The sequence below is a fragment of the Struthio camelus genome, chromosome 2 (genome assembly GCF_040807025.1).
Source record: "Struthio camelus isolate bStrCam1 chromosome 2, bStrCam1.hap1, whole genome shotgun sequence".
Classification (NCBI taxonomy): Eukaryota; Metazoa; Chordata; class Aves; order Struthioniformes; family Struthionidae; genus Struthio; species Struthio camelus.
Window position 1 is genome coordinate 102,408,861 of NC_090943.1, and position 275,911 is coordinate 102,684,771.

At 41.3% G+C, this 275,911-nt stretch overlaps 4 protein-coding genes and 2 long non-coding RNA genes across 7 annotated transcripts; 3 read left to right on the forward strand and 3 right to left on the reverse strand.

Annotated features, from left to right (window-relative positions):
- Positions 1 to 1,182: 1,182 nt before the first annotated feature.
- On the reverse strand, positions 1,183 to 9,368 carry LOC138065983 (uncharacterized). The gene is made up of 3 exons (XR_011139079.1): positions 9,258 to 9,368; positions 2,918 to 5,588; positions 1,183 to 2,574 (listed from the first exon to the last, which is right to left on the reverse strand). It is a non-coding gene; the product is annotated as an uncharacterized lncRNA (long non-coding RNA).
- Positions 9,369 to 9,494: 126 nt separating this feature from the next.
- On the forward strand, positions 9,495 to 27,279 carry EEF1E1 (eukaryotic translation elongation factor 1 epsilon 1). Its single transcript, XM_068931894.1, has 4 exons — positions 9,495 to 9,666; positions 12,028 to 12,228; positions 17,661 to 17,756; positions 26,611 to 27,279. The coding sequence occupies exons 1-4, from the start codon at positions 9,559 to 9,561 to the stop codon at positions 26,749 to 26,751; spliced, it is 546 nt and encodes a 181-aa protein (XP_068787995.1). The 5' UTR covers positions 9,495 to 9,558; the 3' UTR covers positions 26,752 to 27,279.
- A 7,869-nt stretch (positions 27,280 to 35,148) lies between these two features.
- Positions 35,149 to 57,016, forward strand: BLOC1S5 (biogenesis of lysosomal organelles complex 1 subunit 5). Its single transcript, XM_068931895.1, has 5 exons — positions 35,149 to 35,386; positions 40,175 to 40,257; positions 42,760 to 42,889; positions 44,590 to 44,648; positions 53,857 to 57,016. Exons 1-5 carry the CDS (start codon positions 35,275 to 35,277, stop codon positions 54,034 to 54,036), a joined length of 564 nt encoding a protein of 187 aa, XP_068787996.1. The 5' UTR covers positions 35,149 to 35,274; the 3' UTR covers positions 54,037 to 57,016.
- Positions 57,017 to 78,067: 21,051 nt separating this feature from the next.
- LOC138065984 (uncharacterized) lies at positions 78,068 to 86,828 on the reverse strand. Its single transcript, XR_011139081.1, has 3 exons — positions 86,325 to 86,828; positions 85,649 to 85,910; positions 78,068 to 83,868 (listed from the first exon to the last, which is right to left on the reverse strand). It is a non-coding gene; the product is annotated as an uncharacterized lncRNA (long non-coding RNA).
- A 12-nt stretch (positions 86,829 to 86,840) lies between these two features.
- TXNDC5 (thioredoxin domain containing 5) lies at positions 86,841 to 112,283 on the forward strand. Of its 2 annotated transcripts, none has more exons than XM_068931898.1 (10): positions 86,841 to 86,932; positions 91,848 to 91,997; positions 94,825 to 94,930; positions 96,115 to 96,211; positions 98,515 to 98,630; positions 100,873 to 100,959; positions 104,065 to 104,205; positions 106,591 to 106,673; positions 109,864 to 109,993; positions 110,593 to 112,283. In XM_068931898.1, exons 2-10 carry the CDS (start codon positions 91,909 to 91,911, stop codon positions 110,713 to 110,715), a joined length of 972 nt encoding a protein of 323 aa, XP_068787999.1. In that variant the 5' UTR covers positions 86,841 to 86,932; positions 91,848 to 91,908; the 3' UTR covers positions 110,716 to 112,283. The 2 variants fall into 2 exon arrangements, with proteins under 2 accessions (XP_068787999.1, XP_068787998.1); XM_068931897.1 differs by lacking the exon at positions 86,841 to 86,932 and adding an exon at positions 87,215 to 87,513.
- Positions 110,593 to 211,259, reverse strand: BMP6 (bone morphogenetic protein 6). Its single transcript, XM_068931896.1, has 7 exons — positions 210,642 to 211,259; positions 139,798 to 139,990; positions 126,586 to 126,734; positions 125,133 to 125,330; positions 116,216 to 116,292; positions 113,739 to 113,849; positions 110,593 to 113,649 (listed from the first exon to the last, which is right to left on the reverse strand). Exons 1-7 carry the CDS (start codon positions 211,090 to 211,092, stop codon positions 113,500 to 113,502), a joined length of 1,329 nt encoding a protein of 442 aa, XP_068787997.1. The 5' UTR covers positions 211,093 to 211,259; the 3' UTR covers positions 110,593 to 113,499.
- Between the last annotated feature and the right edge of the window lie 64,652 nt (positions 211,260 to 275,911).

Consider the following 275,911-nt stretch of genomic DNA (forward strand, 5'->3'; position numbering starts at 1 on the left):
GACAGAATAAGCAAGATTCCCACAAATGGGATAATACATTTGAAGGCAGCTGACCTAAGAAAAGAGATAGCAGAGATGAAAATTCCTTGACATTTTTATGAACTCATCATTTTTGCCATTTAATATATAAAAAGAAAAACCTATTTCCACTGATTGATTACTTTAATGAATAAATGTACTCAATGATTTGGTGGCTTGAGTGGATTAAATTTCCCTTGCTGGCAGGAACTGGCCTTAAATGAAAGTGTTTTGAGGGTTTATTCATTTTTCCCACACTGAAAAAAAGATAGAAAATCAGTCTGAATTTCAAGCCACTTTGATCTCTGTGTATATTTTATAAACTATTTCCTGATCCTCCGCAAGCTCCTGTGGACTTAAAACCCAATTACAATCCCTCAGATTGTGCGCTCAATAATTCTAAATCAGATTTTGCACAATGTCACTGATGTGTTGAACAACACCCAGCAGCTTATAATCATAACCTTCTTCTTATGCATTATAGTTCCTTGCTGTAATCAATTCAAATACTCATCATCACATAAGCCTCACTCCTCACCTCCACAGAATACTTTCAAAAGCACAGCAGCAAATAAACAGTTGATTAAAAAAGCTGCATTGCCGGGTATCATTTTTGACAAGTTTTGGAGGGAGACAGGAAACAAGACTGAAGATCACTGCAAGGAGCAACAGAGAAAATGAGAAGGGGAGCGCATCCCTTTTAAAAACCTAACCCCCCCCCCCCCCAAAAAAAATAAAAAAAGGAGGAGCTATCTTGTTCTGTGGAGGTGCTGGAGAAGAGGACAATTTTTTGTTTGTGGGCCTTTGCTTTCTTCTGGTAGATCCATTACCAAACTCATGGGTTATCGTGAAACATAACTTGAAGTTCTTAAACTCATAAGCTTGTCATGTCATTCTTCCTACGGTCCTGAGTGAAGAAGCATCATGTGTCTTGGTAATGGTGCACCATGTGAGATCTTGATGCTAATTTTGATTTTCCTTTGGGTGAGGTAAGTGCTAATGTCAAACAAACACACTTGCCAAAAGCTAAATGTAAGTTTGTTCTCACAGAGACAGTCTCACATAGGCAGGCTCTGAAGCTGTACAGGTCTGTAACATGCATTCTGAACATATTTCCACTTTAAGAAATTTGCTTTAATGGAAGAATGGGCAAAAAAAGCTATACAATGCACTGCTTTAATCACAATTTTATATTCTGAATATGTTTGTTTACTTTATAGCTTAATGTCTCTAGCTATTTAAAGTTGAAAGAGACCCAGAGAAACAAAGAACAAACACAGGAATGTAACACTTCAATTTTCACTAGAAATACTGGCTTCAAGGGGCTTTGTTGCAGATAAACCTTGTGATTACATGCATAAAAAAGGAGAACTCAAACTGTGATGAGTCATTTGCTCCATATTTTTATTTGTGTTTTTGTGTCCTGTTGTTTGCTCCACTTGTCATTGTGCAACATGTCTCAAAACCAGTTTGTGTGAGAAAAGGTTTGGAAAGCTTTCATTTGAGGTTTGTTGCCTCACAGTGAAGGGGCCTCTGCACTTTTCCCTTCTTTACCTCTCAGTGTTCATGCCCATAGAGATACACCTGCTTATTTACAGTCTCAAGTTTATATTACTTTTTTCTCGTTTTTCTGTTCTGCACCATTTCCTAGTTTGATTGAGTGGTTCTTCACTGACGCACAGAGATCAAAAGAAAAAATTGCTGGTGTGCAGTATTTGATCATTTCTGTCGCATTAGAAAAAACGTACAGATACTCTAGAAAGTGTCAGATGATTAGATGAGCAACCACTGCTGTCTGATTACTCCTTTTTTTTAAAAGTGATTTAACTAGTGGGTTCTCTAAACTCCACAAGATGCAACACAGAAGGCCATAAAGCCTTTTCACTGTGGGAGATAAGCATAAAGGGAGAAGCAGAAACATTTCATAACAACAATTAATAATCATAATGCACCCGATTCACAGCAACATAAGCAATAAGTGCCCTGGGGAGCCTTCATGGATGCTACTTCAAGAGACATACCTCCAAAACAAGGTGCTTCTCTGAGCAACTTCTCGGAGCAACATAACTGTGTAGTCAGTGCAAACTGACAGAAAAAAGAACTAGGGGGCGGGGGAGTTGCTGAGATTGGCAATTAATTGTTCAAAGTCGTGTGCAGTGTAATAGTAATACAGCACCCAGATGTGGTTTTAACCTCCTTCAATATGAATCATTCTGGGATGCACAAGCCCATTGCATTCAGAGGCACTGATAATTTGAATATGATGCTTAAATTTCCTGCTTTCTAATCATGTCTGTTTGTACAAAGAGAGATTCTCCTCCCCTCACGAGTCCCACCTATTTTTTCTAGCTGACTCAGTGAATAAGGCAACCAAAGCTACATGAATGTACACGAACATTATGTTCGTAACTCTCTACTGATACAGTTCTACAAGCAGTAGCAGTTTCTTCTAAAGACAGGACTCCAGCAGTTTTCCCACCAGTTGCTATCTAGAGATGAGCTGAGTAGGTTTAGATGAACTGGCAACAGTCTTCCTTCTGCAGAGGTGCAACAACCCTGCAACAGATAAGGAACTCCCTAAAAATCTCAGTATAGACTTGTTTTATTTGCGCCAATAACTATATTAACACATGTCTTACTATAGAGTAGTTGTGTTCTGAAAATCTGGAAATTAATTTATAAAAGTCAGAGCAGGTGTATCAATTCAGGAATTTGCATACCATAGCTGGAATCCTAAGTCCATCTGATTGCAACTCAACACCAAGAAACATTTTGTTTGAGAAAAAAAAGCAATAGATGGCCACTCATAGTATTCCTAGTAATACTGCTGAAGGAAAAAAAAATATTGGAAAGACTGTTTTAAAAATGCGGTTTACTCTTAGAGCCCCATGAGACTCACCTGTGACATGAGCATAGTCCAATAGTGATGAGACATCTCCTTTCAAATCCATCCTTTCCTCAAGGACATCAAGAAAGGTGAAAGCTGACAGCCGTTCTGTTTCACTGACAAGAGTTTTGGGTCAGGCGGGCATCACACCAGTTTACATGAGGGCTGAATTTGACCCTGTGTCACTGCAACTCCCAAGGGATCCTATAGGAAGCACTGATGTATTCAAGGCTCTGACTGTTGACATTGCAACTAGATCTCCACTTTAAGGGCAACATTGAGGGCATTTTTCCTCCTGGGGTAAACACAGAGCATTGGAAAGATGTTCTGCTACAAAAATTTTGCGACAAGCTGCCATCTTCTCCTGCAGGGCAAATACAGGAGTCTACTGTTGAAGACAAGCCATCAGAGCCTGCCTCAGGTGCTGACAGCACTTCTTTAACACATTCACTTCTCTAACACAAGCCTTATTCTCAACAACAGCTGCTACTGATCGAGCTGCTACCGATCGGGCATCTTCTCCTTGTCGGCTAAAAGGCAAAAGCAAATCTGTCGGAAACAACATGGCCTAGCATCTTGTGGGCAGAGGGCTAGATCATCTTCTAGTCTGTTGGCTGCATACTCATATCCAGTACAGTGATCCGAATGTGCTTTTGCACAGGCCTGAGGAAGACCAACTGCTCTTTGGGAAGCACGAGAGAAGGCTGCAATTCATCAGCTGGCAAGCCTTGCGTTCAGACACCTGACCTGCCTGCCATCTAGTGTATGTTCACAACATATTTCCAGCTCAACATAGCTAGAGTTGAGAACAAAGAGCAGTATTAATCTGAACTAACATGGCACATTACTGATAATGTGTGCTGAAAGCAGCTGAGCGTTTTCATCACAGGACGCTGCATTATGTAAACAGGGCATACCCCAAAGACCAGTCGCCAGCAGTGATTCAGTTACAACAATCGTGTTTGTTTTCAGAAACACAGAAGACAAAACCCAGCACTTAGTTAGCTGCAAAATAAAAAACGAGTTACATTTTCCACAACCAAATGTCCCACATTTACACACGATAAACTAAGTAAGACCTGTGTTCTAGGTATACTCCTTTTAAAATTAGTTATCTATTTAAGTTTTATCTATGTAGCTATGTAAATAGACGGGCCTTCAAATGTAAGAGAACAGGTCTGTCCACAGAAATCAGAGGTTTCTGTATCAAGCAGTTTCTCATGATGTAGCAAGAATAAAGTCCAATCAAATCACCTCAGTGATTTGTAAGATGTAATGTAAATTCCATGGAATTGTTGGAATTCAAACTTACAATGTTAAATTAAAAATATATACACGTAGTTGAAGTTTTATTTGCAAAAATACAAAATCCCTTTAATACTTAATCAAAATGGTTGGATTTTACTTAATTTGAAGTTTATTGCCAACGTTTCATTGGCATATATCCTTCATTTACAGGTATCACGATCACAGGTAGGATCCTTAATTATGAGACAGAATTCTTTGAGCTAGATATGCATAAACATTGCACAGAACAGTCATCCTTTGCCACTCACAAACCTAGTTTTCAAATTACTGTATCATACATCATTTTTTTCCATTCTCTGCCAAAGAATCAGCAATCTTCCATAATTCTTCAGTTCTGTACCACCCACTAATTTCAAGATTGCTTTTCTTTAATTAAGTCCTGTATTTTAGAAGACAACTGAGTGGTAAAGGATAGTAAATTTGTCTTAAGAAACATGGCCTGAACTGTTAGTAGAATATACCTCTCCAGATCTCAGAGTGAATTTCCCACAAAGGTTCAGATTTTCTCATGTCAAGGAAAGTACATTTGTGACAATCAGTGCCTAATAGTTGACTCTTTCCTTATTGAACAATAAAGTTACCTGGATTTTCTGACAAAAACACTTTGTAAGAACAATCAGGAGAAATTTTATATATATAAACACACACACATGGCTGATTTGTCTCCAAATCCATGGAAAAGAGTAAAAATGATTTCGGCATTATCAAACCCAAATTCACATCCATATTCAACCGTTGTTTACTCTCAAAACCACGTCACAATGCTTTTGAGATCCAACTGCAGACACGTCTAAAAAAGACAACGTTCAGAGACCCCTGATCTATGAACAACTGAGTCAACTCGGGGAACACAGAAAAAAAGACACGTTGGTATGGAGCTAATTGCATCGTACTTAGGCTAATTAGCTTTTGTGCAGCACTGCAGCTACTCTGTCTCTGGATCTGACCCCGCTCTGTAGCTAAGACGATGATCTTAAACACTATAACGCTTTGCACTGCCTGAGCACCACCAGGACCTCCAGCCATCTTCTGTGAAATAGCGTCACCGGAAGACGAAAAAAAAAGGCACTTCCGTTATGGGTCAGTGATGAACCCTATTGTCACTCCAGCTGCAGTGACTATAAACATATGTGTGCTTTGCAAAACGAAGACATATATGTGTGTGACATCAGTCTTCTCAGGAGTGTGACAGATCTCCCTCATTCTGCTTTTGGTGCTGCACTCTTACAGCCAAAATATCACGGTAACTTTCTCTTCTTTGTTTCCTCCAGTATATACTTAGGCTAAAATCAGTTGCTGGCTGCTGAAACAGTAGCATCTCTGAGTCATCGCCGGCAAAAAGGCTTCTAACTAGAAATCTTGTTGTTTGTGTAACCTGGTAGAAATGAGACAAAAAGACAATGGTATTGTGCTTCTTAGGTTTAAAATGCTACCGTTGTTTTCTGTCTGAAACATACAACAATGGCTACATTTTAACATGGATTCGGGGCTCAAGGTTCTGTTGTACAGCACAGGGTTGAGAAAAACAGAACCTGAAGGAGAGGAGACCTAGCTGTTAGAGGAACCATTCTTTTTGTTTGTTTGATTCTCCAAGAGAACTTTAAAAATCAAATTTCATCTGCCTCTTTTCTGCACTTAAGCTAAAAGAACAGCTCTGCAACTGTTAATGCTCATATAGTCTGTAGATTAGGCGGTATGAAAGGTAGCAGTCACAAACATTTAGTCACTCAGTTACACGTATTTAAAAATTAATAGCCAAACTACAGCCATGAAACCTTGCTGCAGCACTCTGCTATTAAATCTCTGCTTGGGGAATTTTTATGATGTTCGGATTAGGAAAGTCCTACTGGTCTTATTAATGAGAAATAATGTGGTTTATTGATATTTTTATTTCAGCAACTGTATAAAAGCGTCTATTGCGCAAACCTGCCTTCTCTGCTTCCCCATGGGTACATGCAAACATATAAGCACTAAGACTGGTGTAGTTCCACCCGGCAAAGCAGGGACACAAAACGCAAAAGGTGCAGAAAGAATTCTTTGCTACTGGTTTGGGACAAGGGGCAAAAGGTGTGCAAAAGGGGATCTCCACGTGTCGGGGCAATGGGCTGGGGAAGGAGTGGAACTCACTGACACCCACAGCTTTCAGCTGCACCTCCCTGTAGCAGAGTACTGCAGGAACTGCAGCCAGCACTGCTGAATTTAAGGTGGAAGGAAAACTGCATCCCAGCTGCAACTGCAGCAGGTCCATGGCACAGGGAAGAGAACATTCTCTACTTGTATAAAATGTAGATTTGTATGTAAATATTCTACAGTCTTCTCTAGTAAGGAGTAAGGAATACAATGCTTATCTGATGTATGATATGACCAGTATTTTGCACAGACGAGGCAGATGATACTTGATTTATATTGTCTTGCAATAACTTCGGACGATTAAGAGGAGAACTGTTCAGAGACCTATTACATTGACAAAATTCTGGTACAGCTAACAGCAATATGATTCACACTAGGACTGTCTGGCGTGTAAAGCTCGTTTTAACAGATACCAACGTGACATACATAAAGCTGTCAGGCTTTCTCTAAAGGACAGTCATCCACATCATATTTCAAGTGCCAAATTAATTATATTTGACATTTAATTTATAACCTAAGGTATTTCAGATTTAAAACTTGTCTATGATAACAGCAGATTAGAGCAGCGTTCCATTTGACAGAGTCGATTTTTCAAGCTATTTTCATTGTGTGTGAGGGTCTGGATACAGATTTTTGTGTATCAAGCTTGCACACGGGACACTGATACCTCTAAGCAAAGTACACGTCTTTCTCCTGCTCCCCCACCCATGCCGTGGGGAATTATTTTGCACTTGGAAGGAAGTTTCTTTTGCAGACTTAATCACAAAGCTCCACCTAATGGAACGATGAGTGAACTATGCATAGAAAAAGAAAGGGACACATACACTGCTAAACTGTATAACTAAAGGGAAACTGCTATAAAAATGTAAGCAGTTAGTCTACTGCAAGTAATTTATAAAGTCCTCTCTTCCAAGGACTTGAAGACTCTGATTTGCGAGGAAAGCCAAAAGAGTAGTTACTACATTATCTTTGCATTGACTGAAACTGGAATCTTCCTTTTATTGTTACTGATAGATATTTCAATCTATCAGTAATATTCAATATTTCTAACTGATAGTCAGTACTTCTAACTGATCTTTCAGACTGATACAATGTCTTACTTTCAAGATATCAAGACATTTAAAAATTAGAAATACGCAAAATAACATGTAAATGTAGGTACATATTTACTGTTAGATGATTTGACAGATTATTGAAAATGAAATTTTTTCTCCTTTATGGATTTCAAGAATCTCAATCAACTAGCTTTTAAAAAATGGAAAAATATTTAAATCACTTTACCCAGTGACAACTGAGGCATTCTGTACAACTTTGAATGTAACAGAGCAATCACTGATATCACATTGAAACACAATTGAAACACCAGCATCTCAAAAATATCGCTGCAGGAATGGAGTTGGAGAATTAGACCAATTCTGAAAATCTTTTTTAAACTTAAGCGCCTTGTGGATTTTAATATAAAAAAAAATGACAGATTTCTGCAAAGGCTGAAAAATCAAGTCCTGATTTCAGGATTGCTCCCTGCTCAAAGGAAGACTCGGTGGCCACTGTTAAACTTTTCCCGAAACAGAAGGTACAGCTCTAAATGTTGCCTTGTATCAAGATATGCATTTCAATAAAGAATGAGGACATTTGTCAGGATCATCTTATTTAAGACCAACATCTTAGTCGATACCTGAGTAATTTTGTAATTCTCATTAGTGGGTCAAGACTGGCTCAGTTCGTAGTAAAAATATAGTACGAGCTTGGTACTTAATAGTCTTGTATCGAGAATTGCACTTTGGTATTCTACATAAACAGACCTGCCAATCTAAAAATGTTTTCATTTCTAACACTCCTGATCAGATATAGAGGTCTTGTACTAGAAAGGTGATTAAAAAATCACCTTTAAAAAATCTCAAATATAGTAATGTGCAGCTAAATCAGACTGTTCCGTGACCAGCTCAGGTTTTGAGTCTTGTATCTCTTAACTTCACTATTATCATTAACCATAGTTCTATCCCTCCCCTTCCTCTGATGTCCTTGGTCAGCAGATATATTGGCTGAATTCTGCATAATCCTCCTTCATTCATTTCTCAGAAATCTTTAGCAGTGTTAACTTTTCATGAAACTTCAACCCCTCTGCTTAAACGGGGCTATATGTGGACAACAGGTTCAAAAGCTCTGGGGTGGCGAAGGACGGGACTGGTAAGCACATGGCCATGCCGCGGGATCTCATTTAGTCCCGTTTCCTTAACGAGCCCGACGGAAGGGAGAGCAGTGCTGTCTCCCGTCAATCTCGCGGTATTCCCCAGACATACCACGTTTACCACGAGAAAGCACACTGCAATTTCATTAAAGAGATCCACTGAACCAGGAAACCTGCTGCTGCGGGGACGGAGTAGACAAGACACACTCCCGAAACGCGGCAATTCTTGAACGTGGCGTTACCCGCATAATCTGCAAGTAGCTGCAAAATGACGGGCCCGGGTGACAACACTCTGAACTGGAAACAGCGTGGACGCTTGCACCACTGTCCCCAGTGGGCACCCCCGTCCCACTGGAAGCTCAGAAACACGCCACAGAGAAACACCACTGCGCGGCCTTAGCGCCAGCGGCTTCTCCCTTCACATTTGCCTCTCCAACAGCGGAACAACTGCAAAGCCAGTCAAAAATCCTGCCTCCTCTCAGCAGGACGGCTTCCCCCCGCCGCGCCCTGTGGCCCAGCCCAGTACGAGATAGCCCTAACCCGCAGATCTCTTCAGCGCCCTGTGTGTAGGGGGGGGGAGGGGGGGGGGCAGGCGAACCGACCGCGCCGCCGCCGCACCCAACGGCTCCTCACATCTCCCAACGACCTTCCCACCCTGCAGGTTACGTCACAGCCTAAGGGCATAGACTAGCCCGCGCCCCGCCCCCCGCGTGCCCATGCGCAAACCGGCAGGTGGGGGGGAGGGGCTGCCGCGCGTGTGTCAGCCTCTCTGGCGCATGCGCCCTCGGTGAGCCGTGGCATTTCATCACCCTCCTCGTGGGTCTCACAGCCAAGCCTGATTTGGCGCATGCGTCAACTGCGCCAGGGGGGAGGGGGGAGAGATGTTGATTGGCTGTCCGGGTCCCTCAGGCCAATGGCAGTGGAGGTTCCTTTGGGGGTGTGGCTGCGCTGCCTTCCAATCGGGCTGGCGTTTGTTGTGAGGTGGTGGGTTCGGTGCTCCTCCTTTCCCAGGTGGCCCGCTGCGAAGATGGCAGCTGCTGCGCAGCCCGGGCTGGGGGCGGAGGAGCTGGCGCTGTTGGAGAAGTCGCTGGGCCTGCAGAAAGGGAACAAGTACGGCGTCCAGGGGGAGCGGAAGGTGAAGGGAGCGAGGAGGGGCCGGGAGGGGCAGCGGCGCGTGCGCGTGCGTGTGCGTGTGCGTGTGCGGCCGGCCACCAGCCCCCTTCCCTAACGGCTCTTTACCTCGCTGCTCCCCTCCCCCCACCCCCTTCCTGCGCGCGAGGGTTCGCGCGCTTCCGCATTCCCCGCGCGACGCTCCGGGGGTGCGGCGCGCGGCTGAGGGGGAGGGGCTGGGGCGGGGCGCCCAATTACCGCCGCGGCGGGCGGGCAGGCGGGCCTGGGACAACGTGAGCTGCGCGTCCCCCAGGGCGGCACCGGCAGCGCTTCTCCATGTGCGGCGTCTCCTCGGTGAGAGATTTGCTCTTCCATCTCTGCTTCCCCCCCCGTCCCCTTCCCTCGCCGCTAGCTGCGGCTGTAGGACCTCGCTGTCCGCTTGGAGGTCCTGGAAACCTGTTCCCTCTGTCTGTCCAGCTAAAGGTTATCCTGTCTGATGCGTGTTTTCACAGTGCTTTTCTTCTCGAGTCTTGGTGTCGGTACAGTTGTGTTTGTGCTGTTATAGCCACGTTATGTTAGAAAGGTGCATTTCTGCTAGTAAAACTGTATCTGTAGTGAAGTACTCTTGCTTTTAAATACTTTGCCTTCTTCCTGTATGTGTCTTGGCATTATTTTCTGGCAGTTGAAGCAAGAGCAAAGTGATGCAGAACCGTGGGTGTCATGAATGTGTGGAAGCCTTTATACGTTTCTGTCTGAAATGGACAATAGAGAAACTGTAGTTCTGCACTTGGCTTATGCTTTTGTATTTCTTTTTTTGTCTTTATTTACTGTTTCTGATTAGAGTCCTCAATGTCAATGTATGCATTCTTTGGCTGCAAGTGAGTAAGCTTTAAGTATTTAACAGTCCAAATGGTATTTTATTGCTATGACTGCAAAGCATAGCTCTGAAAAATCAAGTCACTAGACTTATGTTTATGTGACTGTTTGCTCAGTGGAAAAAATTGAATGGTAATCAAGAACTCTGGTTTTTACAGTAGAAGAACTGCAAAATAAATATTGCACTTTAAACTTGCATCTTATGTTAGTTAACTTGGAGCATAGAGAAGTGCCTCTGTATGGTCAGACCCTTAGAAGGGAGAGGAGGGGCAACAGGTATTTCATAAAGTTACTTTTCTGTCACTTGATGTCATAAATGACTGTGCTTCTAGTTAGCTGCAGCATATTTCAAATTTCATTTTATTTCTGTCTCTCATGGCTTGCTTTTCTTTCATACCCTGATAGGTGCTTGTGTAGTTGTATCTCACTTCTGAAGTAGCTTCTTAAGACAAACTGACATGTTTGCTAGTACTAATTTGTCTATATTCCACTATATGCCAAGTCTTTGGTATGTTTGGCCAATTTTGTGTGGTTTCTCTCAATTTTGATAGTTTTCTGTTTGAAGTAATTGTACTTGTGATACATTGATGAGGGCTACGCTATAAAGTCAGACTTGTTTTGCTGTGTTGTTCAGTTTCATAGATGTTTTATAACTCAAATATTATGAAGACACTTAAATGTGGATTAGATGCATGGAATTTTGGAAGTTAATGCAAGCGATGTCACTGCAAAATTTTAATTTTTTTTATGAATAGTAGATTTCTTTGATATCCTTAAATACTGTATCTGAATTAAACGGATGCCTTTTTAAATGAATATTCTTGCAGATACGCATTTTTGCCAAGACACTTAAATTCTGGGAAAATCAATTTAACATGCAGTAATATCACTGTGAATCTCGAGTCCAATGAAGACAAAGATTTTCCTGGTTAAAATATAAGAAAAACTATGTTACAAAAGTGTGTTATGTTGTTCTCGCCTGATGCAGGTGAAAATAGTTTACTTCTCTCTGGGACTTTGACAATAGAATAGAGAGTATGAATAAGCATTTTAATAAGACCTGGCTACTGTGATATGTTTAGAGAGAGATTGGATGCTGCTGGCTTTACAGCCTTCAAATCAGAGTCCGGAACTCGAAAATGAGTCAACAGTTAATGAGATTTCCAGAAGTGTCGGAACAAGCAGTACTATCTCTTGCTGATATTGGTATAACTTTGATTATATTAAGCTGAAGGTGTATTGAACAAAAGGTGTATTGGTTTGTCCAAATGTATATGTTAAATATCTTTCCTATGTAAAAAGTGAAAATAAACTACCTCAAAGAGTAAAGATAGGATATATGTGTTTTCCTTCTGATGTTACTGCCCTCGGTACGAATACTTCTAAATGCTGATATGTTGCTTTGGAGATCTGCCTGGGGGGTTATGAAGTAACTGTTCTCTGTGAGAATAACTAAATTATATAGTTACACTTTTTTTCCTCTCTCTCTCTCTCTCTCTCTCTTTTCTAGGTCCCTGTTCTTCAAACAAACAATAGTCCCAGTCTAATAGGATTAATTACCATAGCTGCCCATTTAGTTAAACAGGCTAAGAAGGAAGAACTGCTTGGAAGTACTGCAGAAGAGAAAGCTGTTGTTCAGCAATGGTTGGAATACAGAGTGACTCGAGTGGATGGGCGCTCTAGTAAAGAAGATACTAGAATAATTCTGAAGGTAAAGATTACTTAATTACCTTGCCACTGAAGTTTGTACTGTCTAGAGCCTAAGGGAGATGATGCTGAGAAGATGCTGAAAACTTCTCAGAAAACTGAGAAGATGCTGAAAACTTGACTGTATCTGCAAACAAACTATATGAAGCTGAACTCCTACCCTCTTTTATGGCTGTAAACTACCTAGTGCATTCCAAATCGTTTAAAGATTGTTCAGTTTTATAGTTTCCTGTGAAACTCGTAAGACACTGGCTTCTTCTTTTCTTTATAAAAATCTCAGTTATAAACAAATTGTCCTGTGTTGTATTTCAAGATAACTGTGCTCTGCTAGTTTTAAGAGCTGTTCTTCTTGATTTGATAATATGGTATATAGATCCCTACTTGACGCTTTGGTAATTGTTGTGGATAACACAATGAGTTAATGGACAGAACTGTATGTGAAATGCTAAAAAGTGGAAATCATAGGGGAGCCTGTGCAAAATTGTCCTTCCCGTTGAGCTACATATGTCTGGAGACTTTAGTCAACTGTATTAAATTCTTCTTGTAGTTTGATGCTCAGTCCTCCTTCAAAAGAAGCAGAAAGAGGAAGCAGAAAAAACCTCAAGGGTCACACAGGTGTTTGAGCAGCCAGATGCCAGGGAGTAGATTGAAAAACTTATTCTATTTTCCTTCTTACTCCTTCTGACTGGTAATTAATATTTTTTGCAACCTTATGGGATCAAAGCTTGAAGAGAAAAATTGTTTCACACTGGTCAGTGCTAAGGGCTCTGAGTAAATGGGTGCAATACAAGAGTGAAATTTGGGCAGTTCTAAAAGTGTTATTTTTTGTTTGTTCTCCTTATTTTTTTTTTATTTTGAAAGTCTCTCTGTTTTATAGAGAAAGTGCAAAATTCTTGCTGCTACTAACTAGCTTGGGTTTAGAAACAGCTTTGCGAGGTGTTGGCAAGGTTCACTGTACCTGAGGTTAGCGGAGTCTTAAGAAGTATTCTGACTCCTGCTAGGTGTGGCTAGTCTGAGTCAACTGAAATTATAACAGAAGGCTGTTAAGATTTACTGAAGTAGCAGTCAAGAGGAAGAGTTAACATCCTGTATAACTTAAAGTGAAGCAAAAGGCACCTTAAAATCCTGTGAAACAAAGCCTTGTGAGTGATTGGTTGTTCTTTTCAAACTAACAGCCTGCTTGATCTGGAGGACATGGACCAACATCCCTGACCGATGTTAACAGAGGTGCACTTCGGGCAAGCTCTGAAGAACCGTTTATCTCACTTATATCTCAGATAATATGAGCTATCCTGATTTTATTGTATATATGGAATATCTTCCACTGCTTAGGCATGTGCGTTTACATTTTTTTTCTCTTATTTGTAATATCACTGGTTCTGCTGTCTACACGTGGATGCTCTGAAAGCCTTTACAGTCATGGTTAGTCAACAGATACTCATCAAAATTCCTTATAATCTCCATTCTTAGAGATATTCTAAATTCTACTAATAAGACATTGTGTTAAACTTCAAGGTTAGCTCTGTTTTAAACAGGAGGTAGAACTAGGAGGCCTTCAGAGGTTCCTTCCGACCTAAATTTTTCTGATTTTTATAGAAGACAGTCTAACGATATAAAACTATTCATCACATGAATAATACATTAGGAATTAATAATTTGCCAGATCGTTATTAAATTCATAATCTGCTAAGTACACTACAAACAAACGAATTAGCACTTTGCAAAGGTTTGCCTTGTGTCTAAATAACAAAAATTAAACGAAAGCCGGGGGAACTCCAACCCATCATTACTTTAATAAAGAGAATCATGTTGACTTTCTGTTACTCTGGCTGGTAGAGTTCCAAGTCACCTAGATACCTGTCCTGGAGGACAGACCCTTCCTGTTTGCTTCAGTGCAGCTTATTCAGAAACAAACAAAAACCCCTTTATGGTTAATATGTAACAAATGCTAGTCTTCTCTCTTGGCTTCTAACAAACTTCTGATGTCTTTTGTGCTGTCTCAAACTATGAGAAGACCATACAAGAAGAAATAGCTGCCTTTTACTTATCTTTCTTACTCTTCTGTGTTATAAGTGCAAAGGAAAGCTTTCTGTCTTGTTATAACAAAATGTATCTGCTCTAACTGGCTAGGTGATGATACCTTCTTTGTCAGCACACACATCTGGATAGGTGCAAAACTGCATTTGGGTATTAAAACCAGACTTAGAAATATGATAGCTGAGTGGTGAAGCTAATTCCTTTTTTTCAATTTTTAGCCTTAACAACACTGGCAGTTAGAAAAATCAGCAGTGTGCTGAAATACAAATGTGTAGGTAAATGAAGTATTTCCAAACAAAACAAAACTTCATTACTGGGAACGTTGTCACTTGTGGGAGAATCTCAGCCTTTATCCTGTCCTAATAACTTCTTCATACTTTCTTTTTTTTCCCTCCTTAGCAGATGTTGAGTGGCAAGGATTTATCTTGACACAGGACTGCTGTGGAGTTGTTCTAGCATTAATAATTTCATAGTGTAGCAATTAAGATTTTTTTTTTAATCTGTTCTCTTGCCACCACGATTAATCAGAACAAAAGGCAGTCTGCCATTAAAATATACTATGCCAAAAGGGAGTGTGTGTGGGGAGGGGGGGCAAGAATAAAATAGGGAGGCAAGTCTGAGACTGTAGTTTTACAATGTGTCTGGAATACACAGTGGCAGTCTTGGGACGGTTGCAGCCTAGAGCCACAATTTGTAATAAGCTGTGCCAAAAACAGTTCAGTTGCTTCTGCTGTGAACCCTAGGCTGCCTCTATTTAACTCTTAAATGAGGTGATGTCTTGAAAAGCCTCAGTAACAAACTAGTTTTTTGATTTAAACAGGAATGGCTTTCTTTTTCTAAGGTCTTAAGAAAATATGTTTGTAAGTTGATCTTACTGGCACGTTGACTGAAGCTATTACTTGACCCGATAACAATCATAAAGTAGTTGGTCTATTTTGATCAGAATTTTTGTATTTAGTCATGTCAAATGACGTACTGTTTAGAACCCATCAATGGCAGTGTTTTTGTAGTTTTGTGTAACTTTTGATTGGGGCTTCTCTGCTGGACGAAATAGCAGGATCAATATCTCTAGACTGTTCTTCAGCATACACCTAGGAATGATGATTGTCAGTAATGGATGATTGCTTAATTTCCAATGCATTAAGCTGCTCATTGTCCTCTCCCTGGATGAGACAGTATTTTCTTTTGCCTCTGGTCCACTGTGTGACTTTTGGTTAATGGAGAATTAAGTTGCACAAGAAAAATCTGCAAAACTGCTGTGCTTGATGCCTAATAGGGTTCTTCATACATGCTTTTTTTAACCCTGCATTTGCCTTTGTGTTGTGTCTGAATGAAATTCTGTAGAACTGTAGTTTGATCTTTGAAGTAATCTGAGAGCTAAGTAGTATGAACAAATTAATAAATAGTGTAAAGGGGGAGAGTGGGAGCTACAGGGGCAGATTACCTTAGAGAGTTTTAACTGTGCAGGACTTTAAATCCTCCATGTTAGCTCTAATAAAAGAAATCAAGCCTGACATTAGGACATCTAACTATTATAAACATGCAGAGGAATTGTCAAGAAGAGGTTATCCAAGAAATAATAAAATGGTATAATGGTGTCAGATTTGCCAAATTCAGATGCAAGGTCAGATGTCTGATATTTTAGGAAATACTTAAATACTGAGATTTCATATATACACTGTAGGATATCTCCATATATTTGAGACATTAGGATTATGGAACAACAAAAACTGCAATACACTGAAGGCTAAATCTAGTTTTCATTTGTTCACTAATGATTTTTCTGTGATAGTTTTATTTAAAACAAGAAATCCCCTTAAAACGGAGCATGCTGAAATTGAGATTGATAATTTATTTTAGAGACGTTTGGAGAAACATTAAAGCAGCTAGTCCTGAAGCTGCTTCTTTCTGTTTCCAGAAAGAAAAAGATTGTGCAAGAAACTGGCAGGAATACTCTGAGAAAAGAAGAGAAAGGAGTGCACTACTATAGGGCTTTTAACCAGTAGAAGAATATTAGCTGGAAGCTTCCAAATTCAAGGAAAAGCTAGGAAACTGTTCTCCTACATCACTGAAAGGAATATAATAAAACTACGGATTGTTTATGTTGGGATTGGGATTAAAGTATTTTTTGTTCACTTTCATGTCTTCCCCTTTAGAGGGAGGGAAGGAGGCAGTTAGGTACATGAATTGGATGGTAAATAGGTAAAATGTGGAGGACAGGAAGAGACTGCTTATGGACAGCTTAAGAGGTAGAGCTAAGTGATACCTGTATGTGTTTTGGTTAGTTGGGTTTTTTTGTCTGTTTGTTTTTAAGAATTGAGAAGCTTAAGAGCAATGATGAGTCTGTCAGCCTTCTGTTTTCCTGCAGAGAAGGACTGTATGTGAAGAGATGTGAAAAAGGGTGCAGAAAAACACGCTCCTTCTTCCGCACTACAGATTTGAAATATTCTGTGTATAGCTTTCAGTGCTATTCAGTGAATCCAAATGAAAGTCTCCAACTGCCTACTCATAGTGTCTGACATGGAACTGTTAAAGTCTTTCAGAGAAATGCTCTTAAAATATTGAAGCAGTGCTCTTTTTGTGTGGACTTGGTACAGAAACTGAACTGATGGTATCCTTATTAAGAATTTCTAGCAATGATTTCGGCACTAATAAAAATTGATGTTGAGTGGTACGAGTTGATAAGTATCAAGTTTCAGGCACTGAGCTTGAAAGGCGTTTTGTTTGACCTCCACCTTGCTCTCTCTTTGTTTCACTGGCATCTTACATGTTTGCAGTTCCAGAACTTTGTTAACCAGCTGCATTGAGTGTGTGGAGTCCTGGAGTGCAGGATAAGCTGCTGCTGGAAGAGCAGCGTGCTCCCCTCTGAGCTTAAGCCTGTACTTGCCACTTAACAAAATATTGTGTACAGAACACAGGTGCTCATATGAGTCATACATATTAGTCACAAATACACAGTTCTGGCATTCTGGAATTGCAGTAACTTGAGGCCTGCGAAATACAGATTTGAAAGCACTTATTTCTTTGGAGTCAGCTACCAATGTACAACAAACCATGCTGCTATATTTACAAAAATTTGAGTGAGGTGAGGGAATTATGAAACATTATGTGCCAGCAGAGAACTGACTACCTCTTTATTTAGAGACTAACATTTTAAATTCTGTTGAATTCTCACTTTAAAGAAGAGTGATATTGTAAGTTATTAGCTTTACTCTTTTGAGATTTTTTCCCCCTCTTTTACTGAGTTCAGACAAATTAAAGCTATCATTTATTTCACGTGCATGGTCTTCAAAGGAATTTGTCTTTTTTCTTTTTCTGTTTTTTTTTTTTTTTAAGCCTTAATAAAAAACTGTCTTATACACTGGTGTAATATTGACTTCATGACTTTTTCCTTTTTAGGATCTTAACACGTATCTTGAAGATAAAGTCTACCTTGCAGGAAACAGTTTTACCTTAGCAGATATTTTGATGTACTATGGACTGCATCCTGTCATGGTAAGTGTTGTTTACATTACTTCCTGACATACAACTATTGTTATTGTGGATTTACCTAAAATCACTTTGTTACTATAGAAATTGACCTGCTAAATTGATCGATGACAACTATAGAGCAAAAAATGGAGAGATTTCTTGTAAGAACTTCAAATACAACTTACTTTTAAGTGCTAATTTTTAACTTTTGTCAATAGCTAGCTATGGGTCTGTCAAAAGGAGTATATTCTCTGCAGTATGCAGAGTACTTTAGTTTTCTGTGTGTAGCGTAACATAACGTTAACACCTGTCCCTGTGATCGTTAGCTATCAGAACTCTTATTTGTTCACATCTGAAACATTACTGCTTACAGAATATGGGAGGAAATAGATAATGAAAGTGAAAGAATGTGTTAGAAGTGAAAGATAGTGTCAGATCTTGTCAGTATTGGAGCAATGCTACTGGTGCTATGAGAGATGTACTTAATTCAAGTTCCTGAAGGATGAATGCATATAAAAGTGTCACGCATACTGAAAGGGCTGTTTGTGTTCAGAGACTTGATAATAAGAGCTGATAACATAGAATATGAAAATAAAATGTGGAACTGGTACTTACTAAAAGCAAAAATAAAAGCTTCTACTGAGTGAGGATGTTGAGATTCTTCAGTTCACATTTAGCTCAGGGTATGCTATGAAGCGCTTATAAAGCATTGCACCTCGATTTTGAACGCAAAGAGGTATTTTAAGAGAAAAGCAATAGAAGATACAATCACGTGCCAACTATCAAAATACCAGTAAATGAGTGGGCCTTCCCCAGAGCGTGTACTACTAAACAAACCAAAGGCACTGTACAAAAGGTCTGCTAAATTATCTGGAGAAAGTAGGATCAGTCATTTTTACATTAGAAAACAGGAAAGGTTATTTTCAGAAGAGATACCTAATTGAAATGCCTGTGTGGCTAAGCATCAGTCCATTCAGTCAGTTGAATGGATCATTACTTTATACAGTAAAAAGCAGAGTCCTGGCAGAGGAGTCAAGAATATATGTTCCAAAAGAGAGGCTAAGGAGGGTAAAAAGAAGAAAAGACAGGTAGTGAGATATTACTAAAACAAAAGAGAACTTAACGTATATATCTCTTGATTGTCCAGGAATAAAAGTTCAAAAGAGACAGTGTTAAGCAGAGGAGTGGGAAAAGCAGCTTGATTTCTGAAGCTTTTTGAAAACATGTTAGAGTAAGTCACTTGGAATTAGTTATGTTAAGATTTTTTTTTTTTTAAATATGATTTAAGTAGTAAGGTAGATATGCTGACTAGAATGTTGGAATCAGTAATCTCTCAAATATAATGGCACAGGAAGGTATATAAGTACTTTTAAAAATATGACTCTGTATGCTGGAAGAGAATGCAAGTACAGATGAGATATTAAAAAAAAAAAAATTAGGCAGGGGAAAATCAAGCATATTTTAGAGTTTGCTCTAGAGTAGACCACCTAATCAAGGAAAAAAGATACAAGTTATTGCTTTGGGAAATAGAACAGATGGTAAAAACAAATGACTTAGTGCTCCTGGGTGCCTGCAACCATCCAGACACTGCTTGGGACAAGTTTATAGTACAACATCTGTTTCTGAAATGTTTGATTTCATGGAAGATAATTTTCTGACTCAGAAAGGTATAAAGGGCAAATAATGGGGTTGCTATCCTAAACAGAGGAACAGCGTAACCAGGAACTGGTATATTTTGCTGAGTTGGTTAATACTAACTATTGATTAGTAGGTGAGATCTTGAACTAGGGAAAAATCCGGCGGGTTTTGTGTGTGTGTGTGTGTGGAGGAGGTGGGGGGGGTGGGAGTATTTCTACAGCTTCTTCTCTGTCTCAAGCTTTAGGCAGAAAAACTGCTCTATCTTTTAACGTGATGCAGTCCTGGGAACCAGTTTGTCAGATCCACCACTGTTTCAGCTAAACAGTGCGCAGGTCTTCAATAGATCTTTTCTATAATTGTGGCTTCAGGAGCAGAGGCAGAAATTCAAAAAAAAAAAAAAAAAAAGGGGGGGGGTGGGGGGAAGTAGTTCTTATTCTCCAGCAGTATCTCTAGAAAATTAATCTCAAAGTGTTACTGGCAGTGACTTTTAGAATTAATCTGTCTGCTTTTGATGAACTAAAAATTAACACTGACATTAATAATAAGATACTGTCTATTAGTGACATACCACCATCTTCCTGAATGGATCAGGTTAAAAGAAACTTTAAAAGAAACTTTAAATATCTTCTGATGCACACTTCATTAGAAATTTTAAGACCACCCACTGTTATCGCTTATTCTTTTACCTGCTTTGGCATCTTTCTTTCTCAGTGTTTCTGAATATAAATTGTATATATTTCTTCCTTCCTTCCTCCCCCGTTCATTTTGCACTTTCCATTATAGCAATACCAAAAGGAAGACTAGGGAAAATGTGGGCCCACTGCTGAATGGGGCGGGTGCCCTGGTAACAAAGGATATAGAGAAGGCAGAGTTACTGAATGCTGCCTTTGCTTCAGTCTTCACTGCTAAGGCCAGTCCTCGGGAATTCCAGACCTTGGAGACAAGAGAGGAAGGCTGGAGAAAGGAAGACTCTCCCTTGGTGGAGGAGGATCAGGTTAGAGATCTTTTGTCCAAACCTGACATCCATAAATGCATGGGCCCCGATGGGATGGACCTACGAGTGCTGAGGGAGCTGGCCGATGTTATCGCTAGGCCACTCTCCATCATCTTGGAAAGGTCCTGGAGATCAGGAGAGGTGCCTGAGGACTGGAAGAAAACCAATGTCACGCCAGTCTTCCAAAAGGGCAAGAAGGAGGAGCCAGAAAGGCCTGTCAGCCTCCCCTCCGTCCCTGGAAAGGTGATGGAACAGCTCCTCCTGGAGGTCCTCACTAAGCACGTGGAGGACAAGAAGGTGATCCGGAGTAGTCAGCATGGATTCACCAAAGGGAAATCATGCTTGACCCATCTGATAGCCTTCTCTGGTGGAATGACTGGCTGGGTAAGATGAGGGCAGAGCAGTGGGGATGTTGTCTCCCTGGACTTCAGCAAGGCTTTTGACACTGTCTCCCATCACATCATCTTAGGTAAGCTCAGGAAGCGTGGGTTGGATGAGAGGACAGTGAGGTGGATTGAGAACTGGCGAGATGGCCGAGCTCAGAGTGTTGTGGTCAGTGGTGCGGAGTCTAGTTGGAGGCCTGTCGCTAGCGGTGTCCCCCCGGGGTCAATACTGGGTCCAGTCCTGTTCAATGTATTCATCGATGACCTGGAGGAAGGCACAGAGTGCACCCTCAGCAAGTGTGCTGATGAGACTAAACTGGGGGGAGTGGCTGACACACCAGAAGACTGTGCTGCCATTCAGAGGGACCTGGACAGGCTGGAGAGCTGTGCAGAGAGGAACCTCCTGGAGTTCAACAAAGGCCAGTGCAGGGTCCTGCACCTGGGGAGGAATAACCCCCTGCCCCAGTACAGGCTGGGGGCTGACCTGCTGGAAAGCAGCTCTGCCGAGAAGGACCTGGGAGTGCTGGTGGACAACAAGTTAAGCATGAGGCAGCAGTGTGCCCTTGTGGCCAAGAAGGCCAATGGGATCCTGGGGTGCATGAGGCAGAGTGTTGCCAGCAGGTGGAGGGAGGTGATGCTGCCCCTCTCCTCAGCCCTGGGGAGGCCTCACCTGGAGTCCTGTGTCCAGTTGTGGGCTCCCCAGTACAAGAGAGACATGGCACTCCTGGAGAGAGTCCAGCGGAGGGCTACCAAGATGATGAGGGGACTGGAGCATCTGTCCTGTGAGGAAAGGCTGAGGGAGTTGGGCCTGTTCAGCCTGGAGAAGAGAAGACTGAGAGGGGATCTCCTCAATGTATACAAATATCTGAAGGGAGGGTGTCAGGAGGATGAGGCCAGACTCTTCTCTCTGGTGCCCAGCAACAGGACAAGAGGCAACGGGCACAAACTGAAACACAGGAAGTTCCATCTGAACCTGAGGCAAAATTTCTTTCCTGTGAGGGTGACAGAGCATTGGAACAGGTTGCCCAGAGAGGCTGTGGAGTCTCCTTCCCTGGAGATATTCAAAAGCCGTCTGGACACAATCCTGGGCAATGTGCTCTAGGTGACCCTACTGGAGCAGGGAGGTTGGACTAGATGATCTCCAGAGGTCCCTTCCAACCTAAACGATTCTGCGATTATCTAGAGGGGGCCTTCATCTTGTTCTTCATCTTAATATAGGTCACTTAAATACCCTAAAAGTGTAAGGTTTCGTGCTAGTTGTCTAAATGAGCTTTTTCAAGCTGATGTGATCTACGTTGTCGTGTGAAATTCCATGTTTCTGTGTCTCTGATATAAATATGATTGTCTTCAGACATTTTGAGTGTATAAATACATAATGTGAATAAATATGATGAACGGTGAAGTGCTGCTAGGTTAAAGTACGGATAGAAGAGAAAATGTGAATTTGGCTGCATTGGTGGGGGATTCCTCAGGCAATCAGTAAGTGTTAAATCTCCCCCCCCCCCCCCCCCCCCCCCCCCCGGTGGTAATAAATTAGTTTTCATATCAGAGCTGCTATTTCTTTTTACAAAAAAGCTTCCGTATATTTTCATTCTTAAATAGAACTAGACTTATAATATGCTGTTTGAAAATATTTAAGAGGAGTAATCAATACAAAGGTTGATCTGTGGTGTTTTTTTTTTAATACTTCCTAAATTTTCTCAGAACCAAACTAGTCTGAAATTTATATGTCTAACTTAAACTTCTTGAATTAATTCAAGAAAACAACTTGTGTGTGAAATTTGTGTCTGCAAATAGAAGAAGCCTCAGTCAAAGTCTGGGAGTTAAACAAATATAGCCTAGTACAAAAAGAGTTATGTTCTTCTTCTCAGGTCAAAACTACTAATGCTTGAACTGTGATGGGACTGGAATAGCAGTTTAGTATCCAGTTAATTTTTTTCTTCCCTAATGATCACTTTTCTTATAGTTAGCAGATTAGCATTAGTTTTTTGTTAACATTCATTGATATACTACGTGTCTTAGTACTGGGATCATATGCTTTCATCCTAATAAATGACACCGGAAGTAGCTCTTAAATTACAAAAAGTGATTTCATTTTTAAAGAAAAGGGATTTTTAGCATGTTCCTTTAACAGCAGAAAATGGGTCAAAGCTATGTGAAAGTACATATATTTTATGAAATACAGGATTCAACTGTTTCTTCCATATCTGTAAGGCTAAATTAAAAAATCAGATACTTGGTATGTCACCTTTCTCTTGATGCTGAAGAAAGTCAGACATAAGCGAGTATTTTCGGACTTCCCACGCAAGTACAGAATGTGAGCATGGGAATTTATGCATGCATCCCCAATGCTACTGAAAGCAAATATAATTAAAACTTAGGTATTTATAGCCCTTTTAGAAACTGTATTCTGTGTGCGTTCTATGACCACCGCCTTGGTTATCCTTCATGAGTTTTGTGGTAGAAGACTAAGGGTTTTTTTTCATCATTTAAAAAAAAAATCAAATTGAGTGTCTGCTTCTTTGCTATTAAAATAATTGCTTTAATAGCAAATAATTATTTTAATAGCAGAACAGCAGCCTTTCTTAACTTGAGGGAATTATCTAATTTAATGAGGAAGAACGGAAAATACCCATCTAACAAAATGTTGTAAAAATGCCATGGAAGTGATCTCTAAACAATTAACCTAAGAGTTATGTTCTGAGTAAAAAGTAGAGCACGCCACAAAGTGCTTTTTAATGTATTTCACTGATAGAGTATATTATGTAAATAAGTAACAGTATCTTGCTTGTTGTGCCCAGAGTATAAAAGGGCTGCTTTTCTTATTAGAGTAGCTATCTGTTTTGCCCTTCAGATGTTTTTCCCACCAAACTAACAGAATGGAGGAGGACTAATTTTCCAGACTTCATTTTTGATTTACATGAGAGAAACTTGAAGTTTGAGAATTATCATTATAAAATTACAGGGGAGAATACTGTATCTACTGCAAAACCTGAAGTGTAACTTAACGTTTTTGTAATCAAGTGGTTATCTATTACAAAGTTTTCATGAAAATGGTATTTGAATTATAGTTCTGTCACTGGACAACAACCGTTTACTTAAAATGTTACGGTATTCCTCATACCTGCTCATACTTGAATACTTTTCTCACTTTCAGTAATTTCAGATGACCTTAGGGTGTATATATGTTTCTCTCTGCATGTTCTGTTGCTTTGTAAATGGTTCTGAAGCTTCATACCAAGCATCAGCTTAAAGCTACCATTGATTAGAATAAACTGTATGTGATCAAAAGCATCTTCCCCCACGTGGTATTGCACTCTTTTCTGTGTCCTGAATATACAATATATGAGAAACCTCAGGCAGTTTATGAAGCATCTTAATTTAAGAAAGCACAAATTGTTACATTTTAATAGCTTGTACTTTTCCGTTCGTAATGCCTCTAAAAATTATGGAGTTTTTCCTTTTATCAGTGTTGTTCTTTTCCACTTGTCTAATACTGATTAACCTTCCTATGTTTCCAGCTCTGCCAAAATAGAATGTGGCTGTGCTTTAATTGATTTCTCTGTGAACTTCTATCAGATTATATGCAACTGTAGGAATAGTGTTTACACTTCCATGCTGGTAGCAAGAAAAGGTACAGCAGGTTTTTTTTCATACGGCTTGAGCTGCCTAACAGTTGAAAATTGCAAAAGGTTTTGTGGAAATTCATGTGCAGTAGTATGCTTGTATTCTGGGAGGTGAGTTCGCTAGGAAGAAGAGCTACTTGTTTTCAGAAGCAACTTCAAGATCCCTGCTTCTCAGTTGCTGCTGTTGTTATTATGCTGTTAACTTTGCCATTAATACCACTTTAAGATTAGGTGGTGTTAGTTCAGAATACTTTCCTGCAGTTCTTGGCAATTAATTCTTTTTTTTTTCCCCGCTCTGTGTAGTTCGAGCCCATTCAGCTTTCAGCATTATATCCTTATTTTCTGCTTAGTTCTACATGATTAATGCTTTCCAGTTCTAAGCTAAGTGAGAAAACAGTAAAGGGAAGCAGTGAGTGTTACAGTTGACTCTTGAAATCCAAAAGGCTGAATTGTCACAGGTGAAATGCAACATGAGACTTAATTTTATATACCAGCTTTTCACTCTTACAGCTGAATAAATGAATTTGATTTTTTTCTTTTTGCTTTTGATTTAAAGCTTGTTGGAGCATGTTTGTTTCCAGCTGTTCTGTCCCCAATATCAAATTTATAATGACCCTGCATTTGCCATGAAGTCTGGTGTTTGTAAAAGAAGGCATAAGGAATCTGTTTAGCCCCTGAGGAGGGGGATTAAACTTACTTAGCTTTAGAAGTCTAAACATAAAAAATAGTAGGCGTGTCCAGCTAGTAATTCATCTGTTAGAACTGACCTCTAGGTGTGCCTGCTCTTTTCCATTGACTGCAGGAGATGTCAAGATGATTAACTTAGGCTCAATGGCTAGTTTAGCTAACTGAAAATGAAATGAGATTAATCCTGTGCTAAATGAGTTAAGTGTGTGCTAAGATAGGGTTGTTCATAAGAAGATCATGTTTAGTTTCTCATACAATTTTTGTAGTCTGTGTTTTGAGGCTTACCTTATTTTCAAGTCGATTGTAGTAGGTTAACATAAGGAAGCGTGTTACCCTCTAGACTAATAAGCTGACTTGGTTGCAGAGGACTGAGAAGACCTAGAATTGGTAATAAGGAAAAGTAATACAGGTAATATGGTATGGGAGAGGTGTTATTGTTTCCATTAAAAGGAGATAAAATCAATGGAGAAATGAGCAGTGTAGTTGGTGGTTCTACTACTTCTTGTGTGAAAGACTGAAGTAATAAAAGATTTTAGAGAGAATCTTCTAGGATGTTGCTGACGTTAATTTAGACAACTTTGAAAGGTATGCTTAAGCTCCTTCCTGTAATCGTAATCCTAGATTACTTTTATCAGAAGACTGAATTAGACAAACTAGAGGTAGACTGGAGCTCTTCATTAATCTCACCCAGAGTTCCTGTGGCAGGGAGCTACTGTAATAGCTGTGTGACAGCTGCGAGCTTCTTCCGGACTATTCTTCTTGTGGCTGTTTAGACCTGGGTTAAACTGAATGAATGACTCTAGTCTTGACTTGAAATCTCTGTGCTGAACAACAGGACCTCAAACTATGGGAGTGAACGATACTATTTTAAAATATTTGTATATTAAGTATGGACAGATTTCTAGTTTGCTGTCTTACTGTAGTAATTTAAATCGTGCCATTGCTTTCTTAATTGCTAATGTGACTTAGCGCATCTGAACAGTTAAAACACATAGCATAGGACTTACCTTGCTGTCTTATAACTGTTAGTAAAAGTAGATGGCAACTTTTATTTTTTCTCTCCAGTTTGAATGTGCCTGGAAAAAAAACTTGTACACTATGCTTGTAATGTCCACCTTGAAGTACAAAGTAGTCACTTGCTGTGAGGCAAGAGCACCTTCTAGGTTAGAGGAACTTAAGACTGTTGAATATTTTGTGAAGCTTCCCCCATATGCATACTGTATGTTAACCCCTTAATTAGTTGTGTTAAATTCAAGCTTTTTATCCCTCTAAGTGTATCATACAAATGTATGTTCCGCTCTGTTCATTTAATTAATTCAATTCATTTCAATTAATGCAGATTATACTGGAAAATACTAAATTTTAAAATAAATGTGTGTTTTGGGCTGTGAATTTTAATGTATGAAGTTAACACGGAACTTTTGGGCAGTCACAACTTCTTACGTTAGTCGAAATCAACTTTAAAACTATCAACTTTTATTTTGCCTTACCACATATTATGACACTAATGATGTGATTTATGTGGTGCTTTCTATTTCTTCACCATACAGGTTGACCTCACAGTGCAAGAAAAGGAGAAATACCTTAATGTGTCTCGCTGGTTCAACCATATTCAACACTATCCTGGTGTCCGACAACATCTGTCTAATGTCATCTTTATCAAGAATAGATTATATACTAATGCTCATTAAGGAAAAGTTTAATGTCGTGCTGGAAGGGCGATTGGGAATTCAGACGTTATACTGTCCAAAACCACTAACTTGCAAGTACTGGTTTGTAACATTCTGTATGTGAACCAAAACTGTTGATGCCTCAGATAATATTGCATTGAATAGCTGTTGTTTGTCAAGAGTTCAAACTAGTAGAAGAATTATATCATGTATCTGATTAAATTCAAAAATGGTGGAAAGATGGAAATTGAGCACCAGTTTTTAATTCACTATTTTTTTAAAAAAAAAATGTTCTTTTAGTCAGATTTGACTGTAATGGTGTGGTTTTTGATGTAGGAAAGAGCTGTTTCTTTTCCTTCGATATTCGCTCCTTTTACTATTTATTGAATTTTTACATCTGTCTTTCATTATTTTCCTTTTATTTTCCATGGATGTTTACACTAGTTTTATAAAAGTTAAGAGCTATATTGTGTGCCAAGGATGTGAAAAAGGGAACATGCAAATGTTACAAAGTATTTATGTGACCTAATAAATTATTTTAAAACTCTAGTCTTAATTTGGCTGTGATACTTTTGAGGTTTTTCTTTTAGTATAAAAATTCAGAATTTGAAAGCATAGTTCATTTGTTACTTCCTTTTTTTGGTATATGGACTTTTATTTTGACACTAGAAGCCCTTTCTTTTGAACAAGGTAACAGTAGAATTTTTCAAGATTCTGCATATATCTCATTTCATACAGTATTTCTACACAAATGGAAATGCAAGTTTCAAGAGGGGGCAGGAAAGAGTACATGCCTTAAGGTAATAATGAACTAGTCTGCCAACTTCACTTTCAATTTTTAAGTTTGTTTCAAAAATAAGGACTAAATATTGTTGAATCAAACATTTTGATAGGTCATTTCATTGTAGAATGTAGTCCCTTGAGATTTTAAACAAATTTCAAAATGCTAACATAATAGCCCAAGATGGGCCTCTGAATTATATAACTACCTTCTGCACAATCTTAATTTTTTTAACTTACTGAAAAAAATACAAAAACGTAAACTTATATATTGGTTTCTGTGACAGTGTTCAGCAAACTCTGTCTGTGGCCCGTGTGCTGAGTGACTGTAAAAGTACAGGCTTTTGTCTTGATTTGGTGCTGCTTGGAGAGCCTCCCACTGAGTGAAGTAGATGCAAAGATATCGTTGACAGCTGTTTATGCACACTCTATTGTGTTTATAGTGTTAATTTTGAGTGATGCAGGGTTATAAGAAAAAAGGTAGGTTGGGTAGGTAGGAAGTGAGATGAGATAATTAAACAATATCCTAACACGTGCTTAGAGGACGGGAGAAAATTTTACAGGTAACCTTAATTTGGGCAATTGCAGACTCTTATAGGTGTGTTGTGTGTGTATATGCATATATATATACACACAGATGATTTTGGGGAGGACTGTCAGGCACACAATATTACTTCTAAGAATGTCTTTTGTCATTTAAAAATCTTACTTGTTTTGAAAAGGTTCTCATTGCTTTCCAGGAGACTCAGTTATGAGCTTCTGCAGTTTCTGTTGTTGTTAGCTGCTTTTGTTCCTCACCATTTAGAAGCAGGCCATGTGTACTTATTTACAAAGTTCTCATTGAAGTCTTGGGATATATTCAAGAACTGCAGAATGGACTTGGATGCCTGTGAAAACATGTACAATAGAATAAGGTACAGTTTTTAGCTACAGTTATTAGAAACCTCATACTCCAAATTCTTATATTTCACTGCTGTGTACTTCAGGTTTTACTGTCATTACTTACACTCTTAATTCTAGATTCATTCAAACAATTGTAACCTAGTATGAATGTAAGTGAGTTTGGGGGTTGTTTGGGGGATTTTTTTTTATTATGGTTGGGAGCAAATCATACTAAGATTAAAAACAACAAAAAAAACCCATTTCTAAAGGTCTCATACAAAGTCAGTGCCTTAGGTTAAGGTTTGGGGAAGTTTCACAGTCATCTTAGTCTTGGGGGGAGGTGTTGTGTGTGTGTGTTTTTTGTTTATGCTTCTATCACAAATGAGAATAGTCAAAATTTTGTAAAGGGTATGTGCAAGCCTTCGTTCATAGAAACTAGGACACTTTTTAAAAAGCTGGCTAGTTGTCATGTGCTCCAGCGAATTTTGTATCAAAGAACACTGATAAGGAACTACAGCTAAAATATTGCTGAAAACAATATTGTAATCTCTTTCAGACCTCGGATTTTTTAGAGGTAATGCTGTAGAGTTTCTTGTCCCAACCAGCTGCTGTTTCCAAGTATCTGGGTTTCTTGAGGTGGCTCTATGTTATGGCTCCAGTATCCCCTAGCCTCTTGTGCCAGCTTTATTTTCTCTCTTTCTGAGGTGTAGAGCAGGAGTGTTGCTTGCTGCTGAATTTAAGAAGGGGGGGGAAAAAAGATAAAAGGCATTTCAGATAACTGTAAGATGAAATGTTTGGAATTGAATTAGTACAATTTAACCCTATACCGTTTGAAAACACATTTTCTCAATTGTCATAATGCTAACCTGAGCATTCCAATTTTCCTTCCCAAGTGGAGAAATTAGGAGGGGGTAGAGAGTTAAGACCAAAGAAGGATGAACTGAGACTTTGTCTTTAGAGAGAAGACTGGAAAGCTAGGTATTAATTATACCTCTCACCGCCCCTTTAATACTTTTAAAATGCTAAAGACAAATAAATATGCAACTTTTGAAAAATTATGGTTGAAAACATAGATTGGGCTATCTGAGCTTATATGAGGTGCACTTCTAAAGATTAAACTTCTTATTATTTACAGATGACTAATGGTACTTGAGCTTTTTGAAATTAATGGTGATAGTCTGTGTAAAGAGTGTGAGTGGGTAAATGTTCAGCTGTTTTTAAAATTGCTACTCCTTGTCTTTCTGTAACAGTTTATTTTGCGCTTATTGAACATCAGTAAAAGTGACTTTCCTCCCTAGCAACCCCCTCCTCCCTAAAATTTTAGTTGCTGCGGGGTGGGCTAAATAGTGTGATGCTATTTTGTTTTTATTGCTTCACAATTTGATGATGATGGTGACCACAGTGATGTGTAGAATTTATTTCCACAGCATTTCATGAACAGTGACACTCTCATTTGTTAATGCATCTCATCAATGCAGGACTATTATTCGGCATAATTGTTCTATCTGATTTATTCAAGGGGCCTGACATGTTATGGTCTTTTAAGTATGTGCCTCTAGGACTTTGGGTTGTTGCCATATGGTAAGATAGTACTGCATGACAGCCTTTCAGCAGCTGAAGAATTCAACAGCAGAATAAGTATGATTATTGTAAGTGTTCAATGAAGTCTTACACTTACCACTTTGACTTGTTTTTTTCACCTTGATTCCAAAATGACACTGCTTGCAGACATGCCAGGCTGAAACAGATATTCCAGTGTTGCACTGGATATACTAGAAATGTGTTGATGATTTTTAGTGCTTTTTTTGTACTTGTAACTTCATTTTTGGGTGAGTTGTCAGAGTTCAGTTTGACTTTGGAAATCTCTAGGGACAGTTCTTGCATAGAGACTTACAATTGGGTAAAAGTGATTTATAGAAAAATCTAGATTTTAATAATGGGAGGATTAGAGAAGAGGCTGAGTAGGAATTAGAAACTTGACAAGGAAATGTGTATTGTACTTAACAAAATAAAGTAGTTCCAATTTTAGATTAAGGTGCTAAGAAAACCTGACCATTCACCTGGAACCAAAATGCAGGATTTTCATCGTCAAAGCTATAAAGACTTTTTAAATATTAACTTAAAGGTATAACATGCTGCTTTCTTTTTTGTAAAGTTTCTTTTGTGTGGTCAATTATTTACATACCAGGTAAGCATCCCAGTTTTCTACACAGAAACCAGGTTATGCAGGTTTGTTAACTTGTGGTTAACAATTAAAACAGTCTAATCAAGCAAGTTATGTTACCTTTTTTCACTTCCCATACTTAGTAAATATTTGTTTTCAAGAGGTGTGCACCTAGTAAGTTGCCAAAGATTCTTTGGGTAGATTGCACAACGTCTGGAGGATTAAGAATCCTAGCTAGCATCTTAGCTGTTGGCCTGTAAAAGGTGATGTGTTCGTATCATTTTAATTTTTTCTTGTATTCCTTCTCTGTGGTCTACCCCACCTTCTTCGGGATATTTTTAAATAGAAGTAGCCCTTCTTCCAGGAATGAGTTTCTTACTACAATTTGATACCTTGCAAGAGCACAGGCCTAGAAATAGGGAACATATCTTTGTAAAGGTAGATACTAAATTTTCCGGTAAATGTCATGACTTACTGGAGTATCTTGATATATCTGCAGTCTTCACCACCAATGCTTGTTCGTTCTCTCTCTCTCTCTGGGTATAAGCAGGGAGTTATCTAACTAAAGGTTTAAGATGGACATGAGTTTTCTGCATTCAGAGACACTCTTGTGCATATTAGCTATTTTGGTGTGGCTATAAATATTTTGGTGGTTTTATAGAAGTATGTGTATGCAGAATCTAGTAGTTAAATTGATTTTTTTTTTTGTTTGGTTAGGTTTTTTGGTTTTTTATTTTGGGAGGTTTTTTGGCTATAGTTGAAATTAGAAGGAAGACTTTGTAGGCCTATTTATTTGATTTTCTTTTTTTCTTTCTAACTTTCAATTTTATCCCTTCCTTTAATCTTTGGTGTGTTTCATGGTCTTTAACTTCAAACTATAATTGCAATGATGCAGCTGTGTAATGGATTAATACATGTAATCTTTTCCCCCTAAGAGCAATATTTCTTCTTTGCATCTATAATTAGATCGTGCTGCTGCTATCCCTAACCACAATGCCAATGTTTCATATTCTCCATACACCTGAGCACGTGCTTACACACTCAGTAATCTTAATTTTGTTCTGTTTATTGAAGCTGAATTTTTTTTTTTGCCTCACGTTCTCATGCTTGGACTGAATGCTACTGCAAAAGAAATGTGAGGGGAGTTGCAATCATATGTCTTTGCTGCAGTGAGCTTTTAGATTCACACTGGGTCTTTGTATCCCACTGCTGCATGTCTTGAATACTGGATTTATCGTACTTTAGACCCCAGCTCTAGGGTGACATATAAAAATATCATAGATTGGGGAGAGAATTTGACTTTGTAGTAATGGTTACTTGTTGCCGCTCTGCGCACATTCCTGCAGGCGTCGCCTTTATTTTCTGTGCTGGTAGTGACTACAATAATTCCAGTTGCTGCAGAACAGAGCCAATCTCATCTTTCACTGTACAGGCAGGAGGGGAGGTTAGTAATTTTTCATTGTTGTTGCATCGTAAGGATTCCCCTCCCACATTACCTTGGCCCCTTCAGGAAGATTTTCATGTATTAAACTTTCTCTGTTGGAAGAACTAAATCTCTTTCAGCGTATCCAGGCTGGTGATCTAATTTGACAGCTCTTCGGTGATGTCTATTCCACTTCAAAGAGGCAGGTAGCCTAGGGCTAGCCAGCTGTACTGTGGATTCTGCAGATTTGGCTTGCTGTTCCTGCTGGGTGTCATCTGTCTTCTTAGTCTTGCGGTGGATAATTTTTGTCCTCTCTAGCATCATCTGCCTGAGCAGTTTCTGCCTGGCAGGCCTGTCTGTCCAGGTTGAGCATCAAATACAGTAGCCATACAGCTAATCTGACAAGGCACTACTCCAAACAGCGCTGCCCCAGGCCTGCTTTGACCAGGATCCGCATCACGGCCCACAAACTTCCAACTATCATGATTGTAGTCTCAGTCTTCCATCACAGATGCAGCCCATGGACTTATTCTGCTAACGCAAAGTATGTCCCCCGCCTCTCTCTCTTAAGGGCTGTCACTCCAATGCCTTGCATCTCAGTAGAAGTCTGCCTCAACAGGTTTGGGTTTCCCTGCCTGTTGCCAGCATTTGACTTGGACACCGCCACTTGGATGAAACAATCCTTTAGTGGATTATCATTGCTAGACAGCCTGTGGGGAAAAATGACAGGATTCGGCACGTTAGTCTGAAGATATTGCAATTTAGAATGCTGCTAACACTAATAATAAATGGCACAGTGATCCCTAAAAGAGAAAGCGGGTTCCATTGCAAGGCAGAAGTGACATAGTTTGTTTAGTGTGTCTTCCAAAAAAATTCATGATGACTACATATGTTGATTTTCATGCTCCAAGCCATGGATATATCCATATTTTTATGACTTGGTGACTACTTCCTACAAACTGACAGGTTAGGGGCTCTGCAAGTATTGTCTTTTTATAGTCATCACCTCTTTAAGTCCTCCTTAATTTTTTTAAATATGTCTTGAGAATAAGCTTGACAGTGCAGTGAGAGTAAGCGAGGCTAAATAAACAAAAATAAATGCATCAAATAAAGCATGTTCCTTTAAATATATATATATATATATATATATATATATATTTATACAAAGAGGAGAGATAGTTTTAGGACAGTAGTCCTGGAAACCAATGCACTTATCTGTCACAGTATTTACCCTTGTTTCAGTCCTGGAATTCAGAACCTGACACTGTTCATGATGTAAAAAGTCTTTCCTAGAAATGTGGTATTTATAAATCCCCTAACTGCAGGATTTCCTCCTTAGCAAATAAAAAAGATAGCTGGAGCATGTGGCTTAGAGAGTGAAGAAACTTGTCAGAGAGAGAGAGAGAGAGAGACTAATGCTTGGATTGTAGCTAGAGTAGGAAAGGAAAAAATTAACATTTGAACAATTCTGTCCTTTATGACTGGTGATCATCAAGCCAATTGGAATACCCTATAGGATATTGTAGGAGCACTAACTTGATTTACTGGTGATTGTCAGGTACTTAAGAGCTTTGAATGCTAGTGAAAGATACAAATACCGATGTATAGATTGCAAGCAATGGTTACTTCAGGGAGAAAAAGATACATGAAAGGGAACAAGCTTTTATTTTAATGATTCTTATCCCTGCTAATTATTATTCATTTTAATATGCAATGTTTACAGAATATGTAACAGTGAAGGAGTGAAAAACAATTATTTTAGATGATGTATTTATGCTGAATTTAATAACTGTAGTTGAAGTACTCAGCACTTCCCAATGTAAGTTTCATTTTGTTACTTAAACATGTTTAACCATGCTGTGAGTGATTTTTGCAGAGAATGTTTCAACAAAATTAGTTCACTTATTTGGAGACTGACTTTAGAGAATTATATGTATTATCAAGTTAAAAATGTTATGGTGATTTCAGTGAGCAGCTCTCATGCTTCTGAGCTTTGTGCCCCATCACACAATTTAATGACAAGATCATTTTTTGTGTCTATTTTAATAGCTTACCACTATGAAAAAGAGAAAAGACTTATTTTTTTTTTTCTTTTCACTTTTCCAGGCAGTGGCTGTTGCTCATAAAAACTGCAAAGTAGAATGTGGGCAGAACTAGTTTCAAAGAAAAATACTACTACCCATGTTTTCTACTAATAAAATAGTAAAAGAAAAAGAAGGGGGGGGGAGAGCCCCCCCACCTAATCTACAAATACAGAGACCTAAACAAGTATCAAGTTACTTTAGTAGGTGCCCTATACATAGTGCACACCCCCCCTCCCCCCCCCAAAAAAAAAAAAAAGGCCAGAAGAAAGTTACTGGTTGATATATTGTTTCCTAAGGGGAAAAGGTGTTGGTTTTTTAATATCCTAATTCTCTCAAGCTATTTAAAATAATAAAAGCATAAGGACTTTCAGTTGTTTTTGCTCTCATCCACCTTTTCTTTATATTTACCAAGTAGACTATTACTCCTGATTTTCTCAAACCATAGGTCCAATGGCTGGTGGACTTATTTATTAAGGAAGTGGATTTATCTGAATTCGTGCCTGTTCCCATACCTCAAGGCGAACAAACAAGCCCCTTCTTCCCCCTCCGCCTCCGTTTTCTGTGTGATTCCAGAAATGCACGGAGGGCCTGAAGAAGATGATGCAGTTGGTTTTTGTATTGGAAGTCCTTCCTGATGCAATAGCTAGTCTGGACAGTATAGGTCTTTCTAGGCTACAGTAGCTTCCTTCCATGCAACTGCGCAGAAATCTTTAGGCCTCTTAGGAATATAATTTCCAAGCAGAAATGTCTGGGAGAGGCCAACTCTTCGGGCACCCCTGGGTATAGAAGATCTTCCTTCTCGTCCTGGCCTTTGTTCGTCTGCACAAATAATCGCTTTCCTCCTGTGTGTGCCCCTGTCTTTTTCCTCATCTGTACACCTGAAGAGGCATTAGTAAAATCTGCTAGAAGAGTTAGGTTTTTATGAGTTATCTCAGACGGGGGGGCGGCTGGGGTGCTAAAGGGCCTCCCGGGGCGGGCGGGGGCCACCCGCCTCCACCGCCTCCACCACCTCCGTGGACACCGCGGTTGCCGTAGTAACGGCCGCCGCCGCTTTAGAGGCACGGCGGCTGGCGCGGGGAGATGACGTCGCACCGAGGCGTTCGGAACGAGGCGGAAGCGCGTTCCCCCCGTCCTTCCCCCCCAATCAGGCGCTACGAGCGAGGGCTCTGCGGGCGCGGTGGCGGGCCGTGGCGCGGGGGGCGCAGAGCGCCATGAGCGCGGGCGGCTCCGCGTCCCCCGGCCGGAGCGGGGCGGCCCCGATGCCCAGCGACAGGAAGCGGGAGTCGCTGGCCGCCGGGGCCTCGCTCCACCCCATTATAAAGGGTAAGGAGTGGCGTCGGCTCGTCGCAGCCCGCCTCGCCCGACCCGTGTTTTGGGTGCCCGTGGGCGCTGCGGGGGGAGGGGCCCGGCGGCCGTTGAGGGCCTCCGGGCCCGGCGGCCGTTGGAGGGGCGCGCGGCAGCGGCGGGTGGCGCCGCGGGAGCAGCCCGGGCAGCGCTGCGGCGAAGGGACGGGCCTGTTGTTCCCAGTCCGCTCTGGCCGAAGACGAGACATAGGCACAGACGTTCAGGAGAGAGACTATTTGGGTGTAGTGCTAAAACCTTTTGGCTGTAGTGAAATACTAGATTTTTCCCCTTTGGGGATTTCCTCTCTAACAGGTTAACAGGTAGACGCCTGTCAGATGCATTTGGTGCAGAGAGTTGGCCTAACGATCCCTTAGTAACTTTCCAGTGCCCTGTGATTCTTTGAATAATTTGAAGCTTTAAGTTAGATGCTTAAGAAATTGGGTTCGTTTTTGGAAAAGCTGTTACAAACATATCTTTTGCCATTTGAAACTTGGTATCCTGGATAGCTATGTGGCTTTATTTTAAAAGGCTATATTTACAGGTGTTTTGACCATGAGGTCCTTGCTACTGCTGTTGAGTTTCTCCATAGAAGCTCTTCTAAGAAAAGCTTCTAAGCTTCTCCTAAGTACCTGGGTTTTGTGCTAGTTAATCTGTACTTACAAGTATTTGAACTTTAAGTATTTTATCCTAAGCTTTGTTTATTGTCACCATGTAATTCCCCAAATTTAAAATAATCCTTCTGTACTTTTTTGGATGGGGTGGGATTCAGGTTATTGATTCAGATATATATGGCTTCAGTAGAGAGTGAAAGCTACAAGGTAGGAACAAATAGCTGGAAGCAGGAGAACAAACAGGGTAGTTCCTTTAGATGGCAGCGCTGGCTTAGTGTCCATTTAAAATGTTTATGGCACTACACTGTGTTTTTCTTGTGAACAACACAGTTCAACAACTGTGTTGTTTGATATGCTGTCAGAGTTCTTGTAAATTAAACATGATTTTTCTTTATAACAGCCCAGTCTATTTCTCATATTTTATGTATATAGAGAGAGAGATAGATATATGCACACACGCACACACACACGCATATATATATGTATACTATTGTAAATATTTTTTAAGATTAAGCTCCAATTTTTGAGCCCTAGGGTACAGGGAACAGGTGAACGCTAACAGTTTTCCTTTGTAGTGAACTTTCCTCTTGTCTCTCTCTGCAGAAAACTCCCACATCTTAAACTGTGAATCTCTGTAGAACTACAGCCTTTAGTTCAACTCTGCCTCAAATTTTTGCCATCATTAATAGTCAGATACAGAAGCTGTATACTGAGGAGCAGGATTGAAACAGAGGAGACGGGGGGGGGGGGGGGGTGGTCAAGGGCCTGGAGGCCCAGGTGGTGTTCTCCTTGATCCTGCCAGTGAGGGGAGAGGGCTTGAAGAGAACTGGAGGTCGACAATTATTTGTACAGCTGGTGTCGGCAACATGGTTTCTGTGACCATGCAACCCGCTCCGGGTCAAAAACTGCATGGAAGAGACGGGATCCATCTGACTATGTGGGGCAAAAGTATCTTTGCTAACAGGCTGGGCAACCTGGTAAGGAGAGCTTTAAACTAGAAATGATGGAATGAGAGAATGACTAACAGTCAAGTGAGGAAGTGATGGACCACGATGGCAAAGGCTCTGGGATGATATGAATAGAAGGGACCTCATAATCAACAAAAGGGCTGAAATGGAGTTAGCCCAAACATATGCATGTAAATAAGGAAGTGCCTATGGGACAGCATTATGGAGAAAGCACTCCATACCCTTTCTGGGAAATCAGTATGCTTGGGTGCCTCTGAAGTGCATGTACACTACTGAATGCAGCATTGTGAACAGATAGGAGGAATTAGAGGTCTGTGCACAGTTACAGGGCTGCAATCTCAATGGGATGATGGAGACATGGTGGGATAGATCACATGACTGGAGTGCTGCATTGGATGGATACAGGCTCTTTAGGAAGGACTGGCTGGGACAGCGATGAGGGGGAGTTGCCTTTCATGTGAGAGAGCTCAGTGGAAATGCATGGAGCTCTGCCTAGGGATGGGCGAGGGGCCAGCTGAGATCTTATGGGTCGGGGTTAGTGGGCAGACTAATGCAGATGATGTTGTAGTAAGTATCTGCTATAGACTGCCTGATAGGAAAAAGAAGTGAGGCCTTCTTCAGACAGCTGGAAGAAGTCTCACATTCGCAGGCCCTGGTCCTCGTGGGGGACTTTAACCACCCTGGCATCTACTGGAGGGACAGCACAGCAGGGCATAAGCAATCCAGGAGGTTTTTGAACTGAATTGATGACAGCTTCTTAACACAGGGGATCGAGTTGCTCATGAGGAGAAGCACGCTGCTCTATGTAATACTTGCAAATAAGGAAGGTCTGGTTAGGGATGTGTAGGTCAGGGACAGCCTTGGCTGCAGTGGCCTGGAGTTCAGGATTCTGCAAGGAGGAAGCAGGGCAGAAAGCAGGATCAAAATCCTGGACTTCAGGGGAGCAGACTCTGACCTCTTCAGGGACCTGCTTGGAAGAGTCCCATGGGATACAGCCCTGGAGAGAACAGGGGTCCAAGAGAGCTGATTTATATTCAAGGATCACCTCCTCTAAGCTCAAAAACAGTCTGTCCCGACCAGCAGGAGATCGAGCAAAGGTTGCAGGAGGCCTGCAGGGATGAATGAGGAGCTCTAGACAAAATACAAACATAAAAAGGAAGTCTACAAGAGGTGGAAGCAGGGACAGGTGACTGAAGAGGAATGTAGAGACGTTGTCCAAGTATGCAGCGATGGAGTATGCAGGAAAGCTAAAGCCCACTTGGAGTTGAATCTGGTCAGGGCAACAAGAAAGTCTTCTGCAAGTAGCTCAGCAGCAAAAGGAAGGCTAGGGAAAACGCAGGCCTGCTGCTGAATGTGACAGGGAATGCGCTGACCAAGGTCACGAAAAAGGCCAAAGTACTCAATGCCTTCTTTGCCTCAGTCTTCCCTGGTAAATCTGGCCTTCAGGAATCCCAGGTCCCTGAGACCAGAGGGGAAGTCCGTAGCAACGGAGGAGGATCAGGCTAGGGAACATTTAAACAAATTGGACACACACAAGTCCGTGGGACATGAAGGGATGCACCCGCTAGTGCTGAGGGAGCGGGCTGACGTCATTGTGAGGCCATTCTTGGATATCTTTGAAATGTCATGGTGATCAGGGGAGCTTCCTGAGGACTGGAAGAAAGCAAATGCCACTCCTGTCTTCAAGAAGTGCAAGGAAGAGGATACAGAGAAATACGGGCTGGTCAGTCTCACCCTGATCCCAGGGAAGGTGATGGAGCAACTAATCCTGGAAACTATTTCCAGATGCATGAATGTAAGAAGGTGACTGGGAGTGGTCAGCATGGATTTACAAAGGGGATATCAGGCTTACCTGACCTGATAGCCTTCTAGAAGAAGATGACTGGTTCAGTGGATGAGGGGAGAACAGTGGATGTTGTTTATCTCAGCTCTAGTAAGCTTTTTGACATTGTCTTCGATAATATCCTCATAGACAAGTTGATGAAGTATAGGCTAGTTAAGTGGACAGTGAGGTGGGCTGAAAGCTGGAGGCCAGTCAGTGGTGGTATACCCCAAAGGTTGATACTGGCGCTAAAATTGTGTAACTTCTTCATTAATGACCTAGATGATGGGACGGAGTGCACCCTCAGAAAGTTTGTAGATGATATGAAACTGGGAGGAGTGGCTGATGCACCAGAGGGCTGTGCTGCCATTCAGAGGGACCTTGACAGGCTGGGGAAGTGGGTAGGGAGGAACCTCATGAAGTTGAACAAAGGGAAGTGCCAAGTCCTGCCCCTGGGGAGGAGTAACCCCATGTACCAGGACAGATTGGGGGCCAACCAGCTGGAGGGCAGTTTTGCAGAGAAGGCCCTGGGGATCCTGGTGGACAACAAGTTGACAATGAGCCAGCAGTGTTCCCTTGTGGCAAAGGCAGCCAACCACCTTGTGGGTTGCTTTAGCGAGGACATCACCAGCAGGTGAAGGGAAGTGATATTTCCCCTCTGCTCAGCCCTGGCGAGCCCAAATTTGGAGTGCTGTGTCCAATTCTGGGCTCCCCAGTACAAGAGAGAAACATGGAGTCCAGCGAAGGACCACAAAGATAACTAAAGGATTGGAGTGTCTGTCGTTTGAGGGGAGACTGAGAGAGCTGAGACTCTTCAGCCTGGAGAAGAGAAGGCTCAGGAGGATCTTATCCATGTGTATAAATAATTAATGGGAGGGAGTAAAGAAGAGAGAGCCAAATTCTTTTTTTTTTTTTTTTTTTTTTAAACTGTGGGGGTGGTTGAATACTGGAAACTAGAACAGGTTGTTTAGAGAGGCTCTGTAGTGTCCGTCCTTGGAGAATTTCAAAATCTGACTTGGCATGGTCCTGGACAACCTGCTGTAGGTGACCCTGCTTGAGCAGGGGATTGTACCGGACGATCTCCAGAGGTCCCTTCCAACCTCAACTGTTCTGTGATTCTGTGAATGCTCACCTTCACAGAGAAGTGTAGCATGCAGAATGTTAATTCATTGCATTTTACTAAGTTGATGGTTTGCTGAATAGATAGGATAGCCCACAGATACTATCCTGCTTTTCTTTTAGGTTCCAAAGTGTTTTTTCCAGCAGTAATGCCCTTTGCTTTTAAGTGTGTTGTGCTACATTACATTATGTAGCCTAGCATGGAGTGAGATGAAAAGTAAAATTCTGACTTTCGTTGGTCTTTCAGATGTTGGGGAAATTCATTCAAGACTGCTGGATCACAGGCCAGTAATTCATGGAGAAATACGTTACTTTGTTAAAGAATTTGAAGTAAGTATTTTTATCTTATCAGGTGCTATAGCCTGTCATAGTTTGAGACTTTAAACAGTTTTAGCATCTTTTTAGAGAATATAGTATGTATATAAAGTATGTATGTACACTTCAGAAAGATTTGACATTTCTTGCCCATAGATTAAATATCTATATTAAATATATTAAGAAGTAGATTAAAACACCTGCTGCATATGTTTGCACCTTGAGTTTAGTAAACGAGGTAGTAATTTTTGTCTTTTTATTTACAAAGAATAAAGAAAGCACATAAATATTTTTTCCTGCAAAAGACTGGGAGCAATACTGATGTAGGAGAATGCCATAGTTCTGATACCTGAGAGAGTTCTAAATTGTTCAAGGAAAATATTGTTAGCAGGTATAGGATTGCATTTGAGTAAGAAACCAGTTTATGCTTCAGCTGGATTCATCTAGCACAGCTATCCTTTAATTTTGCTTTAATATTTGTTCTGTGGAAGAATGTAATATTACTGGAAGAGAAGAGCAACAATTTATGCAAAGTGAGAAAACCATTCAAAACAGAATGAATGTTATATAATTGGCTGCAAGTAAGGTTGAAGTTCTAACAGTGTAAAAGATGTTTTATATACAACTTTGCTTTTTGGAACTGTAATACCGTTTCCACAAGATGGCAGCAGAAGTTTAGAAAAGTAGAATTTTATGCCAACTAAAGGCTGTTACTAAAAGTAGTTCTTCGTTCTTAAGGAATATGGGATTTAAAATCTTAAAATTAGTCCTGAAAATATAGTATATAGTACTAGTAGTACTGCAGTGTGCAGAGATGATTTTAAAAAGGTCATTTTAATGTTATTTTTGTTTCCAGTTTTAACTACATTTCAAGTAGATCTAATTTATCTCTGCAGTGGTTTAGCAAAATAAGAATGTGAACTAAACTGTCATCAGATCTGTATTGTATGGGTCTGAGAGTCATAAGGAATGCTTTATTTTCTTTGATTTTCCTAAATAAATTTTAGGATACAATGAATAGTTTTACTTGGCTTTTCATAAGAAGGAAAATTCAAACTTAGATTATGGAAATGTAAAAACTTTTCTCTAGCCTCAGGGCTTGGTTAGATGCAGTCTAAATACACATAGTTTTCTTATTGTATCCAAAATCTCATTCTCTTTCTTACAGAGATTTCATATATTCTTTGATCTGTGCTTGCAATTTAATTTCTGGTTTATACTTCTGGGGAAAAAAAAGGAAAGCAAAGGATTGTTAACATTTTTGCAGCTTAGAATTTCTTACAAAAATTGTGCTTGACTCTATGCACTATCAGATATATTTGCTTGTAGTAGGCACATACTTTTTCTTTCAATGATTAGCATCTAGTGTGTAAAGATTTTTTTGAGTGGGAGAATGTAAATTTGCATTCAGGAAGTCTGGAGTCTACTTAGTGAAGCTACTTTACTTCTCTGTGCCTCTGTTTCTGAAGTTTTAAAATGGATATGGTGATCCACTTGCCTGCTTTAAGTGATGTGCTGTTTTTGATTGTTTAATATTGCTTTATGATTAGCAATTTGCAATACAGGAACGCTTCTCTGCAACTCTACATATTAACTGTAAAAAAAAGGTTTAGAACAGATCCCAGAATCCTTTTTATTTAGTTAAGGAAAGTGCCAGTGAAATTCAGAGTAGAGTTAGTGCTGTGGCTTCAAAAACCTAGGGTTTTGTTAGATGTAAGCAATAAAGCGTGGGCTGCTTCTTCTAGTAAATCATGATCAGCAGTGAGGCAGAAAGGCCAGCTGTTTAATCAGTTGCGTTGTGTTTTTAGTCTTGACTTCACTGATTTGCTTCAGTGAAAACAGTCTTATTTGCCTTGTTTTAACCCTGCACTGTATGAAATCTGAAAGGTCAGACATCAAGAAAGTAGCATCACTGCTATACTCTTTCTCTGTAACAACTCAGTTACAAAAATGCTTCAAGTTATAAAAGTGCTTTTAAGCTCTGTTTCTTCGTTATTTCTGAGATGCAGGCCTGTATTATAAATTATCTATATAAAACTTTTTTTTCACATCACCTTTTTTTATTAAGAAATACTAACATATTTCACCAGGACCAGGAACCTTGTTGAAAATATTCCAGTATCTTAATGGCAAGGATGGAGCATTGCTCCCTTTCTTTGTAAAACTTATTTTATCTATCATGCTAAAGAAGTAGAGCAACACTTTAATAGAGCATAACGCAGTCTGTTGAGATAAAGCTGCTAGTTTAGCAACTGGGAAAACATCTTATTTTGGAAAGTGGAATTCCTTGTTACACATTCACTCATCAAGTCAATTCCTCTTTATTTTGTATGTATCGTATTAAAAACAGGTAAATTATATGTTTAAGGCCAGCTGTTGAGAATTGAGAATGGTGTGTTGTTGCAAAGGTTGAAAAGTCTCACTACAAATAAGTATTTGTAAGTAGGGCCGCAGATAGCAGTAGCAAATGAAAGCTGCAAAATAGAAAGATCTTTTCGCTTTCAACTCTTTTGGCAGGAAAAACGTGGCCTCCGAGAGCTACGAGTGCTTGAAAATCTGAAGAACACAATCTTTGAGACAGATGAACACATTCTTCCTAAGTGCGAGCAGACGATGCATGACAATCTAAATGAAGTGTTCAAGAGATGTAAGCAAGTAGCTTCTTATTTTCCTTGTTGCACCATTTTAAGGAATAGTATAGTTTGGATTTTGGATTCAAAATATGATTTATGGAAGAATTACCATCTTTAGATAAATTTTCTGCCATTGATGTGCTTTGTTCTCCTCTCAGTGAAATTTCGAAAGGGGAGCAAAAGGGACGCATTTTGCCATTTATTGTTACAGCCAACGCAACTCTTGCTAAGGTTACACTGAAGTTTCACGTTGACTGCAGTAGAAGCTATTTCGGGTCAGTTTTCTCCTGTGCACTTACAAGCAGGAGGTAGCGCTGCATGCTGGGTAAAGCCATGGACTAAATTTCAGTGTTCTGAATTGTTGCAAGCATGTTGCAGTGTGAGCTTCAAGTTTTTTAATTTACCTGTGGGAAAGCATAATACTGATGTCCTTTATTTAAAGCAAAATTTTGCAGGTGTATAGACAGGAAGTGTGATAATAGAGTTGGTTATTATTATCTTTAGTCACAAATAGGTTAGTAGTAATAATTCTTGCATGCTAATCCTAGTTACATAATTATAGCCATCTGCTATTTATTTTATTCCTCAGATTTTAAAAGAAAGAGAGTTTATAATCTGTTATACTAATTTTGTTGGTTTCTCTGTAAATTTTTCTTATTCATTCAGCAGGACAGCTTCTCAAAAAGTATTTCAAGAGGGTGTGACTGTAAAGCTTTATCTGGAGCTAAGTTTATGCAGTAAAACATGTCAGTGAAGGGTTTGGAGGAGGGTGTAATATTTTATATATAGTATGTTGTATAAACATTCAATTTCATATAGCATATATCTTTTAGCATATGTAGAATAATACAGGTAGGTGACGCTGCACCTATAACAAAGGTTGCAGAAAAATATTTGAAACTTAAAATTTAGCTGTACAAATAAGGCATATGTTCTAATACCTTCTAAATGGCAGTGCAGCTTTGATGTTGCTCCTTGGCTTTCTAATGTTCAACTGTGTGATCCTTCATGATTAGTACTGCTTTAAGATGATGACGGATGGGTATGGTATTTCATAAAAATAGGCTGTGTTAGTGAGAGAGAGAAAGAGAGAGGACCGCTTTGGAGAAATTAATTGATTTCATTCTGCGTAACATTCATGCAGTAAGGTGCTAGATTAGTTTGGGAAAAACATCTGAGTAGGAATACAGCTCCTATTTCTCCTGACAGAATTTCCTAGATTTAGTCTGTGGATAGAAGAGGCTTCAGCATAAAATGTTCTCCATGTACATTGTTTTTTCTAAATCACTTTTTATATTTGATGAGAGAAAATAAGAAACAAGACCAACTAAACCGTAGTGCTTGACCATCTGTTTTCACTTACTGACTTGCAAGATTTTTAGATCTCTTCTGAGGTGCTGAATAGTGCACTCTAGCTTGTCAGCAGCATGAAGGAAAGAGGGCACAAGAGGACTTAGGGGCCTTTCATTTTTTGACTTCTAGAAAGCACAAGGATTCAATTAGTGATGAACCTCCAAACAATTATGAATGTAAAGCCTTTCCTGCAAATATTGGCAAATCTTTTTCTTGCAGAGGTAAGTGCTCCAATGGGTAAAAAATGCAGTGTCTGCATAAGGTATTTGACTAGCAAAACCGCATGTCTTTAAGTCATTTTCTGTTGAGTTTTTCTTGATTTAGAACAGCAGATTGATCTATTGAAATTTTTTCATTTTAGTGCAAGCTGCCAACGATATGATCCATAGAGTCCAAGAGAAGGAACATGAAGAAAGGAAGGTAAAGAATGGATGGATAGATTTTTATAGTATAACTAAATAAGATTGAATGCTTGTACAGTAAGTCTACTTGCCTTCAGTAAAGGAAAACTTGGAAATACATTTTTCTGTATTTTATATACTTTTAGTAAAACTTCTTATGGAGTGATTTCTGTACTTATAAAACACATTCTGCAGTGCACTGCTATATATTTTAGGAGCAGGAGTAGAATGGAACCCTAGCTCTTGCTACAGTCTCCTGATATGCGGAAACTTTTTATTTCCTTTGCTTTATTTTGCTCTTCTTGCTCAGAGTATAGTAATTGTCACATATAGGGAAAGTTTAAATAAAAAAATTTATTTTCTGTGGAACAAAAAACACCTACTAACTTACCAGAATGGCAATGTAAATCTTTCCTAGGTAGCTGAAAACATTGAGCATATTATGTATACTGCTTGTTGAAAAGGAACTTTTTTTTCACTTTTGCATGGGTAATTTAATGAAGGGCTATATTATAGGAGCATGCGAATCATTGGAGTCTTTTCTGTTGGCTACACTTTGCTCATGTGAAGTACATGTGCTCTGAATCTAAAATTTGGAAAATTATATGAGAAAATAGTTTCACGTTTTCCCATTACTCTTTCATGATTGTGTTCCAGTGTTATCTTTTTACCTGCAAAATTGTAGTTATAATCACGGAGCGGTTTAGAAAAACTGAAGACATTTCTTTGGCTATCGTGCAAAATAGGCTGTGCATTGATTTATATTAACTGATAGTCTTATTTTTCTTTCCTTTTTGTAATCAATGAAAGCGGCTAGTCCAGTTGCAGTTGAATACTGGTACTGTGTGACGAGCGCAGTACCGAGCCTGAAGTTTGTTTATGGTGTCTTAACACTGTAGTGTACATATTGATAGAGAGCTTAAGTAGGAAATTCTTCTTATAGTTCTGTGGCTGGTATTTTTGAAGTAAAACTTTAATAAGTTGTATAACTTATTGAATGACTGTTCATTTTACAAGAACTGTAACTTTTTTTTTTTAGAATATTAGCTGTATATTTCCACTTTTTTTTTTTTAATATGAACGGGAGCAATACTGATAGCTATTATTCAGGATTTTTAGTATTTCTTTAAGGTTGTATAGTAAGACTTTTTGGCTTGAAGCTTTTCAAATGCGGTAAGTAACAGGTAGGTAACTTTTTTGAGTTATATATAAAAGCTGTCACTGCAGTTCAGCAGCATGAGGAGAAATACGTTTTCCTCATTCTTCTTTCTCTGATTGTAATTGCAATTGTTGCAAAGAACTGCATTTTCGTAACATCTAGTATCAAGTGATTAGTGTTTGCAGCCCTCGGTTAAATTAATACCATTAATTTTCACAGTTAAATTAATTAAATTTCTGCTGAGTTAAATGAATTTGAAAATTATTTGTTTTACTGACTAAAATTATTTGCTTTACTAATTATCTTTGCAGTTCCTTTCAGCTACTGATATCAGCCAAATAGCAAAAGAAAATCTGAATTGTCCCTAACTGCATTCATACTTTAGGTGTAAAATAATTTGTGATTACAGGAGTGTCAACTGAAAGAAGTATTCATGGAATCCTGGCCTTGTTGATGACTTCCCTCATTTAGATCAGTAATATTTAGCTAGTAGTTCAAGCTGTGAATTAGTTTAAGTAGGGGAAACCAGAGATGAAATTTCTTCATCAAGAAATTCTGTAAACATGCATTTGTTTATTGTATGTTCTTGTTTCTTCTTTTTTGGTTTGATACTTTTTTATACAGAAGAGTGCAGGCTTGTACTGGAAGTTGCCCAGTATTTCCTGTAATAAGCCCTGCCTCTTAGTTGTTTCTAACATGAACTAGCGTGGTAACAATTCACAAAACTCGTCTCTGCCTTACATGGTTGTTGTTGGTTTTTTTTTAATTTCAGCACAAATAGTCCAAGTAATGCTAAGAACAATGTTTACTGAAAAACGTGTTTTCATAAATGTTAATTTTTGGCATAGCCATTGACTGTAAAACAAAAATAGAAATAAGTACAATCAAATTATTGTATGATTCAGCACAATATACAAGAAAGTTTTACTGATAGTGTATCTTTGAAGTTCAAGCAATGTGCATTATTGCGTGAGAAAATGATTTCGTAATCAGATTAATTTTTTTTTCCAAATGACTAATGTCCCAACTTAGGTGTTGGGAAGCAATCAAAAACAGGAGGAAGCTATTTTGTGTGGTCTAGAGCCGGAAGCTTTACAGAGGAACAGAGCTGAAGTTCTAAAAGTGTTTGGGAGTGGGGAGTTGTTTCTCTTAAATAATAATAATAATAACAACAGCCATGGAAACTTACCATTTGTACTACCTAGTAAACCTTTCAGATGAGGTGAAACTGTTTTCTGCTATGCATTAAGTGATGGTAAGTGCCAATCTTCTTCCCTTAGTCTATCAGTATCACTTTCTTCTCTAATAGACAGCAAAAGCCTAAAGTGTAATCTGCTGTTACTGACAGAAAAAGAGTCTTTCGGTTCAAGTTACAGAAATCTACAGCATGGCAGGAAATGTTGGATTATCTAGCACTTAAGACGTTGCAATTTAGAGGTAATTATTGAGACACTTTTTTGCTTCCTGGCTAAATACTTTACTGGTACCGTGCAACATCATAAATTGGCTCAGGCTTTGGTTTGGCTCAAGTATCCATTTATACTGCAACTTTTCCATATTATAGAAGTCATAAGGTTTTACCTAAGAACATAATCTGTTCTTTTGAAGCCTGAATATGTTGTCATAATATCAGCTTCTGTCTTGTTATCAAGCACAGGTATTGTTTTAATATCTAACTGTGTGAATATTTCTTAGACACTTCTTGACTGGATGAACAGAACAGTAAAAACTCGGGCAGTTTTTGAGGTGGTTGTGTTGTGCTTACTAGGTGGTGTTTTCTAATTAAGTCTAACTTAAAGGGCTTGTGTCTAACTTAAAGGGCTTGTGTTCTTTATTTATTTCCACACATGAATTTAGATTATACTTATTTTACAGCATTACTCAGTTTTAGCATTCACTTGAGATGACAAAAGGTAGGATTCAAAATTAAATTATACTCTGAAAAGTTATTCTGTGAAAATGTTTTATTTTCATGTTTGTATGTGCTATTATTTGTGAAATTTTGTTAGTTTACAAGTTACAGTTCTCCAGTTTGCAGCCCTGACACCCACAAAACAAAGTATTTGTTTCTTTTTCATGAATCATCACAAGCAATCCAAAATTTGCAATTAAAAGTTTCCAGCAGTTTGGGAGTTTCATACGTCTTCATTTCATTTCGAGTATTTTCCTGACTATGTATCGGCCACAATTTATTTCAATTACCTCTTACATAGTTGTGTTGGTTTTGCAAAGTTATAAGTTTAAACTAATAAAAATTAATGCTGAATCACTGTTCCTCCAAATATATATATAATTATACATATATTTTAATGAGGAAAAGGGAGTATGTTCACATCCAATTGTGTCTGCGCTTTCAAACATGTACAGGCATTTTTTCCTTCTTCATGACAGTGAAAATCATTCATTTTAACAAATCAGAAGATGCCTGTACTGCAAGTACTTTCTGGAAGACTTTAGGAAAACTTATTATTCTACCTCCCCAAATTATGGATGTGTTTTTATTCAGAATATATGCTATATTCTTGTGTCATCTGATAAAACAAAGTACCTTCCAAATGAACAACAGTATGCAAAGGGAGGTTCAATTTTTCAGTTCTTACTGTCTTCTGTCGCTTAACGGGGCCCAGCTACTGAAATTCTTTGGATTATTACGTGGTTTGGAAATTAAGACATTTTACATGATTCTCTGAATGATGAATTCAGATTAAAAAAAAATACACACATCTACACGCACCCACACCCCACTGTGTTATTCTCTTCAACCTGCACAATAACCAAGCAGAGAAAGGGGTATAGTTCTATACTCCTGTAGCGACTGACTGAAAAGGCATGTAAGAATACTAATGTCATTTAATGTTCAGGACAGTTACAGGCATAAATTGCCTAGAACTTAATTATTCAGTGTAGCAGGGACTGGAAGTAGATCTCCACCATTAAGGTAAATGTCATAAGCAAAAGTTCTTTTTTTGTCGTTTTCCTTTTTTCCCCTTGCCCAGTGAACACGTCTGGTTAAAGAAACTGAGGTCTGTATCGTGGAATAGTCTGTAGCTTTGTAATACCAGGACTGTATTTTGAGGTGGGATATGTGAATTAGATTTTTTAAATAAAAAGATAACTTACCTGTCATTATTAACATCTCAAAACATGGACTGCTCTGCATATGGCTGGCATAAAGCATTCTGGATACTGGTATTGGGACTAGATGTCTGGAGACAAAGCATATTTAGGTGGTAGCTATCAGAAGATGAGAGAATCTGTGTTGGACTCAAGAGTCTAATATGCCCGTTACAGACCTAAACGTTTTCGTAGGTCTGTGCTCTCTGGATAAGTTTTCTATCCACTGTTCTCGATTACTGCAAGGAATGGAGTGTTATCCGACACCATGGTAGTACATTACCACTTAGGACAGCACCTACAGCTGACAGCATGAAGCAGTGACAGTTTTTCTGGGAAGACTCAGGCTTGTCTGTTTGGGTGTGCAGGTGGCATACCTCATGGAATTTTTCAGAAGAGAACAGCCATTCAGATAATGTATCTTAACTGATTGGTTTTTTCCCTTCCTACATGTGGCTTGTAAAGGTGGTATGTTTATCTTGTGCGTGTAGTTTGCATTTTGTGGGGAGCAATAATTCACTGATTTGTCCTCTAAGGAGTGATTTTATTTTTTAACCTGAAGTACTGAGACACAGTAAGCAGTTGCTCAAAATGCTGTTAAACATTTCTTGAATGCAAAGATTCTGAGAACATGCAGAAGCTGGAATGTGAATTATTAACAATTACTTTATTCAAAATAACTTTTGTTTTAACTCGTGAAAGAATTATTGGAACTTTGTATGTATGAGCATCACTGAGGTGATATGAATCTCTAGAGACTGATCATTCTTACTGCTGTCATACTTGTACCAGCAAACTGTAGGAGATACCTCGAGCTGAACTTCTTTTAATTTTGAACTTCTTGTTTTAATTTTGAACTTCTTGTTTTAATTTTCAGTTCATGGTTAGCAAGAGAAGCAAGTGTATATTTCAAAGATTGAACCTCTTAAATAATGTACAATGACATTTTCATGCTGTTTTCTACTCAGCATGAGTTAAATGTGCAGTGAATTAATGTGTCTTAGTGAGGGATCCTGAAGCTTAAGAAGATAGCATATATTTTTGTTCATTTATGTTTAAATTAATTGAGTTTAGTTCTTAGTTTTTGAGTCGCCAGTGAGCAATGTAATACAAGGACATTGGCAAGCTTCCTAAATAACAAAAAATGGAAAATAACCTGAAATTCTCTTTCCTTAAAATGTAAATATTATTTTCCTTACTGTTATGAAATGACTTAGAAATTGAATTGCCAGGCAAATTTTCGGGTTCTACGCACATTAATTTTAATCTGTGCATCAGTGACATGACTTTCATATTAATTGCTGCACATCTATAAATAAAGAAATTACAATTTGCTAGTATGAAACATCTCACTATGTCTCTGCAGGTCATTGATTTACGTAATAATGTTGACTTTTGGAAACTTTGTTTTTTGAGACTGATTTTGACTTCACCAAAACAATTCCATGCTATGATGCATATGCATCTTGAAAAGCTTTGTATTTTGCAGATTTTTCATCTATGCCAACAGAGACTATTTCATCTTTCAAACAGCTTTATGCTTTCTAGCTCTATTACCCCTACAGTTACAATTAAGTCAGAATATTTTTTGCATAGTGTCCTGATTTCGTTAGTTTTTCCTCTTCGGTGTTAGGATGAATTAAATAAAACACTGAAGTTAATAACATTGGATATGAAGAAGATATGAGAGAAGTGGAGACCATTATAGTAAGAAAGCAGAAAACATGGCAAACCTGAAGGTTGTTTGCTGAAGTACAGTATGGAACTTGTACTGATAAAGTGAATCTTTTGGTGGCCTGTTTTTATGTTGGAGTTGGATGTCAGTGTCCTGCTTGGGAGCCTGCATCCTTAAGGGACTCTGTCAGTGTCCTGCTGAGGGAAAGGCTGTACCACGGTAGCAGCTTGTTACAGGACAGCAAGATGTTACAGGACATGCTTGGGTGAGGGAAGCCATTTGAGTACCTTAGCTTCAGGGACAGTGTCTGCTGCAGTGTGGGTCTTGTGGTTGGACTTGGACATAGGAGTCTGCCTATCTTTGATCGGGATTTCTCTCTCATATTGTTCTCTGATGTCTAAGAAGATTCAGGTGCCAGCTGGAGCTTTTCCTGCTCTGGTGGTATTCATAAATCTCTTCTGTTTCGACTCTTTAACTTCTAATAAGAAGCAAACTTACACCGCAAAGTACGCTTTGGTTGAAGGTGCAAATCTATTTGGAATCGCACATTATTTCTGGTGCTCCCGCAGGTACTAATCTGGCAGGAACAGGAATATTGTGTGTATAATAGGTGTCATTTTGAAACCACAAACATACTCGCTTAGCAGCCATCAGTGTTAATGATTTGGAGGTGCTTCTGACAAGAGTTGGGTTTGAATTTGTGATCTAGGAAGGAGAGCCTCGGTGCGTAAGATGTATGTTGAACTTCTACATTGAAATTTTCCAAACCGTTACTAGGTTGTGAGAGTGAAAACAGTATTCAAAGTCTCTGTCTTTTAATAGGTGTTTATCGTTTTTGCTTATTTGCTCTAGCATATTTTAATTTTATTCTACTGATTTGTAAGATGTTTATTATTCATACCTGCAACTTTTCACTTTGTTAAAGGTTCAAAAGCAAATCTACATAACTGCAATTATTTCCAGCATAAACCTTACTCTATAAAACTTATTATTTCAATAGAGTTGCTACTTACATTTATATATTTGAAGGATAAGCAGTTACAGCAATTGCTCCTCAGTACTCAATTTTTAAAATTTATACCTAAGCATATATATTAGGAGACCCACATAGCCTGGCTGTATCACTATCTGTAGTATCACTTTATTTCTCAGTGTCACTTCCCTAGTGCCAGAAAAAGCTAGACATTGAGAAGGGGAAGGGAAGAGATTTTTTTGGAGGAGAAAGAAGTTATACCAGTATTTTTGATATCTTAAACTTAGCTATCTCGTTCTCCCTAAACGTCCGCAATGATCTTACCCGCTAAATCATTTTATATCCTTGGACAGAAATGGTGCCATGGAGGATGCAAATAGCAAGTAGCAACATGAATTTCATATTTATTTCAAGCAATTCAAGTGTTCAGGAGCATGGGTTAGTCTAGAACTGGGTGGTTCAGGTAGGCACTTTGTAATCAGGTCAAAAGCAGTGTGTGTGATTGACAGTTTTGAAAACTAAGGTGAAGTACAGACACCTCATCCCCCACCTCCGCACATAGAGGTTTGTGTCTTTTTTTTTGGTAGTAGCTAGTATTGTATCTTACAAACAAAACCGATCTTGTCCTAATATTGTTACAGTGTATATGAAACACTGCATGGCAAAAATAGGGTATTTAACCCATAGTGTGTCCTCTTAAAAGCAGAACATATCATGTGGTACAGTAAAGACTACATAAATTGGTTTCAATTGCATTTAATATACTAAAATACCAGATATTTAAAAGAACGAAGCTGTATAATAGTATTTATTCCTGCTCTGCTGTTCTGTACGTAGGAAATAATCATTATTGTTCAAAAAATAATGATGAGTCCTCTGTTTTGCTGGAAGAACAACATAAGAACAACTACCTGGATTTATTATGGCATACGACTTTATTAGACATAAACCACAGTGAGAGCCAGCCGGCTAAAACAGAAACAGTAACTGCCAGATTCAAAATATTGAATACTTTTTTTTTTTTTTTTTGTATTTCAGTTTTTCCTTTCTGTGTTAGAGGCTCTTTCACCAACATTTGTATCTGACTATACTGAACTTTCGCATCACAGCATAGTAGAAGTGTTCTACTTTTAAAAATTTATTCAATTCACAAGTGAAAACACTTGTGTTTCAATGAATGAGACGTTCAAGGAGAAAGCAGCAAGTGTCGAGAAAAGAGGAGCAATATAGTGAAGTGTTGGCTAAGATATATGATTTATACATGCTTTTATTAACCATCTTCATTTGTTGTGAAATGTAGAAGTATTCTTTTATTTAGATGCATTTGACATTGCAAGCAGTAAGAAAAAAAGTTACTTGAGTGTTGAAGTGGATCCTTTAATCTCTGGTGATGCACGTACACATAAGTAATGGACATACATAACTTGCTAAAATATTATTTTGTCTACCAGGCACAAAAGCGAAATATAGTAGGCCTAATATCTTCCTCATAAATCAGCCTATAGTAATGCTTCCAGTGTGTTTTTAATCTGTATCATACATAATGTGGAACTGCCCTCACTTGCCATGCTAGCTGCAGATTCCCAGTTCTTTGATATTTCTGATTGGAAAAGTTGAAGACCCTTTGAAACAAAATTAGCTGTGTTTTATTTAAAATATTTCTGTTTTGGTTACTAAGAAGTTATCCCAAAATAGAAAAAAATGCTTTTTAAATGATGGACTCTCTAAGTTTTTTTGTGTCAGAATGCAGCTTCTTTCAATGCTAACCCACCAAAAAATATGAAATTCTTTGTCCATTTGTAGTGAATTCTTTGTAACTAGAACAAGGGCTAAAAACACTGAATACCACATTCCTGAGACTAGAAGTTCATTTTAAAAGAGAATATGAGTTTGTGAGATAATCCATATTTATATCAGCTGCAGTTTTAGAGTACTTCAAACATTGTCAGTAATCAGAGGAACGGATAATGCAACAAGTATATTCTTCAGATGCTAACCGAAGTTGACAAGTAACTTTAAAGTGACTTTCCATTTGTTTAGATAATTTTCTGCGGTTACCAAACTGCAGCATAGAAAAGCTATTACTGCTGATGTTATCATGTAAAAGGCATTGTAAACATATTACCATTTCTTCTGCAGTTACTATGCCGTATAACTATACCTATTCTCTTCTTACTTTCACCTTTTACTGAACTGAAAGCCCATTTTCTCTGATAACGTTAATATTATGTAATTTCATGGCCTCATTAAACCCACTGTTTTAATCTGCAAATGGTTGTTAAAACTTCCCATTTTCCTCCTCTCAGCTTCAGACTGACAAGCTAATTGTTGGTGAAGAGAAACGCATAGCCCACTGGGAGACATTCGTGAAAGAACAACAGAACAAACGAGCAGAGGTGGACGAAGAGCACAGAAAAGCTATGCAGCGCCTCAAAGAGCAGTATGCTGACATGGAGAAGGAACTGGCCAAATACGTTTCTTTTTAAGACTTTCCTTTCTTAGTAATTCTGTTTATGTGCCAATACCCAGTTGCTTCAGACTTATCAAATTGAGATTCTTTTGGAAAGCTGAAACAAGTAAGAAAAAGAGAAAATTTCCTCTGCAAGTTTGGTATGAGAAGAAAAGTTTTGCATACTTTCAACTAAGTGCCTCTCCATACTTGTTTTGTTCAGGGTCAGTGGAGTGCCAGTATTTCTCAGTTTGTTGGAAGGTGGAACTGGAAATTGCATTGTGTGACTAGATCAGCTCATGGAATCGCAAACTAGAATTCCCTGCCTTGCGCAGACAGTATCATATCATTAGGGAAAATAGAGCCTAATGTAATGTTAAGTATCCCAGTATGCAATCACATCCCTTTCCCCAAAAGTACATGTAATAGGGACCAGCCATATTTAGCTGAGAATTAACTGGGAAAACTATAAATCCCATTCATAGATTTCGGGAAAACCAGCTTGTGCTACAGAATAGAGTAGGTTTTGAAAATTCAGTGATGAAAGATCTCAATGTGGTTTTAAATCCAGTTATAATGCCGGCTGTGGTGTTTGCATCTTAAGTATTATGAAGTAGAGTTGAGATTTAAATGATTCTTGCTAACATGCTAATAAAAGTTGGTAACTGATCTTGGACAACAAATCCTTTTCTCTCCCTGTAAGTGTCTCAGACCTATCTTTTTCAGCATTACTGTTTTAAGCAAAGCCAAAACAAGTTGAGAGGTAACTGTGAGAAGCATATTGCATTACATTTTTAGCTAGCATGGTATTTACCTTAAATATTTGGCATGGTTTACTGTTGGTTTACTTAGCAGATAAACTTGTCAGAATTTACGTTAATCTATAAAACAATTGAGGAAAGGTTTTTGTTTCTTTATCAGTGTAACAATTGAGCAGATTAATGATAAAACATCTGTAGTACCAATCTGTTTTCTTACTAACTGCTGTGGAGCATGTGAAGCTCCTGTCCCTGCTTTCCTTGCATTTAGCAACAATATAACTGAAGAAATTAAGTTAATCCATTCGTTAACCAAGCAAAATGAGACATAGTAACTTAATGAAATTTGCTGCAAGCTAACCCACAATACAGGAAATATCTTTCCATATTTTAACTGCTATGCAATATAGAATGGAAACAGGTAAAAATAAACAGAATTTGCCCTGTGCTGGTATCACAGCAGCAATATGCCAACAATGGTTACTTGTGTAAGTTTATGGCTTGGTGTCAAGGCTCCATTCCTGGCAGCATGTTGATAGTGTGATTAAACTTAGTAGTGGAGATGGAATAAGTATTTGAGATTTCTTTCAATAACACTGAATTCTTGCCAAGCTGCTCTGTCTGCTACTGTAGGCCGACAGCTTCATCAATCATCCTCATGTATCTGGACTGAAAAGAGGACTTGCCGACACCGGAGCATGCTGGAATGTTGTTAATTCTCTGTTGTGGATGGAAAAAATGTACATGTCTCAAAAGTATCCCACACATGAAAAATAGGAAAGCCTCTTTCAGAACAACTCTTATTTAAATAAGAGGGTGACTTCTATAATATTTTTCAGCTTATGCAGTCCCTGATGAATGTTATAACTCAGCTCAGGCTTTCACTTATGAAGAAAAGGTTAGTTCTTGTTAGGATTTGAGTCTGAAGTAGTTTCTGATTGTTTTGAGGACAAACTGAAAATGATTTTTCCCTTACAAAATGTTTATGTTCTCAAAGCCCAGATATCTTTATAACAAAATGCATCTAACTATATTCTGAAGGCATTTTATTTTTGCACTGATAATTTTTTATTAAAATTTAGAGATCTCATTAACTGTGCACCGGAGCTGTAGATTCTATTATTCCTCCAGTTTGAGGGGTCTTAAGCAATGATACAGATCTCGCAAGCTGAATGTCCACTGGAAAATAAAGAGATATTTCCGAAGACTTCTGGGTCTTTGCTCCTTATTCTTTTGAAGAGCTTCTTCTAAATACTGATGTTGAAAATGTGTTCCTCTTTTAAAATGATACAGGTATTTTTATGCTAAAGATCACTTTTCTTCATTGTCTGTATCTGGTTATGGGCCTATTCTCCTTCATCGAGGGACTACCTGAAAAATACTCGATCCTGAATTCAGTGACTTTCACTTTTTTATGTATGATATGCTGTAGTTCTTGAGGTGCTTTGAAATACATAAATTGCCTTTGGAGAAACTTGCCAACATTTATAGGAAAATCTATTTTTCTGTCATAGTGCTAAAAAAGGGAAAAAAAACCTCTTGCTATGTCTAATCTCGTATGTCAATACAGAACATATCTGACAGATAAAGAAAGGTGCCTGTCTTCGGCAGTTTTTTAGCAAGGTGAGAGCGTGGTCTGGCTCAATACATTAGTGTTCCACAACGTCTTTGTAAGATTCAAATTCTAATTTTCTTTGAAAAGTCTTTGCCAGCTGGGAGAAATAGAAAAGAATAGCCTCAAAATTGGTTTGTGACATTTGTGCATGGAAGTATTTTAGCTTATATTTGCAATGTTTACATGATTAAACTTTATGATAGCTTTGAAAATCTTGAGGAATGATATAATCCTTGTCAAACTTGATAAAAATTTGCATTGGGTTCCAATAGGAGCTGGATTGGGTCTTCCAGATTATGCATATAACATTTTGTTTAACACTGTTCATTACACTGTACTGCAAATTTAACTGTTCCTAGTAGCTAGAAGTGTGTTTGGATGTCATATAATCACTGGAATATTCTTGTAATCTTTCTATTCTAACTTATGTACAGCAATAAACTGATATTTTTTTCGTATGAAATCAGCTGCTGCTGTATTTAAGAGTTATAACCAATTCAGTAGTTGAAGCATTACTTACATTCTTGTCTGTTGCCATCTTGTTTTAAAACTCTTTCAGTTCTCCTTGGGATGTATTGTACTTAAGGCCTCACACTTTTTTTTGATCTTGAGAAGGAGGAATAAAGCTGATTTATTTGTTCTTGCTCTGTTTTCTATGCTAATACTAGGTAATACTTAACACTAACACCAAGTAACACTAGAAAAATTCCATAATAACAGATGGAGTATTGCATGTTCTCTGTCGTTTTCATTTATGATTTGTAAAGCTTTTCCTCAAATACTGTGGGGGTTTTTTCCCAGTAGACAAATTAAATTGCGAATAAATGGAATTATCACCTGTGATTCAGTTCATTGGTTGTAGTTCTCTACTGAATTGAAAAGCTTCCTATGTGTCAAGGCTTATGGATTTCGAGATTTTCAAGTATTCTCCAGTAGGTGTCAGCACAAGCCTGTTAAGGAAAGTCGGAAAGCACTGTCTGTTCGTACAAAGTATAATAGAATGTAATTCTTTCTGTGTTCAGCTGTAATTCAATATTTTGTGTATGTACGGCACACCTAGTGGATCAAATGACGTGCTTGTAAGTTAAAAAATAACACTACTCATCAACAGTATTTTGCCCCATTAGTCCTCAGAAAAGTTTACAAAAGGTCATTGTTAGTATGATTTACATAATATGTGGTGGTCTGAATAATGTCTGCAACACTTTTGTGTTCTATTTAGAGTTTACTATGCTTTAAAATTAGACACGTTGTCAGAGATGAAAAACTTTAAAAAATGCATTCTATTACTGCTGCCCACTTCAGTGGATCAAGATTTCTGAAATGGTTTGAGGCAAAGTGTTATACTTATTGATAGAGATCATGCCATAATAAAAATTGGGGACATTTACAGAATTTTTGTGAAAAACATTATTATAAAACTTACTTTTAAACAGGCCAATTATTTTTATTGTTTATAATTAAATCAATTTCCCAAAGTGGTAAAGATACAGTATACTTCGTGCTATTGGTTTAGCTTGCATTCTGTTTGTCGAGATACAATAGAATCTGCAGGCAGATAGGACTGCAGCTATGTAGCAGCATTTTAAAGAGTTTTCATAAATCACTTAGTCATAAGATTATTCAGAAATTCCAAATAATACAGATATTTAAAAGAGAAGGGAGAAGTCAAAATGGCTTTAAATCTTTTAAGCACAATTAACAAAGGAAGTTTTATGTAAAATTTCTTTCAACTCTAGGAAGTATAATATTCTGCTCATATATGTACTTCTCAGTTCTGAAGGGTGTATGGTATTACATGCAATACCTTTGCAGTGTTATAGGTGACAATTTTATGTGTGGTAATTAGCAAAGTAATGACAACTCTATTCAAGACAATTATGGGCATATTTTTCCATTACTGTAGAAAGTATGAAAGGACATTTTATATCATCTTAGAAAGTATCATCTTGCTTTATGAAGATGCAAAACTTTACTAAATTTATATGAATTGAATGGGCAAATATGTGCCTGCCTTACTGTATTAAGATAGGATGGTCTCATATGTAGAAAGAGAAGCAGAAAGAGTAGCCTACGTTTACCATAATCTTTTGCTATCTGATAGGGTGTCACTCAGGCTCTGCATTTCGTATGCTTTGTTTGTGTCTACTTAAGCCAGAGTCCCAACACTCCAAAGTTTCTAAAGGGCTTGAGAAATCTATTTGAAATACTAGCAGAGAAAAGAAATGCCCTGGTAGTGCACAGGTTTGGAAGATATCACTTGTTTTTAGGAAGATGGTTTGTTTTCAGCTCACTAATATAAGAAGGATATTCACCAAGACTTGTGTAGGAAGAGACTATCTGGCCCATTAGCCTTTATTACTAGGAAAAAGGCTTGCAGAAGTCCTGCTAGGTTTTAAAGCTGTGATTTTGAAAATCCGGGGCTCAGATTTGTGTTTCCTAACTAGGAACCTAGCACAGGTATCCTCCTAAGTTTCAGGTGGCCTCCGTAAATGCTTTTTCAGGGCCAAATCTGGATCTGGGTAGTTCTGCTTTTTCTCTGACGTGTGATTTATGGACAGTAAATAAAAAGTTGACCCTGTCAATATGATCTTTCAGGACAATCGCATTAAAGAATGGTGGGATGATTCTGTGTTTTAAAACTTAAGCTCATTAATGAAATTTAAATGAAAAACTTGCATGTCCATAGTCTTCTAATAACTCACTGAGTGGATACAAGGAGACTTGCAACTAAGTATCATTGTCTTTTTAACATTCATTGCATGTAAGGATGTAATAAAGTTGGAAAGAATCAAAGCAATATTTGTGGCTTTTACTCACTAATCATTGCTAACGTTTTGAGACTGACATAATCTATAAATTTATCCGGTTTCATGACATATGTTCCTTATTCTATAATCTAGAGGAAAAAAAAAGTTTTGTTCTTGGGGTGCAGCAAACACTGCAGGACCTGGATGGGCATCTTTAGTTGTCTTTGTAAGTTAATTATGAAATAAATCTGCAAGCTTCTTTGCAAAGCTTGTAGGGTGGTACATAGCCACTGCTTTCCCAAACTCAGCAGTGCAAAAATACCTATTGTTCTAATATGCGTTCTAGATTATGTGCAGCATTATTTAGTAGCTTTAGCTTCTGAAAGTTAGTTCCGGATTGCTTGAGGTCATAGGAAGCCCTTTATGAGTGGACTCGAGTTTGTCCTTTCCAGATGTTATTAGCCCTCATTAAATAAATTCCGGTTCCTGAAAATCCCATCTCCAGATGGCTCTAAATCTGTTCCAATATTTGCTATGTCACCTAGAAAGCTTCTAAACTGAATTACATAAATAAGAAATACTGTGCATCCCTCTAATGACTTGAAAGAAAATTGAGCATTGCATTAAGACCTACCTTTTCTAAAAAATATTAGAAATTGTAAGTGAAATTGGTGATCTGCAAAATTAGCAGTTTGATTTGCAAGCAACTAATTTGTTTGGAATCTTACTGAGGAATTATCCTTTAAAGTATCAAAATTGAAATGGTTCAAAAAAATCTTCAGAATAAACGACAAGCAGTGTGTTGCAAAAGTAGAAAAGCTTTCTGTAATCAAGAAGCACCAAAGGTAGTAGGACTTCCATATTTGTGACCTAAATGTAGACACTGTGTATTAAGCAGGTGTGTTGAATTTATTGTGTCTGGGATGCCTTGTATGTTAGAATACAAATACTGCGCAGATTTCCAAAATAGCACAGTGTGTTTGGCTTATTTTGTGAGTGTAAGGTTCATTGCATATGCATGTATCCAGGAGTAGGGCCAAGCCCCCTTTTCAACAGGGCATCATTTCTGGCTGTAAAAAACCATACCTGGGGTCACCAGGATGTATGGTATTTTGAAATTTGGTTGCAGCTGTGGCTTGCAGGTGGTACAGCAAATACAATTTCCTTTAAAACATCGATGAACAGATTCATTCTGTTTAATTGTTGACTTTCTGTTTCTTAGCCGGATATTGAAGTAGGGAGGAAGAGCAGCTCCCTAAATCAGGCTGCTATCGGATGATCGTTGGTATTTTCCACGGTCAACATCACCAAGGATCACAACATGTGAAATCTTTCTTCAGTATTATGTTGTTCCTTGAGATTTTTCTGTTTGTTCTTTTGTTTTCAGAAGGCAAAAGTCCTAGAGAAGCGTGTCATGGTTAAGCTGGAGAAAGAAAAGTCATAGCAGCATTTGAATGCTGTCCCTTTGTCCTTCGCAGTCTCTCCTAAGGAGGAAATGGTAGTTCTGTCTTTATATTTTTTCCAGGCCCAATTTTACTTTAATCAAAAATTAAATTGAAATTCAGACACTGAGTTGAAATGTTGCCATTATCTTCGGTCAAGTAGAATTAGATGCTCAACCTTTGCCTCTGCTGTTATGAGTTTCAATGCCAATTATATTTTGCCTGTCCACATAGAACCGGACTGAGACCACACAATTCTGCGAAGAGGTTATCCAGCAGCTATTGTATCAGTGCTACTGGAGGTCATTGCCTCAGTATACTCCCTTTGAAATGGCTGCTATATAAAAGAGAAACTTTAGCTGAAAACTATTTCAAAATAATTTTCACACGGTAAGAAATTACTCTTCATATATGATGTGATTTCCACGTGCACCTTCCCCATGCTTGCAAGTTCCCAGGCTAGTTTGTCCCACAGAATCCAATAAAGAAGTGTAATTTCTCCCTGGGGCCTTTTCTGGTCATGTTTGATATCACTTAACATAATGAGCTTTTAACTCCCACATCATAAAGGGTTTTGTTTTAGATTTCTTTTTTCCTCAAAACAAAGTGTTGCTTACATCTCTTCTAAAGAATGCTCTTAGTTATGTGAAATGTGGACAAGTTGTCTGGGGCCAACCTCTTATCTACACCAGATTCAAAAAGTCTGGTTCAGTGCAGTGGCTTAGACCGCGTGTTTTTGTTGTGTTTTATTTCTTTTAAAAATATATATGTATGCATCTTGTTAAAAAACATCGCTGCCCCCATCTAGGAACAATGCAACACTCACATCATTTCCTGAAAGAGTAGAGTTGGAAGGCAATTATCTACTCACCAAACAGGCTAAAACAACAGTTCCTGATATTCTTCTCAAATATTTCAACTTCCCAGGAATCCGGAAAAAATAATTCCATGAGACGGTGTTATGAATGAAGGTATGACATTTCAGTTTCCTTCACTTAGAATCAGACATCCAGAGGTAATAAATTACTGTGCACTTGGCACTGCTGAGAGTGGGGTCTGGCTGTGGCATATTGTTTTTCTTCAGAGCAGGAACAATGAAGTGCTTTTACATCCTTCTTTGTCCGGTGACAGGCATGGTTTCTTTCTTAATGGGCTTTCAGCAGCAGTTGCATGAATTACATGTAGAAGGAACAGGAACCTGACAGCGAAGTACTTGAACAAACATGCTTAGAGATAGGAAACTGTAACAGAGATGAGGGTTTTGCCATTTTTTTCTTGGTGAAATAAACCCAGTAAAATAGTAAATGAACTGCACTGTAACAGGAAGATAACCTGAAAAAAAATGAGTAGTGAAAAAGCATCTTTACCTCTTTCTTTTGCATCTTAAGGGAAGCTACTTATAGAATTATTATCCTGGTCCCATTTCTGTCAGTCTGAAGTGACTAGCTACAACTGCTACCCTTACTACTCATTTTGTGTGTTCTGTTTTGGTTAGTGTAAAGAAAAGAAGAGCAAATATTCTGAGAAGCATTCAGATGCTGCTTGAGTAGCTGCAGGTTCTTGAAGTGCTTATTCAGGTAACCCGTTAGTTAATTCATATGTCAGTAGTTCTTACATGGGTTTGTAAATTTGGATCATTTTATAGACAATACATAGGCATACAGAAAAGTGAAATGCTGCTCCTGAGAAGACAGTTGACAGTCTTGATCTTTGAAGAGTTCCCTATTGGTATTTAATAACCAAGAAGTTTGAAAATATTTCTGAAGAAGCATTTCTTTGGGTCAGAAGTGAAGCATTTTGGTAAGGTTGCATGAAGAACCTTGTGCTACTATATTGATGTCTTACATCGGCTTACAAAATCGTAGAAAGAAAACAGCAAATCAATGCATGTCAAAATCAAATACTAGTGGACCAGAAGCTTCTAATGGTACTTGTTCTCATTCTGGCTTCTGGATGAACTTTGAAGGAAGTGTTCTTAAATGGGAAATATATAAATTAAATTTACCTTATTTAGAAAAGAGACTCTTGATTTTATCGGAAGATGCACATCTCATATAGCTGTTCTAAGAGACAGATTTCTGATTTGTTAAAAATTTGAGTGAACTTGACTGAGTAGTCCTACCAGGTTCAAAGGGGCTAACTGTATAAGCAGTTGGCCAAAAAGAGCTGGACTCCATAGATGCATTTGCGTGTATCCACAGTGCATTCCGTTTGTGCCAGGGAAAACAGAAGGATGAAATCCTGCTCATATTGAAATCAGTAGCAAAATTGCCGTTAACTTCCTGCATGACTAGAACTTATCTTGTGTTTCTGGAATCAGGCATGATCTTAAAGGTTAAATGCAAACACTACTTTTTAAATAGGGACGCTCTAACTATGTTCAGAAAAAAATTATTAAAGTTATCACTATTTTCACACCACCCACCACCTAACTTTCATTCCCATACTGTTTAGATTTTCTTAAAAAATGAATCTATCCTTGCAGGTTTATACTTACCCTAATTATTTCTGATTTATGGAATAATTAATAGCATGATCCTATTTGCTGTATTATGCTTAGCTGGTTCATCACAACTCAACTCTTGTTGTTGTTGTTGTTTTTTTAACAGTTTAAAATTGCCGGGCATCTCATCGGTAATGAGGGCGAATGCCTTCCGTGTATTTCATGGCTCATGACATGTTTTGTAAAAAGAGCATCAACCTGTATTGGTACTGGCTGTAAAGCGTGGATGGTAAGCCTGCCAAAATGGCACTGTAGACCTACCAGCTTTTTGGTAGTGATTTGTGTGTACGATACTTTGTGTACAGTGATTTTTATACGAACCCAAAAATAATACAACTAAATTTAGTTTGGGTTTAACAGATCTTTCTTCTTCCTATGTGGCAGCCTTGGAAGAATGAACAGGGATGCAAAAGTGAAGTTGTTCTTATTTCCCTTTTGCATTCTGTACCATCACTCGTAGTAAGGAGGTTACAGGCTTATGATTTCCACAGTGATACAGATGGGGCTCAAATAGTTATATCTGATGACAGGATTCAACCCTGCAACAGGACTTTATGGTCTAGCTTTCAAAGGTGCGGTCTCTTTGGCTTTTTTTCGGCTCATTGCTGAGGTGGCAATGTAAATTTAAAGGACTAAAAAGTAGTAAACTATTTCTATTATTTCTATTATTAAAACGACTCAAATGGTCATTAAGGTGGTAACAGACATGTAACTGAAAAGTCAAATACTTTACAGTATGTAACTTTGTTTCAGATACCACCTGTCCCAATTACAAGTATGTAGGTTAGCTATGTAATACTTTGTGTGTACATGGGCTTGTATTTACACATGCACAAAGGGTTAACTAAGCCCGGCTTGAAAATCAGACCCTTACTGCATTACAGAATCATAAAGACGAAGCCCTTTGATGTCTCATCAAAGGAGAAGTTGAACTCAGTGGTAGAGAGCTAAACATTAGATCAGATGACTCAAGTTGTAACGTGCTTGAAAGTAAGTATATTGTAGGATATATGTTCCTGGAACCTTAGGCAATCTATTTTTAAAAAATCATGTAATTTATTAGAGGAGAGTGGGGTATATTATCTATTCAAGATATTTTAGTGTCTGCAGAAAAGAGTAATTTCACTTTTTCTTGCACTGCAAATAATTTAGTCATGAAGCCTCAAAATTCATTCTATAAAACTTAAAGGAAAAGAAAAGGTGTCAAAAGGTACTCCTTTCCAGCAAGTAACTGAATTGTGCATGCAAGTAATTTTTTCTGAATGTCTCGCTGGATTGGCTGCATTTTGTGTTAAGTAAAATATCTTGCTCCTAGGATGCCAATCTGTGTAATTATACTAAACTGAGAAAAGGATAAAACCAAATAGCCCTAGGGATAGTGGTACTACATATATATATATAGACAAGTCATGGCATTTGCAATTAGATTCTTTTCCTGTAATTCTTGCTACTGAATGTTGTAAACAGAGAAGTGATGAAAGCTAATGTGTATTCAGAAAAGATTTTTCTTTTACCCTAACAAATGTATATTTGTTTAATTTTTAGATCAGTGGTCCAGCCAATATTTAAAATAATAAGAAAAAAAAAATCTTAAAAAGGTTGACTTTCTGGGGGCTGATGTGTTGTCAACTGGTGGCCGGATATAAGAGCAGACTTTCCCCAATTAGAGGATTGCGTGCCCCATCTGGTTGGCCAACTTCACTGTTTATGCGTCCTACGCATACCGCAGTCGAGACTCAAAACAGTAAACGCCTCAGAACACCGAAAATGCCAGAAGCCACCTTATTTTTGTTGTTATTTTGTGTAATTATACCTGGGAGGATTGGAGAGTTCTGGCGCGCTTTTTTTTTTCACTTTTTTTTTTCTTTTTATGACTTGTCTTTTGCATTTCATAAACTATTGGCAATGGGTATAACAGCTGCCTTTACACTTAGAGCAGAGGAGATCCTTTAGGATGAGTATACTTCCAGCAATGAGCAGTCTCCTCTTTCATCATGCAATGTGTCAGTGGTACAGTCAAGAAAATGGACGTCAGCTATATGGCCTTCTTGTGTACGTGCGATCTCCCCTCAGGAGCTGTTTCCTGAGGGGACATTCACTTCTTTTTTTTCCCCTTCTTTCATTTCTGTTCTGAGCTAGACTTCGTAATACTCACTGGTGCCCTCTGAGCTCTAACATTCCTCTTTTACCCACCTCATTCCTCTACTCTCCCTCAGTAAGGCTAAATCAGAGGCTGCCAGCTGAGTTCTTATATTTTTTTAATATGAAAAGGTCAGCTTGTTTTACTTTATGGTAGAAAGTCTAAGACTTTAATGGAAAAGGTGGATGTGGAGTTGTTTTCATAGAGTTTAAGTAAGGTTAAGCAGAGTTCCCCCAAGGTTTGTACTAATGCTGGCGCTGTTTAATATTTGATTTGGAGAAAGGTGCAAACAGTGGGGTGGTAAAATCAACAGATGACAAAAAATTACTCAGTCACATTTAGAAAGGATGAGAGGGAAAAGTAGAAGGACCTAACAAAGAGCAGGCAATCTGACATCATGGTGGTATTGTGATTGTAGGGTAATGTGATTTAGAGAACAGTTTGGACTATTTGTATATACTAAATTTTAAATTTACTGAAACCGTTCAGGAGAAAAGATATGCATGTTGCTGCAGAGAACTGAGTGAAAACATCTCTTCAATATGCAGTGTTGGCTGTAAAGCAAATGTGAGAAATTAGGTAGTATTAAGAGAGCAATAGAGAGCAATACTAAAAATAATATAATACAATGATATAAAAAGTGTGTACTTGCATGGAATACTACGTAGTTTCTTTCTTCATCTCAGAAAGTGTATCACTGAGATGGGAAAAGATCTGGGAAAGAACAATGAAAATAAATAGAAGTTTAGGGAAGCGTGTATATAAGAAGATACCTTATGAGATTTAATTTGAAGAGGAAGGAATAAAAGTCTTTACTACAGTAAATGGTTCAGAGAAAGTAATGATGTGTCTACTCACATTTCTTTATGATTCAAGAAGAGGCAGAAAAAAGGGTTCTGTCCATCTTACTTTTACAACTCATTAGGGAATTTTTTTTTACATAACATAAAATTGATTTGTAGTCTATACTGCAGGTTGCTTGATTGACTGATTCTTTCTAGGTGAAACTCTCTGGGAAAATTGCCCATACTTAATTTAAAAGACTCCACTTAGGAAAGTTCCCTTTTGCTTTTTTAAGCAAATATCGTCATAACCTTTCCTAACTTGAGTGCTGTGCTTTGCACGCCACTTTCTTACATAGATGAGGGCATTTCATTAGATATTTAGCTTTAGGTTTGTTCTTTCTATGGATTTTATTTATGCAAACAGTATCTTTCACACCGTATGCTTATGTAACAATTACTGTCTAATTCATAATTAGTTATATAACTCGGGGAATGCATTTAATTAAGTTTTACAAAAAATGTGCTGTTGCATTCTTCTTTCTTTAAGAAGAGTTCCCCGTCCTATTCAAGGCTGTTGTTTTTCTAGATAGATACAGATACAGATGTGTTCCACAGAATGCTTAATGAGGAGAATCCATATTGCTAGTCATCTTTGATTTAGTTCCAGTTAAACTTGTCAGTGAATACTGGACAGGAAGAACAATCCAAGATAGTGTCATTTGCTAAAAATACCCTGTTGGAGGTAAGGTGACTTTGGATCTTGCATGGCTTTGAAAAGTGGTACGGGGGTGACTACACATGGTTTGATGGCTTGGGGGGAGAGAGAAAGAGAGAGAGAGAGAGAGAGAGAGGATGTGCTTCTATTGGGAAATTACAAAGAATCCCATTTTTCCTGTAAAGCAAATATGTCCACGCCATCGGACAGACTTTCTGGGGCCTTAAAATGAAAGACAAGCTGGTGGCTGCTGTCTGTGCCAGTTTTGTAATACTTTGTTGCTCCTGCTTAGTAAGAGTTCACTGTAAATAAGCCTTCTATCTAACCAGCTTTACTTTTGTGGAACTTAATAGCCCAGCAGTATATGTTTGCCTTAGGTGATTTTGCTTCTAGCTTTTCTTCTAAAGTATAATGTAACTTGCTTTATTTTAACAGCATCGGAATTGTGGTGTGTTTGTGTGGGGACCAACTGTTGAAATATGTGTTAGAAAGCGAGACTGACTTCTGATCGTAAGAGAAGCTGGAAAGAGATATGGCTATGGACATCTTGTCACAGATGAGGAAACGTGAGATTTTCCCAGTGCTGCTATAAGAAAAGTGACAGTGCTCTCATAGGCATAAGGAGAGCCAAGTGACCTGGGAAGCGCTAGGCTTTGTTTTTACCCCTGTTATTAACGTATTGGTACTTCTGGCCAAACCCTGAGGCCTAATCCAAATGAAATCTTTCCTTGCCTACGGTGGGCTTCGGATAAGGCTGCTGTTGTTAGGAGAAAAGACAAAAATCCTCTCCTAGAAAAACCAAGCCTCCAAACCCCTGAAGTACAGTGTTCCCAAATATGATCATATACTTCCACTTCAACACAGAAGAAAATTTCACAAGAATTTAATTTTTCTGTCTAGAGCTTCCTGCAGAGCAGCTGGCTCAGACTCCTTGATAGAAATAGGATAAGCAATAGATTGCTGTAGATTTTTCAGTTAACAATGGTACACTCTGTAAAGCAAAGAAGGCGTAGAAACAGAATAAAAGATATAAATTAATAATTAAAAATAACCCACCTTCACTAGCAACAACATAGAAAATACTTTCCATGCTATGTAAGTAATACATCAACATTTAAGCTGATTAAAATTTGATAAACTATTAACTTCCCCATTTTTTGATAGGAAGGCTGGGGCCCGAGATAAAACAGTGTCATGCTGGGGAGGACAAACATCATAGCATCCAATAAACTCTTTATGCATTTATTTTGTTAAGACTGATTCCCATTTCCTTTGTAACTCTTTGTTTATTAATGAATTGACTCATCCAGAGTCCAGCAGCTTGTTTCCACACCAGAGAGATGGATTTGCACCTCTGCCAAGTGGAGTCAGAGGCAGAGATAACAGCCAGCAACAACAATAGTCTTCCCCGGTCCATTTGCCAAGAACAATTGGCAGAAAGGACTTGGGGAGTAACTTATCACCAGTGCACTGAAAGGCTCTGAGGCTCTGGAAGCCTAGGGTGGCTGTTTGCCTGCTGCAGATAAACAGCAGGATGCATCCAAGAGCCAAGCTCACGTTACAGGCTTTACCTGGTTCAGGAGGTTGAGAATGGAGGAGGCAGGCTCTAATCAGTTAACGCAAAGCTCTGTGATAACCAGCCCTTTTAAGCAGTGATGTAGCAGACTAACGTGGCAGATTCTTTCTAAGTGCCAAACCTACACCGAGAAAAATCTTAAAACAGTTCGGTCCTGGGGTATGTTTTGTTCTTGCCATCTCAGAATAGAAACACATCCTTTAATTTGTTAAGTTGTTCTTCTCATACGAAGTGCTGTATTTTTAAACACGAGAGGGCTGCCAGATTCTGCGTTACGGGCAATGTGAATTCTGGGCAGAACAATTTTTATTTGCCATTTGGGAGCTGCCTCTCTTGAGTCTTATTCCACAAAATATTGAGCACTTGTTCATATGAAAAGTTGGCTGTGTTTGAACTTGATGGCTCTCTATAAATAAGAAAGCCTGAGGCAAATTCTCTTTCAGATTCAGGAGGCAAATTCTTTTTCAGAAATGATATCAAAGTTTGACAATGACCTTTAAGTGCATCGTAATTCCCTCTGAGAACAGATCCCCCTGCCAGCTAATCAAATAAATTCATACCTTACGCATATGATAGTCTCTTAGACAGTTACAGCTGGACAACTATTATTTGCATGGCTTTTTGGACCAAGCATCATCTTATTAAATAGCTTTGTGAATCTAATCAAAAAACAATGAAGATAGAATTCATGTGACACACGATTTGTTACAGTTAATGAAATATGACTCAATATGTTTAATTTAACAAAAGAATATGGCAAAGTTTCTGGGCGTAGGATGATAAGCAGTATGTTGTGGATTGTTTCTTACAGCTGGCCTTCATACTACTAAACCCCCTTCAGACTGAGGAGAAGTTGGAGCACGTTTATTTGTTCTGCATTTCTTTATATGTCTTACCCAAATTTTCTTCGTGACCGGACTCAATGTCAGAAGCGCAACTATCTTTCCAGTCTGCCATGTTAGAGATTCTTTTTCGTTATTCTTTCCTTTCTCTTGTCTGCATGGCTAGACCTTATGGAGATCCTTCTATTTCTTTTTCTGAAGATCTGTCTTTTCCGTAACTTCAGCCAAATCTTTCATTTAGGCTTTTATTGTACTTTGTGTTGCTCTTCAGCTCTTACAACACTCTTTGCGAGTGTCACAGAAACTCATGCTTTGCCCAAAAAAAAACAGGTGTTAAATTCAAACTCTGCTTTTATTTGTTTGATCATGCTACTTCTCACTTCAGATTTCAGAGTCGCATCCCAGGCAGCATCATATCCCATGTAAGATCACTTTAAATTTCTTTACTACTAAAATGTCTTTACTTTACTACTAAAATTTTTTTTTTAATTTCCTGGTGTCTTGAATTCTAAAGTTAGGTTTTACTGAACCATTAATATTATTCTTGTTTCACAACAAAAAGGAGAGGGGCAAAAAACAACATGAAGATGGCTTGCAGTAGAATTTTTCAGAACTACTGTACCGAGGGATGAGAAAGTTATTCATTTCTAAGGTCTATCTGAGTTTATGGTGGCAAAATAATGATTTCCCATGAATCAACAATATTATTATAAAACTTGAACATCTAAAATGTCTTCACCAGGAAACTTCCATGTATTTATGCTGTCATCTTTGTCCATGAGCCCATCTTCCCCTCCTGTCTTGTCACTCCCACTTTATCTCATCACATCTAAAGTTAGACTGCTAGTGCTTAGAGGAAGAGACCACACCTTTCCCATATCTTTTTTTTTTAAGAGCTTAGCCCATATTTTCTTGCTCTATAAATAAATAATAGCCAGTGTGGTGCCAGGGAAGGAGAGGAAAAAGCTACGTTAGATCACAAGGCAAAATAACAAACTGACAAAAACATGTATTTTTCTTATAAAATGCCACCATTCTTATTATGCGATATCAATGCATTCTGAGTTCTGTGAGTGAAATTCTTGCCTCTGCTGTAGCACCTCTGTTTCCCATTAAAGAGACCATCATGACGTGCAGGGACGCTGAGAGCACCTCCACGCGCAGGGAGAACTGCACTGCAAGAACTGAGCAGAGCAGCTGGAGGCTTTTCAGTGAGCACCATCTTCACACTGCTGCGGTCCATGGGTGCCCGGGCAAGGCGAGAGACACTCCAGACGCTGCTAAACTCCCAGGCTGTGACTGGGTATTTGGCAACAATCCCAAACCTCATCTACTTGTTGCTGTCCATGTGGTGCCCCTTCTGTTGTGGTGGCTGTTTTTCAGCAGGGTTAGTTCCCAGATCAGCTTTACCAGGTGAGCATATAAATAGCTGTGTCAGCATGAGAGAAAAGGGAGGAGTGGAGGTGAGAATGAGCAATAGGGCCAGGAACTGCTTACATCAGCATGACTTACAACTTACATCATCTTGTTAAACTATGGCTGAGTGTCTGTCCCCAGTGTTAGCCCAGAATCAAAATGTCACAAACATGTGCAGTGCTAATCTTGCCTAAAATTCAATTCCTCTTCTTATTCAGCTTCTATATTTTTACAAGGATTTGAGGAAGCTGGAATGTGGTTCTCCCTCCATCTAATGTAAAGGAGATATAAGGCTGGATATCTAATTCTTTGAAGTGGATTTCTTGTCTTATCGGTGACATAATATAGATGAGGAACCTGAACTATGTTAAATTCCCAAGAGATTTCTAGAGGTTGAGAGAGTTAAACACCTTCTAATAAGAAAAGAAGGGCACATTGTCGTAAATGTCTTTCTAGAAAGAGATCAAAATGTACGTCTGGTTCAGGTCCAGGGAGTCTCTGTATCTACACAGGAGCATGCTTGGAGCTCCTGAAGGCTTTTCAATAGTTATCTGACGTAGAAAGACCAAGAGAGCACCGGTCAACCCTGAGCAACAGCAGGAAGGAATCTACAAGAGAAGTTACGTTTCAGGATGGAAAGGATTTTGAGGCATGCTGCCAAAACTGTCAGTTGTTTCCACTGCAGTTATGATTACCAGACATATTAGACTATAATTGATCATTAAAAACTTTCTCTTGCTCGCTCTCTCTCTCTCTATATGTACCCTCAGGATACATTTGGCAGCTAATAGCACTTTTTATCCTCTAACAGATTATTGTACTGTATTCTCACACCCCGCAACACAGAGTTCTCTTAAAGAGCTTGAGACAGTCTTCCTACCATTACTAACATTGGCAGCATCACAGCGTCTCAGCTTTGGGTGGATACCAACAATGAATCTTCCACTTGGATCCTTAGCCTCGTGCTCTTCGCACGACGCTTTGTTAAGGGTTACTTCCTTTACAGCAGTCACGTTGGCTCAAAGAGGACTCTGAGCAGTCGAATCAACTTCCCCCACGCTCTGTTTTATCACAAATTAATTCAGACTACGCCCAAGTTGCGTATCTGGTAGCTATACCAGGCAGTAGCTTTTCTTTTTTACCAATTAAAGGACTGTAAAAGTTGTATAACACTTAGAACTGCCTTCTCACTTTCTTTATATATAGACAAACACAGCTGTTTGTGGTTTCCCCTTGCCCTAGTACGTTAATCTGCTAACACTCGGCAAATGCACCTGGTATATGTTTCTGAGAATGAGGAGCCAACAGTACTGTACGTGCTCAGCGTCCTGATTTAAAAAGAACACCTGATGTTATGTCAAAATAACATTCAAAAGTGGCAAATAACCCTTCCTCCAACTACAAGCCAAACTGAGACCTACTCTAGTTTAAGCCAGGTCTATAGGTTTTAGGTTTAGGGATAGGTGCCCTAACAAATCTAAAGAGATCAGAGATCTAGAGATCTAACATATCTCTAAATTTTCAATAAATACAGCTATTCTGAGCTGTCTATGGGCCACCCCTCCTCCCCAAAATGTGTTAATAATTAAATACACTTGTGAAAAAGCAAGCTTCTTTCTTGATGCACGGGACACTGAAGGTTTCCCAGAGTGTGGTTTCAGACACGGTGCATACACAGCACTTCGGCTGACAGCGATCTGTGGGATAGCGGCTTGTTTTGAGGGAGGTTCTCAAACGTGGTGGCTGGGAGCTGCTGAGAGGTCGGGATGAATTAGGCTTTGTCCCACAGCGTTTTGCTGTTAGTTCAGGGAAGACTCTTGTTCATAAACTGATCCGCTTTGGAAGGATAGCGTTTTAGAGTGTTAAAAGGTGTTAAGTTTTTACCATTGACTGTGCAGGGGTTAGCAGAAGAATAATTTTTCTTTTTGTTATTTTAACGTGCCAAGAAGCACTATAATCAAGAAGGCCAAAGCCCCAGCTGCATTTCTGATACTGGGCTTCAGCAAGTCACTATGTTTCAGTAGTTCGTGAGCACCCAAGGAGGAGTGTTAGAAAATACAAGCTGTCTCCCTCATCTCTGAATAGAGGAGATCCTGACTGCTAGGACTGCACATATGCAGTACTTCCAAAAATACCCTTCATGGGTAGGCCCATTTCACCTTGGCTAGCGGGGGCAGGCTGGAACTACACTGCAAGGGAAACAGACACTCCTATGGTTTTCCTTCAGGTGTTGTCCTGGGACACCACTGCAAAGGACTGTGTCTGCTGCAGCTGTTACTAGGTCAACCTGCCTCCTTCCTCTCTCTGGGACCCAATACGTTTTCCCGCCTCTTCTAATGAAGCAGCTTTCATTAAACTGCATTTTAAAGTGTATTCATGATTAGAAGTAATCCCAAGTAATGTTTCTGCATAATATTTAGTTTTATCCTTTATACAAATAAAATTATGTGGCCGGTCCTTGCTCTCTTGCATATTAACACTTCTGCTGTTAACCTGAAGAAGTGTTCCACTGAGGCCCATTAAATGAGATATTTTAGGTGGCTGGTAATTAAAAATACTTTATTAATTTAAATACATGTGCTTGTCTGAAAACTTTCTATTAATGTATAACTCTACCAAATGTTCATGTGACCGTCTCTGGTATTCAATAATATGAGGACTTTTGTGTCATTTGTAAATTTTGCCCTCTTAGAATTCCTTTTTTTCAGATCGTTAATTTAAAATTCAGGTCTAGAGGCCTTGGAATCTTAGTTCATCCCAACTATTAATGTTTTACTATTCGTTTTATGTTATTTGTTACTTTACATTACAGTTTGTAGTAGCACGTAAGGCACCACTTATGGAACATGTCATTTTAATGTCAAGTGCTGAACATACGAAGGACAAAAAAGAGGATGCCTTTGTCCATCGACCACTTCTTTCTTCAGACAGTTGTGTCTTCGAGTTTTTTTCATCTCGTTAGTTTTTGATTCAAGACAATATTTTCCTTCTTTGCCTATCACTGACTAGTGTCATTCATCATCCATTGAGAGTGCTTTCTGTCAAAAGGCTTTTTGAAAGCCAAGTACATTTTATGAACTAATTCCTTTCTCCCCTCCCTCCCTTTTTCTTTAATAAAGTCAGGGAATTCTTCCTCCATTTTACCTTTCTACCTAATATTTTAGAGAAGGTGTCAGAGACTGCAAAAGCAATGTCTTAAGGTATCTGGTAAATCAAAGAGGTGCCTTGTTAGAATGATTATAAGCTTGCAATACTGCACAGTATTACCATGTAAAATTAATAGTTTACACGCTAAGGTCTGGTCCGCTTTCTTCAGTGAGACATCAGACATGTCAGTATGAAAAACAGGGCATATAAATCCTTACCTTCTTCTTTTCAGTGTCTCATTTCAGACAGCTACTGAAGATGTAGGCATCTAGAGGAAGTGCTGTACCTCTAAAGATGGGTGTGACTCAAAGCCCTTGATTGAGGTATGTCCTTCAACTTTGTAGAAGTCTGAATATGCATTTCTAATTTTTGTCTTGGGTTCTAATTACTATTCAACAGTACTAATTGTTAAATTAGAGTACTTGCGATACTATGTCCCCTTTCACCATCAGATGGTGAGCATGCAAAAGCTTGAAATAGTGACTCATTGCAATAAAGTTATTGACTTTTATTGACTTATGGATTTTTACCAAGGAACTACACTTCCTTATTCTGATAGCTGAGCAACGTCAGCATGTAGAGGTCCCAAACAGATGTCATTGTGACAACAGATATTGATAGTAATAACATATATTAAAAAGCCTTTTTTTAGCATGATCTCTCATCATTATATTTTTTAAAATCCATGTTCTGATCTTTCTCTGCACATCAGGGAGGTCCAAATAATGGTGTGTGGTAGCTGTAACTTCAACATGGTATTTGTGGATATGTTATGAGGAACAGGAACCTAGAGGAAGGATAAAGTAAAATAAAAGTTAATTATGTGCTGGAAGTTGTTCTTATATATGCTAGCTGGAGTGCTCAGTAGATCCTATTTACTATTTATATAGAGAGAGAACATATATTATACTTTTTTCCAAAGTGATTTGCAAATATAGAAGATTAATTCTCATGTCACTCTTGTGAATTAAAGTACAAACTTCTTAAAAGAGAAAACTGAGCGAAAGAAGCAAAGGTAAAGACTTGTCCCTGTATAGTGACTCATCAGCGAGGACCCTGTAAGCTTTTATGTTTATTGTGTCTCTCTAAACTGAGCAGCGTCAGAGGATTCAGTTCAGATACTCCAGCCCATGAGGACTGAAGCAGGCTCGCACATAGGCAAGTCCCTGTCCATTTAGAGCATTAGAAGTCCAAGTCAGTTGCTTGACAGAGAATGGCTATGTTTCAGCATGATATGCTGGCAACAAAAGATCCACTTTAAAAGCAGAAACTTTCATTCAAAAATAACTTTGGTTTCTAAACAGGCTGCAGGTACACAGCCTTATCTAGAGAGCCCTGTATTGCTTCCACTTTGAGATAACAGAGAAATAAACAGTAGCCAGGACCGCATCTCAGTCGGAGAAGCAAACACTCCTGCTCACAGGTGCTACCCGCTCAAGAGGATCTGCCAGGCATCAAACAGGATCCAGAACTTGTAAATGTGCAGGACTGATGGCTGGTATGTTCCTTATGGCACAGTCAGAACGTTTTTCAATTCTTCCAGTACTTACTTCAGCCTGCTACTATTACAGTCTAAATTATGTTTCAGGTAGCCTTCATTCAAGTCCACCTCATTCACAGATGGAGGAAAAAAGTTATTTCACTGGTTGCTTTGCTGTCTTTTCATTTTAATGTAGTTAATTCAAAGTTTGAGATGGCATTTTGCTGAAAGCTTCTGCAGAGCTTAGAACTGGGTACATACTTCCAAAGAAGGGCTGTCACCTGGATCCTTAAGCAGAAGTATCCTTTGTACACACAAGGCTGAACGGTGAATGTTTGTCACTTTTTACCAGTTATTTTCCCACAATATTTTAAAACATGAGCAGTCTGTAGGCAGGAGATTCTGTTCTGTTCTTTGCTCGAGTTATTTCAAATTTACTCTAGAATTGGAATAAAATATATTCAGGTTAGATGAATTTGAACTAATTCTCAGGATTTGATTTTTAACAAGTGCTGCATCTTAACCCCAGGCTTCCTCCCTTTCCTGCTGCCATTATTCATTCATTTTTATGTTATAGGGGCTTCAACTACTGCCCCCCTTACATTTAGTCAATGGTTGTATTTTTCACTGCATCCAAAACATGCTTATACCTTTCCCATTATTGTCCTAATGTCTGTGAAATGCAATGTAAAGCCTTAAGATACTATTTCAATGTTGAGTCAGAGTCTTTGCAGATAATTTCGGATTTCGTGAGGTAAGATTGTCTCTTTTAGATAAAAGTATATCCACTTTGCATGGTATATGGTTGTCTGTTTGCAGAATTGTCATGCCTAAGCTCACACACTTTACTGGTATGGGAGAGAAGGGGCTTTTTTTTTTTCTGGAGTGTAAGATACATGCCTGCCTTATATTGACTCATATGTCCTGTGCTAGCGGAAATAACTGTAAAAAGCCTATACTATGTTATTGATTTAGCAACATGGTCTGTTTTCCATGACAGACTCCGCATGGTGTTTTGTACACATAAAAGGCATGTCGTTATACCTCGGCTTCAGTTGTTTGTGGCAGTTAAAGGTATATTAGTGTAAATGATAATCAGACCCTCAGCCAATTGCCAGTTTTGAGTACATGAAATAATAGATTAGTATAAATGACAAAAGTTCTGTAAGCAATATGTGAGGATAATTATATTTTGAATATTGGAAAAACAGAGTAAGATCTCCCCTTCCTAAACAGGAAGATAAGTAGAATCTGTGGAATAGAAGGCATTTTATTTACCTCAAAGCTTAAGGAAAAAAATGAAGCTTCAGAGAGGTGTGTGTTGGTGACTGACTGTCTTGAATAGGAATCTTATGACCTCCAATACAGCGTTAAGAACTGGCAGTTGCCCCTGGTGAACGCTTTTTGATTAAGAATGGGCTTGATGATAGACACAGGAACAGTAGTAGATTATGCCATTGGCTGATGTTCCCCGACTACTGTTGGTACCTCACTGTTTCATAGCAGTGGAACCAATGACATTTTCTTTGTATAATATGGAGGAAGAAAGTAGATTTAACTTAGGGTAAGCTGTTTAAAGGGCAGTGGTATAGTGATCTGAGTCTTCAGTGATTGATACTGGTTCAGTCTCTTTGAAAGTTATTGCTGTTTTCCTTCAGGATGTCACGTTGAAGTCTGTCTACCCAGAAAGTCGGTGACAGATTATGCCCAGATAACTGATTGTCTTTTCTTTGTTTTCAGAATAGTCCCCATATATCGTGGAAGAATTCTTTGCCATAAATCAGTCTGGCAAGATTAAAAGAAGATAAATATGTTGTCTTAGAGTAGCTGCCCTTGTATGGTTGGTTGCTTAGAATTTCTACAAGATTTAAGTTGTTCCAAATGTATTGAACTATAATTGCCTAATTGTAAGATGTTTAACTGCTTTCTGTTTGTGGAGCTTTATCAAATTGTGTTCAAGCTCTATTCATACCAAGAAAAAATATTTGATTTAATACTTTTTAGTAGTAGGCACACGTGCAGTCTATATGTTTTGGCAAGATGACAATCAAGGAAAGGCCGTTTGTTTTTTATCACATGGACTGAGCCTTCACAGAAAAACTAGCATGTTTAGTTTTGTTAAACTAGTTGAGGTATTCGGGTTTTTCATTGAGAACATCAGCCTGAAAAATTAATTTCTCACTGGCTAAATGCCTAAAGCTACAGTCTCCGATTTGGTCATATTTACATGAAGATTAGATCAGAAATAGAGGTATCTAATACTTTTCTAGCACACTGAATAATGACTCATGTTTCACTAGATAAGATCAAAAGCTGTCTACCAAAAGAGCAATTTACTATTCCTCATAAAGAATGATGATTCCAAAATCTCTAATAGCTAATGAAGTTTAGAGCAAGCTGAAATGGCAAGGATACAATTACTGCTCTTAAGACGGAAGTCTTTGCCTGAGAACAATTCAGACAGATACAGAGAACAATAGACGAGCTGATGAAACTATATTAGCTATAGGTGTCCAAAACAGACTCTAAAATTCCAATCACAATCCCTCTTTCTCTCTCAAGAAAGGACAGCTGCAACAAATTTGTTGAACACAAGTGCTGAACATGCATGATGTTTTGATGTCTTTCTCTACCAAGTTAAACAGAGTGCTCAGAGTGACCGAGAGAAAGCTAATTTTGCTGGTATCTCATTGTCTAGCTAAATTAATCCTATTTAATCAGTGTTATCTACTGTTTTCTTAGTTTTTGCCTTTGTTCAGAAATACAGTTATACTAATTTCCAAAGAGTTCCTACACAGCTTTCTGTTTAGAGGAATGATGGAATGTTTCTCTGCTGGTTTTGGCCTCCTTGACGACTTACTTCATCTTGTTTGAAAATGTCTTTTCTTGGTTTTTTGTGACATAGTTATTTCCTGTTTCCTTTCTCTTTTGCTGCCTTCTTTTTCCATGGATGATGCCCTTTCCCTCTCCACAGTTTCTAGGGAAGAATCCCACCGTGTTATGTCTTTGGCCTTCTCTTCGCTATATAGCCAAATGCTTTCTGAGCACTTTTTAAAGCTCTTGCTTCCTAGAACACAGACCTCTGTTCTGCAGGTTATGTCCTGATCCTTTGTTTTTAAGCACATAACTTTATATTTGACTTCAACATAATGTCCAGCTTATTAAAGAATCAACATTTCTCCATATGACTGCTCTGTCCTCCATCATATTTGCCGCTCTGCCAACCTTTGCCTTATTCACGAGTATTACTATTGATAAAAAGGTAAAAGTAGTAACAGCTCCTTCAGAATAATGGTTCTTCATTGGTGAATAACATTTTGAAATGTGGAGTGTGGTGTACTCTGCAGTTCATGGTTAATGCAACAGTCCCAAGTGGAATCTCCCAGCCAGTATAATTTACAGCAACTCTAATGCTGTTAAGTAATACTGGTGACCGTTTGGCCTCCAGTCAGTTGAAGGATTAAGAACGGGAGACCTGGCCAGGTGCCATCTGTCCTGCCATATCCCGTGGGTCTTGCATCAAGCACCCACGACTGCACTTGAGTGCCTACTTTTATATTACTTCTCCCTTTATACATATGTGCAGACACAGAGTCAGAACTTTTACTGAGGTGCTCAACATTTTCTGTCTTAATTAGTTTAGTAACTTCTTCTCATTGGATCCCCCAAAGTACGTATCTGTCTTCATGAGTGTTCTTTGCCTGCCTGAATCCTTTATCCTGAATGGTTCTTTTCTTCCCTTCAGAAATTCTTGTGTTTTACGGCAGACCATACCTGATTATCTTCCTTTTTGTCTCATCATGCTGCTCCCACCTTTCCTGTTTTACAAATGATTGTTTTTTCTAACCATCTCCAAACTTTCTTCAGGGCTGTTTACTGCCAGCATTATGCTGTGCCTCAGCTGGTGTGCAGTTAAGCCCTTCCTGAAGTCCTGCTCCTTTCTAAGGGAGACATGACCAGTGGGATATGTTTCTGCATGTCGTGAATGGATTTCTCATGTAGTATGTGAAATAGAAAGAGAGTTGAATGACAGAACGTTAGTTTTTAAAAATCATCTTTCATATATTGTATGATGACTAGAGAATTAATTTTATAACCCATAGAATAGGTAGGGTTATACAGCAACTTCCCAATTAATATACCTCCATAGTGAAAAAAGGGATATACTGAGAAGTATGCGTATAAAGAAGTAGCATATTATGCATATAAAGAAGTAACATAAAGCAATAAGATGAATAGGTAAACTAAGGAAAGAAGCTGTTCACTTGGTGAGCGCTAAAAAGAAAAGGTCCTTGCGCTACAGGTGCAAAATTGTAGATTGCAGGGACAGAAGAGTCTAGTTTGAAGTGAGTCAAATGCGTGTGGAAGGCTTTCTTGTTAAATCCTAATCAGCTAACTCCCATTTAAAAGGCTGGCTATTTGCTTTATTCTTGAATGTTTGTATATTCTTCTTTGTTCCTATGAAACCATAAATACTGCATTTGACATCAGCTGTTAAGGGAGAAAAAAGTTTGTTCACTATTTCAAAACATCCAAATTAGATTATGTGACACACTGAAAGTATAAAACAAACATTAAGTAATGGCAACCCTGTCAGTTAGAATTACAATCCTCCATAGTTTTGGGTCTTCTTTTGAAAAGAGAGGTGGTGCTACAGCTCAGAAGAGAAAACGAAGGAAAAAAAATTGCTCTTATTGGTCCCTTAAATTGCAGCTGGCTTTGAAAGAACAAAATCTTTGGGTGGATTTTGGAGTGTGCTGGTTATGATGCACTAGAAGGGTACAGGGCAGAAGAGGGAAAAAGTGCTGATTAAAAAATAATTAAAACCAGTTTTCTTGCTACGCTGCATGTTGTTGGCCAGAAACTGTGAGTGAGTAACTCTGTCTACACAAGTGTAATTTTCTAACCTTCATTCACCTTCGGGATATCCCAGGGCATTTAAAAATTCATGTATGTTCATGTATGCTGCACCCCTTTCTTGTGCCTAAGGTTGGTTTATTTAGGTTATGCTGAGAAATCAAAGGGGCTCTGTAATGTGTCAAATATCACAATGGACTAGCATTAGTACTGGCAGATAAAAGCAGCTGCAGGTTACTTAACAGGGTGTGTGCAGTGTAATGGAAGAGAATTCAACCACGGAAAAAAATATCCTCCAGTATTCCATCATTAAGAGGAGCGCATTAAAGCAGCTGCAAAATTAATAGAGAGGAAATTCTTTATGATCCATGAAATCTTCAATCTATATTATACTATTCTTCCTAACAACTTCTAATTGCATAACCAAATTTCCCTGTTCATTAATTTTGCAGCATACTCACTTGCAATTGAGGGTAAATTGCCTGAAAGCAAAATTCTATTTCATTTGACATAACCGTAAGAGTCTGAGGACCATGGAGAGAGTAGCGGTTCCAGCAATTATATATTCCTGTCCTGCAGCCAGTGAAGAGAGCAACTACTGAAACTGGATTTTGTGGTCATAGTGGTCAGAGTCCTGCGGAGATAGTGGTCATCCATGACAATAAGACTACGTTTATTGCAGAAAGAGAGAGTCCTCACTTACTATGAGGTTGCTCTTTCCTTACTGCTGTGCCATTTTCTAGGCTGTCAAACTCATAACATTTTGTGGGTGGCAAAATGATGTCATTTTATTCAACAGCTTGTAGTAATTTCCACTCCCAACCCTTCATGAGAGGTACAAATTACCAAAGAAAAAGGGCTATAAGCTTACAGATGGCAGTATCACTTTTCTTTTCCATTGAGATCACAATATTCTTCTTTCTAGCTGAATGACAATTGTGCTGTCACTAAAATTACATAATGCTGTGTCCCCTGAGAGGTTATAGTTTAGGATTCAAAGGACAGCTGTCAAAATACAACATGCTCTGTTATGAGCTTTGGAAGCCGCTTAGAGGGCTGTACATATGAGCGTGTCTATTTTTTATTTGCGGATTATAGATAAAGTTAACAGTGTAATGTAAATTGGAAAACTACATTTACATGGCAAGTTAACTGATACATCTGAGATATGAATGCCACACTAAAATAACTAGTGCTATGTTATCATGGCAGCCAAATTCAGGGCTAATGCAAATTGCAGCGTTATACTAACTCAATGGAGTTTGGTAGGCCGTGGTAAAATTGACCTTCTCCCTTTAGTGTATTTTATACACTATCACATCATACGATGTGTAGTAAAAGCTACTTTGATGTTCCAGGTTTCGTCTCTGTCTTGAAGTCAGCTGTAGTATAATACCCTCCAGTGCTGTACACTGGCTCAAGTGCCTGCCAACTATTATGGCGAGGCATTAAACCTAAGAGTCTCAGTGCAGTCTTTGAATGTGATTGGGACAGACTCCTACAGTTGTAGAATATTTTGTCAAACAAGACCAAAAAAAGAGGAAAATATTGGAAAAAATATCTTAGTTTGGGTAAATCGGAGAGGTATCACATTTCCATTTGAAGGAATGGAACAGAATAGGGTAACTTTTAAGCAAGAGCCACAGTGACTCCAGAAAGGTTATTTTTATTTCTTCTAAAACTGAGTATCACAAAGAAGAAGAAATGTGTGCATCATTGTATATACTGTTTTCATAAGATAAAAACGATTTAGCTGAAACGTTTCTAAATGACAGACGGCAGCAAAGCTAAACATGGCCAGTGCAGATCTTAAAACAGTAAACCCCCAGGCTTGGCTTTTCCTGCTCAAATGACTCAGTTAACTAGATTGGATGACGTGTCTGGTATTACTTCCCTGAGGGTCTCAGGCAGCTCCTTGCTTTCTCTCACTTCTTCCAGATACTAGTATCCTCTGCTGACACAGCAGCTATTCAGCAGCTATTGTAAAATACGTGTCAGGAACAGGAAATTCTTAAGAAAACAAGCCTGGTTCTGGTGACATCCTTGAAACTGGGGAAAATATAAGTGAGGAATGAGAAGTGGAGAAAAAATATAGCAACAAACTGCTTCTAAGGGGCATTTTTTTTACCACTTGGGATAGTACTGTACTACTTGAGTAATACAAAATAGAAGGAACAGTATGGAACAGTGGTGTGTGGATCACACTGTAGTTTGTAGAGCAGCTATTTCTGGGCTGTATCATTTGCTGTAGATTGCTTTGGTTGCCAGTAAGCAAATCATGTTAGAAGAAAACAAGATGAATGCATCCATAATAGTCTTTTTCTCATGTCATGGCCACAAACCAGAAGTAGTTGTCTGTGACATGAAAGGGAAGGGGAAATAGCAAAATAGACAAACTCTTTGACAAAACACCATTCATATTTTAAAATCCATGAAAAGAGACACATTTAACATTGGGGATAAGGCACCTATGATGTACAGGCATTAAAAAGCGTTTGCCACTGAGCTCTGCGTGAATGGATGAGAGCATGATTTATTTTTTACTTCCTAGTCTGGTTGTGCAGAAGATTTGTGGGACAGGATTTGTGAATGAATGGGAGTTGTTGGCTTGTTTAGTCTAGCATAACAAAAGTTGAGAAAGGATGCCATTGCTACCTCTAAATATTATCAGTAAGAGGAAAAGAGTATTTAATCTAAAGGACAATGTTGGCACAGGAATGACCTGGTATAAATTATGCATGAATAAGTATAGGCTGGCTATGAAAAAAAAATTGTAATCCTTAGGGCAAGGAACTCCCTTTTAGAGTAGTGTAGGCAAAAAATTCTCATTTGTTTAAAATAAAGCTAAGAAAGTTTACAAACAGGATTGTGTGATACTATTACCTGGCAGAACAAGGACTAACTCCATGACCTATGAGGTCTTTTCCAGTCCTAGGTTCCCTTGTTCCTATGAAACATTTATTTCAGGCCTATGCAATATACATTCTCCCTGACCACGTACGGCCCACCAAGTATTTTCTTTGGCCAACCACAACATGCAGATAAATAACTTGTTTGTTTCTTTCACTTCTGCACACAAAAGCAGCAGCTAGGAATGATCTGGTGCCTCTCAGCCAGCCAGTCCTGATGGCCTGGGTAGTTAAGAGGCAGTGGCCTGTTTTTTGGGTACGAGGATTATTCCTCTGCACACTAGGCAGCCTGCAAAGATGTCAAGATTATACTTCTGGAAGCGAGGTCAAGAATATGGAGGAATTCAAGAGACAGGGATTAGGGTACATGTCGAGGAGTTGTAGGATTCACTGGCAGTCATAATCAGCCGTAACTTTACATCCAAGGATAAGCCGCTCTTCCTGATTTCAGATTAATTGCTGTGTATTTGCAGATTTCTCTTGGTAAGCGTTTACTGTACATCAGTTGTTGCAAACAGCAGCTATCACACACAGTCTGACAGGCTTTGATGCTTTTTGCCCCAGATTTATGTTGTCACCCAGAACCAGCTGCTGTGAACTGCTGATCAGTGGGAGCAATTACAGCTAGCATAAGCTGTCCCTGCCAGGCAGTCCCTGACCAGTAGCAGCAGCTGCTGGTAACTGTTTGTCCTTGGGAGTGTTCACACCTGGTCCTGACTGCTCAGCTGCTGGGTGGTGATGCTCAGATCCTTATCTTGGAATAGAAATCTGCAAAAAACAACTCCTGGGTATCAGTCTGTGGCTATGAGGAAACTCTTGCTTAGTGGGGCTGATCAGCAGGGACTGATTACACCTGGGAAAACATCCGTGGTATGGGAGGTAGAGGATGGATGAGCTGGAGAAGCAGGAGGCCAGGTGATGTTGGCATGTGGCACTAGCATGTGTACAGAAGAAGGGTAAGAGAATTACAATGTACAAATTACTGTCAGAGAGAGGGAATAGGGATGTTGCAGTAAAAACCTAGGAGACGGAGCATATGGGGGTACAGTAGTGAGAGCTAAAGGTGGGCCCAGGAGGTTGGGAGTATTCTGGAGTGGTGTGGGGGGAGATGAGTTGATGGTGACAAGCTGAAGTCCTTTGCATACCACCCCCTTGTCTGACTGTGCTCTCTTTGCTTTGCACGGTGAGACATCAGTACCGCTTGTGTTGTGGCGGGTGTTCTTCCGTATAAGAACACAGACAGAAAGCAGTTGCAGACTGACTACCTACAAAGTTGTATCTACTGTTCTCCTCTCCTACATTGGTTTTATTCTCAGCGTAGTTAATAGAATGAGGAGGATGAGAGCTGAAATGAAAGCTTATTAGCTCCAAAGGCAGAAGGAGCTTGAGCAAGGTGGCAGAGAGGGTAATTTAATTTCAATCAAGATCTCAATCAGCAAGCAGGAAACATTAATTTATATAATCAGTAATAATCTTACTGGCATTTTATGGAGAGGAAAGAGGTACTCCTAAAGACTCATTGTTATTGGCAGTACTTCTTGTTAACTGAAGAGAGCCTAACTATCCTCATTTTTACATAAGTGTTCATTCTGGTAATCTTAAGCAATTATACTTGTGTTTTTACTATGTTTGAAAATAATGCAACCGTTATTTAATTTTCTATGTGATCTATGTCTTACTGCACTTGGATGGAAGCTTTTTGCATGTATTAAAAACAATTTCAAAATAAATTTTAATTAAACTTTTAATTATGCCATTGTAATTGTTTAAAATTCTAATTTAATAAAAAGGTAAGCCTATTTTCAATGTGTTAGATGTACAGAGAAAAGCAGAACAAAAAATATGCTTGCATCGAAAAGAAACCAGTTTACTTAACTGGAGGAGGTGCTTTCTGTGGTTAGAGAACTCACCTGGCTGTATCGGAAGAGTGTATTTTTGTGTTTTTCCAGATCTTAGAATTAGTCATTCTCATCCTTTCTGATACTGTTTTTTTTTTTTTGTCATTTAAGGGTTTTGAGTTTGTTGGTTTTTTTTTTTCATATTGGAGGGGATACATAATCTGCACTCTTTTTTTTTTTCCTATTTTTTTTTTTTTGAAATTCATGATTAGTCAACCATTGAGCTTAACTAGCTGAACACAGAGATGAAGAAAATGAACTTTGTTTAAAGAAAATGCTACTGCTGTCAAAAGCTAGACTTGTACTTCAGTTCTAATTCTTGATATTAGCTAACGTTCTGGCCAGTCTAGGTTTGACTTTTTTTCTAACTTTGTGGTAAATGTAGCTTGAATCCTTTACAACTCTTTAACTTCAATGCTTAGTAAATAAATTTTAGTAAGCCTTGGTCTTAAGGGAGGTAGTAGCTTTCAAATGTAATTTAAATATTTGAAAAAAAATTATCTTTAATTTTCGTTTGTATTTCCTTTTTAAATCGTGATTCTTGCTAACTCTGTCACTGCCTCTTGCCAACAAGCTGTTTCAAGGTTGTAGCACAAAAGTGAGTTGAGCAACCAGAGTCAGCATTTCCTCTAAATGGAAGCCTGCTCAAGCAAAGAATGGAGGGTTAAAGCACAATGTGAAGCCAACTGGTCCTCGGCATTAGTCAAGCAGAAGACACTGGTAGAGAACAGAAGAGAGATTAGCGGGGAAGCGTATAGCAAAGAGATGATGTGAGGAAGAGGAAGTCTGGAAGACATTACACAAATTGAAGTTTACCTGTCTTGACGTGTTAATACATTTGGCTCCAAGAAACTTATCAGAGGAAGACCTGGCTGCTGGGGAATTGTGCCAGGCTGAGCCTGTCCATCTTGCTGGGCGTAAGTCCAGGTGGTAGGCGAGCACAGATCTTTTGCAGAGTTGGGTGTGCAAAGATGCAAAGGGCAGCCTCCCTTCGAAGAACTTTCCTTGATGCCTGGGCGGATGGTGTGCTCCTTCAGAGAGCACACTGGCACCAGGCGAGAGAGCAGGGAGATGGCTCCTGCAGGAGAGACCGAACCAGGAGAAAAGAAATAATGGTTTTGGTGCTGAGAAAGGAGACTGAGAGCTTGTGCCTTACAGGGAGTATATTTCATAATACGCTAGGTAATGGGCTAGCTGGCTGGCTTATAGGCAGGTGTTATATGTGTGCAGGTTTAAACACAGTTTTTGAGGGTGAGCTAAAGGAAAAATTGGGTGCGTGAAATTAAGAGCTTGTATTTGGCTCCTGTATAGGTGGTGGTGGGGGGGGGTTGTATTTATCCTCATGCCATTATTATCAAAATGCACTTTCTCACTAAACTAGGTGAGCAACTCAGGTTTACCTACTTCACTAGCTCAGATTCAAGGATCTGCAGTTAAATATGAAATCTAAACTAAAGTTAAATACAGTTGGAGCAATTAGAGGAATATAAACCTGTCCTCTGTGGTATCCTGTCTTCTTCCCCTCCTCGCTAGATGATAGAAGCAGAAAGTAAGTTTAAGGCAGGAAAGCCAAATGTCTGTAACTTCTGAGCTAGGACTGCTGGACCTGGCAAATTAGGGAAAAGGGCCTGGTCAGTACAGAGGTTGCTTTCAGAGTCACAGCCCACTGCTTCCGTTCCCGTTATTAACCGAGTTGATACCATGATCATATATCTGCTTTCAATTGGTTCATATCACAGAACGGTTGAGGTTGGAAGGGACCTCTGGAGATCATCTATCCAACCCCCCTGCTCAAGCAGGGACCTCTAGAGCACATTGCCCAGGATCACATCCAGGTGGGTTTTGAATATCTCCAGCGAAGGAGACTCCACCACCTCTCTGGGCAACCTGCTCCAATGCTCTGTCACCCTCATATAGAGAAGAGATTTACTTTGGCAAAAAAGTTTCATCACTGTCCTTCTTTTTTTTTTTTTTTACTTTGTTAATTTTCAGATGCTTCCCTGTGGGTGCATGAGCCTAGGGACTTCTGCAGCCAGACGCCACAGGGCACGGCCTGTCCTCCTAACAGGGATATCAGGGAGCCGGTCGCCAGTATCATGAGTAAGACAAGCAACCCATCAGCAGAAACTTCACGCCCAGGCCGGGCTTGGGAGACAGGCACAGACAGGGAGAGCAGCGCTGTACGAAACCCAGCGGCTCCCAGAGGGGGCTGAGGGTGTGCGTGGGGCCGGTGCGAGGGTGAACAGTGTGTGGGCACGGGGTGTGTGAGTGGGGGGGGATGATGTGGGGAGGGTGTTGGGGCGGAGGAAGGGGAGGGATACGCGTGCCGGGGGGGGGTTGCGGAGGGGGTAGGTGGTGTGGGGGGCGGGCGGCAGCAGGGGGCGGGGCGGGGGGCGGGAGGGAGGCGGCGGCTGCCGGCCGCGGCTTTCGGCGCTCGACCGTCTCGGCGCTGCGATGGCTGCGCTCCGCTGCGGCCCGGCCTGGTGGCGTCTCCTTTCCTTGGCCGCTCTCGGCCCCGTCCTCTGCAGCGCGCCGGCCCGGGCGGAGCCGGATCTAGAGCCGGGCCCGGCCGCGGAGCCGGAGCGGGAGGCGGACCCGCACGGGCGGCACCTCTACAGCGCGGAGATGCTGCGGCACGGCGCCGCCGCCGCCCCCCACTTCGTCATGTTCTTCGCCCCGTGGTGGGTATCCGGCAGCGGCGGCCGGCGCGGCGCGGCCCGGCCCGGCCCGGCTCGGCTCGGCTCGGCCTGGCGCCTCCGCCGCCCGCCCCTTCCCCGCGTTGACGTGGCGCCGGGAGGGGGCCGGGCCGGCGCGGCGGAGGCGGCCGTGGGGGGTGGGGGCTGCGAGGGGCCGGGCCGGGGGCTGAGGCCCGCGCTTGCTGCTGCCGCCGCCGCGCCCCGCTCGTCGCCGGCCGCGGCGCGGGGGCCCGCGGGGAAGGCGCTGTGGCTGCCGGGGGCGCCTTCCCCGCGGCGCTGCCGGTCCCGTCGCCGGCTCCGCGGGGCCTGCAGGAGCTCGGGCCGCCCCGCCGGGCGGCCCCGGCGCCGCCTCAGGTTTGGCCGCGAGCGCTCCCATAGTTCGGTGTGGTTCGCTGACTCCGCGCCCCGGCTCTTGCCAGTGCTTTCTCGCTCAAGTTATGTATGTTCTCTCTGTAGTGATGAAGTTAAGGGGGAGCGTTGCTGCAAAGCCAGCGTAAATTAGCAGCCCTGCGTCCCCGAGGCAGCGGGGAGCCCTGCCAGGCAGCGGCACGTTAAGGGAGCTGGAGAGTTTGCAGCACCTCTACCGCGCTTTCGGCCTCCACTGGTACATTTGGCCTAAGAGAAGAGAAGAGCTGAGAACCCAGCTCTTTCTTAGCTGAGAAGAGTCCAAGAACCCAGCTTGCTTAGATATTTCAGCTGTCAGGAGGACAGTCTTTCTCATCACCTGGTCTTTGTAGTGATTGCTCACAGTCTTATTATCCCTTCCCCTACCTTTTTTTTTTTTTTTTTTTTTAAATCAATTTCTGACCTACAGTTATCCAGTAGGGATTTGGAGGGTTTTTGTTGTCAGGGTTTGTGTTTTTTTTCCCCGAGTACAATACAAAAACATAAGCAGAAGCTTAAATGAGCAGATGTTGTCCTTTATCCTCCGAAGATCACAAAAGTGGAGGAAGGCTAACTTTCTGGTGAAGGACCTTTGAGGTGCTTTGAGATTCTAAGAAGTTCGCGTGTAGAGCGGGAATGCTTCTACTCTCTGTTCCGTTTTCACATGTTAATGTCTGTGTCAGCCATCTCTGAAATCAGATAAACTTCTGTCTTGGCACACTGCTTATGGGAGACCCTGTGCCAAATAAGCTGTGGAGAGTCCACCTTATACTCCACATTCTCAGTTTGCATCAGAGAGAGCTCTGGCCTTGCAAATCAGCTGCTCCATGCCCTTGGGAAGACTGCGGATCTCTGCCTAACTGGAATGTGAAGGAATTGCGTAGTTTCCCAGACTTGTTGCTGCTTCTCTGCACATAACTGTCACCCTTGATAGGCCTCATCCGGATCTCTGGGACACAGTTTCAGGGCCCTTGGTCTGGACATCCGGCTCCTAACAGGCATCAGCAACCTCAGGTTTCAGGTTCGAGGGGAAGAGAAGGAAAGGGAACTTCCGAGCGTTTGAGAAAGGTGCTTAGACACACTGTTAGTTTTATTAGGAATGGGGTCACACTGCAGTCTGACAGCCCTGGTGTTTATATTAGAACCTCCTTCCCCATTGCTAGGTGATTCTAACGTGATAGCCTACTAATGCATCTCACCAATACACACATTTTGGCGCTGCTCCCTGTAGTTGCAAGGCAGAAGCCTAGCATTCCTTTAGGATAGTCTTTGAGTGCCACAGAGGCTGCTAACACTGTGTCATGAGTACTAGCGGTGAGAGCTGGGTTAGGCAGAGCCAGCGTAACCCTTCTCTTCAGGATTATTGGAAGAAATGTCACTGAGGACCTCACCCCCACCCTTTTGAGAGCAACGGTACATACGAGGTCCTACATTTGTCTTAAATGTTGTGGGCTACTCCAGAAAGAGAGCACTCCAGGTCCTTTGTTGTCAGATGTCTTGAGATTTCTTTTTTTCTTTTTTGTCGTCGGCTTGTTCCCCTTTTATCTTTGCTCAGCTACGGACAGAACCATGAACTGGTTGGCTCTAGCTATTCTGAGATTTTGCCCGTGAGAGTCGCTCGTCTACAGAGGAGTGGGGTGTCCCCAGTTTTCTTAGTTGGAAGGAACCTCAGATGAGCAGTTTCAGTGCTTTATTTTGACCGCTGTCGATCTTTTCAACATGGAGTTCACTCAGCTGAAGCAAACTTGATTTCTGGAGTTTGTTGCTCTTGGATGGGATTGACTGGAACAACAGACTGTTCCAGTCTGTTGACTGGAATTTACTTTAGTTGTATTCTTTGGTCCAGAGGGAGACTAGTCCCATGTTGCTCGTACTGGTATACCTGACTATCCAAGGGCACACAGACATTTTTGAATCAGGTAATGATTTGGGTTGTGTTTTGCTGTGGAGCTGCCCTAGCTAATTGTAGAACTCAAGCTGTACTGGTGGCCTCCAAGGATGTCTGTTCACTGCTACCTGCAGAGGGCTTATCAGTAACTGGAAGTTTTTGACACATGTAGTCCATGTGTATGTTTACTTTTCTTCTTTTCATAGACCAGTAAGTCCACCGTCCAGTTTTCCAGGTGAGAGACACTGATGTTGTAAGAGGGACACTGATGTATCAGTGTGAAGGTAAAGCAGTGTGATACATAGATATTGCCACAGCAACATAATCTCCAGGCACGATCACTTACGGCACATAGTTTGTCCAGAGTTAAAATGGGCTACCTATCCCCGAACTCCTGTCAATAACCTCTTTTCACCCTTGCCTCCTGATGTTAATAGTATACAAGAGGCCATTTTTCAGAAAGGTGTATCTCTTTGGATCTTGATTTATGGTTGTTAGCAGAGATTACTAATGCTTGCACCTTCCTAGCCCATGCAGGGAAGGAATACCAGGACTCCTTACTGACTCTCAGGTCTCCACTATCCCCAGTACTAGAACTAGCTGCTCCTCCAGTCCCACTAATTTAGTCTGGAGTCATAGCAACAAAAGACTGCGTAGTAGGTACATGGGGCTAGGGGTGCCCTGTGACGTTAGATGGTCTTGCTCTGTTTATTTTTTGGCCTCTCTGATTTTTATATATCCTGCAGCTACGTTTTATGAATTCTAGGAAAAGTATTTCAGGGACTGTCCAGTCTTGAAGTTAAATCCAGAATTGAGATGTCATGACTCCATATTAGCATGATATTCCAGCAGTCAAAAATCATGAAAGCTGCTCTGACGTGGACTGTGGAAGAGAAAGATGGATACAGTGTTGGGCTCATAATTAATAACTCAATTTACAGTTGTTTTTTCTTATAAGCAATAGTCAATTTTTATGAGAACCAAGAATGACTTACTAGTGGGTTTACTGATTGAGGTATGAGGGGGTTTTTCCTGCTGTACTTTGAATTTCAGCTTGTATAATCTGAAGAAGGGAGGGAATGCAGAACTTTGTGCATAGCCAAGATAAAGGTGGACAAGGCAGCTATGTTCTGTGTTTAAAAAACAGAGGGTTAAGTATTTGAGATTTCCTTACCTAGATTTCCATGCACAGATCTTTAACACCACTGTTCATTCAGTGTTTAAAATTTAGGGAAAGGGACCAGAGAATCCAAAATTTTCCTCCTAATTCAGTGTCTTTTAAAGAGTTGACTGTGGAAGGCCTTTAGTCTGAAGTTAAATATTTTAAGTAATAAAATATTTCATTACAGTTATAGGAATAGGATATTACTGTAATACTAGAAAATGGATGACTGGAGTAAAACCCATTTTCTACTTCTACAGGAGTTGCTGTTTTAGCAACTATATTAGGCCAGATTTCTGTAGAGATATTATTGTAATATATAGTGTGCTGCTGTAACAAAGCACAGTATCTGAGGATTTTGATAAACCCTATTTAGAATCCAGTGCCTGATGGTTTCATGGCTCGTGAGCTCCAATCCTAGTGATGCACCTAAGGCCATTTGTGCTTATAAAGAGACTAGAAACTACTATCTTACCTGCTGCTTACAGAAACAGTATTTTGAAATGTAAGAGCGTAAAGGAAGTTAGACATGTGATTTCTCCAGAAAGTTGGAAGACTGAGAGAGGTTTTCCTCACAAAGGTCATAGTGAAATGTAGACTTTGTACTGTATAAGGATCAATAGCAACAAGTTCTGATTTCTTGACAATTTTTATATGAAAAGTATTTGCAGTGTTTTACAATATTTATATTGTACAAAACTTACAGTGCTGCAGTAGTACTCATTGTTACTTACTGTAGCAGTGCTTGAGTATGGAAGATTTCTGACTTAACTCTTTTGAAATTTGCTAAAATCTCTGACTGTTCCTGTATGTGATTTTTCCATAGATTAGTTTGCCTCTAAACAGGAGCAATTATCAGGAACTATTTTGTTTATTCTGTTGCAGGTGTGGACATTGTCAGCGTCTGCAGCCAACCTGGAATGATTTGGGAGATAAATACAATAACATGGAAAACCCACAGGTCTATGTTGTTAAAGTGGATTGTACCGTAGATATTCCACTGTGCTCCGAATTTGGTGTTCGAGGATACCCAACGTAAGTATAAGAGGATGTCTGCTCTTACTACTTTTTTTGTAGTTTTTCATGATCCTTTGCCAGTTTATTTGCTCTAACTTCTAAGCTATATTTTTTATGGTTTTCTTTGTAGCCCTTTGGACTTCATATGTTCATTTTAAGCCTCAGTACTACACTGCCAAGTATTCTATGACATAGACTACTCTCTCTCTCTCTCTCTCTCTCTCTCTCTCTCTCTTTTTCTAAGAAGCTGATTTGTATCTTGGAAGATGGCTGTGCTTAAATAAAGTCCAGAAGTGTTTCCTTTCCTTCTCCTTTTTTTTTTTTCTCCCCTCCCAAGGGAGCTGTTTTCTCAAGCAGTAGCACATTATGCAACACTGATATAACAGCTGGTCTTTGTTAATCATCTTTTTAAAAATAATTTTTTGCATGTTCAGGTACGCAGCCCTGTTGACAATCAATGTATAGGTGATCTCTTAAACTTTTGAGTGAACTTGATGCTCATAAAATGATAAATTAATGGTATCATCTAGGGTAGTGGTGGTGGCGCTATACAGACTTTTCTACGTAATTTTGTTTATATTGGTCTAGGAGAAATTAATCTGCAGTTTGGATTTGCTAAACCTATCTTATTACAAAGGATATATGCCTTACTACATCAGCTCCAGGAGACAGAATGTGATCTAGGGTATCTGTAAGAGGTCAGACTGGGTAGTGCTTTCATCTTAGATATGCATACTGCTTTCTTAGCTGCTAAAAGGGGGAGAAAGATTTTTTTTTTCCACTTGTATTTTCATTAAAGCTTCTGGAAACAATCCCATCCTTTTTTGGAACTACTTTACTAGTAACTCCTCTTTGTGGGGATAAGGGGAAAATACTGTCTTCTGTAGCCCTTCCACAGCCTGTATTTTTTGGTTTTTCTTCCCCATGTTGATCTTATCTAGTGTTACTGCTGTCCCCAGCAACAACCTAATTTTGGCATGTACTTCTGTCTACACTGACTTTGAGGCAGATGAGTATAATTGCTTAGAAGTTGAAAATTAGAAATAGCAAAGCTCTCACTGGAGTTGGAATTGTCCTTACTGGCAGTTTGTGGTGTAGTTCCACTAGAAGCGCCGAGAAACAATGAATTTTACAACTTTCTTTAAATGTCCCCAAAAGTGAACACTGGTCGTCTTTATGTACTTAAATAATTTGTATTGTGGTACTCCCTTTGTAAAATAGAGAGAGTGGCACAGACTTTCAGCAAGAAAAAACAAATGGACACACAATTCTTTTTTTTTTTTTCTCCTCCTTTCTAAGATCTTTGGACATCTAAGGATAGCTAGCATTCATTTTCATCTGCTTGCAAAGTACAAATAATAAGGCAGTCATCTGCTAGCTGTAGGAGAAAGGTGAAGGAGAATTCATGTTTTCAATTTTCTTACTGTCTGAATCAGGACAAGTTTAACTAGCCTGTTTAACGTGTTCTTAAAAACCTTCAGTAAGGGAGATTTCACAACTTTCTGAGTCATAAAAGGGCTGTTGCAAGTCTAGGGTGTGCTGTTCCTTACAGTGCTTTTCCAAACACTTGTCAAAAGAAAGGCTGCATCCCTTTTCGCTGCCTTGAGAATGAAACTGGCTGGGACGCTGCCCGCTAGTCCGTGCACTTGTTAGTACAGTTGTCCCAGGGTTATGTGGTGCTGTAAAATACTCTTTCAACTGAATTAGAGAAAACTTATCCTAATTTGGATGAAATAAAGGTGCAACTGGCTCTTTAAGCTAATACATTGATTTTTTTTTTTCTTGTTAGTCTTCAGAAGTATTACCATGAGGTTTATTTTAGATGTTTTTCTGTTTTTGTTGTTTCCTTCTTATTATAAAATTGTGCTTTTTCTCAAAAAATTTGACCTTCTGTTCTGAGGAATGCTTAACAATATATTAAAGACAGTAGGAGCTTCTCTCTCTTTTGAATGCGTTTGCATTATGTGGTTTTGCAACACTTTCATATGTTAGTTTTTTTCCAACTTGCGGAATAAGAAGAGAAAGAAACATTTAAAGAAGGGGAAAAAATATAGTGGCAAAACCGCATCTTAGCAAGGGGAACTGAGGGCTAAATATGGATAGTAATTGAAACTAATTGTAATTTATTTAAAAAAAAAAAAAAAAGACCAGATCAGAAGTGGATATTGTCCCTTTGCAAATATACTTCAAATTTAAACTTAATCAAATCTTTAATAGTAAGTTTTAAATACTTTATAGAACAGTTTTGATAGCAGTTATTAAATGTTACAATCATGAAGTCCTAAAATCCCTACAAGCAATCACTTATCTCCTTATCCTATTCGCTTGTTTCAGAGTGTTTTTAATCAGCTTAATACCACGTGAAAAGTCATATATTTCAAGAGTAGTCATAGAACAGAACATGAAAAAGAAATTCCTGAGAAAACAAGCTTTGGATTTTTTCCCATGAAGATGGAGAGAGGAGAACAAAACAGAACTTTTATTTTTTGGCAAACTAAAATAGGATTCTTAGGCCTAAAGAATAATTAACCTCAGAACTAGAATCGGCAGGGTTTTTATTTGCTGCTGCTTACTAATCAAAATAATTAAAATATTTTGTTTTTTAACATGGTATTTCTGTCTGTTATTTTTAAAACCCCCTTTAAAAGTTTATGTGGGAATGAAAGAGGTGTCCTAAGGTATAGTTATGTTGAAAGAGAGGCCTGATGCTAATGTTAATAATCTGGAGAGCTCTTACTGTAGCCTAAGCTGAATTACTGTGAATTAACAAAGCATTTTAACTTCTGGAGAATATTTCACGTGTGAAATTTTTTATCTTACTTTTTTCCACGTTTTAATCTTTTAGCCTAAAGCTGCTTAAACCAGGACAAGAACCTCTGAAATACCAAGGTCCTAGAGACTTACAGACACTGGAAAGCTGGATGTTGGAGAAACTAAATGAGGAACCATCTGTAAGTTAAAAGGAAGTAGGAGGAGGAAATACTTCCTTCTACAGACTTTCTGCTCTCTAATTTATGTAGATTAGGTTTCACTTTCCAGGGGGAAATCTGCTCCTGAGAATAAAGTTCAGATGGCAATAACAATATGGAAAAGTTTCCAAATGAGTCAGAATAGGAATCAAAACTGACAGCCTATGACCTGCCCTTTGTTTCCTGTATTTAAAACTATGGTTCATAATGCCATTTTTAATCAAGTATTAGCATTTTCACATTTTAAGATACAGTTTTTTTTTTTTGTGTCCATTCAGTTGACACCTGGAGAGCATAATGTCTTCAGAGTAAGAGAACTGATTTAGTTACAATATGATATAAATAGCGTTTGTGTTGGGCTTGGCATCCCATGTTGTTACAAGGAAGTTATCTTTAGCTCGGTTATTAGCTGATAATGTTGTAGCTTAAAGAAGAGGTTTAAAGCGGTCGGTCAAGTAAGTTTACCTAGCGTTATCATTAGGGAAACCATTGAGTTTAGGAGTAGCACTCAAATAGGTTAGTCAAGCCTTGCCTACAATTAAATTTAAAATTCCTTTTTCTAATCAAGATAAAGCTGAAATGATTGATCACAGTTAGAACATGATTTTATTTAAATAAAGTGCATGTTATGCATTTTTAACAATTAAACATTAAATGCTAAACTATTTTAAGAAATGTACTTTGAATTTTTTTAATTTATTTCCAACTCTGACGTAGTATCTAGTAAATAGCCATTCCCTTTAGCAAAAGTGCAGTGTTTGCTGCAACGTGTCTATAAAGCGTTTGTACCTTTTCCACTGTTGCTGATCTCATGGGACCATTAGGTCCTTCCTCCCTACGTTAGAGGGGCAGAAAATAGCTTTCTCACTATCTCTTTTAAAGTAGCCAAAAGACCACTGAAACTGGTGTGGTGACAGATATGGCTGATACGTGAAGCTGTGGAGGAAAATTGTTATACAATCTAAGTGTATGAATATATGGTAATATTATGAATGTTATAGCAATTGCTGTGCATTGTGATTGTACTACAGCATGGTGAGAGGCTTGTGACTGTGATAGCTGTTTTTTATGTGATAGTCTTTCTCATATTTTGCATTCAAGTACAGGAATCAAATATTGTGTATTTACTATATGAGACAAATATAAATTTTCTTTTTCATGAATAGGATCTAGGTTCTGATGTGGAGCCACCAAAAGCACCTGAACCTAAGCAGGGAATGTATGAACTCTCAGCAGACAATTTCAAGATGCACATAGCAGAAGGTAACTATTTTTTTTCATGAGCAAGAGAGTGTCTTGCTTACAGAGACTTCAGTAGTGAGAAGTCTGCAAGAGAAATGTTAAAGGTATCCCCTTCCTACTTTCTTTTCCAATAATGCATATTGAAAGAGGATGATATGACACATTGTATACAATGCACTAGTTTCATTACATACTGCATACCATAAGACAGTTTAAGAACAGTACTCCAGTAAGAAAATAGTAAAATTAAGGCCTCTAGTCACATGGAAGAAGCAAGTTAGCTTGCTTGAGTAACCTGTCTCTTTTCCGTGAGCTCCTCGCTCAGTTGCATTCTTGCCACTCACCGAGTGTTCTTGCAAGTCCTGTTTCTTCTTTCCTAGGCATTGACGTGTTCATACTCCCAAGCTGCTTTGCTAGCCAAATATAACACACCTCCCTACCCCTACCCCACTCCAGTCTGGATCCATATTTGGTGCTGTTTAGCTTCCTTCCTCCAGAATTTAATGTGGGCAAAACACCTAGCTTCAGTTTAGCCATCTGAAAACGTTTTGTCCGGAATCTTTAAAAAATAAGCCCAGATGTGGTACCTGACATGGGAAATTTCATTCCCACACAGTAGGCCTTTTAAAGAAAGGAGCAAGATCTTACAGTACAGACTTTTGGGCTATCATCACAACAGGTGGTCTTATTATCTCCCATCTTTTTTCTTAAAAGCAAAGGCCGGACTAAGTTAACTCTCTGTGCCCATGTGATACCATCATTGAGACAGATACTAAAGCTTCTTAAAGTAACCATCAATTAAAATATTAAAAATACTTTCAAGCGTAAAAGTGCATTTTGTGCCACTAACTTAAGATTTACCTGTATTTGTGACTTAACATTGAATTACATCAAAACACTTCATGAATTTTTCCCTGAGCCTTCAGGAACACCCTGAGCATTAAACAACAATAAGCACCGTTTTCCCAATCTGTAAATTTGAGTTTAGTGCATGTGTGAATGTCTTAAGTGTAGCCATTGGCATCTGTACGTATGTGGAGAAGGTGGTCTTACTATGGTGTGTTATGGGTGAGCAGGTTCATGATCCATAAAGCTGTTGTCCTCTCTTGACTTCTGTCATAAGAAGTTCGGTGCTTAAATTCAGCAGCAGGCTTAGTAGTTCCAGCTGGATTGTTGACTTTTCTTCTTAATCAGTCTCCCTTTGCCTTTTTGGTGCTCTAGGACTATTTTCCTGTCAGGGAGGAGCCCAGAGCATGTGGTATAAAATAGTTATTTCTGATTAGATTTTCTTATTATTCATGGGAAATTTCATTTTGCAGTTTACTTTGCCAAAGCGAAGTAACTCAATCAGCTTGAAAGCATTCCTGGTGCAGAGTACACAAGTTAGAGTTCACTACTATTGCAGTTTACATTTCCTAGTTACTTTGTGGCATCTTTCCTCTGACTCTTCTGTGAACAAGCCCTCAGAGTAGAACAGAATTCTAGTAATATCTGTCCCAAAGCAGTCTTCAAAGGATTACAGCTAATGCTTTTAAAAAGAGCTTTTCCCCAATTGCTCGTGTTTCCTTCAAATGCATTTTTTTGTTTGTTTTGATTATGTTCATTTTTGTATTGTATTAATAGAGCATTACCTTGATGTGTGCAAAAGCATGCAGCATCTGGAATGAATAGTAATCTTAATTGAAGGAAATTAACATATTCTGGTGCTCTTCAATTAAGTTTATGCTTTTAAACTAAGCATTAGCATGAGATAGTAAATTTTTGTGGTGTTCCATAGAGAGGAGAGTCTGTACTAGCAACAGCAATTTCTGAATAACTAACATGAAAATACAAAGAGCAGGGCAGAAGAGGAGAGTTATAAGCTTAACTAAATTATTTGCGTAGCTTAGACACTTGATGCAGTGATATTTGCTTAGAAACGTTTAAGTTGAAGTCTAATGCTTACATTGATTTGTGCTGTTATAAATACATAGTCCTTTGTGGTTCTTTCTACTCTGTAATTGTGCAAGTGATTGACTTGGTAGAATTAGAAATTTTAGCAACTGATTAAAAATATCATCATTTTAATAACTTATTTGTTGGCTTGGAGTTGTGAAGCTGTTCAGGATTTCAGAGAAATTGGCAACGCATACGAGTGGGACTGCATACAATATTGAAAACCTAATTGCTGAATCAGTATTCTCTCCTTGCCTTTATTCTGCTTTATTTCCTATCTCTGCTCGGTAAATATATTTGCAGTCTGCGATTACTATCTAGTCCTTTAATTGTAGCCAAATTCATTCCAAATGAGTTAGATCCATTTCTTTTTTTTCCTGATTCCAAAGGTAATCACTTTATCAAATTCTTTGCCCCCTGGTGTGGTCATTGCAAGGCTTTGGCCCCAACGTGGGAACAGCTGGCTCTAGCATTTGAACATTCGGAAGCTGTCAAGGTTGGCAAGGTTGGTGAAGTGCTTTTTTCTTAATCTGTTTTATGTGAATGACTGTTTCAGCCCAGTATCATGCTGTCCATTCTGTGCTCTGCAAATAACAATTTAGTTTTGTTTGTCACTTGGTAAGCCCTTTTGTCTTTATACTTCTTATTTTAACTTTGAGATGGCTTTTTCTTACACATCCAAAGATTTAGCTCACTTTATTTTGAAGAGATGGCTAATTTGTTACCACTGACAGGACTTGCCCTTTTTAAGCAAGGACTTGACAGAAATGTTGAACGCAGCTCCCTGTGTTTCAGAGATGTAAAGGAATAAGTCAGGTACTTTAGGTGATGGGAATAATATTTTGAGAGTTGCTTTTTTATTATGCTTCCCCTTTGTCAAAACCTGATAGACTTCAGTATTTATTTGGAGCAGGAAAGTACTTATACTGGTTTGCTGTTTACAGCACTGGATTTCTTTTTAGGTCTACAGGGCCTAATGATGAGTTATTTCTTTTTTTTCTTTTTTTTCTTTTTTTTCTCTCTCTTCAGCCCCCAGAGAGCTTTCTAAAAGTTTCAGGTGGTCTTCCACCTTAAAAACTGATATCTTGTCCTGCTTTACTATTTTCCTTAGGGATGTTAACCAGATTCTGTGGTGTATTTACCATGGGAGCTTGTTACTTGTACGTGGAGTGACTTCTATGCAGAGGTATGGAGGTAGTGCTGCAACTGGAGTTACTCACTTTATTTACTGACCCATACCTAAGTCCAGGTGGCTGATGATGTGAATCCCTCTGTATCTGACAACAGTGGAAAACCTACTGGGCCTGATTTCCATATCCTTAAGCCTTCAGATTGGCTCTGCTAATCTGAAAGAGAGCATAACAGTTAGCAGTGCTGCCTCTCTTGCAGAGGGACAGAAAAGCTGCAGGCTTCCCTGTCTCTGCACTAATAGCACTTTCAGCTATTGCTGGGGATGATGAGCTTTATTGCTTTTTTCTGTAAAGTGTTTTTTGAAAGTCCTTTGACTCGGATACACTGTAAAGGTACAGAGCAGGTCAGAGTGGTTAAACTGTAGAGAGGAACATACATCATTTTGAAACCTGGTGGATATAAAATTAGATTTTTTTCTGAGATTAATGTATCACAGAATATTGCTCATTTGATACTGTTTGTACCAAATGTAGCATGTGCTGATTTACTTTTTGAGAATCTGGAAAGCTTGCTGTATGATAAAATCATTGCTGAGCTTAAGTATCTTCTTTGAAGCTATCATTCTCTGATATCCAGAGATCTACAAACCAAAAATGTCCGAAATTTTTTGTTTTAATCAGTTCTCTGTTGTATTCAAGCATCGCACAGTTACTCTTACTGATATTTGCTATATAATAAAGCCTCTAAAATTTGTCCCAATGTTTGGTCAATTTTGTGTAACTGCATACATTGTGAAATTATGTGAAGCATGTCCTTGCTAAGATTATAAGTCTGTAAGCAAACAGGAAACGCAACTGTGTCTAAGAAGGTTGAATGATGACCTTCATGTAATCTGGGGGAATAGTGTCTTAATAGCGAAGCTATCTACTGGCAAGATTCTGTGTAATCTTTGTAATTGATCTTCAGTGATCTGGAGCAAAGTGTTTCTAATGTAAGATTCAAAATCCAAGTGCTCTGCCGAGCAAAGGCCCCCTTGCTTCCGTTACCTTTTTTCTTTCTTTTGAAAAAGATTATAAACTGGTGACTTTATAGATTGGTATATGGAAAATTAGAACTGGATGTCGCTATGCGCTTGGAATAAAGTTAACTTATCAGCTGTTGACATATCTTCTAATTTTAAAGAGTGGTCTTATTTGTAGAGAATGGGTGAGCCAATAGATCTTCGCTTTGAAGCTCTCTCATATTAGCATTTTTATCTTACCGTCCGTGTAGTGATTTTATTCACTGAAAATACCAGCATTTATTTTAATTGGAATATTTAATTATGTTCTCATTTTTCTTTGCTACTGTTTCTACTACCTTCTGTCCGTGTCAGATCTGTGTTCTCCCCTCTGCCCCTCCAAACAAACACGCACAGCTTCCCAGTTAGGCAACCAAACCACTCTTTGGAAGGCAGGCATAATAGTTATCAAGACGTTATTTGGTACTGACTTTTGCCAGGGTGCGTGTTGCTTGCTCCTGTATTTTTCTGAGATTTTAAACTTAAAGGAGGGTATGATTCTTGTTGAGTGTTTATTTTACGCACTAAATGATTTATAATTCTTTTCAAAATGTAGGTTGATTGTACCCAGCATTACGAAGTCTGCTCTGAAAACCAAGTTCGTGGCTATCCCACTCTCCTCTGGTTTAGGGATGGTGAAAAGGTGAGTCTGGAAGCTCTCCAGAAGATCAGACCATTTTTTCCTAAATTACGATAGTATCGGAGTTGTGCTTGCGTCCTAGGAGAAAAGATAAAATGGGCATATAAAAATCTTGTGAGAGAGTCTGAAGGTATTGGAGGTTCAGTCTGGTACTGGAAGAGGTACGCTTGAGCCGCATTGATCCACAAAATTTAGAGGATGTTGATGCTTGTGGTTGGTAAATACCGGTAGGGTATTCATAAATCTATAGGCAGGATCTCCAAGTACGGAACCATATGAGAGACTTCTGGGTGTACTTTATCTTAACAGTTTATCTCCTGTGGAACACAAATAAAATATATGAACTAGAAATAATAAAAGGTTATGCAGTCTTCCGCAGCGTGTATCTGAAGGTTCACATCTGTAAGTGGTGCCTATCTGCCAGTGTCTGAGAATGCAAGTTCATCATCCTACAAATATGAGCACTTGTTACGATACCGGGAGAGTCCTGTGCCCCCAGCTGACCTTTTGCCTAGTAGCAATTCAAAGGCTTATAATATTCTGAAGAGTTTTGGGGAAGTAAAATATTTAAAGTACCACGTTCATGAACAACAGCAAATAAATATTCCAAATAGTAGTGTTGTTTATCATATATTTCACATTTTTAAGATACTTAAAAGTCATTTACTTTAATAGATTTAAAAAATAGTCCTGCAAGCAGAGAACCCGGGACTTTCCTTTTAGCTCTTACTAAGATCCAGGGTTTTTTGTTTCCTTGCCACATTCATCTTGCATTCATTTTTCCACAGCTACGGTACAAGAGCTGTAAGGTTTGCTACTCGGTCCAGTTTAGTGGCTGTTGCTTGGGGCAGTTTTCTAGGCGCTCCATGGGGCACTGCAGCTTGTTTCCCCTCTTCTGGAGGCAGATGTTCTGACTGCTTGGAAATCAGATAAAACGTATGCTTCCGTTTCTCCCAGATGTGCTTCTAAAAAGAAAGTGACTATAAGTACATGCAAACACGTGAATTTTGGTATAAGCACACCTATAAGATCAGGCAACCCAGGGAACTTCAATGAAGAAGCACTTAGTGTTGTGCATCCCAGCCTGATTCATATAGAAGATATGGGGCCTTGTTACTGCTCAACCAGCTGTGCCTGGCACATGTCAGAAGCAGAATTTGAAGCTCTGAGAGAGTGCTCAAGTCAGACAGGGTGGCATGTCCAGTGTTAGAGGTATTTTCAGTTAGTTAAAATTCCATCTGTATGTGGTTTGGGTGTGAAGAACAGAAACGCCCTGATACTCCAGCATGGCTTTCTGAGCTGCTTTGTGCTGCTGTCTTCAGGTGCTGTACCAAGAGGGATTTTTTCAGATAGCCATAGATGGCAACGTACCTTGCCAGAACCATAATATCTTGATGTAGAACAGTTAGCTGTGCATTTTTGTGACAAGCCAGATCAGTATTTTTTGGACCTTTTGTCAATTATTGAAGTTTAAGTTGCTCTGAGTTACGTGAATCAAGAATGCAGTGAAAGAAAAAAGTCAAATCACTGCCGTTGTGTTTGGTAAGGGCGAATCTCAGCCGTTAGCCTGAGCAATGTATTTCTTTTGACAACAAACTGGCTTTTCTCTGTTGGCAGTGCGGTATTCCTTGGTGACGTACTGCCATCAGAATCACATGTTCCTCTTTGGATTGGTACAATATACTTAAAAGAAAAACGCACAAAAAAACAACTTTCCAGTAATCTGACCCAGAAATTCCTGGAAATCTCTCTAGCTACTATTGTACCCTGTTCAGTAAGAAGGGGGAGGAGGAGGACCGCCTCAGCCATCCAGCATTGTTGTCTGTAATTCCATCACTCTGTTGTCATAATTGAAATCTGGCATCACACCATCTGTGTTGGTTAGAGGTAGTAGAAACCCATGGAAGAAAGGAAGGGCATTAACCCTGCTTTGCTGAAATGGATACGAGCAAGCAGGTACAGGCTTTTTGTGTGACTGTTAAGTGAATTCCTTTGTCATTTAGACCCAACGTGGGGAAGATGACTATATTTAACGTATGAATGACAAAAGAAGGAAAATCTGTAGAAAGAGCTCTGAGGACACAGGAAATAGTTGAAGAGGCGTATCTGTTCTTCGCCCTAATGTATGGAAGTTTGTATGCTGTGTTTTGAACAGTTATTCCTCATCCGAAAGACTTCATTATGTATCTTGTAGCCCACACTTTGAGACTGAAATTCGAGTTGCATCCGAAATGGATGTTTTGTGTCTTCAAAGAGATCATCACTCTTTTGAACAGAGAAATTGATGAACACTCAAGTCGAGATAGCCAAGGGTAATCATTTAAAAGTCAGTTTTGAGATGGAAGACAATGGATTTGAAGCTATCAGCTGTTCAAAGGGATTGTGATTTCTTGACCTCTGGAATCATGTAAATATCTGAGATACAGAGAAGCATTTGAGGCAGACTGTGGTTTCTAGAAGATGTAGCTTGTTGAAGGCTTTATGTGCAGGTTCGGAAGCGTGGCTCAGCTTTCATCACAGAGTGATCCTGTTGGAGTTGTCTGCTCCACAGCAAATGCTTGTTCTCTGCTCCCGGGTGAACTTAAACATCTAGAGAGCATTGCCTTGCTGTAGGGATATGGGTTTTCCAAGGATCTATGACAAATGTATGAGCCAGAGGAAGGACTGGGTAGTCAGGTGATGCGCATGTCAGTCTTTCAGCCCTGTCAAAGCACTGAACAGAGCTCTCATGGTAACAGAGGAGACTACCAAATAGCAATGGGTATTTTATTACTCCTCGCTGTAGCTTTAGGTTCACAAAAACAAAATTTGGGCTAAGGGAGAGGTGAAGATCAAAATGAAATTGTTTCTAAAACTTGCTTTTAGATATTCACTTCTGAAGTATCTTTCATTTACAAGAGATTTTAGATTTTCTTTTTGGTACAGAAGAACCTATGGCAAATCCTGAAGAGCTGGAATGAATGGAATGCCACAGAGAGGTTTAAAGACTAGTTAATCATATTTATTATGAATATGCATACACTCAGCAATCTTACATTTTTCTGGTAATTATTTATTTGCTAAATTAACTATATATACACACCTGCACAAACTATTTGATAATTGTAGGGTGACCAGTACAAAGGAAAGAGGGACTTCGATTCCTTAAAGGAATATGTGGATTCCCAACTACAGAGCTCTCAGAAAGAGCCACCAGCAGATAAACCCACTGAAGCTCCACAGCCATCTGCAGAACCCGCCCATGTTGAGGTAGGTGCTCCTGCCGCTCTGCAGTTGTATTAAGTGTTCAAACTGTTGCAGCAGCTTGTCCCCATCTTCCATGTGTTTACATCTTTGATAGCACGGCAATTTCTAACTGTAAACTACCAAATATTTTCCTGGTTACTTTTAGCAATTAATGAGTGGAATCAGATCATAAATCTTGTTTCTCCTTTTTTACTAACCTGAACAACTGAAAAATGTAAAAGAAAAAAGCTGCCTCTTGTTTAAGGTTTTAATTGGTTGTTTAGATAGAGTGGCATAAATGTGGTCTTCTCTTTTCTACTGAGCTGTGGAACCTTAGTCCAGTGACAGTATAATTCGTTGTCGTGGAGATGAACATGACTTGCAAAATTCTGACTTGAACCAAGGAAGATGGCACATCCCCAGTTTAAAAAAAAAAAAAAAAAAAAAATCCTAAACTTACAGACTTATCTCCAAAAATGACAAACGACCAGAAATTATGTAGACCGCCTTAAATGCGTGAGGGTAAGGTGCGTTGTGGCAGTAACACTCCCCAGGTTTAGAGGCTTGTTCTAATGGCGTTTGTAGGAGCTAGGGGGACTGAATATTGCCGAGGAATAGTTTGTAAACATAAACTGTTATCAAGTCTGGAAAACACATTTCCTCTGCCCAGAAAATAATAGACGGTGATTTATACTGCCTCTTAATGCTGAATGAACTTAGGAAATTAAAAAGTATCAATATTATTAGCACAAATATCGTCTATATGCAGCTTCTCATAAGAGAATATTGCCTTTCCCTTTTGACTTTTCCAGTTGGGTTACTCATCTTACATAAAGTGACCTTAAAAAAGTGATGTTAGGTTTCCAGTTTTCACGCCCCTCCAAAAGTAATTTTTTAAATTAACCTTATATTTGGAAGATACGCTTGTGTTAGCACAATGCAGAGAGTGCAGAGATTCTTTTTTTTATTTTTCGAGATGTAACATAAACCACATGTGCTATAAATTCCCACTTATGCCTTGATTGCGCCAGCACACGTACAAAACAGGAAAGGATTGTGGGGGGATTTTCGTCAAACTGTATTAGATGCAGTGAAGGACTAAACTTAGGCCTTTGCAACTTTACAGCCCAGCTTTGGATGCCACTATGTTTTGGTTCCTTCCCTTCAGGCACCTTTGTTCTGGTTTTGTTTTTGCAAGTTTTGAAACAAGGGGCTAGCCCATGTAGCCAGCAAACACTGACTATATTTACCATCAGCAGCCAGCAACTGGTTCCACGGGCAGCAAAAGCAATGAGTTCTGACTCCAAATGTGTCTCCCAGTGATAAGCCTCTCTGTGGATCCCCCCATGTCTAATAAGGGCCAAGTACATGGCAATCTTTTTTTTCACAAAAGTTATAGGAATTTTTATATCTGTGAGACTTCTACTGTTTTGTCAAACCTCATTAAAATTAGTCAAAAATGACCCTGAAATATTAGGGGAGAGTGACTAGCAGGTGTTCAGATTAAGTGATTGCATAAACTGCCTTTTCTTAAGAAACTAGGCTAAAATAGATTTATCTGATATTAAAGACTTATTTTTGAAGATAGGTCGTTCGTAGTGCTGTTCTGATAGTAATCTACAGATCTTTAAAATGTATTTCACTCTGTGGATCCTGGGAAGGTCCCTGTTGATGGGGTTTTCAGACTTGATATCTTGGACTGTAAACGATGTTTAGAACATCTGTTTTAGTTATCCATTTAGGAATTTCAGAACAGAAGAATATGTATTTACTGATCACTTCTGCTTCATTTAATAATTTGTAATTTCTTCATTTAATAACTAGAAAGTGTATTTCCTGACTTTGCAATAAATTTTTAGAAGGGATAATACTTTATCTTAATAAAAAAGTCTGATTTCATTAGCTCCCAGGCATTCACTGAAAACGTTTAAACCAGTGCCTTTAATCTGTAATTTTGAATCTCCTTTTGGCTTCTCTCCCTAACACTCTTATTGCAATAAAAATAGAACTGATATTATTGTCAGTTGCTCTCTTTTCCCCTTCTAGCCAAATCTGAAGCTGTTTCTAAACAAGAGATTGTTGTTTATTATTTTATTTGAATACCTTCCATCCTTAACAGTCTTGTACAAAAATGAAGTCTTGTTATTATACTGTGCTCTTATACAGTGTGTGTGACTGTAGGTAACATGATGTCCCCCTTTCACTCCCATACCATTACTCCTGAAATTAAGAGGAGTAAAAATTCTTCAGGACGTCCATGTGAGGGTGGTGTGATGATTTTCCTTTTGACAGGCATTTCTCTACATCTTTGTGAGCGAAGAAAGCAGCTGAAGGGTAGAAGTGAAGTATGCTGCTGCTACTGTTGTTATATCACCAGTGAATTTTTTTATTTTTTTATTTTTTGAACAGGCTACAGTGCTCTCCCTCTCCGAAAAAGACTTTGATGAAACCATTGCTAAAGGGATCACTTTTATTAAATTCTATGCTCCATGGTAAGCAATTTGTATGCATTGTTCACAATTATTGCTATTCTAAACTGTTTGTGCAGTTTGAGTTCTATGTAGTACTACTATAGTTGTTGTCTGGAACTAAAATGTGAGTTAATTGGAGAATGCGTGTGCTGGTAAGAATTACAACAGAAAGGCTCGATCTGTGTTAGCTTGCTTCGGATTCTTCTCTGTTGAAAAGCTGTCTGATGGAAAAGCTTTATTGTGTCAAGCTCCAGGTAACGTAAGGAAACAAGGTGAGTGAAACTTCCTTTGCAGGCTTAGCATGCTCCTACACCTTAATTAAGGAAAGCTTAGGGGAGCCTGTCAGGCAGCGCTGGTTGAGCACGGAGAACATGCTGGCATTTGGGTCCTGACCAGCCACAATCGACTTCTGTTGGAAGCCTCATTTAATCACCTGGGAGTTGTTACAGACTGTAGAGGTATGGATAGTGGGCTATCCGTTAAGTGACAAAAACTATTTTGCACAAGTGACAATTTCTAGACCTTTTTAAGATTATGTTCCATGTAATGTGTTCTTATAACAACCTAGGGTAGGAAGGACTGATGCATGTGGCTTTGATGTAGACATCCAACGGAAAGTGCTGGGGAAGAAAATTAATGTCCTGTCTCGCATCTGCCATTACCTGCATATCCAGCAGAGCTTGGGATCCAGTAAGACCCCAGTATTACAAACTCACTGAACAAATATTTCCCCCTTTTCTTAGTATTCCGAGACAAAAGGAAGGTTTAAAGTTTCTCCCTCAGGTTTATAGACTTAATATTACTTGTATCTGGATTGAACTCCAGTAAATTTGCTTGCTATCTTTCTCATCCATTGCCCAGTCTCTTAGCCACTAGAAAGAAGCCTGGTGTAGGCGCTGCGATGAAGCTGTGTATGAAAGGTAGCACATCTCTGATGTCATCACTAGCCATCCCATTAATGCAAGATTTTGACAGTACAGAAAGATCTTTTGTCCGTGGTGGTAAAGGGTCACCATTACAAAGCAACGCAGGCAAATGCAGCCTGTGCTCAGGAGTATAAAAATATTGCTCCTTAACTTTGACAGGACGCATGAATATATTTCTGATTTTAGGTAATCTAAATGATGGCAGTTTTCTCCAGTGTTGTCACCCCTTTTTTTAACCACTGTATGGTTCATCCCCACCCCAACTTCATGGTTACTGCTTTTTCTTCGCTCCCTTTATCCTTTCTGTTTATTATTGTCAGGAGTCGAGATGAATTCTGTGCTCTGCTCTGCTACTGCGTTCCCGGTAGAACTGTTTGTTAAATTCAGTTTACACCTGTGCACAAGGCAGAAAGATTCTAGTTTGATTTCTGAACCCAGGTCTTGTTTGCAGATGTAGAAGTTCATTACCTGAGAAGCTTTTTCTGGAAAAGTTTGGGATAAACAAGTGATCCCTTTCTAGCAAAGCTTTTTTAACAGTACTGCACTTTAACCATCTCCTCCTCTTGTGAGATTCTAACAGGGTGTTGCTGGTGCTCACAAACATTATGAGTGTCAGATGGCAAGCTGAGAAACAGAGGTTCAGGATGTGTAGCAAAGGAATAAGTTCTTAACCGGTATAGTCGCCCTGGCTGCAATAATCAGAAACCCGCTACCTAGGAAAATACTTTCTATATTTGTGTAGCTGGTATCCTAGTTTTAGCTCTGGAAGTCATGCTGTGTTTGCAGTTACAATGCACTGCATATAAATGACCTTTTTCTCTTCCAGCTGGCTTAACTTATGTTGGGATCAGCAAACACTATTATGTTGCTTGCTACTTCTATCCTCCAGTTAGTTTTGGATAAATATTAATGTTAACTTGCATAATAACTACTAGAACAGGATGATTTTATGCTTTTTTGCGTGGTCAAAAATTCTTTTATACTGTCACAATTTATTAACAAGGTGGCTTAAATATAGACTTAACTGTACTAAGCAGCTGCATTTTTGTGAATGCTCTGATTCAGCCTTACGGCAATTATAGGGCTGCTCTAATAACCCAGTTAAGGTGCAACAACTGCGTTAGAATAAAATGAGCAATGTAGCTTTAAAGGCTAAAGTGCTTTGGGAATTCTTCTTGAAGGCTTATGAACTTGGTTAAGTCAAGTTCAAAATACAAACAAAATTAATTCTTTCCTGTGGTTTCTGCCATTTTACAGTATTATTTTCTCTCTTGACATTGGTGTTTCAGTGTGTGTACTCTGTGGACTGCATTCTCGCATTACTGTAGGGACACAGCAGATTAAAGTGGAAATAGGATTTTTGGTATTATGGATGAAATAACGGGAATTATTCTGTATGTAAGGCAAATCAGAATAGAGCCTGATTTTTTTTTTTTTTCTTTATAAGTAAAGCGTATTGAGTAATAAACAACTTTCAATTGTAGATATATCTGAAAGTACAGTGGTAGTGGTTAAACTTCAAAGGAAGTGAAATTTTTTCCCAGAAAGTTTAAACTTTCAGTGAAAAAGTGCATTAAACTATTGGAATGTTCCTTAAAAACAGAATCTGTATTGAAAAAAGCGTCTATTAAAATTGAGTTTCCAGTATCAGTAAATGCTATATTGCTAAAGGAGGCAGTTAGGAATTAGAAACAAGTCAGCAAGGAAACTAAAATCTCATTTAAATAATTAAATATGTTACCATACATTTAGGCTTTGTAGCTTTAACTTGACTAACATTTACTACCTGAAAAACTAATACTAATTCACTGCTGGGAAAACTTAACTTGTACTACGTTCTGTAGGGCTTTGTAGCTTTAACTTGACTAACATTTACTACCTGAAAAACTAATACTAATTCACTGCTGGGAAAACTTAACTTGTACTACGTTCTGTAGCCTGTTTAAGACATGTTCGTTTCTAAGTGATCTTATTTTTCATTTAAGTATCCCGTGTTCTTTATTTGCTTTTATACTCTTCTTTAGAGTAAAATGTTAATGCACTGACATCCAGAATACCATTTCAGAAGAGACTAATGAAGGCCAGACACTACTTTAGTGCTTAACTTACTTAAAGTCACTCATTTGCCTAGTTCATTTACTGACATAATAGCATAAGGGAGTTGGAGGCCCAAAGCATTTGGAGGTAGGAAAGGCAGCTAGTTAAACTTACCGTTATCACAGTAAGACAGCAGAGATTAAATTAGAAGGTATATCTGCTAAACAAGTACCTCTCTCTGTTTCTAGGTGTGGCCACTGTAAGAACTTGGCTCCAACTTGGGAGAACCTTGCCAAAGAGCAATTTCCAGGTTTGACTGATGTCAAAATAGCAAAAGTCGACTGCACTGTGGAACGTAACGTCTGCAACAGATTTTCTGTAAGTGTGAAAGATCTGAAATGAATTGGATGATACTGTACCAAATGCTGGAGGCTCTAGCATGCAGTCTAGCTGGCTGGCTGTGCAGCTTTGTTCTCTGTTAGCAAGAAACTGGTAGTCCAGAACAGCGACGGGTGACACAGTGTCTTTCCTAGATTGCTTTTTCGCTTGTTCTCATTACTGGATAAAGTTGACAGAGTCCCTAATTTAAGAACTTCCCCGCTGTGAAAACACCAATGCAGTCTTGTGGCACCTGTTGAGAAGTTCTTTTCTTAGAAAAAAAGATGGCTTTCGGTCTGGTACCCAGACAGTTATAAAGACAAAGCTGGAGCTGGTGTTTGTAGTCGTTAATGAAAGAGCGTAGAGGAACATGTACTTTCCCATTTACTTATAAATTTTCAGAACTTATAGCTTGGCACTGAAAGCTGATTGTGTGTGTGTGTTTTTTGTTTTGTTTGCTTTTTTTTAATTAAAAAGGCTTTTTAGAGTGGTTTGGTGGCTTTTCAGAATCAAGTAAATACAAGTTAAGGATACTAGTGATTTAGAAATAAGTTACAAGTTTCTTTTCTTTTCTTTTCTTTTTTTTTTTTTTTTGGAAGGTACGTGGTTATCCTACACTTCTGCTTTTCCGAGGTGGAAAGAAAGTTAGTGAACACAATGGAACAAGAGATCTGGAAGCACTGCATAGCTTTGTTTTGCGTCAGGCAAGGGATGAATTGTAATAAAAGTCTCGCTGCTCCATCCCTGGCTGTCTTCGTACAGTAGTGGAGGGATTTAAATCATTGCCAATTTTCAAATAGTGTATGGGGGTACTGGGGCAATTTTTTTGTTTGTTTTGGGGAAACTGAATGTATTAAACATTGGTATCTTCCCTCTGTGTGTGTGTTAAAGACATGTCCTACCCTGTTTGTGAAGGGAAATGAACAAGTACTTACTGTGCAAATGGAGAACGTCTTCAGCTTTAGTAGTGTTACTGCATCTCTGTGTTACTGCAGTGAAGTGTAAATGGTTTCTTTTGAGACTAAAATACATTAGGGGAAGCAGTAATATTTTTGTCATCCGGTTGGATTTGGTCAAAAAGTAATCCTTACAAACTGCCCACCATTACTAGAAAGGTAAAAGCTGCAGCTGTGTTAAATTTTGCCTCTACAACAGTAGTTATAACCTATTTGTCTTAATATAGCTGCTGGTTAAGAAATGGAAAGTCACAGGAGGTTGAAAACACACACACCTTTGGAAGATACCAGGCCACCATGAGCTGGTTGTTTCCTGTTAATCCTCTCAGCATGGGAGGTCTAGCCATAATGAAAGTAATGGTACTGTAACACGTGCCTGAACGTTACTGATGCCACAGTGTACATATAGCAGATGGATTTTTGTAGGCTGCTTCCGTCCAGCTCCAGAGGAGTAACTATGGGCTATTTATATCGAGCTGAAGTGACGCTTCAGCTATTATAGGCACTATTGTAACTACTCCGTTAATACTAAATGGTCAGTTAGATGTTAGAGCTGATGACATGAGTTTCCTACCCTCACTGGAATCCAGACTTTGGGCTGACTTGTTCCCTAAGTATTCTGAATAAGGAGCAACAAGTAGTACAATGTTTAAATTTTCCATTCAGCCGTATTACAGTAGTCTAAAATAGTTCCCCCTTCCTCTTGAGCCTTAACCTTTTTCCAAGCTATTACTATTGATATGTTTGGAATGGTAGACCTATGCGATCTGTGTTGCCTTGGATTATAATATGGATCTATTCTTTGGTGCATAAGATGTTCCATGTTAGATATAATTGAAAGCCAAAGAATTTCCACAGCAGATACTGTTAAAATGCAATGACAATAGCAAACCGAGGACTGAATTCTGCCATCTCATGTACACAGAAACTCATGGAATGAGTGTGGCTACAGGCTAATTTGACAGATCTGTCAAGATACTGATTTTTGTCCATCATATGGAGTAGTGTTTGTTTTTGTTTTTTAAAAAAAGAAACAACAAATTTATAAATCAGTAAATTTCTCTTAGTACTTCACTTGACTGTTTGTCAAGAACCATTGGTTCTGTTCAATCTAAAACTGCGTAAGGGGGAAAAATCCACAATGAAAGCTAAGTATTGTACTGGCAGATGTATTAGATCAATGTCTTTACTTCTGCCTTAAAGGAAGCCTTTATTATCACGTTTTTAACAACTTTCTAGTGAAGCACAATCTCATGAGTTTCTTGTATAAAATCAAAGTGGTACAATTGTTTACACTGAGATTTTTTTCTAAATAAAAACTTTTTAAAAAAGCAGTCTTTCTATAAATGATACAGCACAATGAATATACAGTGACAAGTGCAATAAATTATAGCTTGTATTTACAAGAAGCCTTTTAAATGCAAGAATTAGAGGTAAGTGCATTTAATACAAGTTTAATATTGATCAAAACAATCAGTTTGCGATTAGCTTCTGCAAGACAAATTTCAAGCCCAAAACTGTGGCTACAGTGTGAATGTATTCTTTAAACCAGTTTGTTAGTTGCCTGGGTTGAAGGGGAAAAGTTGGCCAAATACTAGAATACTTTGTTGACATTCTGTCTTCCTGTAAATAAATTGTCCAACTAGAGAATGAATGGCCCAAAAGAAAACTTCTGTGTCTGACTTAAAGCTGTAGAAGGGTCCTACCTTCCTTCCTTCCTTCCTGGGCAAGTGGTAGTAGATGAGGCAGCTGCCAGGTGCAGAGTGAAAGGAAGTCACATAAGAACAAGAGTATAAAGTTACTGCCCAGTCAGATAGTGAACTGAGAAGATCATCCTAGTGCTTCTAACACAGGATGCAGCCATGCCACCTTACACTTGCCGCATCAGACTTGCACTGTGCTTGGAGAATAAGGGGACTTCAAGACTTGCTTTGGCACAATTTAAGATGCTTGTTATCAACACAGATGTCAGAAGGAGACTAACAGTATTAGGTGTAGTAACTGTTCCTTCCAGACAAAAGGCAATTCCTAACCTTAGTCAGAACTGCAGATTGTCTTGCACAAGATGCACAGTCTAAGGCTGAAGACCTAACAACGCTTTCTCTACTCTAGCTTCCCCTTCTCCCCTTTCCTACCCTCCCCTCCACCCCTGGAAAAAAAAAAAAAAAAAACCCTCACTGGTTTTGGGTCTTGGGTTGCCCGTTTGGTTAAAAATGAAGTACATGTCCAAGCAACTGAAAAGGCCAAGCTGCTGTGTGAGATTAAGACCGTCTCAGCTAGGTACAGTGTGTGTGGGCAGACTGCTGCTTTGCAAGCCCAGGCCCTGCAGAGCTGAATGGCTCTGTGATGTAGGGGCAGTTTTTAAGAACTGCAGCAGTTTTCTCCCACTACAGAGTGGGGCCCAAACCGCGTCCTCTCACAAGGCACATAAATGGTGTTTTAAAGGGTGTTTCATCACGATTATTTTTCCAAGGTCAGGTAGTTCTGGAAGTACAGAAGGTAGTAGTGAAGTTTGTGGTAGAATCACAGAGTCCATGTGAAGACTGTTTGTCAGTGACATCCACAAGCTCTTACTACCATATTCCTGTATTTCTTCAAGATTACATTAGAATTATCATCAAAATAAAGAACTGATATGGCATTTAGTTTGGTAGGTGCACAGCATGGTTTGGGAACGTAATCAGGATTCATAAGATGAACCTGTTGCCAAGAAAAGAAAACACAGTTCATACAGTGATTTGTTTAAAAATTCACCTCTTGCTTTGGCACAGATCTTGGTGGAGACTTACCAGAGTTTGTACAATGGCATGATTGGTTGCGTTCATATGTGCATTGAGTGGAAAAGAGCATTCTCCATCACAGTAGTTGGCTGCATAGCCCTTTGGAGCGATTATCCAGTCCTTTTTAGGAAACAAATAGAACGTGATTTAAATTAAGAAATTGCCAGCTTGTACAGACAACTGCATGCAATTAAGAGCAGTTGAAAAATTTCCACCAACTTCTCTTGAGGTTGAAAATGTGTTTTCACTAAAACCAAGTATTTGTGAGCTATGACTTTTCCATGGACACACTGATTTTTAATGTCCAAAGAATGGGGCACTCCTCTGCACAGCTTAACTGCCATGAACTAAAACCGATTTATTTCTAGAACTGTTGCGCTGGTGCCTTGTGGGAATTGTGGTGTGGATGCCTTTGTGTGGCAACGTTTCCTGCAGGTTAGGCCCTCTGGCTGAACTACCTTTCCTAGGTTGGATCGCAGCCTCAGCTGGTCCTCCCGGCAGGAGAAAACAGTGCACACGTACACACACACCCCTCCAGAATGGCAACATAAGACACTGCTGTGGTGCCCTACAGATGCTGTACCTTAAATACTTTTACAAGGATGTCAGTCTGCCATGGAGAATGTAACACGTTTAATTTGCATAACTAACTAACTGCTTTCTCCACCTCAGCCACATTCCTAACAGGGGACAGCCTTCTTGCTCTGCACCTGCAAGCAGATGATGAGCCTCAGGTGGTAAGGCTGTGTGCAGTGCCATGGAGGAAGGTGAAGCATCTCCTGACCTCCCTGCCCACCCCAAGCTTTTCTGCTGCTGACACAAAAGAGCCAAAGGTAAATTGCAAATAGCAGTTGGCCCTTGTGTTAATAGTCCAGAAAGACACATCGCCAATTACCATGAAAAGTTTCTGCTCCCTCAGCGTCAGGCTCGGCAAGTCACTGCAGGAAGAAGTAGTACAGGTACACCTCATATGCACATAGTTCTTGGAGTATTTCCCCTTTACTTGACACCAAATACCTGGGCTAGCTTGAACTGGGCTAGTTTAAAATCTAGAAACAGTATAGTAGTAGGGCTGAGCCATCAGAGACTGTTGCTGAAGCTTTGCTAAGCAAGCCTAATAGTTGAGTGCTAACATGGGTATACCTAGGCATAGCAAAACCACCCCTTCATTCTAGTGCATTGACTCACTCATAATTTGCTCCGGTTTAACCAGGCTGCTCTTCACAGGACGTTTGCTCTCCTAACATGGAAGCCATTACTGACTATGTAAATAAATTTGTGGTTTAGTGTGGTGTAAAGATAAAGGGAAAATTAGGGGTGCACTGAAAGGCTGGGGTGAGTGCTGGCTATACTTCTTTTTAAAAAAAAAATAAAAAAAGGTTGCTGTTCTGAAGGAGTTAGCTGTGCCCAACAACAGGAGGGGTTTGCTGCCCTTGCCTCGTTCATGGCCCCTTCACCCCACAACAAGTGGTTGCCGTACTTGAACTCAAAACTCCTGCAATAGGCCTTGCTGGTCTGCCACCAGCCTTTGGCAGCATTTTACTTTTTTTTTTTTTTTTTTTTTGGTTCAAGCCAGCCATGAAAAAGGTGAAGGCAGTGCCTTTGAGGCTGTGAACACTGACTTTGGGTTGGAATTAGGAACTTCAGAACTGGAATATGCTTCCTAACTGGAAGCAGGGCAAGTTAGCTAATAAGAAGGAGGAGCAGGAACGACTGCACGTAAGCAAAAGGCAGCGGCACAAGCACATAATGGGGTCTGGAGTCAGCCATCCGCTAAAAAAAATGCTGCTGTCCCATTAGCTGAGGACTGGGCCTTCAGGTGCTGGGTATTAAAAAGCAGCAGCGGCAGCCCTGGGATCTTATCTTGAATTACAAGCCACAAAAACCTTAACTGACAGAAACAGGACCTCCCTAACAAAAACGCGGAATGACAAAAATAACAAGGAAGCTGAGGGCATTCTCTGAAATACTACATTTGATGACGCTACGGATTGGCCCTAAATAACTGGTCCTAAACACCCCTCCGGCCCCACGGTATTGCAATGAAAAACCAATCTTCACCTACTTTCAGCCAGCGCTAACTAAGCCCTTTGGGCTATATTTTACCTCAGGTTTAAAGTAGGCTGATGGCTAGAAAAACTCGATTTGGTTAAAACCAGTGTTTCTGGGGTGGGCTCTGCATTGATGGGTGAGATTTCTTATCGTTAGCAGTACACAGATACGAGGCCTTGCTTGTGCTGTGACTCCCATGAGTGACAGAGAATGACTGTATATTTAAATCTCATAAAACACCAAGCTTCCTCTGGATTTTATCAAATGTCACAACTATCAATATTTATTTGGCCTTCCTGATGACTGGTCTAAGTGGGGAGGCACAAGGGACATTTTAAAGCATAATGGCAGCCTTGAGTGGAATTACCATGACACTGTTTAGATAACATTTCATAACAAAATGTCTAGTTTACCCGGAGAGAAACATCACACACCTGCCATCCCAAGTCTTGGAAGCTAACGTAAAGTTCATGCTTTCTGCAAGCTGTCTTTAAGTCGCTGCTGTTGTAATCTGTTAAAAGAAAAAAACAAAACAAAACAAAACAGGAATTTAGAAAGTAAAACAGGCAGAGCATCGCTGCCAGGGCACAGCTGGACAGCTCTGCGTACGCGGAGGGTTCAGCAGGGAGAAATGGTGAGCGCCTGCAGCAGCTACAAGGAGAAGGGTGTTGACGGACATACAAAGCCGGGCTGAAGTTTTTAAGATGCCCGCAGGAAAGGAGGCACCCAAGTAATGCTAACTGGGTTGTAATTCCTTCAGCCTCCCTTAAAAACTTGACAAGCAGCGCTCATAAAACACCTCTAGTAAAACAATTTCTTAAAAATAAATCTCTGTTCCTTCAGCCTGGCACATACTGTGTCCCTGCTGTGTGCTCAAACTCGCCCCTGCTTTCTTGTGCGTTTCCAACGTGCGCTGCCCAAGGTGGTGCGTTCAAAACACTCACAGTTACTGCATGAATTATATATAACTCAGCATAGGCTAACCGTTGCCTTGTGCCCTCCATCTTGGTTAGCCAAGAGGCAGAAGTCCTTAAACAGCTACTTCCCATTGCCAGCCAAGCCATTTCTCCCATCCCGCTCTGTGCCTAACACCCGGTCCATCCTTGGCCACCACACGCAGCACCTCAGCCGTGCCCTGACGAACGAGTGTCTCCTTCCTGTATCCTCCTAAACCTCTCCTGTAATCCTGTTTATTGGTAGTACTTTCCATTCATTGCAAATGGCATGGGATCCGATAAATGCTAAACGTTAACTTGCCCATGGTGTATGACAGAGCGTGGGCACGGGGCGCAAAGCTCCAACAAGAGACCTTTCCCCTGGCCATGGCACAACTCATGGTGATGTTTCACCAGCGCAGAGGCTGCTCAGCTAGCCCTACAAAATGCAGCTTTTGATTGCGAGTGGAATTTCCCATTTATATTTAGAAAGAAACACGGCTCAGCGTGTGAACACCTGGAACCGCAGTCCCGCGGAGAATGGAGGATTCAGGCCGTGACAGAGGGGCCTTTCACTTCCAGGTGGCTCCACAAATCCAGCCTTGATAGGTGGTGGCTGCATCTCCTCACGCTCCCGATGGCCGCAGGACCTCAGCGGAGCAGCGTCCCCGCCACAGAAACCACCCACCTCCCCACCCCAGCGGGGCGGCCCAGCGACTGGCGATGGCAGCCCGGGCTGGCGACGGGAGGTGACCCCACTTTGCGCGTGCTCAGGCTTGTCTTGCCTTGCTGGGCTGGGGCACTGCAGGGGAAGCATGTTTTTCCCCCGGATAGAAAGCCAGCAAAGGTCCCAAAGGGGTTATCCCGTTAATCACGGGGCAAAGGAAAAGTGACAGCAGCACTGCTCGATGGGAAACGAGAGAAAAAGAGAAGGTGGCAAATCTGGAGGAGCAACGTGGGAGCTCTCGTCCCCGGCCTTTGGTGACATGCGTTTTCCCGTGTGCCCTCATCCCGCAGGGAGACTCTAGCAGAGCCTGAGGCTGAACCCGGATTGCCAGTGTCTTCGGCCAGTGTCTTAACCACAGGGGCCTTCTTGCCTATCGTACGCCTCATTTACAACTAAATGTACTTCCATAAGCAGTCGGATGCCACACACTGATGCACATGCCTCCCACTGCCCTGCGCGTTTCGGCTAACCAGCCCTCCCCCCCCGCCCGGCGCCCCCAGCACTGCTTGAAAAGGGCACTGGCCCAGTGCAGCTTTCCACAAATGTGGCAGCTGGGATAGAAAAATATTTTTAGTGACTTTTTCCTTGGCTTTGAATAAGCCTTTTTTTTTTTTGAGTTTGGAAACTACAAATGCAAATATTTATTCAAAAGAAAAACTATAATACTAAAAGCACATCCAACGGACATTAAGGGCAGCACAGCATTACAGTTGGGTACAGTTAACACTGAGGGTCTGAAAAAACCCTACACCTCAAAACAAACCTAGCCTCCAAACCACCAAAGATTAGAGAGTTGTTTTTAGAAGCAGTTTGGGTTTTAAACTTCAAGGATTGCATTTCAGACTTTCAATAGAATTACTTCAATCGTGAATTTAATCAAGTTAGCAGTGCAGGGTAGCAGACTCCTGCAGCATAAACATGCTCTATGTCAGAAGCCATCGGCAGCAAGGATGGAGGTAGGTTTTTTCCTGCTCAAGCTTTCCATTTTCAAAACAGACATATCCAGTAGAAATCATGAGGGGTTTTTTTTTTTTTTTTTGGATTAAGCTTTTCAGTCCCTGGCTTAGCCAAGGAGTAAATTTCTAGCAAGAGATGTTTCTAAATGATCAGGTCATAATGAGGAAATAAATGAATAGTAGATGATACTTTCATTTTAGTACCTGGAAAAATGACTTGCTTTATTCTTCCATGGAAAATATGCTGTTTGCTCAGGGGAAAACCACCTGTATTTGATAGGGAGTTAGAGCAGTTGGTAAGATGGAGGTTATCTATCCATGACCAAGCAGGCAAAACTATGATACATTCCAGTAGTGCTATGGCTTGCTCAAATCAGCTATGAGAAAGGGGAGAAGGTGAGGGAAGCAGAGAGAACAGGACTGGGAGCAATCAAATGGAAAAAGAAGAGCCACTTCACCAGCTCTATGAAGCAGAACGTGCTACGAATGTGTCCTCTCGCCCTGCATGAAACTGGCCCCGATAACACCCTCCCGGCTCCCTGGTAGGCAATCAAGTCCTGCATGGCACCTGGTTTGCACTTAGCATCAAGCGCTGGCTATTCTCACGGCCTTGGTTCCAAGTCCCTGCCGAAACCCGCTCTCTCCCATTCTTCATCCAAGGCAGACACAGACAGCTCTACCTCCTCACTCTCACAAACTCAGTCTTTGCTTTTTTAAATGTCAGCATATTAAACATCCTCTTTCCTGGGATTTGCATTTTCCTCTGTTTAATCCTCACTCCAAATTCCCCTTCCCTCCCACTTACTATATTTTGCCTACCTTGTCCTACAAATACTTCAGAGAAGGAGTTTTCAAAATCCTTTTTCGCAATGTCAGTGCCACGTCAAGCTCGTCATCGCCAGGGGTTTCTGAATCTGCTGCAATGCCGTAATGGCAGGCTGAACTGGGGTGAGGAACTGGAGCAAGTCATCTCAAGGTGGGGGGGGGGGGGAGCCAGCCCACGCTTCCCTTCTGCTGAACACCCCAAAACTGTGGGAGTCTTTTGTACGAATGGTCCTGCGGGTCCGTCACTCCTGGGCTCATTCTCAGGTTTGGCACATGAGATTCTTGCATTACGCTGGGCAAGTCTTGCTTGCAAGTTACTTGTCTGCTGTGCTTTCATTTGACTCTGTGTTGATGGGGAATCTACTTTAGCCCAACTTTAAAGATGTTCTAAACCTTTAATCAACTCTTAGCCGTGGCTTTCTGAATTGGGGAAAAAAATCCAGCAGTACAAACACACATAATATAACAATCTGTTCTCCATGAACTCGGTGTATGGGCCTAGAACCACATACTTCCACTTACGGGCCTGGGAAGGACAAATCCATATGGTAGGGAGTTTTAGGTGGTTAGCTAAAGCTCGCTGAGCTATTGCATCTGGCCTCCACGACACATTTTCTCCAAACCCTGGAAAGCGGTATCAGCTGCTCCAGGCTGGCGGGCTAAAACTATCTTAGCCCAAACTGCCATCTGAGGTGACTGACACTGCACGACCCAGCTCTTAAGAGGCACAGCTACGCGCTCCTCCTCGCCAGCTCTACAGCGGGGAAACAGCGAGGGCCAAAAGCGGAGCCTGCAGCTGAGGTACACAGCTGGGAGCAGGAACAGCTTCAACTGCCACAACACAATTCGCAAGAACTTGTTCGCCAGAGACCTTCAAAATCCATGCAAGTTCAGGGAGCTTCTTTGGGAGCTCATATTGGCCCCTTGTGGGTTTAGCAAAATTATCTCTTTGGTATATTCAGCCACACTAGCTTGGCACTTACGAGACACTGTGTTTAATCACACTGCAAACTGTTTGTCCAAAATGGAGATTTGAAAAAAACAAACAACCCCCCCCCAGTTCTGCACTTAAAAATAGCTTCCAGGACAGCACAGTTAAAACAGCGCAGTTACGATGGCTCGTCTCTACGGCCTGTTTGCACTGGTTGTTCTCTGGCTTCACCGAGGCTGCACCAGCGCACAAACCTGACTTTCTGCAAGCGCAGATGTTTCTCTTAAGGCTGGACACTGGCATCTGTGTTGCTTAAAGGGGAGCGAGAATAGTTTGACCCTAGTGATCCTCCTCCTACAGATACTTACGCACTAATCTTAGATTTCTTATAACCTCTCCCACGTTAAGTGCTGGCAAAGAATATATAAATATTTACTGAGTTTAATCCGTCTGAGAATACCCTGGCTGCTCCCAAGGTGCCAGTTTACCAAATTCCACAAGGTAATTAATTGCTTCAATGGTCCAAAATAGCTTCGACAGAGGTCTCCAAGGCCAGCCCCCTTTTCTTGGTGTTTGACTTTGGTGATTTGTCCGGATAAAGTCAGTGTAAACTGATCATGCGGTTAACAACAGCCCACTTACCAAGAAAATGATCTGCTTGGGTAGGAAGACGGCGGGACGTCAGGCTGAAGTGGACATGCATGTGAAGGCGCACGCAGGCGCACACGCAGAAACCCTGGCCACCTTGCTCCAGCCTGCGTTTCAACGCTCTACTAAAGGGAAGATTTTGTTGCGAGATAATGATGGTGTTTATTAACACAACCGTTGCCTGACATGACAGCATTTGGCCTTATTTACCTTCGGTGTTTGTGCGCGCTGCGCTTTGCGGTATTTAGTGCTCACAGGCGCCAGGGGTATACCTCTCGGGCTGAAGTGCTATGCATGTACGCAGCGCTGCGCTGGGAGGGCAATTCCCATTTCTCAAAGAGCATCTCACATTAGCTACCTGGGGCCTCTGCGACTCAAGGGAAGAGCCCAAAAAGGGGAGTCGGGCGAACTGAATTCAGAACAGCAAGCGTAGCCGACAGACATTCACCTGCGACAACCTCTGTAAGGAAGGCCTTGCGGGAACCCGTTTGCCTCAACGCTGTTGAGCGTACGGCCGCTGGGCAAGAGGAGAGCCCGCCGCGCCATCGCCCACTGCACAACCACATTTAGGCAACTGACGGAGGAGCTGACCGTACGGCTGCCCTGGAGACACGATCTGTTACGCTAAAAAGAGCCTCCACCTCTGCAGGTTAGCCAGAGTCAGCAAAGGGTCTGAGAGCAAGAGCTGAACACGTTGCACGAAATCGTTGAGTTATGGACTCCAAATCTTGCAGATAACAGCGGAGAAGTACCTGCACCCTCCTCCCACCCATCCCACTCTTCCATGTCCTGGGCTACAGCTGATATATGATTTTTCTGCCTCAACAGCCAAAAATACTGCCTTTTCTTCCTGTTCGTTTTCCTTTTGCAGAAGGACAGAGCTTGGCTCCAAGAATGTATTGACGCAGGACTCTATGTCAAAGCAGTTTATAACCATGGGGGTTACTCAGTTCTGCTTTATATAAGCTAGTCATAATTACGTGTTTAAAATACAGGGAATCGAGCATTCTTGGCGGAAAAAATACAGACTATTTAGACTTTTATGCCACAGCCATAACCTTAGCATCTGAGCACTCGGTACTGCCTGCAGGATAACAACTACACATCAAAGAAAACACAGCAGGGCCCCAATCCTGCACGTAACAGCAGGCCTTCCCGCAAGGCCTGGGCTCACCAGGTTCAGCACCCGTCCAGCAGCACGCGTCGCGCGCTCCTCACCGCAGGGCGGAAACCTCTAAACGCTCTGTCCCTATTTATACAGTCAGCTGGGCTTTTTTAAACATAGCCCCCAACCCCAGTCCCCACACCTTCTCAGAAAGGGATTCGTTTTTGGACAGAGGCAAGAATGAACCCCTGAGTATTCACTAACACCAAGGAGGGAAGGGCTAGTCCACCAAAGAGCGCCAAGGCGAGCCAGCTGCCTTGCGCCCCGGGGCAGGCACCGCCTCACCCTCTGGGGGGATGGCATGGGGCATCGATTTAAGAACCCACTGAACTAAAAAAGAAAACAAAAATTAAAAAAAAAAAACCCTGCGATCGCTTTAATGCTAAAAACGTACATCGGTCCGCAGAGCAATGCCCACTGGGTCATCAGTGCCTCTCGGGCTGTTAAATCAACCACTTCTTAAGGAGAACAGAATCGAAGAGCGTCACTCTCAGAAAGGCAAACAAGCCGATGCAGTCTCTCCTTTCTAAACAGAGAAACCAAACAAACCTACATCTCAGCGTCAAATTCTCCTCCTTTTCCCCCACCCTTTAAATCCACAGAGGCTGAACTATACCTTGTTGACTACTAGACTGCCAAATTCCAGGTTTTAAATTAAAGCTGGCTTTGAGCTAGAAGAGCTCAAAAAAGCGCTTGAAACCACAAAACGACCAGCTGTTTTTTCCCTTTTGTCATTTTATAATTTTATAGTCTAAAGTGTGGTTGTAGTCAAGAAAGCAGCAATGTAAAAATGGCCCTTTTTGCCCAATTTATCTGCTCCCTCTGGAGCTTTGAGTCATATCTTCTGATTTAATAGTAGTGAAAACTCATTTTTAGCACTGCAAAGCTTACAGAGCTAAGGAGAGAAAGTTGGAGTCTATCCTGACTCCACTACCATCACCACAAAACAGCAACGCAGCAAATAATTTTCCCCAAGTGCTGTGAAAACATTAACAAATCAGCTCGCACATCACTACGATGCGGGAGCGCAGCAGCTGAGTCCACCTGAATATGGACATTTCACGCTGTGTGTGTAACAGCTGGGCTTATTGCTTATAACAGCTTTTTGCCAATTGATCACCTGGGGTGGGGGATGGGGTGGGGGGGGGGTAACTTCATGAACAACCATGACAACCCGCCTTTAAAAACGCGACTTGGAAACCACTAAGGAAAAAAACCAAAACTAAAAGCGGGTCCCAGCGAACATGACAGACGAACTGTTTTCTCTGTGGGATTGGTGGAGGGCTCTTGCAGGGCTCTTGGCCACGGCCACTGAGTCCGTGCTTCGGAAAGCTAAGTGAGCACGTTCACTAGACCCCAACGAGTTAAGAGCAGCAAGGGTTGACGTTGCGCCAACGCTGCTACGGCGCTCCCGAGGGCAGACAGCCTGGGCACAGCCCCCAGGCCACCTTCTCCTCCTAGGGAGCAGCAGCTTCAGAGAGCCCGGGGCAGAGCAACCAGCAGCTCCCCAGCTTTGGGGTACACAGCCTCCTTGGGCCTAACTTGCAATCCTGCCTGATTTACCTTCCTTTAAATGAACTTTGCCTCCAGCACCTGCTTCTTGTGGGAATTTAGGTTCCCCACTGCCTTTGCTGACTTGCTTTTTATGATTTTCCATGCACGAAACCCATGACTTTTACTGAAGGTAGACTGGAGCGGATGATGGGGTTTTACGTGGGCAACACAGCACTGACTGCCACAGAGGCCTTTTAAAAGGGCAGCTCCATTTTGACCCACAAGCAAGGCAAAAATCACAGCCCCTGTGCTGGGCTGGACATGATTATGCCGGCAAGGGAGCAAACGCTCCCCCTGCCCCACTACTGCCAAAGCGCCAGCAAAGCACCTTGTGTCTCCTCCCTACCTGCGGGTTCCCCAGCCCCTCTGTCAACCTCAGGGGAAAACCTCCGGTGCAGAAGGACATCTCCCTCCAGCTGGCAGCTCCTGCCTCTTCTCCCACCACAGACAGTGAGAGCCGCAGCACTGATGTCACCCACACCTAGTCACTTCTGTTTAAAGAAAGGACGTGCTTTGGACGAGCACTCCTCCTGGCATCACCATGATGGCACTCCTTCTGCCCTTAAAATCAGCAAAGCTACATTTTACCCCAACCAAGTTCAGCACTCGCAGCAGAGTGGGGACTGCAAGGCTCTGGATATCTGCATGCCTCTGGGCACAGGCACACGCGCCATCATCCAGGCACGACCAGGCACGGGAACGCACACAAAGCAAAGCCACGCTGCGGCGCGGACCACACCGACATACCACGGCAGCAGCACTCAAAGATGGCCAACGCCATCGCCTTCGCCAGCCCAGCAGAACAGCCCAGCCACAACCCAGGCAACCAAGATCACACCAGAGCCTACAGATTCACGCCCGCTCAAGTTTTTTAGCATTGGCTTATTCCCCCAGGCTGTGTCTGATCACGCACCAACAGAACACAACCACCTATCTTCCTTGGGTGTAGTCATTTCTAGATACAGGAAAAGCAGGGCTCCTGTTGGGAAAGAAGGGGGCAGCATAAGCAAATTAATCAAGTAAAACTTGGAACGGGCTGAAATGTTTGAGAGGAAAGAAGGTACTCAATGAATAAAGAACTTCCAGCACTGCAATGCAGGGCAGAGCTGCTGGAAAACACAAAAGTTTTTCTCCATTTTTGTCAAAATTTCAGAGTTATCCCACCAGCACATGACAGCACGCATAAGGTTGTTGTACAGCCTCTGCAACATGCAGCCTTTCCACAGCAAAACTGGCAAGCCTGCTTGCATGCTTGGGAACGCACTTTACACTGCTGTTCCTACAAGGAAAAAAAAGAACTTGCGCTGCTCTACCAAGACTTTTCCAAAGAAAACTGAATGCGGACTGTGCTGGAAAGGCATATGTGCGATACTATAAATCACAGCGTATGCCGAGATGGAATCTTCTAAATATCTTACTTCACATGGCGTCATTCTAGGCAAATATTGCCTGAGATTCCCTCTCCAATCTCCTTGTAGCTGTCACCTGTTCCTCCGAGGAGGAGCGCCCCACCTCAGAACCCTCTTCTTGCTTTTGCACACCAAAACAAATAGAAACATTACAAGAAGTTGTCCCAGCTCCCAGACAGAACAGACATTGCAACCAATTACCTGTGACACTAGACACCCTGGAAACATCCTGAGCCTGGGTGGAACGGTTTCGACTCTGCTGCCTGCGCCTGCTCGTCGCTGATCTAGTCGTCCGGACGTGAACTTCGCTCACTTTGAAAAAGGCCACCATGAAAGGCTGCTTGTCATAGGGGCCATCTCGGCCTATAAGGCCTGCTTCTCTAGGATTTACACTGAAACCTTCAAATAAAACAGAAAAGCGTGTGTTAGTAAAACTGGGAAGGATGGATTGCTCTTTCCAGCACTGCCACATCCCCATAAGCAGGATTTCCTCTCTTCTTGCTCATGCTGTTCTTTTATCGCTGAACATCCCCCTCCTGCCACCACGACCTACTGACATTTTTACAACAGCACCCCATCCATCCCTGACAAGAGGCTCCACCACAGCGCCTGGCCCTTTTGTATCCCTACGGCATCTCTACTCCATTTTAGGCATTAAAAAGCTATAAGAGATACATAAAATGCAAAGCGCAGATGCATCACAAAATTAGTTTTGCTGCCTGAGAAACACCAAGAGCAGAGTTAGGAGACCTCTTGGATGCAGAGGGCAAAGAGACAGGGTGCTTTTGTCAGGAGCATGGGGATGGGTTATCAGCACATCTCGGGAGGTGGAGGCTGGCATTAACATTTCTTCAGGAAGAACGATGGTTCTCTGCTCTCATTTGCCCCCACGAATGTCTTGAAAAATTGGATGAAGTGATAGAAAGTAAACACAAGCTTGCAGACTGGCTCTGATGCCATTTCTCCTTCCCCACTGCTTATCCTCTGTACTCAATCCCATACGCTTTCCTCCTTTTCCTGTCACCCACCCACCCCAAACTCTTCCAGTTTTCAAAGTTTCTGTGGGCTGTGAAATGCTACTCTTTCAGCCAGCCCTCAGAAGGACCACCTCTGCCTCGCAACCGCATCGTTTTTCCCATGCAGGGCTGCCACCCTTGGCTTGCTCAGATACAAGCAGTGACAGGAGCCACAGCAGCCCTGAGGGCAGCTTCCAGCTCTCAGCCAAGTCATAAGCCCATAGGGGGGGAGAGGTACCCATATACCTGCCCTCTTCTCTTCCTGTCACACCTAAGCCTCACCAAAACTGGGGCCCCAGCTCCATGCCCCCTTCCACTTCTGACTCAGAAACCAGGACCCTACCCCAACCCACCTCTGCCAGCTCATCCTGGTACTGTTCATACCTGGCCTCACTTGTGGGTTAAAGGTACCTCATCTATAGTCACTTCCCTATACAAACAAGACTTGGCGACAAGATGAGAAGTCAACAGCCTTCAACCCGTGCCCTCAGATACTTCAGCTCAGGGTATTCGCTACAGCTGCTCACGAAGGTACAGTGCTCACGCCCCCACACCACCACTGGACTCTACTAGCACCACTTCCAAACAGCATCCAAAAGGTTTCCGAAATGATTCACGTGAATTGGCTTGTGACCTACCATCCTGAGTCACCACGCTCAGCTGGAGCCCCATGTTGTGCTGAGGATTCATCACCCACATGTTACTGGTGGCTGTAACGTCAAACTCCAGCCAGCCTTCCTCCGAGGCCCACACTGCCCGGGTGTCCAGCAGAAACAGGTCAGAAGCTCTGCAGAGGAGAAGAGTAATGACAAGATTGTGCTGTCTGGGATTTTCTCCACTGGCTTCCCTGTTACAACACTGAGAGAAACAAACTGCAATTGCAAAAAATGACGTTAATAGCTAGAAAGCCAACCCCCAAAACCTACTTGCTTGTATCCAGAGTTTTACCACGTGGTACACATACTCCTGCACATTGAATTCAGGACTACAAAGCTTTTTCACTGTTTTGCTTGAGGAAAGCGATCCTAGTTCTTAGATTGGGTGTTACTCCACTGGCAAGTGATTCTTAAGCCATGCTTCCTCCTGAAGAACGTAATTTTAGCCCTGGTTGGACAGTGGTGAGATTACCAGCTTTTCCAGACATTCAATGACTTTTGTTAAAGGGTTTTTGTGGTTTCAGCCCACCTTCCACAACACGGATCTACTAAAATTGACAAAACAAACAAACAAAAAAAATCAAGTATCAAATGGTCATCAAAATGAACCGCCATATAGCCCCTGAAGACATTTTGCTGAGGCATATCAACGGCGATTAGATAGCCTTGTTCCAAGGCTGCCTGTGGTAGGTCTTCTTTATGAGCTTCAGCGTCAAGTGCTCTCAAGTCTACACCTTTTCTGCAGGATCAAATTCCCACTAAAACTCAGTTCAGTTAAACCCACTGGAGAAGCACCCAGAGAAATTCCCTGCACGCATTTTTTCAATTATATTACATGCCTAACTTTCCTATGTGGAACAGCTACGATTCCTATCCAGGATCTGCGATCAACATTACAAAATGGATACCTGGCATTGATTCCACCTCTATCACTCTCTCCCCCCTTGAATATTTTTCTAACAATAACTTAATGGAAATGAGCAAACAGGGTACCTCTCCTTTCCACTCATCAAAGGTTAACTTAAAAAAAAAAATATTTGAATTACATTTTATTTTTGGCCAACTGCTATGTCATACTGCCCAGCAGCTTGGGTTACATGAGATCACACATGGAAAAACAAGCACTTAAGTATATTAGGGCTCCTAGTGCAGCTATTTTTACAGTGTGGAGGCTTTCCTCCGCCTTGCTGGTAGCCGCACGCTCTGTGGTTGACTCAGCAGCCTTTCCCACAGAAGTCTTTGCCACCGCTCTTCCAACAGGAAGAGTGCTTCAGGAACAACTCTGATCTTCACCTCCAACAGCAACGAGGGGCTGGGGTTGGCCAGCTGCTACACGTTTTGGAAACCTCTAGGTTGAAAGATTTGGGCATTCCCAGCCGTGGTATATAATTTTAAGTGCTGCTTGAAGGAGGTTGCAAACAGCAGCTGCAGCTGAGACCCCTCTCCAGGATAAGAGATCCTGCTAGATCATTCCTATGCCTTATTAAAAGGTACAGATTGGTCCTCTACAATGAAATGGGCTATATCTGAAAATGGTTTTTCCTAGCACCTATTCTGCCCTTCCTCCTCACACTTTGCTTTTTGATCTCCTGTCTCACCTCCCCTCCTGCAAGTGCCACGTTCTCCCCTACACGCTCCTGCTCCAGGGAACATCTCACTCGAGCCTCCAGATTACCATAGCTTCGGTGTTATTCCCACGCAAACCAAAGAGGTCCAGCTGCAAAGCTGCTGAGACATCTGTATGAGCTTTCACGAACATTTGACCACTTTGAATTAGTCAGGTCTGCAGCAAGGTAAAGAGGAGGCTCAGAGCTTTTTCCCCCTTGCCTTGCATTTCGTGAAGGCACTTGGGCATCACAGAGCTGTAAAGCCAAAAAGGACCACAAAGCATCATCTAGTCTATCCCCCTGAACTCCAGGCAGGATCAGCTACATCCATGTTATTCCTGAGATGTTTGTCTGGCTTATTCTTAAAGACTTCCGGTCTCAGGAACTACTCAGTCACTCCAGGAAATCAAATATGCTTTCAAATATAATGAATTGGGGGGTGGGAGGGTTGTTTGTTTGTTTGGGGGGTTTCTTTTTTTTTTTTTTTTTTTTGCTTTTCCTGGTAGTATCTCATCTAGTGGAGGAAGGAATGACACAACAATTTCCTCTTCTTCAAGAAAGACTAGGTCTTCAGTCTTTCCTCATGGGCCATATTTTCTAGACTTTGGCTATTCTCATCACTCTCTACACGCCCAACTCCAACCAAGAGCTCACTGATGCTGAGTATAGTGGAAGGACAATTTTCATGTGTCTAACAGACTGTGCCTCTGCTCATACATTTCAGAATAGTATTTTGGCTTTTTCCTAAAACTCACACTGTTAACTCATGTTCATCTTGTGATTCTCTACAAACCTTAGATCCATGCTCCTGAACTGCAAAGTACCTACTCATTTCCTTTGGTGACTTGGCATGCCTAAATGTAATACCTTGCACTTCTTTCTACCAAATCACACTTCTTTGCCCCTGACTGAACCTCCAGCGAGATTATTTAAAATACAAACTTGTCTTCCAGTGGTCCTCTCCAATCTCGGCGTCCTCCATAAATGTAAAGACTGCCAGATCAAGGTAAAATACTACCAAATCAGAGTCTTACATTTCACACTCACTTTGCACAGGCTTAAACTCCTTTATAAAACACAGACTAATGGACAACTGGCTTTTCCAATCTTTCCAGTCTTTAACCCCACCCCATTTTTTACCCTGCAAAATAGGGTGGTATGTCTTCCCCTCCTCTAAGAAAATCATCTCAAATGTGGCCAACTAATAAATTCTTGGAAACTGCTGCACATACAGGTTCAATGAAGCTTAGCAGCGAAATTTTCTGGATGTTTCATCTGCAGAAAACATGCTTCCTCCTCCTCTCCCTCTTGGTAAACCAAATACCAGGTACCACCTTGAGGAGAGTCTGCTCTACCCTACAGCTGCATGGCAGAAAAGAAACATCTTTGCTATTCCTGACAAAAAGCCATACCACGTCTGCCCTGGAACGGAGACCAGGAGATCTCCCATGCTGGACCCGGGGCAGAAGGGAAAGAAAATCTAATTAGAATGGGAAGGGTGCTGAACCTGGTGCAATAGTGAGGGACACAGACATACAAGGACTAAATAGAGAGGCCTTGGATAGAAGTGGAAAGTCTTCAGAGATGAGGGAGTAGAGGAGGATCTGTGATCAGCACGTACTCTGTGAAGCAAGCTCATTGTTCCTGACTCAGCATTCCTCTGCTTCTAAAAGTATTTGTGAAACTACTGGCATCTTCCTGTGGGGACGGCTCACAGAGGATTACAACCTACTATTGCTGCCATTTGTGGCGAAACTGCTGCCAAGAAACTCAAGTGGCAGAGGTCTGTGGTGTGAATCCCACAGTTCCAGTCCTGCCCATAATGTTCACAGGGAAATGCAGCCTCCTGATTGAATTTGCTTTTCTTTTTTTCCAGTTCTGCTTTCTAAAGACCATGGAAATCATATTTATTCCATTCCTCTCCCATTAAGACTTCAAAAGAAAGACAGGCAGCCTAAGAGCTGAAGTGGCTGTTTAGCCTTATATTATTAGCACTTCTGATGCTGGCCTGTAGGGAGATTGAGGCAGGGACCATTTGTGTCTTCTGTGTTTGCACATTGTTTGCTTGGCAGGTCCATATTCTGCAGCCTCGCCTACTGCAAAGGTTGGATGAGCAAAAGAACAGGGGACTCCTGCAAGGCAGCGGGCAGTGCTGGATAACAGCTTTGGAGAGGTGGATTTCACGTGGTTCCCCTCTGAGTACGGAAAGTCCTGCAGAGCAAACTTAAGGCTTGGGCTGAAAAGTGCATTTGCCACTTTCTGAATGTCCAAACCGAAATGCCTGGCCCAGGTTTGCAGAAGCACCCACAACTGCAATCAAAGTCAACAGAGGTCTGTTCTGGGTAAAATATGTTATATAGTGCCATACATTGGAGGCGGGGGAAGTCCATCAGAAAAATCCAGCTGAAACTGGAGACAGTTTACTCTCCCCTGACTATGCATCAGCTTCTCGTTTGCTTGACCAGAATAATGCCACCACCTTCCCCTTAGGGCCATGCATATCAAGAAAAGAAATAGTTTGGGAAGCAGGCAGATATCAGGCTCATGCATGCTATACAGAAGCAGATGCAAGCCCATATTCAAAGCCAAATCTGGAGTGGACAAGAAGGTGAGAAATGGATCATATACAGAGCAAGTCATACGAAACAAAGTGTTGAATTTCCATTCATTAAGTGATCACATCAACCCTGTGTGAGGCAGGCAGGGAGGCAGGCAGGGAGGAAGGCAGGGAGGCAGGCCCTCGGTCTTCCAGGACAAAGTCTGCATCCATGTAAATGGACAACTTTATTGAAAAATATCTCAAAACGTTGGCATTTGAGAATAGGAGAGGTGAGATGGGGACCTGAGGGAAACAGGAAGGGAGCATGAAGAATGAGAAAAACTGGGAAAAGAAAACTGGAAGCAATGCATGAGCCAATACCTACGACGAAGAAGGAAAGAGTATCTGCTCTTAGGACAGACTGAGGCAAAGGAGAGTCAGACCACAGATTTCGTGCACAACCAACTCCACATTTCAAGGATATCACACATCTGCAGAACAGCACCTGCACAACAGTATGGAGGACTTTCAAATTCAGTGTACAGACAAGACATTTCATCAGCAAAACAGACAGTTCCTTAACATCATCTCTGTCTAAACCTGCCTCTAGTTTCTTACACATCTCTTGTCATACCTCACTATCACTGTGATATCTGACAGTCTCATCTCAATTTTCAGTGTGTTTCATTATCTGGATGAGTGTGCTTACTGATTTGCATAATAAGGGTGCTGTAGGCCTACTATATATTAATTTCATATTATTAAAGGGAAGCAAGTGAATGGGAGAAACCGAGGCAATGGGGCTGAAACAACTTTTCTGAGACAAGAGAGGAAATTAAATGGGAAGATGCAAGTTAGGGATTCCTAACTCAAAACAGGAGCTCTTTTTGTTCTGGATCAGAGCCATGAGTATGGTCTGAAGGCTGAAGAAATAGACGGAAGTGTTTCCAAAGCCTCTGGAGCAGGACCAATGAGCTAAGGTCAAGAGAGCAATCACAAGTGGCTGAAATAAACAGAAAGAAGTACACAGTTTACAGGAGAAATATGACCTGTGGGATTCAGAAGGCAGGATTTAGCTCCAGTGTCCTCAGAGAGTGAGTTGATTTGTCAGATATAAATATCATATATGGCTACTATTCTTAACACCGGCATCCTAACCATGTACTCGGGGCATTTATAGGAGAAATAGTTTGCATCTAATTTCAGTGCTTTTTCCCCTGTAAAATAAATATTTTGTTAACTGAAACCTCTGTATAAACCTTTCAGCAAAATGTCTCTGGGTGTTAATTCACTTTAATTGAACACTAATTAGATTAGAATTTAGTCAAATTAGTAACCAGGTCAAGTGGTTACTCTTAGTTACTACACTAAATGTAGTAGAAATGTTCAGATTAAAATAATTTCTCTGTTCTGGGTACACATTACAACATGGAACTTTGCTACAGGAAAAACACCAAAGCTATAAAAAGCTAAATTTAAAGACATAGATGTTGAACTAGGCCTTTTACTTTCCCACTCTCCCTGCCTTTTTTCCCCCAACTGGGCAGAAGTTTTACCAAGGAGGCAGTGAGAATAAACAGAACTCTCACCTTCAAAATGACCAAGTTAAAGGTCTCTTATTTTAATTACAGATCTCAGAACAACATTTTTGGCCCAGCTTCAAAGCTCACAATTACCCAGGTGTTTAAAGGATTGTTACGCATCAACAGCCATTTACCAAAGCATTAATTACTAAAAGTCTCTAAAACTTTCCTCAGCTGAACCTTTTTGTTTACTTTTCTTCAAAGACAAGTTGACATAATAGTCTAGACTGCCTAACAGCAGTTTCTGAAAAGGGAATTTTGAGAACTGTGTGGAATTTACATTTTTAATTAACGTACTTTCAAAATACTCTCCTCTTCTGTATACCTCAGGATCTGAGTCTTTAGTTTGTACTGATGTCAACCTTCTGTAAAAATTATTCTGCGTATAATAAACTGTTGAGATTATTTGCTCTTATCCACTAAATAGAGTAAAACCTGCACCCACAACAGATACAGTCTTACGGAGCTGAATAGAGCTTTTCAATTTGAATACAATTTTGAAACCACAGCCTTTCAAAACTGTAGATCCTCCACCTTTCAGTAGAACAATACAAAATCTTAACAACTCAGTATGTCTACATGACTGCTATTGCAAAGATTAAAAGGCATTACACGAAATCAAATTAATTAGCACTCATCCACACAAAGAGCCTCAGGCGAGTCAATGCCAGCACCTGGAAACAACTTCCATGGAAAGCAAAAGGAGACTGTATCATTTTATGGCAAGAAGTAAGACTAAGTTTAACTGTGACCGTCTAGCCTTGAAGAAGCTATATCATGCCTGGGCCTGGGAAGAAGAAGAGAGATGCGCAAGTCCTGTAAGACTGCCGTAGAAGCTGTGAAGGAAATACTAAGAGCCACCAACCTGCAGACAAAGTTACTTCCCAGATGTAACAGGAGAGCAATAGTTGGGCACTAATGGGTGAGGACTGACGGCCAGCGGAGAACAAAGCACAGGATGGAGATGCCGGGACGCTCTCCAGGGGCTTGAGACTCGGCACAGGGAGAGGGGAGCAGCCAAGCTGCAAAACCAGCAGCAACCCCCAGCAAAGCCAACACTGACATCTGAGTGCAAAGGTCTCCCCCACGTAGACTTCAAGGCCTTGAGCTCCACAGCTCTGAGGAATGAACATTTTACCAACGGGAACTGTGGGGAAGGGTGGGGGGGGGTGGGGGGGAAAACAAGAAATTCTCCCAAGGCCCAGAGATAGAACATGTACTTCTCATCTCCTTGGCTAGGATTTAATCGCCCTGAGGGGTATTCTGGCTGTAATGTACTACAACTCAGAATTTAAATGCAGTTTGAGCCATGAAGATGGGAGCGAGGGTAATGGGATAGTGTTTATCTTTGTCCTTTAAGTAAAGAAATAAGGCGTTTACATAGTATTCTTTAGTTTTGGAAGGACAGACTAACCGGTTGTGAACTAGCAAGTTTCATCCAGGGTAACTTGGACTTTTAAACTGCTAAAAAAAATCAACCACCCTAAAACACAACAAATCACATATGCACAGTGGGAGTTGAACTGAAATGCTGACAGACACTTCTCTATAGCATCATGGAAACAGCTCCATAATATACAAATATATGCACACTATATACAAATCTGACCTTAACTTGAAACAGATTGATGCTAGCTTTGTCATGTGTATTACACAACCCATTCCACAATCCAGTTGAGGACAGTTATTTATTTTCTAAGCTATAAACATTGCCGGCAAATCAATTTGCCCTTTAGATTAGAAGCTCAGATCTTATTTGTATAAATATCCTGCTGCAAAGAGGAAGACTTTATTACCACTGTAACTGGCAGCTAAAAAAACAATGACAGCTTTAACCCTTAACGAATTATGTTCAGTAGAGGAACATATTTACTAGACAGTCATTCTGGAAGGCACACCTATGCCTGTATATGTCTTATCATACAGGAGGAATCTTTCGGCACATTAAGTTCTCATATTTCATTCTGGGTGCAAATGAAACTGTTTAATAAACTTTGACCATTAAGGTACCGTATCTTCCTTTGATCACTAGCACAGGCCACTGCTTCATGTTTTTTATAGGTCAGTTGTTTGGACAGTGTGGGAGTGTTCTGAGGTCTGTATTAACAGGATATTTACACTTGAAAACATACTAATGATCCAAACCAAGGACTGACATCTTTGATCAGCCACAAACTGCCTGCCCTCCCAAGTCCTGACCTGACACCTCTTTGGGTGAGAGCAAGGAAGTTTCAAGAAAGAAAGAGAAATTAATGATCTGTTTCCAGAGATAAACTCATTTTTTTCCTTCACTTCTAAAAGTCTCACTTCCATGGTAAACCACTCCCAAAGAGCATCAGAAATCACGGAGCGCTTTGCCGTCTTCCACAAAATCAGCGCTGTACCTTTGAAACCAGCCAGACACAGGTTTTTTTTTGCCCCTGGCTCAGTTGTGCCTCAGCATCACAAAAAGCAGGAGAGGACACGCTGGAGCGCTACCATCTGTGCCGCCTGCTGAGACCACACAGCCCCCTCAGGTACACAGAAGGGGGGACCAACACTTGAAAGCTAACACAAAGGTCTGTCCCTAAAGTGCTGCTTTGGCAAATCTCCTCCCTTTCTACATATGCAATAAAAAAAATAAAGAAATAACCCAGCCCAGACCTCAAACAGCGCAGTCTCTTAAAACTCTGGAGGGTCAGAAGCTGAAAGCAAGCAGCACCAGACGGAGGTATCACCACGTTGCCCCTCCTAACCTCGGACTAGCCCACTGCCTGTTTCAAAGCCTGAAACCGTGCCGCGCAGAGCGAATCAAACGTCACCTCGGTTCTGGTTTATAAGTCTCTTCTCCACACAGTCAGAAATCTGTGTAATGCAGTCGGCCATAAGCTTCACCTATCATAAAGGCTTCATCAATCTCTTCGCAGCCTTCCACTGACAACTCCAGCGGTTTGTGTTATGACATAATGTGGCTGTTACACTGGTTTGGTTTTAAAACAAAAGCCTAGTTTCTAGGTGCTATTTTTTTTACCTTACGAAAGGGTGGAAGGAATGGGGAGATGAAAATATTACTGACACAAGTGAGTCAGTATTAAAAATGTTTTTGTTTTTTAAGAGAGAATGTACTTAGATCGCACTGTCCTGAATGTGTGCTTCATTGCCTCCAGACTCTACGGGGATCGTTTTCATGTTTCTGATTGCTTTCCGCAGGAAGAGTGTCAAATAACTCCCTGAAGGTCTTTTTGTGCTATTTCAATAAGCACTGATTGATCTCCGATCATTCTCGTCCTTTCTGCATAGACCTCTAACTAGGAGACGGTTTTGAATGGGTCTATGCAATCCTTGTCTTTAGCCTTGCCTATGAGGTTGATAATTCAGTAACAGGCAGCCATGGCAGAAATTTTAGGCTCAGGTTTGGTTTTGGTTTTAATCATGCTGTGCTTCAGGTAATTGTCCAAGCTGCCCTGCGACTCTATTAAACAGCACTCACATCTGGTTTGGAGTCTCACACTTTACTGTTACTGACCAGTGGATCATTTTCTGCTCAAGTAATACTGAATTAAGCCACTTCATTGCACTTAATCAGAACCAACGGATACTTCTATGCTGTGAGCTTTGGTCAAGCTTTGTATTTACTGAATCTGTCTCTCTACTTATCTAATGCTCCCCCCTGCAACCATTTAGATAGGTTTCTCCTCTATATTTTTTTCTCAAAGGCCCACACTGCCTTCCACTTGTGGAGTAGTGGTTTAAATCCCATAGCTGACAGTTGTCCTATTAAGAATTATCTGTATTTCGTTAGCTACCAAGATGACTTAGGAGGTTTACTGTAGAGACTAGAGAATTGTCTCAAGACAACTGTTAACCTCATAAAAGCCAAGATCAAATCGGTGTTTCTGAACTTTCTATTGAGACTGCCAACGCTGACTGAGCAGATATCTTATATGGCCTTCAGAGATGAATTTTCCTGACCAGAAGAAATATTTGACAACAGAATAAGATGAAAAAAGGTGCTACTTCAATTTCTTAAGTTTCACCCGCCAGTTTACTAATGAGAATTCACAATCGGTACAGCTTATTCCTTATGTAATGCGATGTCATAAAACGCCAGGAAACGTCAGGCTGCTATTCAAACCATTAGTCTAAAGGAAGTATGACACAACACTTTTTTTTTTAAGGCAAAAAGACAGCTGTTATGTTCTGGCCTTTCAGATGTCTGCTAAAAAGCAGTAGAAGCCTTACAAAGATTTAGCAAGCTTCTTTCAAAAAAAATACTGCTTTTTGTGTTTGTTCCTTCTGGGTTCCCAACAGGAAAAGAAAACATTATATAACAAATCAATTCATTGAGACAAAAGGGAAAAAAAAAAAAGTACTTACAATTTTTGCTTTTGCTAGGAAAAAATTTTAACAAGTGAACTGATGATCAAAAAATAAAGCCACTCAAAGAATACGGCATCCCAGAAGAATCTGAGACAAAAGACAGTTTTTTCCTCCATGCAGAGGTATTAGTGAACAACTGCATGCAACTTTTTAGTATTTGTTTTCAAGAACGTTCAAAGGCCCGAAGTCCCACGTCACCAACCTGGCTGCACATTTGAATCAACAAGTCTACAGAGTCAGAACTTAAACTGAAGGTAATATTGAAGAGTGATAAGCAGTTTCTAATTGAAATGAAGCAGTTTCTAATATCCCATTATAACTGTCTCTTTATTTGTATGCTTTTAATATAGTGATAACAATTAAAACATACTCTTATATACAGAGATATATATACAGATATATGTATATATGTATATATACAGATACAGATACAGAGAATACATACATTTATACAAGCATACATATTTTCATGTGTGTTTTTACATTTTACATGTCTAAAATAGTCCTTTAAGCTAAAAGGAAAAAGGGCACAAGGGGGCACATTCTTTTTACAGTTTCAAGACTCTGCGAGACCCATTTTGCCCATGTCTGGGCAGATGAGAATCCTTGTGGCAAGTCTCACAAGCTCATCCAAAGTGCAAGTTTCTTTAGCCAGACATCCCCCTCCTTCCCACCAGCAAATAAATAAATAAATAAATAAATACATAAATAAACGAAGAAAAAGAAACAAAAAAGGAGCCTTGGGGCTGATTAGATGAGTCAGAGATTAGCAATGACCAACAGACATTCATATCTGGGTCACCAGTCCAAGTCTAGCCCGTGTCAGCAGGGACTGTGCATTGCTGGCAGTTTGGCCTAGAAGAAACCGCTTTATGATCCTCAGCAGGAACGGCAGGATGCCCTGCGGCACACGCAGTCAGCAGCGAACAAAGGGAATCGGGAGACCCTAGTTACTCACCAGCTCTGCTCTGGAGAGAGAGCGCCCTCGCCATTCCCATCCCAGGTGCCACCTCTGCTCTGCATATACAGAGCTGTCGGTCACACATAAATGCTAAAGTACATCGTGTCTAAGGACACATATCCCAGCTCTGCAATGCCATCTATTTTTGGCATGTTTCTTTGTTTGAAATAAAGATAAAAGGTGCCAATGTCATTGCTGTATACAGAACTAAGCCATTTTTGGATCAAAGATTTTGAAAACTTGTTAGGAACGGGGAATGTTAGTTGCTCTACCCCCTACCTAATTCTCTTTCTGGCAACACACTGTTTGCTTGCCCAGTTTACCCAAAAAGAATGTTACATACACATGAACGTTGACAGTTCTCCTTAGAAGAGACAACCTGAAACCCGAAGTAATTCTACACCCTACTTTGGCGACTATCACAGAGCACTCTATGCATCATTTACTTTGAGCAAAAATTTTCTTTCCTTCAGCTCAGGTGACAGGATCTGCATTTGCGCAATGTAAAATAGACCAACACTCACAAATGTTTTAGTCCATGAACAATACAGCCCCCATCTATAAAATCTGCGTGACCATGGGATTTACATCAGCTCTGAAGAAAATGCGCATTGACATAACATCCTACCTAGCAAGCACACCACTTCGAAGACAGTCCTCCAACTCACACCTCAAAGTGCTAAGGGAACACTGTCCTCTTAACAGCATAATTCTCCACTGATAACCCTATTATTTCCAGTATTTCTCTCCATTTCCACAAAGGCCACCCTCCCCACAGCACAACCCTCAGCTGTCACCCTCACAACACTAATTCATCAAAGGCAGATCTCCAAAAACTGAATCAATGGGAAGGCTGGAGAAAGGAGTGCCAGAAAGAAAACACCAGGCAAACCTTCACAGAGGAGAGAACATGTTGCTTCTTTAAACACTGATGTTTCTTTTTTCTTTTTCTCTGCCTCCAGCAGGAGCAACAGTTACAGTGTCGACGGGTTTCATCAGAAGTAGTGAAACACGTCTGTATCTCAGCATTATTTTGACCACATTATTTCCATCTTTTTGCTTTGCATGATTCCCCTACCACAAATGTTATCCCTTTTAAATTAACCAGTCAGTTTACACTTGTTCCGATTTGTGTGCTGGAGTTTCAGTGCCAGTCTCTCTCTCTTTTGCTTATCTCATTGCCACTGAAAGACCAGGAGTATTTTGCATCTACGGTCAGCATGCTGCCATCAAACATCATTCAATGTCCAATTGCAGCAAAGTCCAGGCTTTTCCCCATATGACAGTAAGGCATGTCTAGTTTGTTTGTTTGTTTGTTTACAGACATCAAAGTTGACCAAAACCTCATGCAGACAGTATCTGATGCAAAGTCCACCAAAATTTTAGCAGAAACACTCCAGTGCATTTTACATCAGTCTGTCTTTGGCGGCATTTTTCAGTGCATCTTATTGATGGTCCCAAAACCAGACTTAAACAGCACTTTAATCTATCAGAGAACACTACACTCAACAGGTCATTGGATTTCCACAGTGAGGAAAAAAATGGAGGTGGATAACCTGGATAAGTTTCCCAGTAAAGCAAAAACCTGACATTCCTATCTAAGGTATCTCCATTTCTCTTTACGTAAAATGTTGAAATAGCTCAAGAATCAACAGTTTTTCGGTCTAGTAAAAATTTGGTAAAGTTGATATGCTTTGAATTTACAAAGATACAAAAGTTGAAAGCAGGTCAAGCTTGCATGAATTACCAGTATTTTTCAAACAGGTTATGTTTTTTATGCTTGTACTATTAAGGTGAAAGGGGATATGTACAATTCGGTATGCATGAGCAATACTAGCATATAATATCTTTGCTTTTAAATTCTATTGCCTCATGTCAGAGTCTCAGTTTATTTACAGACAACAAAAGCATTGCACGTGAGTGACACCCTGAGCAGAGTTTCTTCAGATGAGGTCCATTTTTGCACTCTACCGTGTCCCCTTCCCAGAAGGGAAGGACCATGCAAGAACACAACCTGTCAGTTTGAACAAAAAAAGCAGCAGTTACTTAGCAGACTTCCCAGCTGCCGACCCCCGTCACGAACCCCCACCTTCACCCTTCCTCAGGACAGCAGACAGCGAAGCAGAAGGACCACCACTTGCCTACCTGTTCTGATGTTCCTGCAGCACTTGATAGATGCTGATAAGGAAGGTTTGGTTTTTAAAACTCCCCATGACACAGTCCTTGTAGATCCGAAACTCAGCGGCTGTGACGGCCTCGCCCTCGGGAATCTGAGATAAATTAAATTTGAACTCCTTGTGGTGCTGCTGGTGAGGTGTGAACTCCTTGTCATATTCAACTGCAGATGGGAAAAATAAAGGAAGAAAAAAAAGGAACCATGACTAAAATTTAATAATAAAAGGTTTCCACATGCTGACTCCTGTTTCTTGAAGAAAATAAAAATCAAATTTATTCTCCAAAGATGGTCTTGGAAAACGCCATGAAAGCTTGCTCAACAACCACCTTTCTAATGCTGGCCTTTCAAATACAAATCAGAAAAATAAGGGTCATCTTCTCTAGCTAATACTTTTGAGATTTTCATATTTATTAAAGAAAAGTCATCTTTGACAAGTAAAATACGACCACGCATTTTGGTCCTGTTTAAAACATCTCGTAACTCGGAACCTGTGAACTCCCTAAGCATTTTCCACCTGCGGATCTCCAAGTTCTTTATGGCACTTCCTGAAGCCTTGCACCCCTCGACTAACAGAGGAGACGACAAGCTCCATTTTGCATTAGGACATCAAGGTAAGGACAAAATAAAGTGTTAGCACAAGGTAAGTCAATCCACCAAATGTCCTAAAAGGTGCTGTCTCTTGGCCCCCGGGGTTTGGGCTTTAGCCATTATGCTGCCTTGTTACTAGAAAAAGATTAACATGACATTTATTTCAAGGGTTAAAGTTAACTAAACATAGGGTTCCCTTTCCTTTTCTCCTTTGAGAATGAGAGAGCAAAGAGGCAGTGACCTCTTTCGCTTTCTTCAGTTATCCGCCCTGGCCCTGGCCCTCTTCAGGTAAGTTACAGGGTGTGGAGTGCAAGAAAGACCCAGGCCAGAACTCCTCCTCCTGCAGATACATGCCTTAGGATCTGTGTTTTCTCTGTATGAGATTCCTCTCACAGACTCTGCTTCTTGCCCCAATCCTCTTGTGTTACTTGATTACATCTTGTATTAGTCTGAATTTGGTTTGCTATTCATTATTTATTCTGATTTTCTACTAGAAATTGCTTAAAGACACGTTAGATTCTATAAACACATATAACTACATCTTCAAAGTTCTGAAAAGGAAAACCTAAAACCAAAACATTGTCCCCACCAGCAAATGAACAAGATGCCATTATATCATCATTACGGACGTGACGAAATTCAGAGGCCTCGTGGAGGCGAGGGAAGGACAGATTCCTTCTCACGTTAAGACTTTATCCTCGCTTTCTGTTATTTTTTATTTTCTCCTCCATTTTAATACATCAAACTGCAAAAGCATCCATGAGATTACCTCGTAGGATGTTCTGAGGATAAGCAGCCTTCCCCACTTTACAGATGAGATACTGAGTCACAGGGAGAGTGATTTGTCAAAGGACAGGCATAGGAGGCTTGGGGGAGAGGCAGGAACTGCAGCCAACTTGAATTTCACTGCCTTACTCACAGGTTACCTCCCCTGGAGAGGAGACACATCCCCTAATGGTTCAAAACACAACCCACGGAGATGTACCCTTCTACCTTTCCTGTCTGCCTATTCATCGCCATCCTCCTGTCCCAGTTTCCTCTGTGCTCTCTCTCCCTTTTCCTTGGCAGCTGGGAGCACTTCTTCCATTTGAGCTGCCTCATCTGGCTGTGACTGTGTCCTGGCACCCTGCACGACACTTAGTCACATCCTTCTCTTTGAAGCTTGCCTGGAAATCTTTTCACCTCCGCATGACTCTTGTGGAGCGTTTTGCGGTCCACGGCACTTAAAAGATGCTGCATTTGAAACTGCTACGGGGTGCACAGGCCAGCTTGCAAACTGCCGCTGAAGTCAGAAGATGCTGCCAGTTTCGGCACTCTTCCGTCATATTTGTCTGAGCAGTTTAGAAGTCAAACTACTGGCAAATGTGCGTGACTGGATCCTGTGACATCCAGGAAGGGGGCTGTGCCACCACCCACCGTCTCCTTCACAGATTGCACTGGGTTAAACGACGCACTTTTAATACCACCTAGCAATTACTTTGTTTTAAATCGGTGCTGGCCATCTCTTATCAGTGATCTGCACTTCTCTTTAAAATATTTGTCTCTGGTTTTAATTGGGAGTGACTCGGAAAATACCGAACTAGTTGGTCTGACTTGCGTGGACACACTCTTGAGAAAGGGACCGAGCTGTGTGGTTATTCCATATCCTGACGCAAGAGCAGCAGGACACACTTCTCAAAACAGACCAGACGCGTATTTTCAGAAACTTGCAGGAGTCCAACCAATAAGAAGCCGTGCTTGACTGTTTCTAGCAGAATGATGTGCCCAGAATGGCCTTTTTACTTGCTGCTACAAGATGAGAGGATGTAATTAATGGTGAGGGAATGTCTAAATCAGCTATTTGGGAGAGACAGAAGTATGAAGCAATAATTCTTGATTTAGAACTTGCAAAGTCCTTGTTTATGGGTGCAACATCCAGTCAAAACTGAAGTCCACCTCCTCCTGCATGGTGGACCAGATGAGCCACCCTGCGGGTGAGATGCACCACCACGGCTGAACAGAGCGCATGGGATCTTCTCCTCAGGGCTTGCTGCAGAAGATGAAAGCAGGCTGTGCACAAGCAAAGGCAGGCAGTAACCCAGTCAAGCGCAATAAAAAGGAGGACTAGGAAGAACAAATGGAAGGACACAATCACAACAAGCAACACACCCTGGAAAAGGCAGTAAGAAACAAGAATCACAACAGGAAACCTGGCAGGGTGCAGGAAAACTAAAATTACACTGGAGAGAAATAGTAAGGGGAATATTGTATGCTTCCTGCCAGTCACGGCCCCACATCAAAATGTGACTCGTTCTCCCAGAGCACGCGAGGGAGAGCAAAGAGCCGTCCTGCCTGATCTGCAAAAGGGACACACAACACAGCGCCAGAAGCTCAGAGTGAGCAAAAAAGTCTCTTGTTGCTGTTACTTCCAGGCCTCAAGTCAGAACGGTGCCCTGACCTCTTCTCACGTCCAATACAAAATGTGAGCTTGTAAGCGATACAGCCAAATTCTAGTCCTTTAAATCGGTATTCTCCCCTACCCTTCTCCTAAGAAGTCAAAAAAAAAACTACCACCGAAGCATCCACCACCGAGCATCAAAACTAGATTCAGGTACAACATTTGACTCCGAGTACCCTTTCACAGTTTATGGCTTGTACGGTATGTTTACAACAATATTTTCCTGTTTTTAAAAGCTTTCTTCCTTCATCCTTATCCTTGTCCTTGTCTGAAAAACCCCACACAATCATAGAAGCTGACTAAACTGAACACAGGGGAAATGTTCAATGTGATTTCTTTATCAGGATTAGCAGAACAAACAAGCTGAAAGACACAAGCAAGGAAACCTTTTTTAGTCGTTCAGATTAAGCAATTTAGCTTTTTGTGTTATACAAAAAAGGCATATCCAGAAAAAAGTACTGAACTGAGGGTGTCCTTCTCACCTACATTCAAAAGTGTCCCTACAGTATCACAGGACGGAAAAAAGCCCACATTAAGCTTGTATGAAGCAAGTATAAAAGTTTAACGAGTTGGAAAGTTTTTCTGGCTATGCATCTTCCCATGATACAATGGAGGGTGGGTTTTTTTTTCTTCGTGGGAGTGGTGAGATATTTAAGTTCTACATACTCATTGTCACCCCATCAAGTTAATAATCAACTGTTTTCATTCAGCAAGACAGCTTAAAAATATAAAATGCCAACAGTTCTTCTCTGGGGGCTTTTTACCCCCTGGAAGCAGTTCTTTTTTAACAAAGAAGTCAAGCTTCAGAACAGTAAAATTTGGAAAGGCAGGATCCGAGCTGTTGGTTCCCAGGATTACCCAGTTTGTATTGCTATCACATTACATCGCATCAGATGACCTATTATTCAAAATGCAGATAGTGCATGCCAAAAATGCAATGCAACAGCAAAAAGGAGAAATGATTTCTCAAGCTGCTTTCCAAGTTCCCCTCCCCGCCCTGCATGAATTCGTTCAGGTTGGTTTGATCAGTGACATATTAAATCCAAAACTAATTTCTGCCTGAAGATCGACGCACACATGTCCCAACTTTAACAAACCCGTTGCAGAGAAAATAAGGCAGGCTCACAGCCGCAGCAGGTTGAAAGCAAGCAGCCCCTGAGCGACGCTGGCTTTCCTTAACCTCTCCTGACCATTTGCCGGGGTGTCAGGGACAAGCCAGGCAGAAGTAGGTGTTGTAGCAATGTGACAACAACTATTGCATTATAAAAATGCATCCTCATGGTCTAATTGTATTATTCTGAATATTATCACTCGCTTGCTAGAGTAGCTCCTGGGAGACAATACTGACGCAGGCACGCATGTACCAAGGCGAACTGGGAAGGGAGAAATCGCCGTACAGAGGTTTTAGCCCATCGCGGCACACTGAGCGCGCATCCTTCAAGCCAAAGGCCGTGGGACTGGCCATGCCGCTCCGCCCTGTCCCGGCTGGGGCTACCGTTGCTCCTCCGCATTACAAGCAAAGCAGGGTCTGAGCTGGGGACTCTGGGAGCGCTCACCTCCAAGTTTTTCACTGCAATTCATTTCTGAGCAGCAGGACCAGCTGAGCACACATAAACAGTTAACAGAGAAGCCTGCCAGTAGCTCTTTACATTCCTCTTAACAAATATTTTTAAATACTATACAAACACAACACTATTGTTGAGAAGTTAAAAAGGCAAGCATGTCAAAATTAGGCTTACTGTGGTTTTGAATTTTGTGTATTCTAATTCTAAACCAGTGTTGCAATAGCCAATTTCAGCACAAAATGTCCTTGGTTTAAAAATAACATACTGCTCACAATACTTTTTACTTTAAAAGCACTGCATAAAAAAATTAAGAAATTAACACAATACATCTATTTTGGTAACTATACCATTATGCTTGTGTTTGCACGTGTCACATACACCCTAGACTAAAGAATACTAACCCTAATGGCAGGCAGTGAAATAAACTCCTTGTGCTTCAGCGTTACCTTGTATCTCAAGTAACTCCTATGCAGAAGTAACAGGACAACAGTCTTTCCTGCGTAAATACCATTTGCACGCAGAACAACAGCACCAAGTGTCATGATATTTGGCATTTTTCCTCAAGTCCTCAGAGCCTGAGAAAAGTGTCAGGTCAGGTGTTCAGGTAAAAATGTGAGAAGCGCCTTGTCTGGTGTCAGGGTAACCATCTCAGCAGTGCCTTTAAGAAAGTCTTTAGCTCACTCCCTTGGAGCTAAAGCCAAGAAATACTAAACATTTACTCAAAACCTCGATCTCCAAAAGCAAATAAAATAACCTTTTATTATCTACATAAACTATCATGATTTCTATGGCAACCTCGTTCCTTGGAGGGGGCAGGGTAGGAAGAAGGACTGGGGCTGCAAATGAATGCATCTGTCCTGCCCCAACAAATCTGAAACTTGAGACTCTTTTTGTACCCCAAGAGCTTCAAGATAGTTTTGCTCCACAGTCACGACCACACTCCAATAAAAGTCCCCAGCGTTCACCATCTGCTTATGCAGAGCGAGTTTTGCCCAAGTATTCGTGAACTTGGTTCGATTACAAATATAAAACATTCCTAATCATTTCTTCTCAGTCTCCTTGATCCTTCTGCCCAATAAAATGACAAAGCCCCTAAAAACTCGAGTCACGAACAGATTTGTGAGCATAGCTACGTAACAAACTGAGGGATAATTTCTCCGCCATCTCCATCCCCTCCGTCAGTTTCTGCTTTAAGTCAATAGTATTTATCAAATCTGGAGCAATGAAGCAGTGGATTAGGCCCCAAATACTTTAAACATTACCACAGCTTCAACAGTCCCCACTAATAAAACCGCCGCGTATGTGACTGATCTACTGCTGCAACCTTATGGCCACATCAACAGGATTTCTTCAATAATAGCCATCAAGAGTTTCCACAGGATAAAATTAATATAAGTTTAAAAAAACAGACATAGCCAGGCTTGGTCACAGTTGCTATATAAAGAAGCAAAAGGCAGCAAGAATCAAAGTACAAGGCAGGATTAATAAATAAGTGAAGAGTACTTCTGTTAGACTAACTGATACACGGGGGAAGGAGGGAAGAAAAGTTTTCACTCATGCAAGCACGTCATCCGTCCAAGATGAAGGATATTCGACCTCAATGTAAGTCCCAGTCCTTCATTTGGGTCTTACATTTTGCCTCCTATTCAGAAAAGTGCTTACCAGACCATTAGACCCAGGCATCCACAAGTATGGGATCTGCAGCAGGACCTTTTTCCTCTGAACAGATGCCCAGGATGAGCCTGAGAGCTTGTCTAGGTTTTCCAATCGGGCAACCTAACAAAGTAAACCAGGTCTCCCTGCCAGGCACTGGCAGACCCTCGTGACTACAGAAGCATCACCACCGTTACAGATTCAAGCTGACTTTTGTTACTAATATAAGCAGTATTTTCAAAACCTCTAAAAAGAACCAAACAAAGAGTACAAAGCACCAGCTAGAACAGGAAGGAAAGAAATCTAAAAGGCTTCACACCTACTTTCTCCTTTTAACACGTTTTAGTGGTAAAAACGGGTGGTTCCTTGAAGCAGCAAGAACGCACCAGGGAAAAGATGACTTTTTTTTTTTTTTTAACACTGAAATGTGGTACAAGCTCCTGTCAGTTGGATAGCAGGCTAAACAGACTTTCAATCCAACCCACTACAATGACACCCTAAATTCACTACAGCTTAGATTGACCATTTTTTCCTTACAGTAAGGACCCCAAAGAAAAAGCTCCCAGTTTTTCAAACTGAGATTTTTTTGGAACCCCAATTTACAGGCAGCGAGCAAGACAATTCCTTACTCCAGAAGAAACTCAGGTCTGCTGAAAGAGACACTGAAAAAAAGGCCTGAACGCTAACCCTCCGCTGCCCCTGTGCCAGAGGGATCCTTCCCTCCCGCCTCGCTCTCAGCTCAGCAACTCCCGATATCTCCCACGACTGCAGCAGCTCTACACGGCCCTGCGGGTCTCTGCGGAAGAGCTTCACGCCACGCTTCAAAAACATTTGGGATGAATGAGGAGCGTGCCTCCTTCCGAGCCCCCTCGGCCAGACGCCTGACGACGCTGCGCCCTCCCGCCGGACGGCGACACAGTCTTCAGCAGGAACCACGGGTAAAAGGCAATTTGCCCACCCGCAAATTCGCGCAAAGATAGGTAAGAGCATATAGAAGCTTCCTGGAGGTATGTAATTAACTTTTCCCACTTAGAGCTGCTTACGTTCTTGGTGGTAAAGACAGCTTTTAAACAGAAAAAGCAAAGAAATGCAGAGTTGAATTTGGCTTTCCACCTTTTGTTTATCCCTCTGGGTCCAGCTGAGGTGATCTAGAGACAACAGCTAGCTATGCTGCCATAAATATAATGCAACGGGAAGTTAATGGCAGCTTAAAAATAGCAGTAAAAAGATTCAAGGCCAACAAACTCCAAAAAGGGTGCTTTCTTAGAAATAGCTATAATATCACATCTGGGCTGCCACAATATAAAGCGGATTTATTCCACTGACTTGAGTGGAGCGATGCCAGTTTACATCTGATGAAGACCTGGCTTTATACTCAGTAGCTGTGAGTGCCAGAAGAGAATGATTCAGAAAAATAACCCGTGATTAATCCAATCCCAACGTAATTATGGGGATTAAATTTAAACAATAGCAAATCACTCTCTAAACATAACATTCTATAGCAGACCTTTAAAGGAAGAGGGCCTTTCAATTTTGGACCAAAAAAAAAAAAAAAAAATACAACTGAGCTCTTCTTTGTTTCTTTGTGCCGGGAATCAAGCTGGAATCAGCTTGTAAAATCAGATTAAAACAGTTGCACAACAGCTTCCTTTCAGGATTCTTGAACCAAACGCAGTTTTAAAATCAAAATAATGCACTAACCAAATATATAACACCCCTGGGACACCAGAAAGCACTCAAAGACATTTTCACGGTATCCACAAAGATGCCTACTGTATGGCCTGCAACGCTCCCCTCCTCTGCACGGAAAACCAGGCAGTGCCGCGGACCAGTTTCCCGCCAGCATGTGCGGGGAAGAGGGAGGTAAATCATAAATGAGGAGGAGATCTCGCCCCCGGCACCTCAGCCGCAGGCGTCCGCAGCCGGGCTTCCCGCGCTGTCCTCCTCCTCCTCCCAACGCATATCGCCTCGCAACGGCACAGGCGGCCTCCTCCCCGCAAATGTTAACAAAACTGGCGTCTTTTTTTTTCCATACGCTGGCACATATAGCAGGTCCCTGCACTGAAAACGGTGTCATATCCTTAGAAAACAAAACATCTAGCTGTTTAAGAGATGCCAAATTGGTTTTATCAAAGGCACTACTGTTTGCATTTTTGTGGCAACATTAATGCAGTTCCCACTGAGAAGCTGATAAGGATCCTGCCTGGAAAAATCGCTCCTCTGGAATAAGTGATCTGGAGCTATTTCTATCCTGAGTTTCAAAGTAATTTATGATTAAAACAATATTATGCTTTTCAAAAACCATTTATGCTTCACAGCTAGGTTTCACGCGCAGAGATAGAGTGTTTTGTGAAGGAGCTGGTGCTGTCGGCCTCCTGACAGTGATGCACGACAGGGAGCGCTTTGCAGCTAAACGCAGGGAGGGCAGAGGACATTCCTCCCGCGCCGTTGTGCTCCCTTGGGCGTTTGTTTGCTCCTGCATCCATGTCCACATAGTTACTGCCCATGACACTTCAAGCCATCTGTGGAAATCTTCCGTTCCCGGCGTTTCTCATCCTTCAGGCTTGACACAGGTCATGCTGCATTTCCTCTTGGAAGCATCATTAAAATGGCAGCTCCTTGGAATTGCACAGCTGCCCAAGTCGTATCAACTGGATTTTGAAACCTTTTCAGGAATTTTTAAACAGTGCAGCAGTTTCCTGACTTATCTCACATGGTCTCTCAAAACTGTCTGCCTTTCAGCAGGAATTTAAGGCAGTCCACTTAAGTTCGCTTGCACGTTTGAGTTAAATTTACAACACTGAAGTTGTGCAAAGTGGAAACTCTTCTTAAATTTATGCCCGTTTCCCTCTGTCCTTTGTTCACTGAGGAGCTTTAAAGTTTATTAGTAAGACTGTGAATCAATCAGCAGCAAACAGCAAAGCGAGCAATGCAAACGTGTTTTCAAATTAAGCTGTACGCTTTCTTCTTGTTGAGCGCTAATCTCTTGGCATCACAGGCAGGTTTGAGCTTTTCATTTAATAACTCAGTTGAGAAAGCTACCTCTTGAACACAGTGCAGCCACTCCCTGTGAAAACATTGCCTAGTCTTTAAGATTTTATACATTACTGCAAATGTTTAATCCAGCACCCAAGAACAGTCCTTTGGATGCTGATATACCGAAAAGAAAGCCCCGTTGCATACCTCAATTCATTATGCTGTTCCAAAGCCTACACAAACTATAATTGTAGCGTTCACTGACATGACTTGATTCCAGTGGACCTCATCAAACACCGTTCTGTCAATTAGCGTTTTTTAGCGTTTAGTACTGTACACAGGACTCCCGTTTCAAATGACTGCATTAAACAGCGTCTAGTCAGAGAAAGTGTCTTGATGCTACGCAGAAGGGCACGGACGGTGGGAAACTGGCAGGGTGCTGCGTAAAAAATGGCTATAAGAAAAAGAGTATGAAAGACAACAGGATGGGTATCAGCAAAAAAGGAGAGAGTCACGAGAAAGACAGGGAACACTGTACTCGAGAAGTGCAGAAAGTGACAGGAGAGATAAGAAAGAATAAAATCACTCTCCAGAGATGTCACGAGTTCTTAACGTTAAATGCGATTACAGAGCAAACAGCTGTCAGCAAGAGTCAAGGCAACAAGACATCTCAAGGCAACAGCCCTAAAGACTGAGGACAGTGGATATGTGAAGTGTTTGAAGAAACATAAAATAATCCGAAGATTATTATTCCTGGTCATGTATATTTGTCTAAGCAGCAGTGCAATTTGGAAGTGAATCCCCTCATCGCCTTCATGTATTGTGCGCTGGCTCGGCACGCAGATTTGGAGGAAACAGCTCCAACACTCAGTGCTTAACCAGGACTGCAGGCTCTGCAGAACCGCCGTTTGGGTCATGCCGTTAAATCCACCAGGATAACTCCCAAGCACTGACTGAAAGAGCCTGGAAGACAACAAACTACACAGAAATACCAAGATACCCTTGCTAAACCCACTATTTCTTTTGTTGCCCTTCTTAATTATTACTCCTTTTTCAACTCTCTTCTGCTACAGCCCCGACTTTCCCGCGAGCCTCCCTGAAGGCTCAGGAAGACGCTCCCCCCGTAAACTCCCTTTAAGGGAGACATGAGGAGCCCCAGCACCAACCGCTTTGATCTTCTGCTACTGTGCCAAATTACGTACTAAGCAATAGTACTAGACACAGTCTCAGCTGCCCATAGGTAAGACTTAACATGGAACTTGGTTAACTGCAAGGTGTGAATAACACTGTTCTCCAAAACACTCTTTCAGGGCGAAATTAAAAAACTAGGAGGGAGGGAAGGAAGAGAAAAGACAGCAGAAGGAAAAGGAAAGTCTTACACCATTCCCAGTCTCCTCCAACAAGGACAGAAGGGCTGTGAAGCCTCTTAGGGATCTCGCTGCACAACCCTAACATATCTGGGAAGCGCTCAAGAACTGTGATTATGGAAACTGGAGACAATTTAACACAAGACAGAAATCCCAGAACACCTTACAGTAATTATACCAGATGTGGGGTCACTGTTCCTCTTTCCAAGGCAGTGACTTCTTGCAAAGCTCTCTCCCCATACTTCCCCATGTCATGTGTCATCCTGATCACACACATTTCCCCCTGACACCCTCTGACTTCTCCCCAGAACGTGTGCAGGATCACGGCCTTGCTCTACATCCAACAAACTCCCTAGTTCACATTCTGCAGAAAGGGTCATATTTACACAAGCACACAGGAGTGGGAGCCCCGGGTCAAGTCCAAGTTCCTTGCAGCCTGTCTCACGCTCACCAAAAGCAGATGCCTATGGAAAAGCAGAAGAACAGGGCAAGCACGTATGATACTTCCTTGAGTACTCTCCTAGATGTGTTATATTTATTCGAATGGAGAAAGCTTCTCCCTGGCCCCAAAACAATGGCCTGTGAATGTACGTTACCTTCTAGTCATGAAGAGAGAGTCTGGTTCTCTCTCCTCCAGGCTGCCTGGGTTTTGAGATCCTGAAGGCAGGCGCTCTCCCCTCCAGGCGGAAACGCCAGAGCATGCAGGAGCCCCTGCCTCGCACAGGAACAAGGTGGTGCTCACCAGCCGCTGCCCGTGGCAGGCAGCAAATGCCCGCATGAGGATCCTACAGGAGTCCCCAGGCAACCACCTCTCTGGGGTGCCCTGTAGCACACGCTTTGGAAACACACTCCAGTTTGCACAAGATGAGCTCTTGTGCACGCGTTTTCCCCCTTCAGACAAACCACAGGAAGGATGTGGCCGGGGGAACCAAAGGGGAAACCCACTGCATGCCTCAGGCTGGGAAACAGAGATCTCTTGACCTACCAAACTGCTGAAATCCATTTTTTTCCACCCTTGATCTGCCCACTAACCATGCCGACAGGGTGCGATTTGGGAGGTGACTTTTTTTTCCTCTGAAATCTTGTCTGCTGTCAACCAATATAATCATGTCATGGAGAGCCAAGCAGCCGTCAGACATTAAAAATTTGCAGCCGCTGTGGGCGGTTAGAGCAGAGGTCATAAAATGGTCATTAATAGTTTTACATAACCTGCAGCCTTTCAGTTTCTCAAAATATGTCTTGAAAAAGAAAAGAAAATGACATCATAAAACTTCAATGATCTGCGTAGGGGTAAAGAATTTCGCCCTTTAAAAAAATCCCTAAAAAAAAACCTTGACAAAAAGCCCCAGCTTGCCTAATAGCTTTTCTCTGAGTCTTCTTTTTTATTATTTTTTTTATATTCCCATATCCCCCAGTGGCTAGAAATATACTTGGAATGTTTCTGTCCATCTGATAAAGAGATTGGACACTGCAACCCAATTTCAGATACTCAGCCTGAAAGATATACAGCTTCTGTTGCTGGCTGTAGCTCACCATTCCCAACTCTGTTAGACGAGAGGGAGACTTAACACTTTGAGAAAGATAAGAGAAATCTGATTGGGCTGTGGAATCCTAGGAAAAAGTAAGACCTGAGGAAAAACACCATTAAAAAACTATTAAGACAGGATTTGTGGAATAGATCCTTCGTTCCACATAGCTGGCCTGACTTTAATACAGTAGCACAGCTACAGTAGCTTTTTTTTTAATTCCCCCCGCCCCCCCCACTTTCTTCAAATACACAAAGCAATCCTTAGGATCTAGGCTTTCAAACTAAAAGTGACATACAAATGGTCTTCAAGTAACAGCACATAAATTGGCTCAAAAAGTCTCAGGTTAACTAATAGGAAATTAATAAACCTCACTGGTTTAAAAAACAACCCAATATGTAGACGTTTCTGGCTTTCATTTTATCGTGATCATTTTATTTAAGTTATCAGGTTCCTGAAGACAGAATTAAAAATGAACAACTGCTTCCAACTACAAAAGAGAATGTGTTAAAATTCGCAAACAGAGCTGCTTGCCCACAAATTAATTTTTAGATATTTGGCTTCTATATCTTTGCTCTTTGCGATTCATGTCCCGGCTGCTTGGCTATTTGAACATTTTTCTGCCCCACCCAACTGAGCCTTGTCATCACTGATTTTATTTTTCCGCTCCATCTCTCTTAGTAATGCCCTCCTCTCTTGCCTTGACTGGTCACATGCCATCTTTGGAGAAAAACATCCAAGACTCTTCCAACTCTCAGTAAAGATAAATAGATATATAGAGAAACATTTAAATAAAAAACCACAACCAATTCCACTTTAGCCTTAAAATATGTCTTTTATCTATTGTCATGCTTGAAGTGTTTTTAATGTTGTCAACAGCTGGATTGCCCAGACACAGATTTGAGTTTATGACTCAGTGGCAAACACATTGGTTACAAAAATTTAACTTTTTTGCCTCCCCCCCCTTTTTTTTTTTTAATTACTGCAACATGGTAGTGCTATATATCTGACGCTCATACAAAGACTCCAAGGAGATAGCTACCATACCTTGTTATTTTCTTATTTCATCTTCAATAAGAAAATTATCAACTATTGAAAAGGTTAGATCAGGACAGCTTGCCAACTCTCTCTCTTTACAAATGTGTAGACGTGGGTGATTTGACAAGCAAAGAGATTTTTAATGTACGTTTATTAAATTATTTTTACCTCTGTACGCTAACCCATCCTCACAAGCGGGCTTCAGGCTGGCATGAGTGAGAGTTTTTATTTGCAGTTCTCACTTATAAAGAGCAAGGTTAAAGCTTTATACAACGTTTACACATTGAAAAGAGACAGACAATTATACTGCATGTCCCAGTACAGAACTTCCTCCAGTCAAAATAGGAGAAAACGAACCTAGATGTTGTATAATTGATGTTATTAGCTGCAGCTGCTATCATACTTGGAGAAATCTCCAACTTAGAAACAGTACCGATGAAACGCTCCAAGATGAGTAATAATATGCTTGATATTAAGGGAGGGGGATAAAAAAGATTCTAAAAAATGTGCTCTCTGGTACAACAACAGTCTCTCAGAGAATTACCAGTCAGAAAACACTGCAGGATACCAAAAAGGAAACACACCACACTGAAAATGTTGTCTCCATGAAACAGAAATTGGGGGGGGGGGGAGGTGTGGAGGTGAGGGGAAGGAAAACCCTTGAATTTACCTAAACCTATGTGAATGCAAATGCTCGCATGTGTGTTGTAACAAGATTGGGGACTTTGAAAACTCTAATCAGTAGGTGCATGAGCAAATATTTATTCTGATCCCTTCCAACTCTCTGTGGTTTGTAAATCCCCAAGAAAAAAAATCAGCAGAACAAACCAGTCTAGACCACAGATTTTGGCTACTTTATGCTATTTAGAAAATTACAGGAAATAGGCCAACTCCAAGGAGTTTTTGGTAGACTTTTTGTTTGTTTTTGAAGGCCTGTGAATATCTGATGTATGTGCACTTGTTTGGGTAATTTAAGAGAATTCTTTGGGGCATTCTTTAAAGAGTAGTCGCTGCAATATAGAATTCCACATACTTGATGTCTCAATGAGGTGTTGATATATAACCTCTTAGACTCTTTCTGACCCATGCTTTTCATCCTAAGACATTAAAAAAAAAAAACCCTAATAATAACACCTTTGTATTTCAAGATTCTGAAGAGTTTCCAGCAGCACTTTTCTCTCCCTATTACTAAAATGCATGGAAAGAATCACTTTGTATCTTTTCATCAGAGGAAAATCTGAGCTGGAAAATATTCTAGATAGAGTATTATATTATTGGGGATAGCACCCATTCAAAGTGTTAGAAGATCTCTGCAGGCAGTGTTAGGAAACCTTTTCTGTGGGACAGTGGTGAAGTTTCTGCCTTCACTATGTGGAAAGAAACCTAAAGTTTGAGTAATTCTATGTCAGAAGGAGTCTGGGTGAAACACAACTCTCAGATCGCATTGTAGGCACTGAGATAAGGCAGGACACATAAAAAATATAGATAAATGCAATATACTTTCTAATAATTATTTCAATTTTAAAAATCTCTTTCTCATAATTATTCTCTAACTATCACAGTGTTTAACCAAAAGAGATTCCTTCAGTGGGAAGAAATAGTTCTGTTCAAAGACTAATTGACATTGTAAAAAAATCAAAAAAGCCAATGCTTAACAACACTGTGTATGTATTCTAATCTCACATTTCTGGTTCAGTTTCAGGGAAAAGTTTTTTCTTCCTCCGCTATCACTTTTCCACTGCTCCTCCACAGCCGTTTGCGGTGGCAAGAACAGCAGCGATGCAGCAGCAGCGGCTGCATTCAACACGGGTTTCCCACTGGACCGACACTAGTTGCACTTCATGGCACTGGGCATGGGCAGCGGGCTGACAAACTCACAGCCTGACCAACCTAATATAAGCTTATTATCCCCTGTGATTTACTGTAGTCATAAGTTTGATTTGGCTTGGAGTGTCACAACTAAATCCTGCTTGGATAATGTGGGATTACCAAACGTAAACATCTATCTCTTTAGATAGGTATCTGAAATGATATTATTATGTAGTTCAAAAAAAGTCAACTGTCCTCTGCAGGCTAAAGAAAGTGCCACGGAAAACCTTTCAAACAGCACTCGAGTCCAAATTCGGGTACAGCAGCTCCCCTCCCTGCTGTTAATTACGGCCAGGATGGGAAACGTCCCAGCGCACAGACTGCTGTCGCTCAGCACCTCTCCCTTTCCAAAGAAACGACCTTTCCACAGGCACTCTGGTTATTTGAATGTTCTGTAAGTTAAACAACCTTCTTCTTGTTTTCCATGTTTAATAAAAGCTACCAGCACTGCTCTCTACAGCCACCGAAGGCACGTCCCAGCTCCGAGCACTGCCCCACTGTCTGTTGCCACCACTTTCTACATGGCAGTGGGGCCAGCCAACACAAATGCTACACAAATCTTAGTGTCTGCCAAAGTCCATGGTTTTTTGATCTCTGGGCACCCTGGAAAGTCCATTCCTACACCTTTCCTCATAAAGTTAAAAGGAACAAGAGGAAGGAAGAGTCTCTTCCCGCCTCCTTCTTACAGTATTTCATTTGTGGCAGCTTCACAGTTAAGTTTGCAAGGGATCTCCACCAGAAGCTCGATTCCCCCTTCTCCCTTTTAAAAGCCTTTAAAAAGTTATATTGCTTTCAGAATTGATGGGCTAGAGAAAATCCAAAGACAAAGTTCATGATTTAGTCTATCTATAAATACAAGTTTAGCATGATTTTTTTTTTTGTTACATTGTTAAAGATAAAATCTGCACTGACAAACTTCCCAAATTAATGCATATGTAAGGGTGGACTCAAATATAAATTGGTTCAGTTCAAATAAAAAACAGTATTGCTATTGTCAAGTAAAACATCTTTATAGATTGCTACTTCCTATGAGCAACTTTGTCCATATTGCAGTAGGACCTTGGGAGTCCTGAAAAGAAAGAAAGAAATGGATGGAAATTAAAAACTGACAAAAATTCATGTAGTGAAATGCCTTAACATTTACTGTCTGCTGATCTATAGAAACAACCAGCTCTAAAGTTAGCATTCTGTGGTCCTCATTTGTGGGATTCTACATGCAAAACTCAAGAAGAGGCTAAAGTGGCATTTCTGCATGGCTTGGATAAGGCCGTGGTGTGTATCACTTCCATATACTCTGAGACTTCTATTTCTTCTACATGTAGCTTTAATATTTTATTTCCTGATGTGGATTTGTTTTCTGTCTAAAATTGAACGCTCTCAAAAGGTTCCTGCACACTTCTAAATAGCCAGTATAGGCTGAATCAAATATCTCTGGGGCAGACACTTTTCATATTCAGGATACAGTAAATTTCACTCTTTAGCATACAATATACTCCTTGTCCAGCGAGATACACATTGTAAACTCAAATTTACCAGCATTAAGCAACTGTAAGAAACTGCCTCTTAGAACCCTTTCCAATGTAGCCTTCTTTGCTAACAAAGTTAATGGTTTTGTTTGATTTCCACATTATGAGAAAATAGAGCTTCCTTGTTCAGCAGTATTTTCTTATTTTGCTTCCTATATGCAATTCTTTACTAACTTTTCTGAAATCATCATGGCTTAGCTGTCTTACACGTAACTGTGAAGTAGATTCAGCAATGTCCTACTTAAGAAGCTAAACATCTCTTTAATATTGTGACCGAGATTTTCTAAAGTTGAGACACTCGATTGGATATTTAAGTGCTCAAATTTTGCAAAAGGGCTGATCAACTGCAGTTCCCACCCATTTTCTCTGGAGAAGCATTAACTGTGGCAACAAGGTCTAGAATCCATAATTCACCTAGGCACCTAGTTCACCCTGTTTTTCATAGCATCTAAATCCTTTCCAGCATCTCTGCCTCTGCATTAAAAGCTAAATGTAAAGTTCAGAGCAACACATCTAGTAACTTCAAAAGTCTAGGACTACGATAGACCTGAAAATGGAACTTCCATTTCCAAAATGCAAGTCTTTTTGAGTGGATGCTGTTTAAAATCAGTCTGGAACAAAACTATCATAAAATTAAACTAGTGAAATGGAAATTCTGAAAAAAATAATGTTTTGCTGAAGCAGCAAGTCTCATGTTAAAAGTACACAGAAATTCCAACTTGCAGCAAAACAGAAATCACTAAATGAAAAGATATAAATGGCCCAATTCCACTTCAAATAATTCTGAAGATGTTTAATTCTTTTTGACGAAATCAACTTGCTCCTAAGACATAGCTGTTTTGCGCAGAACTGCATTATTTTTCAACAGAAAACAAAATTTAGACCCAAACTGCCCCACCCCCAATTCCATCTAACACCCCAACTGCAGTGCTAAGTGCTTCCTTGGGCTGCCATCTCCATCAAGAAAAGTCTCACCTTCACAGGGAGATCAGACTGGCAGAGGAGCAGCGAGTTAGTAGGTGACATGGGGGAAAAAAAGAAAGATCCACCAGTTTCCCCAAGACAGCACTGAGCCCCTGTCCAGAAGTTTTATAGCACTGGGCTGCATGGTAGCACCACAGTGCTTTTGAGGTACTGGCATTATTACAGATAGAAATAGCATCACCATCATTAATTAAAACAGGTTAGTCATTTATGGGGAGGTGAATGAAGCACCATATGTATTTCTTCTTATGGATACATTCAAAAAATCCTTTCTGGAGAAGCAGATGGGGTTTCTCTAGTCATTTGAACTTAGCGTTACACAGACCCTGGGTGATACTGGGGTAGACCTCAGCATCTACATCATGTTGTACGAAACTGCCGGTCAGAGAGCAGTGCATGCAAAGGCCAGGAGCACAGGGAAACTTCTCTGGTTTCACTAAAGGCTACTGTTTTATAAGCTAGAACACAGGCAGTCAGTGTGACACAAGTTACACTTGAAATGAGACTTTCCAATTAACTCACACAAAAAGCCCAGCCGAACTCCAACAGCTACAGGAAACCCAGGAAGCCTTATGCCCACTTCTGCTTGGCCAAGAAGGCTTAACCTAAATGACACCCACTAGAGGCGTGGACGTGGGTGAGTTATCAGAAGTACGAGCCAAAACTGCGCATCTCAACTAAAAGCACTGCACGACAAGTTATTTTATTAACTCATATAATAGCAACACCTTTCACAAACCTGCAATAGGCATGTTTTTATCAGAGCATTGTTCAGAGTTCAATGAAAATCCACTTTCACAAAGCAACCTCTCTCCAAGCTACTCTAACAGTTGCAGCTAGTTGCTTTTGGCATAAAAACAAACACAAGTCTGTTTGCTTTTGGTATTAGAAAAATGCTAAGACCTTGGAAAATCAGTCTGCTTCCTCACAATGCATTTCTCTCTATAAGATGAAATATTTTACTGGCATATGTAACAAATCTATATTTTAAATACCAGTAGCTTGCTGGACAAGTAAGGCAATTTAATCCTGGAAAATATTTTACTTCATTTTCCTGATTTCCCAATAAATTTGGCTGAACTTTATTTGGCTGTTCATCACCAACAACTACAAACCGACATCTGCTTTTTGACCTGTGTAGGTAATAAGCATCATAGAATGTTTCCATTTATTTAGATTTCATTTTGCATTCCTATAGATAGTAGAAAACTGTAACAAAAATTTGCGCTTGCAGGAAATAGCATACAGATCACAAGTTATAGTAGAGGACTTTCAGAAACACTAGAAAATAAAATCACATCTGGTAATGAAATACTGCCTAATCTACTTAACTCAAAATCTATTTCGCCTTTTAAAAATCTTCTCTCCGTCCTGCTCACTCACTATACACACATGCACTTGCTAAACTGTTATGTACCTTATAAATGTAAGAGTGTAAAAAGATCTGGCTGGAGACCAAATCCCAATTTTTACTGTAAAAGTAACTGCGCATTATAACCAGTAAACGGGCATACAGAACTCGGAAGCAGATGGTATCTTCATGGAGTAGCGTGAGTGTATTAATAAAAGAGAGAGGCTAAAACTATTAATACATCAAAAAAGGACATAATTAAAGACACAGCTCTTCCTCAAGTCAAACCTCTTCTCGGCAATTTCTTCTGCTCAGGAAGACAGTTTAGCAAGTTAGTCAAATTAGCTATGCACTTCCAACATGCAATAGTATAACCATGGATCAGCTGCGCTACTACTTTTCTCTCTCCTATCTAGTTACATCTTTGCCACGGTCCAAAACTGCAAATACTGTATATACAAGTGCCTGTCTTCATTCACAAATGACCCACTTGGAGCTGGAGCTTTCTCTGCAGCCCCTGAGCACAGATGACATCGGCCCTTTACTTAACTCAATCTTGGGAAACGCCTAGAGCACCTCTGGGTCCCTTGCAAGCAACACTGGTACCATCGCCAATGCACAACTTAAAGTGCCCTTCACATTTAACAGAAAATCCTTGCCTTGCCACTTACCTGCTTTTAAGACAGGATCAATAGCAATGTTTGCCTTCTTGTAAGCAGACATTCATACTTCTGCTCTTAAACTCTCAGCTCCATGGGCCTTTATGCACCTGCTTCTTGCATCCTTCAACGGAGTTACTTCTTTCAAAGTGCATTATCGCTCGCTCTCTCTCACACATACACACACAATACAGCAACAACAGTGAGATGAGGTGCAAGTGCTTCTGTTCATTTTGGTGAGGAGAGACTGCTAATAGGTATGTCTCACGGATGTGCCATGCAGCTTTCAAACGTGCTCTTTTCTTGCATGTTCAGTTTGCACCCACATCATAAAGCTCTTCGGTCCTCCATACCACAAATTATTTTCTAGGGAGGGAGGTGTCTTCGTATCTAGCTGATGCACGCAGTGCTCTATGACTTCCAAGCAATCAATACTATCCCCAGCAGGAAGTGAGAACAGACGCCATGCCAGATATACTCCATCCACTTCCCCTACTTCTTCAAATAAGAGATAAAGGCAATTTTTTTTGAATTAAATTTACATAAAGTAAAATTTTCCCTTCCTCCTCCTTGTTAATGCATCAGCTTATTTTTTATTCTGCATTCTCAGAGATCACAGGTGACATACTGAGATTACGCTATGCCTCTCTGTAGCACTCAACGAGGTTTAAGAAGGTAACGAGTCTGTGGCTCCCTGGTCACCCCAGCGTATTCACCTGCAGCACCAGAGAGTGGAGTCAAGATCCTGCTTCTTGTTACCAAGCGCAGAGGTTCATCAAGGGGGAGAGTGTTTTGGAAGCACCAACTTCTACATGTTAGATGTAGCTATGGATAGTTAGATTGAGGAAAAAAGATTTCAGGATATAGATAAAGCCACTTAGAAAGCACACTGAACAGAATCAGTGGAGCTCTGGAAAGCTTCTGGAAGTGAAAATGGAAATTTTGGCCTTTTATGCATTTGGGCAGCACAAAGGAGAGGCTTGATGGAAAAGTCTGGTTTCACAAGCCTGACTTGCCTCATCGGCTGTCACGCAAACACAGGGCAATTGGCGGGTGCTTCCCACTGAGGCCTCGCGCGCTCCTGGGGCACATCGTGAGTGCTGGGACAGTGGCTGTCAGCGCCAGCCCAGTTTCCGGAGGGCCAGAGCTCAAACTCTGAATTCAAGCTTGAAGCAAGCTAGACCCTCCTACATATGCTGTGTTTTGGAGTTCAACAAGGTTAAGCCACCTGCCTAGAAATAGCCACCTACATGTCAAAATACTGCCTTTTAAGGCTCAGAATATTCATCACAGTATTTTCAAAAGTTTAGGCTACCGTATTCTAAGAGCTGGCGGTGAGGTGAAGACAGAGAAGACAAAAAACCATTTCGATAAGGTCCGCTGAATCTGAGGCTTGTCTCCAAATAGTTTAAATCCCCAGGAACAGCAGGAAATGCCCTGCGTGTTTTCCCCACTCTGTGACTATTACACCTTTTCCTACTTTCCCCACCAGCCCACGTAAAGCTTCTCATTCAGATATAAACCAATTCGCCAGCTGCAAAAGTTTAAAAGACATGCTCACAATAAATAATCTCTCAGGAAAAAAAATAAAATAAAACGAAACAAAACAAAACTCTTGCCATTGGCTTTCTTATGAATTCTGCAATTCCCTAATGGGTGGTGAGTGGGATGTGGTCAGTGGTCAGCAGTGTCTCCTGCATACATGTTTTCTGTGCAGTCCTCTGAGGAGAACGGCGGTTGTCTGCATTTGATTTCCGAACCACACTTTCATCCTTTTCTGCCTGCACCCAACCACAAAGAAAAACAACATCCAGGCTGCGCATTCTTTTCCCAGCTCTCGAGCTCCTCCTCCATTTCTCCTATAGGGCTAAAGCCCTATAAATCTCACATCATAGGAAGATAAGCTGGGATGTGAACCTCCGGACCACTAGCATTTCTAGGGGGACTGCCAGCCATATTAGTGCTGTGGCGATGCCGATCTATTTGTGTCTGCAAAGGGTTATACATTGAAACCACTTCTGACAGCGCAATTTGAAGGGGAGGAGGCTGCAGACGGGGTAGGGGGCAAAGCCCTTCCCAATGTACGCCTCAAAGATGACAGTGTATATCCTGTCATTGTTTGAAAGCGCTGAAATTTTTGCCAGATTCTGTGTGGTTTTCAAAAGAAATGGCTGTAAGCTTTCTTTACAGTCTCAAGATTTCAGAAGTTTAAGGAAGCACCAGAATTAATGAGAAGCGGATGACGCTGGTTGCTGTGGTTCAGCCAGTTGTCCAATTCTCCCCGTCCCTCAAAGTAAATAAAAATAGACAACTCTAGTGCTGGCGCTGAGGGGGAAATATCAACATGTTTCTTAGCCTTTCTATTTCCTAAGAACAAATGTTCAATTCAAAATAAAAAAACTTCTAAGCCAGAATCTCAGCTGAGTTATTTGTTGTATTTAGTTCAGAGTAACAGCTTGTGAGATGCTGGCTTCAGCCTCAAGACACTGAAAAGGTCTCAGAAATAAAGATTTATGGGATTCATAATCCCATTTTAGAAACATCCTTCCATTAGGCCTTGCTGATCAGAATCCTTTCGCTGGCACTCAATATATGAATGACAAAGGGCCATGAAAGGATCAAGACAGAGAATAACATTAACCTTAAAATTTAAAACGTGCAATTAATTGTGCTTCCTTTTACTACATCATATAAAAAGCCATAAATCAATATACACTAATTTAACTCATCATCCCCCTGTTTTATACAGCCACAGGGCTGTATAAACTGACATTTTCTATGCCTGACATTATCTATGCCTTTCTGAAATAAATGTGTCAGTCACTCTAGGTTAAAAAATAGTTTTGAATGAACAATGCTATCACCATAAAAATTGGCCTCTCCTAGATTTTATACTGTTCAGACCATTACATTCCTTTAAAATTATGACGGAGGTAAGTTGTCCTCAAGGCCTTTCAAAAAGGCTGTGTCTTCCTTTTAAGCCGTTTCTTACTCAGTGAGTCTTTCTGAATTATTAACACTCAAAAAGCTATGATAAAACACCATGAAAGTAACATTGTTGACAGGATACAAAATCAGATCAGTTCCTTAATTCCTCATTTCAGACATCAAACATTAGGCTTAAAATGTTAAAAGTCACCAGTGATTTTTGTGCGATATGTCGTAAAACCCCATAAAACGTTTTAACAACCTGTGGGCATTATGAGGGCATTCTGTCTGCTGATTTTATCCACAAATATTGCAGGAATATGGAATAGAAATCTCCTCCCTTCTGGACAAGTTATGTTTGAAATTTTGGTGTGCAATATGAGGAATGCGGAAAGTAAAAGCATAAAATGGGAAACCCTTGAGGAGAGAAAAAAAAAAGGGCAACACTTTCTTGCTTGGCCTAGATTGGACACTTGCTCTCCTCTCATACTCCAGGACTGATATGCTTGTGTAACACAATTCATCCTGGCAACCCTTGAGGATGCAAGAGCACAGGCTGCCAGGACTACTCTGTGAAGAACAATAGGATCTGAGAAAAATATGTTCTTCTAGTTTTGTTTCAGCTCTCCATTACCAGAAGCTATGGCACACTGTATTCCTTGAAACAGGGTGAATACCAGAAAGTCCCGATCTCAGACACCCACAGGGTTAATTTGGTATTCTCAAGGGCTTAAGTTTAAAATGTATTAAACATTAATCGTGTGCAAAGCTTTGAGCCACAGCACTGACCTGACCCTTTAAAATACAGCAATCCCTATGGGTGAAAAGCGTGTAGTCTTTTTAACCTGACACTTCACACTTCAGCAGTAATGAGGCTAAAACCCAAATGAAGTCATGTGTCGCTTCGACTGGAGATAAACAGAGCTAACTCTGCTTTACTTGATGACCTCCCATAGTGTGGGAAGGCTCCGTCTGAAATTTTTCACATACTAACATATCTAAGACATTGAAGCCTTTGTGACATTCTTCATTGTACGGTATTTTATGCTCTCATTTGAGCTCTTTGATAATCTTCTCTGGGGTTTTATTTTGCCTTAAATGGTTCTGCAAGTTCCTTTTTGAAAATAAAGACTGTTGAACCCACTATTGATGCCATGTTTGTTTTCTTTCGTCATAGTAAAGTATCGTGCAATTGATTCACAGTCACTCTTGTTACACGAAAACTTCAGCACGACCCTAACTGGGAAAGATCGGGTTCCATTCCAGAGCATCTGATACACTTACACAATTAAAATGCCGTCTATTTTTGAACCATTTAAAATGGAGATAAGCTATTGGAAAAAAAAGAACCTGTGGAATGCAAAAAATATTAGCATCTGAATGTCTCAACTATGCAAAGCTATCATGGGGAAACAGTTAAAGCTAGTCTCTCATTCAACCTAATTACTGCCCAGATAGCAATCTCACCTGTGCTGACTGGATGCAGCGCCCTTCTCATAGCTGTATGCCAGTATATGATTTTATAATCCAAAAAATTTGAGGCATAAACTATGCATTGTTAGAAACATGTACAATGAACTCACTTGTAGCCGTTCTGCACAATGAGGCCAAGTGATTCAGCAACTGACAAAGGTTGGTTTGTTGTAAAGGAAAATATACATTTATCCCTTCCTGCCTGCAAAGTAGTAAAACAATAGGGCATTAAGTGCCACAGATGTTTTAAGAAACATGAAGTTTTTACGATCATCACAGAGAGAAAAATAAAGAGAAGCCCTTTAGTGACAACTTCCCCTATAGTAACCACTGTAACGTCCACATTGACCTCATAGAAGCAGTGAAGGAAACAAAACCCAAAGTAAGGGAATCTCATTTTCATTTCTGATCAATTAATTCAAAGTTTTAAAAGCAAAGGTTAAAAAACAGCATGCTTTCGCATGATAAAAATAGGTGCGTGGGGCAGAGTACGTGTGCTGTGTGTGCTAAGTATTTTCTATTGTATTTCTGTTTCTTTCAAATTAAGTGAGTAAGGCAGATTGCGTGCTCTCTTCCACGCCCCTCCTGGTGCTGAGGGGAGTTTTGGGACGTTCTGGGGGGGACAAGGCTCCCCAAGCTGATCATCATGTACTTTCCCAGGGTGCGGGAAAACAATAACCATCCTCCCTCCACCAGGCGCCAGGAGGTGTGTCTCTTAGTCCAAAATGCTTCATGCTACACATGATGTTAGCTAAATAGGCTTTGACTGAATTGTCACTCAGAGTTTCAAGCAGTAAAACAAACAAATAATAAAAAATTAGAAAGGCAAAAATTTCATTGTGACAGAAACATGACAAATCTTTGGGATAAAATGAACGAATGGATCTTCCTCCACCGTTTGAGAAACAGTCCAACGATTGAGCAGCCCATTTCCCAACCTGAACACAGACAAGGATGGCTTCCAAGAGTTTAACAAGAAAGCCAGCAGAGAGATGAGCCAAGAACCACAAGTTTCAAAGGGCAAGGCCCCTTGTGTTTCTTAGGGGAGATGACATAATTTACTCAAGGTCAAAAGGGAGCCAGGGTCAGAGCTCCAATCAGAATTAGGAGGTTCTGGAACCCTCGTTTTCTGACACAGTTTAGAGGTCTTATCAGAAGAGAGCCTGAGATTCCGCTTTGAGGTTCCCAAATTAAGAAGTGCTCAACTAACCACATGCCCTGCCATTCCTCTCTTTTTCCTCCTCCCTTCAGGGCTTTCGGGGACAAGCTTTTCCCAGGACCCTCAATCCTTGCCAGGGATAAACAAAGCAGGAGTGGTATCAATCTACTGCGCCATGGGAAAGCACAGAATAACCAACTGTGGAGAGAGTCTGCAGTCCGCACAAGGTCCCTAAGCTCCCCTCAGCATCATCCCAGCATTTGCACACACGGGCCCTGCCATGAGCCCACCGGCTAGGCTCCTCATGCCAAAATGGCTAACCGGTTCCCACAGTAGGTGCCGACAGCTGCAGCAACACAGAGGACACCTTCAACATCAGCACTGAAAATGTGGAGTGGAAGAAGTCCTCCTCCTTCTGAAATGCCAGCTTTGCCTATCTGCGCAAAGCCTACTTGCTTTAGCGCCGCACAGCAATGAGGATTTAGTCCTGGGGAGCATGAACTTTACCCATGCTAAGGGCTGGTTGCATTTTCACAATCCTGATGTATTGAACACTGGAAAGATTTTTTTCCTTGAGACTTATTTGGGTGGGAGGAGGAAAGAGTGTTCACTCTTAGGAAAAAACCTGTAAGAGATTTTTGATGTAAAAGACTCACCACCATTTAATAAAGTGGAAAATTAGTCTTTTTTGGAAAAAAAAAAATAACATTTATAGCCTTCAAAGTGCATATGCCAAAGCTGGACCTCTTCAGAAGTGAACTCATGTCCATCAGGCAAGGACTAGAGGTTTATGAGGCGGGACAGGGTAGAAATTACCCATCATACCTATTGGTTACTGTGCAGCTAATACACTTTGGCACTTGCTACTAGTATTTTTCAAAGGTTGAGCTACCTGAGAGAATTATTTATTATTTCACACCCGCGTACAGCAGTGGAGAACAGCAAAGGTACACATCAGTGCCATCCCTAATGAGGGGCCAGGATGCAGAAGGGAAGATGCGACCATATCAGCCTGCAACATTCTTTTCCACTCAGCCTTCAGAATATAATCTGCAAAGTAAGATTGCGGTTTTACTCCCTCTTTAGTTCACTTCTTTGCAAAACTGGAAGGAGCTCATAGCTGATTAAATGCAAATTAATATTTTATATCAGGATGTGACATTTTGTGCCTCTTTCCTTTGGCTTCTGAATTTATTCCAACCAACATCCTACATTCAGGGACATTAAACGTTGCTGGCCATCCTATTTCAGAGTGAAGCCTACATGGCATCCTAGCCTGCAACCCATCCTACTGCTCTCATTACGGATGCTTTTCCTCATGGAGTTTCGTGGCATGGCGTGCAACACACATATGCAGTCTTTCTCAACCTCTAGTGATAAGGAGGTAGCTAGCACCACTCAGTGCTGCATTTTACACAAGGAGATAATAGCCTCTTAAACTCGTGTCACAGCACAGTTGACCGAGACCCTGCTCACTCCAAAGCCCGAAAGACTTGCAGGGCAAGCACTACAGTGCAGTTCACCTCCACATGGGTGCACTACTTCTTCGGGTTGTAAATGTCCACTATCGGCATTCTGCCCTGAGTCTGAAAAAACTTACGGCATCGGCGGCGAAGCCCCCTCAGAGGTGCCATCGGAGGAAGGACAAAGCACAGCAGATATCTGAGGAGAGCAGCCTGTGGGGTGCGAGGAGACCCCATGCTGGAAGTTCAGAGACAAGACACAATCATCTTCTGCCTCAAAACGTTCCATACAACACACATGTTAAAAGCCATTTTAGCTCTCAGCTAGATCACAAGCAACACAAACTTTCTGGCACAATGAAACAGAAAGAAAGCAGGGCTTTATCATATGATTCCAATCACAGACAAGAGGCCTTTCAGCCCTCCAGAGATTAGCTTGAATGAGCAGCATAGGTTTGGGGTAGAATAATTCTCCATTTCTAAGGAAGTTAATCTGTCTAATCTAAGGGGGTGTAGGGGTTCTCCTCCTCAGGAGATAAGCTGCTTTTATAGTCTTGGAAATTCTTACAGCTGCTAGGGGTATTAACTAGCCTCAGATAGATACACAGCATTATCTCCTTTGTTTTCAGCAGAGCAAACCTATAGCTGCCGGCAGCTTTCTTTACAATCGTCTCCCAACAGGCAGCAACTGAGTCACGTCAGGGACAAACAGGTCCTCTCAAAATGTTTCCCAAACCACTACCAGATTGTCTTCATTGCTTTACAGGAGACTTCCCTTTGTGTTTTTTTAATGGGGGGCAAGGAAAGTTGTAGCATTTCCCTCAAGCATAACTACATTTCTGACATGTTAATTGCTACTCAGAAACGCTATAATTAGCCAAGCCTAACATCATTGCTCTCCATGTCTTTCACTGAAATCATCCGTTCAGACCAATTAAAGAAGCCTCTCACTCATCTGATGAATTGTGCTGGGCTCATTTGACACTTGAAAATCTTTTGTCATGGATAAATTTACTTGAAGGACAGTGCTATCTCTTTCACCACTGGACTAAGTCTCTTTCTCAAAGAGAAGTTTACTGACAGAAAGGGTATAAAAAACTACTTAAGAATTCACCTCTGAATGCCATTCTTCCCATTTTCTGACCAGCTATGCTTTACCACTGTACTCATGAACAAAATTCTTCGGTTTACACTAACATTCGAAAGTCTACGCGCATTCAAATTTTCTCGCAGCATAACTTGTGTGTTTTCATGCTCCTTGCAATTATCTTTCATTTGCCAATGACCTAATATTTTGGTTACATCTTTACCATACAATGTCAGACTCAGGTGAGTTAGAGGAAACCCACCGGTCACCCAGCCTGTCACCTTACCACACCTTCTCCAGACACCACTATCATCTCCTGACTTAATTGAGCCCCAAGTGTTACTACCCCTGTGTTTCTATTACCAGTTTTTTTCCCCACGAGTATAACAGAGTGCTCCTGGGATAACCACTAGACAGAAGAGCTACCTTACTAGCAAATGCCTGCTCATATCAGAAGCTTCAGTGCATACTCCAAACACAGGATCTCAACTTACTCTTTCTAGATACTCTCCATAATTAGACTATCTGTGGAATTTGTCCATGACCTCTCTTTCACTGCCTGAAGTAAACAAAGCCACCCCAAGCGCTTTTGCCTCCTGAAAATTCCCAGCAGTATCTCCTGACCCAGATTAAGATAATCCTCTGACTAGATAGGGGTTTTTTTTTGAAGCTGTTGTCAAAACATATAGGGATTATTTTTAGTGACACATTACCATGCTGCAACTTGGTTGTGATACCTGTCATGGGGAACACCATCTACTGAACAGGCTACTTCCATGAATTTTGCTTGCACCTTGGAAACTACATCGCAGAAGTGACAATCGATGTGTTTTATTCCTTCATTATTGCAGGTGATACGCAAAGCAACCGTGGAAGAGAACTGGGATGCAAAGTCGTAATATTTATTTTGTTTCTTCCAAAACATATGTAGCATTTTACTCTAAATTGCCAGAATAACAATAACATAACAATATACTCAAAACATTTTGTCTTCGTTCTAGACCTTCTCAGCCATTTCTTAAAACTGCTTGAGAATGTTTTAGAAGGACAAATCTGTAGGCAACATGTGACCTGGCAAAAGCCATTTGTACTCTGCCTCAGTTACAGCAGATCACAGCATCAAAACCTAAATTCGGCCCTCAGATATGCATGTAGTTTCCCTTGACTTCAGGGGTAGTTGTGCAGGTGTACTTGAAGTTGAAATTTACTCCGAAAACACTGACCAAGAGGAAATAATTTTCTCTTTACCTGGATTTGCTTCCCATTAATAAGCAATCAGATCCAGCCAGGTGAAATTTAACTTCACAGTGTCAGTTCTCACGGGTATCCCTCTGTCAGGTTTCAACATGTCAAAAAGCAGTGACAAAGAGCTAAACCTAGGCCTAGCTACAAATGATAATGCCACAAATAAGACATTCAGGGAATTAAGAAAATAAAGCAAGTTGTTTCATAGCAATTGTAGGCTAACTGTGAGATTTGAAAAGCACAGATTTATGGCCACGTTGATGCATTCAAAAGTAAGAAGGATGCTAGGGTGTAGCCTTCATCACCTTCATTTGTTTTGTAGAGTTAAATTTGCCCGTTACCCACCTTTACTCTGCCAGCGCGGGCAGTCTGACCCAAGAGAAGAGCTGCTTCTAAAACAGGAGCCTGCTATTGGAAGGCAGACAAAATACCACCCCACTAACCACCTCGTCACTGTGGAAAGCCAGGCCTGGCTGCTGTCTCCACCAAAGCAGGGGTGAACAAAGGTGGCATCGCCACTACAGCTACGGGAGGGCAGAGGCCAGGAGCAGACCATCCTCCATGCTCCCGGTGATCCTGAGAGCAGCAAGTCCAGGTTCCTCCTCTTCCCCTTCTACCGCTTTTGTAGGTCAGGAGTTGCCAGCTGCCCAGCCATCACAGGGGTGGTGGTGACAAAATTCAGGTTATGCCTTCACTGAAGCAAAAATAAGAGTTTCATGGGGAAAGACCAAAAGAGTCTTCAGCTAAAGGGTGAGAAAAGAAATACCACTTAAGCATACTTTCTGTGAATGGAAGAAGCCGTATTTTTCCTCCTCCAAAGGCTCATATACAGAAAGCACCAAACCTCCAGTGCAGTAATTAAACGTAGCATGCTTCTGTAAAAAACACAGCTGGGAGCCCATCAGGTGTTAGTCTGGGGCCAGTCATTTCCCTGAGCCTCGCAGCTGAACCACGGCGGGTGTTGTGCGGAGGATGAGGAATCTTGCAGTTCACTGGAGAAGCCTAAGTAGAAAATACTGGTGTTTAATCATGCTCTTTCCTGTACATCTGTCACACCTGCTTCCTCCTGTGACTAATCCCCTTTCTGTAGCGGAAAGATCTGGTGATGAAGACAGCGTGGGCACAGAGAGACGACTAACAAGCTTACAGACTACTACATTTGCCACCAGTCCATAAACAAGGGTAGTAATGGGAAGACCGGTAAGGATAAAAATACTGTTCTTTAGTGCCAATATGATTAAGTAACAGCTGTAAAATATAGGGCCTAGCCCAAAGACCAACAAAATGAATGGAAATACTTCCATCGGTGGCAGAAGATCCTGATCACAGCCTTGGTTAGCAAGGGCTTCATTACGAACATCTGGGCCATTTCCTGACAAGTGGTGGCTGCTCGCAGGCCCTACTGACGCCAACGACAGCCACAAGAGCTCAGCACCACCTCAAGTCAAGCCATGAAGGCTTAGATTCAAACTCTCCTAAACTCACTCTACATACAGTCTGATTTGGCCTGAGGGCAGGCACTGCACGGTGCAGCGGAAAAGCAGAGGAGTGCTCATCTGCCTCCAAATTTGCCGCGTTTACAGACAGCATGGAACTGAAACAGCCCTGTGACAAATAGCTCCACTTTCTAGATTTTTGTTGTATGTGGAGCAAGGAAGTATTTTACAGAATTATTTATGGGAGGGATTTTTAAGAGTGCCCGAAGCCCTTTCAGTGAGGTCCTGCACTCCCAAATGACACGAGAATTTATTAGTCCTAATCTGTTCATGTTCCATGTCAAATAGCTTAAATCAAATCCTAATTTGTTCATATTCTAAGTTAAGATACTGACCTGAACTTTCATGAAAGCACAGATGAACACGCTATACAACATAGCACTGAAAAAAAGTTATGCTTGAACTTGCTCTGCCTAATGACTGCGTATATAAAAAGCTCTCTGATCAGACAGTCATGATGATAAAAAAAGACCACTTAACATGCCAACAAAGAAAAGCAGTTACAAAGGAAACACCACCATTTTTGCCTTTGGTTTCTCTTAGTATTGTTAAAATGTGCTCACACTGGTCTTTAAATATTTTTCTGATCTCCAGTTACTGCCTGGAGGCATCTCTCAGAAGAAAAGAGCTCTTTCCTCCCCGTCTCCAGTAATATCCTATGTTAAAAAGCATTTTTTAGAAGCTAAGACTGAATACAAGATTTAGTTCATATGTCCAGAGTTGCATGAAGTTTCTTCCATTTCTTAACTACAGATAGTTTGCTATGACGCAGGTGTGCCTGCTGAAATGGGGAGGTTTCCAGCAGTTTTCACAAATATTTCTCCTTACTGGCACATCGTGCCTTGAATGAATAAACTCCAGTTAAAATGTTTGTAACCATTCATGGGAGCGGACAGTGACTGGAATGGAAGTGGTTGTTCTCAGTCCAGGTTCGAGAAGAAATGTCAACATCTGGAAATCATCACAGATGGAGTCCGTGCTGCCAACCCTGCAGAAAGGCTCCCAAACAAACACAGGATTCAGCTACCTTCTCCCCAGGTGGAGCAGAGAGAACACTAGGGGAACAGCACAGAGAAGTCGGTATTGCTGCTGCCCGTACTGAACCTGCTCTCTGGGACCGCTTAGGAGGATCAGTTCATGATTTAACTCTCCTACTTTACTAGGCAATACACTTATTTTTCCAGCAGGGTTCACTCCTGCCAGTGCCATTACTTGTAACTTGCATTTTATCAACGTGAGATGGAGGGCCAATAGCAACCTGGAGTCATCAACAGGCAAAGACATATTTAATGCCTGGTCAAGGATACCCCGTAGGGGTGTTATTAACACAGAGTCTTTCGTTCGTGTCCTACCTGTGCTTCTTTCCAGACAGCTGATGACATGAGAGACTGCAGGGTTCAGGCCCAGACCACCAGCAGAGGTGTCTCCGCGAGCCTTGTGCTCGTCCCAGCTCTCACCAGGAGGCCTTTCTACCACTGCAACCTTCATCTGACCGTAGCTGAGTGAAGCTACTTACTGCACCTAGTTTTAACTGGGCTGTAAACTCTCCCAGACCACGACTCTTCCCTACACACAGCAGCTTGCACACTGAGAGGACCAACTCTCATCAAGGCTTCTAGGTGTCACCATAACGCAAATAAAACAGTATGTTCACAAATGCAAATGTTTGCAGCGGTACGGAGTAGCAACTGAACAGATTAGCGCTTAAAGTGGTAAAAAAGTGTATATGCAAACAACCTTTTCATATACTTAGACAAGAAAACTTCTGCACCTCCAATCATAATCCTCAAAACAGTCAAGGTATTCCCTCAGAGTTCCTTGAAGACTCAGGAGTGGCAATTTACACATTTGTGATTTTGCAGCTGTGAATTGACATTTTCCTAGCTAATCAGAATGCGTACAACCAATGTAAAACAAAGATACTAGAGCATACATCAATTTTAGTGGCTTTGGGGATCAAACTGTTTGGAAATGTAGCTTCCAAGTTCATATTCAATATACTATAATGTTTCCAAGAGGGAATAATATTTTCTGCTCTAATTCTATTATGTAAAAATACTTTTTCTCTGCCAGTAAAACATATGGGACAGCTTTTCTGTTGTTAATAACAAAGTCATGCAGTACAGATTTTCACATTTAATATTCTAAAACTAAGCCCTTTTTGGTCAAAAACTTGGCCAAAAATAATGCTAAACAGAAGGGAAATTAATTGCTTTCCCATCATCTTCTCTGAGGGTGAGTTTACACACAGTAATTCTTTTTATTGTCATGAAATGCAAATATCATGGGCGACAAACTTTCTGAGTGCAGATCCCCCACATAACAATTCTGTAAGAGGAGGGTTTGCGGCATGAGGCTCTCGGGAAGATGCATAGTTGACCTTCTCAGGCTAAACAGAACAAAACTATGCTTTCCTTCAGTAGAACATAAATTCAGATCTTTGCTTTGTCAGTCAATGAATGCCTCAGTCCTGCAAAACGGTATTCACGCGCGCAATTTTTCACTCTGTATAAATTCCACCTGAACATTACAGAGTTTCCTCCAAGCACCCACATTTAGCCATAAGCTTAAGCGCTCGTGGAATTCTAGAGTCTGTGGAAAGCTAAATCAGAAGCCTGCAGGTTTTACTGAGAAAGAGGAGCTCCTCATTTAAGCTGGTATCTGGGTAAAACTGGTAGGTCCACATGAATCAAAAAAAAAAAAAAAAAAGAAATGACATCGCTTATTTATGAGGAATAAAGGTGCCTGACTTTAGAATATCAAAACATCCTGACCCATACTTTCATTACTCAATAAACGTTAACGTGGTTTTGTTCTGAAAAACAGCTTTACAAATATGAATATGCCCAGATATGCTTTCCTAGCCTTATAATGGTTTTCGTATCACATTTGCTAGTACTGAAGAAGCTGCAGGTGGAAAAACTTGCTGCATAATCTCTGTGCTGATGCCAGTCTCTCACCACGCTACCTCTGAAAAGTTGAGTTCTGCAGCAGAACAGCTATGGAACAAACATACTGCTACTGATCCTGCCTGACAAGAGAGAGGAATGGAAGAGCTGAAGACCACTGCCAAGTACCTGAAGTACAGAACCGGGGCAGCTGCCAAGGACCATCCCCGGTTTTGGCCCTCCTGACTAAGCAAGCAAATAAACTGAAGTCCGGCCATGTTCAGCTCGAACCCACACAGTATGGCAAGAGGGATGCAATTCAATGTGACAATAATTCAGAATTGGGAGTGCTAAAGGACAGAAGCGAAGTGTCTCAAACGCCAACAACAAGCAAAACACAGAAGCGAAGAAAAATTAAACCTGAGAGCAGAAGGCCGTGACTACATAAATCTTATGTGATTCCTTTTGCATGTCAAACAGAGTTAGCGATTTCTAAACACCTCACTCAGCTCTAGAGTGTATTTTGGGCAAGGTTTTCGAGAACTGCTCATATTTTGCTAGAGTATAGAAAAGATCTAAAAGCATCACCCTTTTCCATTTTACCCTACAACACTATGTCCTCTAAATATCAACTAAGTATCTCAAACATATGACCCAAGGCAGAGGCAGAGAACAGATGTCAGAGAGAGCAGACACTACCTGACATTAGCATATTATTAAGGCATCTGAAATGGCCAGCATTATTTTTATTTATTTATTTGGATAGTAAAATGTTGATGGTTTGGGTGGCCCGTCTCTAGTTATTATGGTCAGTTTATATGCTTCATTTTGAAGAGCTAAGCTGAAACATGACTCAAATGGGGATTCAGTCGAATTCCAGCCAAAAGTTCAGTGCTTGCTTTCAGCTGTTTTTCCAAAGATTTAGTGCAATATTGCAGGTACCCATGAACTTCCCTTTTACATTTAGCAATACCATCCACTGTAAAACTTGGAGATTCCCAACCACATGCAAAGCGGTAGGGTGTATAACAAAAGGAAGAGGAAATGTCTGTCTCAACTAGCAGTTAAAGGAAACGGAGTAAAAGGCACTCTTCCATGGGAAGGGGGGAAAGGCAAGGGGATACCTCCACAGTGATCACCCACGCGTTCATCTTTTTCCTGGTTACTCTGATCTCAGATCTGCAGGGACCGGAGGAAGATGAGAGGATGGATGCCACGTAGCAGCCTCGACCCTCCCAGCAGCAATCCCCATGGCTGTCTAGGTCCACTGCTGCACAAGCACAAACCATCCCAGTAACAAAATCCAAAGTCCTCTTTCTCCATTTCCATATGAGAAACAGGTCAATTAGTGTCTGGACTGCTGCTGGACGTGCTTGTCCCAGTGACACTGCTGACCACTGAAACGTGGAAAAGCAAAAGTGTTCACAAGACTAGCAGCAGGTTCAAGATCCATCAGTAACTCCTGACTGCCATCCCTTGACAGAAGGCGAAAAGCAGTGGCAACCGGCTCCTAGTCGAGGCCATGCAACTGACTCCTCACTTCAGGCTTCACCACAAAATTCAGGCAAAACAATCTGCCAGAGCAGAGGAGTGCTACCAAAGCCCTAAAGTCTTCAAAGTGGTTCCTCACTAGCCAAACCCAGGCATTTCTTCCCCCACCCCTGGAAAGGCAAGACCCCGTGGAAGGGGTGATGCCTCCCGCTGTCTGAGCGCTGTGGTCCTGCCCTGCTGTTGCTCCACCGCAGGCGATCCAGACTGCCGCCTCTGCCGAAGGGAAGCTGGGATCCACCCAGCATACTGCGAGGATCTCCAGAAATAGGTTAAGAATGAATAATACTCTTCAGGCTTCCTGTCACTCCTCTCCAGGTTGCAGAGCTCTATGCCAGCTTACATAACATTTACTCTATTCTAATTCTATTTCTCGGTGCAGTTTTCTTTCGTGCCCTGTACAGCCTAATACTCTATATATCGTGCAAAAAGCAAGGGAATAGAGGCAGTTTATTAAAAGAGAATTGCAGCGTTTTGTATTCAGTTTTGCAAGACTGCATGGTTAATTTAACTCAATGTGAGGTGCAACTACTAGAGTCCTTCTACAAAAGAATCACATAAAATGCAAAATCAATTTATCAGTTGTTTTCTTATCCACCATATAGATACCTTAGCTAGGCAAAATATTTTGGTTAGGCGTTCAGTCTTCCAGCTGCCACTCCTAGAATTTTCATTGAAAAATTAACATTATTTCTTAGAGTTGCAAAGCTGTTACGAAGACTTACTCCAACGTGACAATGTGATGACACCAAAATAGTTGACAGGCCTTTAGAGCTAGCAAAGCCAGATCTGACTCTTCACGAAAAACCCTTAACGTTCTCAGATCTGGGCAGTGCTGGAAACCTGGAGTTACAAAACTTGAAACCCTGTTTAGAAGAAAAAGACAGCCCAGGTTTACTGGTCTTGCATGACACAACCAAACAGAGCTACGATAATTAAAAAGCTCCCGCCAAGAACATACAGTTGCAATGCACTTTTTCAAAACAAGGAATGCCAATAAATGAAAAGCAGCAGATGGAGAATAGTCTCTTTTCATTTTGTGATCAAGTTAAAAAACAGACAGCTCTGTTAAAGAGCGGGTGGAGAAAGGATTCATCTTTGGACTTTTTTCCCTTAAGCAGTCCACAGAAATCTGTCTGCTGAAAGAGAATATGAATGGGAAAAAATCCTGCTCGTGAGCCAAGGATTCAGTCGCAAATGCCTTCAGATTTTTGACAGCTGGCCAAACAGGGCTTTTACGGCTTGTTTTCATTCTTCTTGCTTCCTATTACCTGGGAGCTAAACATTTTGTATCAAAATTGGACAAATCTCTGTACATCAGGGAACACCCAAGGATTTACAGTGGCAGCAGGCGAGCGTGTGCTGTCAACCAAGATGACAGATATGGGATATGTCTCAATATTTTAATCCACGGCGCTCACTTAAGCACCAGAAGTGGGATAAAAGCTATTAAAATGGTGTGCCCTTAAGGAAAAGCTTGGCTCCTACCCCCGGACAGGGCCGCCGGGGCCTCAGCGTCTGCTACGCTGACTAACCATTTTCTCCATTTGTGAATGAGTGCTTTTCCATCCTTTTTTTTTTTCCGGGTTGTTTTACGAAATGCTAGATAGGCCAGGCTGCTGGCCGGGGGGCTGGCGGTCCTGCTGCCGCCGGGCTCTGCCGGTGCCCCCGAGGGGCGCCGACCGCAGCCTGCTCCAGGGGTAACGCTGCGGCGGCGGCAGGTGCTGCCTCCGGGCAGGGCACGGGGCCGCGTGCAAGGGCTTGCACGACGCAGGCGCCTGCCAGGGCCGCGAGCTGTACGCCTTCCTGAGGGACTTGATAAATAAAGGAAAAACAGGCTAAAGAAGGGAAAAGCAGCTGTTTGGAAGCGAACTGTAAAAACATCTGTAGCGCACCACCAGCCTTCGCTCGCCGCAGCCACTAAGGGTTTTAAAGGCACACGGCTTCCCCGCGGAGGAGCCCCCGCCACCCCGCCGAGATGCGCCCTGCCACCGAAGGGCGCCCCAAAGTGAGAAAGAGAAGAGGGGAAAGCCGGGGGCACTTCCACCCTGAGCCTCTCCCCGGGCACACGTGGGGCCATGCAGAAAAGAGGAATTAACCTATAAGTGGAAGAAGCCCCTAATAACACCACAAAACACCTAATAACGATCCCTCGCGGACGATGCTCTTTTCGCCCTGTGCAAGCGGCGTCCGGAGACGCTTTAGAGAGGGCTTCACAGCATTTTAATTTACTGCTGGAAGGAGGGCTGCACTACTGGAAGTGGTTAGTTCACACACGGATGAACTCCACCGCTGACTGCACTTGACTAGCTGACAACATACCAAAGAAACATTAAAATCAATCTATTTGGCTTCGGTGTGTATCATTCCAACACAAATTTATGCATTTGCTACAGACTTAGCGGGAGGGAGGGAAAAAAAAAAAAAAGAAGGTTCAAGGGTCTAAGTAGCTCAATTTATTTTTCAGTAACTAAGTTACCAGAGACTTGTAGGGAGATTGTATTTATTTTCTGAAGGAGGCTCCAAGTTGGCAGAGAGGTCCTTGGAAGTACATATTTCTTCACGTTCTCTTGATCTCAGTGTGTGGAGATTCACTTAACAGCTGTTTTATGTGCAAATGTTTTTTCAGGCATGTCCTCCCCAACCATAAACAGATTTTTAAAGGAAACCCTCTTAAAAAAAGTTAAGAAACAACAAATCTCTGAGCCTCTTCTCACTCAGACCGGCAGATGAGATGTGAGCAAAGCCTGGAGGGTCTTCAAATTGTAGATTTTTTTTTTTTTAATAGGTACTGCAGTGCAAAAAGCACCACTGTACCCTCCACACAGCTGTACTTGGTTCCTTCATTACACAGAAACACATTCATATGTTTCCATATGTGCAATATATATATAAGGTGTACCCACATTTAAGCTCTCCTTAAAATGACAAAGATAGATAACTAGATTTTCTGGCAATGGGGAAAGCAAGAGAGGCTGTAATTTTCAAGCGCTGCAATAAAATCATGTAACAATTTGGCAACCACACAAGCTAAGTGCTTCTGTAGATGTGTTTATGTGCGCGCATACAGAAAGGGATGAGGAATTCTAGAAGGGATGGAGGACATCAGATGCTACCATTTTCTGGAACTCCAGATTTAATTTAGAACCCTAGGGGTTATTGTTTCTGAATACACTGCAAAACCATGATCCTGCAAAAACCACTTAAAAGTTCTATACTGTATTATTAATTGAACGTGTCAGCTTCTTCAAACCCCTTAAAACAGGAGAGAACCCGTAGGACGGCTTCAAAACAAAGACATGAATTGTGACTCTAGCGATAAACTGTCAAGAATTCCAGCAAGAAATAATACGTGCAAGACGTTTTGAAGCACCGAAAGGAAAAAAAGGAGGAAAGGTAAGCCATACTTTCAAGACAATAATAGCCAGCAACAGAAGAAACACCTCTGAGGCCACCTGGAGAGCACAGGATGGTAGGTCCTGGCTCTGAGAGGGCAGGCCCAGGTCCTATATCCTTTGGTAGCAGAAACCATTTACAGCTTTCTGTCTGCCTTTCTGCTTCCTGAATGCCATTCCAGACATTCTCCCACCTCCAGTGGCTGTTATCAGTCCATCAATTGTGCCGAGTGAAGCGCCGGCGGAGCCGAGCTCAAAATCAGATCTGCAAAATGACTTGGCTAATAGAAAAGAAAGAAGGGGGAAACGCTTGCCCGAGATCTAAAACCAATAACCATGCTGATGCTGTGGTTTGTGGGTATGGTGAATCCAGCTTTACAGCTCCTCCTACCAAATCAAAAATGTGACAAAGAACCAAGATACGGTAAAAATTTCCTCTGGCAGCTTAAGGTTGCTCCATTCTTTTCTACCTATTTGACTGCGCATTGGCAGGCTCCCGGCAAAGTCATCTGTCATTCTATTCCTCCCACAGGCAACATAAAGCTGACATAAAAGCACCAAGGTAGCATTAAATTCCATGTCATCTGTTCACAGCTGATGCAGATCAAATCCATGCTGCAGAGTGATCCGGTGCAGCCGACTCCTGGAGCAGGGACCCTGCAACCAGGGCTGAGTCACTGCCTGCAGTGAATGAGCAGGCAGGACACTTGACAAAGCACTGAAGAAATCTGCTTCCTGTGTTTAACAGTGCCATTACCTCTTCTGTCCCAAACCATCAGCCAGTAGTTAGGATCTGGCAGGTTGTTTCCATTAGAAGAAATAGAGCCAGGTAGAGAGCTGGTGGAAAAATAGGATTTCCAGTTGTCAGGAAATCTTCATTTCTTTCAAGTATGGTTTTGGTCTACATTGGATGCACTTCTGCAGCTGGGGACCACGGTTAAGATCCTTCAGTTGTATCTGCTCGGCCTGGGGGCCCCGAAACGTGGTGCATCTCTTGCCACAGGGCAGGGTGGCACCATACCATCTTGTTTCTCCTCGACTCTTGATTCAGCAGCAGTTCAGCAGCCCAAGATGCTTCAAACAAAACATTTCAGGCTCAGCTACTGGCATTTCCTACTTGCTCTTGACAAGTATTTCCTCAGTCTAACACAACTGATTTACCGAGAACGTATCCACATGCAAAGTCCTATTTCTCTGAATACAGCAGAAACTAAACAAGCAGAGCACTCTGCTGTGCTCCCAGAAGTCTATGCCTCTCCCTTCGCTCACTGCTCACACGAGAAGCATCTCTTTTTCCTTCTCCAGGTCACGTTATACATTCTCTATCAATTGCCCTGTGCTTTCCACCTCAGTTCACACACATACTCCCATACCCCTTCACAAAAGCAACGCACAGCCACGGGTATTTGCTTCGAGCCTACAGAAAAGTCCCTCCATCCACATAGCTCACCCACTGCCTGGCCCTTGCATGCTGCCTATGTCTTGGGCAATGGCTCCTATCTTTTCACCTCTTAATCCAAACGCTGTTTAATTCCATTTTACACTTCTTTTGGGTGAAAAGCACGCACAATACCCACTTCCCAAAGGAGTTATCTGACAAGTATCATCCTGATGGTAATATAAAAAACGAATTAACATATTTTAAAACTACAAAATAAAACTTGTACCATACGCGTTCTGAGCGCACAGAAATAATAAGTGGCCAAGACAAAATTCAAGGTGTGAGATAAATTGTCAGAAACACCCTAGAAGAAGCATACAGAAGAAACAAATCTTGCCACCTGGAAATCCAATGGCTGTAGAGCACAGTGTGCCTGGACAGTACAGAGGAACTACGTGTACTTGGCCACAGATACCTTCCAGGTAAATGAGGGAGGGTAAGAGTGAGCCAGCTCCACCTAAACTTGATAGTTGAGAGTTTGTTCTTTCCAATGCACAGAGACAGCAAATGCCTCCTTGACAAATACTTTGCTTGTACTCAGCAACTGTTCACTGCTGACCTACTGGCTTGTTCAGTGGCCGCTAAATCTACAGTTTCATTTTACTCACAGATGCAACCCTACTAAAATCATGTACTCCTATGCTCAGCATCAGCAATATGTAAATTTTTGCAGGCTTCTGTATAGGAATGTTTGTTCCCCTTGCTTTGGTGTAATAGTTTTCCAATACAAACACTTACTTTCTAATTCAAAATTCCGTTTCTGCTATACCATATTCATTCAGGTTTTAACCATGCTACCAACATTCCTGCCAATTTATTTACTTATTTGTGGACAACAAACTTAAAAGGAGGCACAAATATGATTAAACAAATTTATTTTACCAGAACAAGCAAATATTTGTGAAACTATTTTGCCTTCACCCAACTCTTTAAGTGCTTCTGTTTAATTGATGGCAACATAACTAAAAGGCACTCCTAGTAGCAGTACCTTGCATCAACACGATTCACATTTTCCAAGGTAAATATTTAGAATCCAGGTCCCAGCAACTCAAGTCACTATGTCCTTTTAGGCGTAATCTCAGAGACTATACTAGATGCAAAATTGCAATTCTTTTCACCTTGCAGTTCCCTCAGTTTTCCCACTTTTTTTAAGTGGGAATGTTGAACTCAAGAAACCAAGGGATAGACAGCATTTTCCCACAGGGTTCCGTCACGATATTGCGGATGAGCTCCCAGCCTCTGCCTCTCATGTAGGTAGATTCCCAGTTATATCATGTGACCAAAACAACCTCCCCCCAAAACAAGTCACTTCTTGCAAGATCCAGCAAATACACACACAAAAAAAAAAAAAAACCAACAGTGTTGCCTCTCAAATACAGTGCACAGTGTGTGGACTGAGGCCAGGCTAAACAGCCCCATCACAGCACTCGAGTGCTGCAAAGACAGTAGGACAGCTCCGCACGGCCGGGGAGCACCACAAACACGCCAGGGAGGCTCCACGGCTCACTCCACGGCTGGCCCCGGCCCGCCGCCGCTCCTCATCTATGTCCACGGGTGCCATCACGGTTTGTGCGGGCATTTGCTTTATGAGTCATTTCAGGAATCATTTCTAAATCAGTTGTAAGATCTCCTTCCGGCCCTGAATTGAATAGAATTTGGCATAAAATAGCTTGAGCTACGACTGGATGCTCTTGTTCAAAACAAAACAAAACCTTGAAACAGCTGTTTGCACTTTTTTTTTTTTCCTAATTGTAGGTATGTCCAAATCAAACAATCTTGCCTCAAAAGGTTACCATTTGTGTGTGTTCTCATAACATAAAGCTAATATTGATAGTGTGCTTGGCTTTTTTTATTGGTCTTTATCTACCATTTAGGTATACTTTCAAGGGCAGAAAGGACCTTAAGGGACAGACCTAGAACTGAAATACTGGTCACTGGTACATATAATATAAGTATATTATAGCCTGGTGGTAAAATCTGTCCAGCTGACCAACAGGAAGGGTTTTGCTGCAGTCACAGTGCAGCTGGTGCGCTTGAACCATTGCTATTGCACTTTGTCTCATTATCAAGGCTAGGAGTTTTTTCATGAGTCCTGTAATAAGTGTAATACACTTATTTATGTTTTTATATATTCCAAATCCCCAGTCAGCCAATAAACTAAAATCAACTCGCTTTTATATTAAATTATACATATATTTGTATCTTTCTAGCCTTCTACAGGGAAGCTTGAAAAAATCGAACCCTGCAGGCTCAAAACCCAGAGAGCAAAGGACAAAAGTATTAAATATCTTGTGCTTCTCAGCCAAGACAACGACCTGAGGTGTTTGTTTGCTCTTCTGCTATTCAAATACTCACAAAACAAAGGCTGGCAATCCCACTCTCCTCAGTTTTCATGTGAAAAAAGGCTCATGGGGAAATATTGAAAAAAAATCCCCCCAAAAATGTAGTAATCTATCCATGGCAGCATGCCGATAAGCTCTTGTCATGGTGACAGGCTGCTCTAAGACACTGCCCCAGGAATTCTCCCAAAAAACAGCACCAGCAACAGAGGAGTGAAGGGACAACTGCCAATAATGCCTCCTCACACTGCTCTGTGGCAAACTAAAAAGCTCTAGGATCTGGCCCTGTTTAATTTTTTTAATCAAAATACACCGTCACTGAAGGCTGCTGCTCAGTGAGGACTCACCCTTCAGTTCTCCTCTCTGTTAGGCGATACCAACTTGCTTGCTCATGCTTATTTACACCCATGTCTCAGTTAGCCATAGGTCAAGCAAATAGCTACTTATTAGGCCTTTTTAGTCTCTGGCTATCTGTAAAATGTTTTGGATGAAAGGTTACATTTAACCACAAATTACTAATCACCTCCGCTGAACGGTGAAATGGTTCATTGTACAAACAGGTAAGACACAATGGCCAGTAGTTCCCTTTAGTGCACTAAGAACGCATCCAGGAGAAATTGCATTGGCTTTTCTGATAATGTAATATACAAGCAATGTCCTTTTAGGTGTAATCTCACAGACTACACTAGACGCAAAACTGCAATTATTTTCACCTTCCGGTTCCCTCTGTTTTCCCACTTGTTTAAATGTGAAATTTGCACTCAAGAAACCAATGGATAGACAGCACTTTCCCTCAGGTTTCCATCACCTTACTGATGAGCTACGTGCTACTCGTACCATGAACTGGAAAACACTAACCAAAGTCAGCACGCAGATTAACGAGATGATAAAATCAGCCTTAAGGCACCAGACCAAAGGCTCACGTAGCCCAGGATCTTATCTTGTCTCCAAGGGTGATCAGTAAGAAATGTTTAGGGAGGAATGTAAGAGGAAAAAAGCTACAGAAGAAGAAGAAGAATCTGTACCCTGGCCATATTCTTCCAACCATCAGAAAAGTTAGCAACTTCCTGGGAAACGCATCCAGATCTTAATCTTTAACAGCTACCAGTAGATGTAGTCTCCATCCCTTTTTGAACCATTCACACTTTTGGCCTCCGTAACATCCTTTGGCAAAGAATTCCGTAATTTATGTTGACACAAGTTTAAATGGATTCTTTCTCAGGGAAAAAAATTACATATACAATACAAACTGAATACAAACATTGACTGATAATAAAATGCACACAGCCTGCAGATAGACTGTAAGCTAACTAGAAGTAAGTAAAACAATGAATGCTTAAGAACGAAATAAATGGCAAAAACACATGTACTGAGGTAAAATTTGAGAAAGAGGGCAAAGGAATTTTAGAAGTACTGTGCAAGAAATGAAGTTATGAAATGGCACGGACAACATTGTGAAAGAAATAGCTAGGCGTGACTGTATGAAAAGAATTGATTTTTCAATTATTTTTAACATGATGCAAGAAGCTTCTCCCCATCTATAGTAACCTGCTCATTTTCTTTGTATTCAACAAGGTAACCTTCAAACGATAATACTTTTTTCCCCTGGTGTTTCTCACAGTGCATGAAATGGACATTTGTGCTGGGCTACATGTTTCAATCTGTGCCCACTCTGTGTGTTTTGGATGGTTCTCTTATGAGAATCCTGTGCTTGAGAAAAAGAAGAGGACAACTGTTACAGAGAGATCCATCGACAAAAATGGATTCAAGAGAGAGACTTAATTGCTAAATTGTGCTGGTAGACAAAATAACTTCCAAAGTTGAAAAAATGGAAAACTAGATTTTTCACATTTAAAATATTTTCTCTGGAAAAAAACTGCTTGAAGGGCTGTTAGAAAATGGGAGAAACTTTTACAAATATCCAACTTTTACATATTCCAGTAGGAGTGGAGAAAAAAGCTTTTTTAATGCATAAAACACTCTCATTTTTCATTGTCCTCCTCTTCCCTTTTTCTTTTCATTTCCCTTTCAGTAGAAAAATGAATAATGACCTTAGAAAAGCCCAAAACATAACTCTCTTGTTAAAAAAAGAATGTTAATTAAAAACAAAATCTTTTTCATATTTGACCAACATAATGCTGAAAACTATCATGTGATTCATAACAAGCATACTTCTGTAAAACCAAAATCAGTGCTTACCAGAACTAACCAGGAAGGTACTTCTCACCTAGCAGGGTTATTTTCAAGTCAAATTTCAACTTCTCACTGCTGGTAGCTACTGCACTAGGACATCTTTTGTAAACGACGTTTCAATCTGCATTCCTTGTGATAGGAAACCTGAGCCATTCCACAGGCAGAAAACTACAGAAATACTGCAGAACTGACTGGAAAACCTGAATTCAAAATGTGATTATTTCAGAAAAGAAGCAGATAAGAAACCATCACAAGCACTATGTGTAGTTGACGTCCTGTTCACTCTCTTTAGCCATAACTCAGAACAGAGCAAACAGATAAAGCACTCCCATTAGACAGTGGGGAGGAAAGCCCCACTATCAAGGCTAACATTAACTAATTACAGAGAGATTTGCCTCAATAGGCTAAGGGAGAGAGACAGAGGCTCCTCCAGAGGGTAACAGAGTGTCTAAACCAGGCTGCTCATCTTTACTTTTTCTGTCAAGCGCAAACATAGACCCAAAATAAATGCAAGCTAGTGATTCCCAGTACTTGCAGGAGTAGAGAGGGAGCAGAGCAAAGGATGCGCAGGGCCTTCCCCCTCCATCGTGCATGCCACAGAGAGCTTTGAAATAATTTCATGCCTCTGGTGAGGGGGCAGTTTCCTTCCTCCTCAGGCACTTCTGGTGCTTGGGAAGGGAGGAGGCCAGCTGAGCATGGGGCTCATGGCACAAGGAGAGCGGTCAGCATGGGGCTCACCGCATAAGGCGAGCCCACCAGACCTGGCCAAGCACATGGTGAAAGACTACCCACAATAGCAACCCAAAGCGTAAAAGCCTTTCTTCCACTGGACAGAGGCAATGGCATGTAGGCGAGTGCTAGAAGCACAGCAGCACTCTTGCACAAAGCATTGGGATACAACCTGCTTAGAGAGTGCTCTGTCACCTCACTCATATTCGCACTCAGTTACTCACCCACTGAGGTACTGATTCAAAAACACTCTTTTGTCTCCTACTCACCTACACTTCTGTTTCACCAGCCCAGCCTCCCCCCTCCATGGACTTCTCTTCCCCGTCCCTCCTTGACCAACATGAGTGCCTGCCCCAAGCCTCTGGCTGCTCTCCACCCCAACCTGCCTTACCGCAGATCTCCTTTCGCCACTGCGGACCACGGGCCTGATTTGCTGTCTGAATTCCTGAGCTGCCATGTCAGAGGCACGTATTTCAGAGCAGCCTATAACCATCCACACATTCGCCCTGGCACCCACCATCTCTAACCCAAGGGCCGGCAATTAGTCAGTGCAAACCACAGGACATACAAAGCAAGCCTAATAAGGCACATCTTGAACACTGCTGACTGGACTGCGGTAGAGATGGCTGTTTTCCTCAGAGTGAAGTATAGGAAGCTCCAGACTTAGGCAAGAAACCTAAGCATTTACAGAATCAGCAAACGGAAGGCTTCAGCGGTAAAACATGAGACAGCAAGGGTGCGACATGTCGTTTCGCCTCCTACACTTGTCCACAAAAATGCGACCCTCTCAAAATTACTTTACCAAATTACGAGCCATGTCCCAGCTAAACAGATAATGCTCCTCCACTGGGGTATGGATGCTCTTCAGTTGCTGTATATAGCTCACAGCAAAGAAACTCAGAGCTGACTAACATCAGCTTTACTGTAAGATATGGGAGTCTATTTTCCTTTTTGATCTCCTTGGTCAACTCTGGTTTGTCTTTCACCCCTCCCAGTCTCAGGGATTTCAAATCGTTAACATCAGAATAACTATTCAGGGCTGGAAAGCCACAAAGTCCATCTAATAGACACAGGAGGAACGCACTCTTCATCTGCATAGTGCCCATAAATTCCCCTGCAGACTCTACCACCAAATGCAAAGCCACGCTTGTTACGTTGAAGATGCCCACAGTAACCAATGCAGGAAGGTAACGGCAGACAAGCTAGTGCCCCAGTGGCTCCTGTTGCCACAAACATCACTCTTGACATCCCCAAAAATCTCCTATTAAGGGAAAAGGTTCCTTTCTGTCCGTGTTCAGGCTTTGCATTGAGATTTGTCCTTTCTTTCCTTCCACTCAGTTGACCAATCTGAGTGTCTATGCACCTATGCTCTCCAAACAGCAGGGTGATCTGGCACAGTGTATTGAGACCAACCGTAAAAAGAAGTACATCATTGCACAACAGAATTGATCTCTTCGCTCTTCACTGAGCAGAGTTCTAAACATCTCTTAACATTTCTTAATATCCCTTAAATTTTGTCTGATTCATACTTTCCTTTAAAGAGAAAAAATATTAAAATCTCCTAAGCTGATATGAAATACTGTAAAATGTACGTGCCCACCTAACTGATATATAACATACAATATACCAAAGAATCTGTTTAATGTGAGTGTGAGTAGCCACATATTTATCTATTAATCTCTGTGCTTTTTGTTACTTTACTTTTGCTACTTTATCCTCCACCCCTGTTGTTACTCTTATCATTATGTCCTCTTAGTGGTCAAGGGCAGAACTGTCTTCTCTGTTATGTATTGGTACGATGCCCAGCACAGTGGAGTTCTCTTTACGAACTCCAAGCAGAAGAAATAGCGCTTAAAGCCATAAATAAATAGATAATATTGTGAAGAGAGTGTACAATTTACATAATGACAAAAATTCACAGAAATGCTGTTTTCATGTTGGTCAGAACTGCAAACGCTAAATCCCTAGAGAACCTCTACATTTTATAGGGCTTTTTATGGTGCGCTGGGACAGAAGTGTGAAGATGACAGCTGAAAGCAGGCTCTTAATCAAACGCAGATTTACCCATGGAGCACAGACTAGTGATTAGCAACTTACATCAGAAAACAGCTGTGAAACCAAAATGAATCTTGTTGCTAACTAAATCACAGCTCACCTGAATTTAAAATCAAACCCTTGAAGAAAACACTCCTCAGTTAGCCATCATTTTTTATTACCGGTATGTGGGACACTCCCTGCTAGAAATTCCTGCTTTTCTGGGTGGAGACTGATCACTTCTGAGCCATTTCTTCACAGAATCTGAACCACCCACATCTACCAGGAAAATTTATTGTGATGAATAGACCTATTAATACCAGCTTCACCCCACCCTACACTGCTTCAGAGTATGGAAACTTGATGGATGTATCTGGTTTTGGTTAATATGCCATGACTCTCAAGTTTTACAATGGGAAGGCAGAGGAAACATATTATGTATCTTATTGTAGCATTTTGGCACACTTTGCACAAAATGGAAAATTCAACCTACCGGAGATCCAATTTGCAGCCTGCACTCACCAAACCTTACAGCCTTCTTTTCTTTTTTTCACAAAAAGTTATTTTCTCCTTCGTTCCCTTACTCCTTGCCCAAGCAGCTCTAACCAAGACTATTCTTCAACAACGGTTTCATATAGTTGATATTCCAGAGGCTGATTTGTTATGCAGTTACAGGATAGGCATTAAGTTATATTTTCCGGGCCTTGGAAAACGCTAAGGACAGCCTCAGGTCCTTCCAAGTTCATGACAAAAATAACGTCTAAAAGTTTCATATCACTTGGGACCCCATTGTGCTGACATACTATAATATTTATCCTAGAAGGGACAGTCCCTTTCCCCCACTCAGCCAGGAGCTTATAACCTAAACGCAAGATGTAACAGGTACCAGAGAGAGTCAACTGGCAGGCAACAACACTGAAGCTTTGTATAGGAAAATCTTTCAGAAGCCGTTTTGAACACATAACAGACTAGCTCACACTGGAGTCTTTCTGTTTTGGTGGCAAAGAGGGAGAAAATAGATGGCATGTTGTAGTCAAAATGCTGGCCGCAGTTAGTAGCTATTAGTGCATCACTCAACCTTAGAATTTAAATGTTGATGTAAAAAGTAACACTGTTGTAGCCTTAGGAAAACCCTATGCAGACAACTTAGAGGAAGACATCCACACAAAAACAATGGCTTAGATCGCTGCGTGCTATCCCACAACCACAGATCTCAAATTATGGAGCAAAGAAAATGAAAATAAGCGACACAGGACAACAGTAACAATGGAGCAACTCTGAGCAGTGAGACAGAGAGAAGACAGCAATCTACTTGGTTTACAAGGCAAAGGATAGACCCAGTAAACCTATGAGGAGAGAAAGGAAATACAATAGGACTTCAAAGTCCATACATCTCATTTTAAGTCTATCTCACCATGAGAACCCAACAGTGAATTTCCTCTGCTCTCGGTCAACTGAAACTGTTAACCAGCTGAGAGTCCAACACTACTCCCAACAAACTCCACTTCACCAACATGGCTTTTGGATAGGGATGCCCAAGTGCACAATCTTGGGTGGACTCTGGGGAAATTCTCTCATAAAAGTTGCTCTTTTGTCTCCAAGCTGCTCAAAATGTTACCTTTCTATGTTTGCCTGCCATTCCAGGAGGTGCCTGAATGACACTTCCTCAGGCAATAAGGACTTTTTAGCAATGCACTCCAGAGAAAAGCTTATTTTTTATCGTTATTATTGTAAATATCACCGCACCACTTAAAGCCAGACCTGGATACTAAACTGTCAGTAGCTGCTGTTAAAAACACGACTGGGGTCCCACTCCTCCCTCCCAAGGAAGCAACTGCCTAACTGTTTCAGCAACTTTTGCAACTTCCGCTTGCTTTAGGTAGGAAGCAGCGAATATTCAATGTGAGAAAGGACAGAACGAGTAAGTAATATTCCAATCCTGCATTTCAGACCAGCCAGGATCCTGGAGGGGGAGAAAAAAAAAAGTCGCATTACAATGACTCCACTTTCTTCAGATCATCTGATAGTGCCATTAGTACAATTGGCTCTGAGCCACAAAAGTGAGAAAAAGTGCAACTGGACACTCATGAAGAATGACCAAATAAAACTTTTACATCCACATAAACAGAACAAAACATCTGGCTGGGATCACTGTGGCCCAGCCGCATGTATTAACTGCACCAGTAAAAATTACAATGCTGTTCAGAACTATTACAATGGGGAAAAGCCTTAAGTTCAGCCTGGTTCCATACCAGACTCTGTAAACAGTTTTGGGCCATTTCTTGGCAGAGTTCTTCAATTTATTTCAGACCGTCGGCATTCGCCAGAGGGAACTATTGGGAGGCCCATAAAATTAAGTTTCCTCTTCTAGTGTCAACTGATGAAGTAGTCTTCACTTCCTGACCTCAGTTATTGTATAGTACTACCGCCTGCTGCTACAGAAAGTTGCTGTGTGACAGTAAGCAAGCTGACACCTAATTGTTAAATTCAATCGAATGTTTTAATTAAGGAAAGAGCGTCTTTAAAATAAACTCTTAGAAGACTTTGGCCCAAGTTCAGGAAAGCACTTAAGTACAAGCCTTAGACTATCCCTATTCAGGAAAGCATGTGCTTAAGTGCTTTCCTGAATACAGATATATCCCTGCCCTGGGGCCTTAAAAGTGCACTAAATAAGAAAATACATTGCAATTTGACTTCACTAGTTTCTCTGAAATACTTATTCAGCTGTATCTTTATTAAAAAGAGTACAATCGCTTACATTTTGTATCTATTTAACGTCACTTACTACTCATTGATTGCACTTCCAACAGGCAAGTAACGTGCTAACACTGCTTCATTTAAACACCGATTGTTCTATTATTATCGCTAAACTGCATCATTTTCTAAAAAAAAAATCCTAATTAAACCAGCTACCCTGATATAGAGTATCTATTGGCTGCATATCATTTGAAATCAATTTCCTTGGAGTCAGAGGTCCTTTGAGTTCATTCTCAGTAACGCTTGTAAGGATACTATTTCCAGCATTATCTAAACTTACATTCATGTCTGGGACATTTACTGAACAGTGACTTTCAGCCAGTGCTTCTCCAAATATTAATCATATATTATCGTATTAGTATAGATGTCACAAGTCAGACCAAAAAGCTGAATTTCAACAAAGGCAGATCCCTCCAACACAGTCAATATACACTACCTGTCTTTTACAACTCTCAGAAACTACTTCTAACATCTTCTGTCTGCAAACATCAGATCCTCCTAAGAGAAAGCTGACCACGTGCATGAGGGGCAGACAGAGCGAGCACATGCACATACAAATCCACACGGAAAACAGAGAGAGGATTTGGGATATGTTTTTGTCCTGCTTAATCACTACTCCTATAGCTCCTGAAATTAGAACCTGAAACGTGTGAAATTAGCTCAGAGGTGTTAAATTTTTTAGTATTTCCAAAGAGGAATGAAATGAGATGTGATCATCATTTTTGTCATGTTTGTTTATCACACAGCTGCACTGAATTAATCCTGTGTTTCGTGACTTGCAGTGATGGCCTGAGGCTCATCCTCCCATGAAGCATCAGATTGACCACAACTAGAGCAAGAGCTTCTGTGCTCCTGGTGGCCCAAGAGCCTGCTGGGACCCAGTGACCGAGTCCTGCTCTCACGCCCAGAGATAGGAATTGCAAGGTCTAATATCAGCAAAGAAATTTTCCTCAAATCAAACTAACAGGGAGCGTTTGGGTCTTTTCACCTCCCTCTGCGATACTGAACACAGTCCACGTCCCACATTGGGAACGTCACCTAACAAACGTTTCACTGCTGTAAGGATCTCACTGATCTCTCCTGCTCCCAAGCACCTCTCCTCTGGCAGCTTACAGCTGTAGGTTTGGGGATTTTACTTCTCTCCATTTTTTTCCTGGGTAATTGGCAAGCATTCTGTGAACTGTGATACATGGGAAAAAATTGGGTAGAATTTCTGCGGAGCTCTCTGGACAAACTGCCTACGACTTAGTTGCCTCTGATGGTGGCTTCGAGGGTCCTTGCTGGTCCCAACTGCCTTTTACTTTTCTTGCCCAGATTAGAGCTTTTTGTGTGCACCACTGCTTTTAACAAAAATGCCATTTTTTATAGTTTAGCTTACCACCTCAGCACTCCAAGCCTTTGGCACATATAGAAACACCAAAGCAATTGGAAGGGGTGTTTCGGTGTATTTACCCAATCTGCACAATACCAAAAAACGTGTTTTCAAAAGTTAGAAAAAATCTGCAGGATCAATTCTCTTTGGCTAGAGAAACAGGTGAAAACATAGATGCCCCCCGACTGTGATCAGCAGGTATATAATTAAGGGAACACCACACGATGACATGCGCTTAATTTGTTCAGGTGGCAAAGTTAGCAAAATAAGCTCATGGAATGAATGCTGCACAAGCAGAATGACTTAAAATAAAGAAAAAGCCAGTCAAGATGAATCACGCATCTCAGTCAAGCATAGGAAAGTCTGCTTGCTTTAAACTCAATTGTAATTGGTTTCCCCTCACCTTCAAAAAACGTATTTAAAAAGGAAAGCAGTATTTATGGCACAAGCTAAACCACAACCATTTTATTCATCTGTTATTTCAGTTTTCCTTAAGGGCCTGTGTTTAAAGACAGCTCAGATCGGCCTACTCTCAACAGCATGTTAACACACTCTGCGTTTAATGAGCAAGAATAAAGAACACGATGATGGGTTTTCCTAGAACGGGACATCACCAGAAAAGCATATCATGAAGATCATTTCCTCTTGGACAGCTCTGCCAGCCTTCCCTCCCGGACACCTCCGGGCGCCTGAGGGACACCACCCTGGGCAGTACCCCCACACCACTGGGGCGCTCTCCCCATTACGGGTTTCCCGGGGAAGCTCCTCAAAAGCACACGCACTCAAACTTGCTCCTGTCAGAGGAGAGGGTTCAGATGATTTCACCAACAGAAGGGCTTTTGCAGCTGAGAGCGAGCGGGTGTATTTTCTCAGCTCTATTGGTTGGTCTAATAAAAACTGTAACTCTTGCCTCCTCCATGCATCTAGACTTCCACAGCAACAAGGCACCGTTAACTAGTGCTTATACAGGCCTGGATCAGGCAAACGAGGAAACATGAAATAAGAGGTAAAATAATCAAAAACAGCATCAACAAGAGCTATGATTTCATCCAGCTGAAAACATTAGTTTTAGAAAACTAAAATCTCTTAAACACCCTCCTTAAAAATCACGTGCCTACTCCTCCTGCTCCAAGGCTAACTTACAGAGTTGCCCTGTGTGGGAGAGATCAACACCACCTGCACGTACACCTTCCTCTTTGGTTCACCTTATTCCTCCTGCCCCCGCTATTTCTCCTCTCCTTCTCTGTGGCCCAGAGGTTGGACGCGTGTAGCCTGCCCAAGTCACTGGCTGGACGTGACCACCCCGACCAACTGCAGCATCTGCTTCGACACTGGTAGGATATTTCAAATTTTGCTGGTGATTGTAGCTGACATTATTTTACATTTTTCCTTCCTCTTGCAGGGGTTTTCCCCAGTTGTGCTTCACAATCACCTCAGCCTCAGATAACCAAGGCTGCTTTCACAGCCCACCTGCTTCAAAAAGCACTCTGATTTTTTTCTCCTTGAATACAGTTTGGGTTTATCCAAACAAGACAGTGCACAAATATCCATGTGCACACTTTATGCCACAATTAGTGACAGACAAATATTTTACGACCCAAAGATGGCAGTTTCCAAACAATTCAGACCACAATTCATTTGCCCGAGATGGCTAGATAATCGATTTAAAAACCTAATTGAAATCAGGGTTGACAGATCGTAGGCAATTCTGCTGAGGATTCCCCCCTCTTCTCCCGCCTTGTTTCTTTGGATCCTCGTCAGCCTGAACGCCCTAGCAGCAAATATACTCAGGGGAGTCCTGCTTTCAGCACAGGCCAAAGCAAAAATCAATAGCTAGTTCTGCTCTGACTGCTTTCATGTTGCAGGTGCAGTGGATAGCAGTAAGATGGATAACCACCAGGAGACTGTGGCAGACTCCTGGCAAGTGTTTTTTGGATTCAGGAACAAGTTCTTGTTTGCATGAAATTCCGGAGAACCTCTCCCTTTAATTTCAGGAATAGATACTGACCTTAGCTAACTTCCCACAGGCAGGAGGTCAGAGGTACAAGAAAAAGTGTGAAATGGCCATGAACTACAAGAATGACAGCGAGCATCCCCTTTCAGGTCATTACAACCTGGTCTTGGTACGTAATCCCTAAACTCTATTTTGTTTTTGTTTGCACTTACTAAGTGCAGGTTTTGCTGTCCCTGCTCTTGAAACAGCATCAATGAAATCTACAGGACTATTTGCAGGCTACAGCCCTTATTCTAGATAACTATGGCCTCAGAATCTGGCACTAAGCTGAATTTTCAGCAGGAGAAACGCATTACAAATGCACTGTTGGATATCAAAGCCTTCAAGGTTTCTTAGCGTTCATTCTTATTTTTCTGTAGCTTTGCAGAACTTTAGAAAAGCTTGCTAATTTAAAAATAACGTATTGATTTAATCGTGGTCTCTCTCTCACACGCTCTCGCTCTCTCTTGTCTTGATTTAATCATGCTCTCTCCCTCTCTCTGTCTCTCTCTCTTTTTTCAATTGCTAAGAGTACCTGTAGTACAAAAGCATGTTTTCTTCCATCCTAAATTGGTACAGTCCAAAGCCAAGAATACATATGTTACTCGCTGGAAAATAAAGTGCCCTTGATTCCTAACTTTATTTTGGACAGTCAACTCCAAGTTACTAAAAGCCAAATTCAGTAGTGAGAAAATATATATAGCTTCAGCTGTTTTGTGTGGGTTTAAAGTACTATTTGCTTTATGAGTAAGAGATTCAATAATGCATATATTTACATAAAAATAGTTTTGACATTTAAGTTAACTTCTTGCCAAGCTGGTGCAAAAATGGAAATGTAAAAAGCATAAGCACAGAAATGAGCCCCTATGCTGTAAGTCTGCTATTTACAGGTTTTTTTTTTTCTTGGCAATAAGACCCAAACAGTATGTTTTATAGCACTAGACCTAGCCACTCTGAGTCAATTTAGTGTTTATGGAAAGTGCCAGACTGACAGTTGGAGAATTAAATTCTCCGTGTCAGTATATAGTTGAGTAGGGATAACAGCAAAGAGAGTTTCCAGGATCTGGGCCACTCATGTGCCTTGGTCATGTTCTACAGACACAACAAAAGTTATGACAGCACAGTTGGGTATATAGCAATTCTGGCACCCAATTATTTCTAAGTTAAGAAATGGAGTTTCTAGATAGGGTGGCACCACCACATGCCGTGAGAGGGTGTAGACTGGACCAACTAGTGTGCTTTGAAGCAAAGACCCAGATGGTTACAAAATGACCGTGACTTTCAAACTAGAGCTGTTTACAGAAAAACATCTATCTCACAGAAGATTTTAATTTTACAAAATACGCTTTTTTCTGAGCTTGTAATGAAACCCCAGATTTAGGAGTTTTCCACAGAAAATCCCCATTTCTGCATGAGCCCGCATGGTGGCATCCCCTGGACCCATGGGCACGGAAAGCCCTGGTGCTCCACCTCGCTACAGAGGGTTCTTCTGACAGGGCGCCACCCTCCGCTCTCCAAACCGCGCAGGCCCAGGCTTGCAAAGAGAGACAACTTGCCCCTGTAAGGTCTTTGGGGCAACCTGGCCAGCCAACCCGGGCAGGAGGAACGACAGAGAGCCAGGAGGTCCCAGAAGCCCCCCAGTAAATCACAGAGCCCAAAGCAAGCTGCAGAGAAGGCAGGACTTCCCACCCAGGTATGGGCAAGCCAGCCAAAGACCAGGCAAGACTCCTAACCAAAAAAAAAAAAAAAAAAAACTCTACAGGTATACCATCATAGCTTTGACAAAAGTGAATCCTTCACAGAGAACATTTGGACCATGATAACCCAGCCTTCCTCAATAGAGCTGGTATATACGTGCGTGGGCTGCACTGGAGAATTCTCAAATAATTCTTCCTCAGGTCCCAGCCTGAACTGTACTTGTTGATTTATATTCTGCAATACCTTCTCTCCACTACTTTTCACCTGAACTATCTAGTTCCTTTAGCCTTCTCTTTTTCCAAAGCCAAGCTCTTTAATCCTTGGTTAGGATAGGTGATGCACAAAATGATGTCAAATGCGTTATTTAATTGCATTGTGGTAAGCCATAGGAGACCTACTGTGCTAGGTCTTGGGATGAATGTACAACAGTGACTAAATAATTGATGTGATGGACAGAGGGTTGGAAGCTGTCTTTTCTACTACAGTAACCAAGACCATTCTTTACTTCATTTTTTTCCCCAGAGCAATTAGTCAGCTCAAGGATGTCAAAACACATAACTAGGCCACAAGACAAATTACAGTGTAAGTGCGTGCTGCAGCATTTGCCAATGACCTAGCAGGCTTGGCCTCAAGCTTTCTTGTGTTTGAAGCCTCGTGCCCCTCGTTCACTCATCGAGGACTTCTAAAGACATTTTGGTAAAGGCGAAATGATAGACAGATCTCCCTACACAGATCTTTAAATACACATACATAACTATTTATACATATACATAGAGAGAGAGAGAAACAGAGAGAGAGAGAGAGAGAGAGAGAGAGTAACAAACAGTAACAAAGCTCAGATGACCAAACTGATGACATACTGGTATGAGAAAGAGAAATATGAAATACGTACATATACATATTTTAAGCCTTTGGTCACCAATTCAGACCCCTTTACAAAAGTTCATTACGACTGGCTCATCAACACTTAATACTCTTGACAGTCTCAGCTGAATGGTCTGGCAATTTAAAAAGCCACCTCTACGTTCAAGTTACTCTACAGTATCATAAATAGATGAAAACATACAAATAGAAACAATTAATCAGAGTTGAGGATAGTCCTGATCCTAAATGCAGCCTCATATGTTACATATTTTTTCTGCCGTGATCTCACTAGCAATGCATCACTGTTTTTAACCACTCTGAGCACTGATTCTAGACTCAGCAGCTGTGTTTGTTTACAGGGCTAGAAATTAGCACAGGACAAATGGACTTCATCCAACAGACTTTTTTTTTTTGGCATTTTCCACTACACTTTACAATATATTGGTCCTCATAGTCCAATTATATATTTGCCATTGACGCTGGCCAAGGAGAGTGGGTAAGCAAGGATGGTGCTCGCTAACACTGCATGGGGAAGCCTCTTACTGCTCCAAACGCGGGCTCGCTAATTATATAAATAGCAAGCATAGTCCAGACACTTATAGCCAGGGAAGTCCATTGCTGTATTGTCCATACTTTTTTCACTGCAAATATAAAGAATGTCATCATAATCCATCCTGCACTTCGCACTGTGCCAGTTTAGTAAAAGTGATGAAACCTGAAGATATTTTATACTTAAAAGGACCTGCCAGTGCCCTTCACACTTGTAACTGGGCTCCCAAAAAGCCAATTCCAGAAGACTGTAAACCAAACTTCAGACAAGTCAGCCCTAAAATCACTTTCCATTTCCATATCCACATGCTTTTGCAGCGAAAGTTATTTAAAAACAAATACAAGAACAGTGCTACGCCCCTATGTATTTTTGGTCTCCTTGGCTGTTTTCTTAACACAAAGTTGGGGGGGAAGGGTTGTTTTGTGTTTCCCCCTATCCTGTTTTAGAAGAACAATTAAAGAGGAGTTCCTCGTTTTATTGGGGTGAGGCAATGAACAGTCCTGCCCCAAGTTCTCACACCCAGTAGGTAAATACAATTTTAAGTGTTTGCTTTATTTACTCAGAATTTTTTTAAAGTGACCCCTATTTATGCTGGAAGTTATACAACAGATAAACACACTATGCATTACGTTGTAGTTTACAGACTGTTTATGTTTTCCACGCTGTTAAAAATACTCTAGTTCCATCTTATAAACTGCATTATACAGAAACTACCAAACAGCCTTCTAGGCAGCTGCCAAATCATGGTATTCAAACAATTTTTCCACGCAGATATTCACAACTGTCCGTTAATTCAGTAATAAACCCTAATCAGATAACTCTCCAGACGGAAAAAGGTTAAAATCACTGCAGAACTTCTTGAAATTTATACTTACTTGGAGCCTGAAAAAGTAAGCTTCCAGGAATAGCTGCAGAGCATTTGGTTTCTGAGGGACTGCCTCTCACTATTTTTAACTTTGCTGCATCCAATAAAGTACATATTTATCTGATAATTTCAAATAATAGCAATTATGATGTTCTGACACTACAAGACACACGAAGAACTCTGTCAAAGTAATATATTGCACTTTGCTGCGTAATTATGTTATGTTGGAGCAGAGTGTTGGAAAACTTAGTATAATCATTAGCTGAGTGCTGAATGTTTTGATTGTCAGACAGGTTGTATATGATGCAAATATATGACTCAGAAATGATTTCACATAAACATTTTGGTAACAGTAATCTGACTCATAACCTCCAACAGAAAATAACAAGCTTCACAAAACATCTGTGCACTCTAAGCAATTCAAACTTGCAACAACCTCCAGAAATCTTACAGCACAGAGAAAGAGCCAACGTGGAGAGGTGCTGAAATCGGTCTTTCCCAAAGAGTTAAAGTGCCTGGGGTAAGAGAGCAGGTCCACAGCAAGACTCGAAAGGTTGCAGCTCCCACTGTGGATGCACACCGGAGGGCTGTGACAGTTTACATCAACTGATAATCTGCCTAGTGGGCACTATTTAGATTACGTCCTCCTTTAACATGGATAACACATTAGGGAAGGTCTGCTGTTATTCTACCCGAAGCTTTGCTATGTCAAGCATAACACAATGCACAATTCATCTTCTATTTATTTTCCCATTCACTAAGAGATGAGCAGCTTCTTTTACTACCCCTCTCTGAAGACAAATGCGCAGTTTTGAGTGACAACGAGGATTTACCGTGTGTTATTTCAGAGGAGATTTGCCATGTTTATTCTGGAAAGTGCCATGAATTAATGGACTATCTCTTCAAGTCTTAGTGAATCACAGCTGCCAGCTCCACCACTGCCAGAAGGAACAGAATGTTTTGGGACCCCATAAAATTGTTTTTACTGAGATCAGCGATAGCAAATGTATCAGACAGACCCAAATCCAATAGCTCCTGAACATAAAGGAGTCATTATACTGACTTCAGCCATTACATTATATTTTTATTCAGAGCTTCTTAATAAAACTATCAGTTAACTTAACCGAGAAGAACGGCTACCTTTTGTCTCCCTTCAGCACGGACATTGCTTTACCTAAGCATACCGCTTTCACTGTCTCCATATTACCAAAAGTCAACTAAACCTTTACTAGCCTCCCCAATAGTTTCCAGTTAAAAATGGGCTAACCTGTGACCTCTCTCCCATGCATCCCATTCAGTTTTTCTTGCGTGCCAACTTATGTCCATATACAACAGCTGTGCTTCAACACGTGCAAAAAACAGAACTATTTTCAGAAAGGATTAAGCTACAGTTCACTCAATTTATATTAAAAATAGAACCATATTTGGACCTAATTTTAGCTCCCCAGACATCGGTATCTGCTGAGAAAACCATCAAAAGCAGAAAGAGCTCAGGGCAGATGTCGCTGACTGCCTCCCTTCCAGCATGGGATCTAGGAGGCAAAGTCTCGCCCTGTGGCCGGGCACCTACAGACTCTGCCCCTGTGCCACCTACTCCTATGGGATGTATAGGGTAGAGCTGCTGCTAGCCCCAACACTGGCTCACTCCGATGATGCTTTCGCGGCGCTGACGCGCTTCTGGTTTTTGTGGTTAAACGGCACATTTTCCAACCGTGGCTCGCAGAAAGGTTGAAAGTCCACGGCTGGCCTAGCACCTCCAGTGCGAACGACTGCAGCTCTCCCTCTGCCTCGGAAATCCTGTACTCCCCTTCTCACCACCTGCTACGTTTGATCAAAAATTTGCTTCACTCTGTAAATCAGAAAGCTAGAGACACGGAGGAAAAAGATTCTGCTCGCTACCCCCTGGTTTTCCCCGAGTACACAGCTTCCCCTGTTAGTTTATGCTACTACGGTGACTTCTGACAGGGCCTGGTCAGGACAGGTAGCTCTTGTACTGCAGATAATAGAGGGTTAGCCTCTCGCAGCTCTCCGAGCTCCCTCCCGTAAATACACGTACACGCTCATAGTACTACCTACTGCACTGAAGTCTTCCTGTATCATTATTATTTCAGAGACCTAACAGGAATAGTCACGTTTTTTGCAAAACCCATCACTTTGCACAAATAATAGACATTATATGCAAATGGATTTGGGGTAAAGATTTGTATTCGGATAGTACCCACAAAGATCAGAGGGATTACTGATATTAAACTATGTTTTCAAGCATGCCTGAGGACTCGTATCCCTAATAGAGAGTAGAAATAGAATATACAGGTTTTGCAGCACTGATGAGAAAGACTCACATGTGGAAAGGACTAAAACATACGGCAAGTGAGAACTCTCAGCCTCCAACTGACTAACATTGTGACCTGAAGATAGACTGATTTTACTGAATAAGATTGTACTGTTCCACTGACTCGACAAGTCACTTGGATACCTGCCAACACAGTAATGTGGAGTGTGGTTTAGCAGTTAGATCATAGGACTGGAAGTAAGAATTTCAAGGATCTCATCGTAGCCCTGGTCCAGTCATGCACTCTGAGCCTCATTTTAGCCATTTGGAAAATGAGTATAATAGCGATTCACATTAGTCAGAGCACATTGGGAGACTTCAACCTTTATGAAGTGTTTTGAGGCCCTGGATAAAAGGCAGAGTAATATCTTTATATTGTCTAACAAGTAATGAGCATTCCATATCCTGCAGAATGGAACATTTTTGGATGGCACAGCTGTTACAATCATTAAAGTGTAAAAACTATCACACGCAAGAGACAAAACACAGACAGATCTCAAAGTGAAAATATCTCCTGTATTGTGTTAAACAAACATATATTTTCTTTCCAGCTATCTCCCATACTACAATAAGTTGGAACCTCCTTAAATATGAGAACGTTTTTTATTTCTCCCTTTTTTCTTTCTTCCCGTCCTCCTCTTTTGTGTGTGTGTGTGTGTGTGTGTGTGAAAATAAATTGAAAGGGCAAGCCAAGAGATTCACAATTACTAAAGCCTGCAGAACGTACAGTGAATTTTGGCAGGACATGCATGTTTATCCTTTTCATATGCTGTTTACATTATTTTTATAAACAAGTCATTATCTGGTATAGCCACTGCTTGGTCCCTTTCATGTCAAAGACTTTTGATGTTACAATAATTAAGTAAAAGGGTCTGCAAGCTCAAAATACTGTCTCAGGATGACAGTTTACTGGGCAAAAGAGACTGCTGCTTTTCTGAAATGAAGGGTTTACTTTTCAGTCTTCATCATTTAAGTCAAGCACCTGCCTTCTGTATTTGCAGATCAAATCTTTGCATGTCCATTCAAATATCAATTACATACCAGACTTAAATTTTAGAACTATGTTCCTACTATTTTGCATTAAAATCGTGCACAGCCTGCATGTTAACTGCAACGAGAAAAGCATATTTAATGATCAGAAACACTACCAAATCAATCCTGCCAGTTCACTAAAAATTTGATCCTTAAAAATAAGCACACATCTTCTTAACTGGGATTCAAAATTTTCTACTTTTCCAGGGCTGTTATTGATATTTTAAAAGCCTGGCTTTGTATCTCAGTGTTCAGCATTCCTTGCTACTAACCGGAGACATGCGTGACACAGACGTCTGATCCCTAACTCTCCATAGGCCAGCAAGGACCAGGTGCATTATGTTGCCTGCATGTTGCCTCTTCAGACCAGGGCACCTTGCATCGTGCCGCAGTAGCCAGTGGCAAGAGCAGATGTCCTGTTTCTGGGATCCAAAGGCAGTCGCCTATGACCACAATAAGGCAAAAAAGGTCAGGATACTGCTTGTGGAAAATCCTCTCGCTGCTTGAACGCAAACTTGTTGAGAAGTTGGACTTGGCACGATGAAAAAAACAGATTAAAAGTTCCTAAGGCATCACTGTTACCTGCTGCATCCCTCTCTCTTCCTGCACACAGAGAGGTCTGTTTGTCACGCCTGAGCTGGACTGAACCACCAGTGTGGGCATGAGAAGAAATATTAATGGAAAGTCCACAGTGAACTGACAGAGAGAATTCCGTTTTCCTTCCTTTGTTTCCCCCCGGGGAAGCAGGTGTCAATTAAAGAATACCTTTTAAATCTGTGGTTATTTGGAACCATTCAAATGTAGCTTGCCCCTCTATCTGTGACACAAAATTCTGCCGCCCTCAACCAAGTTTAGGTGGAATTAAAGCACCCACTGCGTCTTCATTCCCTCATACAGATTCCTATTACAGATACTTTTAATGAGGTTTGAAAAATACATACGTTAAGCTACAGTAAGTGTTCATATCTAAACAACTGCTATAATACAGTATACAAAGACACAGGCAGACAAGTATTTTGTGTCTTGTACGTGCTTGTTACAGTTCAACATTTTTTCCAACTTATTTGGATGATTTTATTCCTATTTAAGAGGACTTGGATTGACTGCTTTTGGTTTTATTCTCCCTGATTCATCTCTCCAACGGTCTGGAAACTCCAGGGAGTAACAGTCAGGAGACACAATGATGCAATAACGCACCTCCGTTTCAGACAAACTATAGACCCTTCTCTCCAACTCCTCTTTCCCCGTGGGCGTGAACATCACAACCCACAAGCTTTAATCTGTCTTCATTTTTTAAATGCTCCTTGTTGCCTGGTGTGGAGCTAAGTGACTACGCTTTAATAGACATTATGTCACCCTTTCGCCCTTATGCAAACACAGTGTCTAATACCTTGACCATATATGCCACGTGAATGTAATGCAGTAAATGACAAGATAAGAATACTGCGCCTGCACTTGCACAAAATAGCACACGCTACACCATGAACATTTTTATAGATGTGGTTTAAACCCAGCATATTTTAGAACTTGCACTTGGTAACAGAAATCGCGACTCTCCTTGCCAGTAGCAAGATTCTGGTTTGATTAAATATATCTTATTTACAAGGGGGCTTCAAATAGCTGATTCATACTTCTTTCTTAGTGCAAAAGACCATTAAAATACATGGAATAACACATCTTTGGAATACTGTTTGAAAACACTTTCTCATTTACTACTGGGAAATTTGACTTCTGCAGAACAAGTGTTAATACTGTCTTGATTAATTTGTAAAGCTATTCAAGCCATGAAGTACATCTGCTCACTGAGTATATTTCAAATACTGTGCTTCTGTTTTCATTTTCAAAATGTTTTTATTTATACACTAATATTTGACCTATGAATATTCCAAGTTTATATGGAGCCAGCTGTTCTAAATTCTGGTTATACTGACCATTCGCGCAAAACATCAGGTGATATCATTGGATATTTTTAAGGGGAAAGTTCATAGGAAAGCAGTTATGTATTCTTGTGATTAACACCACATTGGATCAAAACAGTCATGTCTAGCTCTCATAAAATACAGCTACTGTTTTAGTTAGCAGAACACTTCGGCTCTGTCTACATTATACTTTTTTGCCAAAAATTCCCACTGTTGCTACCACTGATTCAATTCTGCCATTGTGCTATGATGAACACTGTAATGTAAAAAAGCGCTGCAGGCAGTTCTGTCAAAATCTTTGTGCCCTTAAAAACAACAAAAAAAAAACAACACATGCCATCACCAAAAAAAGAAAAAGAAGACCCCAAACAAAAACAAACAAACAAGCAAAAACACCCAGCCCTACATGGCTGTCTCTTAGCCTGGGAGCCTAACCAATAGGAAATGAAGGAAACCTAGACTCTCGATCGGAAATAGGGTTCAGACACCAAAGTCCAGCATGATTTGTTCGACACCCCGGTAAACCCATTCGCACCTGGTTTCTTTAATTAAGCTGGTTTTGCCCGTAACACCCTGGCAGCAGCTAAGGGCCAGGGCTCCCCCCAAAGTCACCATCCTGGGAAACCGGGGGAGCTCATGCCCCATGTCCCCCCCCGCCCGGCAGGGCCGCCCGGGTGCCTGCCGGGTGCTGACGGGGCACAAACCGCGCGGCCACAGCGCTCCCGCAGGAGCGGAGCGCCTCCTCGGCATGCAGGGACGCCCACATCTGCTGCAAGCCACAGAGGAGGAGGAAGGAGGAACGAGGAGCAAGAATGCAAGCCACGGAGAAGGAGGAAGGAGGCACTGCTCCTCCTTGCCTTCTGGCCGTGATTAAAAAAAAGGTTGAAAGAAAGCTGAAAACTGGTCAGCGGGTTCTATCTCAGCTTGACAAGCCTGGTGATCGCCAGGCTGAAATACGCAGTCCTTCTCCACGCATTGAAGAGGGCACTTAGGTAGGACCGAACACCATCCTACGAAGCAGGCACGCAAAGGAAGACGTTCTGGATCTTAACCGTGGTCTCCCAAGCTCTGTTGTGATGGCTGCTAAAACACATGCAAATCTCTCACCCGAGAACAATGTTTTCCATTCAGGTGATGTTATTTGCTCTCTACTGCACATTACTGTATAAATGGTAAAACAGAAGTGCTAAACTACTAGTAGTAATTGTACCTAAAAAGAGAGTTCCTGTGCAAGTGTTGGGAAACAGCAGAAACACACAATGGGAATGTTTGTGCCGTAAGTAACTTGTACCTTCCTCTAATTTTGTACAACTTAGCAATGATGCAAGATTACTTAAAAATAATCATGCCTCCATGGCATGGAAAGTCTAAACACCACCTTCCTTCCTCCAAAATCACAAACACCACTTAAAAGTTTATATTTAAAACTATGAGAGAGAACGCCACCACAGTGATACGCTGGGTTAGATTCAGCAAGAACCTACCACCACTGAAGCAGAGGCACAGGGCTCCAAGAACAGCAAGTCCTTGCAGGAGCTCAGCTCAAGACATCCCTGACAGAGATGGTTGGACGATTTTATGAGGAAACAACATTCACCCGAAAGAAAACTGCCAAAAGAGAGCTTTTGTATAAGAAACAGCTTGGTTTCGTCTTTTTTCTGTTTTGGAGAAGAAAACTGGGAAGTGTTGCTTTTGTATTTTTAAAATAAAATATTTGGGTCTCTATTTCAAAATGTAACTTTTATTTACAGTGCAAAATACAAAATTGGATTTGAATTAATCGTGACCGGTTTGGCAATACTAATTTTTCCCAATTACAACTTTTTTTGCTATAAGTAAAGCTTCAACATTTCATCCGAATTTAAGACAGTATAAATTTTCAAGCTCTGAAAAGTTTTCCTAAGACAGGGAATAGGTCTCCTATTACCACATGGTCTGGTTCCAATAGCATTGTCCAGATGACACTTATACCTAGATATACAGCTTTTACAATTTTGTCCCCCACTAATTTTGACAGTGCAGAGTAAGAATTAACAATAATCCCTAGCAGCACTTCCACACAGGGGACCTCGTGTAATTTATGACACATAAGAATTAATTCATTCTCTTTCTCAACTCACAAACACAAGCTGAGGAAGGTCACTGAAAGTTAAGACTTGACAAACCATCTCACATTCCGCTTCCAAGTATTTCTGCCTATTAATTTCACCAGAGAGTAGCTGGAAGAACGATCATCTACACTACAGTACCAGTTGCTTACAGAGATGCTGCAGTCCTTGTGTACTCTGCTGTAGGTGCACACGCACACCTGTGCAACGTCACGCTGCATGTGTGCACGCGGAAATGCCTTTAAATAGCAGCTTCTCTTGGAGCCACAAGTGCTCCAGGCTCCTGTGCAGAGGCAGAGAAACTGTGGTCGTTGCTTCCCTCAAATTCATAGTCCAAAGGAGCTGAGGACTTCTAAAAATAACGTCAAGCAGACATCCATCAAAGGACCATGGTTAACTGCTTGTTTTTAATCTTCTTTAATCATGTCATCAGTTAGCTGCCCATTAGCAGGTGACTAAAAAGCAATGACTACTTCAAGAAAATGACATAAACCAGGACCTTGAGCTGCATCAGTTGAACAGCAAACATAAGACTGCTGTTGGACACCTGGGACCGATCCTGGCATTGCAGCTCAGTACACAAGGTTTGGCAGAAGTCAGTAGAGTCATTCCCGTCATCAGCTTCATGATTTCTAATACTGGCCTGTTCTAGACACACGTGGAGGATGCTGCTCGCATGCCGAGAGAGCGAGGCTTTACACAGCCAGCTGGCAGCACAGTCAGATACGCAGCATCGCACACTCCAGTCATTCTCTGTGAGTAGATGTCTTGACCTTTACAACATGTGGCCAAGAGTATAAACAGATGGGATGACAGTATGAATGGTATCGTCCCGTCAATATAATCAGGCAATCTTCCCTGATACATCTCGGTTGCCTAATTTCGTATCTCCTGAAACCAAGCATGATACCAGAAAAGGACAGGTAGGCTGATCAAATGCTTTAGATTAAAAAAATTCATCTGCTTTAGAAATGAACCAGGGGGTGTTGTAGCACTGCTTTCTTCCTACGAAAAGCCATGCAGAGTGAAGGACGTTGTTTGGACACAGGTGCTTGACACAGATTCACGCAAGATCGTTCCTAGAAGAAAATCTGTTAAGTGTCTGTGCCAAAAACATGAAGGGCCTGACTAGAAGATGCCACATCCATAGGCTGATGCTTTTTAGGCTGGGGCAGAGAGAACATTTGTACGGCTACTCCCACATTGACTTTGGAGTGGCTCACTTTCAATGAAGGGCAGCACTCTTGCTCTGGCAGATACCGGGGTCTTGTAGGGAGCATCAGAATTTGCCGGGTTTTAGGGATTCTAAGATACAAGAGTCTTTACATGCAGTCACAACTCGAGTCAGACAGACGATGCGCAGAGATCTTCAGGACTGCTTGGCAGACCTCTGGATTTTCCCTGATTTTTTTCCTTACATCCTCCCAAAAGACCTGTGGGTCTTCTGACAGACAAGGGGTAACTCTTTACCCAAGAGTACAGAAATACAGTGAATCAAGGCTGTTTATCTGCCATGAGAAGGTACAATAATATGGATAATCAGGCACTGCATCTCCAAAGCACATTTTTATGATCCTTGACCCTAGACTTTTCCATTAGTTTAGCCTTTCCCTGCACTGCTATCTAACCGTTAATAGCCCTAGCTTTGGGTCACAGCAGGATCCTCAAAGACTGTCACTGGATTGCTTGTTTTATTCTTAGGGGAAGCACACATCTTCTTGTCAGTGTGGATATCTGGATAGGAAGGCATGAATGAGGGATCAGATAAGCTTCTCAATTTTGACACAGGCCTGTTCCACAGCATCTTGCACTGTACAAAGAATAGTTCTTGCCACGTTTAAAGTAGCAAACGAGAGTCTGCCTACCTTTTCCCTGTAACCACACTACACACGGCAGGCACTATGTTGCTCCAAAGACATCAGCTAGTGAAACAGGGACTGGAAGAGCGTCTCCACTCCACGGTGGCAATGACGATTCCCAGGCAACCATGGAAACTTTCGATCTGTCACTGCCCCCAGCACTAGTTTGCAGTTTGGTTGGAGCAGTGACCCCTCTTTCCTCCTTTTCCTGGACTTAGAGAGAAGAGATTTGTTGTGAGGCACTTGATAAATCTTTCACTAGAACAGCCTTGGCAGCAAAATATGTGGACACTTGCTTGAGTCTAGCTGTCAGTCCAGCGTCATCCCTGAAAGAGGGATCTCCATACCAACCCCAGGTCGCTCTGAGAGGGTAAAGAGAAGGTAATCCTATTTGATGCCACAAGGGAGGTACAATAGGTGTCAAACAAAAAAGGATAACAAACGTTATTTTCCCAGTAGCACTCTGACAAGACATGCCAGCACCACGCTTACACAAAGGATGTTCCTAAAGAGGAAATCAATGTTTCCGTGAGGATATACACTAGCCCATAATGCCCTTTCCAGCACCACGGTCCTTTCTACACGGCCATTCCCTCGGCACAGAATTCAGGCACCCTCGTTGGTCTGAGAAATCTCAAATAGATCTAAAATACAGATGCTGATATCCGAGCTACTTATCTAGACTTCCTATGTGGGAAATGGAAAGAAACAGACACTTTTAGGTTGCAAATCATCTCATCTTAATGAAAATACCTAAAATGACCCTTTTATGATCATCTGTCCGTAACAGAAAATGGGTTTACCTAGGGTAGCATGTTTGTGCTATCAAATTCCGTTTTGCTGGGTGACTTAACAAGTGAAATTTGCTATCTAAATTATTTGGTTTGAATCGTAGGCGTGTTTTTACTTCCAAGAGGAACAAACACTTTTATTTCTGCTCCCTAGTATTGCTTTCCAGGTGTTCTATAAAACAAAGTGATAAACATCTCTTAAAAATGCTGAATGCTCAACATTCCCCTGAAATTAGCCACTCCGGGAATTGCCCATGCCTTGCAAGACTACACCGCAGCGTAGACATCATTAGGTAGGCAAGACAAATCCCAGGCACTGCTCTTTGAAGATTGATATTTCTCATCCTCTCTGTAAGACGGCAACTCCCTATGTTTGCAGAATATCTACTCCTCTCTGCCCCTCACTTTTATTTTTATTTTTTTAAAGGAACTGTCTCCCAGGAAGTCACCTTTGAGACAGGGACAATATAACTAAACTGCCTGTGTAACCAGAGGCCTCACTTCACCAAAGTCCCTCAGCTTGCAAGATCTTGACGAGGACTTACACACTGAGCATGTACGGAAACATAGCCTTCCCCAGGTACAAAACACATCCACTGCATTCCCAGAGTGAAGGGATATGTATATATATGGGAAGGGCTGGAGCACTGCATGTTTAAAATCAGCAGCGGCTACAAGCTAGTGACTCTTTCTGGGCTGGAAAAATCGAATGCACTTTTAAAGGAATATCAACAGCTGTAAACATTTAGGACAAAGCAGGATTTCTCCACGAAGCTGATCTAGACGATGGCTCTGAAGCACAAAGGAAAATGTCAGCTCAAATATTCCCCAGTTCTGTCTTGCAGCAGAAGCAAGAGGAAACTGAGGGCACCTCACAGTGTTCACCCCTCAGGCAAAAAAGGGCACTCAGCTGTGGCTGTCATTGGCAGCTTTTTCACACACGCGTACGGTCATGCCAGAATATCTATAATCTTACTCCACATGCATACAGCCACACACATCTTCAATGCTACCTGCGCTAGGTATACTGAAATAACACTGGACACTTCTGATTCTAAGCAAAAAACACGGATCAGTCAGATTTCTCTGGCAGCTGCCATCTCAGTAGGGAAAAAACAACTCTTTAAGGCTGCACATGGACAACGAAAGCTCTTCGAAAACCAATTCTAACCAAACAGAAGTTATTTATAGGAGGTCTGATCACATGCAGACGTTGCCGAATAAAATAATTCAGGCAGCGTCTGCTTGTAACGACACTTCAGCTGTGAGTTTTAACAGTCGCTTGGCATCCGCTTTACTGGAACAGTCAGTGTCCTTGAGACCAGGAAGCCTTCCCTTTCTGCTCTGATCCCACAAATTTTTCGTGTCTCTGTCTTCTGGACGATAACAAGACAACCCACTTTGCTAGTGCACAGTCCAGGCTGGCTTTCGCCCATCAGACCTTGAGTTCAGATATTGCGCTATAACCTTAGCTTTCCTCTAGTTTTCTGGCATGAATTACCATTTAGCAGAAAAGTAAATATTAATATACATGTGAAGGACCCAGAAAAATCCCTCACATGTCAGATAAGCTACAGAGAGTAACAGAACAGTTATTTGGCCTCAGTCCGTTGATCTGCAAACAGTTTGGTAACAAACAATCACGTTAAATGACATTACAGTTTATGACTCGGAACTTGGAAGTCGATGAGAAATTTCTGAAGTTGATTCATACTTCCTGAAACTCATAACTAGCATTTCAACTGTGCTATTTTACTACATTACATGAATAATTTTCCTTGTTGTTACATAAGTGTCTAGATCCAAACTATCAGAACTGATTTGAATCTTCTGAATATTTTTATTTTCAAAGGAAACAAATACTTTCAGGTCTCCTGTCTAATACTGCTTTCCAAGCGCTTTAAAAAGCAGGCTGTTAAAAACACCATATGCACCAATTTCTCCCTGAAATCAACTCCTCTGGGAACTGCCCAGCACCTTGCAAGCACCTAATCTAGCACCCTTTAAAGAAAACATGCTATAGGGACTGATTACAGAAAGCTACCCCCGACACGGCACTTCTTAAATTCACATGCTCCAGGTACACATCCTGAAGGTCCCCAAGGCAAAGAAGAGAGACAGATACCGAGCACCGAGTTTTGCACTCGCTCAGAAAAACGGGTTTGGGGAAGCTGAGCTGGGGAGTAGCACAGCAAAAGGGAGAACAGAAGTACCTGCGCATTGGATTCAAAATCCATACAGTATTTCCACATCTCTCAGGGTCTGAGCTAACCACAGACTGCTGGTGTCACTGCCGGGCAGTTTCAGCATATATCAGCCTAACGCATCAGAGCGCCGAGACGCCAGCCCCACATAAATACACCTGAGCTGATTTTAAACAAGAAGGTTGAGATTCTGAGGGTGATATGGAGTATGTACCCACACAGCCCTGGGCTGCTGCAAGCACTCTCCACCCGGGGGGGGGGCTCAGCTGCGTCTGCAGGAATTGGAGTCATCCAAATTTCAATGTAGACAAAGCCTTCAATACTGATTCACAGTGCCAGGCGGGGGCACTTCTGACCTGCTGCGGGATTTTGGTCAGGTATGAAAATCATGCAGCCCCAGGTACTAAAGCAAAACTTGTCCTAAAAACCTATACCTTGGTACAAAGTTACTGAATACATCTACCAGTCCCAGTGGTAGCTCTGACAAATTTCCAACTGCAGTGACATACCATTGCTCTATGTTAGGAACTGCATGAAATGTACATTTTCTATTTTTTAACAATACAAGGTATGTCTGCAAGCACGGATATCATAGTTTGGACGTGCAGCTCTAGAACCGTTTGGGAAAAGATACACAGTTTTGAGCTGTCTTGCCGAGACGCTTGAACTTCATCAGAATTCACTAAAAAAGGAACTGCAGTTTGCCAACTGAAATATTTTCATTCTTCACATTAGGCTGAATCTCATTACACTGTTTCCTCATAATTGCAGTCTAGTATTCAGGGCTCCTTCAAGTAAAAAGCTTAACGGCTTTCCCACTGAAATCCCCACCTCGGAGCCCTTCACATTAGCAACGGGCTGACAACATGATTTGTTTGAAGAGCAGGCTGACATCTAACGGAACGTATTTCAGGATTCCCACACGACACAGATTTTTATCACGATCCCGGGCTCAGGCACAGGAATATCTGACACGGAGTCAGACAGTCATCACCACGCTAGCTCAGACCCCCTCCAAAAATAATGATTAAAAAAAAGGGGGGGAGAGGGGGGGGAGAATGCCACGGAGTAACACGGCACAGTCTTTCGCTCCAGCTCCACAAGCAGCTGTGCACCGCTGGAGCGCGCCGCAGCGCGGATGCAGCGCACGTCCACGTGTGGCAGCCGGGCGGCTCTGCCGAGCGCCGCGCAGAGAGCGGAGCGCAGGGGGGTTCACGCTGCGTGAACCGACACTGTAACACAGGACAAAAGGACTGTGAAAATACACCCCGCACTCTGTCCGCCTTCGGGGGTGGTTTTCTTGATTTCTTTTGTTTTTTCCCTTTTTTTCTCCGGGGGAGAAGGGGGGGGGGATTTCTTGCTCGTTGCCACCTGGGCGGACGCGGGCAGACCTGCTGCCTCGCCGGCCGAGGCGCGCCCAGCCCGGCGGACCTTTCGCGCCCCCTCAGCACCACCCCCCCTCCCGGCCGCCGCGCAAGCAGGGCGCCGCTCCGCGCAGCGCCGCGCACTCACCCAGGTTGACGAAGCTCATGACCATGTCGGCGTCGTTGAGGAAAGCGCTGTCCTGGGCGCTGGGCAGCGGCGGCGCCGGCGGCGGCGTGGCGGGCGGCGGGCGCCCTGCGCGCCGCTCCGCGCCCGCGGCGCCCTCCGCGCCCTCGGCCAGGGCGTGGTAGAGGTCCAGCATGAAGCGCGGCGCCGCCGTGAGCCGCCCCGGCGGCGGGGCCGGCGGCTCCCGCGGCAGCGGCCGCGGGCGGTGCGGCAGCCCCAGCACCGAGAGGATCTCCCGCTGCATCTCCCGCTTCTCGTGCGACTTCAGCCGCCGGTAGAGGAAGCCCGAGGCGGCGGCGGCGGGCGGCGGCTCCCCGCGGCTGCCGCTCTCCGCGGGCAGCGCGGGCTCCGCGGGGCGGCAGGCGCCGCTCAGCAGCGCCCAGCAGCAGCACAGCCAGGCCAGCCGCCGCGGCATGGCGCAGGGCCGGGCGGCGGCAGGCGAGGTCCCCGCGTCCCCCTGTCCCCAGGGGTTGCCCGCTCCCCTCCAGCCCTGCCCCCGCGCGGGCTACTGCCCGGCCCGGCGGGGCCGGAGGGGCTCAGAGCTCGCCCCCGCCGCCCCGCATGGCCGTCCGGGGGGCGCCGGGCAACCCTAGCGCCTTGCAAGCCCGCCGGTCCCCCGGGGCCGCCCCGACCCCAGCCCCGGCCCGGCCCGGCCCGGCCCGGCTCGGCTCGGCTCGGCCCGGCCCGGCTCGGCGCGCTCAGTTCGGCATGGCGCTGCCCGAGGGCGCCGCGCCGACGGGGCGGCGGGGTGCGTGTGCCTGTGTGGGGTAGGGGGAGGAAGAGGAGAGAGGTGAGGAGGAAGAAGAGCCCAACTTTGCCCCCGAGCGTGCCGTCCCTGCGAGGGAGCTGGCGGCTCCTGCGGCGGCAGCAGCCCCGGTCCCCGCGGGCTGGCCGGAGAGGGGCTGGTGGCAGGGGAAAGCAAATCACCAGCGCGCCCGCCTCTCGGCGGGGCGGGCGGCCGGCCGCTCCTCCCGGGGCGGGGAGCGCGGCCCCGCGCCGGCCGCAGGTAGCGCGGCCCGCGCCCGCCTCCGCGCGCCGCGCAGGGGGCCGAGCCGGCGCCCAGCCGCGCAAGCAAGGGGAGGGGGGGAGTCCCTCCGCCTGCTCCCCGCCTCCCTCGGCGAGCCGCACCGAGCAGGTTGCGCGGGCCGCCGCGGCCAAGCCGTCGGGCCCCGCCGGCGGGGAAGGTGCGAGGCGAGCGCCGCTGCCCTCCCCAGCGCCGGGCGGTTTGGTGCGTTTGCGGCGGTGGGAGCGAAACGGAGGTGAAACGGCTCCGCTGGCGCATTAGCCCTGCAGCTCTGTTTATTAAAAAAAAAAAATGTTTTGCCATGAAAACTGTCACATCTCACTAACCCCCCCCCCCCCCCGCTAGCAACTTCTGTAGGATGTACCTTGTAAGGAAAATAAGTACGATTATTCTGTATTTTAAAAGAGCCTCACAGTTCGTTCTCATGGGTAACAGCATTATATATCGTTTTCTACAATACCATGCAAAACTGAGCACAGAGCATTGGATAAGGAGCCAGGCTAAGTACCAGAAGCCCCCTCTGGCCATGATCTATGAAGTAACGATTTGTCTATGAGCAACGTGAAAAAGGTTATACTGCTATACAAGAGCACACCAGTCCTTACAGTAAAGGACTTAGATCGGTTCTGATTTCAACCTTTTCATAAAAGGGGGGAGGGGGGGAGGGAAAAAAACACTTCAATAATGGCCGTTGGGTTGACTGAGAAGCAGCTCATCCATGTGCTGGTCTCTGACTTCATGGATCGTGCTCCGGTCGGATGAGTAAATCCAGGCTAGCCCCACTGAAATCAGTGGAGTTGCTCTGGGTTTGAACTGGGATAATTTTGTAGGAGTTGGCCCTGAGAATAATATCTGGACCATTTGAAGTCACTGGCAAAATTTCCATTAACTTTATTAGAATCAGAATCTGGCATTCGGCTCATACTGAGTTTCCCAGAGACACAGCTGAGAATATTGAAGACAGAATATGTTATTTTCAGAAGTGGAGATTACACCAAACAATTACTTAAGCGAAAGTAAGGTTGAAGATGGGTGTTTTAACTACACCAGTCAAGGAACACCATAATATTAGTTGTTTGAAAGTTTGTTTTGCGAGGAAAAAATGCACCTCTAAGGAGGTTCGTGTATAGATACCATCTTTTGGGGGGTGGGAGGAAAGAACGGGAAAGGGAAAGGCTTAGCTGCTTGCACAACTCTCCCCTTTTTCAGTTTGTGCAGATACTCAGAATTTGAAAAATGAGTGCGCACATGACCGCGTGGAACCAACCTGCTCCGTTTGCTACACTGGACCCTGTTGCCTTTGTGAGAGAGGTCTGCATAAGGAGTGGGGCAGGCAATGTCAAGGGAAACTGGTTTGCCCACATTTCCCAGCTGAGAGCGATGGGGCTGGTTTGAGTAAATAGGGAGAGGTGGGATGGCTCTCAGGGAAAAGGGGGGCAGCGGCTGTCTGTTTGGGCGAGGTGGTGGGAAAACCCATGCTCGCAGGAGGAGAGCCCTTTGCGAAAGGTGTCCTGACTCCCTCCCGCAACCTTCCCGAGCCTGCAAAGAAGGCCTTTTACCGCAGCTTTTGGAAGGGTTATTTGAAGGCTGGGGAGGAAGTGCAGGAGCTCTGATTTCAGTGCGGAGCCACTGAAGGAAGTTTCCCAGGGAGGTGCTTACTGTGAAGGTGGTCAGGGGAGAGATTAGCCACTTCTGTGACATTCACCTTCCACTTTCTTAGGATGTTTAGATGTAGTTTTGTGTCACTTTCTCCAGCAAAGCTCCGTAGTCTGTGTTTCCTGTTTTGACAGCTACAAGGGGAAGTGTCGCATTATATGGTTATCTCTGAAGAACAAACCCTTCACTCTGAAGTGTCCTTAGCTTGGCCTGAAGTTAAGCAGAGGTGGTATACGTTTTACAACTGACAGCATCAGGCTCCAGGGCAGCTGTCATGCTTTTCTGTTTCTCCGACAATCAGTAGCAAATGTGTTTCATCTATATGTTTTTACTATTAAAGAAAAATATTTGAAACATTTCCATTTGCGTATGGGTTACTGCAATAAATAGCAGCTGTAATAACAGTTGGCAGCATTTGGGCATCTGAGGTTGATGCAGTCTGGGGATGTGGACACCAAGTGAACCACCCAGTACTTCTCTGTTAAGTTACCTTATTCTTAACGTAAGTCCCCATTTTGAGATAAGAAACTAACCACCCTCCTGAATTAATCATTGCACTGTTTGATAGCTAATTTAACTTAATTCTCTGATCTTTTTCAGCAGTGCTTCCCAGAGATGTAGGCTATATATCCCTGGAAATACCTCCCGCATGTAGGTGTGAATGCCTTACTTCGGATTCCCGTTAAGGATAACAGACCTAGAAAAGTCACTGCATCACTCAGCAATTCACTGACAGCTAAATGAATTAAGTCTTAGAGAGGTTATCTCCAGCTACAGATTTCAGATATTCTTGCCGTCTGAAAGTGAACATTTCCACAAAGGATTTTAAGACTCCAGAAGAGAGATGAATACCTAATTCTCTGGAGGAATGTAAAGGCTGTGTATTATGTGACTGCCGCAGGCTGCGATGCACGTTTTAAGAGTGAATTAAGTATATATTGTAGTACTGTTGACAGGATTTTTCACTGTCCAAGGAGCCTTTGTGGCGTATAAGCTATCCAAAACTCTGTGGTAACATTTACTTTCACTCAAACTTTCCTTTCACTGTCATATCTTCAAAAATGTTGCGGATACAGGCTCCTGGGTATCTTTCAGGTCATCGTAATTCCCTGCTCGTGAAGGACATCTGGTGGCAAAATGCTGAAAATGGTGTCTATTTCTGGAGGCTTTCCTTGCAGGCAAGTTAGGAATAACACCTCTTCTCTTTTTCTCAAAGCAAACAAATAAACAAACAAACAAACAAAACAAAACGCCAGCAGGTATGCTACCTTCCCCCGAAAAATGCTTCTTTAATTTGCTGCCTGTAAGCCAAGCTTCAGTGTGTGTTAGAAAACCTGCACCTGCTCAGTCCTTTGTCGGCACTGTATTAAAAATACGGCCAGGAACAGAGCTGGTACCCACCCCCCAGGAATCCTGTTCCAAGATATGGCGCGTTGCCAGCAAGGTTTAACTACAGCAGTTAATTTCTTCTGGCAGCACCAGTGTATAGGTTGTAAGCAATTAAAGCCGTGCTACCTTCTTCTAGTCTAAAAATGATTCATTCGGGTTTCAGTCATCTTCCTTTAGCAAATCATTCATTAATCTTATTTAAGCAAATTAGGTTTCTTAGTTGTCTGATAACAAGTCATGAGAGCCATCCTCCCTCTTCCTGTGCTGGAAAGGCAAACACACGAAGCACTGAAATGGAAGAGAGGTAATTTATCTTTATTTGGAAGTTTTCAAAAAAAAAAAAACTACTGTAAAAATCGAGATGTCCCATCACTATGTAGTTATTGATTATTTTGAGGCACGGTGCCTTAGCGTAAATACACTATCACATCTTTATTCATAAGGAGGTATATGCAAAACCTTTGCCAATACTTTTTAGTGTACAACTTCCTAGGTACCAGGATTACACAAGCCTAGGAAAATGATACACCTTTAATTTATTCGAGATTAATATTATTCTTTTACAAATGCAGTAGAATTTTCTAGTCTAGTGATCAGATTATTCCCCCCTTCCTTCTGTGTCTCCCAAAAATAGAAAGCTGAACTTTTGAGCGCCAGAGGCAGACTTTCCAAAGCACCTGGGGCAAACAGCAGTGCCATGGCCTCTCTGATTAAGGGGCCAGCAAGGACACTGCGACTGCAGTGAGTGACTCCACACTTGCATTGCCAAGGAAAGACAGAGGTTTTTTTTTTTTAACAATTCAGTATAAAACATGAAAAGCCGTAAGTAATAATGTGAAGAACAACGTTTGATTTTATGTTGTACAATAAGACATAACTGGAATGGAGTATTTGCAGTGCTGCATTTGGAGAGGCTGAAAAGGCAAACATGCCGACTAATTTTAGTGTACTACTTTCCAAGGTCTACTTGTGAAATGGGAAAGAGTGGTTTAGTATAATCTTAGTTCAAAGACTGAAGCAGCCTAAAAACAGTGTTTGCTATGAATGCTCAAATTTTTCCTTTCACTTCATGAACTTACTTTCTCCACTGCAAGTAGAGGCGTTTGAAAAATAGTAACATCATCTTATTTGCACATACCAAACCACTACTTTCTTTACCTAGAAATCTCATCTAAAAATACGTAATGACGATTTCCCAGATCAAAATACTTTCAAAAAAGACGGTTATAAATATTAATTCAATAACACAACTGGACCACTATCCTTGGAAAAGCAAGCAGTTAAAAGTGAAGTAAGTCGTAGCTTACGTTTCACAATTACAACTCTGTTCTAGCTCTGTCCACCACCATCTCCACCCGATTATCAGGAATACACTTACATGCTAACAATTCTAGCTTTAAGTTTATTCAAAGTCAGTAGTATCAAGTATTAAGGGAAATTGACCTGAAGTGTCAGCAATTAAAAAAATACATATACGCACACACACACACGCACACACACACACACACATATATGTGTGCGCAACATATTTTCTCTAATTATTTTTGTGGTGTTTGTTTTCTATTTTATTTCCACAAGTATTTTTTTCTGTTTTAAACAGAGGAAAGTGCCACTGACTCTATAAGGGAAAAGAGTGAAATCTGCTCTATACAGGCTGTGAATTAGACTTAGCAAACTAGAAAATACTTACTCCTTATAAGTAGAATTGAGAGTAATGTAACTGAAACCTTTGTAAGGATTGATATATACATTTAGCCAACATGAGGTAAGAGTCTACCTTTAACCCGTATACAGCAAAGGTATGATTTTATTAAAGATAGATAGGCTGCCATTATCATAGCTGCCATGGGTAACAGCAGTAGCAAAGATGTACCTTTGCACTTGTAATCTGCATAAGCTGGGTCGCATGCATACCTATGTTGCAATCACACCTTCTCCGGCTGTGCCAGCATGCCCACGTGTGCTGCATAATACATGACTAGACGAGGGGCCGTGCGTCTGCAGGCTGGCTGGTGCCCATATCCAGCCTGCCTGGAGAGCTTGGCGTCATTGTGTGGCAGGTTAGAGGAAGAACTGCATTTCTTTTGGACTGCAAAAGACAGAGAGGAGCCTTGCTGAGACCACTTCAGTGCTGTAAAAATATGAGGAGGGAAAGGGAAGTCCTCACAAATCTTCTGCTGGTGTCAGCTGGTGAGCTGTGAGCAGATGTTCGTCCAGCCCCATCATCTGGCGAACTGAGCAGAAAAAATTACGCCTTGGTTTGGGTAGTTTATAACGTGAAGATGAACTGGAGGGCTGCGTTCAGTAGGTAGATCGTGATCTGTAACTCATCTGAAGTATAATGAGCAGCGGTAAAAATCCCTAGATGACAGGTTAAGGCTGGAAAAGGATACAGAGGTAAAGGGGAGCCTGAGTGTAGAGCTTTACCAGGCTCTCCGCTTTCAATTATTTGCTCTACGTTCATGTTTTAATGCTTAAATTAATGGACATGTATTACTAAGGTTAACTCCATCTTATGTTTTTGTTTAGCAATTAATTTATTTTTTTAAGTAGAGCCACATGGAAGTAGAAAGCTTTTCTGTTAGGTCAGTAGAGCTTTTAACTTTGGCAAATGCAGCAGGGGATAATATAAGAGAGCCCTCTTTCAAATGCTGAAAACTTTCAACGCTTGCAAAAGCTGCCATTTCTGCCCTTGTGCCAGGGGATATTTCAGATAGTGAACTCTGTGAGCTCATAAAAGCTGTTGGAAGAAACACTGGAAAGTTGGAACAACGTGAATGGTTTCAGATACCACTTATAACACCAGCATGTGCTGTGGGTTATCGAATTAGAGTTCAACTTCACAGGTTTAGGAAGATTTTAATCGAAACAGTCCTTCCACTATAAAGCCATATGCCCAACACCCTTGGACTTTCGTTTTCTTGAGAAAAACGCCCAAGACAGTGCAGACATCTGCATTGGCCAGTTACTAGAATTAGTGAATAATTTCTGTCTTAATGCGATAAGGATGGAGTACCTCTTGATATGACTCTTTTATATATTGAGGAATTGTATTTTTGAGATACAAAGGCCTCATCATTACCATTTGCTTTGAAACAGAGGGGAAAAAAAAGCAGCAATACCAATGATAATAATTAAGGAAAGAATAGCTCTTAGAATTGCTAACAATATTGCAAGAATGACACTGGAAAAATTTCTGGAAAGGCCAAAACTAGGAAAAAAAAAGCTTTCTAAAATCTTATTTAAAATAACTCTGACAAGCTCTGCTCTGACCAGCATGCAAAATATGTCTTTTCAACAACACTTTTCAATAAAATTGGGATAGACCCAAATAGCATGAGGCCACAGCAGGGACTGCCAGATTTAAGTTTTTTAAAATATATACGCCGTACTCAGCAACATCTCGTTTCAGAGGCAGCTGTGTTCGAGCTGCCTGTACCCCACCTATTCTCCCACAGGGTCGATTCCTCAAAGCCGGCTGTGATGCCAAAGACGACTATCCCAAGACAGCCTTCAAAAATAAACATCTGGGACTTCACCCCTGCTGCACTAGCCTCAGTGGCTGGTTGCTACCATTCAGCCTTACACCCACAGTCCCATCCCTGATGGCCAGCGCGAGTGGCAGGGGGTGCGAGGGAGCGAGCAGTGGGCTGCCCCAGGGCTCCCGCCGCGGCAGGCACAAGGGGTTTGCATCTTCTCCCCAGCCGGCTCTCGCACTTCCCTGCCCTCTTCTCGCACGGTGCCACAGGGCAACCCCCGAGTTTTCTTTGCCCTGTGGCGAGCTCCGTAATCAAAAGATTAACTTGAACTCTCAGGGGTAAACCACAGTTCCAGTAGCTCTTCGCGGGCTGCGTACCATTCAGTAAACCAAACGCAGTTTCATTCACATTCTCTCTAAAATACACCTCTCGTAGTGCCAACCCAAACACTTGCATTTTTTAAGAAAAAACGAGATAGCAGAATGCACACAGGACATGACGGCAAGTCTACAATGACATTTTTTGGACATGAAGAACTGTAGCAGTTGAAGGAAGTTTCAGTAACCTGCTGTTATAACTGATCCTTCTCTTTTCTTTCATGCTTCATGATCAAAATAACAATTTCAAACACTCCCTCACCCCCAAAAGAGGCTATGTTTCAACACCTGTACTTACTGTCATAGCTACTGGACTTACGGATTTGTTTCTCCAGGGAAAAGAGTTCTCAAACAGGAAGAAAAAAGAGATGAGTTGTTCCCAAACACCATTTTACTATTTAGTTTTAAGAGGGACACATTGCAATAAGCATTTTGTTGACAAGTCAGGAGAAGAGCTAAGGTGAGCAGCAGTCATGTATCAGTTTAAGGGGAAGAGAAGCAGCTGCTGTTGTGCATTCAATCAGTTTTCATGCCAGTTCAAGGTGAGGTAACTCAGAGGTAAGCATCTTCTTTTTTCTTTCTACAGGAAGTGTTTAGAGGCTGCTAGCAAAAATTTTATACACGGGGACATGGCTCCTCCGCACCGTCGGGCTGCTGCTTTGCGGTGTGCCCGCTCTCTCTTGAGCTAGCGCATGTAAATAGGTCAGTGTGACCGTGCACACCAACCCGCAGGGGCGGCTCTGGAAAGGGGGTAACAACTGCCTTTCCCTGCCCCATCTCACATGAGCCTTGCAGGAGGCCCCCAGGCAGCCCATCTGCTGTGTCCCCGTGGGTCTTGTTCATATGTTAAAGGGTAACTTGCACAGAGTGGAGAAAGTAACACGTGTTGTAGCGCTACCGTTTTCATATTTAACAAGCACCGTTCTATAATAAATAATGTAAAATAATAAATAAATGATGTCACCTAGAAAATAGGACTAGCTTAAAAACAAGGGCGCAGTACCTCCAGTTCATTGGAGTAATTTACCTGCGCCTTAGAAGACACCTCGGCTCAGAAGAGTTTTGGGTATAGGGGAAGCCGCCACAACTGAAGCCGCCTTCCCTTCTCTGCACAGTGCAGAGCAAGGGCCAGAATGAAAGTCTTTCTTTGCACCTCGCTAACCCTTAGCTGCCAGACTGGCTCACAGCAGCTGTCAACAGCCTGTTCTGGTTTGTGCCAGGGGCCTCGACCAGCAGAAAGCAGCCTCGGGAACAAGCAACTAAAAGGCACTTTTGAGATACTCAGCGTAATTCTGAGCCAGCTAGTTCAAACCCCCAAAGCGGTGCGGTTGCATTAGCGTAACGCATTAGCCCAAGTTTGCTAGCCCCGCGGCGGCAGCCTCCACCCAGCTAGGGACCGATTTGAGCCGCTGCGAGCTGGCCCAGGCTGAAACACTGCCCGAAAGTGCTGCGCTTAGCAGTGCGCACAGCTGCAGGGCAAGCGCCTGCAGAGCTGCGACTTGGACAGGTTGCTTTGCGAGCAGCCTTAGCGGCAGCCTAGGAAAGCACGCTGCTTCCCTTAGGCAAGAGCTGGGATCCGCACTGATGTGAATTAAAAACACTATTCATTTCCAGAGGTTTTGGTCATGTTTTTGTAATGGCCAAATAGATCTTCCTTGTGAGTGGAAACAGAGCATTCAACTTGGGAGGGAAACATTTCTAAGCTAACTTCTTGCTTAGAGTAACTCTAGTCTCTTACATCGTCTGTATTTCACTCGGCTTTGAGGAGATAGAGGAGGCAGATAATTAATTATAAAAGACAGCAAAAAAAAAAAAACCCAGTCATTCTAGCGTCCTACATCCCCAAGACAAAACTGATACACCAGTGAGGGTGTATGGGCCCTCACTAGTATGGAATCAAGTGCCTACAGCTGATCTCCATTAGAAAAGCCTCTGTTCACTTTCCTCACATAAAATGATAGGGAAATCCATTTCATTTTTTCAAACCATACAACAACACTTGGCAATTTTTTTTTCCTCCCATTTAAAATAAAATAAATTAACAAAATACGATACCAGTCCATCAACTGATGTTCTAGTTTCATTTATGTGATGTTCAGAACAGTTTGTTGCAATAAAAGGAATGGGTACTTGAATGAGGTATTGTGGTTAGCAGCCTGCTGGAAGATATATTTAGTTTAAATACTAATAATAGCTTAATAAAAGCAAGGCAAGATAATGGAATGTGACAGATGTTGGATGTTCTTTCTTCGTACTGTGCCAGATGTATACTTTAAATTAGTATTTGCATCACGAAAGGGCCAAGAGGCCTCCGTTTTGGATTCAGCGCCCCACTAGCCTGGACTCTGCAAACTAATATTCAACCCCCAACCTGAAGATCTCATAAATATAAATTACATGCTATTCCTAGCATCTAAATCAATATTTTTGCATTTGTTAGTCTTCACAAAGCAGCCTGGAAGGTGGTAGCATCAAAAGGTTCACATGAAGACCCCTTTATTTCTGTACCCTGCTCGTTCAGCAGTAACCTTGGCTGTGGGGAACAGTGCTTGGCAAGGTGATGGCAGATAGGCTGGCCTCCTGGACTGAGATCTAAAACTCCTACAGGATCACTTAGTTTGGGCGGTCATACAATGCCACTGGCAATCAGAGGAATCCTTCCCCAGAACAAAAGCATATGGATATTACTGACTCCTTGTTTGAATTAGGTTAATGCCAGGAACACCCTACACAAATGAGCACTATCATTAGAAGGTTCTTTTAGTATTTGCCTTTCAGTTTCACATTTGAAGACAGAAAAATTATGTAAAGTGTTGATTGCCTGTTCATTTTATAGAAATAACTCTGAAAATGACAGTGCTGACTTCTGTGTTTTTCTCCCACGGGTGATATCTGATACTCGTTTCCCAGCTCTTTGTCAGTGCTATGAATGCAACCTGGCTGTCCAGATTCAGACAGGACTCGTTCCTTCACAGCCTTCCATCACTGAAAATATATCAGCTTTGGTGCAAATTATGCTCTCAGTAGACTTGCTGCCATCAACAGTATTGTACAGAAGCCATAATTTAGTAAATTGTTGGGCCAGTGCTGCAGAAGGAGTAGGAGTTTCCACCTCACTCCCTCTTTACCTTGTTGGCTCTACAAACCTGGCAGAGGTAAAGAGCAACTGGGACCTGTTGGGCTTCCGTATAATCCATGGAGTAAGGTCTGCTTTCCCATAGCAACTTTCCAGACCAAAACTGTACTACAGTTACACACTGAGATGAGCCGATGTTACTGGGAGTAAGTCCCAAGGTTCAGTGCTGTCTTTCATGTGTCCACTTTGCGGCTTGAGAAGTCACTCCACTCTTCACTTAGATACTGAAGCTCTGAGGAATTACGAACAGTAAGCCCTCAGCCATACCCCATCCCCCAAATGTGTGGTTATTCGGAGGTGAATCACTCACACACCAGAGGACGTCCCCACCTTAGGTCTCAACAGCGCCCATCTGAGTTCCTACAGACACCTTCCACCGCCAGATGCTTATGAGACAACACTTAATGAGATTATGCTCACAAACCTCTAAGAGGAAGAAAAGACCTATTTGCACCTGGAGAACTGAGGAACAGGCAGAATGAAACAGTACTTCCAAGGTTAGATGAGAAGCAGAGAGCTGAATCCTGTTCTTCTGATTTCCAGCTAGTGCCCAAACATTAGTCTATTTTTCCTCCAATAACAGATTCAAGCTGTGACAGGATTCTGCCATATGGGCTTTTTTTTCCCTCTAAGTTTTTGAGCATTTTGGTTTTGATCAGCCACTGTCACCACCACATTTCTTCAAAGAGATGTTCTAAACTGTTCTAATGAGCATCAGCCGCAATCTGAAATGAGGAGAAAGGGAGAAATGGTTCACAGATCCTCAGAGCTACTATGCGGATATGTGGTTGGGATCAAAGACGACTGCATATGACAACAGCAGCACTTAAAAAAGATCTTAAAAGTTGCGTTCTCTCGCCCAAAGTTTTATATAACCACACCACTTTGTTCTCAAATATTTAAACAGGTTAATGACAATGAATAAACTACAATAATTGTTGCATGACAACATATTGAAGCCAGTGTGGTGAAAGTGCTTTATATTCCCTCGCATTCTACAGTCATCGTCTTCCTCAATATCTGATCAGAAGTCAGATCCAAGAAACAATTAGGATAAACCATGCTGCTAACAAACCTAACAGATTAGATATGCCCTTGATCAACTACTTCCTTTACAAAGAGGCACGTATGTTGAACCTACTACAATGTCATCAATGCAATCCTTAGCTGTTTAAGTCAGAGTGCATAACTCCAGGCTGCAAAGCACAACTGCAACATAACAACTGTTCACAAACTTTTTTTTTTAGTTCAAGCCACGCATGAATTAAAGAGAATTCAACTAGAAAGACCTTAGGTAAGTAGTAGTAACAACAACAAATCAAAATTTCTCTTTAACTCCCCACCAAAGGATCTCCCAACAGGCAGGGGAATTTCCATAAGAGAAAGCTTACCTTTCTCCCCTTCTTGTTCTTATCAAATATTATTTCTTCAAAAGCAAAACAATGTAGAATCTATACAGTATCTTGCTAAATGACTAATAAGATACAAATTAATATGCATTTGGAAACAAGTTATTAACTACTCCAACAGGTTTTAGGTAGTTCTATCCATTTGTTGGTGAAAATGTCTCCACGCGAGATTATTTGAGCTCAGTGGGAAAGTCAGAAACCTGCATGAGTCATGAAAATGCCACTGTGCAAAGAATAAATTCAGGAAATGAAGAATATCTATCAGTTCCCTGCTCCCCAAAAATCTGCAGGAGCTGTTGTGTGGCTACTTGTCTCTGGTCCCAGGCCCCTACAAACAATGACGTGGACTTCAAAGCTAGTCAAAATACGAAAGTGAACAGAACTAGAGAATTGCTCCCAGTACAAGAAGTTACATGTCTGCAGGACTGAGCCTTTCCGCCCTCCTTCCTAACCCCCACCCCTTGTGGCCACCCTACTCTTCAAACTATTTCTTTGCTTCTGCAAATCCTGGCTGAAGCAAAACAAAAACAAAAACAAAAAAAAAAACAAAAACCCACCCCTCACACACAAAATAACGTATTTCCCACAAGGACAACAGATGAAAATACTTCAATAATACGCTTCTCTTAGGCACGCTGATTGTACTGGATTTCCCAGATATCTCTGTCTACAAAGCATATGTGGTATGGAAAATACTGGGGAAAAGGGGCTGTTTTATTCATTTATTAAAACAAGAAGTTATTTTTGATTTTAGTTGTGGAAAAGTTATCATAGTCCTTTGTGCCAAAATGTTAGTTAACAAATATATTTAACATTTTTAATTTTCACTTTCATTGTCCATGTTTCTGCTGGAAGAAAATGAAAGAATTTTAATTTAGCAATTTTTGTTAGTTGTAGCTACAATAGCTAGGTACACCTTTAGTAAAATTTAAATTAACAGTTCATTGACTTAAGTTAGCAGTGACTATATGAATGAAATGTCTCGTATCATGGTAGCACTGTAAGCTGAGTTCACAAGCTACCAATAGCTCACGAACCATTTAATTTACAAAAGCCTTTAAATCCTTTCTAGGATAGAAGAAATGGGAAGAGTTACAGTGAATCAATAAGATGCAATAAATGGAGGGAAAAAAAGGAAGAATAGGCACAGGAGAAGGAAAAATTGAGTATGGTTATAGCCAGCAATGTATCGGGTGCTTGTAGATCTGGTTCAATAGAACCAACTGCTGAAATCACAGCCTGGTCTCAAAATGGCTCTTAAAAACTGCCCTCACAACTTCTTCCTGTTACTGCCCTTACCCAAAAGCCTTGTTGGTTCTGCTTTGGGCAACCTGTGGTTTTCCCCTGGCTGTTCACAAGTGGACCCAGCAGTCCCCATCCCTCACTCGTGGCAGCCCAGCATCTCCTAACTCCCCTCCCTTTGTCCCCCTGGTCCTTGACCAAGCTGCCAGTAGTCCACCATGCCTCCTTCGCCACAACACCTGTCCCGCTAGCCCCTGATATCTGTAATCTGCAATCCATATCTATATTAGCCATAGACATAAAAATCCATATGAGCAGTATGATGTACACTCCCCAGATGGTAAAAAGGTGGGTGAAACAATGTTAGTTCAATAATCAGTCATGTAGGCCAGATTTTTAAAAGTATTTAAGGATCAAACATGCTGTAAGGCATTAGAGGAATTTCTAAAAACACGCCAGGGCCTATTCCCATTCATTTAGCTTGGAATTAGGCAATTTAAGAACTTCAGAAATGCACCGATGTATATGGGTGCACCTTCATCCACAAGAACTTAGGGATCTTTAAAAACTTGTTCATTACCACTGCAAATTGATTTGCACGAAATACTTACTTTAAAATATACTCTTATCACTATATTCAAATTAATTACTTAAGAGTATTTAACTGACCAAAAAAAACCCTCCTTCGTTTCACTTTTAGTACATTTGGCCTTTTTAGCAGCATTACGGTTTCATTCAGTCCACTGCAGAATTTTAGAAGCAAAATCAGATGATGGTCTTTTCTCACATCCCTTCACAAACCTAGCATAACAGCATTTGCAAATTGTCTCTTTTTTTCTGTTGATGACTCTGACTGATTACAATTCTCAATCATCTTGGGTTACTATATGTTAGCAGATTCCCTCGCTAATATTGCCAGTGCATGTTCACCGTCCATTCAAATTAAGTCTTGTTGCACTTACCACTTAAGTAACTCAAGCCATTGTAAGATTTCTCATTTTTCAAATTTGCTTTAAAAAGTGGGGAATTAAAAAAGCAGATAAAAGAAAAAGGAAGGGTGGAAAATCATAGGTGATTAGGACACGGGCCAATCTCTAATGGCCTTGTAACCTTCCATTTTCAAACCAAGAGCACACATAAACCAGGCAGTGGAATGCAGTTTGCAACAGGATAAAGATTTCACATGTGTAAAATCTATGTAGGTATGTATACATAGGAGAGACAGTGAATCTACCAGCATTTTTAGATATTTGGTATTTACCTTCTCTACAGACATTTTCTCAAAAGTGCACCAAGAACACCCCCAAAGAGCTCTCCAGGGCCATCAGCACTGTATACCGTGGCTTACTGCAATAGCCACGGGTTAGGAAAACTTTAGTTAGGAGGAAAGATGTTGAAAATTTCTAAAAAATGCATACATACATATACATTTATATACTATGTGTAAACAAGGAACTAATTCTGCAGAAACACACCTTAGTTACTTAAGGACAGTAATGCAAAAATATCAGTCAAAGAGGTCAGGCCTGTGCTTGGCCTGGAGTATTTGCCAGCTTCTGTGTTAAAGTTGTTCTGTTTGCAGGTGTTGGACTTCCGCTCTGCACACTTACCCTGGATTTGTTGTGATCTGTTTATGTTTTTATTAGTACGATTTGCTTAATTTCTTGGAGAGCGCTCTAGTGTGATGCATGTGCAAGCACCTGATCAGTGCAATGAAACTGAGTGACAGCAGCTCCCATTTAATCAGAACTCTATTAGAGAAGAAGCGATCCCAACAAACATTCATCCAGCACCAAGGATGTAACTGATGTTTATGCAAGAGCCGACAGATATGTATTTCTAAACTCTAAACACAGAAGCTTGTCTAAGACTTAAGTAGAACTGTCAGCCCAAATATATCCTTGGGCACATCTACGCAATCCCACATCTCTTCCCAGTAACAGCTGTGTAAAATTTATTATTGACACAGAATGGTTGTTAACATCCATGTGACTGTAAGATAAACTTTAGACAAGTGATTTTCAATTTTTTTTAAATTTATTGACTGCTAAAGTTTTTTCCAGTGGGAAAAGTGCAGCTCTGCAAGCAAATTTAAGCCTACTGACAGACTTACTCTTCTTAGTTACCTTTCACAAAGACTTAGGAGCCATCTGTGGAGCCCCTAGGATGTGAGTATCACAAGTTAAAAAATCTCTATGTTAGACAAGGCAGTTGCACAAACCATAGTTTGGACAATAGGGACTTTGTTACTGGTTGTCATGTAGATAGCAGAAAGAACCTGTCTGACTTTCCCAGCTCAGGTTAAGATTTTTATGTGCTAGCAGCTAGAAGAAAAAAAAAAATTTTTTATTTGTTAGCTGAACAAGAAAGTCAACGAACGTGAACGCTTTCTCACTGTCTTGTCCATTGATTCACCCTTTAGAACAGACTGAGCTTTGAATTAATGTACAAATCTGACAAAGGACAGAACAACATTTAAATCACTAAGCCAAAAGTAATGACTTCTTCTGATGCGGCACATTAAAAAGCTTTTCACATTTGCACAGTAGCACACTGGATCTTAACTCTATTATCTCCTTCACTATTTAACTCTACAGCTTTAAGTGAACATTTCTTTTTAAAAGCTCAGCTAATATTCTTTAAAGCCTGCATCTTTCCCTTTCTGTTTCCTACCTTTCTCATTTTTTTCCTGCCATTTATTTACTCACAAAGAAACTCCTGTAATTTTTTCCCCGTCTTTCATCGGCCTCCTAGAAAAGCCGTCCCTGGCCATGCGGGAGGGACATTTGCTGTGAAACAGCAGGGCCAGGAGAGCTGGAGCAGGACCAGGCAGGTCCGGACAGGTAGGTCAGAGGAGAGCACACCCAGCAAGCCAGGCTGGACATGGCCTGCCTCCATCACCTCCTCTTCCTCCAGGACGTACCGCAGGACGGCAGAGTTGAGTTTCCTTCTGCTCCTCACCCACCTGGTGAGCAGAGCTGCGAGGCGGAGGGACCACGGGGTCTCCAGGGAGGTGGGAGGCAGGCAGGGAGCAGGGTAATATGCAGAAATCGAGCTAGCTCTTGGGGTCTGGTGAGCTTTTCCGGGGCTGGAGGGGACCAGACAAGCTGCGAGGGAAATGGTAAGGGGGAAATAAGGGTTACATTTCAGAGGATTTGAGCTGAACAAGGCCGTGGCTGCTCCTGCTGAGCTCCGAGTGCAAGGGCATGTGGAGAGGAGGAGTCGGAGCAGGGAGCGCTGCAGGGCTGGATGCTGGTGCTATGCAGAAGGGACCCAAAGCCTTTATATAAAATATAAAGGGCATGGTAGGGCAGTGATCTAAAAATACCAAACAACACTACTATGACCACTGGCTGAGTTACATCAGTATCCCTTCTTATGGCTTACCTGTTTACCTGTTTGTCATAGCCCAATATCCCTGTTGCTACAGTAAGGAAAGCCAGGGTGATAACTGGTAGAATATCATCTTGCTTAACAGTTTGGCTTGATTTCTCCTGTTATGCTCCAGTTTCACACTGCAATATCTCTGCAATAATTAGGCATAAATGGACAGTGCTAAGTACTGAGTATCAGTACTCAGCAGAGAAATAACCCTTGTGATCACATCCCACGACTGGCCCACAGAGGTCTACGCTTCTGGCAAACTGTGGCATCTGTATACTCGTTTTGTACTGTCCTGTTCATTAATTTATCATGACTCATCTTTAAAGTATTTAGAGTCAGTTTGTACTTGCCACAATTATTCATATCAGAAAACTGTTCCAGAAGCCTAGAGCTTTGATATTTAGAAAGTTATTTCCAGCCTCAAGTTGTTCATGACCCATTTATACTGATGCTTCTCATTTGATACTGCAGATTCTGCAGGTGGAGAGTAAAGAATCACACAGTGCAATCCATATTCTCAACAGGCCAGGCCTTTAAAAACAGTATATAGCTCTCAGGCTGCACCTTTCATTTAGGTGACCCCAAACTGCTTTAGGAGGCTGCAGCAGATTTGTTATTTCCTTTAACAAAAAAAGGAAGGACAGAGGTGAAATGCTGTTTTTAATGATCCCTGTAAGACTTTAAACAACATAATTTATTTTGCTCAATGACAGCATGCTGAGGCTAAGATCCTTAGGATTACGGCAAAAAAGCCGCTGGAAAATGTACTTTCGGGAAGCCAATGCTCTGTATTAGTTACATAGCTTTATCGGTCAAAAAACCAAGAACGATTTCCAAACCAGAGAAGCTGCTACAAATTTCAGATGATGCAACTGCCTTGTTTCCATTTCAACTGGAAAAGCCTACTGACCTTACTGGCTCTAACATTACATAAGGTGAGACCAGAAGAGATATAGTGTTGGGTCAATAGATACTGATACCTGCATATCCAATACTGATACCTGTGTATCTAATTCAGCTGTTTGCTTTCTGAAACTATATCCATGGGCATTGCTTTTTATTAACAGGCCATTATGAATGTGCCTCTGGCAAATTCACCGCTAACGGAAATGCAAATGTATCTCTTAATGCTGTGTAAAATGATTTATAAAGAATTGTGCACAATTCAGCGAAGAGGTCACAAACAGCAGAAAAAGTCACTTGCCCAACACTCCCTGCCTATAATAAGCTTATTATAATAAGCTAACTTGTACCTTTCCTCTTCGTTAAACCGGAGTCCTTCCACTACCCAACTGCCAGCCACAGCAACTCTGAAAGCACAGGCCACTATTTTTAGGAGCAGGATGATCCATTTGGCTCTACAGTCAGTCTTTATTCCCCTATGAAACAGAGACAGCTCTACTAAAATTTTTGCAGTAGATGCAGTGGAAAGAACTCAGCTCACAAGAGTAAAGGAGTGAATTCTGTGTTTTAACATGCTGGACAAACTGTATACTCTACCCGCCACCGAGACTGCAGAAAGAAGTCATCTGAAGGACTGGTTCAGGTGCTCTTGCTGGACCACTCGTCTGTAGTGGAAAAGCTCATCTAAGTAGGAAGTTCTGTGCACATGAGATATTCTTCGAGGTGAAATAAGCCCTAGACTACTCAAAGCTTGCAGAGCTTTGGGGAAAATTCTGATGAAATTGTTGGGGGTGGGAAAAGAGCAACAAACTGGGAACAAAACTTGGGGTCTACAAGACAATAGTCGTGACATTCCTGCATTAGATGTGCCTTGTTTGGACCACTCAGAGCTACCGTGTTAAGGAACTCCATCACTTCCAAGCTTCCTCAGATAATCTGCAGGAGAGATAAGACAGCAGACACTGAAGCCCAGGGATATACACAGTAAGAGTGAAAATATAGCTGAATGTCCTATGGCGAAATTAAATTTTATAAACTCTCAACTTTAAGAGACAGAAAGATGCCCAACCAAAATAGGTGTTTCCACTGACATACAGAAACATGAAGATATGACAAAGTAAAAAAACCATCAGAAGGCAGTTTACTTACGGCTTAATGACATCTGAAGCAACTGTTATTCAGTTAGCTGAGAGAAAAAAGAAATCACTGGCAAATTGAAAAAGAACAACCCTTAGGTCAATCTGACAAATTCCTTATCCTGCATGCGGGAAAACATTCCTTGCAAAAGCGGAGCTTCACAGCTGGATGAAAACACATAAGCAAATTCAATGCAGAGCACAAACTATTCGTTGTCACCATCAGCAACAGTATGCAACCGGAGCACACCACCTAAATGAGAAATGACCAGCCTCTCCACATCCCTTCACAGTTTCATGGAAATCCAGATTTGCCAGCTAAACTACAGTGTCTCCATGTGACACAGGGCCATAGTTTCCTTTCAGATCTCCTCAAAGGCAGTTAGCAGACCATGTTAGAAAAGGGTTAAACGGCAGATCTTAGCATCCTGCCTGTCTATCTCTCAATAGTCTCTGCCTAGCAGCACTGCATTTCCATTTGAACTGCAGATGACCCAGTACACACAATCATGTAATTCATATTTATATAAACAGAGGGTACAGTATGTATAATTTGAAAGATTTCTGGGAGGGGATGCATCATAACTAAACTCCTACTTTTCCCTTGGGGAAACAATCCCATTTGGTTTTAGTTAACTTCAAAGAAGAAAAGTATTTTCCCCTCTGAGTCAATAATTTAACAGAAATTTGTCATCTCTCTCCACATATCAAACTTCTGGAGTTGCTCTGACTGCTAAAAGTAAAGCAGTGACATACACACACACACACACACACGTGCGAGTGCACACCCCCCCTGCACACAAAAACACACGGAGCAAATGACTGAAACACAACAAAATGCTCCTGCAGCAATTTCTAACCATGGAAATTGAGTTTAGTTTCACTGAGTTGCCAGAAACCTCTCCACGCTGGGGAGTGCTATTTCCAAGTATATACCATGGGACCAGGACCTTTGGTGACATGTTGTTCCAATTTGATTGAGGTTGGGTTGCAGGCCAGCTCATTCAAATCATAACCAGTGCAGAAATTACCTCCTACAAAACACTGCAGAAAAGTTACGCTGTGCAGCCGTGAACCCAGGAAAGCTTCAGTTTGGGGTCAGTGCAGCTTTAAACATTGTTAACATTTTTTTCTCAGAGCTTGTCCAAGAGCTGCTTTGGGGGAGGATGAAGGGACACTGTTTGCTTTTATTTGGAAATTTATGTTGCTTTGAATGCCTAATTCAGAATTGGGGTTGGGGGGGGTTATAAATGTTCTGAGCAACAGATTTGGATTAGAAAACTTTACATATAAATCTTAGGCAATCATAACCTTTTTTTCAATCCATTCACTGTCTGCAGCACAGAACTAAGAAGGCATTATTTTCAAAAGGAAATAACAGGAAAAGTGCAGTGATGTCTATTGTCTATAACAAAGTGCACAGTTTAATTCATAGCAAGTCAAACTCCCAGTTTTAAAAATCTGCAAATATATTACAAAAAAGAAGCAGCTTTGCCTCAACGGGAGCAACTTGAGTTGTGGATTAAGCAGGGGTGATACTCCCATGCTTTCAAATCTCTGCCTGCCAAATTCTCCATCTGATCACTGTGCAGAGTTTGCCATTTAGTCCAGCGGAGGTCTTTGAGCTTTGTCCAATCATTTGCTTCTTTGCGGATGGGGTTGCTACCAGCTTCCTCACTCATGAAGCTGATTTTAAGTCAGACTACGGCATTTCATAATGGATTATCAACTTCTCTAAATCTGTTCAAATACAGTGAAAAAAAAATCAAACAGCTAGGAATATGTTCATAAGCACAGGCTAAGCATGTATGCTGCTTTCAAATGTTTCAGTTTCATTTAAAAATTATCTGAACTATAACATTCAGCAGGGCTTTGGGCCCTATAATTAAGTAGTATTTATGGAGGTAGGGCCAGTAGATTGGAATAGCTTGCTTGATATACCATTTAGATCACATCAAATTAAACTAGCTGAAAATCTAATTTATAAATTAAGATATTTAAACAGGAAGTAACAATTTTAATACAGTTGTCTTTGTCAGCTATATAAAAATATAACCAAAAGAAGACAAAGTAACCCATTCTTACTCACATCAGTATCTGAACACACCACTGTGGAAATTCAAAGCTCCTTACCTTTGAGGGTATAACTTACGTCTCAAGGCCGCAGGGAAAAGTCATAGGATATTCTAAGCAAATTGCAACAGTACTCCATTTCTCAATAATAGCACTGGGTGCTTAGTAACATCCATTTCTTTAAGACTGCAATACGCTCAACACCTGCCCAAGATATTTTTACGTCTATTAAATAATTTGTTGGGGAACTAGTGAGCGGTACTGTAGCAATCTCTAAGCATTAATGGATATTAAAAAGGGTGGAGTAAGAAGTTGTACAGGCAAACTTAATGCTTCTCTCCCATAGCCTGATAGGTCCTCTTTCCACTCTCCACACCTTCCTCTGTTCATTTCAGTGTCCTCTAACACAAGTTAGCAGTGAGGAGGCAAGACTGTCTCGTAATGTGGGTTTGCCAAATGTTTGTCACCTCCCCGGAGCTTTATTCACTGAATAAGCTTGTGCCTCAGCATGTGTAATGGGAGTCATGAGTCAGGGCTCCTAAACCTTTAAGCGAGCACCTCGGCCTTTGCCCCAGGCAAACAGCTCCACGCATTGGGCTAACACCAGTTCTGCACCAGTCCTGCACCAGCAGCCACCCACGTAGCCCCTCAAGGTCAGAGAAGACATGCTGGTTTATACCAAGAGAAGATCTGGCCCCCTGCTTTACAACCTGACAGCTCTGAATCCACAATCTGAAATGCCGCAGAGGTGGAAGAAGGATAGGAAAAGCATGGACATGTTCACTCACTGATAAACGGTACTCCACCTCTTTGCTGGGATCCCTATTGCTACTACAAAGTGCTACAAACAAATGAGAGAAGAGAGTGAGGTACTTCAGACTCCTCTGAGGAAGAAAGCGCCCTTTTCTACACATTGGTGCTTAAAGGAAAGCTAAGACACAAGCTGAAAAAACTGAAGGCCTACCTCAAAGTGCTAGCACCTTAAAGGGCCATTTAAAGCCTCATTACAAAGAAGAGCACAAACAGCTGAATCAGTGTGTAAAATGTGTAAAAAGGGAAGGGAAGGGAAGGGAAGGGAAGGGAAGGGAAGGGAAGGGAAGGGAAGGGAAGGGAAGGGAAGGGAAGGGAAAGACATAGGGTGAAGCTGAAGCTTATGGATGTATTAGATCAAGAAGGTGAAATAATGCTTTTAATTTCCTGCACTGGGACCTATGCAAAGCCATATTGTCCCAAAATGAATGAGGAGGAATGTTCTGCTCCAGCATAGGGATTTCTCCTGGAAAGACATTATGTTGACTTCTAATGAGATATGTTGCCTGACAATAGAGGAAGACTGAATTCATGACTTGGACTATCTTCTGAACCTTTCTTGGGCGTGCTGTGAGACAAGTGAATCTATTCCCCTTGAAATTAGGAAAATGCCCATATATAATAGGAGTGAAAAAGCTCTGACATACAAACAGGCAGAGCTAGCTCTTTGCACTTAAGATCCTCAAGACAGAGTTCCGAAACGATCTTGGAAGAAGGTAAAAATACCTTAGGATATGAGCTGGTCCCAGTGTTGTAGCAGATTAATAGATACTTATACAGATCTCCCATGAAACTAATCATTGGAATATATTAAAAAGGAGCACTTCCTGAAAGTGAAGCCAATAACAACTGCATAAGCCTAAACACCTACCTGCACCCCAAATTGAATTTACATTAAAAGATTATCAAGATTTTTTTCACCGACATGTGGTAAATTCACCCTAACTGGTACCAGCAGATGCTGATAAAAAAATAACTTTTTATTCAAGCTTGCAATATGAATGAGGAGGAAAAAAATCGGATGTAGAAATCTGAAAAAAAAAACAACCTACATTTCAACAACAGTTGAAACAAATAAAGCATGTTTTGGCTGAAAGGTTCTTCAAGTATATTAAGAGTATTAAGGAGTTCATGAGTATTAAATCTCTTTCTGTGAAAGCTACAAGAGGGGGTTCACGTATTGTGGTTAAGCAGGTTTTTAAAAGAACTGTACCTGTAGTAGGCTCTAAGGCTGTTAAGACACTCATTGTGGACCAGACCTAGCAGTGTTAAAATATATGCACCAGCCAAACTCTAAACTTTTAAGATACCTAGGGATTAACAGGATCAGGCAAAACACAGTTATATATTCCAAATCAACAATCAATACAACAGCTTATAGTAGCACTTCTGAAGGAAAAGCACTATTCGCTTTCCAGTATTGTATCCAATGAAACAAGGAGTATAGCATTTTTTATCTCTTGGTGGTAATTGTCAAAACGCATTTAGTTTTGGGAAGATGGACAGATGAAGAGAGTGTTCTACTCTACAGAAAGAAATGTAGAGTAATTATGTGCTGAAAATTAAACCTAGTTGTCTGAACTGGAAAGAACAATGTCATGTGCCAAAGGAGGTCTAGAGTGTTTTGGTCAACAAACTTAGAGATCATCCAGGACAAAATATTTTGTGAATGAGAGGCAAAGACAATTCTCTGTAGTGCACTCCTCATCTTCCATGCTCGAGTTCAGATCAATGATAGTACAGTAGAATTTATAATTCAGTGGCATAGAGCTGTTTATCTCGCAGCTGTCAAAAAAAAGCTGGTAACACCAGAGGATACAGAGGTAGACCCAATTTCTTTGTTCATGGATGCCCATACATGCTGGACTCCAGAAACAGATTTTAAAGAAAAAATGCCCTTTCAAGAATGGCAAGAAAGAAGGAATTTTCTTCCAGCTGTAGAGCAACAGCAATGACTGTAAAGTACCGGAGTTGAAATAACTATGCAAACCAACCTCTCCAGGATACATATACAGCTAGGGGTCTACAAACAACCCTTTTAACTCATTGCCTGCATCCTGCACAACATTGCAGGAAGAGAGGTTCTCTGAGGCATGAAGGATCCATATCTGCTCTATGGAGCACTTGAACTGCAGTCCTAATGACAGCACACACAACTTCACTGCAAGCAATTCCTGCTACCCCTCCTACAAAACAGTGGGAAGAAATTGCCATTGCAATGGAGCATCCATGCACAACCCAAGGTTCCCTGAAAGACATAGAAGATGCCAAATATTTGAGTGCTGCAACCATCAGAGCTGTGATGACACTGGAGAGATACAGCATGTGTTCACTGCGATTAAGAAATTGCTTCCCGAAAAGCAAATACAGCTACGAAATGAAATGCAAATAAAATGCTTGGCCTATTGACGGAGAAGATTCTTGCCTAGTGTCAGTGCTGCACTGACTTTTCTGGTAATCTGTCCCATGCTCTTTTCTTGTGCCCTGACTAATTATGCCCTGAAGAGATGCTGCATTCCATAAAGACGTGTCATTGAAAGAAGCCAAAGCCAGTCTTGCAAAGACTGATGCCACGATGATGAAGGGATACCCAAAGGGAGGTTAGGCAAATGATGTAACTTGAGCATTTTGGACAAAGGAGGATGGTATGCTTCTCAAGGCTGTGTAAACAACATAAAATACAAAGGAAGACTGCAGGCATGTGACTTTCATGTGCCCTGCATTGTGAGAATGGATACACAGAATAAAAAGTGTAATATGATTTATTTCCAGAGAGTTTTGGTAGTGTGTGCTAGAAATATCTCTCTCCTTATCTACAGCCACACTCCTTTATCCCTGGGGGTATATCTCTTCTGTCTAGAGAGATAAAACTAAATTCATTTTTTGGGTGACTGAGGTATTGTTATTTTTAAGCGCTGCAAGAAAACTCATCTGCTGAGTAAACCACACTGACGGAAATCGGAACACTGAAAGCCCCAGCACTCACTTTAATACCAGACTGTAAGACAACACAAAAAGCCCATCTCCAAAAAATAAAAGGCAGTACAGTTTAATAGACAGAACCACTGTGAAAGACTGCAAAATCCAATGTTATCTTTTTCTTGGTTTTAATCAGTTTGTGTGCTGTATATAGCTCGTGCGTATGTCCTGAGGAAATAAAGCTATATACTACATACATATGTCCCTCTCTTTTTCTTCTTTTCTTTTTTTAGAGTTTGCTACAGCTATTTGCATAATTTTGTAGGACTTGCAATACCACTGCTTCTAAGTCTGTCTTATTATCTCTTTCTTCTTTGGACCAGAAGTAGCATGGCTTTGTAATTATACACGTATTAGTATTGTTATCATTTAATCAGTTTTATAAAGTAGCATTACCCATAGTAATGCAGAAAAAGAATAGCTAAGCTTAGTGTGTGGTTTTCAAAAACTACTTACCAGTCCAGGTGCTCCCATTTCAGAGTGTTCAATGAGATACTGCAGAAGGGTTTTGATTTTCTCTGCGCAGGCTCTCAGTACTCCTTTCAGTTGCACTTCTTCAAGTTATTTCAAGGCATGCCCATTCAGAGGCTGCAAAAAAAGGATAAAGGCTTTCTCTGCCTCACTCCAAGCATGCCAGCACCTGTCCCAGAGACACAGAGAATACTGCTCCTCCCGAGCCAAAAGGTCATGCTGACAGAAGGTGTGGAGTAATAAATACCATGCATACATCATGGCACTTTGTTAACATAGCTATAAAGCATCTAAACTGAAATGGACTTTACTGGCTAGTTTTAAAACACAAGCGGAGTACTTTTGCATATGTTAGTGTCAGATCATATAAATATGCCCTCAGTTTAGGCACTCCAAAAACTTAAGAGTTTCCCACGAAATAAAACAAAGCAAACAATCTCATAACTTATTTTTTTAGGAGCCTCTGGTAACATAAGGAATACAGATTTTTGCCAAGAATATGCTGTCGTACCAAATAAGAGGAAAATTAGTGTTTTTTCAAGATTTCAAGGTTAGCTAGCTTCAAAGGGAAAAAGAGGAATTGTGAATGATACTGTAGAAACCATGAGATACAACAGCAGAAAAAACCAGCTAAATTCATAGAGGCTGTAACTTTACTGAGGCATTTAAAGATATCCTCTACTGAGATTTGGCCCAGCGCATTTTTCTTGTAGGGAGCAGACAGAACTGCTCAAGTGAAGGCGGGGAGGGGAGCTGTTCTTCCTGAAGAGGGAGATGTAGCCATGCTTCCTAGTATTACACTCAGGAAATGATAAATCAAAAGGCTGACAAACTCATCTTTTTTTCTGTATCCTTGAGAAGTGGGATGACTTGTATCAGAACTGGGCTTCTAACGAATCACTATACTGCTGCATATATCAGTACGGTTCAAATAATCGCCATACAATTTCTAAAATCTCAGCAGGTTTCTAATACCTGCAGCTACCAGATAATTAGCTATTATATAGCCAGCTAAATCCCCTTATGGTATAAATTGAAGTACGGACAGATCAAATCTTCATTTCATTTTTTTCGTTTGATTCACTAAATTTTGCAAGATGAACTTCGCTACAAAAGACTAACTACTTGGCTTGCAAAAGTCTGGCCAGCTCTAAACATAGCCTTATATTGATAGGTTGGATATTTGAACTGCTTCTTCTCTGAAGTAATGGTTTTTTTCTCAAAAACTACAGGAAGACTGGATCTGAACTTTTCCAGTTCAGAAACACCAAGTGAGTCTCACTCATTTAGCTTGTATTTTTAAAGAGTGTTGAAAGCACACCATCTGAAAATGAATCGCTCCATTTGTATCAACAATATTTAAAAGGCTAATGATCAGTGTTTGATATCCCAGGGTGCTGAGCTTATGCATATGTATCTACATGCATCATACATATATGTCCACATGCATATCTTTTATAATATTTTAAATTATGTTAAAAAGATTCAAATAGTAAACTAGTTAAACTGAGGGCAGAACATATCTTCAGTTTACCCTCTTTCCATTTACAGCAGTGATAAAATCAGCTCTGACGCTGGATAGTTTCTGAGGTAAACCAGAGGACAAAAGCATACAGGCAAAAAAGAAGTTAATATAATAATAGGAGCAATTAGTTGTAAGTGCTGGTCCTACTGAACCAAATGGAAGGTGTCACTGTCAAGGTTTTCCCCTACAAATGTAAATAACTGCCTTTGAACTAATGCTGCAGGAACTGCTGCAAGCATTCTTAATGCTTTAATGGTAAACAATAGTACAGATGTTCCCCACCCAGACAATAGCAGAACACTTATGTCTAATTTACAATTAGTAACATGTCTCTCCCTGTTTTGCTATCTCTGTTTGACAATTCACACAAGTTCTTTGATATATTCTTTGAAGCAGGGGACAGGGTAGCGTTTTCCAGTGCTGGGTTTTATGCATCACCCATCCTCTATTCATCTGCTAAACTTTCAAGATAAATGAATATAATATGAATAAGACATGCATGCTCTCTTTCCCTATTTTAGATTTCATATTCACTTGCCTCTGGCTATGTCTACATTATCAAGCAGCGCAGCCCAAAACTGTTGGTGCTAAGGACCCAGTGTCCATGCTATACACATTTCAAGAGGGTTTTACTTTGCTACAGTTCTGGTCTCGCTCGTCCCATGGACAGAAAACCAGGCAGCGGCTAGAGTGCATTCACTGCCCTCCTGGAGCACAGCTTCTAGTTCCGTTTCTTGTGAAAGTCACCCAGATTGTATGCTCCAAGACGTGGAAGAAAATACAGCATAAGAAGGTGATCAGGAGGTATGCTCCAGAAGCATAGCCCTGCTCCAAACGAAAATGCTAATAGAGATGCATGCACCCTCTGTTTCACCCTCGCAGATGAGCTAGCATGGAATGAAATAAGTCACTGGACTTCTCTGCCTTTACACACAAATAAAGCCTTCATGCAAGGACAATAAACATTCTCAAAAGTCACATAGTACTCTAATCACTATAATTAAAATAATTAATAGGCTAGACCCTTTACGAGAGAAAATGAAGGAGGCCACACTGTTTTACAATGGGTAAGGCTCAGACACTGAATTTTGTGATTACTGTGCAGCTCTACAACTCTAAAGAGAGCAAAATTAAGACTTACTAGCTCATAACAATTCAAAGATATATTTTACAGCAGGCACCAAAGAAAATCAGCGTATGATTTTTAAATATTTTACCTGTCCTCAATTTTAAGTCCAATACATGAGTAGACTTTTAAGAGAAATTTTGATTGATCAAGTATTTCCTAACCTAAGCTTTTTACGTGCCCACATGCCCAGTTGTTGAAAAACGTAGAGGATTAAGACCTTTTGTGATTAGAGATGCTAATTATATTTCATTTTTCATTTATGTAATCGTATGTTAGGGAAGGGCAAGGAGACAGCACAGATGTAAAATAAACTCACACAGGCTTTTTTATTTCCTAGTGCCCAACAATTTTAGCATCTGCAGTGTTGCGGCGATCAGGACAGAAGGTCTTTACACTGAAGGCCATATTTCAATCTTGTTATGGCAAAAAGGCAGAAGAAAATAGTCTCACACTGTTTAGAAAACAATCCTTTAATTTTTCTTCCCTGGGGAAATACCATGCGCAATTACAAAAATCACTATGTGTTAAAACATCCCCTTGACAGCAAGCGCTGGACGTGTAGCTTGTTCTTTACGTCTGGCGAAGTCAAAGAGGGCCATCATTGGCGAGTGCCAGCTGAACAGCTTTGCCGCAGTGGAACGAAGGGATTCGACACTGCTAGCACCCGACTCCTTGCCTAGCTGTCACTAAGGAAGAGCTGGTACAGTAAAAAGTTCCCACCAAAAGGCAGAAAGAGAAGAGCATTTTTCTCAAGCGCAGTGACGCAAGTCCTCAGAAGTCTCTGGGGCATTAAGGTGAGGGCTGAGACACTGTATTTCCCTGTAGCCAGTTCTCTTACGTCTTATGTTGGTCATCAGAAAAGCGTGTGATTTTAGCAAGTTCCTTTTCCAAGCCTGCATTTCTCTCTTTAACTGGGATGCGTTCTGGACAGCAGGATGATAAATCAGAGTACCCAGGTATTTGGAAGTCCGAAAAAAGCCAACCACCAACCAGCAGGGAAGGAAGCTGGAGTAGTTTAGTACCTGTTTTAAGACCTAGGGCATGTGAACTAAGAAGGCTTGCATGGCAATGAAGCTGACCAGGCCAAGAGTCTACAGTCAGAGAATATGCCCTTGAGGCATATTCAGTTCGTACAGTGAGAGGCTGTAACCAGCTTTTACTCAGACATCTCCAGCCAGAAGGCACACAGGCTCCATAATGAGCTCTAGCTGCAGTAATCTACTGACCATTCACTGTTAGGGTCAACAGCTGTAAGAAACTTCACATATTTCACGAAATACTGCTAGAGCTCTCCTCTACAACTGCATTGAATATCTGTTAAAATGAAGTGGCAGTCTCCTGCTTTATGGCACTACTAGCTTCTGGCCTATTAATCCCAATCGTCATAACGGTTCTGTGCTTTTCTGTGATGACATCTTTCTTTCTGCGGAAGGTAAAAAACAACAGCCGGACTGAAAATGCACTTGGGTTCATTAAGAAGGGTGTCTGGGATGCTTATGTTCTCCTATTACATTTACCATGACACTTAAAAATAAACACCAGAGGCGAACCCAGGGTATTATTTTCCCCCCACGTATGTGCATCTTCGTGACTGTGATCCATCATGAAGTATGATTTCAATTTTTATACTATCTATCTCATTTAAAAGGACTTTGCTCAGCTTGTATTTAAAAATCAATAAATTAGGACATGGGCTATTTCCTGGGGATTAATAAGAATGACCAGCTATGAAGAATGGGTGGTCTCAGGCACAGCTGGGGACTGCTAATCTCTCTGTACAAAATAAAAAATATTTAGCTTTTCCTTAATGCCTTAGACAGTTCTCATTGGGACTATAGGCAGGCATTACCTGTAGAGATTTAATTCAGGACCTGTATACTTCAAGATCCTTGAAAGCACTCTTGGTAGTTTCTTTTGCAATAAACATTAACTTCTAATTAGGCAATGATTGTGTATAAATGATAAATGAAAATGATAAAACGATAAAATTTACCTGAGATGTAAGAACTCAAATGTACCAAGAAATGAAATGCAGGAATTAAATTCTATTCTCAGGATAAAGCAGCAAGTCTGCAAACCTTCCGGGAAGGGATTGTCTTTTAGTATCTGTCTACACAGCATCTAGCAAAATGGTTCAAATTTCTAGGCGCTATTGTAACTCAAAACAATAAAAATAACTGCAGGAATTTACACAGAACCACTCTGAATAACTCAAGTGAAATGGTGAGTAACATGTGAACATGAAGATGCATATTCCTCATCAATATTATGTCTTTTCACCATGCATAATTGAAAATGCAATATTTTGCTTTTAAATAATGCCGTGTAGGAAACTGATGTTTAAAGCCCAGGAAAAAAAAAATAGGGCTGTTTTTTTAGCTGCTCTAAGTCTGTTTCATTCTGCTTTCCTCAATACGGCACGTTGGGTTCTTACACAGACTAAGGCTCTGGCCTTATTACCCATTTTGGATGGAACTGGGGAGAACTCATCTCTTATTCTGCCTTGTATTGCTATGGCTGCAACTGGCAGAAACATTAACGCTGAAATGTCTTCCACTAGAAGAAGAGGGTAGAGAGCACCATGGCAGGATATATTCTGTGAAGAGGCCTGTCGATACTGCACAGCTATCTATTTATGCATTTGGGGACAGAAAGACTAATAGCTACGGGAACAGGATATTTTGTCACGTATTATTATTTCGGATTGAGAGTGAAGACAAACTGCTGGCGTTCCTTCTAAAGTTATTGTATTTTAAATTGCTTACAAGGTCTCCTGGAGCCCAGAGAGGTATTCTGTTAAACACTAAAATAAATAAAAACTGCTGACTGATTGGCTAGAGATGAATAATTTCTACTACCCCCCGAGATGTGTCCATCTAGGATGTGCTTATTTGTACGATATGCGAACTAATTGTTTAACGCTACCCTAGAAGCCTATTGTTCACCGAGGGAAAGCTACACAATAGAAATTTATTGACTCATCACACCACTATTTTTTAGTCAGTTATGTGCCAGGATTTTTCCTTTGGACATATAACAATAGCAAAAAGACACTTCATTTCCATGGGACTATTACTCTCCTGGGTGGTAAAATTAAAATCAGCCCCTGTAAAACACCCTTGTGACAGTTTACAGCAACCCCAAACTGCACAAAGGGCATATTTTATTCTTACACGCTATTAGCAGTAATTTGAAAAACTGAGAGGGAGGGGGTTGTGTGAAACCCTATGACACGTGGACTGGCACAAAAATCTGTACACCGTCTCTGGCCCACTGAAAGCGTCGAAACAGGACAACGGCCATCATGAACAATGGAGTCTAGAGGCAAAAGGGCCACGACAATCAGAATAATTACGGTCACCGTTAATGAAACATTTGGTAGCAAGTCCTGCCTCTTAAAAAAAGCTAACCTATTCATTTTTGATATAGTTTTTTTTTTTCCCTCCCTTCTCCTGAGGAGACCATGACTGCTGCCTGAAAATGGTGTGTCCTCAGGGGCCTGGCTTGAGAAAAAATAAATGATATATAAATATATATATTACATATTTATATTTTCTCATTTTGTATATATATATATATGCACGGAGGCTAAAAACGTGCCTGAAACCCGCGCAGCAGCGCCCTCTGCCGGGCGCACCTGTGGGAGCGCTGCGAGAGCGCACGCAGGCTGCGGGATGCGGAGCTCTCCCCTCCCAGCACAGGCAAACCCTCGGGGAGGGGAGCTGTGCTTGTACTATGGCGCTTGGCTAGCAGCTGGGTTCAAATGCTCAGCTGGGGTTATAAATGAGTTTTTTTCCAGCAAAAAAAAAAAAAAGAAAAAGAAAGAAAAGAAAACCCTAGCCCTGACCAATTTTATTAGAGTTAGGTATTGACATGTAGAAGGCAAAGCAGAAATGTAATCATGTTACCTCCTGGCTGGTCATTTAAATCAGCTGTTCGCACAACTTGCCTCAGATGATTACATACGCAACTTTTGATAGTCATCTGACAATCATTTCCAAGAGCAAGCTAGACTTTTTTTTTTTAACTTATATTAAATCTACCAGTTGGCACCGAGCATCCCCTCACGGCATCTATAAATGCTATATCCACTAATTCAGGAACATTGCTTTCAATGGCTATAAAGGTGCAGCCCAATGGAAAGCCTTTGAACTCCTTGTGTTAAATTCAATTTGCTATCTTCTACACCGTTTCAAAATTACTGTATCCAGAATGAATAGGTAATAAGGATTCTGAATAGTCTGCACAATATCCTTCATTTAGCATTTTATCACCCCTATAAAATAAGGCAGGCAGATAACCCAAGAGTCAGACATCCCAGCACGAGTGTATCTGCGTCTGCAAATCACATAACGGCATATTTCTACAAAGGAAAGCTTTATGCCTTCCACACATACTCTTAGCTTGATTTTCCCAAACTCCTCCCCTTCATAAGAAAGACCCTTCTGAAACTCCTTTTTACTCTAGGAACTGCCATTTTACTTTCGAATGCTGCTAGCCTCAGCTCATATGAACAGGTTCGACTTTCCTCATAGCTGGTGAAGGAGCAAAAGTTCTCAAAGCTACTATTTTGAGCATTGTCCTTTATGAAATCTCATGTTTGTTGCTAGGTGGCCTTCTTTGGCCCATTTGTCAATAGTCCTGCTTGTTTTTTCTCCATAGCCTCTTACCAGATAAAACAAACACATCCGTATAATAAACATTCTAGGTCAAAACACATGGTGTGTGCATCATTACAGAATGGTTCCTCAGCTATTGCAAGTGAGCGCTGAACTTGCATATGTACTTTTTACTACGGTTTAAACTGGAATAGCACTTCGGAGCCTGTTACAATACAGGCCTGTGTTGTTACAGAAACATCTATAGCACTGCCTGCTAGTAACATACACACACAGTCCTTTCTTCGCATCATGCATGTGAAAACTTCCATATGTTCAGCTATCATTTTAAAATGTGGTTTCCTGTTTGCTTTTTCAGTGAATGCTCTTCCTTATAAAGTCTGCCATCCATACGCACTCTGTAGGCAAGACTGGGCTAGATTTGAAATATCACTTCCAGGTACCACCCCAATATCTACTGTAAAACACATACTCACTTGTCTTGTTCTTAATTCTAGCACATTTCCAGTCCTTAACATGCCAAATATTTGCTGCAATGGTTCTATGCCCTTTTATTCTGTACTGAGAATATGAGAGAAAAATTTTGAGCAGGAGAATCTCTTAAAACTCTTTATATCACATTTAGTAAATTTACCTTCTCCTTTTGAGTATTTATTGATTCTACGTTCTCCTGTAAACAAGAGGATAAGACTTCCAAATAATAAGGGAAGATAGTCTTTACTTCATTTCACTAGCCAAAATTCCATCCAGAGTGTTGCAGGATCACTAAAGAAATTGATGCCATTCCCAATTACATCTACTGCATTTAATAACTTTCTGGCACAATTTATAATCTTCTAAAACGGCAAAAGATTGTTCTTTACAGTACTATCATTCTGCATACACCATATGGCAAATTGTAATGTCTTTTTAATTATTTTATTTAGGGAAGACTATGCGTCTCCAGAAAGAATATTTGGCCAGTCACGGAAGTCTCCAGGTTTCCAGAAAGTTAACTGATGAATAACAGGAATGGTTACAGTAGCTGCTCTCCACTGTTACATCCAACAGTTTGTTTGCAAGGGGTTTGGCCATGACCCAAAGCACCACTCTGAAAGCAAAGAGCCAGCTGCCTATCTAACTTGGACTAATACCTGGACCTTGGGGAAGTGATGTAAGAAAGATATGTACAGTAGTGTGTTATTTTAAAAGGACATGAACAATTTTGACATGGAAGGCCTGAAAACTTCCCCTTCCAAAGAAAACAAGAGACAGAAGCCTGCACTTATCAGAAGGATTATTAATACTGTTATTTTTCAAATCACAACCCACTGCACAGTGCATTCCAGACTGTTGCATGAGATTATAGGTATCCTCTCATTCTGCAGCATAATGAGGGAAAAATCTGTCAGCTAAGGCTCCCCGGGCAACACGGCATTACCTCACTTGCTGGCTAAGTGATAAAAAGTCCTGCTAGCTCCCGTCAAGGTGGTGTGTCTGTGCGTGTGTGCGTGTGTGTGTGTGTGCGTGTGCGTGTGTGAGTGTGTGTGTGTGTGCACGTGCATGAAGCCAGACCCTTGAGCTGGAAAACATCAGCAGAGGTCCAGGGGAGCTGTGCCAACAAACTCAGGTTGACGGCTCTGCTCTCTCCACTAACTCCTTTAGAGCAAAACAAATACATTCTTGTCAACCCATAGCATCTTAATATACTGTTTCCTAACTTTTATTCACTCCCTCCCCTTTAGTTTCTTGCCTTCCTCTTTGCTACCACGGACCTTTCTGTGTGCGGTTTTAAAGAACTGCCCTGGACAAAGCATGCCATAAAAGTACCATTCCTGGAAGTCAAGATGTATTATCATTTCTGGGCCAGAAGACTTGTTTTTCATCACTATGTGTTTGTCAAGTCTGTGTGAAGCACGTAAGAGGCCGGCCTCTTACATAAACACATTCTGGCTATGGAAAAGGAAGTAGTTACACCTGGGCATTGTTTCTGGTAGTGATTTTGAAATATCAGCTTAATGTGGAACTTTCCCTCCTCTGCTCGGCTAGCTGCTGTGAACTGTGCACAAACTGAAGGTCAAAGTACACTGCTTTCTTTCTCTTGTTTCTCAGTGTGGAGCACACAGATAGTGAATGGTAGGCTCCTGACAGAAAAGCTTTCTCCTCAGACTGGCACAGACAGTGTCAGATCCCCAAACACAACAGTTCTTCAGCAACTGGAGATTCAGCTCTGATGTCCTGTCTTACGATTGGTTTAGTCCTTCCTTTGTTGAAAACGACAATTCATGCAACAAGTTGAGGGAACTCAGACTGCAATATCTCAAAAAGTATTTTATACTTGTGGTTACACTTTTTCTTTGTGGAATTCACCAACAAATTTAACAAACTGTCAATTCACTAATTGGTCACCTACAGGCAGTAGGTGCCTATGGGAAAAGCACCATTTGCTTAGTCATCCTGAAGATCAGCCCTCCAGATAAATGATTGGACGGTTGTTCATTCGAGTGGTTCACCCTAGTAGGGTTCATTTTACAAACTTAAAGCTGAATAGAAGCAATAAGAGAGAGAATATGGAGTTTGGCATTTATCACTGTAAAACTCCAAGGCCAGCTAACTCACTGTACCTTGTTGCCTTTATCCCCCGGCTCTCCAGGATCCCATTCAAGGAGAGATTCATTGGAAAATTGCATTTGAAATTACTCTTAATGCCATTAATTTGCTGTGTTCTGTGTTTTTCTCCATCATATTTCAGCCACGTCTCAAGTCTGTTTCCTAAATGACTGTTTTGAGCTCCCTCAAGCTTGTTTATAGGCCAGGTTTTAAAAAGAAACACATTTTAAATTAAGGGTCATATGACTAGAACTTGAGGAAGCATCTGCATTTTGCTTTTGTATATATTCTGTGGTGAGGTGAAGACTTTTTTGCAAACTTTCTGGAAAAGTCTTTGCTGTTTGAAAATATTTTCTGAGAAGAGTTTCTTTCATTTGACAATGCTTTTGATTAGTGGATGAATCTCCAAAATGTTAATGTAGGCGAGGCAAGAAAAGATCATATTTTTAGCATGATTTTATGCATCACTAGAATTAGGAATAAAACAGCCTACTTCTCTGGCCATAGGGGCCCTTATCACTCACGTATTCCTCATTTCAAGGGACGTCACTTGATTTAATACCGAAATATTTTATCAAAAATGGTTTTCCCTCTTAATGTTCCACATGTCACTCATTTCAGCTGTAAAGATCGGGAATGTCTAATCTTGAACTAAATTAATAGAATCCTTTCCCTGGGACTTCAACACTCCAGCACTGATGGTTCTTTGTGGGGTGTTTTCCTTTCTTTTTGGATTTTTGTCATATGTTATATCATTTATTTGGGTCTTAGAAGGTTAAGAAGTATGTCTAGGCCTCAACACCATGGTGCCTGAGTGTCTCTCAAATTATTAAAAACAGATATAGCAACAACATGAACATCTATTTTCATGTCTAGTGCAATCGTTAGTATCCCGACCCCAATTCAGAAACGGATGTATATCCAGGAAAAAAAAAAAAAAAAACCTCAACATATGTTTAACTAAACATTTGTATGAACCACATTGAAGTGGTAGGCCTTAAGCAGATAACTAGAGTTAAATAAGGTATTTCTGTGAATCATATACTCATCCTATATTCAATTACCTACTAGTGTTATAAGAGAATAGAACTGCCAAAACCTCTTGCTATTGAATAAAATATAATGTAGTGCCAGTTTCAAGCCAGTTACGCATTTCCTCTAGGTCATAAATGAGTATAATATTTCTGCTTGTATAACTGCTTCTCACAGAGTTTGCACCCTTCTGCACAGCTTCACTCCTTCTGACAGATACGGCTAAATGGAACGAGGAGTGGACGGGCCATTGATTCCTGCCACAGGAGAACAATCTGGAAGAAAATTTAAGTCATAAATTAGTGGAAAGTGAATTAGAATTATAACTTCTGAAACTGGCTTATGGTCTTCTGAAACTGTAAAAAGATGAAATAGTACATTGATTTATACTGAATCACCAGGCCTTTGTCAGTTGCAGAAAAGGTTCAGTAGTCAAAAAGCCATGGTTCTGTGAAACGCCTATGATTCCGTGACTTCTGTGAGGAACTAATGCCAAACTAAGAATCTGAAACTATGGCAGCAATAAACCTCCTAAGAGCCCATGTAGAGTTCAGCAGCTCTTGGGAAACAATTAATTCATTTTGAAGGTGTTACACAGAGCTACACAGCTTTTGGTTTTGTTGCAACAAAATCTGGTGGAAAACAAAGTTTGGTTTCCTTTCTCCAGTTTTCTACTTGCAAAGCCATGGGCTGAGTCTAAACAAAACTACCACTGCTTTGCTAAAAACATCTGCCCCATCCTTTTTGATTCAGTTATTTCATCCCTTCATATTTGCCAAGAGAATAAAGAGCAGCAGTGGTTTTTCTTCTGTCTCTGAAGACCCCCAAGGGTCTGCAGACTAATTTTAAGGAGTTCAAGAGTTTTAGTTTTTCAGTTGTGCCCTTTGTGCCCTTTAGGTATACATCTGTGCCTGCACTTTCATTTCACACCCACATTCCTGTGGGCATTTGCACAGGTTTCCTTGTTCCAGTCACATCTTCTAGCCCGGCCAGGCTGCCTCTTTTGCCCTGCTTGTGGCTGGCTGCGACTAGCTGCCAAGGTCTCTTCGCTGGCTGCCTTGACGCTGAAGCCAGCAGGGCCTTCTGCCACACCACGAATTTCAGGGAGGTGAACTACCCTTTCCCCGACACGGATAAGCTAGGGAGCCACTAGATGGCACTTCCAAAACACAGCTTTGCATGCTCTGTCCAGCTAGCTACCCGTCTAGACAGCAACAGCAAGGTGCACGGGAAACCTATATAATAAACGCTGTTCGCTGAAACTTGCTCTGATTTCCCAAAGCAACCAACACTTTCAGGAGGTTGACAAAGCAAAATCCCCTTTTTAACAAAGACAGAATTTCTCCTACCCTCCCTGCTGCCCCCTAGCACCTTCCTCTCTGAAATACAAGGGCATCGGTACGTAACCATGGCATGTTTAGTGTAACATGAGATAACCCCTATAGCATCAGTAAGGAGAGACGGGTCATGACAGACAAGATTCAAGACATAGTGGGAGCAGCAGCACCTTTTCTAGTTTGGGACCTATCCAAGAAGTCAGATTTCCCAGGCATGAGACTAGGAAAGCCACTGTATTTCGAGTGTATTTGCTGCGTTTCTTAGCTGTTTCATCCCTTCTGAGCCACTACTGCTAGAGGCAACAATGATCAAAGAGCTTGATTGTACAAATAGAAGACTGAAAACCTTATTTTAGGCTGTAAGCTCTTTAAGGCAGGGCTGCCTCTTTTTATGTTTCTGTAGTGCTCAGCACCATGGCATGGCACACTGAATGAAGCCTCAAAACTCTCCTGCAGTATAGATCATTATGTCAAAAATAATCCAAACATGTAAGATCACAACGTGTTGCTAATTAGCCATTGGAAGTACAGTGACTACTTTTTTGCCCCCAAAGCAGAAGAGATGAGGACCTGTTTCCAGTGCAGCAGAGAGCAACAATCTGTTTGGCCTCTTTGTAAGTGGGTTCTGAATTAATATAACCTTGGAACACCTGAAATATAGAAATCACTAGTTCTGTGTGCTACTATTCAAAACTCATGGCCAGAGACTGAGAATTTCTAAATTTTTTTTCCCTTTCATCACTCGTATAGACTACGCCTGTCTGCAACATCTGCCAACCATATGTCAGCAGACATCTCGGACATCTTCAGTCCTTTAGTCTTGTTATTTTTGATCTCTTTGGACACATGCTGCATAAGATTAGCTAAGGTTTAACGGCTCTAGGTATCTCTGTTTTCCCAGCAGTGGAAAGATTGCTTGTTTATAAGCTGCACAGTCTCAAGTATTGAAGGATTTCCTGCTGAGGAAAAAAGCTAGGTTTTTCTGCTGTTGACATCAACAGCACAATACCGTACCAAAACAGGTGATCTGTGAAAGTACCTTTATTGCGCTACCTATATTGCTTGTTCAAGAGAAAAGGTAAAGCTCTGGGGGGGAAGTTCTCATGGTTCAGAACCTGACAGCTGAGAAAAAGGGCAGAAGATGATTGTATTCACGAACGAGGCAAGGCTTTGTTCACTAAGCTAGCACTTCTGATGTCATATATTGAAACCTCATTAACTGGCAGAGCCTGCTTAGTCTGCAAGGATTTGGGATTTTTTTGTTAACAGGGAAGCATTTTAAGTGTTTTCCAGGATGATCCTTTGTGCAACTACGAGGGAAAACAGGTTTTATGAAAATATTACGAAAATATATCACATACCTAAAAAGATAGCAAAAAGAACCTTCTTAAGTTGCAAAGTTGAACATGTCAGAGTCAGGAAATACCAGAAATAAAGTTAGGTATGCAACATTAATTTGGTTCTTTTGTGTTTACAAATTCTGTTAGTCTTTAATTTCATGATAATAGATTGGTGGTGTTTCTTTCCACACCAGCCCTGTTTTATTCTGAACGTACTCACTAATTGTTCATGTATTTTACTACTGATATTTTATCCATTATCACTCAATGTATGGGTTTCAGACTTATTTGCTGCACATAACTTAAACCCTGCTATGAATTTGCTCTTCAACTTTTCTACAGCATTCATCACTTGAATAACTACTTCATTTATTTTCATAATACCTATGTAAATTTAGGGTAAATGAGGCAACAAGAGATCTTACAAGTGGGAAAGGAGATGAAGAGGGATTAAGGTTAAGAACATTCCTTTTGACTGCTTAGCTTACAGTTCCTACGACATGACTTTTTTGCATGTTCAGCATTAAGTATTAGTTTACGTAGGCAAGCAGGACACTATTGGTGCTCCTGCAGAAAGTTAAACGCATGAAGTAATGAAAAAATAGTTTAAGTGACTCATTAGCATCAAGAATAGCAGAAGCAAGAAGCACACAAGCTCAGAGAAGCATTTACCTCTTAACTATACGACATCTATCTTATTTTTGCAGCCCTCTGCCTGATTTCCTAGTGTCACCTCTGTGGCAAAAGAGGCAGACTAAGGCAGATAATGCCTTCATCACACAGCCTTGACTTATCTGCAGAAAAGGTTTCCACCTTGTGCCCTCAATGAAGTAAGAATTCTGTTGAAACAGAATGATGGGAATAATTAAAGTGTGTCCTAATGTTACCACCAAAGAGCCGTGGGGAAAGCTGACCAATAAAATTTGCTAGCTTATGAGTCCTTGAAAGTTAGTGTCCTTTTGATGTGCATGACATGACATGTCAATGTTCTACCTTTTTAAAATAACAACTGGAATGCCTTACCCCTTTCCACAAGCTCTCTGCCACAGCCACTGAAGCTCTTCCTTACGGTATCATGGCAACAGCTTCAGGTATTAACGACGTTCCAACTTTCATCATCACGCACAGAAATCTGCCACTTATGGTAGAAGTGTCGCTGCAGCAAAGCTGGCATTTTATTTGTGAATTAGCCCTGAAGAGAACTGCAGCACAACAGCTTACCAGAAAAAATGGCAAGTCTCTGGAATCCACTTCAGGTAGAGAAGGCAACATACTCTGGAGGCTACAGGTTCCTTTGCCTGTTCCCTTCAAAAAAGACTAGTTTTGTTCACCAGTCCACATTGTGCCCTTGTCCTTATTCATTCTCATCTCCTTCTCCTCAGTCCAAGTCTCCTTACCTACTAAACCACTTTTGACTTTTCATAGTGGTTCCAATCTCCATGCCTTTTCCCCACTGAGCTCACCATCTGAGTCCAAGTCTCCCTCGTTGCCTTTGTACCTCCCTTTCTCCCACCTTTTTGCTTTGCCCAGGCAGTCCCAGCTGCCTGTTCCTAGTCCTTCATTAGAGCTGTTTGGCTCCTACTATCCCCACAATGATTCCCACAATGACTGGAAAATTATACTCATCAAGGCGCCAGCTGACCGTATAAGCTAAGCACGGTCAATGGTGAAAGTCTCTGGTGCCTCCCAAGAGCAAAAATGCTCAGAGAGCGAAACCTAGAGAGGCCAAGCCAGATCCAGAGGAATCGATCCCTATTGATATCGATCCCTATTAATAGGTCTGGAATTTGAGAGGCTTCGATGCCACGCCATATCGAGAGCTATCCCTGTCAGTGGGGACCGATGCCTCACCCACAGCAAAAGCCACCTGAGAGCAAAAGCTCTGGATGCCCAGCGACACAGAGACAAGTCGAAACCCATGCAGAGGCTTCAGTAGCTCTAGATTTACTTCCCTCGACATCTCTTCGGGTGCAGCTACATCCTAAGCCCCCACTCACCTATAGGACGTGTTTACAGCAAGCGTGCTGCTGCTGTTCTCGTAATGGTAGCGTTGTAGATTGTAGGCCAAGAAGGGTTGCAAGCAGAGGTGGTCTCTTTTATTAGGCCAAACTGACATAGCTGGTAAAAAGAGACAAGGTTTTGAACATCAGCTCGCTCGAGATTTGAGGAGGGATTTGTATGCCAAAAAGAGAACTGGTATCATTTTACCCCTCTTCTTCATGTCAGAAACTGGGTTATAGCACCAGGTCAGTGGCTAATGTAAAGAGGTATTTCTTTTGACTTGAACAGGAGGATGCCACGCCAGGTGCCAAGGCCTCACAATATGCCACTATGACAGGTTTAAAAGAGGGCTCAATTCAAACATTTCTAGCATCTTGCCAAACCCATGAAAAATATGTGCAATGTGGCATTTGCCTAGGATGACTTGTAACAGTTGAGCTCCCAGACTAATTTATTTTCCCCTTACGTCTTTCCGTCTGAATATACAGCAAGATATAATCAGGTACCAAAAGACAATACTGAAGAAATATACTCACTGCTGATACAAGCAGAATTAAGCACAGATGACAAGACAACTAATAATTAATGGATGTACAACATAGCCTGTCCTTCAGTTTAAATCCTAAAATTCAACAAGAACTCTGTCCATTTATGGCAACTCTCTATCCTTTCAAGTAAAGTTGATAAAGTGCTCCACTTAATTGCATTTCTCTGCATCAGAAGACCTCAAAGTAACATTTTTCAGATAGTTTGGGTGTATGAAAAGTAATAGTTCTACAATGTTAAACTGGCTCTATTGCACAATTATGAGAGACTGTGCAGTGTATTTAAAAATAGTCCTGATCCTGCAAATAATGAAGCAGTTCACTTTGTGAGTTGCAGGAAAGAAGCAACACAACATAAAAGCAAGAGAGAGATGATGATCACCAACTTCTAGTTCAGCAGTAAGATCCTGGACAGTAAAGATGAAGCCTCTGTTACAAGGGTTAACAGGAGACCTTTATGAAGACGATTGCAGCTTGGTATTAAAAAAAAAAAACACGTTAAAAAAATGTAGGGAAAGGCTTCAAGGAAGAGGTGGAAAATAGGAAGTCAAGGCAGTGAGGTGGAAAGGGCAGCTGAAGTGAAGGGAATAGGTGGAGTCGGGATTTCTTTTCTTTTAAGAGAGACCTGAATGGCACATGAAGCAGTACGTAAGGTTTTGTATGTTACAGAAAAGTTTTTACTTATATAGATATATATATATATATATACAGCCACAAAATGTATCAGAAAAGGAAAGAAAATGTTTGCGTATAGTTGGATTTAAGTTATTCTAGGAATATTAAATATCTTTTGCTTGTCATTTCAACTTTTTATCGGGACACAGATAATACTCCTCTGTTTGCAGGTTTTTTACACCTCCTTCTTATAGAAAAGAATAACAGAAAATGCAAAAATCTTATGTAGTAGTTAAATCACAGCTCATGCTGAGGTGAGGGGTGGGTGAAAAGAAGAGAACTAGCAGAGAAGCTGAGATAGTCAAACATATTTGCATTCTGGAAGCAAATATTTCTCACCATTTTGGGAATTGCTATAGGTATGGCTGGAGCCCAAAGATCGGCATGCAACAGTTACCAGACAAGAAGCTGGTGGAAACCTGCCATGAGGAACCATTCCATCAGGGAAAGGACAGTCAAGGAAGACAGAAGATATATGGACATGCAGCAATGTAAGTGTTAAAAGAAATGTTGTTACTCTATGTATAATACCTGGACATCACTTTTAGAGGCTAGTAATTGGGAAAATATGGCTGACTCAAGTTCAAAGGTGTAGTAAAACCTCTCTTTTCCATTTTCTACATTCTTGACTAACTGTAAGTCTGCTTATATCTCAGCCTTCAAATATTACTCTCAAAATTGAATTTGGAAGGTAGGTTATCTTTTAAAAGAATTTATCCTGATGACAGAATCTTATAAAAAAGATTTTCTGACGTATACTTAAAGCTATATATTTTAAGATTGATCTTGCATTCTTATGGGCACCTGTTTTCATATGGCAAGCAGGTTCTATTTCTCTTTGTCTATTAAGCTCATGTTTATGGCATTTGCAGTACTGCGTGACAGTAAATTAGACACTTCATGTGGTTGAAAAGGGCAAACGTATTGTGTATTTTACACGTAAAAAGGTGAGCATGTTTGTTCTTCTAACTTCAGGCTAGAAAAAGAAAAGCATAGGGGAAAAAAGATGCAATACATAACCCTCATTACACTGTCCTGTAATCACCTGAAATTAAAGGTGGACTTGCCAGCACATTCACCTATTAGGTAAAAGCTCTTGCTTTCACTCCAGTGGAAGCTACATAAAGTCATAAGTCTTGGCTTTTTAGACACTCTGGCAATGATATTTTAAAAGCATAAAATAGGTGCTTAATTGTCAGCATGTGAGTAGTCTCACTGAGACTAGCATCTGGGAATACTCAGGCTACTGTTTTAATCAATCCAGTTGAACTCAGTGGGACTGTTTAAGAATTAGTATCATTGGGGACCATGGTTGTGGCTCCTCCTCTTTCATTAAAAGGTAGTTGAAAACATTAGCATCTCCTCCGTATTTTACTTTAACACATCAGTCACTGCTCTGGTTCTACAGCATTGTTCTGGGACCGCAAGTGGGCAAGGGTGTGATCCATGGAGCAAAACCGCTGCATTAAAATGCTCGCTGCTCTATGAAGTGATCTGAGTATCACCAGCTCCGGATTTTGATTCTCTTTTTAACTCTTCACTCTCTGGGCAGGTAAGAAATCAACTCAAATTTGTTTCAGCTGCACTTTCCACCAAAGCCACTGCACTGGAATTCCTTCTGCTTGTCTGAGACTGGCTCCTTTAACTTCTATTTCAGGAGTTCTCACATCAATGCAAACTGCAGAGTTTCACAGGATAATTTGAATAATCTTCTACTGAATAGCCCATTTAAAATTAAATGGAAATTAAATGGAAAGGTTTTCATGTCTCAAGGGATGATGCCCAGACAGACTGATAATTTGCAAGGCAAAAACTATACCTTAAAAATTATTACAGTATGACACATCTGACAACTACATATAGGAACTTGGGTAGCCTGTTTGGATAAGCAGTTATTCCTGATGTATTACAATAGCTTATTTTACGGATAGGTAGATATCATTACGATACATGTTACAATGACATATTACAATACCTTACCGTTACCAATCTTAAGAGATTGTACAGATCAAGTAGCTTCTACACAGAGCTGTAAACTCTTGTTTCCTTTAGACTTTCAGGATTCCTAACTTAAAAAGAGTAACATGTTACCAAATGGCTCAAAACCATTTTCTTCCTGAAGTGGGAACTGGGAGACTGGGAGCTACTGCTTAAAATTGCAACCGAACCCCTGACTTTCTAGCATCAAGGTAATGGGAAGGTTGGGAAAGAAGCTGGCATTTCAAAATTTTAAGCAGCTGTAATTGCAGTAATTCATTACTCTAAGTTATGTTTTGCTATGATTTAAAAAGATAATTTCAGAGAATCACTGAATCGTTAACGATGTTTTCGTCACTCTTTTGATCTGTATTCCTTCATGCTCAAAGTCAACAAAGCACTTAACCAAGTACTTTATTTTAAGCGTATCTTCAGGCTCCATGGAGTCTTAATTCAAAATTGAACCTGGAAGTGTTATGTTGAATCAGTGCCTTCAACAAGCAGCAACTCCTTTCTCCCACCCCAGTGTTTTGATCTTGGAAGATTAAAGCAAGGCCACCCTTCCCATACCCCAGAAGGATATTTAAGTGACCATGCAGTAAAAGAGTAAGACTAAGCTATAGTTAAGAAATATACAACACAAAGTGAAAGTCACTTTTTAACTTCACAAAACATCAGAAATGACTCCCAAAGACCTGTCTAGCAGGATTGATGTTGCAGAAAGTGGGGATTAATGGCAAAGAGGCAAAATGTCCAGACGAACAACACTGTTTAGATCAGTGTGGATTAGAGAATACTGTAAAAATGGTGTTACTAAAGACCAGGAGCAACCAGAGCTGCTAAAATTCAATGTTGATTACATGTGAGGCAACACACACCAGGAGAAATAACCTGCATGCACTGCTACGTGCCTACAACCAGCTACAGAAAGAGCTGGTCGTTTATGAGAGCCTAGTTTCCACTGAAATCACATTTTAAAAAAAATGAGGACAAAAAGTGCTAGGAAATATTTTTGTATCTAGTGTTGTCTTCTAAGTCATTGCAAGGTTTTGTCTCTAGAGCCATTAAATGAATGCTAACAATTTAGTTTAACTTACACTCTTCTGTAAACAATACCCTTAAGGGATTTAAGATTTATGGATGTACTAGTCAAGTAACAGGCCACTAGACAGAAAAAGCTGGCAGTAATAATTATGACATGGCCCAAAGTGACACACCTCAAACTATATTTTAGTTGAAGCTATTTTCTCTTATATTTCATATTTTTAAATTACTTAAAATAGATTTTAATTTGTTAAATGTAATTTTTATCTCTATTTCCATACATAGACAAAAGCACTCTGTTCAATAAAGGGGTTAGGTCTAAAGCAAAAATAACAGTAACATTTTGTACTTGCCTGTTGATTTCACAGACTGGAACAAAGAAACAACAGGTCTACGCAGTGTTCGGAGTGAGGCGCTCTTCTTCTATGCTCATAGAAACCCCCCTGTAACCTTCTCCTCTGGTTGGGAATGCCTAGTCTTGTTGCCTTTTGAACTTTTTTACTTCACGTTCCCTATCAGATTCAGGAATTAATAGTTTCTAAACACTGAAGAAAATTGTAACTCCTTTCCTTCTTTTACTTAAAATGTAAGGAGCATTTTCAACTTTGGTATTTTTAATAAGTAAGTAACCAAAAATTACACAGGCAAGCCGAAACTTAAGTCGTGAAGACAGTTATATTCATATATTTTTCTTAATATCTTTGAAAGTATATCTTAAAAAATGACAAAAAGCCTTCATAATTAGATATGTTGTTAAAAGAAGGGGGGGAATATAAGAGAATTAGTGTTTTCATTTTTTTCCCTAAGTTTATTCACTTGTAGAAACCCTCTAGTCTCAGAGATATACATATATATATACCTTTCTCCTCTTCACAGTACTTTACTGAACAATCTCACACTTTTTTTTTGTTTTTGAAAGAGACCTTCAAGTTTTACCATTGATTTTAAAAAGAATTCCAATTCAGGTGTTTTAGCCTTGTGCTTATCATTAAGCACAACCTCTACAGATTTCAGATATTATTACCAAGACAGGAAAAAGGTTTCTCCCTCTGGAGGAGACATTATCACATTGCACGTGAGCGTTTTAAGCTTTCCCTGAAGGTCAGGCTTCAAGGCGTTAGAGATGCTCTTGTAAAAGAGCAGAAGAGCAAGTTCTCCCTAGAAAAGAAGCTATCTGAAAGTGTTGCTCTCCCAGCTCTGTACTTCTAATTTTGAGAATGTCTACAAGAAACACATGGCCTCTTAATGAATCGCAGCAAAGATTTGACACTGGTTTCAGCTAAATAAACCTCTGAGCCATAAGTGCCATGGTAGAGGTATGTCACACTTGCTTCACAAGTTCATTTTGTGACTGTTACAGGCATTCCAGCCTCTCTTCTCTAAAAAGATATTCTATACTAGCAAAAACTAACACAGGATAAGTCACTGAAAATGCAGGTGAGTTCTAGTTAAATATCCTATTAGGGGTGCTGTGGTTCAATAATTACAGTTGCCCAATATTTTCCATTATAAAGGATTTTTGTCACTGTTTCTCTGAGAAATAACATACTTCTCATATTTACAGCAAGCCATAGACACTCACCAAGAAAAAAACTACTTGGCTTATAAAACTGCCTTTTCTTCATCCCATAATGCAGCACTATATTACAGCTGTATACCAAAAATATTGTGGTATTTTACTGATTTTTCTAGTTTTAAAATCTCCCTTAGCTTATAATGCTTGTTAGATGCCGCACTTTTAGAATATGGTGAAGTTGCATCTTTTTTTACACAAAAAAGAATAACCATGCCGTATTTTAACATATGTAATTATTTGCCTTACAAGAGTATGCATTAATGAAGATGGTACACCTCCCTGAAGAATAAGTGCTCTTATCGTCTTTCTTTCACTCTGCAGATTATGATGGTGTTATCTTGTTTTAATGTATAGCCATAGGGTCATGGTAAAAAGTGGGACTGGGGAAGGACCTCAGCGGGTCCTTTACTCCAGCCTCCTGCTCAAATGTGCGTTACAAAGCTACCGTATGAAGTGCAAACTGTAAGGCTTCTGAAGTGTCCACAAGGCCACTCTTGTTCTTCTGTGAGCTGGAAGGATTTGTAGTTCTCATCACATGTCCTTATTCTCTTTGACTCTACTGGCAGTTTTCCTCTATGAGGTGGATAACAGCAGGGAACTGGACTCTGGTTTTCCGTGCTGTGGGGTCTTTTCATATCAAAGCAGAAGAGCTCTCTGGACACAGTTCAGGTACATAACATTGATTCAGTTAACTTAGATTGGCCAAAAGCAAAAATAAACAGAGTACTCCTATCATTATGATTTCCAGTTATTTTGCTGATATTTTCATTTGATTTCCTAGTGATAAACTTAGATCCTCATTTATATAGTCAGGCAGTGAATCTGATTATTGAAATGCCAGAAGATTACGAGATGAGTGTATGATAACAACTGTAGGAAGGGTATAGCAGAAATGAAGCCAGCACAGAACGAGTACATATATAGCTTGTAAGACTGGGATCTAGCTCTCCAAAAAGTAGAAGCCTAGTCCAAGCCAATCACTTAACTTAACTCCAAAGAGTGAACAGAAGGACAGGCACTGCTGATAGGCACTTTACGATTCACCACGCTCAAGCTATTGCCTCTCTTTCGGTCCTCTGAATACAGGAGACAGTTAGCTGCCTAGCTTAATCTAAACATTTAACACTGAAATGATTAAAGGTATGTGAGGTGACACCTGCCTTTGGTGTGCCATAAATTCAGTCATATATGCTTTATACTTTGAAGTCCAACAGGATTCTGTATATATTTATGCTGCAGGATGAAAGCCCCAGAAACACTGGGCTGACAAACAGCTTTACTTGTGTGCAAGAGACATTCATCTTCGCTGTTGCTGGTATCTCAAATGTGTATTAGGTGATGAGGGGAGCTAAGAGCAAACAGCATCAGAATCATTCCCAGCTGTACCTGAACCTGGAAGTACACTTTTTAGTGGCTATTAATCAGGGGATGCTCTAAAGATGACCACCAGAAACAGGCTTTGCATCATGGACTACCCTAGCACGTATCACGTGGAGGAAGCCACGCATGCCTATTACGAGTCCACATCTTCTGGGTATGACCCACAGAGAAAAGGCTACACCTATCCCACTCCAGTGGAGTCCTACAGCAGTGCCAGAGGTGTTGCAGCCTCCACATTCAGCCCTCTGTTCAGTGGGAAGAAAGAAGTCTCAAAGGAGCTAGTGTGTGGCATACTTATTCTAAGTTTTTCACTGCTACTGTACAGAATGTTGTGACAGTTGAATGCGGTATCACATCCAAATCTGAGTTGTCTTGGACTGAGAGTATATGTAGCTAAATGAGGCAAAGATCATTTTATTTATTCAGGTGGTATTTCAGGCTCATTCTTTACCTCTTTGACCTTTAATACAACTAAGATCATTTGGAAATTTAAACTAAACAGTTAGCCTTCTTAAGTAGTTGCACTTCACACTGCAAGATTACTATATTTCTGCTCCATAATTCCATACTGTCAGGCCCATTTATTTTCAAATAGAGTTATAAGGGTTTTTGTTTGTTTGTTTTAAATTTCTGATGCCTTAAGTTGTCTCATTTCTCACTCCTTGTCACTCTTCCACAGCTGAGACCAGCTGACCTTCACTTTATAATTTGTCTCCTGTCTTGGAGGTAGCTTTCTATCCAAACTTTTCAAATAACTGATCTATTTTCCTGTCTTTGTTAAATCTCTTTAAACTACATTTTTGTTTCAAATTTCTTTTCCACTTCAGTCATTGATCTATTGCAACAGCTCAACGTAGCCAATGTTTTTGGAGTCCGCATTGTTCCAGGATCATAGAGTGACCTGATGGCATATCAGCTTGGGCCCAGTGAGATTTCTCAGGAGAGAAATCAGGTACGCAGTGACACTGGTAAACGTTTGACCTTTACACTGAAGTTCTACAGGCCCCTTCTCCTATTGTCACCTTTGTTTTCTATAGCACTGAACCCGAGCACAATTGACCCCCCAAAGTATGTATTAAAACCAATATAGCAAAATCAGGCCCACTATAAATTAATGTATCTCTACTGAGATCAGCAGAAAGTGGTAGGATTCCCAACTCCTCCTGATTCAGAATTATAATATATGATAATGAGAATTGGAACGTATTTTACTCATTTGTCTAGACATCTGTCCTTCCTCGAAGAGTGTTACAATACATCTAAAGCCCTGTTTTGCGCATTTATTCCCCTTCTGCTGACAATCAGAATTCTCCATGCCAGCTATCTTTAGTGGCAGAAAATATTTCAAGGGGGCTTCATGTTATTGTAGTGACAGAGAATAAATATTCCTAAAGTTGTCATACATTTTTTTTCCTAGATTTCATTTTCCCAAGGAGTACTCTATTGTCTCCACTGTCAGAATGAGAGAGAACACTTCTAAGACAAGATGGGACATTCAGGAGATAAAGGACAAAGATGGGACTTATCAGTTCAGGCTACATCTCCATGGAGAAAGCAGGGCAATTGATATCTACAGCGCAGAGAAGTGTCCAGTAGTGAGAGCACTGTTTCTGAGAACACGGGGAAGGATTTTAATAGAGCCTGGTACAAGCTTGCCCTCAGTGCTAGGAAAGATCTGTGTTTGTAGACTTGCTTGCCAGTGGGCACAGCCCCTGCCAGTCACAATAGAGCAGTGAGGGCCGATGGACACAGCGCCTCAGAGAGGCAAACCCAGGATGATGTTACTCCTTGGTGAGTACCGGGGCCTTATTCTGTACCTCGATCTCACACCGGACCTCAGCAGCCAAGTTACCCTTTGCACAGCTCTGGCTGTGCATTATGATAGCATGAATTTATTACTTCACTAACTTCTGCCTTTGGAAATGCTGTCTGCTAGAGGCAGATCTGCAATTTCCAGTCCGAACTTGGGCCCTGAGAACAGGGCTTGTTTTATTTCAGAAGTGGAGGATGTGTCCTGCAGTAACTAGAAGCACTGACTTGTTCAAAAGCCTTCAACCCTTCTATTTAACAAAAAGAGGCAGAGTGCTCTGTGCTCTGCTTTGGTTCCTCCAAAACAGAGTACAGAACACGTCTCTATCCCATAGCCAAAATAATCCATGAGAATCAAAACAACCATCACAGCATTTGCCTTCCCTCTGGGGCCCTAACTTGCCACAGAAAGTCACTACTGGAAAAATACAGTGCCATCCAGCCCAGGAAGCTTAACATAGGACTTCATAGGCAATGAAATTCTAGAAACTGACTCCCACCTGAGATCACTTCAGACTTTAACACTCTCCAAGCTAAACACAAAATATATTAACTCAAGGTTTAACATTCCCTCAATGAGCTCTTCAGATGCAAGCGTAACAGCGCCAGAAACCCATTTCATCCCATGCAGACATAAATCCAAAAACCCACCAAGCTTTCTCCCACAAACTGAGAATGAATTGTTACACTTGCTCCTATATTTGGGAAGAGCTCCGACACATTAGCAAAGGTGTCTGCATAGATAAGCAGATAGGCTGGAGTTAGACTGCAACCGTTCAGGAATTTTAAGACCTGTCTTTCTATTTCTTTGTCCTGCAGGTTAACATGCAACAGCTTGAACTTTATATAGACCGTAATAAGACAGGAGAGGAAACCTGCTGTGAAGTTCCTGGAGCGGTGAGCTCACTGACTGCAAACAATACATCCTTTTTGATTTCTTTTCCCTGAGATTTAAATTAAATACGTTTGCTTATTTTTCACTGCTGGTCTTCCCTTCACCTCTTTTCCTCCTTACAGGAGGATGAGCAGGTGAGTTTCCTACTTTACGGTTTGGTAAATGTGGAAATTAGAAATACATATTTTCTCTCACTTGGAACACGTGAGGAAAGTGTATGGCAATTACTGCTTAAGTGTGCCAAGTTTAGCCCAGCTATGCTGTATTAATCTGCATTTCTTGTTGCCTGCTTCTTCCTCTCTCCTCAAATGTGCTGGCTTGGGATACATGGAGACCCCAGCAGATCACAGTAGTGATCTGAGAGAGCCAGGTCACATCAGTTTTCCTGATTTTTTCCTACACAGAGCAAGCCCATAACAGAACATGAAGCATTAGGGTTTTGCAAAAATGTAACATATCTCATTTGCTTAAAAGGGAAAGTTGAAAAGTGTTAAAGGCCTAAGGTGGAAAAAAATGGTCCTACTGGAATCAGCAGTTAGATCCCTGTTCTTTGAGTGGAGCCAGAAATTCATCCCGGATCTCCAGGAGGCACAGCCTTTCTCCTTATGGCTGCAAATCAAAGTACTTCCCATTCCCCTTAATTTACCTAAGATTACAAATAGGTACGGTTACTCTTATTTATGCCTGCATTGGAATTTGTGTGCAAGTTTCAGCTCTAGGGCCATTGCAAGCATAAGTTTTGGAGAAGAGAGGCTTCTTCTAGTCTCTGAAGATTTTCATTTCTTGACAGTAACTGAACGGCAAGCATTTACCAATAATGATGTACACTGGGTTGGGGAAGGTGCATAAGAATCAAAGGCAATAAAATATTAGTAACCTGCAAGCTATTCACACAACACACAAAGATCTCTGTCCTGAAGTCTCGAACCCCACTCCCCTGTCTCTGTGACATATGGTGCATTATCACATTACAATGATCCATCAGACACACTGATATATGATGCTCCAACTCATTAAAATAGAGATTACTGAGTAACATTTCATTGCAAGCAAGCATTTAATTATGATAACTTTTGACAGCATTATTTATAAAAGTTTCAGTTCAAACATCAATGTGTTCTTTTCTACAAGAATGACTCATTCTCCATATTTATATTGTTGTCTCCCCTCCCCCTTTTTTAAATACGGTCTTGATAGGATATTAAGAATAAAGAATAAAGTGAAAGACTAAGATGATTTTACTCTTCAGATTCTTTTCTCCATGATTGCACCTCAGAGTCATAAATAATAGTATCAAGGCTCTTGTTCACCTGTAAATAGAGAATTATCACAATTTCTTTTTTTCTGATGTAACTTGGGTAGAAGTAACAAGTCTGAGTGAAGGTATAGCTTTGGTAATATCTAAATGTTATTCCTCTTAATGCAATGGCATGAGGACACATTCCCGGTTGTGCTCTTTTCTGCCATTCATTTTTAATGTTCTAAGCCTCCAAGAAGTTGTGCAGGAGTCCCACAGATTTAATGCATCTATCAACCTACATTCTAGCTTTATCTGATGGACTTGCACTAGGACAGATCACTGCCAATAAAACAGCTAAGATGAAGCCACTGATGCCCAGAGGACCACGTAGATATTCTCCTTAGGGATATTCTCCTTAGGTGTGGCTTTACAGTTAGTGGAAGCCAATCCTAAATCTGCACCATTTCTGAGCAGCTCCACCTTTTTTCTGCTTTTTTTTTTTTTTTTAAATGCACTGCTTTCCAGCTGCATCTCTTCCTTGATCAAGCTATACAAGAAACAGCAGCAAAAGCAGGAGTGCAGGATTCTCCTTTCAGTCACAGGCAACACTTAGATCAGCATAATTTGCCTGTGAAACTACATTCCCAAACAAGCTCAAGGAGCACACAGAAATGCACTGGCTGAAAACTACTGCTTTGCTTTGAGATGCCAGCTGCCTGAGAGCACTGGCCCAGCCCTTGCTGAAGACAAGTACCCTGACCTGGATTTGCAGTTAAGCCTTCCCAAAAAATTTTATTGCATGAAAATAGACTGAAATAATAAAATGTTGCTTTAGGGTCTCCAAAGAACACTGGGAAAACAAGGACCTCCCAGACTTGATGGACCCAAGGTAATTACTTGATGGCATTGCTGCAGAAACAACCTACCAAATCCAGCTAGATGTAGAAAAAATGAACTTCAAATAGTCTTTTAAGAGGAGAAAGAAGCAAGTGTCATCTCAAAAAATAGTTTAAGATGAAGCTGAAGTTTGGCAGGGGGATCCATGCACTATAGGTATAAAAGGGAGCAAGAACTGCCCATACATACATCTTACTCTGACCATTCACACCTTTGGGACACGAAGATCAATGGGGTAAATCTCCATCTTAACTGTCCTCCAGAAAAACGCAGTTGCCTGTAAGGGGTTAGGGAGCAAAGGGAAAAAAATAATTTACCAGTAATACAAACCTGGGAATAAGAAGGAAGAAGGGAAAGAGCCTCATACAAGAGCCCCTCTGGGGTTAGACAAGTGGCACAATTCATTGCTTGAAGATGCATCTTAAAAATGAGAAAGAACTCAATCTAACAGGGACTGTGAATTGTTTCTGGGTGCATCTCTGCATGTTACTGATTAGAGAAAGAAGTAGATTGTAGTTTCAAACCCATATCCACGGCCAGGAAAAGGCTGTGGGTAATCCATACTGCATTGAGAGTCCTCCCAAAGAAGCAGATTTCCTCCGTACAATAGCTCTCCAGATGTAGCATACTGCTTCCGGTTACTCCGGCTCCTTCTCTAGGGGTGGCTAATCTGAGGTAGTCCTTGCGGTGAGAGGGACTGAGATCCTTAGAGGTGCATGCATCACACAGCAGCACATCCTTTTGTCCTAAGTGGTGCAGTTCAATGAAGTTTTGAAAGCACTACACGCCGCACACGCTAATTTAGCAAAACTTGGTGTCACTGACTGGCATGTGCCTCCAGATGAATCTGGAGTGACATGGGGTGGGGAAAGGGGCACGTGAGCCCAATTTGAACTGAATTTGCCCTATTCCTTTATCACATTGAATCTGATTACAGTTTTGAGAAGTGATCGCGGCACAGACAGAGTGTGGAATGCACTCACAGAGGGTTAGCTGTGGACGTAGAAGAAGTACAAGTATAACTTAGTAAAGAGTAAACACCTATGTTGGAATAACAGCTCTCTAGTCTTTCGTTTCAGGGCTTTGCTGCTGCTAAAGCAGCCAAAGATTTCCCTGGAGAACAAGGATAGACAGTAAATCTACAGCAGGGCAAACCACGACGTGCATCTGTGTTGATGCTGAGAACGAATGTCATGAACATGCAAGGCCTTCCTGTGTTTACGCTCAACTAAGTTTACAGGAATCTCACACAGCTAAGTCATAGTGTAATGAAGCAGATTTAAGTGCTATACCCCTAACTGCAGAATTTACTATTTGCTTTGGTTGTGCTCACTCAAGTAGTGCTTAATAAAACCAACAGGCTTGTTAGTAATGAGATAGTCCCCCACCGCCCTCCCTCCGCCCCGGGCTGGTGCATCAGAGAGGCCCAGACAAGCCCTATACATCCTAGCCCCACTGCTATAACAAGAATGCCTATATGGGGCCAGCTCTGCTCTTTCTGCTCACTCATGATAATACCTTTCCCCAGAACTAACTCTCCTGGCTCCAGCAGGACTGAGTAGTCAAGGATCCAGAAAAATGGCAAAAGCAAGCTTTAGGAAGGATTCAGTGACTTTCAGAAGGCTTAGCTGAAAGAACAGGGCTACTAAGAGGTGTCTACTCTTTCAGGTTGCTATTTCTGCACAAGTTCAAAGGTCCGTCTTACTTTAAAAGGGTGCAAAGCAGTTGGGCAGTCTCCCCTCATCACCTAAAGGACAGGATTCAAATGCGGAGCTATATGGGTAGATAGACTTACTGTAGCCTTGAGGAGATTTTATTCATGACTGTAAAATGAATCAAATTATTACTGTGCAGGGTGATTATTCCTGACTGTAGTCTTTGCAGAACAACCATTCTGAGCTCTAAGACTGATAAGATAATGATTTATCAAAGGTGGTGTTCTAATGCTTGTCATTCAAAGATCACTGTCTTTTTGATGTCACACACACTGTAAACCACACAAGGTTTCAGGCAACTCAATTATAGCACCATTCCCTTAATTTTACTTTTACCTAGGGATAGCCAGGAGTTGTGGGAGAGACCAGAGAAGATGGGCCTAAGATACGAAACAATGTCTATTTTGAGTTTAATCCTACATCACTGAAGTCAATGGTGCCAGAAATTTCTGCAGCAGCAAATAAAACTTTTCAAAACTGATTTTTAAGACTGCATAATGAAAACATTTTTTCCTTTTTTTTTGTTTTTGGAAATTGCCATCATCCAGTAGTAAGAATAAGGTGCTGTTTCATAGGCAGGAAGGACTTCACTGCAATACTTTGGCTGCATTCCTTAACGCTGTGTAGAAAGTGCCATCTCCCTGGTTTGCTGAAAGGCTTGCAGTGTTTTCTCTCGAGGGGTGAGCTGGAGGACTGGAAGGAACAGTTCCATACCTTTCTAAATTGGGCTAAAATCAGAGTTAATCTCTTGGGCCTGAAGATGGCTAACCAAACCATGCAAGTGGAACATGAGGTGTAAACTTTCAGCTTTCAAGCAGTTCCTGTTCCCTGGTTCTATACAAGAAATACCTTACCAGTAGTGTCAAAGCAAATTCCTTCACAAGTACTAAATTCACTCAGATGCACAAAAAATAAGTTAGAGCCTCAGCAACACTGAGGAATAGTGAGCAAGATGGGGAGCCTTATTGGAAGCGCTTTGCTATTTCCAGGGAGATGGAGGGTATGTGGAAATCCCAGGAACGGATGGCAGTCTAGGAAAGGATGTGAGTAAGGTTTATGTCACGATGTTTATGAAGACAGTTTTTAGGTGCTAGGCACATACCCTGACAGAGATTTAATTGTTTCCTCGGGGTCCCTTGAGAATCCCAGGACAGGAAGGCAAGACAGGACCCACGGGGCCAAAGGTAGAGACACTGTGGTCAGTGCATAAAAACACAATTTTAGCACTCACAGTAATCAAAACACTGGGGAGGTGGGAAGGGAACCACACACAATAGGAAAAGACAATGGCTTCCAGAGCTTTACCTTCCATCAGCACACAATTGGCTTTACAGCTAAAAGCTCTGCCAAAAATCTAAGAGTGGCTAAAGAACTCCAGATGGTTTCCAAAGCCTTTTTTTTTAAATACGATTATGCTGAGAGACTTCCCACATAATCCAATAATATTCTTGGCTATTCCTGTTGTGTTCTAAGCTTCCTCTTTCCTGCTACTCAGACTTGCTGTAAAAATGAGCTAGAAATAGTTTTCTTTTTTCCAGAACTGAAAGAAAAGAGTTTCCATAAGCTGTGATGAGTCCAGCTTAAAAACGCTAAGATTCACCTTAACTGGGTAGTGAAATCGGATCAAAGCCTACTACTATTAAGTGCTCTTTCCCAGAAATGAATGATCCCAGATGTTCCCAGCTACCTTTGCGGGAAGATGAGGGCAAGCAAGGTCAGAGATGCCCCCTAGGAAGATCAGGCTTTACTGTGAGGGATATGCCACACATCCCAATCCACTTCTTCACTTGTGGAGCTTTGGTACCAGTTCGATTGGTACCATTAGAACCTGAGGTGGCCCCTGTATAAGTGGCAGCCTGTACCTGTCCATACGCTGGCACAGTAGATAGCAGCGACTGCTTTTACTGTTTCAATTGGCATTTCCAGGCCGCAGTGAAAACTGAGCAGGAAAGGCCATGGGCTGGAGGGGAGCTGACAGCCAGCGGGAGGATGCCCTGATGCTAAGGTACAGCTGTGCCTTTCCCTGGCAAACACACGTGACTGAAGTCATGCTGTGAATGATGTGAATATCTGGGGTGCAGATGGGACGAGGGGAGGCATCGCCCCCCTGATACAAGCCTACTGCTCCCTGGGCCAGATGTGCAGGGCAACGTGCAGCCGCAGCTCAGCAGGTCACCATGAGAGAGGGTCACCCAAAGGACCAGGACAATCAAAAGTATTTCCAAAGTTACCAGTAGGAGCAGAAAGCCTTTGTCCATAGGAGCTGCTTCTTGCTTCCAAAGGGGGAAAAAGCACAACTTTGGGGGAATTCAAGATCCAAGTCTGAAATTTGACTTAGTTCAATATCTAAACTATGTGCATCTTTACCAACAGAACTGAAAATCAGGCAAACCTGCAAGAGAGAAAATCTGCCCAAAATGACCTCTGTAAGAAAAAATAAACCAAATCTTCCCATGGAGTCCAACTTACAAAATTCTCACTAAGTATATGTAAAAATAACCCAAGTAAGGTAAGATGTTATTAATGTTAGGTAAAATTAAGGAAATGTGTAATTGATCTTTCAAGTAGCCCTTATACACATTACCCAGTAGTGAAATCCAGATGCAGTGGGTCATTTTGTATTCTCTAGAACAGGTCTCGGTTCTGATCAGTTTAGGATTTAGATGCACAACCATGTTAGCGTTGTTTAACAAGTCTTCTGAGCCATGCTGGCATCATATGCAAATGCTCTCAGACCACACCAGATGCAAGGTAATTCAGCTTCTTTATCAGCGATGAAAGAGGAATTATTTAAGTCATTTTTCATTTGTGGAAGACAAGGAACATGCATGAGCCCAGTTCCACAGGTGTATGACAGATGTGTGGTAACTTATCACACACTACAGTTACTATCTCTGAGCTGACCTGGTTTTGACTTGATTTTTTTTTCCCCCTCAAGCTGACTGAGGCTTTGAAAGCACAGGGACACTTCACACAGGCTCTTCTGCCACGATTACAGAATGAAAAAAAGGAGAGAGATCAGTTAAGGATAGAGTAACTGGATTTATGGAAATCTGCTTGAATTCTCTCACTGGCTAGTTTCTCTTTTTCATTCAGGGCTCCAAAGGTGAGATAGAAGATCCTGGCCTACCTGGTAAAGCAAGCCACAAAGGAATAACAGGCCAAAAGGGAAAGTCCTATTGTTAATGGTGTATGATATAAAAAAGCCTTTCCCCAAAAGAGTACTTTCTGTTTGTCTGCCCTACAAGGGGCTCAAGGCGAGACTAGAGGTGATGGTCCAAAGGTATGACTCATTATTTGTTTTCGAAGTAAACGCTTGTACAATGCGGCCATAAATGAACTACTGCACAGCTGCTCCATAATGATAGATGTAATATAACATATCAAACCTAGGCACGGCGACAGAGCAGCCTTTGGGGAGAAGAGACATTTTGACAAAACTCTGGGATCCCTGTACGGCATCGGTGGAGCCCAAAGGCAGCAATGCTGAGCCCCACCTGCCTGCAGGAAGGCTTGCCATAGCCCCAGGTCAGCAGGGAAGTGAGTTATACAGTGCTGGCAGGGAATAAATCTTTTCATCCACAGATCTTAAGTCACTGCAATGAATGATGTGATTTCATACACCCTCCTACAAAATTTTCCTCATCTCCAAAATGGGGACTTATGTCAGAGAGCATGTTTCGGTGACCTCCCATAGACCACACAGCAAATGAATAAGAAAAGGCCCATGGGAGAACGATTCCCAGCCTCCCTTTTTACTGAAACAACCAGAAAAACAACTTCCAGTGCAATATCACATTCTTTCCCAAGACTCCTCCTAACGCAGCACTGGTAACACTCACACACAGCTGAGCTTAAAGGCTCATATATTTTGTGTTCCTTTTGATGCAGACAATAAAAACCTCTCTCTATGGAGAGACTGGGTGAGACCATTGAGCTGGAGTCCCTCTTTTATAGGGTGATACTCTAAGAAAGGGAGACGAAGGGACGCTGGATCAAAGGTAGAGCCAGTGTTCTTTGAAGTTCAAGCAACTAGTAATTTCTGATCCTTGTAAACCCAATTTTTACTATTTTTGATTATTCTTGGACAGGGTGATGACAGGGACAGAGGAGACAAAGGACAAGAACATGATTTTTTTTTTTTTAATCATGATGTCCATTGCAACAGGACAAAAGCCTGGGGAGAAAAATATCATTTCCAGTCCTACTCCCTATGCCATTTTTATGGAAATCTCTTATCCAGGGACAAATATGCTTCCAGTAAGGAGGGCTTGGGAACGTGTGTACAATTTTGGCTCAGCTGGAGCTCCCAGTACCATAGTGTGTCCAGTGTTGGGCACAGATAGCATGAGCTAAAAGCACTGAATCTCTGGATCTGTGTCTATGCTGGCTATGCCTCCCCTGTGAAGGGGAGCATTGCACAGCTGTGCATGCCACAAACCCCCAGCCTGTAACAGCAGCCACCCAGCGCTATGGCTCTTGTCCTGCTTGGCGTTTGAAAGGGAAGCCAGTCGTTCCCCCTGTTTCCAGAGGCAAATCAATATCGCATGGTCTATTGGTGCAGCAATGGGTAAGGGTAAGCTCCCAGGGCTCGAGAAAGGGGACAAAGAAATTCCTGTATCTAAGGTGAGAGCAAAAGACAAAAAAGTGGTGTTTTGAGGGACCCCCTTCCCATCATTGTCCTGACCAGAGATTTCTTGTTCCCCTAACTCAAACCTGGTTCCACTGAAACTGTCTTGCTTACTTTTGAATGATGACGTATTCTCAAAGCACTGTTACCAGGTATTGTGAGTATCTGACCAGGGAATCAAACTGTGTTGGCTGGGGTGGAGGGGTGGGGGGAGGAAGAACTGGTCACGGGCAGAGAGCAGTGCAAATTGCCAGACAGTCAAAGCACATATTGCAAGAGCCTGACATTCTGCTAAGCTCTAGGTAAGTATATCTATAGGCATGACATTAATCACCTCCCTGGGAAAACTTGGCCCTTAGGAGTCAGGGAGGCCACACAGTTTGAACGCACATGGAATTATGAGCACATATTTCTGTAGCAAAATCTCTCCCAAAATAAGTCCCTGCAGACTAAGTAACACACTAGCAAACAGAGCTGATCAGCTCTCTCATTTGCCATTCAGCTTTCCACAGACTTTGGATTGCATTATGCAAAGATCAGCAGAGAAAACTTACAGCAAATAATAATGCTTTGAGATATAAAATTCACTTGTACAGAAATCTTGGAGCCAAATCCAGTCCCTTCCAAAGTGCTGCAGGAGGGTATTATTCATACTTCAAGGATAAGAAGAACCTCCTCTAACTTCCTAGCATGAAGTGGCCCATTACAGCTTAGAAGAAACTCCATCTCTGCTTTTCATGTTATATTTATCCTTCTATTTAGTGCTTTATGTGACCCAAGACAGTTGTCACAGGTACATGCAGACAAACAGATGGGCAGGGAGAGGTGGATGAGTAAGAAATAAAGACCCCTGCCTTGCTTTTCCATTTTCGTGGCCGTTTTTCCCTTCAAACTTCCCTTGACAAAAGGGAGCAGGCAGCCCTGCTGGTGCAAAGGGTGGAAGGGGCATCCTTGGATCACCTGGTCCCAGAGGTTTCCCTGGCTCCATTGGAGAGACAGGAGCAGAGGGCCCCCCTGGACCTCCAGAACCACCTGGACCAGAAGCGTGTCTCATCTCATCCCCTCCTTTTACAGTGTTATTTCCCAGACCTTCTTGTGAGCTCAGGCTGTTTCTCTTAGGCCTGGCATTTCTCTTCCCCCTCCCTCTGTTGCTATGATCTGCAGGATGGTGGTAGCACTCACAGCAGAGCTGAGCTTGTCTGTAACCCACAGTCCCTAGGAAATACACTGCAAAAGCAGCCTAACCCTTACTGTGCGAATGATAGTCATGTCTTGTCCCATTCCAGCCCAGCTAGAACTGGGAAGAACTGGGCACCTGTGATGCTTGATGGGTCATTCAGAACAGCCGGTTTAATCAAAATCCAGTTTTCCCCACAGGGTGATGGGCATATCACAAGTCTGCCTCAGATTTAGCTCTAATCAGTGTCTTTGCTGGTAGCATCTGCAGAAAGGCCAGAAGTAAAGATGAAGCAAGAGCTCTGCCACTTCCTATGGGCTTTTCTTCAGCCACTGTGCAAGCCAGAGGCCAAAAAAACAAGGGACAGAGGCAGGACTCCTAACTCCCCTCCCCAGCCTGGGCTCACACTGCCCAGTGAGGTCATAACTCTTTTCCACAGTCCTCTGGGGACAGCTGAACTAGTACCTGCTCCATGCCTCTGATTCGAATGAGAAGACAATTTCAATTTTTAGAGCCAGGAGCGGAGCATTTTCCTAATGCCTAGGAAAGTAAGTTGGCAAGTGTTTTGTTGCTTTGTTGTTTTCAAACAAAAGGACCTTTGCTTTTTACCTGCTTCTCCCTCCCACCACCTTCTCCTTACATCCAGGCATAAAAACACCTTTTGCCTATGTCCCTTGGGTATATAGCAAAATGGAAACGAGATTACCAACATTATTCAGCACACGGGCAACAACCCAGGCAGTTCTTTTATTGGGGGGAGGGGCGGGTAGAGAAGCTCTGACCAAACTGCCAAAGATTGTGGTTGGACTGCAGTGGGAGCAATGCTGAGGTTGCTCAGTGAGCAGAGAAGGATTTACGTGTGAAAAGGATTTTTAAGTGAGAAGGATTTTTAGTGTGAAACAGGGCACCTGCAAGGTCTGCAGCTGGAAAGGTGACTTCTGCAGTCTGTGCAAAGCACTGGTTTGTTAGAAGGCACGGAATATTGACTGCAACAACAGCATCTCTGCTCTAGCTTTCTGTCCATTGCTATTTGTTATTGTAAACTCTGAAGGAAGTGGGATTAGTTGGGACGCACCTCACCTCTGCATGGTTAGTTACCCAGAGTTAGTGCAAATGCCACAGGCAGCTGCTTGCCAGGATCTGGTGCTGGTTAGTCCTCATTCTCTGTACTCGCCCAGCCATGAGTAAGTACAAAGTACAGCATGGCAGTAATAGCCAGCTCCCCCTTCCCTCATGTAACTATGAGATCAGCTAATAAGAGGCCTTGCTTTACAGCTTTGCCCAAGTCAGGCATGATATCATACCGCTTTGGTGATTGTTCTCCACGTGCAGTGCATCAAACTGAGCAGCATGTAGACTAACCCAAGCTATACATCATACATTCACAGTGTTTGTTAGAAACCCCTTGGAGAGGTATTCATTGAGGATCCCCAAAGTATTTTGGTCACATTCAAACCTATGTTTTCCTCCTAGGCTCTGGGAATGGCTGAGAAGCAGGTGCATGAACTGCATCAGATCCTGGTCATAGCTCACATAGCCCAGTATGCAGCTAGTATTCAGCACGGCCTGTCCCTCCACCAAAGTAACACTAACTGGTCCAGTGAGTGGCCCTGGAATGGCAGGGCCACCAGGGAAAGAGGTAAAAGTTGTACAAGCGTGATGCACCACAGATCAAAGCTGCAGTCCTGGCTCCATGACAGCTTGGTCACTGGGATCAGAACGCAACCCCTAGCGATAATGATATTGCTGTAGGGAGCTGCTACAGGTTATTTACCACAACAGAAAACAGCAGGTACTGCCACTCTCACACCACACACAGCAAGCAACTCTGATTTACTCCCTCCTTATGGAGTTGGGTACTAGATCACTAACACCAGCAGAGCTCACCCACGCCACCCTGCAGAGCCAACAACAAGAGGATGCAGCAGCTGCCAGTGAAGAGTTTGTGCCCCACCATGTCTTCAGATGTTCCTAGCAATGAGCATGTGGCCAAGCAGGTTGCAAGGCCATGCATCTGGCCCTGAACGGCTATTTGAGGCCAGAGAGGGATGAGGAACAATGTGTTATCCTAGGTTATTCTGTTGTTATCAGTCTGTCCAGGCTGCATATACCTAGTGTGAACAGGGAGTTCACACTTGGTGAACTTCTGTTCACACCAGGTGAACCGAACCTGGAAGCTTTCACATCAGCCTAAAAAAGAAGCTCTGAAGTTCCTAGGATACAGATGAGCACCTTCATCTCCACCCTCCCCCCTGTTAAAAAAGAAAAAAGAAATTACTCTCCAGAAAACAAGACAGCTTTAGACCAATTGCAAGTATTTGGGAATTTGTGCTAAATTCCATGAATAGTTTTTTAGAAAAAAATTGGAGAGGTTCAAAAATTTTACTAGTATTTCCTAAAATAAAATGTTTATAGCAACATTTTAAATTGGAACTAGACTGAATCATAGATTTTTTTATATTTAAAACCTTTAAAAATTAAACATTTGATTCTGTTCTTAAGCTTCTTAGCTCAATGAAGAAATGCAATACTATCGCAATTCTGTCCTTAATTTTTTTCCTCTTCTTTTTTATTTTGTTCTTTTCCCTATGACAACAAATGTGTTACTCTTGGCCTAATAAAAACAAAAACAATCTTTAAAATTTTAGAAAGTGAAAACTTGGTCTGCCTGGACTTAGTGGTGTGCTTGGCCACACCACTTGGAGATGAAGGCCAAAAAGAGGAGAAGGGCAATTTGGGCAGAGCTCTCCCTGGCTTAGATGGGCACCAAGGTCTTAATACCATTTTGTATGACAGGATTTGAATGAAAGGAGATATTATCCCTCCTTCTATTTACCATTCATTCACCCTTAAACATCAAGGGCAACTTAGTAGAAACAGGAAGGCATTTTAATACAGTAAAGGGTTTATCTGTAGTCAAATACTCAACTGTATTCATAACTGAAGTAACAGAAAATATGTAGAAATTGCTGTTACGTGGAGACCACAGCGCCCATTTCACCTCTAAGAAATGGAATTGGTCCAACAGTTACCATTGTGAAGACAGATAATAGAATATGTCAATAAGGTATTGGAATATGTCAGTAAGGTATTGATGAAAAGTGGCATGAATGCACCTGTCAAGCATGTTCAAGGGAAAAAGAAAGAGCCACTGGTCCCCCAACAGCCATTTCAGTGCAAAATAATTCAGCTGCCTTCATTACTTGTCTGCCCTGCCCTGAGCAGGCGGTGAGGACCCCAGGCCATTTGCAGGAGGGTGTTGCACACATGGGAGAATCCAACAGAGAACAAGCAACCCTTCGGCGCTTTGCTGCCTCAATTCCTATTGACCCCTTAATTCTCACCATTTGCTAGCATTACCGATTTTCTCCAAACCGTGCATTAGAGTCAGGTCTCTCTCAAACAAGTTTTACGCTAGTTCATCTTCACCAGTGCTCGTGGAGCCGCTCCTGGTTCAGGGTGGCATGAGCATGTAGATGGCTTTGTGGTGCATGGTGGGGATTCAGCTCATTCAGCTTTCCTTCTGTAGTTTTGTTTTCCCTTTTCAGGGATCCACGGACACGCTGCAGTTGCCCAAGATGGGCGGTCAGGCCAAGCAGATCCCCCTGGACATGGTGGCTGCCCTGGGCAAGCAGGATTCCCTGCCTCTCCAGGTGCATTTGCATTATGTGAAGCAAAGGACTGTTAGGCATGTCCCCAGCCTGTCAACAGAAGAGGAACCTGCAAAGGGAACAGTAGCTTGAGCATCTATCTGTTAATAAACCAGATACTTAACTCTCCTAATGGAGCCTCTCACTTGATTTATTCAACTATAAAGTAATTTGCTGCTAAACTACTAAAGCTGTAACTGGCCCTAACAGGAGAAATATTTTATGGATGGAGCCTCAGATACTGCTTTCTTTATTGTAGAATGCAGTTATATATGTACTTACAGTGCATTTGGAGTCACTGTGAGGGAAGAGAAGTTAACCTCAAATCACAGGTGCACAATTATTAAATAGCAGGCTAGCAAACACAGGTCAGAAAGGAGCAGAAAGCAAATGACAGAATCCAATACACAGCCTGCCTTGAGCCACCTAGGAATTGTCCAAGCTGTTTGGTCATCTACAAACCGTATTTCCAAGTATAGCAACATTCTGAGAGTTATATATGACAAGTACATCCTGCCCATCTCAGAACAGGCTAGATGCAGAGAAACTTCAGCAAAGCAGAGGACTCCTCCAGATTTATATATAACAAATGTGTAGAGGTTTGAGCAAATCCAAAACAAACAGCAACAACAAAAAAACAAAAAAACTCTGCATAAATAGCTATAGTGTAAAATTGCCTGAATTATTAGATTAAGTCACATACTTTTCATTTTGTAAATATTTCCACCCTTCATTTTGTATTCATAATGCTAAACTATTAAAGCTATTAATCAACAATGGTGTGTGTGCTTTACCAAATAGCAGAAGACAGACAAATTTCTGGCTTAAGCACTGCTGTGCTGTGCAAACCGTATGGCACTCTACGTACTTTGGGTCCTCAGCAGCAGTGTTTTCCCAGGCCACTGGCTCCATCAGAAGGCCAAATTTACAACATTAAGACAATTATCTCAGTGAAGAAAACTCTCAGAAATAAGTTTGAATTCC

Excerpts from the sequence above, each read along its gene's own strand:
- EEF1E1 (XM_068931894.1), top strand. The coding sequence starts at position 9,559 with ATGGCAGCTGCTGCGCAGCCCGGGCTGGGGGCGGAGGAGCTGGCGCTG. Across the intron at positions 12,229-17,660 it reads ATACTAGAATAATTCTGAAG|GATCTTAACACGTATCTTGA; the intron begins GTAAAGATTACT and ends TTTCCTTTTTAG. Across the intron at positions 17,757-26,610 it reads ATGGACTGCATCCTGTCATG|GTTGACCTCACAGTGCAAGA; the intron begins GTAAGTGTTGTT and ends TTCACCATACAG.
- TXNDC5 (XM_068931897.1), top strand. The coding sequence starts at position 87,287 with ATGGCTGCGCTCCGCTGCGGCCCGGCCTGGTGGCGTCTCCTTTCCTTG. Across the intron at positions 87,514-91,847 it reads GTCATGTTCTTCGCCCCGTG|GTGTGGACATTGTCAGCGTC; the intron begins GTGGGTATCCGG and ends ATTCTGTTGCAG. Across the intron at positions 98,631-100,872 it reads AAGCTGTCAAGGTTGGCAAG|GTTGATTGTACCCAGCATTA; the intron begins GTTGGTGAAGTG and ends TTCAAAATGTAG.
- BMP6 (XM_068931896.1), bottom strand. The coding sequence starts at position 211,092 with ATGCCGCGGCGGCTGGCCTGGCTGTGCTGCTGCTGGGCGCTGCTGAGC. Across the intron at positions 126,735-139,797 it reads CTGCAGGAACATCAGAACAG|AGCTTCTGACCTGTTTCTGC; the intron begins GTAGGCAAGTGG and ends TCTCCTCTGCAG. Across the intron at positions 113,850-116,215 it reads TCCAAGACTTGGGATGGCAG|GACTGGATAATCGCTCCAAA; the intron begins GTGTGTGATGTT and ends TTTCCTAAAAAG.
- BLOC1S5 (XM_068931895.1), top strand. The coding sequence starts at position 35,275 with ATGAGCGCGGGCGGCTCCGCGTCCCCCGGCCGGAGCGGGGCGGCCCCG. Across the intron at positions 35,387-40,174 it reads GCTCCACCCCATTATAAAGG|ATGTTGGGGAAATTCATTCA; the intron begins GTAAGGAGTGGC and ends TTGGTCTTTCAG. Across the intron at positions 40,258-42,759 it reads ACTTTGTTAAAGAATTTGAA|GAAAAACGTGGCCTCCGAGA; the intron begins GTAAGTATTTTT and ends CTCTTTTGGCAG.